Source organism: Cetorhinus maximus, chromosome 18, assembly GCF_964194155.1.
Source record: "Cetorhinus maximus chromosome 18, sCetMax3.hap1.1, whole genome shotgun sequence".
Lineage (NCBI taxonomy): Eukaryota > Metazoa > Chordata > Chondrichthyes > Lamniformes > Cetorhinidae > Cetorhinus > Cetorhinus maximus.
This window is the reverse complement of record NC_135896.1, coordinates 16,043,719-16,306,590: the sequence shown is the minus strand read 5'-3', so window position 1 is coordinate 16,306,590 and position 262,872 is coordinate 16,043,719. Positions and strand designations below refer to the sequence as shown.

At 41.8% G+C, this 262,872-nt stretch overlaps 2 protein-coding genes across 6 annotated transcripts; one reads left to right on the top strand and one right to left on the bottom strand.

The window, feature by feature from the left end:
* Positions 1-100,741: 100,741 nt before the first annotated feature.
* Positions 100,742-239,804, bottom strand: setd3 (SET domain containing 3, actin histidine methyltransferase). Of its 3 annotated transcripts, XM_078562167.1 has the most exons (14): positions 239,682-239,799; positions 225,482-225,561; positions 209,177-209,283; positions 194,337-194,429; positions 187,916-188,064; positions 180,498-180,570; positions 174,346-174,602; positions 124,419-124,477; positions 121,496-121,610; positions 120,182-120,256; positions 116,828-116,994; positions 114,439-114,524; positions 108,172-108,332; positions 100,742-106,766 (listed from the first exon to the last, which is right to left on the bottom strand). In XM_078562167.1, exons 2-14 carry the CDS (start codon positions 225,532-225,534, stop codon positions 106,293-106,295), a joined length of 1,869 nt encoding a protein of 622 aa, XP_078418293.1. In that variant the 5' UTR covers positions 225,535-225,561; positions 239,682-239,799; the 3' UTR covers positions 100,742-106,292. The 3 variants fall into 3 exon arrangements, with proteins under 3 accessions (XP_078418293.1, XP_078418294.1, XP_078418295.1); XM_078562168.1 differs by lacking the exon at positions 225,482-225,561 and having other exon boundaries at positions 239,682-239,804; XM_078562169.1 differs by lacking the exons at positions 187,916-188,064; positions 225,482-225,561 and having other exon boundaries at positions 239,682-239,795.
* A 350-nt stretch (positions 239,805-240,154) lies between these two features.
* ccnk (cyclin K) lies at positions 240,155-262,459 on the top strand. Of its 3 annotated transcripts, none has more exons than XM_078562153.1 (11): positions 240,155-240,448; positions 246,523-246,723; positions 248,656-248,737; positions 250,106-250,237; positions 251,817-251,922; positions 254,558-254,615; positions 254,773-254,942; positions 255,402-255,580; positions 255,780-255,813; positions 257,184-257,258; positions 259,671-262,459. In XM_078562153.1, the coding sequence occupies exons 2-11, from the start codon at positions 246,527-246,529 to the stop codon at positions 260,249-260,251; spliced, it is 1,614 nt and encodes a 537-aa protein (XP_078418279.1). In that variant the 5' UTR covers positions 240,155-240,448; positions 246,523-246,526; the 3' UTR covers positions 260,252-262,459. The 3 variants fall into 3 exon arrangements, with proteins under 3 accessions (XP_078418279.1, XP_078418278.1, XP_078418280.1); XM_078562152.1 differs by having other exon boundaries at positions 254,537-254,615; XM_078562154.1 differs by lacking the exon at positions 248,656-248,737 and having other exon boundaries at positions 246,523-246,764; positions 254,537-254,615.
* Positions 262,460-262,872: the final 413 nt, after the last annotated feature.

The following is a 262,872-nucleotide window of genomic DNA, read 5'->3' as shown; positions in this document are numbered from 1 at the left end:
AGAGTTGGAGGGAGTGGCGGTGGGTGGGTGGGGGGTGGGGGGGGGGGGGGGTGTTTGGTGGGGGTGGGGGGTTAATTTTCAATGGCACCACACAGGCAATAACCCAACCAGCTGCTGTAGATCCCACCCAATTGATACTGGATTGATAATGGGGTAGTTTCTATAGACGGGTGGCAGAACTGGAGGAAAGTTGGGCTGGTGAGCCCACGTCCAGTTAAGACACCAGAATGACAGTGGGTATTTATTTGCCATTGATGCCAGGGCAGGGTATAATTCATTTAAAAATTGCTCCCGTCGTGAGAATGCTACCACATGGTTTAGTGAATAGCACAAATGTCTTTCATTTATAGCTAGGGATAGGGGTAGCTGGGTAAACAAATCAGGGAGAAGAGAGGATACATAGATGGGGTGAGATGGAATAGGATGGGGGGGAGGCTTCTGTGGAGCGTAAACACTGACAAAGACCATAATAAAAGCAAAAAATGCTGGAAATGCTCAGCATCTATGGAGCAAAAGAGGTGTATCAGGTCGAGATGAGACCAAAACTTTCAACGGGTTCATCAGACCAGTACACATGTAAAGTCATCTCCACCTGAAACGTCAACTCCGTTTCTCTTTGTAAATGCTACCTGAGCTGCTGAGCATTTCCGGCATTTCTTTGTTTTTCTGTCAGTTTTCCAGCATCTGCATTATTTTGCTTTTGCGCTGACATAGGTCTGTTGGGCCAAATGGCCTGTTGTTTCGGGCTGTAATTCTACAGAATTCTAAGGGCAGGATTTTCAGGGCCAGCAGGCGGCTGCGATTGGCTGGTCCGGGAGTGGCCGGGGAATGGACCGCCAACCGCGATCGGCCCCTGACCGCGATTTCACGCTGGCTGGCCAATTAATGCTCAGAAAGGCTCAGCGCTGCCAGGGTAGGGGGCAGGAGGAGGGCGGGCGCTGGAGTCAGCGCGGGCGTGGGGGAGTGGGGAAGGAAAGCTCCCTGAAGATGCATCAGAACGAGACACCTCAGCATACGGATGATGGAAATCTTTACAAAGCATTTTAATCTTTTTTTAAAAATTAATCACGGAAACCTCATCCCGCCCTTGGATGAGGTTTCCTCAAAAATACAAAGAAAGGCAGACTGGCCAATTCACACACTTGCCATCTGTAACATTGGACGGGCAGCGAAAAATTGCTACTTTAATGGCCTTAATAGGCATCTTAATTGTCGGCAGGCGCGCTGCCAACTCTCACGAGTGCGCGATGACATCAGGACGCTCGCCCGACATCATCGCGCACTACTTCATGCTCGAGCATGTCGCACGCCAAGAGGAGAATTCTGCTCCGTGTGTCTTTTCTGTGTGTTCATGCTACCAGGTACAGCTCCTGTACAGCTGTGCGTCAAACACAAACTGTACTTAACTGTGTTTAAAGGCGATCTCCCCCAGCAGCCAAGGATGTACCCTAAAGGATGGCTGAGTATAGTTCATATTGCTGCACTGTGCATGTAGACGGTCAAGGGAATATCAACCCCATAATTTTCACTCGTTTTATATAATTTAAAGTAATTTGTACATACAATAACTTAGTTATGAAAAGGCATAACAGTACTGAGGCAATAATAGCACCATGAACCTTTGGAGACACTGTATGAAATAAATAATAGAACTGAATTTCTCCAGTTGACAGTCGCTCTTTTATTTGTCAGTGAATTCTCTCAATGAAAATATAAACTAATACACTGTGTAAATCTTTCTCCCCCAAAATGAAAAATAAATTGAGTTTTACGGACCAGAGGTTGGTGCTTTTTTGCAGTCATTTGATTGTGGGTTTTTATTTATTTATTCACTTTTGGTATGGTACTAGGAATTGCCAACACTAACTGTACACAAACTGTAGAGCAGCACCTGATTCATAATAACAAATAAATTAATGGTAAACCGCAGATCATCCTCTCAAACGGAGCTGCAGTGGAGTGGGGGCGGGGGAAGGAGGTGGGGGGTATGGGGGGGGTGGGATGGTAAAAATTGAGCTGGAGCAGGGAACGTTTAAAAAGGGAGAGGTGTAGAGGGGTGGGGGTGGTGAAGCACCCTGGAAATCAAGTAGAAATTTCTGAAGATGTCGTACAGATCAGTCAGAATCTGAAAGATGACGGTGGGTGGTTATTTTGAACCCTCGCCCATATAAGAATCTTTTATCTGATGGCTCTCGCCGCACTCATTCCCCCCACCCCACAACCTGAAATCTGCCAACGTGAGATCCTTTGAAAGCCTCAAAGTTGAAAATCTCAAACAGACACACCCAGCAGGCTAAACAATAAAAGCTGTAGAAATAGAAATTGAAAGCAAAATTCGAAGAGCTTTAGCATTAGCTTGTTGGCGGGACTGCTTCACGTGTTTCTGGTCACGCACAATTCATTTTGAATCAATAAAGGTGGTTGGCTGATAGCAATAGCCCTCCACAGCCAGAGCACTGCAGTGCCGATAATGTTTAGATGTGGGACACTGGACTCCATTAACTTTCCCATTGTGACAAAAGATATGACGCCCCTGCAGTAGCCACCTGAAGATATGAGCAGAGGTCTTTTTACTTTGGCCTGGGTGGTAATACATAAGTGGGAGTTACCGCTTTACAGAGACCAAATATGCCGAAATCCACTTATACTACCAAATTCCACTAATACTACCAAATTCAATGAGTAATGCCAATACTTTGTAGATTTCATTCTGCAATTCTCTTACAGCAACAACACTTGTATTTATACAGTGCCTATAGCGTAGTAAAATGTCCCAAGGCGCTTCACGAGAACACTGCCAAACACAATTTGACACCAAGCCACATAAGGAGATATTAGGGCAGTTGACCCAAATCTATGTCAAACTGGTAGATTTTGAGGAGTGTCTTAAAGGAAGAGAGACAGCTAGAGAGGTGGAGAGGTTAAGGTTGGGAATTCCAGAGTTCAGGACCCTGGCAGCTGAAGGCATGGCCACCAACGGTGGGGAAATGGTAATTGAGGGTTCATGTGGGGCCAGTATTGTTATAACTGGGGCCTCCAGTTTTTTTGTGGCTGAGTAACTCAGGTCCAGTTATTAAAGGGGTAGTTTTCCCAATGATTTGGGCATCACTTTCTGCAAATCTGTCCATTTCCCATGAAAACTGCAAATCAGTGTTTTTGATGATCATGCAGTGTCCTTCCACCAATGGGACCTAAGTCCAAAGCAGATAGTGATTGCTTTGCAGGGGGTGGAGTTGAAGTGGGGGTAGTTTAACCATCTGAAATCAGCGCTAATGGGGCCAGTAACAGCCTCTAAATGGGGTCAGTAGACTTATCACCCTATTAGCAGCATTGCTTCTGCCAGCGCCATTTTGTCAGGAGCCTGCCGGTGAGGGCCCAAAGGTGGAAGCTACCTTTTAGCATAGCAGTCCTATGACAGGTAAGGACATGAGGTGCACACTCCGGCCAGGCCTGCTCTGCCGATGGTATTGCTGGAGAGGAGCCCTAAATGGTAAATTTTAATGGCCTTCCTCATTGAGAATTATCGTCTGATCCTGTGATGTAACATCTATGTATAACTAGAAGGTCCTGCTCCAATCCCTTGTTTATCGTGGTTTGGGTGATATCATTAGTGAGATCAGTGCTGCACTAATTGGTGAGGAAAAATATCCTGGGGGTTACCGCCCTGTTGTCTATCTGTGACCCCTGATAAAATGATCCTATGGGTCGAAGTTGAGTGACAACCTGGAATTAAGTATAATCCATTAGGTTCTGGTCCACTAATTAAAGGCTGTCTTTAACGTCAGGATTTGGTGAAAGGGGAACTGGACGATCAAAGAATCCTAGAATGGTTACAGCACAGAAGGAGGCCCTTTGACCTGTAATTCTGTTATTGTTGGGTTGTCTCAGAAGACATTGGGTGTCTTACTCTAATAGGAGACCTGGTTGGAGACAAAGATCTTTCCTTTAAAGTACTTTTATTTACATTACTAACTGTATACAAGATTACAGAACATCAGGGCAGAGCTACTGCTCCTCTCTTAGGTTCTTCTCACTCATCTCTCTCTGAGTGACATCATTGTGACCTGGCTCCTTATGCACATGCTCAGTAGCTATTATTAGAGTAGTGTAAGAGTTAGCCCTTTACTCTACATTAATGTCTGTGCCAGGTCTCTACAAGTAGAATTTGCTCTGAGCCACAGCATATGGGGACTGAGATGTTCAAAGTGAGGGTGAATGTCCTTACATTTTGGATGTATTTGTTTGATGTGTACCTCCTTGAAGCTCAGATGAGAGGACTGAGAGGGCACCTGATGTTTGAATTTCCCTGATCTGGTTACTATTAGATAAGTCCCTGCAGCTCTGCTTGATGCTTCCTGCCATTCCGGGCAACCCCCTTCCATCACTAAAAACATATTCCATGTCACCCAAACAGGCATTTTCCCATTGGAGTAATTGAAATTGCAACCTCATCATCCAGGAACTCCCAGATACAATGGTACAGTCTCTACTCTTTAGCTGTCCAATGTGCTGCACAGTTCAAACACTTTCTTAAAAGGAGGTGCAGTCACTATTGTAATGCAGGGAATAGGCAGTCAGTTTGCACACAGCAAGCTCCCACAACATGGTGACAATGAAACAGATAATCTTCCTTTAGTGGTGTTGGCCGTGGAATAAATATTGGTCAGGACATGGGGGAGAACTCCCTTGATCTTCAAAATAGTGCCAGAGGATATTTTACATCCACTTGAGAGGGTAGATAGGGCTTTGGTTTAATGTCTCATCCAAAAGACAGCACCTCTGACAGTGTAGTACTCACTCGGTATTGCACTGGAGTGTCAGCTGAGATTTTATACTCAAGTCTCTGGACTAGTGCTCAAACCAATGACCTTCTGACTCAGAAGCGAGAGGTGCTTCCTGCTCATCTGCAAGTTACAGAATTAGGGAAACTCTGTTAGATTTCATATAGACACAAGTCTAGTGAACCTATTGAGGTGCATAGAATCATATTGCCCTCACTTTACAGCACAGAGGGAGGCCATTTGGCCCATTGTGCTTATGCTGGTGATTTGTAATCCCACCCCCATGGTTCTTTTCCCCATACCCTGAAAAATCTTCTATTAAGTTTCCAAATACACTACAGCAATTCCTCGCTTAATGTTGTAGTTGTGTTCCTATGAAATGTAACTTTGAATGAAACAACATTAAGCCAATCAGATTTTCCCATTATAACCAATGTAAATGCTGGAGTTAGGTTCTGTAGGAACTTTCCCATCAGAAAAAAAATTAAAACATTATAACCTGTAAGTTTATAGGTTATTTTACTTTGGTTATTTTACAGGTTATTTTACATCTACTTTATACGATTAAATTCCTATCTTCGGAAACGAATGGAGGCAAATAAATAAATGAAGCTGGTCACTGGAGGACTGGGTGATAACAGTGGGCTAGCACATCAACTTTACAATTCTGGTACTTTAAGATTGAATCCAACCAGGATGATGGAGTGACAGTCTCCTCCATAAGGCTCCCGATAAACAGGGCTCACTGTACAAACTGACCCCCAGTTTGAGTCAAATTGGATCTAAATGGGCAATGCTGCCCCAAGAGGGCAATTGGTTGGCTGGAATGAGACATGGAATAAAGGCACAGTGGAGCAATGGAGCAGGGGAGCGGGGTCGTCCTCCAAAGTTGGGCTGGATGAAGCTGGGGATCTTTACTGGAAATATTCAGCAGGTCTGGCAGCAACTATGGAGACAGAGAGACATAGAAGGATCATGGACTTGAAGCACTATCTCTGTTTCTCTCTCCAACGATACTGCCCAGGACTGCTGAGTGTCTCCAGCATTTTTTGATTTTATTTCCGATTTCCTGCATCCACAGTACTTTGTCCTTGAACTTTACTCCAACTCGTTCCGTAGCTGACCTGACACTGCTTGTCTGAAATAGACCTGTGTACCATTTCCCAACACGTCTCACCTTGATGAGCACAAAGTCATCAAAAAAAACAAATAAAATTCAGCTCTGTCTGATGCTCTGCACAATAAAGTTAATAACCTTCATTTCAACCCCTAGCCCAAAATACTCTATATAGATTGTATCTAATCAATGCAGATTAGGAATTTCTCACTGGAGAAAATAGCCTTGTAACATGCGGGCAGCAGCTGCATGACCCTGTATCGAACATTTCTTGCATTACAACTCACTTGTTCATACCATGGGATCATGACCTTGGACCGGCCCAGTTCTGCCAATTCTCTTATCACTATAGCAGTATGAATTGTAAAGTTTAAGCTGGGAGGGAACTGCAGTGTGTAAAATAATTTGGAGATCACTAATAAAATTTATACAGTGTTTTGCTCTTTTGTTTATGATGCCGATGTATTCTTCCACTGTGTAGCTGCCTTGTAACTGCCTCCCAGCCATAGAAGCATAGAAACATAGAAAATAGGAGCAGGAATAGGTCATTCGGCCCTTCGAGCCTGCTCCGCCATTCAATATGATCATGGCTGATCCTCTATTTCAACGCTATTTCTCCTGCGCTCTCCCCATATCCCTTTAGGCCTTTAGAGTCCAGAAATCTATCTCTTTCCTTCTTGAATATATTCAGTGACCTGGCCTCCACAGCCCTCTGTGTAGAGAATTCCACAGGTTCACCACCCGCTGAGAGAAGAAGCTTCTCCTCATCTCGGTTCTAAATGGTCCACCTCGTATCCTGAGACTGTGACCCCTTGTTCTAGACCCCCCCAGCCAGAGGAAATATCATCCCTGCATCCAGTCTGTCCATCCCTTTCAGAATTTTATATGTTTCAATTAGATCGCCTCTCATTCTTCTAAACTCCAATGAATACAGACCTAGTTGGCCTAGTCTCTCCTCATTCGACAATCATGCACACCTCCGCTCTTCCCGCTACTCCATCCACCAGCCACTCGTTGCCGAGCGTCCACTCACCATCTCCAACTAGGTTATGAGGCAGTTCCCACTGACCTCACAGCCTAACAGGACAGCTTTAATCAAAGCTTTCACCCCATCCACCTTTAGCCATCCATCATTGTACAATTACTATTTAAAATACATCTGCGACCTTGTGCATGTGGCAGTTACACCACCTCTGGACCCAGAATGTTGTGAGTTCATAATCCTGCTCCAGAGACCTGAGCACATAATCTGACCCCCCCTGTGCAGCATAGAGAGAGAGTGCTGCACTGTCAGCGGTGATGTCTTCTGGATGAGACGTTAAATCGAAGCCCTGTCTGCTCTCTCAGGTGGATGTAAAAGATCCCATGGCACTATTCCGAAGAAGAACAGGGATGTTTTCCCCACTGCCCTGGTCAATATCTATCGCTTAGCCCACATCGAAAGCAGACAATGATGTCATTATCTCATTGCTGTTGTAGGATCTTGCTGTGTGCAAATTGGCCACTCTGTTTTCTGTATTACAACAGTGAGTGCACTTTAAAAGAAGTGCATAATAGGTTGTAAAGCACTTTCAGACATCATGAGGTAATCATCTATGTAAAAGCAAGTTTTTCTTTCTTTTTAGAATAGGCTTCAGATTGTTAATGACTCCCATTGCAATCAGATCATAATGGTGTCTCCTTTTCTCATGTATGTTTATTGCTGGGGACCGAACAGTTATTGTTGCTTATCATGACAGTTTGACCTATAATGAGCCTGGTATCTCACCTACTCTCATACTGCCAGTCCATGTATTGTTGCTTGTACAATCACTGACATATTTTAGCAGCAATAGATTTCAATAGCAAAGGGGTCAAGAGTCCCAAAAGCCAAATAGGTTTATTAGCTGTAATCTGCCTGAGCTTTCAACTTCCATTTCACAACAAGGGAAAGCTGAGAGAAGATAAACAGATTAAGCCGGTTAACCACCAAATAACAATTAAAGGAAAGTAATATAGATATAGAAAATCTACCTGGGAGTTCTGCAGGGGTTCAAAGTAACGAGCGAAAACTATCACTGTGGCAATGCTGCAACAACCAACTGCCTCAAGAAGTTGCATTTATATAGCTCTTTTAAAGGGTGAAAACATTCCGAGGCACTTCACAGGAGTGTTAGCAAACAGAGTCAGTCTCCTAGCTCTGTAGCTGCTGACTCTCTCTGTTCCTCAAAATCCAATTGCTGCTATGATTTTTTATCTTTCCTCAGTTCTCAGCGGATCAGCCAGCAGTGAGGCTCGTGTGTACGGCTGCAATTCTTGGAGCCGTGAGATGAGCCCCCTGCCTGGTACCAAGGAAAATGATTTCTTCTGACCCCGGCACTGAGAGACCTGTCTGGAGCTATCGCATCAGGTACCAACATCTTCGGAAAAAATCCTTAAAAAAATAGAGAAACCGGCAAGGTAATTGGCAAAAGGACCAGAGGGGAGATGAAGAGTTTTTTTTTTGGCATGGCAAGTTTGCTGTGACCTGGAAGATACTGCCTGAAAGGCTGTGGGAAGCACGTTCACTAGTATTTTTCAAAAGAGAATTGGATAAATACTTGAAGGGTGGGGGGGATATCTCCAGGGCTATGTGAAAAGAGCAGGAGACTGGGAATAATTTATTAACTCTTTCAAAGAACTGGCACAAGCACGATGGGCCGAATCGCCACCTCCTGCAGTGTTTCCTTCTATGATTCTTTGAGCAACTCACAATTTCTTCAGGTACATGCACTGCTTGCCAGGATTACAGTGTCTTCACTGCTGTAGAAACCATTCAGTACTTCAGATCATGTTGAAAAAGGATGGCCTTTTGTGAAAAGTAAGATTGATTACATTAAGCACAGTGGAGCTGGTGAACTGGAATTACAGAGTCAGGTGTTTTTGTTCTTTCACGGAATCTGGGCATCGCGGACAAGGTTAGTATTTGTTGCCCATCCACTGTCGATGACACCTTTCATCACTTTGCTGATGATCGAGAGGAGGCTGATGGGGCGGTAATTGGCCAGGTTGGATTTGTCCTGCTTTTTTGTGAATAGGACATACCTGGACAATTTTCTACATCGTCGGGTAGATGCCAGTGTTATGGTTGTGCCGGAATAGCTTGGCTAAGGTCACAGCTAGTTCTGGAGCACAAATCTTCAGTACTATTGCTGGAATGTTGTCAGGGCCCATAGCCTTTGCTGCGTCCAGTGCTTTCAGCCGTTTCTCATCATGTGGAGTGAATCGAATTGGCTGAAGACTGGCATCTGTGATCCTGGGGACCCGAGCAGGAAGCTGAGATGAATCATCCACTCGGCACTTCTGGCCGAAGGTGGCTGCGAATGCTTCAGCCTTGTCTTTTGCACTGATGTCCTGGACTCCCCCACCATTGAGGATGGACCGAAGGCCCTCCCTCATCATAAACCAACTTTACAACTTTTGTGAAGGAGGCAAAATAAACAAAAGCTACTTGTTTGGCCGGACCTAAGTGTAGGAAAACTGATTATATATCAACTAAAAGAATGAATCACTCAGTTTAGTGGCCACCTTAGCAATTTTAGCTCTTCTAAGGCACATTGAGGCAGAATTAACCTGAAGATTGCAGGAGTTAGTACATTGCAGATGTGGATTGGGTAGATGTTGTGAATTTAACTTGTCTAAAATTACTTATTGATGTGATTAATTTTATAATTTTATAGAGAGATCCAAACATCTACGTCCTGACACTTAAAAAGGAATTCATTTATGGAAAATTGTGAGATGTCATAGCAGGAAAGAAAGGACCTGCTGCCATCTACTGGCAAAAGTGAAGTAATTTTGCTGTTTAATTTTTTAACTGTGCTTTGAAGGCATTAATCCCACCTTAAATAGCTTCCATACATAGAAACCTGTGATTATAGAGAAAAGAAGATGGGTGAGTGAGTTTCACGTTGGAAATGGTGTAAGAGCTGACCAGGGCCAACAATCTTCTGATACTTCATCAATAACCTTCCCTCCATTATAAGGTCAGAAATGGGGATGTTCACCGATTGCACAGTGTTCACACACGACTCCTCAGATAATGAAGCAGTCTGTGCCCACATGCAGCAATGCCTCGACCACATTCAGGCTGATAAGCGACATGCAACAATCATGCCACACAAGTGCCAGGCAATGACCATCTCCAACATGAAGGTCCATTCCCCCTTAACTTTCAAAAGCATTACCATCACTGAATCCCCCACCATCAACAGCCTGAGGGCCACCATTAACCTGAAATTCAACTGGACCAGCCACGTAAATGCCATGGCTAGCAGAGCAGGTCAGAGGCTGGATAGTCTCAGGCAAATAACTCATCATCCGACTCCCCAAAGCTTGTCCACCATCTATAAGGCAGGAGTTTAATAGAACACTCTCCTTGATGGGTGTAGCTGCAACAAAACTCAAGATACTCCGCACCACCTAGGATAAAACAATATGTTTAATCTGCAATTCACACTCTATCCTAAACATCGACCCTCTCCACTATTGGTGCATTGTGACAACAGAGTCTTCTGACTACAAAATACACTGCAGCAAGTCCTGAATGCCTTGGCAGTATCCTCTAAACCTGTGACTTCTACTAACTGGAAGGTCAAGGGTAGCAAATGCATGGGAACATCGAGATCTCCTCCATGTCATACATCATCCCAACTTGGAGATATATAATCATAATTTCATCATCGCTGGGTCTAGATCCTGGTTACAAGAGTAGGTCAGAGGTTAGGAATCATGCGATGAGTATCTCATCTCCTGACTCTCCAAAGCCTGTCCACCATCTACAAGGCACAAGTCAGGAATGTGATGGAATACTCCCCACTTGCCTGGATGGGTGCAGCTCCCACAACACTCAAGAAGCTTGACATTGTCCAGGACAAAGCCAGTCAGGCACCACATCCACAAACATTCACTCCCTCAACCACCGACGCACAGTAGCAACAGTGTGTACCATCTACAAGATGCACGCAGAAATTCACCAAGGCTCCTTAGACAGCACCTTTCAAACCCATGACCACTACCACCTAGAAGGACAAGGGCAGCAGATAGATGGGAACACCACCACCTGGAAGTTCCCCTCCAAGTCACTCACCATCCTGACTTTGAAATATATCGCCGTTACTTCACTGTCACTGGTTCAAAATCCTGGAACTCCATCCCTAACAGCACTGTGGGTGTACCTACACCACATGGACTGCAGCGGTTCAAGAAGCTCACCACCACCTTCTCAAGGTCTGCTGCCACCTTCTATGGGGCAACTAGGGTTGGGCAATAAATGGCAGTCTAGCTAGCAATGCCCACATCCTGACTACTATTAAAAACAGATTGGAGCACAAGGCAAAAATGTTTATTCCAGATTGCCTTTTCCGCAAACTATTGTCAGAGTGACCAATATTATACTTAATTGGGGGGAAGCATTTTCAATTTGCTAAGAGCATTCTGTGAATATTTCTCAGCAGTGACAGAATTGGAGAAATAAATTAACACCACCAGCCAGTTACTCTGAACCTTCCGTTTGACTCAGCCCTTTGCTTAATAATGTATAATTAATGAATGCACATTTAACTCGTGATTTGTTCCAGGGTTACAACGAGTACAAAGTCTCCCTGGCATCTCTTTTACCTGATTTCATCACCTACCTGTCACTTAAGCATCGAGGGATGCTGGACATTGTGATGAGGATCAAAAGGCAGTAATTCAATCGCGTGATTCTGAAGGCATCATAACAGCAAGAATCAAGAATTTATCAGCTGAAGCCTGAGCTGGGATTTCTGTCAGTGATCCTCTACCATGCCATTTTTTTCCCTCAAACTATGAAGATTTATTTTCCCCACTGGTTTTCTCCTCCAAGGGCTAAAAGAGCTAAATTATGATCGTGTGGACTAAGCTTGTATCCCCCTTGAGTGCAAAAGATTAAGGGGATTAAGGTGATCTAATTGAGGTGTTTAAGATGATTAAAGGAGTTAATAGGGTAGATAGAGAGAAACTGTTTCCTCTGGTAGGAAACTCAGAATTGGGGTGGGGGTTGTGGGTGGGGTGTTGGGGGTTGGTGGGGGTTGAGGGTTGGGGGTTGGTGGGGGGGTTTGGAGGGGTGGTTGTGGGGGGTTGGGGGTGTGGAGGGGTTGGGGGGGTGCAAAAACCTTAAAATTAGACAAGAATGACATCAAGAAACACCTCTCTGCTTCTTTGTTGGAGAGATGGTGGTGTACTGGTACTATCACTGGGCTAGTAATCCAGAGGCCCAGGCTAATACTCTGAGGATAAGGGTTCATAGCAGCTGGTGGCATTTAAATTCAATTAATAATTCTAGAATTAAAAGCTAGTCTCAGTAATCCTGACCATGAAACTACCATTTTTTGTCATTAGAAACCCATCTGGTTCACTAATGTCCTTTAGAGAAGGAAATCTGCCATCCTTACTTGGTCTGGCCTACATGTGACTCCAGACACACAGCAATGTGGTTGACTGTGAACTGCCCTCTGAAATGGCTGAGCAAGTCACACAGCTCAAGGGCAATTAGGAGGGGCAACAAATGTTGACCTTGCCAGCGATGCCCACATCCCACGAAAGAATAAATGTTTGAAAGACATAAGGGGTAGTAGAAATCTGGTAACGTCTCCTGCAAAAAGCTGTTGGAGCTAGGGGGCCAACTGAAAATTTGAAAATGTAAATAGATTTTTGTTGAGCAAGGATGTTAAAGGCTATGGAGCCATGGCAGGTGAATGGAGTTAAGGTACAGATGAGTCATGATCTAATTGAATGGTGCAACAGGCTCAAGGGGGTAGTGTACTCTTGTTCCTAGGTCCAGTACCACAGGTACTGGCCACTCCAAGGTTCAAGGTTGCTTGAAGTGTGAGCCTAGACATTGAGAACAGGTTTTGCTTTTTTACTGAGATGTGGAGAAATTACTTCACTCAAAGGGTTGTGAATCTTTCCAATTTTCTACGCCAGAGGATTGTAGATGCTCCATCGTTGACTATATTTAAGGCTTAAATGGATATACAGATTCCTGGTCTCTCAGAGAATCAAGGAATATGGATTTGAGAGTGGGCAGAAATGTGGAGGTGAAGTTCAAGATCAGCCATGATCTTACTGACTAGCAGAGCAGGCTCAACAGGCCATGTGGTCTACACCTGCCCCTATTTCCTGTGTTCTTGAGTTCCAGGGTGGTTTTTCTGCCAGAGGTGTATCAGGCAAGGGCTTCTGCCTGCCACTCCCACCCTGTTGTGACCTTGACCCACTTTCCTTGGGGTTGGAGTTCGTAACACATGTAAGGCAGGCTCTTGGCGGTAGCTCCACTCTGTGAAGGAATTCTGCCACCACTAGTGAGGGAAATCTGCTGACAATACAGTGGAACATTAGCTGCGGCACTTTAAGAAGAAGGATCCAACAGCAAAAGAGCAGAAGGTCACTGAAGATTAAACACAGCAGTTTGGAAAAAGTCCTCACTGACAGTCCTACCAGGAGGAGGACATAGAAGAGAGAGATTATGGCCAAGAGGAGATCCTGTTCTTAATTCTCTGCCTTCTGTGTCCTTCCTACCACTGACCCAGTATGAATCTTCACCCCTCTCCTGGCCTTACCTTGCATTGGTTGCACTGAAGTGGGAAGGCACAGAAATCGATGGGTTCCCCCACGCCTGCCCTAAACGAGGACACTGGTACAATCGGGGCAGGATTGAGGGTGGGGGATTTCTTAGAATCATGGAAATGTCAAAGATTAGTTACAGCACAGAAGGAGGCCATTCAGCCAATTGCATCTGTGTCTGCTCTCTGCTAGAACAACTCAGTGAGTTCCACTCGGCTGCCCTTTCGCTGAAGTCCGACAATTTTTTTTTCTCTTCAGGTTAATTATCCAATTCCCTTTTGAAAGCAAACATTAAACCTGCCTCTACCGCTCTCTCAGGCAGTGCTTTCCAGATCCTAGCCACTTGCTGCATTAAAAACAGGCTTTCCTTTGCCATTCACCCTAAATTGGTGTGATCTGGTTCTCAGCCCTTTTTTCAAATTCATTCACAGGATGTGGGCTTCGCTGGCAGGATCAGCATTTACTGCCCATCCCTAGTTGCCCTTGAGAAGGTGGTGGTGAGCTACCTTCTTGAACCACTGCACCCACACCCACACCCACAGTGCTGTTAAAATGCCACACAACTTCTGCCAAAGGGAACAGTTTCTCCCTACCTACACTACCCCTCATGATTTTGAAAACCCCCCTCAAACCTCCTCTCAACCTTCTCATCTCTAAGGAGAAGAGCCTCAGCTTTTCCAATCTATCAACATAATTGAAGTCCTTCATCCTTGGAGCCATTTTCACAAATCTTCTCTGCACCGTCTCTAATGCCTCCACATCTTTCCTAAAATGCGGTACCCAGAACTGGACACACTTAAAGCCGAAACAGTATTTTACAAAAATTCACCATAATTTGCCATCTTTAGTATTCTATGGGCCAGATTTTGGCTGCCGAGGCATATAGTTTGAGTTGGGAAATTTCCTGACTCACCGGACCCGCCTTGGTAAAAAGTGCCCCGGAACATGCAATTTTCACTCGGGCGAGGCAGGTGCGGGAGAGACTTGGGCCCACCGACCGCAGCAGCAGAACGTAAGTGACCACGGAGGCAGGTGAGTACCAAGGCAGGCTGGTTAGAAGGTTAGTTCTCTGTGAATTTGTCACTGTTGTTTTAGAAGTTATTAAGCCCTCTAGCCCTCACCCTTCATACAGAATCACAGAATTGTTACAGTGCAGAAGGAGGCCATTCGGCCCATCGTGTCTGCACCGGCTCTCCAAATGAGCATCGTGATTTAGTGCCATTCTCCTGATTGTTTTTTCTTCTTCATTTCTCAATGATTTGTTCACATATGTATATGTATATGTATATATATATATACATACTTCCAGGTCCCTGCTCTCCTTCGCCCTTTTTCAAATTGTATCCTTTATTATAGATTGTATCTCTCCCTTCTTCCTATCAAAATATATCACTTCACACTTCTCTCCGTTAAATTTCATCCACCCATTCTATCAGCTTATCTATGTCCTCTTGAAGTCTATCACTATCCTCCTCACAGTTCATAATGTTTCCAAGTTTTGTGTCATGTGCAAATTTTGACATTGTGCTTGTGCACTTGAGGTCATTAATATAGATCAATTATATAATATAAATTAGGAGTCCTAATACTGGTCCCTGGGGAACTCCACTATATACCGCCCTCCACGCTGAAAAACAGCCATCCATCACTACTCACTGTTTCCTGTCACTCAGCCAACTTCGTATCCCTGCTGCCTCTTTCCCTTTTATTCCATGGGTTTTAACATTGCTGAAAAGCCTGTTGTGTGGCACTTTATCAAATGCCTTTTGGACGTCCACATCCACCACATAACCTGCATTATCCTCATCAATTCTTCCTGTTATCTCATCAAAAAACTCAATCAAGTTATTTGAAAACAATTTTCCCTCAACAAATCCATGCTGGCTTTCCTTAATTAATCCACATTTGTCCAAGTGACTATTAATTTTGTCTCGAATTAATAATAAATATAAACTGGGTTTATTCTTATACCCTTTTGTGAACAAGGGTACAACATTTGCAACTCTCCAGTCCTCTGGCATGACCCCTATATTTGAGGAGGATTGGAGGATTATGACAAGTGCCTCCACAATTTCCACCCTTACTTCCCTCAGCATTCTCAGATCCATTTAATCTGGTCACGGTGATGTTTCAACTTTAATTTACTACGCTCAAAGTTCCTGCGAACATAATAGGACCCAGCGTATGGTTGGAGGTCATCATGCCAAGTGAGAACAGAGAGTAGACATAGGTGCAGTTGTGGGCCTAAAATAGGCCCCAACAGGAAGGAAGGGCTTGCCAACTTTGGATGACAGCATACTTGCCAGTTTGGACATACACTGCTCCATGCAGGGTGGAGCCAAGGAGTGTCCTTTGGCCTCTTCAGGTTCTTCAACCCCCTCAAACTTTGGTTTTTCCTATCGGAGGGTCAGTGGGCCGCCCAAGCAATTATTTAAGTAATCCTGTCCCTCTCCTGAATTTGGGATATGGTCACCATCAGTTTAGATCAGGGAATGGAAGTTCTATCCTGATGCACATCCAGCGGCCCAGATACACCACGCAATGTTCGGAATCGAATGTTCCCTGAGGCGAGTTTGGAACCAGAAGGGGCGTTTAATCGGGCAGGAGGGTGCCAGGTGGGGACCTCACCACCTTCCCCCCACTGCCTTGATTATGTCAGGGGCCGGAAGGCTGGTGGATGGGCTTCCCACCCGAACGCCATTTGAAATCTTTAGGCTGGCAATTAATGCCCAATTAAGCACGGTGTCCTTAATACCAGTGGTGCTGGTATTCAACAAGTGGTGGGTGGGTGGGCGAGGCAGTCACCATGCAGGAAGCCTGAAAAGCAAATAATGGCGTGTTTGCTGGTGGGCTCCGGAGAGGGTGGGGGGAGGGGGCGGGGAGGGAGGGTGGGGGGGGAGGGGGCGGGGAGGGAGGGTGGGAGGGGAGGGGGCGGGGAGGGAGGGTGGGGGGAAGGGGGCAGGGAGGGAGCAGGGAGGGGGCGGGGAGGGAGCGGAGAGGGGGAGGAGCGGGGAGGGAGGGTAGGGCAAGGGGGTGGGGAGGGAGGGTGGGGGGAGGGGGTGGGGCAGGAGGGTGGGGGTGGCGAGGAGTTGAGGTGTCCTTTGCTTAAAGGCAGTACCTGACCGAGGGAATGACATCAGGAAGGGAGGGCAACTGAAAACCTGCCCTTTCTGCCAACCCCCCACCCCGCAACTCCCATCTTGCCCTTACTCACCTGTGGCCTGGGTCCCTTGCTGACCTTGGGCCTGTGGTGGGTGCATTGCCGGCAGGTCCTACCGTTCCCACTGGTGCTGCCGTTGCTGCCAGCCTCTGATAGGCCGGCAGCTCTCAGGGGGTGGGATTTCCACCTCTGAGGTCCTTAGCCCTCGGGACCTAGGAACCCTTAATCCACTGGCCACTTAAGTGCCTTTTGGGCTCTTAATTCGGTAGGCCTTCCCCAAAAGAGGTGTCGTGAGGCTCACGAGACCTGGATTAAATATGGCCCGATGTTTTAGCGAGTGGGTGCTGTTGTCATTTTCAGAGACATTAGCTTGAAGGACCCACAGAGACTGACTATAAGGGTGATGAATTATTGCCATATTATTGCCACTTATGTCCTATTCTTCTTCCGACGCTCATCACCTCTTCTTCCGAATTCTCTTCAGTTATCATCTGCCTAAGTCCTATGGGAATTTTCTTCACTAAAATTTTCTTTCTTCTGTAAACCCTCAATCTCTGCAGCAAACAATTACTTTATTCTCAGTGATATGGCCCTACATCTTCACTCACCTGCCTCAACCTCCATCAACTTTCTTCCCACCTTGCTTCACCTTCCACAATCATTCCCTTAACCACACAAATGGCTGAGCCCTCAGCCTTGATTTATTTTAAAGCTCTATTCAAATTTTCAAACTGCTATGGTGGGATTTGAGTTTATGTTCTCTGGGTTATCAGTCAATGCCCCTGAGTTACAAGAAAGAAAGACTTGGGTCTTTCATGACCACAAGACATCCCAAAGTACTTTGTAGCCATTGAAGTACCTTTGAAGTGCAGTGTGTTGTAATGTAGGAAACACAGCAAACAATTTTTGCACAGGAAACCTCCACAAACAGGTTATCTTCTCCAGCTAATGGTTTCACTCTCAACAGCGCCATCTCAATAAGGGGTTTTAGCCATTGTTTATAATTTGGCCGCAAGGCAACTGCTCTCTTCCTCAATCCCGCTGAGTCACTTGATTGGCAGTCTCTGATTAGTTTCTGGCGTGCGTGGCAACATGTTCCAAGATTTGTCAGCTCATTTCTGCAGCAAGTTTAAATAAACCTTGGAACATATTCTTACAAGGCACAAGTCAGGAGTGTGATGTAATATTCTCCACTTGCCTGGATGATAATCTGTTTTTGTGATGTTGGTTGAGGGATAAATAATGGCCAGGATACCAGGGAGAGTTCCACTACTCTTCTTCAAGATCACATCATGGGATCTTTTACATCAGCCTGACAGGGCCTTAGTTCAAGGTCTCATCTGAAAGATGGAATCTCTGACAGTACATCATTCCCTCAGTACTGCACTAGAGCATCAGGCTAGATTCATGTGCTCAAGCCTCTAGAGTGGAATTGAACCCACAATCTTCTGATTTAGAGTAAAAATGCTCCCAGCTTAGCCACAGCTGACACACACCTTGGCCAGAAATGTAACTAATATATTATCATACCAATTTATGATTTTAACCATGACTTTAGTGGGGAAGCCATCATGTATTTTCCAACAGGTGATGGCAGTAAGCAGATGCCATATACAGTTAGATTTTTTTTTGCTCTTCTATTTGGGGCCAGGAGCAGCAGGAGGTGCTCCAGACCCCATTAGTAAAGGTGAGGATGCTCTTCATATCCTCAAATGAGACTGCTCCAAAGCCCCCTCTCCACAACTTACCTGAGTAACTGAGTTGCTGCAGTGCATCTTGTAGATGGTACACACAGCATGCATGTGCCAGTGGTGGAGGGAGTGAATATTGAAGGTAGTGGATAGAGTGCCAATCAAGCAGGCTGCTTTGTCCTGGATGGTGTCGAGCTTCTTGAGTGCTGTTGGAGCTATACTCATCCAGGCAAGTGGAGAATATTACATCACACTCCTGACTTGTGCCTTGTAAGAATATGTTCTAAGGTTTATTTAAACTTGCTGCAGAAATGAGCTGACAATTCTTGGAACATGTTGCCACGCACGCCAGAAACTAATCAGAGACTGCCAATCAAGTGACTCAGCGGGATTGAGGAAGAGAGCAGTTGCCTTGCGGCCAAAGCATAAACAATGGCTAAAACCCCTTATTGAGATGGCCGTGTTGAGAGTGAAACCATTAGCTGGAGAAGCCCCACTGAAAGCTGATTGGTCCTGGTCAGATCGTGTCCAATCGGCTTGCAGTGAACCTAGTCTGAGTAACTAGGGGGGTAATTGGATGTTTTAAATCACACTGAATTGTTTTCAACTTTAAGTTTTTGGCAATAAAAGCTGTTGGATTTGTGGTGAAATTCTGTCAGTCATGATTCTCAATCTCTTGGACGTTGCAGCCTTGTAGATGGTGGACAAGCTTTGGGGAGTCAGGAGGTGAATTACTTACCTGCCAGTCTGCCTTTGGTACCGGTGGATCCCTGTCACCAGCCGTCCAAAGGGCCAGTTCTGCCTTTCGGTTAGTTGACACCTCCCAGATGGACAGCTGACCAGCTGAATGTTTGATGAAGCCTGGAGTTAAAACTGCAGGGCCCCTTGCTGTCGGGGTCGGGGAGGATTTGGCACTCACCTCTTCCCCCGCCCACCCAAATCATGCTGCTGGTTAATCTGGGGCTTTTGAACCAGGGGATTTCAGCTGATCAGGGCTGGTGGATCTATAATTGGCCTCTGCGCTTCTGCTCAGGGAGAGGTAAAAATCAACCAGCGTTTCCGACCCTGATCAATGTCAGATGAACAATACTGCAAAAATGCACATACAAAGGTGTTCTATAGTTTATATCTTGGAGCTTTGCAGAAATAACACCAGTTTATATGTATAAAACAGGTTTTATTCACAGTGCTTTAAAATGTCTGCTCTATTGGTCTAGCTTCCAGCAACTTCTATAGTTTATTTACTTTTCTCTGAGTCCACACCCAGGCTTTGCTAATCAAGCACAATAAGCATCAATAGTAAACAGACTCACATAATCAAACACAGAACAACTGAACAATTGAACACCACACAAAAAAATAGAGATGAGAAATTATTTTAAGCAGTGAGTTGGGTATTCCGTGCAATTTTAAAATTTCTGTCATGGGATTTTAGTGTTGCCGGCAAGGCCAGTATTTATTGCCCATCCCTAATTTCCCATGAGAAGGGAATTTCCCGGATGAGCCACCTTTTTGACCTGCTGCTGTCCTTCTGATGTAGGTACATCTACAGTGCTTTAGGAAGAGAGTTACAGGTTTTTGAACCAGGAACAGTGCAGGATCATCAATATAGTTACAAATCAAGATGGTGTGTGACTTGGAGGGGAACTTGCAAGTGGTGGTGTGCCCATGGTTCAGCTGGCCTTGGCTAGGAGGTACTGTTGAAGGAAAGCTGACGAGTTGCTGCTGTGCATCTTGTACATGGTACACGCTGCTGCCACTGTGCATCAGTGGAAGGGAATGAATGTTTAAGGTCGTGGTTGGGCTGCTTTTTCCTGTTCGGTGTCAAGCTTCTTGAGTATTGTTGGAGCTGCACTCATTCAAGCAAGTGGACAGTATTCAATCATACTCCTGACTTGTACTTTGTAGATGGTGGACAAGCTTTGGGGAGTCAGGAGGTGAGTTATTTGCTGCAGAATTCCAAAACTCTGATCTACTTTGTAGCCACAGTGCTTATATGGCTGGTTCAGTTAAGCTTCTGGTCAATGGTAACACCAAGAATGGTGATGTTGGGGGTTTCAGCATTGGTAATGCCATTCAATATCAAGTAGAGGTAGTTAGATTCTCTCTTATCAGAGGACATCTCCATTTCTAACCTTATGATGGAGGGAAGGTCATTGATGAAGCAGCTGAAGATGATTGGACCTAGGAGCCACCTGAGGAACTTCTGTCCTGGGCTGAAATGATTTGCCTCCAATAACTATAGTATTAACATGTATCTGGGAAGCCCTGGAAATGACAGTCATGCTCCCATGGGCTCCTTACAAAATTACCACACTTGCTGGGAGTCCTTGGAAATGCCAAAACACTCCGGGTGGTACCTTGCCCTAGCTTTCAGAAGGCAGTGCCTGTGAGATGAGGAGAAATGTTATTGCTGAGAAAGGAGACACGTTGTCGAAGCTTTTCATCTTACTTTCCTCAGGACAGACACAAGAATGCCAAACTTCAAAGGGAACAACAATATATACTGCATGAGAAATGGTTGCTGATGGCATGTCAGCTCTGATTGATCAAGACATTGACATGGCGAATGCACCAGGGAGATATTGTCCCCTATGCTCTTGTTTATTCAAGAAAAGTGCAATGTCTGGGCATATTCCTTTTGCGTGCAGAGGATAAGTCCCTGTAGATGAATATATGTAGCTTCTAGCAGGCATAAGTGGGCCTGATCAATAATCCTAAATTGGTTAGAGTAATTCTTAGCACACTTGGGAGTGTTTCAACAATACTCAAGTTCTGTACTATCAAGAAATGCTATTAAATGTTTTCAAAGCAATGAGTTGTTATGATCTGGAATGCAATGAATAAATACTTGGAGGGAAAAAAATTGCAAGGTTGTGGGGAATGAGACTAAGTGAATAGCTTCCTCAAAGCTGAATGGCCTCCTTCTGTATTGCACGATTCAATGTAGTCATCGGGAAAGGTCAGGATCAAACCTGACTGTGGATTTCTCCTCCACCTCCCATTGTTGAATAACTTGCCAACTCTCACTGTCTAATCTCACTGAGGAAGAATGAGATTTGTTTCAGAGAGCTATTGGTGCCCAGGAATCCATAACCCAAAACAAAGTAGCTGTAACAATGCTAAGAGATCTCAATTCTCCTTCGTATGCGCATGGAAAAGAATGCTGATTCCCTCAATTTCTTTGATCGCCATGGTAGAGTATACTTAGCTGTGGCTGTAAATGGAAAGGACTACTGTAGTCATGCAGAAGGAGTACAATGCCATAGTATTGCATTTCAATACCTGCACACACATGCTTATTGCACAGGCTGTATATCAAAAGGTTATCACCAGGTCCTAGTGTAACGTTGACTTAGAAGTAAATAGACAGAAACAGTCAGATGTAGCAAGTAATTTAGGAAATTTGTACTAGTCCTTCCAATGGAGTTTATTTTTAACTTACTATTGTAAGCTGGGGGATACGACTCAGTTTGTATAATTGTGTGTTATAATTACCATGGTGCTATTGAATAATGAAGCTAGTCACTTAGTTGAAATGTCAGGTTGGGGGGAGATCCATAAGTATATCAGCGCTGCAGCTGCTTATCTTGTCTGGTCAAAAATAGTGAGGAGTTACTTGTCATGTCCAATGATCTTTTCAACATCCCTGGCATTTTTATCTGGGTCCTCTGATGTGACACTGTTACTAGCAGCAACATAGAATAACTGACCAGTTGCAATTGACACTTACCCAAAGAATAAGAGGGGCTGAATCTCGCAGTAGCCCAGGGCAACCCAAGGAAAAGCTGAGCTATCAGCTTCCAGGGGCCCAAAGTTGTCTACTCATTGTACAGCAATGAACATCTGCTCCAATCGCCACGTGGTAAAAATGTGCTAAAATAGGCCACAGTTCTGAGCCTATGCAGAACTCTGTGCAGTTTGAAAGTGCAACACACAAACTGGGCATCCTAGTGATGCAGGTGGGATAACTCTTGCCTTTGTGCGATAGCGTGAAACAGGTGATAACGAATGAGCCTCTTTGACATCTCCATCCCCAAATTTTTATTTCCATTGGAATACGTCAGAATCTACTCCATACTGTGTTACCTGTCTGTTGCATGCCATAATGGACCAGTTGGACCCAATGGCCTGTTTCTGTGCTGTTCACACTATGCAATTCTAGCATTGTGGTTATGCTTCTGGACCTGTAATCCAGAAGCTTGGACTAACGATTCGGAAAGCTGAGTTCAAATCCCACCATGGTAGCTGGGGAAATTAAATTCAATTAGTTAATAAATCTCAAATTTAAAAGCTACTGTCAGTAATGGTGACCATGAAACTATTGAATTGCTGCAAAAACCCATCTAGTTCACTAATCCCCTCTGGGGAAGGATATCTGCTGTCCTTATCCTTATCCAGTGTGGCTTACCTGTGACTCCAGACCTACAGCACTATGACTCTTATGACTCAGACAAAGGGCATGACTATGCCCTTTGAAGTGGCCTAGCAAGCTACTCAGTTGTATCAAAACTGCTGCAATAAAGTCTAATAAGAATAAAATGAGACAGACCACCTGCCATCAACCCATGCATTGGACACAACAAAGGCCTTCAGTGTTGTTGAATCAAAACCCAACCCAACAACAATGTGTACCTCCACAAGAGGTACCAACCAGGTGGACAGCAGAGCTTCAAGGAGACACTCACCATCACCTTTTCAAGGACAATTTGGGATGGGCAATAAATGCTGGTCTTGCCAATGACGCCTGCATCCCACTAACAATTTTTTTAAAAATGTAGTCTGTCAATCTGTTGTGTTGGATGAGATTTTCAGCAGATCCCCTCCCACCCCTACATTCTGTTAAACATGCATCAGCAACTTTCCCAATCCCAATCCACTATCACAATTCAAGCCTTTGCTACTGGCTGGTACTCATGCTCTCAGTGCCTATATTCAGTTTGTTTTAATACCATAAATGAAAGGTGCAAGGCAAATTTGGATCTTCAATTTAGAATGGCCCAATCCTAGACACTTCCATGTTCCATTTACAACAGCATCCACCCCTTAGCTCAGCTCCCAGATTTTTTGGTCAGTCCAGGTCAGGATTTCATGCAGCAGGGTGAAATCCACCATAGTGCATTAAATTTAAAGCTAAATCCACTCCAAATTAACTGAACATATTGGATGTCAGTTGGACTTGGACCAAGGTTTGATTCCCCTTAATTGCCTCCGCTGTACAATGACAGCTTGCGCTACTGTAACATATCATACATAATTGTCAATAGTTGCTCAAGAGTATGAAGCTTACTCTGGGAGGTAGGGGGTTAATTCTGTCTCTTTCTCTCCATCAATTTACATTTGTTTTTACATGATTCTTTTGGGAAAAGGCAAAAAGGTGGATAAGATGAGAGGAAAAAAAGAAGTCTTTGTGCTCTGTCGTAAAATACAACAATCATGGGTGCTCCCAAAGGTATTCTACCTGATAGCTCCATTGAAGACTGATGGAACTCATCATCACAAAGTATGGCTGGTGGATCTGACTGTCAGACAATTCTGGGACCCCAAGCAACCTCCTATTGACTGATAGCAAGCTTCTGCACTTGTTCCGAAAAAAATGAGTGCATACATTGCATAGGGAACATACAAAGCCAATCAGTTGCCTTACTTCAAGGTAATGCAGAAACTGCCCTGAACTTCAACATGTGTGTGGGCTGGTTGAGCCCAGACTCCTCCACAGTCATAGAGTTTTTACAGCATGGAAAAAGGCTATTTGGCCCATCAAGTCCATGCTGGCATAGTGTTCATTTTCAAGCTGCACGGAATTACATTTTATCTCTTAAATTTTGGGTGATATATTAAAATAAAACCAAAGTAATGAATATTAATAATTGGCCACCTAAATGTACTGTTGGCCTGAGAACTAACTAACTGAGAAAGCTAGTTTCCAGATCCACAACTATACTGGATACTTAGCTCAATGTCTTTGGAACTGTGACCTGCACCATGATACAAAATAAATTGGACATAGCTTTTTGGGCGGCATAGTATGCATTTATTCCAATTGACTCACCAAGGTCGTCCCTACTGATATAAATTAAGTATCCATGCAATTGCTAAAGATGTTATTTTCTGTGTCTATACTCATCCTAAAATAATTTTTAAAAGCTTACAAATACAGTTTTCATTTTATCTTGACGTATATATGTAACAATCAATATCATATACTTCATGCACACTATAAAAATAATGGTCTTTAAATGTTTACAAGGAGACTTACTGCAATAAATAAAAACTAGTTGAAGTGATTATTTTTTTCTCTCAGTGCTCTCTGGCTTTGAGACTGAACAGCTGAAATCTCCTCACGCTGCTGCTTTGCTCTTGCATTTCTCCAGTGCTCTCCGAGCTGTACACTAAAACTCATAAAACAGGAGACACTGTGGCTGTCTGTCATTCATCACACTTCTTCTCACCCACTTATTAATACGCTGAGCAGTGATGTATGGAGGTGAATAAAATTATCTGCCATGTAGACTGGGGTCTGGGATAGCCACCCTCTCCCTCCCCCACCTCTCTCTCTCTCTCTCTGTCTCTCTGTTTTTGTTCCTCTCAAGAATATGTTTGTTCATCTAGAAAATAAAATTACACTTTAAGGTTGCAATCACAAATCGGATACCCGGCTTTTTTTAAAATTTAATTATTTTGGTTAAAAAAATGAAACAAAATCAACTGTAGGAACAATGATACATACAGAATAATGGATGATCAGGGGCACATTAAAAATAAAGGTATATGTGATCTTGATGTGGTTATAGGCCAAGATATGTAAGAGCTATACAGTTATATTAAAGCTTAGGACCGACACAGAACTATATACAACCTTAGTGATCCACCTCAACCATCTGTTATTTTATATAATACAGTTAGAATAATTTGTTTTATTTTGTCTCCGCAATAGGAGGTCGGTGTCATGTTGCTGGGAGTAGACTGTACACAGGTGAGCAGATGGTTTGTAATTAAAGACAACAGACATATGACATCGGAGATCTGCAATTAGAGGCTTCTTTAAACTCATGTTCTGTTTTCTCTTGGATGTTTTTTCTTGTCCCAGTCAAGTTGTATGTACAGATTATCGAAAACTACTGAGTCTTTAATGAGTAAAACCAAAGGGTTAATGCTTACACATTGAGGGTTTTGATAAATCCCATTGCATAAGAAGTGAGGTGAAATTTATTGTACTGTGTGACATTCCTGTGACTGGTTCTACTTCACCCACTCCAACTACTACCATAGTATTTGGATGCTCTGCAGTGATTGTGTTCCCATTATGAACTCCTGTGCAAGAGGACTCTTTCCACATGCCACCTGGCTATGAATTTACAAACATAGTCTATACATCTTTTGAATGTGCACAGGATGCTGCAGTCAGAAACTTGCATCAGTTCTGAGATACTCTCTAATGAATGAATGCTTCACCTCCGCGAATCAGGACTTTCAAGATGGAAGCTAGTCACCTCTTGGGGCTGTAGTATAACTCAACTGATGTATTGGGTTAACTGAAGTGTCCAACCCACTTCCAATAATCCCTATTAACACCATTTGAAAAGGAACTAAAAAGCTCATTGAACTTGTCTTATGGCTCCACTCAATTCCTCCAAATAAAAGGTATTGCAATGGGAACCCATATGGGTCCTAGCTATGACCTACCTTTTCATGGACTATATGGAACACTCCTTGCTATAGCCCTACTTAGGTCTTCTCCCTCACCTCTTTTTCCGGTACATTGATGACTGAGTTGGTGCTACTTCCTGCTCTCACGCCAAATTGGAAAGTTTCATCAACTTTTCTTTTTGACATCTACTATATTAATATGGCTGGTTCAGTTAAGCTTCTATAGTCATTGGCAACTCCCAAGGTGTTAGTGGTCAGTGCTGTTTAAGGTCAAGAGAAGAATTGGATAATAATGCTTCTTTAAAAAGGTGTGTTTCTGTAGATGGTGTTTGGGCCATGAAATGGATTAATCAGGTGGCATTTCAACAGACTAATGGGATGAATGTTCACATTCTTCACTGACAGTAAAGGAAGTGAGCTTGGGCAATTCCAAAATAACTCTTAGTGAATGTGAGTCCACAGCATGAAACTGCTGAAAATTTTTCATGCGCTGGGAGAAAATTAGCAACCTTACGGAAGAAATAAGGATGGCCGGTTCCAGAGTAGAAATGTCCAATCGTGAGGTTGTGACTAAAACTCATTGTTGGGGTTGGTAGTGGGACCTAAACTCTATATCTGGCTGTGCCATATCTGAGCTGGGGGTGTTTGATGTTCCTGTTGAGCACCCAACATGGAAAGTTGTTCCAATTCCTGCCAATTCCTTCACAATGCTCAGCACAAAGAATCAGGAAAATAAAAACAATGTTGATAAAAGAAAGACCAATGCTTACTTAAAAATGATTGAACAGGAGGGGAAAAAATGTCCATGAAATTCATTTACAGCGAAGTCTTTCTATATGTTACTGTTTCATTATCCATAAATCTATTCAGTATGGGCTCCCAGTAATGATGGCTGCAGATAACATATAATAGGGCTTTTTACTGTCTGCATGTAAACCACCTTGGTCTCTGTGAAATTGTTCAGGTATGCAGCTGGTAATATTAGCAGACCTGATAGCCTAAAAGATTGAATATCATCTGTGATGGGGTGAATCAAATGAAAATATGTTTGTCTTTAAATGCTGTGGAAATTCCCCCTTTCCCAACAATCATCTTGTCAATTTCTGGCCGGTTTCAGAAAGTTACATATCAACCAACCAGCAACCTTTGTGTAGTTAGATTGATTTAAGAGCAGGAGGCTGTCAGTGAAGGAGATGAATGCAATAAAAAAGGACATCAGGGGCTTGGGGAAGGAGGAATAATTACAGAAACTCAAACAGGGGGAGGGATACATTTTTATCTGACAAAGTTTTTAATAGCAAAGAGCAAACACTGCCAAAACAGTTTAGACTTGCCCTTTAAAGCTAGTACTTCAATTCTTTTGGCAGGTATGTTTAATCTGTAAGCAATTTCTTAGAGAGGCTTCTATTTCTAAATACATCTAGATATAAACATGGATGTTATTGTTTCTTCGTGTTCTATTCATTCATCCATCATCTATCTATTCTGTATATATAAAAAATATATATATAAAATCATGCGCAATCTAATTAATCTGTTATTTATATCTATCTATTCTCTACATACCAACTATCATATACTATCTAATTAATCTGGCATCTATCTGCTTATTTTATTTGCAATGTATTTATTTTATCTAGTGTTTACCTGTCTATCTGTTCTTTTCTGTATGCACATGTATAATTATTTCTTGCAAATGAAATAATACAAATAATTTAACTTGGGATATCTTTAAGTTTCCTTTCACCCAACATGTTTTTGGAGGTCAAATGTTAGTTCTACAATCCAAAATCAAACTTGGATTATCCATATACCAATCAAAAGAAAAACATTACTGTTGCTAAAAACACCTTTATATGAATTAAAAACAGAATGCTGAAAATACTCAGTAGGTCTGACGGCATCTGCGGAGGAAGAAACAACGTGAATGTTTCAGGTGACTCACTATAGACAGTGTTTGGAATACTGTAATCTTCATAGCAACCTTGACCTCTCCATCATAGTGTACAGTCACGTGTGACATATTCCTGTGTTAAGAGTTAAATTTATCATTTGCCCATATGAAGTATCTAAGAATACAGAGCCTTTCCAAAGCAGAAATAACCTTTAATTGAACAAAAAATCCAAAAGAGGAAGGAAAGAGAATGGAAGCCAAATAAGCACCACTAAAGAGTTACTAACTGTAGGGCAGGTCAGAACAAAGCTTTTCACTCGTTCTTATTGAGGGGACCCACCCTCGATATACTATGCAGTTACTATATAAACTAAGAAAGTGGTAGCATGGACTGCCAGGCAGGGTAGTGGAGACTGCCAAACACATAACGCATAAACACATAATCAAACTAAAATGAATGCCATAAATAATAAAAACAAAAAGTGCTGGAAATCCTCAACTGGTCTCGCAGCATCTGTAGAGAGAGAAACAGAGTTAATATTTTCATCTGTAACCTTTCATCAGAACCCATAGAGACCTGATTGATGTGAATGCCAAGCCAAAGAATGAGACGTTAGGTGGGGTGACTAGAAATTTGACAAAAAAAAATGAACTTTAAGAGGGGTGTTAAAGGAGGAGAGGGAGATGGGCAGGCAGAGACTCAGGGAGGGAATTCCAGAGCATAGGGCCTAGACATCTGAAGGCATGGCCACCATGATGGGTAAAAGAGAGAGGGGTTTGTTTAACAGTTATAAGAGGGATTGTAAGGCTGGAGGAGATTACAGAGATATGGAAGGGTAAGGATTGGGGCTTGGTACAGGATAGAATAGGCAGCTGGATTTTGAATAAGTTGAACTTTATGGAGGCAGAAAAATGGGAGTCTGGCCAGGAGGATATTGGAATAGTTGAGTCTGGGGGTGGCAGTGGCATGGGTGAGAAGTCCTGCAGCAAATGGGCTGATATAGGAGTGGGGACAGGTCATATTATGGAGGTGGAAGTAGGTGGTCTTTGTGTTGGGAAGAGTACGGTGTTCATATATGAGCTCTGCTTGGGCTCAGAAAGGACAAGTTAACAACCTCAAAGGAGAAGGAGAAAGATCTGTCAGGCAAGAAGACTGACAACATAGAAGTAATGGAATGATCAAGAAAGGTAGTGGCGATCTGGGTGTTGTCAGAGTACATGTAGAACCTTATCCTGCTTGGCCTGATGTTGCCCAAGGACAGCATGTAGGCAAGGAAGAGGAGGGGGCCAAGGATTGTTCCTTGGAAGACTCTAGTGGTAACTATGCAAGAGGTGGAAGAGAGGCCATTGCAGGAGATTCACTGGTAAGAGTGGAAACAATTGTCAAAAGGAACAGTGATAGGATGCATGTCATGCATCCAATGTGTCACTCCATAGCTCTGTATTTATAGACTTAGTAACAAAGTCTGTTGCGATATCTTCAGTTATTAACACCCCTTTGAAATCATTCATTTGGATTTGGATCAATCTAAATCAAGCTCACCTTGGACTCGATTTGACATAGACCCCCTAATAAGATCAAGGCAAAAAGGCAGTTTTAATGAAGACATTATGTATTTGAACAGACAACTCCTCTTTGATCTCTGAATAAGCAGGGCTTTATATTTCAAATAGGGTACCTCACATAAAGAAAGTGAAAGCATTGGCCCCAGCAGAGCATTGCAAACTCATCAAAGCTTAACTTTGTTCAATGAAAACCACATTTTCCAGTCAAATGTAGCTTTCCTGAAACTTCAGAACCTTGGAAGAGAATATGCTCACAATTACAATATGCAGAAGTTTCAGCACTCAAGGGGTTAATGAAAATTCCTATTTATAGTGCAATTCACATCAAATAGTCATTAGCACTTTGAAGAAATTACATAGATATTTATAAAATAGCCAAATGTTATGAATGTCTTTGTGTGTGCGCCTTTTTCCACAGTTTTTTTTTTGAGTTAAAAAAAACAAAAAAAAAAAATCCTTGCTGTTCATGACTTTGTCTCGCTGTATCCATTTGCAAATTACATCACTTGTCTGCATATTGTCACTCGCTGCCTGCTCGCACATTCATCAACTGTCCGCCGCACAGTGAAAACTGGCTGCACCCTCCACACTTAATTGTTCCCACACTGACCTAGGAGAATAGAAATGATGTGCTCTCCTAACGAATATGTAGTGTGTCCCTCCTATGAAAAAAAAAAGGAGAAATGCATATCTCGAACCACAATTAGGTTATGAGAAAGATGACGGCTTCCCTCCTGGCACTGATAGATGAAGGTATGGGAACCTGAAGTGCAGAACATCCGTTTTTGTCCATCTCCCTGACCCAGGCTGCTGGGCCTGCTGGGGCCTCCACTGCTTGGCAGCCTGTCTCTCTTATCCTGAGTACCATGTTCAATTTAAATTAACTGGTTCCGAGCAAGCAATCTCCAAGGAATGAGTAGGGAAATGAACTTGGTAACAGCCTGAATGGTTTAGTGGTCATATCATTAAACAGACAGCGTTCCTCAACTCTGAATTACGCCGTCTGGATTTTAAAGCTTTTACAAAAACCAAATAGTATTGAGTCTTTGATCACCTATTCATTTCTTTGTTTCCTTAGTTATTATTGTCCTAATGAGAAAGTAGTCAGAGCACATTTAAGTTGCAGTAAACAAGTGGAGATTGGATGGATAAAGGCTGCTCTAACACAAGTCAATTAGTTATTTGAAGCAGAATGATTGTTATACTTTTGCACTAGTTTGCTGTTTTCTTCTTTCAAACCCCAAGTTAAAGCCCACATCTGAATGATATTTTCCACAGGAAATAAAGGCACAATCCAGCACAAGCTGCAGGGTGGGATTATTCAAAAGTCATCTGTTGTAGAGGAAGCTCTCCTAAATGTCATTCAGTAGTGAGGTCTGTCACTAAATTTGCAATGTCTCAATTACTGTTGCTATGCAAATAATACCATGAAGCTCCCCTTTTTATTCTGATTGGTTATTACATTAATTTGGTACATTGTATGCGTATGTCAATAGTGTGACTATTCTCAGTCTGCTAGTCCAAGATTTTCTGAAACCTAATTACGATCTTTTGTTTCAATTAATCGAACAATTTACTAAATGGTAAGATATTACAATTATTGCCACTCTCAGGTATGGACACTTGCCAAGTGGCTTATAGTGGGAATGGCTCATTTCAGATTTGGAGAAAAGTAAAATTAATCTCAAATTTCCAAACAACTGGGATCATGCCAGAAGGTCTAGTGTATATGCCCCAGTAAATGGGCTAAGCGCCTAGAATAATCCAACTAATTAATTTCTTCCAAAGATCTGAAGCTGTGGAACTCCTAGAATTCTGGGATCTTTCCTTCTTCCTGCAGTCCACGAGCCTCCCTCAAACTTCCTGACCTTGTACAGGCTACAGGTTAGATGCAGACCAATACCTTCGGATTTATCTTTTCTCATACCTTCTCAGTCTTGGTGGTGCCCTTCACTGCTGAATGACATTAAACTTCCTATACGACCGATGACTTTTGAATGATCCCACTCTGTGTGGTATCTTTATTTCCAATGCAAAATATGATACAGAGTTCGGCTCCAATTTAGAGCTTGAAGCAAGGAAGCAGCAAAGTATTGCTGCTGCAGTAATATAACATCCATTCAGATTCAAACCCAAATCATTCATTTACCTGTGGTAGAGAGGAGCTTATCCATTCAATCTCCATTTTTTAAATCATAAATTAAATGTATCCAGCATAAAGTTTCCTTGAGACAATACTAACAAGACATGATTAAAAAGGTGCCGAAAAGATGCAATACTGTTTGGTTTTCCAAAAGTTTAAAATCCAGACTGTGTAAAGCATCTTTTCTCCTATTATTTCCAAACTTGTCCTTTACTGTAGGCCTTTGTTGGTCCTTTGCTTGGGCCAAATTTAATCTCGTTTGAACATGTTACAGTAAGTGATGCAAATGCAGAAGCATTTTAGTAATCTTTCAACACTTGTGATTAAGGGATTGGAGTTAGGAAGGTTTTCATGTCACACTACTGTGGATCAGACTGAGGCAAACAAGATTCCTTTAATGCAGCATGTCAATTATTTGCAACAATACTGGCATTTGTTTTGCAGGGGAATAGGCTTCTTCTTTCTCCTTTCAAATTTTGCTTCCCTCCTCTCCTGAAGATGTTCACCCATGTTAGAGGATAATTCCAGGGGTCCTCCATCACCAAGCCGAAGGAGACAAGCTTCACAAGTGTCCCATTAATTTGAGATATTTGACTGGAGAGACCAATGTGAGAGCATTCAAAACAAAGCCTGATCCTGCACTCATCTAACAACTGCATAGATGTATTTCCAATAGGAACCACTGTGATAACAATCAGATAATAAAGCCGAAGATAATTTAACCCCCTCAACCAGGCCCCAACCCAATCCAAAGAGCACTGAGCCTGATTGTAGCATTTTACTGGCTGCCCTAGATAATTCAGCACAGCGCAGGAACTGAAGAAGGAAACAAATGCATACTTCTGGCTATTTGCTCAAAATAAGACAGTAATTTACACACTTAAATCATTTTATACCAAACTGGTAGCTGTAAAATGGATATTGAAAGTAAACAGGCATAACCTAAACACTGTGCAATATGGAGTTATATTAGAATACAGGTTCAAGAGGGACATCTGAGCTTTTAAGCTAGTTTACTGTAGATTGAGGATCAGTCTACAACACAACATATATCAAAGGAGATGCAAAGTAGTAAGGTCTTTTCTCTAATTATAGATGGGAAAGGTCAAATGTCCAGACAAGAAATAGGAAATCACAACTTTCAAAGAGTACCACAAATATTAACATTCTTTGTTGCTCTGGTTTGGTGGAACTTGGCTGCTATGTAATGGGTGGTTACTCCAGTTAGAGTTGTCATCGTCAGTTGCAGTGTGGACATCATTTATGGTTGTCATTCGCTGATGCAGGGGTTACTACCACCTGCTCCTTCCTGCGATGGTGCTTTTCTGTGGCAATCTAAGAAATAGTTCTTCAGATTTCTCTGCTCTAGTGTGGATCACATGCTGATTGTTCCTAGTTGTTGAAGTCAATCTGACATGGAATGATATCTCCTCGCTCAGAAATACAACTCGATGTTGATTTGATGGCATTTCCAGAGGTAAAAATGATCCAAACACTCATGAGTTCTCTGTGTGTTCCCCTTTCTTCCGTTTTGCTCCTGAAGGTTATTTTGAATTTTTAAAAAATCAATAATCACGAATGTAAATTCTGGCAGAGGCCAAATTCAACCTGCAGTTCTCCACCTGAATACAAAGCTAGAACAAAGCTTTATTACTTTAAATTTCCCCTCACTGGCTTGGGCTGAAGAAATAATTCAAATTTCATAACTGCTTGTATTCATTTTAAAGAAAGTGTCACTTAGTTTTAGACTAATATTCAAATAGCTTGGTTACATACTGCACCTACCCACTATTGTGCACTCCCCCATCCCATCCCACCTCCTCTTAATGCCCTAACTAGGATTTCAGCGGAATGCAATGGTCGGCTTGGGAAATATGCATGTTCTTTCTCCATTGGAATTGTGGTCTTGGCAGGTAGCTTCAGCTCCTTATGGAGCAGAGGTCAAATGTAAGGACTGGTGAAGAGACCAACAGTTGGGTTGGAATCCATCTCTGCCAAATTCCACTCCATGCAAGAAGGAACAGAAAATTCTGCTGGAGGGAATAGGCATTTCTTCCTTGGTTTGGGGGATGTTTCCCAGGGATCTGAATGGCAGCAGTAAGGCCCAGAGATACCCAGGCAAAGTTCTACACACCAAGTAGACCCCAACAGGGAGAAATCAACTGTCAATTAATCTCAGAAGAAGCATTTGCCATTTGAGTCAGGTCCTACCATCAAACAACCAATATATAGAAAGATCTGGCCCACATGTTGTACAATCTTCTCGCCAACGCTGACCATGTAGCAGTCACTGCTGGAGGTGCTCACAGCCCCTTGCAATCTCAGCATCCTGATTGGGGCCTGTCTCCCCCATGTCACAGGCTGACAGGGCAGCCATGCAGAGCACTCATCTCTGGCCATCCGAGGGGTGACCAGCACTCTCTGGGAAACATTAAGGGGTGGTCACACAGTACCAGAAAATGTGCTAAGTACAGCCATGATAACCACGCCTCTCTCTCTCTCTTTCATGCTGCAGGAAGACCACATCAGGATCATGGATCCTGGTGACCTAGCTATATGCCTGGTGGCCTACAGAGACCATAGAAGACTGAGGAGAGAGCGACTGAAGCTCCTGGCTGTGCAACGGCAGAAGCAGCAACCTCATGAAGAAGGGGACAGCAGGGGCTCCTACACATGCTACCCAGGAGTGACAGTGAGCTGTGGCTGGTCAGCGCCTAGTGACACCCAGGGTCTATAGATACCGCCTGCCATTCCTGCAGATGACTGAGAACCAGTGTCGCCAACAATTGCATATGTCTAGGGATGTTGTGGCTCACATCTGCCACTTACTGCAGGACTTGGCACCAAAGGGACATGGAGGGCATCCGCTGCCATTGGCTGTGAAAGTGACCTTGGTGCTCAATTTCTACACCAATGGCTCCTTTCAGGGCTCCACAGGTGACATCTGAGGGATTTCACAAGCCGCCACCCACAAATGCATCCATGAGGTCACGGATGCCATCTGTTGCGCCCTTTACAACCAGGCACTCCAACAGGGAGACTGGCTGGCTGAGGAGGAGATGGAGGAGTTGGCGGTCTCGTTGGATGAGGAGGACACCGGCAGGGATGAGGATGAGGGGGGTCCTCGGTGGTGACGATAATGGGGATGAGGCTCTCGCACTGGCTAGACAAGGCAAGTGCACTCAGGAGGCCCTCATAGTTGCTAGATTTGTGTAGGATGATGACAACATGCAGTGAGGTGTCCCTATAGATCCTCACATTGCATCTGTGAACATTTGACTCCAGCCTGGCTTATGGCAGCGCACATATCCTCTGTGAGAATTCGCCTGTCACGGAGATGCAGTGGAGGCCCTAATAGTCGCTCAATGGCAGGAGGATGATAACAACATGCAGTGAGGACACTCCATAGATCATCACGTATCCTCTGAGATTGTCTGACTCCTGTCTGGCCGAGGACAGCTCGCTTGCGCCCCATGATCAAGGCCCTTCAGGAGCTGGTGCACAGCATCACTGGTCACAAATGTTGGTGTGATAGGAACCAGCCCCACCTTAGAGCACACAGAGAGAATGAGGGAACTCTGTGGCGTCTGCCCACTACATTCTGACAGCAATGACCAGTACCGCCGAGTTGCAGGCATCAGTAATGTTTCCAGGGAGTGTAAGGATGGGCCATCACTGTGGCCTGAAGGCTGCACAAAGCACAGGGAAGAGGCGCTGGACTGAGACACCTGCCTTTTATCTTGTGCAGAAAGGTTTCACATCTGAGTGACAAGAACACTGCTCATCAGAACAAGGAGCCATAGGCAGGGAGACATTCTTAGGAGTTTATTGACAATAGTGAACAGTATGTACATATAGTATGCCCAGGCTGGGCAACTACTTTTACTTTTACTTAACTTTCCTAACGCTGCCGCTACGTCTTGGTGTTCCCTGGACATCCACAGCAGAGGTGGAGGCAGCCTGCTGGCTGTGACGTCCTGTCTGTGATGACTTTGGCAGGCGTCTTGTGGAGAGCCGAGACTCAGTGGGCCCCAGCTTGCTTTCGGGGTCCTGCTGTGTGGCAGTGTCACCGTCCTCGGCCTGTGAAGCTGGAACTGCGGAGGTCACAGAAAGAGGAGATTCAGATGGGCCAGTCACTCCCAGAGTCACCTGGGTGGATGGCCCCAGAGTGTGCATCTGCTGATCCTAGTCATAGCCATAGAGTCATAGAGGTCTACAGCACAGAAAAAGGCGCTTCGGCCCATCGAGTCTGTGCTGGTCAAACAAGTACCTAACTATTCTAATCCCATTTTCCAGCACTAGGCCTATAGTCTTGTATGTCATGGCATCGCAAGTGCACATCCAAATACTTCTTAAATGTTATGAGGGTTTCTGCCTCTACCACCCTTTCAGGCAGAGTTCTAGATTCCCACCACCCTCTGGGTGAAAAAATTCTTCCTCACATCCCCTCTAAACTTCCTGCCCCTTACCTTAAATCTATGCCCCATGGTTATTGATCCCTCCACCAAGGGGAAAAGTTCCTTCCTGTCTACCCCATCTATGCCCCTCATAATTTTATACACCTCAATTATGTCCCCCCTCAAACTCCTCTGCTCCAGGGAAAATAACCCCAGTCTTTCCAATCTCTCCTCATAACTAAAACTCTCCAGACCAGGCAACATCCTGGTAAATCTCTTCTGCATTCTCTCTAGTCCAATCACATGCTTCCTATAATGTGGATTCCAGAACTGCGCACAGTGCAGTCATCCTCCTCCCTCTTGGTGCCCGAGGGCCCCTGGCTGACTCCGTGAGTGGAAAGGGTAGCTGGAGTGAGATCGAGCTGCCCAGCACCCCTCTCGCGTTACACACTGTTGGAGGCCAACTATGGCATCAGCGATGGAGTTCAGCCCATGCGGCAGTGCAGGAGTGACATCCTGAACTAAGGTCTCCATGACGTCCGCCATCCTGCCAGTGTTGACCTAGGTGTGTTGCAATGCTGGCACTATCACCTCAGCCTGAAGGCGGACGGACTCCTACATCGTGTATTGCAATCTGAGGAGTGCAGCGGACATCTCTTCCTGATGTTCCCGAGCTTGCCTTTGCAGCTCCAGCAACTCTGACATGACTGAGTCCAGAGGCTCATCATCTGACTCGGACCCAGCAACGTCCTGGCCCTCAGCAGCCCTCCAAGTGCCGGGGACCTGAGAGGTCACTGCCTCTGCCTGCTGTGGATCAGAATCCACGATATGTTCATCAGATGGTGATCCTGAGGCTACTCTAAAGCTAGGTCCCACCGAGGCGTGTGTCTCTGCACTGTTGCGGAGGGGGTGGGTGAGCGCTGTGACAGGACTTTAGGGAGGGTGCCTTCAGATTCCTCCTCAGAGGTTTCTTCGGGGCTTGATTGGAGGCCCTGGGTCATGGACTCTGTCGGCTGTTTGGCAGATGTGCCTGCGAAAGCATGGGGAGATAATTAGCGCATGGTAGTGGCCTGTGAAAGAGGACACATCACTCACGGCATAGTTGTCTGATGGATGTTGCACCTTGGATCCTCACTTGGTAGAGCAGCACCGACCTTACCGTCAGCACAGGACCGGTCCCGATCATCACTGGATGGTTCTGTTTTCAAATTCTGTCAGAACTTTGATCTCTGGCATCCCTTCATCTCTCTGCCACCTTTCCCTCCTGTTGCGTGCCAGTGAATAGATATGGAGAGAGTGTATCAGAATGCCTGCCAGGTCAGGTGATAAGTATGCTTGGCCTGTGTGGGCGGTGAGTTGCCCCATGGACGGGCTGAGGACAATGCAGGTGTGTGTGAGAGAGTGAATGGTGATGGTCCTTGCACTGGCAGAGAATGAGGGCCCTGTGGATGTGTGATGGATTTGTGAGTGTGTGAGTTGAGAGTGTTGAAAAGAGTGACCTACCCTGGCGGAATGGAGGAGATCATTCATTCTTTTGTGGCACAGGGTGGCTGTCCTCCTCTGCAGGGCTTTTGCACTGACCACTGCTGCCACCGCCTCCCAAGCTGGTTGGTGACATTGCTGCCCATCCTGCAGCCAGAGCGGGGGTAGGGCACATCCCGGCGGGCCTCCACAGCATCCAGCAGTCACTCGGGGGATCCGTTGTTGAGCGGGGGGCTGCAGTCTTTTTTCCTTTGCTGGTCATATCTCCCTGGGCAGCGGTGGTGAGCTGCTGGTGAAGAGCACTGTGCTGGCAGCTACCTTTTAAACATGGCGACCGGCGTGATGCAACAACGGGGTGATGGTGGGCGGGTGAATGAGAGCCCGCCCACCATGGAAATGACATGTTTCGCAGGAATGAATAAATAATGAGGCGAGCTTGGGACGATATGGCGTGAAAACCCACCATTTTCGGCGGCAGGTAGGACTCCATTTTACCCGCCTGCTACCGCACTTAGTGCAAATCTGAAAAAAATTCCTCCCAATGTGTGAGCTGGCTAAAAAGGTCTAAAACCTGGAAAGTTATATGACCAGCTCAGAGATGCTAAAGATCTGGGGGTTTTCCCAGAAGCAGCAAACTGTGAATCAGGGTGTTATTGGTTGTTTGGTTGAAAAGGAATGCTGGAAGGCTACACCAGCAAGACTGTCATGAGTTCTTAGAAGGTGCCTTATTGAACGATAATCGTACCTCTGAAACCCGGGGATGAAAGCAGTTGTTGGATAGGACTCCTGACCTACCCCTCATGAATGAGGAACAGCATATTGTGTAACTGTGTAGCTATGTAATGTCACATTTGTGCAAATGCAAATGCTTGTGATTGCATAAGATGTATTTTTGTTGTATTGGCTATTTAAAGTGAAATTTACCTTTTTATTTGAAGTATTATTTGTCTGTTAGTTAACATTTAATTTGCAGGGGTTCTGTTTCATATTAAAGTAAAAAAGCACAAAAAGTGAAATCTTGTTTAATTTCTTCAAATTGGTAAATTTGATTACTCTGCTTTATGGTTCCCCCACAGGGATTGTAACAATACAGAGTTTACAGCCTTTCTTAGTATGGGTTTAAGGTGTGGAGTACTAGAATGGCAATTTTGTCTTTTAGTGACAATTGCAATATTGTGCAGAAGTGGTTTTCGAACCTTTCTGCATCAGAAACTCCATGAAAGTACAAGCACACTCCCAGGACTCTCTGAAAATATAAACACACACCTGGGAATTCCTTATGTTGTTAACAGGTTCCCAAGAAGTCAATGCAATCTGGGGATGATTGACACAATCTCAGAATTTTCAGTAAGTATTAACTGACTCCCAGGAACTCCCTGAAACTATTAAAACAGTACTGGGGATTCTCTGCAAATATTAATACATTCCTGTGAATCCCTGGCAAATACTTACATGCTCAAAGAGCTCCTTACAAATATCACTACATTCGCTGGGATGCCCTGTAAATACCAATACACTCTCGGTTGGCCCCTTGTCCGACCTTCCAAATGACAAGGTCCTGCATTTATATACCACCTTTAATGTAGTAAAATGTCCCAATGTGCTTCATAGGAGAGTTAACAAACAAAATTTGACATTGAACCGTATAAGCAGATAGTGGGGCAGATGGGTAATAGGTTGGTCAAAGAGATAGATTTTAAAGAGTGTCTGAAATGAGAAAGAGATCAGAGAATTGAAGAGATTTAGGGAGGAAATTCCAGAGCTTAGGGCCTTAGAGGGCGAAGCCAGGGCCGCTAATGGTGGAGCAGTTAAAGCTAAGGATGCTGAAGAAGCCAGAATTGGAGAGGGTTGCAGGATTGGAGGTTACAGAGATGGGGGGGGGAGGTGGGTGAGGCCAAGGAGAAGATTAAAAATAAGGGTGAGAATGTTAAAATTGAGGCATTACTTGATCTGGAACCAATGTAGTTCAGCAAGCACAGGGGTGATAGGGGAGGGACTTGGTGCGAGTTGGGACACAGGCAACAGCGTTTTGGATGACCTCAATTGTAGGAGTCCAGCCAGCAGTGCAACGGAATAGTTAAGCCTAGAGATAACAAAGGAATGGCTGAGCGCTTCAGCAGCAGAAGAGCCGAGGTTGGGCAGTTACGGAAGTGAAATTAGTCTTAGTGATGATGTTGATATGAAACTCATCTCAGTGTCAATTATGAAATGAAGAACGTGACTGTCTGATTCAGCCTCAGTTGCCAGGGAGAGAAATGGAATGAGTAGCTAGTGAGTTTGTGGTGGGGTTCAAAGAAAATGGCTTCATTCTTCCCAATAATAAGTTGGAGGAAATTTCTGCTCATCCGATACTGCATTTTGGATAAGCAGTCTGATCATTTGCAAATAGTGGAGGAATCGTAAGAGGTAGTGGTGGTGAGGTAGAGCTGGGTGTAATTAGTGTACATGCAGGAACTAACACTGTGTTTTCAGATAATGTCACTGAGGGGCAGCATATAGACGAGCAACAGGAGGTGGCCAAGAATGGATCCTTCTGGGGGCAGAAAGAGAAGCCATTGAGGTTGATTCTCTGGCTACGATGAGATGGATAGGAATGTAGCTAGGTATCCCATCCAGTTGGAGGTTGGTGGAGAGACATTAGAGGAGAATAGGTAGTCAACCATGCCAATAGCTGCAGACAGGACAAGAAGGAAAAGGAAGGATAGTTTACTTTTGTCACAGTGACATGGAATGTCATTTGTGATTTCAGTAAGAGCCTTTCCCAGTACTGTGCCAGGGGCAGAAACCTGATTGTTTCAGATAGTGTCAGTGAGATGAAGAGTAATGTTTTTAAATGCTTTTATGCAGTGAATTGTTGTGATCTGTAATGTGCACTGAAAGGTTGGTGGCCGCTGATTAAATAATAACTTTCAAAAGGGAATTAGATAAATACTTGTGAGGAAAAAGTTTGGATGGCTACAGGGAGAGGGCAGATGAGCGGGACTAATTAAATAATTCTTTCAAAGAACCAGAACAGATATGATGGGCTGAATGGTCTCCTTCTGCTGTATCATTCTAAGAAAGCAGTGGTGTTACTGTGGAAGTGTCCTTTTAATGTACCAAACTAGGAAAAACGTTTTGGTGGGTCAACAAAAGCAATCAAATGCAGATACCTGAGAAGTTTGAGGACCCTCAAAAGATGCTCCACCTGCTTCTCTCAGAATCTGGGAACCCCAGCTTGAAACGCAATACTGTTTAGGAACCTGTGCAGTGACAGAAAATTTTTACTTCTGCCCCTGCACAACCTGTAATGATTTTAATGGTCCCTGTCCATTTCTGTAGCCCCAGTCATGCTGAATATTATGGTACATGGGCGGATATATCCTCACATTCCAGATATGCAGTAATGTAATAATTTTAATAAAGGTCAGCAGTTGTTACATCTTCCCCATTGTCACAATGTTGGGCAGGCTGGCTGCAGCAGTTACTCATAGCCTGTGCCTTGCTGTACGCACTTCTTAATCTCTCTATTTTCAGTTCTCATAAGGGACTCAAGGCCCTGCGTTAGGGACCAAACGCACAGTTCCCTGAAATGGCTCCATCATGTGAGGATGATTAAATGAAACTGGACCTCCAGTGCTCTCTGCAAGCTGTCTTATTTTATCCTCAGTGCTACATTCGTTTTTTAATTAACTAGCTCTGAGCAAACAACCTCTGAGAAATGCACTGAGGAAAGAAACTCAGGAACAGCCTGAATGGCTCAGTGGTCAAATCATTAATGAGACTGTCTAGCTGCCAAGGAAAGGTAGCCCTAGTATAAGACAAATCCTTTCAGGTGTTTATATAGGTTTTTGCTTGGGGTTTCGCATAATTTTGCATCCCCCTCCCACACATTCAGATTTGGAGAACTTAGCTGAACTGTGAGAAGAGACAGAGAATGAGGGAGAGAAAATGCTGCCACAGCTGAGGGAAGACCTTGCAATTGTAATGTAGGAAGTGTTTATTCTGCCCTGTTCCTGTTCCTGTTCCATTCCCTGATCATATCCCATTTCCTACCCCTATTCCTATCCCAGTCCCATACTCTGTCTCCGTCACTATCCCATTCCCTGTCCCAATCCCAATCCTATTCTTTGCCCGTCGCTATCCCATTCCCTGCCCCGATCCCTACCCCTGACCCTATCCCAATCCCATTCTCTGCCCCTGTCCCTATCCCGTTCCCTACCCCTGTCCCTGCCCCAGACCCTATCCCAATCCCATTCCCTGCCCCTGTCCCATTCCCTGTCCCATTCCATTGCCTGTACCTGCCCCATTCCCTATCTCTATCCCGTTCCCTGCCTCTGTTCCTATACCATTCCCTGTCCTGGCCCCTATTATATTCCCTGTCCCTGTTCCATTCCCTGCCCCTGTCACATTCCCTGCTCCTGTCACTATAGAATTCCCTGGTCCTGGTCCTGTCCCTAACCCTGTTCCCGCACTGTCATTATACCTGACCCTAACCCTGCTCCTATCCTTGTCCTTATTCCTGCCCTTGTCCCTGTTCCATCCCCTGCCCCTGTCACATTCCCTGCTCCTGTCACTATAGAATTCCCTGGTCCTCGTCCTGTCCCTAACCCTGTTCCCGCACTGTCATTATACCTGACCCTAACCCTGCTCCTATCCTTCTCCTTATTCCTGCTCTTGTCCCTGTTCCATCCCCTGCCCCTGTCACATTCCCTGCCTCAGTCCCTGTAATGATTTTAACTTCCATTCACACTTCAGTGCAGTTTCTAAGATTAAAGCCGTAAAGACTGAATGTACTCAGAGGCTAAAAACTCCTGGTCATGCCAGCACAAGCCTCCATGAGGGTTTAATGGTTGGAGCCTCTGCCTAGCCATAATATAGGCGGCAGTGTCCGATGAGTCAGAAATCCCACAGCCAGGAGTTCCCACAGAACTTCAGAGGGCAGAGACAGATTGATGGATGTGGACGATTTCAGGGTCCGAACAAAGTCAAGGCTGGGGTGACCAGCCCCCATTTCCCCTCACTTAGTCTGCAATTTGGATCCTGACCTTCCACCCAAGGAAGATGCTTGAGGTTTGCCCTAAACGGCCCATTCAGATGAAGTGCCCTCCCAGTGACCCCGCACACTGCGATCGAATCAGCACTGGTAGATTCCATCCTGGAGTAATATGCTGGCCGGCACATTTTCTAGGTTGTTAGCAATTCAACTATCGAGGGCATCCACAGCTGAAACAGAACCTGCCCTCAGCCATCAGCACATTTTTTGCTTGACTGGGGTCACTAGGTTGTAAGCAGTAGTCAGAACCCTGGCCGGTTTTCTTTCCTGCCTCCCTCCCACCCCCTTCACTCAGGCACACCGAAGCCAACTGTAGCACCTCCCCCACCACGCCTGCTGGCAAAAGCCAACTCAACACAGGCCAGGGACTGAACCTGGATCCTTGCTAGTTTGCCTGTATATTTTTTCCACAGTCTGCACCAAGAAAGGAAGGAAAATAACATTTGCAGGAATCCTGCTGCTCACCTTTCATGAGCAGAGTATCCATTTCAGGGCGGGCTCCAGGCAATCAAACTAAAACAGGCTGTATCTCGTTTCAAGATAAAAATCTTGCAAGATGTCAAACTCTGTAAATTCACTGGTGCGTAAGCTTTTTAAAAGTACTGAACAGAAATTCAAAATGTAACAGGGCCCCAGGTTACGATTTGGTACATTTTGGCTGTTCCTCAGATTGGAACCGTCCCCTAAAGCTCCTTTGAACACATCCATAGAGCCTTTAATCTGTTGGTTAGCTTTCTTTATTCTGGTTCCTGAGTAGGCTCAGGCCAATTTTGAAGGGTTGTGCATGTGTCTTTCGGTTTATCCTTATAACGCCTGTAGGAACGGTACTAAAAAATGTATGGTAAGGGATAGAGCTTCCAACCAGATCTCTTATGGATCACTGGAGTTCACTTTTAATTATAAAATACTTCCAAGCACAGAGGTTTCAAATGAGGATATATAAAGTACATATGCTTTCCTGACTTGTAGCAGTACTCTCTAGCCTTTAATAATACATTTAGATTTCCATTGTAGGTCCTGTACTTGTGCTTGAATGAAAAGACAATGATGTAAAGATACTGTACTAGCTCTGGGAGTGCAACTAAATGGTTCTGAGACCGAACTACCTCATGCATCACAGTCAAGCCATAGCATTTTCTGGCAACTAGGGGAGATGGGGCCTGCTGGAACCAGACCAATTGTGCCCCCAACTTTCAGCTGCCTCGGCCCTAAACTCTGGAATTCCCTCCATAAACCTCTCTGCCTCTGTCCCTCTCGTTCCTCCTTTATGACACTTTGTAAAACATACCTTTTTGGTCCAAGCTTTCGGACTGCCGAACAAAAACAGAAACAGAAATACCTGGAAAAACTCAGCAGGTCTGGCAGCATCAGCGGATGAGAGCACAGTTGACGTTTCGAGTCCTCATGACCCTTCAACAGAACAGGACTGCTGCCCTAATTTGTGGCTCAGCATCAATTTTAGTTTGGTGACGTTTCTGTGTTAAAGGAGTTATATAAATGCAAGTTGCTGTGTCTGGATAATTATTATCATCCCACAAGGATCCATAGTCATACATATTTCTTACAGTGCAGGCAAATGCAGGAGCTGGGCATTGCTATGTTTCTTTACTTTCAGCAATGGTGTAGAATTGACTATCAGAGTCAGAGATAAAAACAAAAAACTACTGCGGATGCTGGAAATCCAAAACAAAAACAAAATTACCTGGAAAAACTCAGCAGGTCTGGCAGCATCGGCGGAGAAGAAAAGAGTTGACGTTTCGAGTCCTCACGACCCTTCAACAGGTCGTGAGGACTCTAAACGTCAACTCTTTTCTTCTCCGCCGATGCTGCCAGACCTGCTGAGTTTTTCCAGGTAATTTTGTTTTTGTATCAGAGTCAGGCCTGCTGCTCAGACACCTCTTGGTGTTGGAGCCCTCAGACATATCTGAAGTAGAGCAAACAGCTCTTTCAATGCTCTGGCCAACACCTCACCCTCAACCAACAACATTAAAAAAGTTCATTAACTGGTCACTCAGTCCACTGTTAAGTATGGGATGTTACTGGTGAGCAATGACCAGGCCAGGTATGGCCTACAATGGGGGAATCAGGAGAAAAAAGAATTGAATTTCTACTAGGAAACTCTAGGCAAAAACTGACATAAGCTCCTGAAACTGTGAATGGTTCCATGGTATTGTACTTTTACCACCCCCTCCCGAGAATCCTGAGTCCTTTTGGAGGAGTCAGTCTGCCCCAGCTGGTATGTTTATCCACAAATACAACACTTTGTGTACTTCCAAATATTCACCAACTGTGAAGCACCTTGAAAGATTTCTCAATGAGCCATGTGCTATGTGAAACATCACTGTAACAATTCAGAAATGATAAAGCCATGAGTGATGGTCTGTGCCACAATTACTGATAATTGTAGCATGGAAACTGCCCAACTCCTCCGTGCTGGTTTATGCTCCACGTGAGCTCGCTTCCACTTCTCTGATCTAACCCTATCAGCGTATCCTTCTATTCCTTTCTCCCTCATGTGTTTATTTAGCTTCTCTTTAAATGCATCTTTGCTATTCACCTCAATTACTCCTTGTGATAGAAGTTTAATATTCTAACCCATTCTTTGGGTCAAGGACTCTCTCCTGAATTCCATGTTGAATTTATTAGTGACTATCCTACATTTATGACCTCTAGTTTTGGACACCCCCACAAGTGCAAACACTTTCTCCATATCTACCCAATAAAACCAATTCATAATCTTAAAGACCTCTATCAACATACCCCTCAACCTTACCTTTTCTAGAAAATAAGAGCCCCAGCCAGATCAATCTTTCCTGACTCTTATAACCTCTCATTTCTCTGGAATCATCCTTGTAAATTGAAGATATTAAAGGAATTTAAAAAAAATAAATCTGAATTTACTGAAAAGCTGGAATAAGCCCAGAGAACGTTGCAAGTGTACATAGTTTGGAAAGAGAAAGATAGGGTAGCATTTCAGGTTTAGCTTACTCTTCTCCTTTAGGGCCGACTGACTTGCTCTGCGTGTCAATTATTTTCTGATATTAGCAAAAAATATTTAGCATTTTACACCGTTTATCATTTCATGATCTCTAATTCTAAAATTTGTGAAGATATTTTCAAGTAATACTTCTGTCATCGTATCATCATGTCAGTGGATTTAGTTAAAGTGTGGGAAAGTAATTGGACTCCACTTGGCAACTCGTTAAACTGCTGCTTTTCGGGTGGTTAAAAATCACGGCAAGTTTCACTGTGGGCATCAATGGTCAGGGAAGTCCACCCAATGGGTCCAGGGTGATGGGCTCACTAAACAATAAATGACTACAATATAGTCCCAACATATTTATCAAGCAATGATCTGCACTTATTTTTATTTCCATTCCCTACCCACTCTTGAGTTGGGTTCCATACACTCTGGTGTCTCACTCATCTTTGTCATTGATTTTAACCTGTTTTTAACCTGGTGTAAACAGGGTTTTGATAGCCTTACCACTCCATTATCTCCGAAGATGTTGGTGCCACTATTTTGGAAGAGGCCTAATGCCTGGCGCCGACTATGCCTGCCACTTTGAAGCAGTAGGCCTGTTTCAGTGTGTACATCGGGGCTCTAGGGTTCCCACAGCCATTTTAGTTTAGAAATGGTGTGCACTGTACAAGATCCGATGACTTTCAGGGTCAAAACCGAGGTAAGGGTGATATTTATGTTTGTGGGGACTGGAGTATTAGTCTGATCTACACAAAATAATCTGGTCTGCAGTGGGACACCCCACAACCACCCCCTCTATCCACACCTACAATACTGACCAACTCCCCCTTATTGTAGTGGTCCATTATTGGCCAGAATTAATGCCATGAGCTGCAGCAGGAGGTCATGTTTGCTGCCCTGTGGCTTGCCAGGCCTGATGTACAGGAAGTCGGTGACTCAAGGTGGTGATCACTTCTTCAGTCCAGGTATGAGCCATTGGTCGGTGCACTCCTCCCCAAAATGAAAATGAAACTTTCATGCGTGAGCATCGTCAATGTGCTTCAGCAGGGTATTCGACATTGGAAGCCATCACAGCTGAGCTTGATCCTGTCCTCACCAATGTTCACACACAACAGTTACAGCAGATGTTACAGGGCAGCAATCTTGAATGGAAATGCTGACCAACTGTAGAACCCCTGTTTTCACCCAGGTGAGGTTTGCCAATGCAGCACACATCAGGAATGGAAGCTGTGGTTGATATGTGAAATGCTGCTCCATGAATGTATAATTTAAAAAGACAATGGGACTTTTAAGGCATTTGGAAATCTGAGGCAAAGTTTTCCGGTCAGTGTGCGGGGTCGGGCCCGACACGCCGACACGTAAAATGACATGCGGTGACGTCAGGCGTGCATCCTGATGTCATTGCGCGCCATCGCAATATTTCGTTCGGCAGGCATGCGCCAGAGTCGGCTACGCGCCCACCAAAATGCAAACAGCCTATTAATGCCATTAAGAAATTAATTAAAACACTTGTGAACGCTGCCCGTCCAACCTTAAGGCTGGCAGGCAGGCAAAAAGCCCAAGCAGCCTTCACCTTTTTCAGGGAACCTCATCCACAAGCGAGTGAGGTTTCCTGAAGCTTTTATTAAATAAATAAATGAACTTTCATAAATTTAAAAACATGTCCCAACTCATGTGACACAATCACATGAGGGGACATGTTTAAATAAATCTTTAAATCATTTATTCAATCCTTTTAGTATGCTCAGGGAGACTGTTACACTCTTTCGCTGGCCCCGACTCTCCCTCCTCCCCCCACCCGCACAGGTAGCTCTACCGGCCGTGTATTACGCTGGACGGGCCTTAATTGGCCCACCCACATAAAATGGCGGGCGCGCAGCCAATCGCGGGTGTCGATCAGCTCTGCGCCCGCCCCTGCCTGCTCCCGCCCAGCCCGCCCGCCATAGGAAAAATCCTGGCCCTGATATTCCAACTTGTGCATTGTGCCTCTTACTTAACCTTTCATACTCCTACTATCTTTTAGACTCTTGCAAGTATGGACATAAGGATGAATCATTTCGTTATAAGAAAGGAGGAAATTGTATTTGTGCAGCATTTTTCGTGACCATATGACATCCTAAAGCTCTCTGAAGTCAATGGTGTAATTTTGTAGTCACTTTTTGTAATGTTGTGGGGAAAACTGGGAGCCATTTTGCATTCAGCCAGGTCCCACAAGCTGCAATGAGATGAATCAACAACAGCAATAACTTGCACTTATATTGCACCTTTGACATATTAAAACATACCAAGATTGTTCACAGGTGTATTATAAAATAAAATATGACACTGAGCCACATAAGGAGGATGAGAGCAGATGACTGAAAGCTTGGTCAAAAGGCACTGTCAGTATGAAAGTATATACCACTGGTCCTCTGTCTCAAGCTTCTTTGAGGTGTTACATTAATGTCACATGACCAATGAAGCCCCAGCCTACTGTCTTTACAAACATAAAACAGCAATGGGAAGAGCATATAAGCTACAAAGGTGAGAAAATGTAATTCACAATTCACAAACCTACATAATACCTTCTACCTCTCAATGAACTTCAGACAGCAATGAAACCACAGCATTCAGATGAAAAATACTGATCTCCCCTCTTGTCTGTATTATGCAAGCTACTTGAATTCCTGGATTATTGTTTTACAATGAAATGTCATTCATTGTGCTGCCAATTAGCCAGTTTTACTCGCCTTCATCTTAACTCATTATCAAAGTCTGAACTGCACCCTGACTATGTTCACTATATAATTAAGGCCTAACTTTAGATATTGTTCTGACTCAATAAAAAATTCAATCACCTTATGACACAATTGGTCACCCTGGTGATCTTTAATAGAGAAAGGAGGCTGCCATTGCCAATCAGGCAAAATACAGTTATTTCTTTGTACAGTATCAGCAGTGTAGACTATATTCTGCAGGTGGAAAAATGACTCATTGTGGTATCAAGAGAGGAGCTGGGTTTGAATAGTGTGGCTGAAGGTTAGCTGTGTTTCCAATAACAGGGGTTTATGTGGTCTCCCTCACAGTGTCATCAGACAGTTACTATTCAATAATTGTGGAATGCCACACATACTCACCCTGTATCTCCACACTTGTGGTAACTGCACTAGAAATATCTTCATTCCCTGGGTTCAAGTGATACTTTATTTTGCCTGCTGACATGACATTAATTCAGTGCAGCAGTGAATTATCACTCAGTCTGATTCCAACGCACATTTAAAACACAGGAATGAATCACTCAGAGAATATTACATCATTGACAATGTATCACCCACATGGAAATTTCTCACAGCTCACTCATGCCTGAGTCACTCATGAGTTATAAGCCTTTTGCAAAATCCTGAGGTAACATCACAGAGAAAACAATAGGTTTGACATTGAGGGACAGTGGTCAATTTACCTTTTATTTCAGCACAGTGAAAAACTGGATCCCCCACCACAGCCGTCCACCTCACCACCTGCCAAAGACCTCTCTACCCCTGGAGTCCTGATCCTACCCAGCATGTCATCAATAATCCCTCTGCAATACTTGCTTATCCCAAAACAAGGAATCTCTGTCTAGCCACCTCCAACCTCATAAACCACACTGCAAGCATCCACGCCCTGCTCACTGTATAACTGTGCCATCTTCACTATTACTTACGTACTGATGCAAAACCCAAAGTAACATTACAGAGATAGATAAAATCTTAACAATGAGGGGCAGTGGTGGCTCACCACTATCTTCTCAAGGGCAATTAAGATTGGGCAATAAATGCTAGCCTTGCCAATGACCTCATATCTGGTGAAAGAATAAAAATATATTTTTTTTACTTTAGCAGCCTATATCTCCATCCAATGTTCCTATCTTTGGAGAGTGGTGCATGTCCTACACAGTAATCGCTCCTAACTACCCAAATATCAAAAGGAAGATCTCCGTCTAGCCACCCCTTGCAATATAGGAAGGCTCAGGAATCATAGGTCTTTAACCCCCAGAGAAGAGGCCACTCTAGCCATTGTGCTATATCGAACTGTGACAGGTGTGAGGAAAGATGAAGCACCAAACCACACTCAATCTCAGGGCCAGTATCATTTGTTCGTACATCTTGACTCCCTTCTTACTCACTCCGATAATCATGAACCCAACCACGTAAACATCACACAGTATTTTGCCAACATTGCTGGACCAGAGCAACAGCAGCTTTGCTCTGCCACGCCTGTCCTGGGACCTTGCCTAACTAAAATGGAAATGGCTGAGCTGCAAAAATATACAGGAATTAAAAAAAGACCCCTAGAATACAGCAGCTTTCAGAATAGATTAAAGGGCTAACGTTCTGAACCTTTTGTTTCAACTGGGGAGCAATGGGCAGCGCTGTGCACAATTTTCCAATCTTTGGATCTGAGATGTGTCTCCACTGGGTGAGACTCCCTGCTGAAAGCATAAAGTCAAGAAACTATCCCTCTGTTAACCATTAACATCATACAGTCTACAGTACAAAAGCAAAGGAGCTACGCTAAATCACTTGCTAGACCCCATATTGTGTCCAATTCTGGGCATTATACTTTAGGAAGGGTGTCAAAACCTTACAGAGGGTGCACATGAGATTTACTAGAGAAGATGCAGCGGTGTTTTATTGGAATGGTACCGGGGGTGAGGGATTTCATGATTACATGGAGAGACTAGATAAGCTGGGATTGTTCACTTTACAGTAGAGAAGGTTAAGGGGAGGTTTAATAGAGGTGTTCAAAATCTTGAAGGACTTTGACAGAGTAAATGAGAAGAAACTATTTCCAGTGGCAGAAGGTTTGGTAGCTAGAGGACACAGATTTGAGGCAATTGGCAAAAGAACCAGAGATGAGATAAAGGGAATTTGATCGATTCAGTGAGTTGTTACAATCTGGACTGCAGTGCCTCAGAGGGTGGTGGAAGCAGATTCAACAGTAACTTTTAAAGTTGAATAAATATTTGAAGGGGAAACAATTAAAACTATGGGGGGAGGGCAGGGGAGTGGGACTAATTGGATATTTCATTCATTGAGTGGACTCAGGCATGATGGGCCAGTGGCCCCCTTCAGTACTGTATCATTCTATGATTCTATGATTAACTATTAATTCAGCTTCTAGTCCAATGTTTTTGATGGTTCGAGGAAAAAATTTCAATCTATAAAAGTAGTCGATATTGAACTTATGTGAATAGCAGCATTCAAATACCTACTGTGTTTGAGTGAAATTCTTTTGTCTGCTATTTTAATGGAAGCAATAAGCCATTTAAAGCAAGGAGGTTAGTACTTCTTATGGAGGTAATGGATAGAGGAATTTTATACAAATACATTAAACATTCCTAGAATCATCATAATTTCAGCACAGGTGAAGGCCACTCAGCCTATTATATCTATACCTGTGTTGCTGCTGACTTCATGTTGGATCTTGCTACCCTCATTCCATTTTCCTGCGTTTATTCTACAACCTTTAATTTTTTCTCTTTAAGTGTTTACCTAATTTCCCCTTAAATGTCATGATTGGCTTGGTTGTAATAGCCACTTGTGGTAATACATTCCCTATTTTAAGAACAATTTGTGTGAAAAAAAAATCCCTTTTAAATCTCCCCTGCTACACTAATAGTCACACAGCACAATTTCAAAGCCATTGTACTTTAAGTGGACATTCTCATTGTTGGTGAGACTTCTGTAAATTAAAAAAATTCAGTTCAGTGAGATGCAGGTAATTGCCTGGGATAATTTCCATGCCATTGTTTGTCTTTTCACGCTAGTAAACTTTCGATAGCTTCTGCAGCAAAATGATCACAAACAAAGGCAGAATGAACTGTTACTTTCTGAACATCTAATAACATGTCCAGCTGCCTTCTCATACCCACAGTCTCTCACAAAAACACACATACATAATCTCACAAAAAGACACACACCATCTCTCACACCAGCACATTCACAGTCTTGCACACAAACACATGCACAATCTCTCATGCAAACACATTCACAATCTCACACACAAATGCATTCACAATCTCTCTTAAAAAAAACATGGATTTTTACCATGCTCTACAGCAGGCTAGGAGGCGAGGGGGACCCTTAAAATGGAGAGGGAATAGAGTGCCAGTCGTTTTGCCATTGCCACGGAATTTTACTGGCAGTGGGGAATGTGGAAGATGGTCCTCCTGCCCAGAGGCCAATTGAACTACTTAAGTGGCCAATTAAGGACCTTCCCCGTCCTACCCCACCCACAGGCATTTTGTCAGTGGCGGAGAGGCCCTTTGCCGCAAATAGGGAGACCTCATTGTGAATCCTAGTGGCCTCTCAGTCAGTTCGGCCGGGGGGAGAGGTGGGGCAACTCTCCTATCAGACATGCACTTTGTGGTGCATGGAGGGGCCCCTTTGGTGGCAATGGCTGTCTCCACGGCAACCCCCATGGCCCTTATCATGCCTCAACCTCTCCATCACTGGGGATTACTGACTAGTCTTGGCGTTCCCAAACCTTCCTCTCAGCCGGGTGCATGCTATGGCTGAGAATGCTGAGCTACTGGCCCTCTGATTGGCTGGAAGCTCTTGGGAGCAAGCAGCCATCCTTTAACTAATTAGTTAAGTCAATTGAAGGTTGAACAGTTGAACAATGTGGCTGGAAGTCCCACTAATGGCCGAGGTGATGTTGGCTTCTGGGTCTGTTGTCGAGGCCCCGCTATGCTGATTAAATTCCGGCCACAACGGGGAGAATTTTCTCCCCATCGGGCAGGCTATCTGGCAGCGGGCACGGGCGGGACGCCATTTTATGTGGGCAGGCCAATTAAGGCTTGCCCAGCGTGACGCACACCCAGAAGCACTGAGGGGAGGAGGGAGAGCGCAGAAGTCTCCCTGAGGCACGGGGCTGCCTCAGGGAAACTATTTTCTTCATGGAAACTTCAAAAATAAATAGAAAAAATTATTCAGACATGTCCCCTCATGTGACAGTGTCACATGAGCTGGGACATGTCAGTGAATTTTAGTAAAAAATTTTATTTAATTCATAAACACTTCATGAAACCTCAACGCCCGTGGATGAGGTTTCACAATAAATGCAAAGACCACCTGGGCTCTTCATCTGCCTGCCAACCTTAAGGTTGGATGGACAGCCCTGAGAAGCAGTTTAATTAGTTAATTAATGGCCTTAATAGGCCTTTGACAGTTCGGCGGGTGCACAGCTGACTCCGCTATGCGCCCACCAAACTGAGGATCGGAATGACTTGCGGTGACGGGAACCCACCCCCGCATGCCGGCCAGAAGATTCAGGCCAATGTTTCTCATACAAACACAAACACTTGCCCTGATGTTTACAGGCACATTGTTACAATTATGAGTTTTATAAGATTGTTATGTTTTGGAAGGTGTTGAGGACATCAGGTTGCAAACAGTTAGACTTTTAACTGTCCATTTGATTCTAGGATAGGATTGAGTTAGGGTCTAAAGAATAGCTAATTCGCATTTCCACCTGGATACAAGGCCCATGTGATTCATGATACCATAGAGATGGGTTTTGACAGTGGAAGGGTGCAGAGGAATCCATTGCCAGATTGGGTTATAATCTTTCCTAAATTATCACAGAATATCACAGATGAAGTTAATTTACCAGGATCTGGGAGAGAGAGATCAACTCTCCATGATTCACAGCGACAGAATAGCAATGTGGTAATGACCAGCTCGCGCTTAGATTAAAAATACCAAATTCGTGGGGAGTTAAAATGAGGCTAGAAGATTCACCTAGCTTGCACCAGAGAGAATCTCCAAGAAGACTCTCGCCGTAAAGGGCAGTCCCGGGATTACAAGTTACCAGGCTGAGAAAGGGAAAGAAAGGAAGTATACCCTCAGGAGATAAGAATCGCTTTGCACTGAATCCAGAGAGAGCTAAATGTCTACTTAAAGGACAGTGCAACACATACCTGTAAAGTGGGGTTTTTCAGTTGTGTTAACAGTAAAAGGGGAAAATTCTGTTCTGTAGTTTAGAGTCTAAGTTACTGACCAAAAATAGCGTTTAGTCAATAGTGTTTTGTCTGTTTGTCACACTAAAAGTCTTAAAACATGAAGTATTGTTATGTCAATCTTTCAGCTATTAACTGGAATGCTCGAATTTCTTTTTAAAAGTTATCGGTCTCTATGGGGGTTATAACAAGGTGGACAAGAAACAGGGAGTGTGTTTTGCAGGGTGAGGGGGGATATCTGAGAATGCTGAGAATTTAATAGCAGTCCCTCATTATCATTTTTTCCTCCAATTATCACCCAGCATTCAGAGCAGGAACTATTATGGCAATAAGATAAAAGCAAAATACTGCGGATGCTGGAAATCTAGAACAAAAACAAAAACACCTGGAAAAACTCAGCAGATCTGACAGCATCTGCGGAGAGGAACACAGTTAACGTTTCGGGTCCGTATGACTCCTCATCACTTACGACAATGGTGGGGAGGCTCAGAGCATGCCGGCAAGGAGGGAGGGGGAGGAAAGACTAGGGTATAGTGATGGGGTAGGAGTGCAGTCAGCAGATCACAAGGGGGTAAATCATGGCAGAAGATTTGCTTGAGGGGTGGGGGGACATATGTTGCTTCTTCTGCCCCCACAGTTCTCTAAAAACCATTTGACCGCTGCTGCACCTGGCAGCTCCCATCTCCCTTTAGCTGCTGGGTTTTCCAAAGCCTGGGAAACTCGGTCATCCAGCAGTAAGTACAAATGCTGTCAAAATCTGTGGAACAGAGCCTCATAGATGTGTTAAAATTATTGATGCATCACTCCAGAGTGGGTTAATCAAATGGCCCCAAATTCGCCGTAATTAAACCTGGAGTAGGGTTGTTCATAGCAGGTTGGGCTCAGATCTCACATGTATACTGAGTTGCTGCCTGCTCCCTCTCACCTTATCAACTCCTGCCTGTCGTGGCAATGGGCTAAAATTCCCCAGATAGTCCCTCACACTGTTACGACCAGTCTCCAGGCAAGGTCCCCCAATTTGGGGTTGGTCACAACAAGGTTAATTTAAGAGGGATCCTTTCCACCATGGATACCTTTTCCCAGTCCAAATGTTTTTTTTTAAAGGAGCCGATTTACCAGGCTTTCTTGAGTCAAAGAAAGATTAAGTTTATTAGTTAATAAAAACCCGAGAAAAATAATAAAAATGCGACACACATGCACACAGATCAGAAATGAAAAATTAAGAGTCCAAATAAAAGTTTGAAGATATACGAATCAGTCTTTGGCTTGTCTGTGGGGTGTAGATGGCAAAACATTGCGGCCGTTAAGTTGGGCGATTCCAGTAAAGCTGACTTTGGCAGTTTCGCAGTTGGTTTGGAGACACTTGGTTCTGCAGGATAGCTGAAGAAATTGTCTCATTTGCTTTTTGATTGTGGCTTCTGATGAGCCTTGTGTCCATCAACAGAGAGTGAGAGAGAGAGACTTCGCCTGCAATTGCAGGGGTGACTAGTTGGTCTTCTTCTTGCTGTCACACACACAGCACACATTGCACTGCTCTGCAGCTAGCTTTTTAAGCTCTATCGTCTAAGGGAAAAAAACCATGTCTTGCGCCCAGAGTCTGCTTTCTTTCATCTCCGACTATTTTACACATCCTGACATATAAATCAACATGAATTGGATTTAAGATGGCTGCTGTGACGCAGTAGTCAGAATTTGTCTCTGCAACCACAGGAGATTAAAGTTCAGTCTTTTGCATCTTTTATATATCCCTTTCAAGTGTTCCTGCTTGAAGAAGGCCATGGCACCTTTATCAGGTGTGAATTCTATGGGGAGAACCTTTGGCTCGGTGAGCGGGGGCAGGGCCCAACGTCATCGCACGTCATTTAGATTTTCAGTTAGACGGTCAAAGGCCTATTAATGCCATTTAACTAACAATTAAAATAATTAACGGAGCTGCCCGTCCAACCTTAAGATGGGCGGGCAGGCGAAGAGCCCAGGCGGCCTTTACATTTTTCATGGAACCTCATCCACGGGTGGGATGAAGTTTCATGAATGATTTTAAATTTTCTCAAACATTTTTTTTGAAATTAATGCACATGACACAGCTCATGTGACAGTTTCACATGAGGGGACGCGTCATAAAAATTTTTTCAACACTTTATTGAACTGTTAAAACTTAAAACTAATCTCCATGAGGCACCTCTGTGCCTCAGGGAGATTTCTGCGCTCTTTCACGTGCATGTGCGCGAAGGAGCGCACTCCTGACTCAGGGAACCTCCCCCCCATCGCCCGCACAGGGAACACACAGCGCTTCCGGATGCACGTCACGCTGGGCGGGCCTCAATTGGCCTGCCGACGTAAAATGGCGGCGCGCACCCAATTGGGGGCGCTGACCGGGTCCGTGCTCACCCCCGCACAACTCAATTCTACCCCGTGTTCTATCAGGACAGGTCTGTCAGTATAATCCACATAGGAATTTTCCAGAAAGTGGTCACTTTACATTATCAGCCATCTTTTCCTCAGTGTTTTGCTTGTATTTCTTTAAAAACCCACAAGTCTTCCTTAAAAAGCTCAACATGCCCATAAGCAATGTGTGGCTGTAATCAGCTTTCCATGATGCTTCCCCTGCACCATGAATGAAATGAGATTTGTTCTCATTTCATTAAAAGGGAAAGAAAAAAATTATAAACCAACAAACACACACACACAAACATTCTCCTCGCCTTGGTCAATATTATCTCTTCAGTTTTAACTGAGTGTCTTTAAGTTCTGGACATGGCATCTGCAAACACATTTGATTTCCAGGCAATGTGGGTGGCCTTTAGGTGGTATGACTGGAGGAACAAACTCCAACGGAATAACCTGGCATTCTGTGTCTTAAACTTTTCCACAAAGGTTATAAAGGGTTGTGGGGTCAGTGTAGGCTGTGGTCTCTCTGTATCTATTTCGGACATATATCTCAAAGTGTTTGAGAGCTAGTAATAAAGTGAGGGTTTCCTTCACCACGGTGGAGTACCGTTTCTGATGCTTCTTTAGCTTTTGGAGAAGTACTCAATCGGACTTTCTATCCCTGGATCGTCTTCGTGGAGGAGGACAGCCCCTACCCCGATGTCATTCGCATCGATGGCTACTTTAAATGCTTGGTGAAAGTTTGGAGCTGCAAGCACAGGCTCACCTATTAGAATAGCTATGAGCTGTTTGAGAGCTGTCTGGCATTTCTCAGCCCACACTACCTTTCATATTTTCTGTAGTAGGTCTGTCAGCGAGGCGACTACTGTGTTGAAGTTTGGGACAAAATCGTGGTAGAACCCACACATCCCCAAGAATCTCATGATTCCCCATTTCCTTGTGGGAATAGGGAACTGTGCTACTGCTTGTACCTTTGTAGCCCTGGGTAGTACTTGTCCTTGACCCACTACGTGTCCTAGATAGAAACAAAAAACTACTGCGGATGCTGGAAATCCAAAACAAAAACAGAATTACCTGGAAAAACTCAGCAGGTCTGGCAGCATCGGCAGAGAAGAAAAGAGTTGACGTTTCGAGTCCTCATGACCCTTCAACAGAACTGAGTAAAGTTAGGAGAGGGGTGAAATATAAGCTGGTTTAAGGTGGGGGGTGGGGGGGGAGAGAGAAGTTGGGGGGGGCGGTGGTTGTGTCCTAGATAGGTCACCTGAGCCTTAGCAAACTCACTCATTGTGAGATTGACCACTAGGTCAGCTGACTGTACTTACTGGAAGAGGGCTTCCAGTTGTTCTAAGTGAGTTTCCAGGTGTTGCTATACACTACGAGGTTGTCTACACAATTGGATAAGCCCGCCACTACCTGGTTCATCCACCTTTGAAAGGTAGCTGGGGCATTTCAGAGTCCAAATGGCATGACTCGACACTGGTATAACCCACACGGAGTTACGAAGGCAGAGATTTCCTTCACGTGGGCAGTCATGGGAACCTGCCAGTATCCCTTTAGTAAATCTATCTTTGTAATCTAGGCTTCTTTACCTACCCTATCTATGCAACCTGCCAGCCGGGGTATTGGGCAGGAGTCAGCTCTGGTCACTGCATTAATTTTTTGGCCGTCCAGCGTGGGCACGAGCACGAGTTGGTGGTCCAGCATGTAGTTCATCTCCCCCCGAATGGACCAGCTTTTCTGGGCCTAGATAATAGAGAAGTTGTCTTATGGGAGAGGTCTCTCCCACATCATGTAAAGCTAGTGTGGTGCAGCCTGGCTTATTTCTTTTTTATTTACGGGATGTGGGCATCATTAGCTATGCCAGAATTTCTTGCCCATTCCTAATTGCCCTTGAGAAGGTGGTGGTGAGCTGTCTTCTTGAACTGCTGCAGTCCATGTAGTGTAGGAACACCCACAGTGCTGTTAGGAAGGGAGTTCCAGGATTTTGACCCAGTGACAGTGAAGGAACGGCGATATATTTCCAAGTCATTATGGTAAATGGCTTGGAGGGGAACTTCCAGGTGGTGGTGTTCCCATGTATCTGCCGCCCTTGTCCTTCTATATGGTAGTGGTTGTGGGTTTGGAAGATGCTGCCTAAGGAGCCTTGGTGGGTTTCTGCAATGCATCTTGTAGATGGTACACACTGCTGCCACTGTTCATCAGTGGTGGAGGGAGTGAATATTTGTGGAAGAGGTGCCAATCAAGCGACCTGCTTTGTCCTGGATGGTGTCAAGCTTCTTGAGTGTTGTTGGTACTGTACTCATCCAGGCAAGTGGAAAGTATTCCATCATACTCCTGACTTGTGCCTTGTAGATGGTGGACTGGTTTTGGGGAGACAGGAGGTGAGTTACTTGCTGCAGGATTCCTAGCCCCTGAGCTCTGAGATCAAATCTTGTAGCCACAGTATTTATATGGCTAGTCCAGTTCAGTTTCTGGTCAATGATGACCTCCAGGATGTTGATAGTGGGGTATTCAGTGATGATAATGCCACTGGATGTCAAGGGGCAATGGTTAGATACTCTCTTGTTGGAGATGATCATTGCCTGGCACTTGTGTGGCACGAATGTTACTTGCCACTTGTCCAGGTCTTACTGCCTTTGGGCCTAGACTGTTTCAGTATCTGAGGAGTTAAGAATGGTTCTGAACATTGTGCAATCACCAGCAAACATGCCCAATTCTGACCTTTGATGGAAGGAAGGTCATTGATGAAGCAGCTGAAGATGGTTGGGCCTAAGACATTACCCTAAGAAATCCCTGCAGTGATGTCCTGGGACTGGGATGATTGACCATAACAACCACAACCATCTTCCTTAGTGCTAGGCATAACTCCAACCAGTGGAGAGTTTTCCCCCTGATTCACATTGACTCCAGTTTTGCTAGGGCTTCTTGATGCCACACTTGGTCAAATGCTGCCTTGATGCCAAGGGCAGTCACTCTCACTTCACCTTATCTCTTCATAAGTCTTTAAATGCAGTGTGCAACCTCATCAATTCTGCTCACTATTCTGCACTTAGGTGGCTGAATGAGGAGTCTAAGTTCGCCCATATCTCGGTAGCCAGTTAGTAGGGGGTTCAACGTGGACCTCACCCACATCTGTCTCCAATTCATCCCCACAGCTACCCTCATCCTCTAGGCCATTTGCAATGGGACAGATCGTTATCTGCTTGTCTCCCTTCTCGGCTGTGATATTGCTTTATCATGTTGACATGACACAGCCTTTGCTTTTTCCCCTGATCTGGGGTCTCAGTTAGATAGTTTACTTCCCTGAGCTTCTTTGCTGCTCTGTATGGGCCACTGAACCGGGCTTTTAAGTGTTCACCTGTAAGATTCAGATCCTGGTATGTTTGTCTGCTTGTTTCCTCATCGCCTCCTGGGAGATTTTCAAGTGTTCTCGGGCCACATCACAGGCTCTCATGAGTCCCTCCTGGAACACTGTTCCACAGTCTAACATGCAGACTTCCTCCTTCTGTTCTATAAACCTCTCCTTGATTAGTTTCAGAGGCCCTCGCACTTGGTGCCCGTAAACAATTCAAGCGGAGTAAAACTGGTGGACTCATCGGGTGAGGCCCTGGTAGCGAACAGAAGAAAACTTAATTGTTTATCCCAGTCATGGGGTACTCATGGCAGTATTCCCTGATCATTGTATTTAGGGTCTGGTTGTACCATTCCAGCACCCCCTGCGACTGCGGGTGATACGCTGAAGACTTCAGCTGGGTCACACCCAGGTTACCCATGACTTCCTTGGATATTTTGGAAACAAAATTTGATCCCTGTTGCGGCTGGATCTCGGTGGGCAGTCCATACCTGGTAAGGAATCGGGTTAATTCTCTCACCCCTCTTTTGGCAGATATGGTTCTCAGGGGAACAGCCTCTGGGAAGTGGGTGGCCACATTTACAATGATAAGGATATACTGGTAGTGCCCTTTTGTTTTGGGCAGAGGCCCCACACAGTCCACTAATATCTTGCTGAATGGTTCCCCAAAAACCAGAACGGGGATCATCGGTGCAGGTTGTATTGCAGGCTGGGGTTTTCCCACAACTTGGCAGCTGTGGCAGGTTCTGCAAAAGCTCACTACATCCCTGTAGTGGTATGGCCAGTAAAAACGCTGGCTGATGTGGGCTAGGGTTTTGCACATACCGACATACCCAGCCATCCGAATCTCGTGAGCTAGCCGTGATATTTCCCAATGGTACCTCGGCGGCACCACGACCTGGTGGATCACTGTCCATTCTTCGTTGGCAGGTCTAAGAGGGGGTTTCCATTCCCTCAATAGCACCTCATTCAGGGACTGCTTCTGCCTCAGCTTCAGTGTGGGCAGTCTGAACTAATGTTTTTAACAGTGGGTCAGCTTGCTGGGCCGCTACCAAGGAAGATCTATTTATTACCTCCTTAGGATCTTCTAGACTCCCAAACAAAGGTTTCGGATGACCAGACTATAGGGTCTCCTGTCTGCAGTGCCACTTCAGCCTCTACTGATGGAGCTTGTCTGGCCATAGACCGCATTACCACACAGTCAGGGAAAATTCCAGCCACTTTCTCCTGCAGCTGTTCTGTCTCCCTAACCTCAGTTGGCTTCTCTGAGAGCACTGAGGATGCTATTGCCTTAAATCTCGCCAGGTCATTGTCGAGGAACAGGTCGACCCCATCCACAGTCACTGGTCCTGACACAAGGTCGCACTCCAGATGCACCTGGTATAAGGGGATGGGCATGTACCTTCCTTCAATCCCTTTTACTAACACCTTGGCACTTACTGCACTCTTTGGTGGAAAAGTCATGGCGTTTCCCAGCAGTAGAGTTTGGCTGGCCTCTGTATCCCTCAGTATCGCTAGGCTTATTTGCTTCACACTGGGGAAATGTGGCCACCCTTCCTTCGGATACAAAATCCTTGTAACTCTCAGGGATTCGTTTAACCTCACCGCACTCTCAGGTGTGCATCTATAGAGATTCACAGCTGCAGTTAGAGCCATAGCCTGGTCTGCTATGGCCTCTGACTGACTCCCATTCACTGCATGGGGTGTATGTGCCCTGATAAGTCCCTTTGGTTTTTCCTGTAACCTCCAGCAGTTGGCCTGGAGGTGCCCTACCTTTTGCAGTTAAAACGCACAGGTTTCTTGACCTCACTTTTCATCTCAGCACCACCCTTTCTATCCCATGGTTGCTCAGTTTTCTGTCACTCTCCCCAGCCCTATCCTTCCCAGGTGGTTGGAGGTGACTAGGAGCGGGTATCTCCTGGAACAAGGGTTTATGGACCAGCTCATAATCATCAGCCAGTGTGGCTTCCTGCCTGGCCCCTGTTACCCTCTGTTCCTCTAGGTGTGTTCATATTGGGAAGGTTATGGAGTTTCTAAACTCAAGGAGAATTATTTCAGACATTTTTGTAAGTGACTTCTGTTTTAAGTGCCCGCACTCATTGGTCAAAAGCAAGTTGCTTAAGCCTTTCAAATTTCCGGTACGTCTGGTCAGGCCGTTTTCTGAGGGTGTGGAATTTCTGACGGTATACCTCTAGCACTAACTGGTACGCACTTAAAATAGACCTTTTTGCTGCCTCACAGTCAGTGGCACTTTCCTCAGGCAAGAGGGAGTAAACCTTGTGAGCTTTCCCTGAAAGTTTACTTTGTAGTAGTAGGGACCAACATTGGACAGGTCACTTTAACTGCTAACCGCTCGAAAGAGATAAAGACGACTTCCACCTCTGCTTCATCAAACTCTGGAACTAAATGAGCAAACCAGGTTGCCTCGCCCCTAAGTCTGAGCTATTGGTGTCTTCAAGGGACACAGTAGGATTCCTGTCCCTCAGCTCGAGCTGTGCTCCCTTTCCTTCTCTCTGTCCTGAAATTCTCTCTCTTTTCTCTGTGCCCTTTGCTGCCTTTCCAATTACTTTCTTTCCCTTTCCTTTTCTCTTTCCTGAAATTCTAATTTCCGATGCTCCAATTTTAACCTCTCCGCCGCTACTTTATCTGTTTCATCGCCCTCAATTTCCACCTGTAGACCGTTGGCCACCCCTTTTAAAATTTCGGGTTTTCTGGCTTTCGGGCAAAATTCTGATCCTAAGTGCCTCGCTAAAGCTTTTGGAAACATAGAAAATAGGAACGGGAGTAGGTCATTCAGCCCTTCGAGCCTGCTCCGCCATTCAATATGAGTTCAGAAATCAATCTGTTTCCATCTTAGATATATTCAGTGACTTGGCCTCCACAGCCTTCTGTGGTAGAGAATTCCATAGGTTCACCACTCTCTGAGTGATGAAATTTCTCCTCATCTCAGTCCTAAATGGTCTACCCTGTATCCTAAGACTGTGACCCCCTTGTTCTAGACCCTCCAGCCAGAGCAAATATCATTACTGCATCCAGTCTCTGCACTCCTGTCAGAATTTTATATGTTTCAATGAGATCTCCTCTCATTCTTCTCAACGCCAGTGAATACAGGCCTATTCGGCCCAATCTTTCCTCATTACCATTCCAGGAATCAGTCTGGTGAAATAAAAACAGAAAATGCTGGAAAAACTCAGTATGTCTGACAGGATCTTTGGAGAGAGAAACAGAGTTAACGTTTCGAGTCCGTATGATTCTTCTTCACAGGGTCATACGGACTCAAAACGTTAAACTCTGTTTCTCTCTCCACAGATGCTGTCAGACCTGCTAAGTTTTTCCTGCATTTTCTGCTTTTATTTCAGATTTCCAGCATCTGCAGTATTTTGCTTTTATCGGTCTGGTGAACCTTCATTGCACTCCCTCTATGGCAAGTATATCCTTTCTTAGGTAAGGTGACCAAAACTGCAGACAATACTCCAGGTGTGGTCTCACCAAGGCCCTGTACAGCTGCAGTAAAACCTCCTTTAACTGTTTGAGGGGCAGAACTTTTAAATCCACAAAAGTAACTTCCCTTAATTTTCCTAGAAAAGCACTGGCATCAAATGTGGACATTTTTACACTTTAGTAGTGCTGACTCGAGAAAGCTTTTTTGCAGTTTTTAAAATTGGTTTCCAAAGAACAATTTACTTTCCTCACTCTAATTCATTAATTTAATCTGTGGGACCAATACCGGCAGTGAGTCCCCAATTTGTTACAACCAGTCCCGGTTGAGGTTCCCCCAATTTATTATAATCCCGGACAAGGTATCCCAAATTGTTACGCTCCCAGGTGAGCCCTTCTTTATTCAGCCCCCTCGGTTGGTCGCAACAAGCTAAATTGTAAATGAATTGCTTCCCTCATGGATACCCTTTCCCAGCCCAAATTAGTTTATCTTTTAAAAGGAGCCAATTTAACCTGGCTTTTTTGAGTTAAAGAAAGAGTGAGTTTATTGGTTAGTAAAACACAAGAAAAAAAAAACACAACACACATACATACAGATTTGAAATGAGAACTGAGTCCAAAAATAAAAGTTAAAAAGATATACGAATCAGTCTTTGGCTGGTCCATGATGAGCAGGTGATAAAATGTTACAGCCGTTAATTTGGATGATTCCGGTAGAGCCAACTTTTGGCAGTTGAGCAGTTGGTTTGGAGATTCTTGGTTCTGCAGGTTAGCTGTATGGAGTTGCCCTCTTTTCCGTTATGACTGTGGCTTTGCTGACTTGTGACTTGCTTCCAGCAATGAGAGAGGACTTTTTTACCTGCAAACACAGGGATGCCTAGTTGACGTTCTTCAGCTGTGACTTTCATAGCACACCCTCATACACCAGGCCTGGAACACCAAAACTAGCACACAGAACTAGGATTGCAGTTGGCTTTTTAACCCCTTTTCTTGCGTATTCCTGGAAGGGAAAAAAACAAACTTGTCTTTCGCCCAGATCTGCTTTCTTTTCAACTCACATAATTGCCACAGTCTGGGACAGTCAGCCTTCGCAACCACGTGAGATTATAGTTCAGTTTTTGCCTTGCACCTTTTCCTTTTAAGTGTATCTGTCTGAAATAGGCCTTGACACCATTTTAGCTGCAACATTCTGTTCTCTGGACTAGTTGGTCAAGTGTAATCCACATAGGAATTTTCCACCAAGCAGTTACTTTACAACCTCAGCCAGCTTTTGCTTGTATATCCTTTCTTAAAAAACGGATGTCTTACTTAAAAGTTCAATATGTCTGTAAGTATTTCAGGGCTATGATCTGTGGTCATGACAATATAGTGAGGGAGTTTGACAATGTTCTCTGCAGCAAAGAGCGAGATTCCAGAAGGCTGTGTTGCCTGCTTGGTGCCAGGGTTCGGGACATCTGCTCAGGGCTGGAGAGGAACTTGAAGTGGGACTGGGAGGATCCAGTTGCCATGGTTGATTTAAGTACCAATGACATAGACAGGACAAGGAGGAAGTTCTGCATAGTCATAGGTACCAAATTAAGAAGCAGAACCTCAAAAATAATAATCTCTGGGTTATTACCTGAACCATCTGCAAATTGGCATAGGGCAAATAAGATTAGAGAAATGATTGCGTGGCTCAAAGACTGGTATGGGAGAAGTGGGTTCTGGTTTGTGGAGCACTGGCACCAGTACTGCAGAAAGTGGGGGCTGTACCATTGGGATGCTCTGCACATGAACCATACTGGGACAAGTATTCTTGGGAATTGCATAACTAGGGAAGTAGAGAGGGTTTTAAACTAAACAAGTGTGGTGAGGGATCAAGCTTAGGTATATTTGGCAAATCAAGGTGTAGATTCAAGGCAGGAGACCATAATAGGGAAATGAGGGTCATAAAATAGCAGGAAGGGGCAGAAAGATAAAACCGAAGAATACACCAATAGCCAAGACTAGATGTTACAAAGATTACAAAAAGACAAAACTAAAAGCTATGTATCTGAATGTGTGTAGCATTCATAACAAAGTAAATGAAATTGATAGCGCACATTGAAGGAAATAAATATTATCTGATAGCCATTACGGAGACATGGCTGCAGGACAACAAGGATTGGGCCCTGAATATTGAGGGATATATGACATTCAAGAGGAATATGAAGCTAGGTAAAGGTGGGAGGATAGACTGTTGATCAAGAATGGCATTGGTGCAATAATAAGAGCTGACCTTGGCTCAGGAGATCAGGATGTAGAATTTGTTTGGTTAGAGATGAGGAATAACAGGGGAAAGAAGTCACTAGTGGGAGTGGTCTATAGGCCCCCTAACAGTAATCACAATTTAGAACAAAGTATACAAGGGGAAATATTGGATGCTTTTAATCTACAAATAAACTGGAAAAATCAGATTGGCTGTAATAGCCTGCATGAGGAGTTCATAGAATGCTTTTGAGATAGTTTCTTAGAGCAGCACATTCTGGAACCAACCAGAGAGCAGGTTATATTAGACTATTGTGTAATGTGACAGGTTTAATTAATGACCTCAGAGTGAAGGCACCCCTAAGTAGCAGCGACCACAATACAATTGAATTTTGCATCCAGTTTGAAAGGGAGAAGAGTGGGTCTAAGACTAGTATTTTAAACTTAAATAAGGGCAACTATGTGGGCATGAAAGCTGAGCTAGTTGAAGTGAACTGAGATACTAGGCTAGGGGATAGATCAATAGAGAAACAGTGGCAGGCATTTAAGGGGATATTTCAGAATACTCAGAATAAGTATATTCCTACATAAAGAAAGATTCTAAAAGGGGGACCCACCCGTGTAAACAGAAGAAGTTAAGGAAAGCATCAAACTTAAGGTAAAAGCATATAACTGCGCAAAGATGAGTGGCAGGTCAGATGATAGGTCAGAATATAAAGAATGGCAGAGAATGACTAAAAGGTTAATCAGGAGAAAGATATTAGAGTATGAAAGGAAGCTGGGTAGAAATGTGAAAACGTTTAGCAAGAGTTTCGACAGGTATTTGAAAAGGAAAAGAGTAAGTAAAGTGAGTGTTGGTCCTCTAGAGAGAGAGAGTGGGGAGGTAATAGTAGATAATAAAGAAATGGCAGATGAAATGAACAAATATTTTGCTTCTGTCTTTACTATAGAGGATACAAAAAACATTCCAGTGATAGTTGTAAATCGGGAGGTGGAGGGGAGAGAGGAACTTGGTGAAATTACAATCATTAGGAAAGTGGTACTGAGCAAACTGATGGAGCTGCAGGCTGCTTATCTCTGAGTCCTGATGGACTACACCCTAAAGTCTTAAAAGAGGTGACTAATGAGGTAGTATGTGCATTGGTGTTAATTTTCCAAAATTCCCTGTGCTGGGGCCTCAACCTTTTACAATTTATATCAATGACTTAGATGAGGGGAATGAAGGCTAAATTTGTGGATGACACAAAGATAGGTAGGAAAGTATGCTGTAAAGAGGTCATAAGGAGGTTGCAGATGGATATAGGTAGGTTGAGTGAGTGGGCAAAAATATGGAAGATGGAGTGTAATGGGGAAAAATGTAAAGTTGTTCATTTTGGCAGGAAGAATAAAAAAAGCAGAGTATTACTTAAACAGAAAACGACTGCAGAATTCCGAGCTGCAGAGGGTTCTCATTGTTCTAATGCATGAGTCACGAAAAGTTAGTATGCAGGTACAGAAAATAATTAAGAAGGCTAATGGAATAATATCCTTTATTATGAAAAGAATTGAACATAAAGGTAAGGATGTAATGCTTCAGTCATACAGGGCATTGGTGAGACCACATCTCGAATATTGCGTGCAGTGTTAATCTCCTTATTTAAGGAAGAATGTAATGTATTGGAGGCGGTTCAGAGGATATTTACTACATTGATACTTGAAATGAACGGGTTATTTTATGAGGAAAGGCTGGACAGACTGGGCTTGTTTCCACTGGAGTTTAGAAGATTGAGGAGTGACTTGATTGAAGTATATAAGATTCTGAACGGTATTGACAAGGTAGACAGGGAATGGACGTTTCCTCTTGCGGGGAGTCCAGAACTAAGGGGCACTGATTTGAAATTAGGGGTTGCCCTTTTAGGACAGAGATGAGGAGAATTTTTTTCTCTCAGAGGGTTGAGCGATTTTGGAACTCTCTGCCTCAGAAGGCAGTGGAGACGAGGTAATTGAATATTTTTAAGGCGGGGATGGATAGATTCTTGTTAGGCAAGGGAATCAAAGGTTATTGGGGGTAGATGGGAATGTGGAATTCGAAACATAAATAGATCAGCCATGATCTTAATGAATGGCGGAGCAGGCTCGAGGGGCCGAATGACCTATTTCTACTCCTATTTTATATGTTTGTATGTAAAACCTTTTTTGCGTTTTTTTTTTATAAATTGGTTTCAAAGGAACAATTTACTTTCCCCACTTTAATTCATCTGTTTCAGCTGTGGGAACTATTCTGGCACCGAGCCCCCAATTTGTTACAACTGGTCCCCAGGCGAGTTCCCCCAATTTGTTAACTTCCTGAACGAGACTCCAATTTTGTTATTCTCCCAGGTGAGGAAAAATGAGCTGGCTCCCCTTCTTTATTCAGTTGGTCGCAACAAGGTTAATTTAAAAGGGATTCCTTCCCCCATGGATACCTTTTCCCAGTCCAAATGTATTTCTTTTTAGAAAGAGCCAACTTAACCAGGCTTTCTTGAGTCAAAGAAAGAGTAAGTTTATTAGTTAATAAAAACCCGAGAAAAATAGTAAAAATGCAACACACATAGACACAGTTCATAAACAAGAAATTAAAAGTCCAAATAAAAACTAAAAAATATATACGAATCAGTCTTTGGTTTGTCTATGAGGTGTAGATGGCAAAATGTTGCGGCCGTTAGGTTGGGTGATTCTAGTAGAGCTGACTTTGGAAGTTTCGCAGTTGGTTTGCAGGCACTTGGTTCTGCAGGATAGTTGAAAAAGCTGTCTTATTTCCTTTTTGATTGTGGCTTCTGCTGAGCCTTGCTTCCAGCAACACAGAGAGAGAGAGAGACATAGAGAGAGAGAGGGAGAGAGAGAGAGACAGACAGAGAGAGAGAGACAGAAAGAGAGTGAGACTTTGTCTGCATGTACAGGGGTGGCTAGTTGGTCTTCTTGTTGCTGTCACACACACACCACACCAGCACACACTGCACTGCTCTGCAGCCAGCTTTTTAACCCATTTTTTCCTGTGTATTATATATAAGGGACAAAAACCATGTCTTGCACCCAGTGTCTGTTTTCTTTCATCTCTGACCATTTTACACATTGAGCTATAAATCAACACGAGGTGGATTTTAGATGACTTCTGAGATGTGGTAATCAGTCTTTGTCTCTGCAACCATGGGAGATTAAAGTTCAGTCTTTTGCATCTTTCCTATGTCCCTTTCAAGTGTCTCTGCTTGAAGAAGGCCATGATACCTTTTCAGGCACAACGTACCCTGTTCTCTCAGGACAAATCCGTCCGTATAATCCACATAGGAATTTTCCAGGAAATGGTCACTTTACATTATCAGCCATCTTCTGCTCAGTGTGCTTGCCTGTGTTTCTTTAAAGACCCACAAGCCTTCCTTAATAAGCTCAGTATGCCCGTAAGTAATTTGTGGCTGTAATCAGCTTTTCATGACAACACAAACACACAAACACATACACTCAGACACAAGCACAGTCTCTGACACACAAAAGGGAACACCTCTATTTGTGAAAAATCTCATAGCTTCTAATCGAAAAATTATGGAAATCAATGGAAAAATGTGTTGTCGAGGTATTGGTTCTCACCAATACTGAATAGGGAACTTCAAAGTACTTTGGTCAAATTATTTCTTTGACGATGCAGATTTGAAAAATATATGTATTTTTGATCCAATGATTTGATATTGCAACTGCAATTATGCACATTATATATTCAGTTATATTGTGATTGTCAAACTGTGTTTCAATATAAATGGATGGTATGTGCATATTAAATGTGTCTACGCATCTGCAGCAATGGCCCAAAATCCCCACACACTCTATCAGCTGTGATTTGTATAACGCTAACCAGCCTGGACAGATGACATCTTCCTATAATAAACATTTTGGTTAGCATTGCCCATTATAGTGAGACTGTAGTAAATCAGAGTGATTTTAAAAATATTCTTTCAGTGGATAAATTATGCATTCTGCACACAAAATGTGAAATGCAGTGAATTAAACGATTCAAACCTAAATAAAGATAAAGGAGTTTCTTCATAAATTTGTAACGGGCTTGGATTCCGAGAAATTATGCGGAAATTTACTAACAACTTAACCTGGTTCCGCTGGAGTGCATTCAGAATATTAGCGTTTGTAACATAAATTGATTACAGTACAAGATAAATATCAATGTATTGGTGGCCTGTGAAATTAGCCCTGCCAATCGCACTACAGCCTGTTTAACTCTTTCATTGCTAAATGGCTTTCGCAAGTACCTCAATAGGTGCCAATAAAGAAAATGACTTCAATTTATACAGCATCTTTCCCAAACTCAAGACAGCACAAAGCACTTTATAGCCTATTAATTACTTCTTGTGTCATTTTTGCACAGGACTGGGAAACCTCCTCTTAACCTTTATTTGTTCTGAGGATGTGGTGACACTGGCAAGGTCAGTATTTATTGCCTGTCCCTGGTTTCCTGAGGAAATTAATAGTCAACCACAGAGTGGAAGTGGAGTCACATGCAGGCCAGATTGGTTAGAGGAGAAAGACATTGATTTAAGAAAAAACTTGCATTTACATAGTGCCTTTCACAACCTCAGTTCCAAAGTACTTTTCAGCCAATGGAATACATTTTAAAAGTGTGGTCACTCTTGTAATGTAGGAAACACTGCAGCTAATTTGCGCACAACAAATTCTCAGAAATAGCAATGTGGTGATGACCAGGCCTGATGCTGTATACAGTAATTGTAGGAACTGGAAACAGATGTAGGAGGAAACAGCACATTTTAATGAATTTAGGAAGCTGAAACAATACCATGTACCAGATTATTTGGCATGTTCCACAAATTGTAGTCTTTGTTTTGTATTTACTCATTACCAATACCAAGTATTCATACAGTATTTTTTTCTGTGGAGAAGATGCATATCCATACTACAGTAGGATACATGGTGCAGATACTGAGAGCCTTGCCACATCGACATCTCCAAAAGCAACAGATTGGACGTATGATAACCATTAGTAGCCCCAAATTTTGGAAAATGCACCATTGCAGTGACATTGAGCATGTGCGTTATTATATTCAATGGGAAACTGCTGACCTCGCTAACCGAGCAGCAGCCACTTTTTTCATCTATACAATGGTGGTGCAGTGCTAACCAGGAATTAGTTATAATCATATCCTATACGTAGGTTTACAGCATAGAAACGGTCACGTGACCCATCATGTCAGTGCCAGCATTTTGCCAGAACAAGATAAAACCAATGCCACTGCTCCGCGTTCTCTCCAGAGCCATACCTTCCTCTTCTTCAAGCAAGGGCAGTGGTAATCTTACCAACCACTGGTAATGCTATCCCTGTGCCACAAGGTGGGGCAGACCTCCTTATTCCAGTTGACAAAGTTCTCTCCTGTTGACCTGCAGCAAGCTGAGATTGTTGTCCTGGATCATTAAAAAGTAAAACAAAAACAGAATTACCTGGAAAAACTCAGCAGGTCTGGCAGCATCGGTGGAGAAGAAAAGAGCTGACGTTTCGGGTCCACATGACCCTTCAACAGAACTGAAGTATAGTTAGGAGAGAGGTGAAATATAAGTTGGTTTAAGGTGGGGGGCGGGGGAGAGAGAAGTTGAGGGTGGGGTGGTTGTGGGGACAAGCAAGCAGTGAAAGGAGCAGATAATCAAAAGATGTCACAGACAAAAGGATCAAAGAGGTGTTGAAGGTGGTGATATTATCTAAGAAAAGTGCTAATTAAGAATGGATGGCAGGATACTCAAGGTACAGCTCTAGTGGGGGTGTGGTGGAAAGACTAACAAGGTATTAGTTGTAGATTTAAAAATAATGGAAATAGGTGGGAAAAGAAGAATCTATATGAATTATTGAAAAAAAAACAAAAGGGAGGGGGAAGAAACGGGGAAATGGGGGGAGGGGGAGTTTAAGATCTAAAGTTGTTGAATTCAATATTCAGCCCGGAAGGCTGTAAAGTGCCTAGTCGGAAGATGAGGTGCTGTTCCTCCAGTTTGCGTTGGGCTTCACTGGAACAAAGCAGCAAGCCAAGGACAGACATGTGGGCAAGAGAACAGGGTGGAGTGTTAAAATGGCAAGCGACAGGGAGGTTTGGGTCTTTCTTGCGGACAGACCGCAGGTGTTCTGCAAAGCGGTCGCCCAGTTTGCGTTTGGTCTCTCCAATGTAGAGGAGACTGCATTGGGAGCAACGAATGCAGTAGACTAAGTTAGGGGAAATGCAAGTGAAATGCTGCTTCACTTGAAAGGAGTGTTTGGGCCCTTGAACGGTGAGGAGAGAGGAAGTGAAGGGGCAGGTGTTGCATCTTCTGTGTGGGCATGGGGAGGTGCCATAGGTGGGGGTTGAGGAGTAGGGGGTGATGGACGAGTGGACCAGAGTGTCCCGGAGGGAACGATCCCTACGGAATGCCGCCGGGGGGGTGAAGGGAAGATGTGTTTGGTGGTGGCATCATGCTGGAGTTGGCGGAAATGGCGAAGGATGATCCTTTGAATGCGGAGGCTGGTGGGGTGATAAGTGAGGACAAGGGGGACCCTATCATGTTTCTGGGAGGGAGGAGAAGGCGTGAGGGCGGATGCGCGGGATATGGGCCGGACACGGTTGAGGGCCCTGTCAACGACCGTGGGTGGAAAACCTCGGTTAAGGAAGAAGGAGGACATGTCAGAGGAGCTGTTTTTGAAGGTAGCGTCATCAGAACAGATGCAACGGAGGCAAAGGAACTGAGAGAATGGGATGGAGTCCTTACAGGAAGCTCACACCCTCACACCCTCCTCACACCCCCACTAGAGCTGTACCTTGAGTATCCTGCCATCCATTCTTAATTAGCACTTTTCTTAGATAATATCACCACCTTCAACACCTCTTTGATCCTTTTGTCTGTGACATCTTTTGATTATCTGCTCCTTTCACTGCTTGCTTGTCCCCACAACCACCCCACCCTCAACTTCTCTCTCCCCCGCCCCCCACCTTAAACCAACTTATATTTCACCTCTCTCCTAACTATACTTCAGTTCTGTTGAAGGGTCATGTGGACCCGAAACGTCAGCTCTTTTCTTCTCCACCGATGCTGCCAGAGCTGTTGAGTTTTTCCAGGTAATTCTGTTTTTGTTTTGGATTTCCAGCATCCGCAGTAGCTTTTTGTTTTTATCATTAAAAAGTAGGTGTGCCAAGGTTGGCTGAGTGTTCTGGTCCCTGCCTAATCTCTTGAGCAAGCCTTTGTTCACCTTCTATCACCTTAATGATGAATATTAGCTATCTAATAAGTGTCAAAACCAAGATTACTTAAATGATGAAGAAATGGGCACTAAGTTATAGTTGTTTGGTAGTACAGAACTTGAGAATTGCTGAAAAAAGAGACATGACTAAGCTTTTCATCGTGCACACATCAGGACACTTCGCAAGAATACCAAAATAAGGGGAAAACAACAATGTATGTGAAGAGAGTGCTGATTGGTTGGTAAATGGCGTTGCCATGGAGAATGCCACAACGATGGTGAATGACAGTTAACGGCCAAGCATTGTTTGAAATTTAAATCAGGCAGCTTGGCCCTGATTGGTCAAGACACTGCCCTGAGGAATGAGTCAGCGAATGGCTGTCGCTTATTTTGTTTAGCTGAAACAGGCGCAATTTGTGTACATGTTCTTTCTGTCTGCAAAGAACAGGGTCCCATGTATTGATATATGTAGCTTCCAGTACACGCAAATGTGCCAAACTGTGAGCCCAACTGACAATATTAAATTGGTTGTCAGCGTAATTCTTAGCATTGTTGCCCAATCGCGGAATCACAACTAATGTTGGACACTGTGTTTTGAGTTTTGCAAGCACGGGCTAGTTGGGTATGGTCTGTAACTTGCCCATTGTGAACAGTGGCTGGGACATGCTGTTTTATATGATCCAGCAGTCTTTGGAACATACGACTTACATACCTAGCATCACAATGGCACTGAAATTCATATGCCACATTACTCATTTGCGCGATAGGCAGAACATCTTTTTGGCTGGACGGCAGCATCCTGTTAGTCGCGAATACCACTCGTGTTGTGTGAAACAGCTAGCTTCAACTGCTGCTCAAATTTTTGAGATACCTTGCCCTTCCAGGGTAATCGGAGGTAGATTGGGCACTTTTCAGGGCCTTAATTGTTGGCCTTGAGCCCGTTCATCAGTTTGTGTGATATACTGCGTGAAATGACGTGACCATGGTAGCCTTTATCCTGCAGGATGCCTTTGACACGCCCTATTTCAGCATTAAGCTTGCATGGTAAGCAACTGGCTCAGGCCCTATTTCCAAAGTTGCTGATCAGACAAATCTTATAGCATGTGGAACTGTAAGAATCCCAATGCGTATATAGACCACTGAAGATAGGCTTGTGGTAGACTGTAGTAGAGAACCCTCTGGCAGATTTCTCAACTAGTACATCAAGGGAGGGGAGTTCATTTGACTGCTCCATTTCAAAGGTGTATTTGAGCGCAGGATGAAGCCCATTAAGACATGTAAGGAAATTGTTACATGCAACTGCGGATTTAAATATAGCAAACGTATCATCCACATATCGGAAATATGCGAGGGGTAGGAGGTTAGGTGTCATTCAATTAAAGCCACGTTTCTCATGGAACCCGACAAAAATGTTTGCAAGAGCTGGGCCTAGAGGGGATCCCATGGCAACACCATCTATTTGGGCATACATGGTGTCAATAAAACTGAACTCAGCTGCGCAAGTTGCAGAGTTCATAAGTTCAATGAATACTGATTTATGCAATGTTGGCGTGTCTAAAGACTGCCACGATACAGTCCTGCAGCGCAAATATCTATGGCTTCCTTAAGTGGAACATTGGTGAATAGGCTAGAAATATCAAATGAACACATGGACACAGCATCGCTATCGATGTGCAAGTCCTATGTGGCCTTCGCAAATGTGAAGGGGTCTTTAGCCGTGTAGGTGGAAAACTTGGTCAAAATTGGCTGTAACAATTTGCCCAACCACTTGAACAATTCATGTTGTGCAGAACTGATCATAGATAAGATGAGGCATAAAGGGACATCACTATTGTGTATCTTGGGCAGTCCGTACATATGTGGACATAGTGAACTGTGAGGATGAACCCTGTCATATATATCACGTGGTAGCTCATCGCTCTTACACAAGTCCAGCAAGCGTTTTTTTTCTCACGGTTCCACACACTGTAAGATTGGTCTTATCAGCAACCTTGTAAATAGGGCCTGAGCTGTTTGCTCACCATGCAAGCTTGGTGCTGAAATAGGGCGCATCAAAGGCATCCTGTAGGATAATGGCTACTCTGATCACATCATTTTGCACTGTACATCGAGCAAACTCATGAACGGGCCTAAGGCCGTCATATTCGGCCCTGAGAAATGCTCAGCCTATCTCAGATTACCCTGGAAGGGCAAGGTATCTCAAAAATTTGAGCAATAGGTGAAGCTGGCCTTTTTACGCTGTTACTATGCAGAAGCAACGAGTAGTGTTTGCCACTAACAGGATGCTGCCGTCAAACCAAAAGGACATTCTGCCTATCACACAAATGAATAATGCAGTATATGAATTTCGGTGCCAGTGTGATGCTAGGTATGTGAGCTGTATGTCCCAAAGGCTGGCGGATGATATCAAGCAGCATGTCCCAGCCGCTATTCACAACGGGCAGGGTACAGACTATACCCAACCAGCCCGTGCTTGCAAAACTCAAAACACAATGTCCAACATTAGATGTGATTCCGTGATTGGACAACATTTGCTAAATAATCCTCAGTGTGCTAAGAATTATGCTGACAACCAAGTTAAGATTGTCAGTTGTGCTCACAGTGTGGCATATTTTTGTGTACTGGAAGCTACAAATGTTAATACACAGGGCCCTGTTCGATGCAGACAATAAAAACATGTACACACATTACACCTGTTTCAGCTAAACAAAATAAGTGACAACCATTTGCTGACTCATTCATCAGAGCAATGCCCTGACCAATCAGAGTCAAGCTGCCTGGTTTATATTTCAAACAATGCTTGGCAGTTAACTGTCAGTCACCATCACTGTTGCATTCTCCATGGCAATTTCACTTGCCAACCAATCAGTACTCTCTTCACATACAGTATAAATTGTTTTTCCCCTTATATTGGTATTCTTGCAAAGTGTCCTGATGAGTGCATGACAAAATGCTTAGACATGTCTCTTTTTTCAGCAATACTCAAAGATAAATGTTGCATTTCTGAAAAAAATGATTTTACAAAACCAACGATGCTAAAATATTATTCTACAAATTATCAAAAAAAATCTCCCAAATGATCTTTTAAAGCTCTTACAATCAAGGAGCCCATCCTTTACTTGTGCTGCGAATGGAGTGTGATGGGGGATGGGGATGAAAGGAATGGAATAGGTTTGGCATAAGAGGATGGCATGGGAAAAATGGAATGTCATGGGTTGGGGATTGAAAGAAGTACTGTTGCAATAAAGATACTAATTTCACCACAAATGTTTTTCAGGTTTCCGCAAGTATGTGATTAAATAACAGTGTCATGAAATCAGCGATTAGTGCGAAAGCCCTGAAATCACCAAAATATATACAGTAACAATCAAGATATCATCTTAGGAAACAATGAAAATTTATGCTGCTTAAGTATCTTCTAACTCAAACCGTATTAATATCACACGTAATTACTTCAAGTACTGTCTGCAGATTAATGTTATGGGGAAAAGAATTGCTACGAAGCAAAGGCAATGACCAATGTCTCATTAAGCTGATGGTATCACATTAAGAGCAGTCTCTCTGAGAACTACATGAAGGAGCAAGTGTTACTATCAGGACCTCTTTTCAGGATCAGATTTATCAGCAACTCTAATATCCTTCTGTTTCTGTCTCTCTGTTGATTTTAAAAAGTATAATTGGCCTAAATGGTTCACTGATGATGTCACGGGGGAACGGGTTTGCTGGAGTTACTGAGGGAGAAGTTGTCAAGAAGCTGGATTAACGTTGGTAAGGTACAGTCATTAATCCAGGTGTTCTTAGTTTCAAACGTGCATGTTAAAATCCAACGCTCCAGCATCACCTCACTCACCAACTTCTGCAAGCTATTACCCCACATCACCATAAAAATATATCAAAAAGGTCAACAGAAAGCTAGAAATCAACAGAAGGATTCAAGTTTTTTTTGAGAATAAATTGTAGGACACTCGTAGTTCCAACAGTTCTTACACCCAAGTGTTCAGTTTTTATAGGCCTTCAGTCAGTACCCAGTAAGGATGGATGTGTTATATGTGTAGAAAATAGCACCAGCCTTGTAGTTCTGGGGCACAATGTCACTCTTATGCAGTGTATCCTAATTTTCTGTTGGTGGGAGTGGAGAAGCAGTATTTCCAAATACAAGACAGGTTAGGATGAAGCACACTTTCAACCCATTTATTCTCATCCTACCAGAATCACTACTCTCCCATCTGCCTGTTACACCATCCAACTTATTTCTTAGCGAGAATCAGATTAAATGAAGCCAATATGTGCTTTTTCCAAGTTGTTCATATGTTTTGTTACAGCAGACATTTTCTTGAAAAGGGTTTGGTACAAGCTTTTAAAATATAAAAAAAAATGTTGGGAATACACAGTGGGCACCAGTGAAGGGTAAAAAACAGGTTAATGTTATGGGTATAGGCCTTTTTGTCAGAACTTTTAATGAAGGATTTCTCCTCTAAACATTAACTCATCTTCTCTCTTTATAAATGCAGACAGACCTGCAGGAAATTTCCACCATTATTTTAGATGATCAACATGAGCAATGTTTTTCCTTTTAGTTTCTTTTCTGTTGATCCATTTCAGTGTCGTGTTTGACAACTTTGAAGGGGTTTCCAAGTTGACAAATCCAGATTCTGTAATCTAATCTCAGTATGCTGACTCTGTGTGGGATGATGAGTGCTGTCTTTGCTCTCCCCATGTGGGCCCACACAAATGATAACATTTATGCTTTAACTAATACGTTACAATTTAAAATGTAGCAGGGACCCACCAGAATGCATGGGGTATGGCGGAGCTCTTAACGTGGAACAGGGATAGGTGCAACTGAAATGTAGGCCCTTTAAGCCCATTGCCAAGACAGTTATTGGCAGGTATTCAGATTGGTGAGAATTGAGCTTATGTGGCAAGTTCTATATAATAAGCATCTTATAATACCTCCTCAATATTATGATTTTTTTTTAAATGTACGAAAAGTGTTAAACTGGTATTGAAAATTTATAGATATTAAATGAGTTAAGTGGTTTTCTGTGCTCAACCTCTGAGTCTTGAGTTCACTGCAATAGCTGTCACTTAACACCTAGTTACCCCACATGACATTTTAAGCAGGCCTGCTGAGGCATGTGGTAAATGGCAGCTCATGCAGGGTGGAAACTAGCTAAAAAGTTTTTTTTTAAATGCCAATATTTACAACAGTGTATGGGGAGATTTTTCTGGGCCTGCGAGCAGGCACAGTGGATGACCTGAGTGTGATGAACCTGCCAATTCAGTTGCATGGCTGTTGAGATACCGACCTGATTCCTCCTTAAGTGTCAAACCTGGCTCAGTGGCAGCACATCAGTCTCTGAGTCAGAAGCCACAGGTAAAACTCTGAAGGTTGAATGGAACTGCTATGATGTCTAACTTCTAGAAGTTAGTTAAATATCACTTTTGATACTTGAACCTGTGCCTTACATGGAATTACTTAGCAATTAAAACACAGGAACAGGCCATTGGGCCCAACTGGTCTCTGCTGGTGTTTACGGTTTATGCTCCACATGAGCCTACTCCCATGCTACCTGACTAGATATTAATGCACCAAACAGGAAGCTGGCCTTTCTACTTTAAGAAGCCAAACAAAAAGAATTCATACATTAAAACAATTGGTATAAAATTGCAGGATGAATAGGTCAGAATGCACAGTTAAAAGTTTGAGTTAATATAAACTTTTTCAGCCCTGTAATTCCACTTTTCATGTGTGAATGAATCACAAATTTGTCATCAAGGCAAGTGATGACAGTGTTGGGGATATTAACTATTTTCTACTTTTCACACATTGACAGGGTCATTACCTTTCTATGTTGGAGATGATGCGAGTTACAGTCTATGCTGCCTGAACCCGAAGAGAACACTCTCCCACTGCACCACTGTGACATTTCTATTCCCGATGCCATCTGTCCTCAGGCTTCTCTGAATGATGTTGCCCAACTGGTGTCAACACCATGGACCTGCACCCACTGAGAACAGCACACCTGACTCCCTGGCAATTCAGTGTTAGGTACATGTCTCTTAGTCCCTGGCAGCTTAAAGTCCTTCTGTTCCTGCACTAATCTGCACTTGAGTTCAGCAAATCTGCATTTTGGACTCACCTAGTCCACAGTCCCTGTGCACTGAGGTTCATACAGAAAAGACCTTAGTTATTACAAGAAGAATCTTATGTCAATATTTTCCAAAAATGAAAATGGTTGGGATGGAATCATTAAAGGGGGGAATGAAATTGCAAGAGCCCATATTTCTATGGAGTTCCTCATATAGAGGAACAACTTGAGTATTTACAGGAAACTGGTGCAAATACATGTCAAAGGTCAGTCACATCAACACACTGGCAACCCTCAAGCACCTGGACTTTCCATTAACTCTTGAGTGATAGACAATGTTGGCAAGACTGGATTTATTGCCTAAACCTAGTTGCCCTGAAGAGGGTGTCATGAAGCTTCTCCTTGAAGTGCAAATGCCCTTGCTGTGATCTTGATCCCACAATGATGTTAATAAATTCCAGCATACTGATCCAGCTATGATGAAATAGTGGTGATAAATGCCCAAGTCAGTACGGAGACCCAGTACAGTCCAATGACATTACTGCTGTTGTCCTTCTCGGTGGTAGAGGTGGCAGGGGAGGGAGGTACTGTGGAAGTAGCCTTGTAGTGTGTCCTGTAGATAGTACATACTTAGCCAATGGTGAGGGGGTTGAATATTGAGTCCAATGGCAGAGCTACCATGAAGTGAACTGTTCTGTCCCGGATGGTGTTGAGTTTCTTGAGTGCGGTTGCAGCTGCACCGATCCAGGCAAATGGTGAGTGTTCCATCACAGTCTTATAAATGGTGGAGTGGACTGAGGGGGAGAATCAATAGTCAGTATTCTCTTGTAGGTACAATGTGGATATTGCTGTTCCAGTTCACGCTGCTGATCAGTGGTGACCCCCAGGATGTTGATGGCATGAGACTCAGTAATGGCAATGCTGCTGAAGGTCAAGAATGATGAATGCTATGAATGTCACCTGTCACTTGTTAGTTCAAGTCTGGACATCATCCAGGTCCTCTTGTCAGCGGGCATGTGCTTCTTCATTATTGGCGGAGTAGTAAATGGAGCTGAACACTGGATTTGTCAGTGTAAATCTGATCCCTCACATTATGAAAAAGTATGGATATTGATGAAGCAACTGAGAATGCTTCCCTGAGGAGCTTCTGTGACATCCAAAGGCTGCGACAGCTGACCTCTGTCAACCACAGTCATCTTATATGGATCAGCTAAAGGGTTTTTGCCTCGACCCTTTTTCTAGGGCCCCTTAGTGCCATACACAGTCAAATGTAGTCTTGACATTGAGGCCACTTCTACCTCTCTTCCGGCATTTAATTTCTGCATGGCCGGATCAAGGCTGTGATGAGGTCTGGAACCAAGTGGGTCTGCCAGAACCTAAACTGAGAAGGTGATTGATGAGTAGGTGCTTGTTTGGTGGCACTAATGGTGATTCTTTACACCATGTCACAAATCATTGACAGGTGGTGGATAGTGTGATAATTGCACAGGTTAGGCTTGTCCCATCAGTTGTGGGCAGAACATAGTGGAGCAATCTTTCGTATTGTTGGGTGGATGTCACTGTAATCTCTGTACTGGACCAGTTAGCTAGGGAACCAGCTAGCTCTGGTGCATGGAAGGAGGTCAAGTAGAATTATCCAACGTTTTTTGCTGATAACACTTGCCCTGTCTCTTGCATTTGTGTACAGGGCTCCACAATGTTTGAAGAAAGAGAGGTTTATTAAGCCTCTTCCTCTTGTTAGTGGCTTGGTTGTCCACCACCATTCTCAACAGGATGCGGTTTGGTTACTGTGTTTTGCTTTGATCCATTGATTGTGGGATTACTAAGCCTTCTTGCTGTCATTATTTGGCATGGAGTAGCATACTGTGACACCTAGTAAGATATGTATCTCATTCTAAGATTTGCCTGATTCTGGTACGCCCTTCTACATTCTATCTTGAACTGGAGTAGGACACCTGGCTTGATAGTGATAGCCAGGTAATGAGGTTAAAGATTATAATAGTGTTCATTTCTGTTGCGGTAGATGGCCCACAGCAACTCATAAGTGTCCAGTTTTAGGCTGATAGATCATTCTTTAATCTGTCCCATTTGGCACAGTGCTAGTGGCACACTGCGTGATGGAGATGTCTTTCTGGTGACACTGAGATTCTGTGAGACTGTGCAGTAGTCAGATCCACTAATACTGTCATGGACAGGGGTGTTTGCAACACGTAGTTTGATGAGGTCAAGATCAAGAAAATTATTTCCTCATGTTGGTTCCCTCACCGCCTCATGCAGGCCCAATCAGCAGTTAAGTCCTGGTTCTACTGAGCTAGTAGTGGCGTTGAATTTTGAAGCACCCAGAGTACATTCTGTGCCCTTACCGCCCTCAGTTTTCTTCCAAGAAATGTTCAACAGAAGTATGGAATCACCAGTTGGGAGCAGGGATTGTGGAGAGGTGGCACTACATAATGAGCAGTGGAAAGTTTCCTTGATCTGATTTTGTCTGAAGCCATGAGATTTGATGGCATCTGGAGTCAATATTGATGCCTCCTACCCAACAGCCGATGCCTGAGTCTGTTCTTGATGGGTCAATTCTGTTGGTGGTTCAGGACAGCGAAGCCCACATCCTGTGAATGAATTTTTAAAAAAACATACTTAAGAGACGATGATGGAGTAGTCTGCAATGTTGACTGATAGCTATGATTCTTTGGGTGGAATTTTCATTTCTAGAGACTAAGTCTGGTGGTGGGCAGGAAAGTTGGCATGATTCCCACTGGGCGGCGGGATGGCTGAACACACGCAATCTTCTGCTTTTTAGCTCATTAATTCTGCATCAGCAAGGAGCCCGGCGAATCTTGTGGCGGGGCAGGCAGGGATTCACCCACCCTGCTGTTACCTCATGGGTCGAAGGTCCTGGCACCATATTTAAACGGCACTCGGACAGACATTCACTCAATGGAGCCCAGGTGTTGTATTGTACAGGGTAGCAATGGACCCGAGGAGGACAAAACCCTCTGCGTCGTGGTTCAGTGAAGCCTCCCTGGGGATTCTCCTCCAGGCCATGTGGAAAGGTCAGAGGTCCTCTTTCCAAAGGATGAGAACAGGAGGTCCTCCCATCTGACCACGCCAGCCTGGGAGGAGGTTGCCAGGGAGGTTAGCGCCCATGGCAAACATAAAAGGGCTGCCCTGCAGTGCTGCAAAAGGATGAATGATCTGCTCCACTCCACCAGGATAAGTAAAACTTTGACACACAGCAAACTCACTCTCATAATGGCATCAGGCAGTCTAAGGGTTAGTGTCCGCAGGAATCTCACACACAACCTGTGGATGGGACATCAGCACTGAATGCCAGCCAGCCACTTTAAGTTCAACATCTCATGTTCCTGCACAAACAGTGTTTTAATCCTTTACTGGGGAGGGCTCACCAGATACAACAGGCATGCATGCTTCTGAACTGCTCTTTCATCCATAGTGCTCACAGTCAATCCATCTGTTGTTATGCAGGACAAGAACTCAGATAACAGAAGGGGGAAAGCCAAGACCGGTGGGGGAAGCCCCAGAGTTGTGGACTCTCTCTGTTCAAGGAACTTGCCGCAGAGCTGGCTAGTCAGGATAGGGATCATTCCTGCGCAGAAGGTGAGATCAGCCTCCCCCAACAAGCCAGTGAGGGTGCATCCATTATACATCAACAACATGCGGACAATGACTGAGTGACCATCAATGTATGAGCCTGCCTCAATCACTAATTCTCTCTTCTCTCTATTCCAGGTACCAGTAAGAAAAGGTACAGGATGTCCATGACAAGAGGACTCGGCCCCAGCCCATCTCTGAGGAGGAACCAGACCTATCCTTAGATGAACCACCACTGCATTTACCTGCATTCTCCGCCAGCGCAAATACACACACCTTGGTGGATCTTAGTTCTAGAATAGGCTTGGGTTCACAATCTGGTGATCACCTCACAGACATGGGTCCACAGCGGGTGGAGGCAGTGGCAGCTGAGGTTTCTGACACTTGGAGAACTGGAGACCAGACCTCTGCTGAGACCGAGTCCAATGAGGAACCTCCGGAATTGACACTAAGAGAATTGCTGGAGATGCAGAGACAGGCAAGGGAAGGTCAGGCAGAGTTGTCAGAGGCCATCAGCAGACTGCAATGAAGGGTCGAGGAGTCCATACATGTTATGTCTGATGTCATGGCTCCGGCATGCAAGTGCATCAAAGTCTCCATCAGTAGGGTGGTGGCCGCCTTCAAGAGCCAGCTCCAGCAGTTTCTGCTGGATTTGAACTCGGACCTGCACACCATCGCTCTAGCCATGGGTGTATTCCAGCAGTGGCTATGCAAGAAGGGGACGGGGCGCCTTGACCTCCCTCCAGGTGCCCTGTCTCCTCAAGGAGTCAGAGAGGGGGCCATTGGGCAGCCAAAGGGAGGAGAAGCACCAGTCAGGCACCCTGAGGGCATCTACCCAGGACACCTAAAGGGTGCCCTGCCATTCCAACTCGCCTCTGTTAGTGACCCCATCAACTCCAGCACTGTAGCAGGAAACCTTTAGCACGCCAGGTCCTCAAGGCCTTGGGCCACCAGAAGACATGCACTGAAGTGATCTCAGACAACAGGGCATAGCAGTCAGCAGGCTGCCTCCATCTCTACTGCGGATGTTGGGGCTACACCTAGACTTGGCAGTAGGGTAAGAAAAATTAAGACATTTTGAATGTACACTGGTGGCACAGGAGTTCACTCATTGTATACGCTTTCACTTCTGTAAATGAATATGCACTAATCCTTCTCCAAGTCTCATTCAATCATATTGAGTATCAATTAAATCCATGTCCCATGTTCATTCAAGGGTCAAACATGTACCTCGCCAATGAACTCCCATCTGGATCTTCAGTTGCATTAATTCTCTCACAATCTCACCACAGTGAATAGCCATTATTTCCACATTTGCGACATCAGCAAATGCCACTGATGACTGGCCAATACACCTGTCAATCTTAAATCTCAGACAGACATTATTTCAGCTCAGGAGAATTAATTATCAAGGTTAATGATTGTCCTGCTGCTGTCGCGCTGATGCCTGTTGTTTGTGGATGGCGCAAGTATTTGTTGCGATTAAGATTGCTCTCGTCCCCGTGTTTAAGGCTGAATGTCATTTCATGCCAAGTTCCCATGGTCCCCATGCATGAAAGTGAATTTGGGAAATAAGGATCAATTGGGAAAATTACAAATGTCTGCAAGAGGGGTATGAGTGTCTGATGTCAGAGGTGGGTGCTCATCTTGATGAAGCCATCTCCTCACTTGTGACAATATTACATTGCTCCTGGATGGCAGCTTAGTGGCGCTTTACATGAACCTTGTGTAAAGACACAGTACACCCCGATATAGAAACATAGAAAATAGGAGCAGGTATAGGCCATTCGGCCCTTCGAGCCTACTCTGCCATTCATCATGATCATGGCTGATCATCCAACTCAACAGCTTGCTCCTGCTTTCTCCCCATATCCTTTGATCCCTTTCCCCCCAAGAGCTATGTCTAACTCCTTCTTGAAAACATACAATGTTTTGGCCTCAGCTGCTTTCTGTGGTAGCAAATTCCACAGGCTCACCACTCTCTGGGTGAAGAAATTTCTCCTCATCTCAGTCCTAAATGGTCTACCCTATATCCTCAGACTATGACCCCTGGTTCTGGACTCCCCCACCATCGGGAACATCCTTCCTGCATCTACCCTGTCTAGTCCTGTTAGAATTTTATAGATGTCTATGAAATCCCCCTCATTCTTCTGAACTCCTGTGAATAAAATCCTAACCGATTCAATCTCTCCTCATATGTCAGTCCCGCCATCCCAGGAATCAGTCTGGTAAACCTTCGCTGCACTCCCTCTATAGCAAGAACATCCTTCCTCAGATAAGGAGACCAAAACTGCACACAATATTCCAGGTGTGGTCTCACCAAGGCCCTGTATAATTGCAGCAAGACATCCCTGCTCCTGTACTCGAATCCTCTCGCCATTTGCCTTCTTTACCGCCTCCTGCACCTGCATGTTTATCTTCAGCGACTTGTGTACAAGGACACCCAGGTCTCGTTGCACATTCCCCTCTCTCAATTTATAGCCATTCAGATAATAATCTGCCTTCCTGTTTTTGCTACCAAAGTGGATAACCTCACATTTATCCACATTATACTGCATCTGCCATGCATTTGCCCACTCACTCAGCTTGTCCAAATCACACTGAAGTATCTCTGCATCCTCTTCACAGCTCACCCTCCCACCCAGTTTTGTGTCATCTAATGGAATTCATTGCATGACAGTGCGCTCATTGACTTATGTTATATAGAAAGGAACAGCCTTTCTGAGCTGGGCCATGTTGAGGATTGTCATGGTCTGAAAGCGATGCTTTTGCACATCTCCAAAGTCCTCAGAAGGGCCTATGAAGGGAAGAAATTGTCATTGGCTGCTGTGTTGATACTGATTAGGGAGAAATGTGGCCCAATGCAAAGGTCATCCAAGACAGAAACTGGGCAGGCTTTCAACGAATGCAGGATCATGAGTGTTTGTAACTAATCAAACTGTTTCCTCGGTGAGGCACTCTCTGTGAGGACAATGCAAACAAACCTCGCATCTTTGGGTGTACAATGTTGAGTTACAGGTCACTGCGTCCTGATGTACAAAGGGCGATTGGGAGTCAGTACCAAGATGGTGCCTCTGCATTGTACATTCATGAGAGCTGGCGAGGGGAGAAATGGAGCTCTCCAGATGCTGTTCCCTCGAGATGTCCAGGCACAAACCATTGAAAAATGTTTTTTGTGTTTGGGCTGCCTTACTTGGCTGGTGTCACATTGACATGAGTGAGTCAGCTGACTTTTCAGCCGCTTGAAAGCAGCCATGCCCACTGACTTGGTGATGCCATGGTTGAAAGGACTGTATTATGTGGAGTTGCTTAAGGACATGCGCTAAGGGAGTGCTGATCACATTCCACAGCAGCCACATGTTGCCAAGGCTACTATGCCTTCCAAGGATAGCCCCATTGTTAGGGCAGATTGTGACTAATGCTACTTCTGTGATGGCTGCGAGAGTTCTGAACTTTCCTGAGGTGTTCAAGCTGAGAATGAAGGTGTTGTTGTGTCCCCTGCAAAGATTGAAGAAAACTTTGATAGTGAAAATGAGTCTTCACATTATTCCTCCTGGAATCTTGTAGCTAGGAGATTGTCAAGGGCACTTCTGCCTTGTCATGCCCATGCAATGGCATCTTCATGTGGCTCTTCGGATTCATCCCCTTCAACATCCTCCTCATCCAAGGAGACATCTAGCTCTTCAATGTCTCCCTCAGGCAACACATACCCTCTTTTCAGCACATGTTTTGTGCAGGACGCAGCAAACTACAATTATGCAGGACAATCTCTCTGGCAAGTATTGGAGAGCACTGCCTGACCAATCCAAACATTAGAAAAACATCTTCAGGAGGCCAATAGTTCGCTCTATTAAGGACCTTGTGGCAGAATATGCTGCATTGCATCTCTCCTCAGGTGCACTCTGTTGCTGACGAATGAGCATCATTAGCTGTGTCTTCTAGGGGTACCATTTGTAACCGAGGAGCCAACCCTCTAAGCGCCAAGAGCCCTCAAAGATCTGTGGCACTTGAGAGTGACTCAAGATGCGAGAGTTGTGACAGCTCCCTGGATGCATAGCATAAACATGCAGGATCTGCTCTCCGTGGTCACAAATTAGCTGGACGTTCAGAGAGTGAAATCTTTTCTATTTATGAATCTCAATGGCCACTGCCAGGGAGCTCTCAAGGCCACATGTATGCAATCGATGGCACCCTGCACTTGCGGAAAACCTGAGATTTCCCACAGCTCTAGCAGCCTGGCTTGCGTCATCCATGTGGAACTGCACATAATGGTGAGCTTTATTGAAAAGGGCATCTGTGACCTCCCTTATACAGTTGTATGTCACCTGTTCTGCAACAATCCCCTGTGGTGCCTTGGAAGGATCTGCTGGCAAAAAAAAGTTCAGTGCGGCACTTATCTTAAAAGCAACTGGCATGGGATGACCTCCAAGTACTTGTGGCATGAGTTCCTCATGGACAAGGTGGCAAATGTGAGCTACCACATCCCTAGGCAAACAATGGTGCCTGAGGCACTGTCTTTTGCTTATCTCCATGTATGAGCTGTAACTTCTACAGACCCTTGGTCACGCCAACCATCTACGTGGGTTTTTCCCCTCCTCGGCAGCACGTTGGACTTCCTGGGGCTCCCCTGGGTCTTGCTCCTCAGGACAATGGTCTTCCCGGAACTGTGCCAATTGGCAAAGGGCCCTTCTTCTCCTCACTCTAATCTTAGCTATCAACAAGGCAGTGTTGCCTGCAGACTGCATTCTCCAGTCCTCCTTGTATCTGTGAATGGATACAATCATATATAGTTCCCTTTGAATGGTCTCCCTTCATCTCCAAGCCAGGAATCCAGTCTCAAGCCTTTGACCTGCCCTCAATCAGTATATGGCACCCCCAGGCCACCCCTTAATGCTGATTTCATCCTGGAGGTCAACAAGTGGCTGAGTATCCCCCTCGAACGTGACTGCACATTTACGATGAGGGTCTTCATTAGGCTCAATAGACCCATGTTCTATAACCCTCAGTCAGGCTATTGTTAGATTGTCTCCAGTAGACTAGACAATAACTATCAATATCAACCCTTGTACTTATGTCATGACTGTAAGCATGGTGTCTTATAGGCTATGACCAGTGCACTGGGAGCATTGAGGCTTGTAGTGTCCATTTAGCTTCCAAGCAGCAGTCCTGGCCCTTGATTGTTTATCCACCTTCCCTTTTCACATGCCTCTGTGAGGATCAGATGTCCATTAAGACCAACAGCAACGTAGCACCAAAAGTTAATAGATTCTCACCTGAATGTGCATGATCAGTAAAGGAGCAAAGCTCATTCATTGTGTATCAGACCCTCAAGTCCAGCACTCGTCTGAGTCCCGTTCTCCATGGTTTGAGCAGGAATTTAATAAGGCGCCCCTTCAATTGGCCCAAATTTGTTGTGCTGAACTCCTTCCACACGCCCCAAGATCCCTCCCATATTGATTTTTTTCAAGTTTGTTTTTCCAACTGCGTCATTGATCAGTGAATGCGAACATGGTACTCATTGCTTTTGTAAGTGCAACCAGCTTACAACCTACCCCTATCACCCACCAAATTCTTCCCATCCTCCTCCATGGTCACCACCTCTTAATTCCCATTCCTCCTGTAACTATCCAGCCTGCCTCTTTCGCCCTTGACCCCATCATTGTACATGTCCATATTCCTGCTCTCCTCCACCCCCCCACCCCCCACAACCACCCGAACCTTTCAATATTGATGTCCCCATGCCCCCCACCCCAACCACTCGAACCTTTCAATATTGATGTCCCCATGCCCTTTGTTGACCTGGCCCCTCTTCTTTGCGAAGCCACATGCACACTTACTTTTTGGGCCCCCCCCCCCCCCATAAGACCATCCAATAGCCCCCATGACTTTCAGCTACCGACATACAGAATACCGATGCCTCTCCTGAATGTTAGTGTGCCCTCTGTCTCCAATTACCATGACTCGAAGCCCCAGGACCAAATAGCTTATTAGACTAACCACACCCTACACACCATCCCGTGCATGACCATCACTGACCAAAGAGACCTTACTCCGTCCAAAACCAGGACCAAGACAAGTGTGCTATGCTGAGCCCTCTAACATGGCCTGTATAGGCCCATGACAGTCAATGAAATGTGCCCCTTGGCAGTGTGGCCTCAGCTCCAGGACAGTCTATGAACCTTCCCCAGACAGTTCTTTAACTTTCTCCCTTGGTCTCTTCCACAGGCAGTATTTTAGCTCTTACCCCAAAGAGTCTTTTACTTTTCTATGGAGAGTCTTGCCCCCAGTCTTTCAGCCTTCCACTCTGTTCCATGGCCCCCTCAGTTCTGTCTCTGTCTCACCCCTACCCTCACGTGCCCGCCCCCACCCCCCGAAAGCTGCCTCCATCTCGATTCTCGTCTCTCGTGCCCCCCCCCCCACCAGCCCTGTCACCATCTCACCCCTCCCTACTCCCATCTCATCCTGCCTCTATTTCACCCTACCCTGCAGGTCGTGCCTCCTGTGCCCAGCCTTAGCGCTGCTTGTGCTACAGGTGCCTGATATGTTTCAGTTAGTGTTAAAGGAAGGTAAAAGCAGCGTCTACTGACCCCAAGTTGTGAATGAAGTGAAGTTTGCCAGGCGCGCCATTTATATAGTCATAAAACAGACCATTCTAATTATCCACTAGCAGAGCACTTAATTTGGAGGGGGAACGTGATTCCGGTGAGTTGGCCTTTCAACCAGCATCCATGAGATGCAAATAAACGCAAACGTGGTTCCTGACATTGCTGAGTGGGAAATTAGACTCACCTTGAAAGTCTGGAAATCAACATTCCAAACTATTTTTCCGCCAGCAGGAAACATTTTTCCATTCATGCCAGATTTAATGTCCCCCCCCCCCACCCCCCCCCGCCACAATTCCCGGCACTGGCAGGAGCAGAAAATTCCGTTCTTTGAGCGCGATTATGTCAGGTTCTTGCTTGATTATGTCAGGCTTTTGTGTAGCATCTCTTCCATTCTGGGACCAGATGGTAACATGGAAGACTGTGCAGGTTAAATGGGCTGAGATTACCTTAGTCTTATTCTGATATGATGCCTGGAGTAATTCTAATAGATCTGTTCGATTTACTTATTATTATCGAACTTTGCTTCATTTTTTTTTAAACAGTTGGGTGGCTTAAGAATCAACCACATTTGGAGACATACATAAGTAAGAACTTGAGAACGGCTGAAAAAAGAGACATGTCCAAACTTTTCGTCTTGCACTCATCAGGACGCTTGCAAGAATACCAATATAAGGGGGAGAAAAGTTATACTGAAGGTGGAGAGAGTGCTGATTGGTTGTCAAGTGGCATTGCCATAGAGAATGCCACAATGATGATGACTAACAGTTAACTGCCAAGCATTGGTTGAAATTTAAACCAGGCAGCTTGACCCTGATTAGCCAAGGCCCATGACAGTCAATGATATGTGCCCCCTGACAGTGGTTCCCCTGAGGAATGAGTCAGCAAATGGCAGTCACTTATTTTGTTTAGCTGAAATAGGCACAATGTGTGTACATGGTCTGTCTGCAAAGAACAGTGCCCTGTGTATTAATATATGCAGCTTCAAGTACACGCAAATGTGCCACACTGTGAGCCCGACTGACAATCTTAAATTGGTTGTCAGCATAATTCTTAGCACACTGAAGATTATTTAGCAAATATTGTCCAATTGCAGAATCACATCTAATATTGGACTCTCTTTTGAGTTTTGCAATCACGGGCTGGTTGGGTACAGTCTGCACCCTGCCCATTGCAAACAATGGCTGGGATATGCTGTTTGATACCAGCCCTAGCATCACACTGGCACTGAAATTCATATACCACATTACTCATTTATGTGACAGGCAGAACGTCTTTTTGGCTTGAGGGCAGCATCCTGTTAGTGGCGAATACCACTCATGTTACTACTGCATAGCTTCACCTGTTGCTCAAATTTTTGAGATACCTTGCCCTTCCAGGGTAATCTGAGGTAGACAAGTCACTTTTCAGGTCAGACTGGGAAAGGAGTACAGGCTCCCTTAATGACAATCCATAAGCTTTCAAGTTTATTTTTTTCTGCTGCTTGCCCTCAAATTGCTAGTCTGGTTCCACAACCATGTTGCCCATTTCAAAAGAGATATTATGCCCATACCATGCTAAAATTACAGTTTTCCTTCACACACACCCACAGCGACGATTTTTTTTTCATTTCTGAATACAAAGTAGAAACTCGGATTTGTGTAACCACTGAACTTTTATTTTTAAACCAATTTGCCACAACATACATGCTCTTGTGATTGTCGCTGAGGCTCTTCCCTGATGTTGGGATGGTGTGGTATGCAAATATTACACAGCATTCTGAAATAACAGATGGATGGGGGAAAATAAAAATTACTATTTCTATAAGACACTACTTTCAAAGGAAAGTGCAACTTGTGTATAGTGCTTTGTTTGGGGTGCTAGCACTGGCAAAGACATGATTGGCAAAGAAAATACCAAAATGCCAGTTTCTATACATCAAAACTTCCTCACTATAAATCAGAGGATTAACAATACGCAGTTTCCAGCCAAGGCAAGCTTTATCAGGAGTCCATGCCAAATACTTATTGTTTACATCAGAAGTCTTAGGCAAAGATCAATCCTTTATGGAGCAAAAAAATAATCATGCATTTATAAAGTGCCTTTTATACACCTTGAGGCATCCAAAGAGTTGTACAGATTGCTGCTGAAAGGATTACTTTTGAAGTGCTATTGTTAACCAGCCAAATGCAACAACCAATTTAAAATGCTACAAACAGTATATACACGTGGATAAAACAATGGCAGATGAAATTTAGTGTGGAGACTATCCCCTCTAATATCAGCTGTCTATTATGAATTTATAACTCCAATATTAGATTCTCGCACCTCAACTAACTTGAGGACTAAGCTAGTTAACATATGGCACATTTACACACCATAAGGAAACTAGGTCCGTGCATGGGAGAAAAAGGAATGGAATGATACGCTGAAAAGTTGAGATGAGAGGGATAGCATGAGAAGACACTTGAGTACAAACACCAACACAGACTGGTAGGGCTGAGTGGCCCATTTCTGTGCTGCACATTCTATGTAACTGTGTAATATGTTAACAGATGGAGCCAATGACATTTCAGTATAGGGTAACAGTTTGTGTTAACAGATGTAAAGAGTGCGTGTTTTCTGTACCTGTTTATACCAGAGCTTTTAGGTTTCTTGGGTGTAATTTTCCCCGAATTTCAGTTGCTCATCAGGAGGGTGCAACTCTGATATTAGATTCTCACCAGTCAAAAATAGCGTGACACACACAATCACATCTGTATACATGTGTAACTCAACATATTACCTCCTATATTCAAATGAATGAGGCTGATATTAACTTCAAGATGAAATTGTAGACAGAAATAGATGTGCAACAGTTAAACTCCTGCAGTGAACCTTATTTAATACCAAATCCAGAATAACTTATGCTTAGTGTTGAGTAACTGAGACCCATCTGCAATGTCATGCTATGTGACAGACAGACAGTTATTTAACAGCATTTTTCGCCAGTTAATTTCGTCTCAAGTTAATTCATCCACTACAAACTCAGTAATACAAGAAATCTTCTATACTGATTTAAGCAGTGATTGATAGTTACAGAAATGTTCTAATCTGTTTATTTTCAGACACTAAAATCTATCACATTTTTAAATCTAATGTAAAAGAGTCCAGTATTACTCAATTGGTAAAACTAAACAGAATAATACCTGATCACTAGCTGCCAGTGGCATGGTACTGTTTCAGTAAGTTCCAAAAAAGTTAGACAATTACATATTTATAAATATCAATTCCATATACTTCATACAAGTATGTGAGCTTTAATGTTTCATGCCAAGAATCACTTCCATAAAAGACATTTTTTGACAATTTACAGAGATGCATTTGTTGAAATCAGCACATTGTGTTTATGAAGCATAGACTAGTGAATATATTGAGGGCACAAACCAAAGGTTTTGAGCTACTCTTTGGAATGAAGAATTGGTATTAGATGATATCACCATGATGATGCTACATCTTGACAATCAGCCTCAGGCTAAAGGGAACAATTTATTCAGGATTCTTAGTCCAAACCACTGGCCCAGTAACCCACCATGGCAGGTACTTTTGGGTGGGAATCCTCAAGATTGACACCATGCCTTCAAGACAAACAAGACCAAGGAAACCGCCTATTGATCACTGCATGCTGCCACCCCTGTCCAACTGACACATCGGTACCTTTTCTCAGGTACCTTGTACCCAGTGAACAATATTTGAAGGAGGAGTTTCAGGTAATAAAGCCAAAGAATGGATGGATTGGATTGGATATCAGGCGAGGGCAGAAAAAGGCTTGTGGGCGATAGCTCCCATGATCAACCTTCACTACCTAGATTCAAACATGATGAGAAGGGTGCCCAGAATCTGGACCCAACTCAGCAACTTCTGGAGAGCAAGAAAGAAAATTGGAAGTGGAAAAAACCTAATTCTATTAATGCAGCTCCTCAAAACTGTATATAAAATAGTAACATTGTTACAGACTCTTTCAATATCAACAGTGATGTATATGATTACTTGAATTTGATATCATTATGCACAGTTCATTTGGAGACTATGGAAAAATGTTTCAGGTACCATTCAGCTTTGCTGTTACGTTATTCAGATGCCCAGTGAATTGGCAGAAATGCTCTTATTGTGACACTACAGAATGGTTACTGTAAAAGTTATATTAAAGGAGGTAGAAGAACTGAATATTGCATTGATAATAGGGCTTGCATTGATACTGCTCATACTGCAACAACACAAGGTGTCAGAGGTTCAGGTCCACTCCGACTCAATCCTGAGAGAGCAGTCCTGCTCTTCCACCTCAATGCATACATATGTATTTTCCACATCATTCAGCATAACTTAGCTTCTCTCAGCCAAAGGGACTGGAAGAATACAGAGCTCAGACTATTTCATGACAGATGTCAGTGCTACTCTGCAAGTCATTGACAAGAGGTGTGCTTGCAGTAGCGTGAGCCAACTAGGCCATGTTTTTTCCCTCCTTCCTCTCAGAGGCATTGTCCCACCATTGTGGGGCACTCCATCACTTAGCACCAGCAAAACTCACTGCCAAGTAGTCGCAGGGAAAACTGAGCAATGGCCAGTCCTGGGATTAGAAAATCACAGTCATCCAATTGGGAGGCTCGCATATTAACTGTCCCACCATTTTCTCAGTCATTAACAGAAAAACAGTGACCCATTAAATATATTCATTGAATGCCGTATTATTTTTTCAGTACATGGGTCTTTTAGCACCTGCAGTCTGAAATATGTGAGCTTTTGAATATGTAAAAGTAGTTTATATTCTGCTGATGCTTGAGTTACATTGGCTACAGCACTGTAAATCTGAAGGTCATTTAGCATCCATATGCAGCACAGACATAAAAAAGGTGTTTAGACGAGAAGGGTTAAAATTCTGCAAACAGTGTATGCCTAAGGTGTATATGCTGAATGAATAGCAAATTCACTTTAATACTGCTGACCTTTTTAAAACAGGGTTGAAGATCAGTTTAGTAGGCAAAATATACTATTTCCAAAATGTAGCTTTCAAATTCTCAATAGAGAAATGCTTTGTTATTTTCCCCTCTTCTATGTGTAGGATTTTTTGATGCTCATTAATAAAGAATGTCAGTGAGAAAGAATAAGGAGAAAGGTTTTCTAACTCAGATTTAGAACGAGATGCTCCCAAGTCAGGTAGAGTCCAAGTAAAACTGACCCAGTAAATGCTCTTTAACCTCAAGCTTAGAAGAGCACCGAAGCTCATGTGGTTTTTCACACTATCTAAATCCACAGTGAATGAGCTTGATAATTTGTGCCAAATGGTGCTCAGTTCTATAGTGTGGACCTGAGCCTGCCCAGAATTGGGTTGGACTTTCCAAACCCTGTGCATCTAGGACCAAAAGACTTATAGCTCAGCAATCTGAACTGATCTGAGAGATGAGAGGACAGGGTCCTAACACAATGCAAAAAACAAAAAAAAATGCAGCTGCTGGAGACAGAGAGAAAAAAACAAGAAATGCTGACAACACTCAGGTCAGTTATCATCAGTTGTCACAAGGTAATGCTTCAGTTGTATATGCTTTGTCAAAACTGGAAAAATTACAGATAAACAGCATTTAAAAAGTATCAGAATAAAGAAAGGAGAAAAAACACACACACACACAGCAACAGAGGAAACAAAATGTTCAGTAAAGTGATCAAATGAAAAACAGGATAGCTAAATGGCTCAAGAGTTATTAATTTCTTTCATTGTGCCTCCTATTATTTCATTTAATGCGACAAAGTGAACATGAGGTGGTTTGGGGAAAAGGCAGGTCGAAAATAAAACTAAAAAAAATGCTGAGAAAACAGGGGAAGAAAATAACTAGGGCGCAGACCACCCTACCAGTACGATCTGACCCCATGTTCCAAAGGTGGTTCACCTCAAGTGCCAATCTTCTTCCCCCACCTCCCCCCCTGCCCTCCTCTAGAAAGACCAACACAACCATCCCACATTCACTGTAGCTGCTTTTACTTCAGTTGGCAAAGTCTGAAGTCATTAAAGTCAATATTAAGGCTGAAAAGTGCCTTGTAGAAAGATAAAGGTGCTGTTTTTGAGCTACATTGGAACTATGTAAGAGTTAAGAGGGAGGGGTCCAGATGGATCAGATAAACGGAACACAAGAGTAGGGGTTAGATATGCAGGGGAAAACTGGCTTAAGAAAAAAAGGCATGAAAGGCAAGTTATCGGAACTTGAAATTCATTGAGAAAGTCCCCATGGTTATCAGTTTGACTGTGCCAACTTCTAAAATTACCGTATAAAGTCAATTGCAATTTCTCCATCCAACTCTATGCTGCTCTATTCTGCAGCAAATCAGCTTGTAACACTACAGTTTCTCTCCCCCTGGGTGGCATCATTGCTCATGTTGTTAAACAGCCCGTGAGCACATGTGACCCTCTGCACCCTTCACGAACGTAGCCTGGCAGCACATTATAAAAAATGAGGTTATTTGATTGGACTTGCAAGTCTAAAATATTCAGACATTCTGAACCAAATATTGAGCTGCAAAATCCCAAAAAGGAGGCTCTCTTGTTACTAACCAGAGTAAATTGTACGAATGCAAAGCTGAGCAAAAGATCTAATAGGTCATATGAAATGAAACACTAAAATGTCAGAATTTGTTTGTCATAGTATGCTGCAGTCTACATACTCAGGTAAACTGGTATCTGTAAAAATATTTGTGCTAAATTATCAGTTGGGGTGGTAGGAGATGCAGAAGAGGGTGCAGTTTCTTTTAGATAATACTGGGCAATCTGCTGCTAATTATTGCTGGCACGATTGCTGTTCTGTGATTCTTTACCATCCATTCAATAGAACTTGTCTGATCATTAATTGTATTCTCAAGCACGTTTATAACTGTAACATATGTTACAAAATAAGTTTGGTGCGATATGGAAAACAAACTTCACAATGTCTCCAACATTCCAGTGTCACTACCTTACATGTATGGTTAGGGAGAACAAGCTCATTTGGTACCTCAATAGCTCAGTGGCACTGATCTGGTGATGAATTACATCAAAGTACAACTGTTTTTCTGAAATTCAACATCTCATCTAGCTTTACTCTACTTCCATGTGGAAGCAGAAGCCAAGCAGTCAAGATAAACACAGGTCATCAGATAGGTGGTCTACATCAACTGCTGCTCCATTTGGATTCAGAGGCCCTCCTCTGGGACGCTATGGAAAATGAAACAGGTAAGAACTCGTGTTTCTAAAAATGCTTACTGGAGATTTTGGTTTCCTAGCGGCCAGCTCTCAGTTGGATAAGAAAACAAATAGTTGACAGAATACAGCGATGCTTCAATAATGCAAGTGTTGAAATACATTCTCCAAGTTCATTCAGTGGCATAGATCAACCAATGGTTATTCCCTCATGGGAGATTAATTTCTACAGTAGAGGTTGACATCTTTTTCCCTTAAAATATTACAGAACAGAAATGGGCTATTCACCAATCAAGTCTGTCTCTTCTTGAGTCACCTCATCTAAGCCCACTCTCTTCACACCCCAAAGCTTACAGTATTCCTTTTCAAGCATCTATCTAATTCTCCTTTTAAAAAAAATCAATTCTACTTCAACATTCTAAACTTCAGCGTATAGAGAATTTTCTGCACCCACCTTTTAATAGTTTATATGATTATCTTCACATTTTCTCCTCTCCTCTCATGACTTAAGGAAACAATCTATCATAGCTCTTCATAATCACGAAAGCCTCTGTCAGGTCCTTCTTAATCTTCTCAAGTTTTTCTTCATAACTTATCCATGCCAACATCCTAGTTCACACTTACGTAAAGATCTGGCTTACCAATTTGAATTTCTATAGCATATAATGGATTCAGAATATTGAGTGAGTTAACATATGTTCATAATGTTTCATCTAATCAGATTGTAAAGACTGTTGACTTTCTGCAGGTATAACAATTGGAGAATTTTAGTTTTCACAATATAGTCTAGCATAGAAACTCAGTACTATTCTACATGTTTTTCCCCCAAGACAATAAACATCAATCTCAGACTGAGGTGACCTATTCTAATGATACTATATGAAAATTCTCCAGGAAGTTAATAGGAAAAGCCAGAATCACTATGGGCCTCACTTGCTACAGTGATACACTATCCTTACATTTCAGTAGGCTGAGGTTATAATAACAGAAACCCTCCTTAGATGCTGTAGAATTTTGTCAGTTCCAAATTAGAATATTGGGTTCCTTGGGCTCTAAGGGGTATTTCACTCAAACTTCTTTGTAACATTCCCATTAGGTGGATGGCTTTGAAGTGCCTATTTCTCAGCCATAAGCTTATTACCAGACTTGCAGTGGACTCTACATACTTAACTCTTTGACAACACAATGGTTCTCAGCCCTCTCACACCCAAGATTATTTCACTTTCATTTTATTAAGCTTAATCCTTCCCTAAGGAGATTGAAGATGGAAACACTCAGGTCTGAAGAAACAATAATGTATCTTAATAGTAAAAATACAAATTTGAATTTCCCATGCAGAGCTTTAGGTAACCTAACCTTTAGGTATGCTATTATATTCTATTTGAAACAGAATCAAGGATTTCCAAAAGTCTGGTTATGTAATGAAAAGAAACAGGTTCTTCATGTAAATTTCCCATTCTGCGAACTTCTGATCTTTAGAGGAAAGGTGCAGAGTGGAACCATTGAGGGGAGGGAAGCCAACTTTGATGGACCTCCTAATGGTCAGTTATAGTGTGGAGAGCAGGGAGCAGATCATTTGAGAGTTTGGGTTTAACATTTGGCTTTGAAGGTCCTACAGAAGTGGAAGTAAATATACATTGGATCAAGCATAACCTGACAAAATACATGTATCAGGTTATATACCTCTCAGCAAAAGACAATATCAGTGGATCAAGGAGAGACTTTTTCTCATTATTCAGAAAGATGCCATGCTGTTCTTCCACCTGGTTATCAATTCACACCTCTCAACACACAAGCTCAACATGTCAGTCTCTATAGGAAATTGGATACTGAGCACTGACTGGGAGTAAGTGACTCATTTATTTTTGACCAGCCCCCACTCACATCAATTTCCTGCTATCTTCTAAAGATGACAACTTACTCTGGGGCATAGTTCGATAAATAAAGACAGCTGATCAGTATGTTGCACGTGCAACCAATCTTTGTAGGCTCAAAGTGTCAGTAGGCTATTTGATGTGGGGAGTTTCACAACTGAACCAATCCTTAATCTCAATTGGCCTCCATACATTTTAGCAGGGGTAACTCGATGGCTATCAGAAATGGGGCCTCCGGCTCACTTTCTTTTTATTCCTTCTAGCCGGTGGACACCGAGACCAAGCACAGCAGCTCTACCCCTTCCCTAGCTAAGGTCAGCTAACTAAGCAGAGCGGGGATTGAACCTAGGACGGTACTGAGCTGTATGGTGTGCATTTACACAAAGAATCACCAGCAGTAGCTAGTGGCTACTTTTTAGTTGAGTTTTTCATTCAATGACCTGCCTTGCTGCAGATCTTTGGAATAGTTTTCACATTGGGTGCAGTCAGCTCACAATTTGCTTTCTTGGTCTTTGTAAGGCCATCTATTGAGTCTGTTGGAATGGTTGCATGTACTTTATAATAAGTATTACATACTGCAGGATTATTGGGTTTTGATTGCAGGGGAGATTATGCACAGACTCTCCTATCTTATGTAGTACAGTTGGGTTGTGCCTCTATCCTTGGAACATATGGAGTACATTGCAGTATGATTTTTGAGTCTGTAGTTATTTGTGAAGCATAGAGAATAATTAAACTCACTTACCTGGAGAAAGAAGAAAAAAAGTAATAGTTCATTCTTTGCTCATCTACAGTCTCCTTCCATCCTGGAGGATTTAACTCTTAACCTGAACTGTTTCAGCTAGTTGGTGTTATGATGAACTACTGAAAACTCAGATCTATTTGGAGAAATTTTCTTTTTTTCTGCCCTATTATATATGCAGAGGGTAGGAAGGGAGGAAACAGAGAAATGCTATTTAATTAGTACCTTTCACAACGTCCGGACGTTCTAAAGCACTTCACAGACAATTAAGTGCTTTTTGAAATGTAGTCACTTCTTTAATGTAGGGAAATGCAATTTGTGCACAGCAAGCTCCCACAAAGAGCAACAAGATAAATGACCAGTTCATCTATTTTAGTGGTCCTGTCTGGTCAGGACCATAACAGCTCCCCTGCTCTTCAAACAATGGCAAGGGATCGTCTACCTCTAACCCCTCATCTGAAAAACAGTGTTTCTGACAGCACTCCTCAGTACTGACACTGGAGCATTAGCCTAGATTATGTGCTCTAGTTCTCGTTGGAGAGATGCTTGAACCCAGAACCTTCTGACATTGAGACAAGAACGCTACCGCTGATCCACAGTTGACATCCCGGTTAGAAGTCCTTTCTCAATTTCTGATTCTGGTTGATACTTGATCTGTTTAATTTTGTCAGTATTCTCTGCCTTGAACAATTTGCAGTGTGATGGAAAGGGAAAACAGTTGCATTTTAGAGGGAGGGGTTCCATTTCCTCTGTGTTCTCACTGGCACCTGATCAGTCAAGAGAACAGAGGAATTTTAAAAAAATCTTCCAACTCAAATGGAAACACAGATATATGCCTGGCTATTTAATGAAGCTCAGTAATCACTCAGTTTTCTTCTGCTCTCCACTAGGGATTACAATAGGACCAAAAGCAAATGCAAATATCAGTATCAAGTACAAAAAGTGAGGTCAGCTAATTCTGTTCTCTGGAAATGAGCTGAACTGTTAAGGTTCTCTAGTGGCCTGCTTAAACATGGCTACTGTCCCCATTTTACAAATTCTTCAGGAAAGCCGAATTCAGCCTTTATCACAGTACAAGCACTTAAAAGGAGTGATAATCACATCTATTTTACAGCTGAGTCTTTATTTTCCCCCTTTTCAAGCTTCAACATATTATAACAAATACACGTCCAATAGCTGAAATTATCTTTCCATGTGCCCTTGAAGCACAGCCATGTCCAAAGAATCTCTAGCTATAACAAAGAGAAATCTTCTCTCAGAGGGTTGTTAGTTTGTGGAATTCTCTTTTCCACAGAGCAGTGGAGGCAGGGTCACTGAACATTTTTAAGGCTGCGTTAGATAGATTCTTGACTGACAATGGAGTCAAAGGGTATAGGGGTAGATGGGAAAGTAGAGTTGAGGCCACAATCAGATCAGCCATGAGTCTAATGGTGAAACAGGCTTGAGGGGCCAAATTCATATGTTCGTACATTTGGAGTCTACAGGGTCCTTAATAAAATAAGATGAGGTAATTTAAAAAAAATGTTCATGTATTATCAGAAGGTTTGGTAGGGACAACACTTCACAAAGATAATCCTGAAAGTATAGATCATAGCACATGCTCTGCCAATTGGAGCAACTATCTCAGTTTTTACTGAAAACTCTATGGTTCCGACTGTGCAGTATCAGAAATAGTGCACTGTTGCAGCGTACATACTTTATAAATGCAATAGCTGTTTTGTTTTGGTGAATCTTATTGGTACCATCTGGAGACCTTACACTGATTAAAATTACATACCTTTCATTTAAAAACATAATTTTCCTTCAACAGAGCTTCAATACAAAAGGGGTGTGCTCATAACACAGCAAGGAGTGACATCGCAGGACACATGTCTCAGGGAATCATAATTTTATATATTTCCCCCATTATGCACTCCCTGCTGGGTGTGCCAGAAATTGGGTTTTGCCTAATTCTGTATGAACCAAAGACCATTCACCTATTATAAAATAACAAAGGGTGAAGCAGCAAGAATCAGCCCTTGGGTTCACCAAACTTCCCCGATCTATATAATAAAAGCTGCAAAAATGATTAAAACCTTCACTGCGCTCAGTACAGTTTGAAAAAGAGAGGACTTGCATTTCGATAACATCTTCAGAAATTCTCAAATTGCTTCATTTACAATGGGTTACTCTGAAGTGCACTGGAAGTTGTAGACATTGTAGAATGTCTGCATAGCTATCGAGGATATAACCAGATGGAAATCAACTTTACTGTAATTAATGAAATGAGATTTGTTTTTGTATCTAATAACATCAACTTAACATCATGATTTTGGGGGATGAGTAACTGATAAAAGGCTATGTTCACAGCTTTGGGGAAAGATCCTGGAAAGATCTTTTGGAGGTAAAAATCAACTGGTGTCATTTAACATTTGTTCGTGGTGAGCAAAAGACTCAGATTTTTCTTTAAAGAGACAGTTATTGTCTGGTGTTTGAAAACAAAAGTCCAATTTGAAGAGTGAAGGAGGTAACAGTATTTCATGGCACAAGGAACAGGAACTCAAGTTTTATTTTTCCATTCACCTCAATTACATTAAGTTTTTGATAAAAGCATTTTAGTTTTTTGTTTGCAAAGTATGGCCCAGTTGTGCAACATTCTTGCACCCATCTGCACTACTGTCTTGTACTAGTGATCACTCGATCACCTTTTAATAAAAGCTTCAGATTCCTCTGCATAGTCGGTGAGAAGCAGTTCATGTTTTCTCAGTAGCTGGATTGAGATAACTAACAACCTTCAAGTTAAGTGTTCACTAGCTAGTTACACAGCAAAGTTGATTTTGGTATGAACAAGCTACTGGACTGTATTTTTGCAGGTTACCCTACTTTAATTAATTGAGAACATTTTGTCTTTCATACACATGGTTTTGGTGTCACTGATCAAAAATGGAAAGCAACTGCCTATTCCAAATCTTTTCTTCCTCCCTTTCAACAGTAGAAACCTTTGATTAACAGTTGCTCATGGATCAAAAGTTCTGTTTATTTTGTTACTTTAACTCATGCTGTGAGCAATGATTTAGTCACCATGTAACTTTCTCGGAATAGATGTAAAGGATTGGGGAAGAATAAAGCAATGGGGAGAAATTGGATATTGGTGGCCAATCACATGAAGAAAAAACGATTGTTTAAACCATAATTATAGTTCTATGTAGGCTCTAGTCTCTTCAGCAATCAGTTGCTACTGGACACTCCTCTTCAACATTTTTTTTTAGAAACTGCAACATATAGGATGTTAAAAGAAAGTTAAATTGCAATGCACAATTGATACATATAGTAAAGCACAAACTTCAGCCTAATAAAAATAAATATAAACATTCAGAAATGTATTCTCTATATAAACAGTTACAATAGAAACATGCTGTTGTGCTGGAGGGGATTAGTGGAGCTGGTCAAATTCTTTCTTCTAAGTAAAGCTTTCTCGCAAGTTTTAAAGGCACCAAGTGTCAGCTGTGATCTATAATATAAACAGAAAATGCTGAAAATACTCAACAGGTCAGGCAGCACCTTTGGAGAAAGAAAACCACAGAGATAATGGGCAGCATATTACGAGGGGTTGGATGGATCGTGCTTCCCCCACCTGGAAGCAAAATCGTCACGGAGCCAAACCTGCTGCATGCCAGCCTGCCCTGCAGCCAGAATGCACTGCGGGTGGGCTGAATTGGGACAGTGTGGGACTTCCGCTCCTCACTGGGGAGGAAGCCCTGCCGTCAGGAGCTGCCAGCCAATCCAACTGGCCAGTAGAACCAAGAACGCATTAATAGGTGCTGCCGGGGCTGCAACCAGGAAACTAACACTGTGGGTGTACCTACATGACGCTGTCTTCAGCTGTTTAGGAAGGCGGCTCACCACCACCTTCTCAAGGACAACTAGGGGAGGGCAATAAAAAATGCTGGCCGAGCCAACGACGCCCATATCCCATGAAAGAATAAACAAAAAGGCGGCCCATGGATCCCAGAGCCAGGTAAGTCTGGGATCTTGGGTAGGGAGGGTGAGGGCGCTGTGTTTTATACAGGTGGATAGGAGGGGGGGGGTACTATTTTAGGGGGGCCCTTTTAAAAGGCAACCTACCCAACGGCCCATGTCAACCATTTTACGGCGTGGGCCATGTATTAGAGGTCAATTAGCTTGTTAACAAGCTCAACTGACCCCTAAGTACTTATCAATTATGGCGGTCAGGCTGCCGATTTCAGTGCCCACCCATCCCCCTGTTTTGTGGCATTGAGCTCAGGGATGGACGGGCACCATCCTATTTTACGTACCCTCCCTGCCGAAAATACACCTGGCGGGGTCACGTAAAACACAGCCCAATGTTTCAGGTAACGTTTCAGTTTCTCTCTACACAGATGCTGCCTGACCTGCTAAATATTTCCAGTATCTGTTTTTATTTTACATTTCCAGCTTCTGTAGTCTTTTCCTATTGTTTTCATGGTAATCTACATTATAGATGTATAGATATAGCCATCAGGTCATATCCTAGTGAACTTATACATGGGCCACTGAGGGCAAGAGAGTCCAAACTTCAACCCATGGGCTACGTGTGCTCCAAGAGACCTAGCAATTTGATGACTCAGTTCCCATTTTCACAAGTAAAAATTCTTGTGACTGATTTTATGTACTTATGCTTCTGCACATTGGCACATTTAGGATTTATCCACCAAATTCTTTCTACACATCCCACAGGGTTCTATGCTGTACAAGGTGTAGGTGGCCCTGGAAGAGGAGTCTGGACAAGTGTCCTTAGGTGCTGCTGATACTTCTTGAGGGGTAAACTGGGTTTAGCTACATCTCATTTAGCACATATGTGTTAATGTACTTTGTTTAATCTTCCAAACAATGGCTACCCATTTGCGAGGAGGCTTCCTATTCAAGTTAATAAGCAATGTGCTAGTACTTTGCTGTTATAATACATTGCAGTCTCAGAGGAGCAATGCCCCATAATTGTGATTTTTCCTTTTGAATCAGAGTACAAATACACCTACATAAAATAATCATAGAGATAAAAACAAAAAGCTAAAAGCTACTGCGGATGCTGGAAATCCAAAACAAAAACAGAATTACCTGGAAAAACTCAGCAGGTCTGGCAGCATCGGCGGAGAAGAAATCAGTTAACGTTTCGAGCCTTCATGGCCCTTCGGCAGAACTGTTCTGTTCTGCCGAAGGGCCATGAAGGCTCGAAACGTTAACTGATTTCTTCTCCGCCGATGCTGCCAGACCTGCTGAGTTTTTCCAGGTAATTCTGTTTTTGTTATAAAATAATCATGTTGCTTGAAGCAATGTTCACTTTTCTTTCCCCTAGTTTAAAATGAAAATGCTTCCTTTCTGTGGTGGTTTACAAATCTGAGCAAAAGATTTCTTCAATACAGGAGGAGCCAGGAACTGGAGTCACAAATTTACAAACAAACAAATACAAGTTCAGTAGCAAGTGGAAAGTAGATTTTCTCAGAAACAAATGCGCCCCAGTCATCTTCTTTAGAAGGTGAACTACTTTAATTTCATCATTCAAAGTAATCACATCCAAGAAGAAATGTAGCCTGAACTTTCTAGGGCATTGGCCTTTTCTTGAAAGTTTCACATTCATTGATCTCTTTTCATATTTTGAAGGTTGTAGAAGCATCTGGTCTAAAACCTACATTAAGTGTAGCTAGTTACATTTTCTTTAAAGAGCCGTATAAAACATTTAGGTTGGTACACATACTGCCCAAAATTTTGAGGTCAAAATAAAAACAATCTTATTAGTGAACAGTATTTCAGGGATATAGGAGGAATGCTAAAGAATACTCCTCCAAATCAGAAACTTAAAAAAAGACTATTCTTCAAAATAAAATCTGCTTTTCAGTTTTCAAAGGGTTAAATGAGCAATACAGTCAGGTAAATTATTAAAGCAAATAGGACAGAAGCTGCTAAATTTACAAACTCACATGTGTTCTTTCAAATAGAATAAGTTGTGCAAATTATAAACACACTAGAATATGTACACAGCAGTTAGCCCTTTTCATTCAGTGGTTACGCTATATCTTCTCAAATGCAGTTCTCCTAATTCTCAGAATACAGAGAGGCCAGCATAAGTCCTTCTCACCATGCTGGTCACCATGATAGAAATAACAAACTTGTAATTCAAAGACAACTAATACAATTGTGTCTTAAAAAGATGTAAAGTTAACTGTGTCAAACCATCAGTTCTGCCATTGCCCATTTATATGGGTTGATTTGAGCTATGAATTTTCACTCTACTCTGAAAGGGTTAAGTAGTCTGTTTTTACATATTTCCAAATTCACTCCATTCAGGTTACAGTCTATTTGTACACTTGAAAAAGAAATTGAGTCAATCAATAATTTTAATGAAATAAAATCAATATCAACATTTGGGTGCTAAGAAAAATGTTGAATTATCTGACAATTTGAATTGAGCAACTCACAAATATAAGGACTTTGCTCGGATGACATTCCTTGCCTGTTAAGGCAGTAATCTCAGAATTACTCAGCTCACAACACTCAAAGACGGTTCAGTCATAACATTAACTGAGCCTGAACTTCAGGTTCAGAGCTGCAGTTTCACAAAGTCCAAATTAGACTGTGCCCAGCATCATATGATGGCAATTTTCAGTTACCAGGAGTTGGGTAGAGGAAAGGGCGGGGCTAGCAAATTATCAAAGGCTTAAGGGTGCAAGTCTTAACATCTATTTTGAGAATCCGTGTTAAATTGTACCTGCATTCTATGCAAATCTTGCTCTGTTTGCTCCATATCCAAGAATGAGTTTTGCCCATAATAGTCATTATGCTATCATTTCACTTTAAACCAGCAAAATAGGATACGTTGATCCAATATACAAGCAGAGCAACAAATTTAGTCTAAAAGTAAGCAAATGGATGGTTTTGGTTAGGACAGAGAACGCATTACCAATGATTTGGTTGAAGAAGCATAGAAAGAAAGAGATAGCAGCCTTTGCACTATGATAATGTCGGTTCACCAGCTTATGAAGGCGATTAAACCTAAGTCTCACAGAATCCCCATTATTCTAACTGGAATAATGCCCAGGTTCTGGTAACCATCTGTCCATTGTCTTTTGTAGATGGGATGTGCCTTTGGTTGAGGGGTTCAAACAAATAGCACTAACAGTCGCATGGGAATGAAGGACCACACCAGTTTAAACTATCACAGACTAGAACAGAAAATATTAGTGTAGATTTCCTTAACTGTTTTCAGATGACACTGGTGCCAAATGTATGAACCAATCAACATCATCAAAGACACTGGAGCTTCTAAGGGTTTATAAGTTTCTATGCTGTGGTTGTAAAAGGCTTGGCACTTCATTTGCCCAGTCAGAAAGTTGAGCTTCACTGGAAGTCATTCTACGTCAACCCCATCTTGTGGTTATGTTTAATGCTTACAACGTGTCTGGAGCAGACATATGGAACCATGGCATTCAGTCTATGACATACCAGTTGGTTACTCACCCACCACTTTGCACCAATAAACAGAAACTAGAAATAGTAACCACCTGATTATAATAGTCAACAAGGGGCAACTGGTTTGTGGTCACTGTGGATGGGTTTGAGTGCATAAGAGTCTGCACTCCTGTGGAACTTCTTCAAATGTAGAAAGAAAATGAGATTTGTGTTTTAAAAAGAAATTTGCGTACCAAACAACATGTACATATTATTAAATAAAAACTTAACACCAGCTATTCACTGTAGATTGCTTTTCATTTGACCCAAAGCTTGTTTTTTTGAGCTAAATAAAACAAGTCTTAATTCACTGACTTTTGGTACTGAAAATGCTTTTGAACTGGTTGACAGTCCACTCTATATCCAAACCCAACAATGAGACTAGGCAAACATCTGCCAGAAGCTATTTTAAGACCACTTCTTTTAAATAAACTGAAATTTTACTGGAAAGTAACTTCTTATGACAAGACCACTTCAGCTACACCTCGTCTCACTTTAAAAGGACATGATCAAATGTGTTGCACTTTCAGCTACAGTGATGTTCAGAGTTCCCATTTCCACTTCACATGAGCACAAGCCTCTTTTTTTCATATTTCATGATTGTTCTTCAATTTCTACTGTTTTAGTGTGCTCAATCTTTTCTGATATAGTCTTTTTGGCATCTCCAGTCTCTTTGGCATCGTTTTCTTGTTCAGGGTTCTCATGATCTTTGGGATCGGTATCATTGGGAAAAGTGCTCTCTCCATTCATTATGCCTCCCCCTCCTACAATTGCCTCACCCAGGGCTTCCGTTAAATTCAAATCCTGCTCTCCTTCATCATCGCTGTTTAAATTTCTCAGCACCATCGGAATTTTGGAGTCTGTTACAGTGTTCTCTAGCATGGCGATGTTACTTTCCTCATATTTGGGAAGAGGTGCCCCTTTTTCCTGGAGTTCTGTAAAGTGCTCTCTTTTTGTAGCAGCACTTTGCACTGCTTTTTCCAAGATCTCCTTCTCTGCTGTGCGGAGCTGGATGGCCATCTTGGTGTGGTAGGACAGTTCTGGCTTTTCAAGCAGTGACTTATCATCCTAAAATCAAAGGTTGGTGGAGGAGGAGGAAGAGACAATATTGGCTTAATTTCAAAAGATTCAGACATTTGGTCACATAGAGAGACTAGAGAAGTTGAGGTTGTCCTCCTTAGAGTAAAGAAGGTTAAGGAGCGATTTAATTGAGAAATTTAAATTCATGAAGATTATAGCACCTTTAACCTAGTAAAAAGTTCCAAAGCATTTCACAGGACTGATTATCAAACAAAATTTGATACTGAGCCACATAGGTCGACATTAGGATGGATGACCAAAAGCTTGGTTAAAGGGGCAGGTTTTAAGGAGTATCGTAAAGCTGGAGAGAGAAGCAGAGAGGTTTAAGGTGGGAATTCCAGTGTTTACAGCCTTGGCAGCTGAAGGTACAGATGCCAATAGTGGAATGAAGAAAATCTGGCATGACTCCAGACTTGCAGCAGCACAGAAATTTGGGAGGGTTATAGGGTTGGGGGAGGTTACAGAGATAGGGAGAGTCAAGGCTTTGGAAGGGTTTGAAAACAAAGATGAGAATTTTAAAAGCTGAGGAGTTGTCAAACTTGGAGCCAATGTAAGGGGTGATGCGTCGACAAAACTTGGTGACAGTTTGGACATGCAGCACAGATTAGGATGAGCTCAGTTAGAGAGTGCAAGTTAGGAACTGGCCGAGAGAGCATTGGAATAGTGAAGTCCGGAGGTAACAAAGTCAAGGATGTAAGGATGTGTAAATAAGGAGAATGTTTTGAGTGGCAGAAGAGCCGATAACCAGGGGGCACAGATTTAAGATTACTGGCAAAATGGCCAGAGACAAAGAAAGAAAAAAATATGCAGCAAGTTATGATGATCTGGAATTTAAATCATGAACAGCTTCAATAACAACTTGCATTTATGTAGCATCTTTAATGTAGTAAAAAGTTCCAAAGGGCTTCATAAGTGATTATAAAACAAAATTTGACACTGAGCCACATACAGAGAGAGGAGGACAGATAACCAAATGTTGGTTGAAGAGGCAGGTTTTAAGGAGTATCGTAAAGCAGGAGAGAGAGTTGGACAGGTTTAAGGAAAAGGGCGACGGAAGCCAATTCAAAAAAATTAAATAAATATTTGATTGAAAAACTTGCAAGACCATAGGGAAAGTGGAGGGGAGTGGGACTAACTGGATAGCTCTTAGGCATGATGGGCAAAGTGGTCATCCGTATCATTCTATAATTCAACTTCCATTTTAGTTAATGCAGCTTTACATAGAGACAACTTTCTTTTAAAAGTACCAATAAATCCCATAAGGCACAACTGAGTTTCTGTTTATACATGCCAGACTAAATACTAAATTAAAATCAATAAGATTATCTAGGTCGCTTGTAAGTTCCCAGTTTTAATATTTCTTAAATAACATAACAATATATGAGAAACCTACCTCAGTAGTAGTTTTATATGTTTTTAAGAGGAGTGCAGCTCTGGTTTCAAGAAAGGTCCACAGTTTGATTTCATTATCCCAGCTTACAGGGAAATCAGAGTTTCCTAAGGTAAAGATCTTATCGATTGCATGCTCTCCCACAAGATGTTCTTTCAATTCATCTGTAATTACATAGGTTATAATTAAGAGCATTGAAACTTTGATAGCTCAAAGACCCTGGGGCCTGATTTCAGCATAAGGTAACTTTGGCAGATTTCAATTTGAAAAGAAAGCAATAGGATCTGTCCCACTGTCCCCTGCTTTGTTCTTTGAATATTTCTCTCCCCTTCTTTCTGCAGCCCTCAAGTAGCGGCCAGATCCCAGCTGAGAGAGCAGGCATTTCTGAGATGTACGCTAATGGCTATAAGGAGATGCACAGAATACATTGTGCTGACTGGCTCACAGATTTTCTCCTCCATCACTGTAATGTCAGTCTAGGCTGACAAAAATTTAGTTACCTCATTTGCTTTTTATATTTTAAACAAACCTGTAAAACCACTTTTACTGATTCACTTTTAAATCTAAAAGGGTTCCATCTAAACATTTGCCTCTCTCTCTCTTGCAGAAGCTGACCAATCTGCAGTGCATTTCGGGTATTTTCTGCTCTTACATCATTTATTCATTCATCAGTGTATAAACAATGAGGTTTGGCTGACAGCCCAGATATCTATTACTTTGTTGAGACAGCTGTGCCCCAGGGAAAACATCACTTGATTGACAACTCGTTCCCTCTGATCTATTCTGCCAATTGCACAAAAGTTTATTTACAGAGATAAAGAGGTTTCAAGTGCTTGCAGTTTCTACTACTGATAATTTAAAGGGTCTGAATGAATGACATTTTTATAGGGCTGTAGTAAAAGTAATTTTTTATGAATGAATGACTTTTTTGAAAGCTTTTTCACAAATGCTATTGTTAATATAGGGTTCAGTGGTCCTGCACAGAGTGTATACAGGATGAATGGGCATGGACGTGCCATAGATTGGCATGGAAGGCTTATGGGGCCATGGGGGGGGGTAGTGGCATGAGATGTCACAAGTTGGATTGTGTGGGGTGAGGGGCTATTAGGGGTGAGGGCTAGAGGGCTGTTTTTCATTTTATTAATTTTACTGTAACTGGGACAAAGTCCTACAGCACTGAGGTGGGCCTTATAAATAGCCCACCTCAGCACCCAGCAGTCCCTGTGGCTGCCTCCAAACTCCTTCTGGGGCGGCAAGCCCGACTACAGTTACCACCCACTCCCCTCCTCCAAAACAAAAATTGCGCTATTGCAGGCACTTCCACCAAAGGAGGGTGCACGGGGCAGGCAAATTTCCCAACTCCCACTATTCACCTCAAAGATGAAAATCCAGCCAAACGTTTCAAGAAAGTAACAGCTAAAAAACAGTCTGTCCAGATAAACTCAGAATTGACCATTACTCTAAAATAATTACTCAATGCATCATTACAGTGTCAACCTTTGTTCAGTGGTGGTATTCGAGCTTCCAGATCAGAAGGTTGTGGGTCCAAGCCCCACTCAGAAGTGATCATACAAGTTAAGCTAATATTTCAGTGTGATACTATCTTTTGGATGAGACATTAAACTGAAGTTTGCCCTTTCAGGTAGGCATAAAAGAACTCACAGTACTTTGTCCCAGTATCCTGCGCAACATTTATCCCTCAGCATTAAAAACAGATGATCTGGTCATATACCTCATTGCTGTTTGCAAGATCTTGCTGTAAACAAAAAATGACTGCACTTTTCCCTATATTACAGCAGTAGCTGTTGTTCAAAAGTATTTCAGATGCCCTGATGTTGTTACATTTGATTCAGTTAAACACATCAGAATGGTAAAACTTAACCAAAAGACTAAGGCCAGAATTTTCCAGCCCACCCCCTCGCCCCTCCACAGCGGGTTCCCCTGAGGTGGGCCCGGTGAGTCATTGAAGCCTTCATTCACATCGGTGGGACCAAAAAATCCCGCCAGGATGAGGGGCTGGAAAATTCCAGCTATGTCACAATAATGGATTAGTTAACATGCTGAAAGCTTTTTATATCTCCAGAGATCAGTGTAACCCACCATACCTGATGTCAGCTCTGAATACGACGTAATCAGGAAATTTTAATTTAAACATTTTTTTTTAAACAAAGCATTAGAAATCAATTTATCTCCATGATATGTTTTGATTAATTAGCTAATTTATATTACAAAAGCTGGGTTAGAAAAAGGCTGTATTTCATACACATGAATGCAGATAGAATGGAAAAATAAGTTACACACACTTCATGAAATAAAAAAAAACTTTATATGGCGCCTTTCACAACCTCATGACATCCCAAATAGCTTCATGGCAAATGAAATACTTTTGAAGTATTGTAATTACTGTATTGTGCCATTTTTCACACAGTAAGGTCCCACAAAGAGGAAGAGGCAGGAACTGTCCTACAACAGGCATTTCCTTTATATTCTTTCATGGAATGTGGGCGTCGCTGCCTAGGCCAGCATTTATTCCCCATCCTTAACTGCCTTTGAGAAAGTGGTGATGGCTTTTTCAAGCCGCTGCAGTTCTTGTGGTGTAGGTACACCCACAGTGCTGTTAAGAATAGAGTTCCAGGATTCTGAGCCAGCGATAGAAGGAACGGCGATATAAATCAAAGTCAGGATGGTGTGTGACTTGGAGGGAAACTTGCAGCTGGTGGTGTTCCCATTCATCTGCTGCCCTTGTCCTTCAAGGTGGTAGAGGCCACAGGTTTGGAAGGTGCTGTCGAAGGGGCCTTGGTGAGTTGCTGCAGCACATTTTGTAGATAGTGCATATTGCTGCCATTGTGCATTGGTGGTGGAGGGGGTAAATGTTTAAGACGGTGGACGGGGTGTCAATCAAGCCGGCTGCTTTGTCCTGGATGGTGTCGAGCTTCTTGAGTGTTGTTGGAGCTGTACTCATCCAAGCAAATGGAGAGTATTCTGTCACCCTGCTGACTTGTGCCATGTAGATGGTGGACAGGCTTTGTGGAGTCAGGAGGTGAGTTACATGAAGAACTGACCCTTATGAGGATACAAATTAAATAATTACACTCCCTTATTAATGATCCAGAGAAGCAGTTAGCCAACGTGACTTACAAGTACTCTCACTGCACAATGCTCACACTAACTGGACTTCACAGAACCACATGTGCTGCTGCATCTTGTCTTTTGTTTATTTAAGATCATCTCCCACTGGTTCATTGACTGATTGTAATTGTAGTCAGTCAGTCCCAAGTGGGCACTGACTGGTTACAAGGGTGGAGTAGGGAGGGGAAGAATGTGGTTCTATTTCTCTACCCGTGCTCCACTCCCACCATTTATTCTTTAATTTGTCTGACAAACATGAATAAAAGATATTTAAGAAGGTCCTATCTGCTTTACAACAATATAAACCAATCATCCATGATGGTGCTGCGAGGAGCATGTAGTGAAAACTACTCCACCTTTTGCTCCAGACCTCCATGGTTCTGCTGTAGTGCCCTAGGAGGAAATGGAAGCTGATACAGGCAAGCTGACTCAGAGCAGTGAGAACTTCTCAGTATCTACACACTACTCTGGTATCTCTGCCCAACTCTGTTTAACCTCTGCTCATTTAAAAAGAAGAATCATCAGCAGTTTTCATTGCAATCGTACTCTGATTAACCTTCTGCAATTTTTTTTTTAAATCAGCATTTTCACAGCAAACTCACTTTCTTTACATAATCCAAAAAGCTACAACTGGCTATTTTTAAGATAGTAGGATTCCCTAAATAGCACTGTAAAATGGAAATCATCAGTAATCCTTGAAATATTTAAGGTCTTAAAATTAAATGCTAAACGAGTTTTTAAACCTGCAAAGGAAAACTGTAGAAAAAAACTATTTTCATTTGCTCAACAAGTTTGTCCCACAATCTTGTAATAGGCGGCCTTCTAATTGTCTTTGTCAGCTTAATTGACGCAACATTTATCATCAGTGTGGTATGTACTCTTACATGAACACTGATTAAATTCATATGATACACCGTGCACATTATAAAATCTCTATATTGGTCAAAGGCCCAGCATAAATTGCTGTAAAATGTACCAAATACAGTGGAAATCTAACTCCAATTCAGAACAAGTAACGAGTGTGGAGGAGGAAGACACTTTCACGGAGTTTGAGAAACCCTAGCTATATAGAATCTTCTCATAATAAGTGTTTGACAATAAAGTCAGGATGAATTGAAAAACCAGTTAATGACCTATAAATTTGGACACCAAGTGCCCATCTTTCTGGTGCTAACCAACCTACTGAAGCTGTAGTATAGGCAAGAAATGTGTGCACATTTTTGTCCATAAGTGCGCAGCTTGCCTTACTGTGAAAGGACAAATTAATTATTGTGCAACGGCCATGGGCTGAAATAGGCATTATGTCCCTTATTTGCAAATATAATTTGCAGAGAGTCTAACACTTGTTTGAGACTCCCATCGATTGATCTGAAGCAGCCAGCAGCTTATTCATTCAGGAAAACCAGATCTTTGGGTCCATCTGTAACTTTGTGTTTTTGAAATATACTTACCTGAATGCAGGGATGAGTGGAACAGGAATGCTCACTGCAATGTTACATTTAAAGAAAATGGCCATTGCTGCTCCGCCTCCCCAAATGCCTGCTCCCCTTCCCTAAATGCTGCCACCCCTCCAATTTTCTCATTCCTGCACCCCTCACCCCCAACTATAGTCTGATCATGAAATAATAAAATCCCTTTCCTTGTTACTTCTAAGTTCCATGATGTGACGGCATTTACCATTAAAACTGCAGACAAATTTTTATTTGCAGAAATGCCAGAACTCAAGGCCTCAAGGCACAATCCCAGTTCCTGTCCAGTCACTTGTTCAGCTTTAGATTTGGCAGAGGAGATGCATTATCAGCAGAATGGATGGAAAAATCCAGAATGCCATCAGAATCATGGTGCTCAGAATTATTATTCTTGTCAAATTCATTACTCACTTATCAAGATATAGTGTATTAAAGGTAGTAATATTCATATTTGGTGCACGTACACACTCTATGATAGATTTCTTACCGTGTTACTAATGATTTAAAAGGAAGTTCTCCTCCGTGCATTATGAATAACAAACCTTACTGGGAAAAAAAGTTCTCTTTTGCCATTTTTCATTTAACAGGTTATATAATGCCATGGCGAAATTGTCTCTTTTCCTGAACTGTATTATATATACAGACATAGATGTTACAAGAACAGTACCCTTTTACTATCAACTGGGGACTGATACAGTGAAGTCTTCCCACAAAAAAAACTACAGGAGCTGGGAGACCTAATTGATCTGAAATACATGCTCCTTTGGAGGTGCTTCAAGTCAGTCTCTGCAATCTGTATCATCAGAGAAAATATGAAGATACAACATAACATACAACATAAAATAAGAAATCACTTTGATAGCAAGATACGAACATACAGGCCAGAAAAAAAACACAGCTGGCCAATCCTGTCTGCCTCGCACAACAATGGCTGGAACATCATGATTAAAAACTTAAAAACACTTCTTCCCTCCTCCATGTAATAAATATTGCTATTTATTTAAAGAGGGAAATTGGAGATAATTACTGTTATAGGGAGGAGTCTTCACCAATGAAATTCAATATACCTGACTTAACAGAAAAAGACCACAACACATGGAGAACAGATGAAGAAAAATCAGGGTGCACAAGACTGGATTACATAAATCCCTAGAAAGCTTTTTACTTGGGAAAAAAAGAGATAACACATGCAGGAAAAATGACAATATTAATAGCAGTTCTCAATACATCCAAGTGACAAATCAAGGTATCCTTTTAACAATTACAGTAAAGGCAATAAATAAAAGAATTTGCCATCCCTAATGCTGACCAAGTATTACTTAGGACAGTCTGAGAAATAGCAAAAGGTACAGTCATTGATGACTGGAGTAAATTATGCAGAAGAAGAGACACAAGTGAGCAAGAACATCATTATGCATCTACAGCAGAGTGTGCACTGGCCAATGTCCACAAAGACATGTATCAGCAGCAAGTCCAAAACCTAGGCAATGGTATAGGTAATCACAAATAACTCCTCAGGAATGATCTCACTTTAGGGATCTGACATAAACTGCTTGAGTTTCTCAGTTGCAGTTCTAAAGGAGTAATTTTATCCCTTTGAGAATATTGCCTCACAATAATTTCTATCAACATCCCTCACTTTAAAAAAGAAAAATGGGGAAAAAGGTTTTACCTTCAGTCATGCAGAAGACGCGTAGGAAAGCTAACAGCTGGGCCGAGATGGGAGGTTCACTGCAGTGCAGAGCAAATACACTGGACCTGACAGAAACACATGGACACTGGAGTTAGTCTGTCAGAATAATCACAACATCATTTCAACAAGCGCCTAATTGTACCAAAGGTGAGTTATCAGTGCAGCAACTGCAAACCAGAAAATGACCTAACAATTTTCAAGTCATAGTTTTTAAGTTCACAGCATATAATGAACAGCAAGTGGCCACAGATTATAAGCTTCACTGACAACCCATTCTGATAAAGTACCATCAATAATGGGTAAGTTTTCCAACCTTCAGTTCCAACATAGAGCATCTCACACTTGGTGCACAAATCTAGATAACCATGATACAGCTTGATCACGTTTTCATCCATATAGATTAATAAATAGTAACCTGGATGGGCTGCATAATACAACTTCCTGCACCTAATATTTCAATATTGAGCTTCTAGCATGTGTGCAAAAATAGAAAATCAATCCTACAATTTCTGATCATTAACTTTGAAGTATGATTATCTTTTCTCCTTGGTACTTTTTGCTACTCACTCTGCCCTCTAAGCTCCATGCATCTTCCTTCAGCTAGAAGATGGGATGGGTATGTCAGGGACTTTGAGTTATTGTAAAGACCATCCTGTGTATAGCTAATAAGGAGAAAGGCAAGACTTACCTACAGTGATTGTTCAAGATAGTGAGTGAGAAATAGTGAAAAGAAGAAAAAAAGAGTTTAATCTTGACAGCCTTGAAATGCATCAGTCTCTTGCAGAGTGCGGTCATGGGCGCAGGCTTGTGCTGCAAGTCAATACTCACGGGCTTAATGATTTCTTGAGCGGGGAAGGAATAGAGTAGAAGCTTGGCATGTTCGCAAGGAAATATCTCAGCATCATATAATTAGAAAGTATCATATACGAAGTCCTCAGCATATCAAGGATAAACTGTATGGTCTCACGGGCAAAAGAAATTGTGCATGGCGACACTACATTAATTATTGTAGTTTTCATGTTGAGGGCAGTTTTGTGCTTCAAATACTTGTCTACTCTAACTTCTCAAACCCATTTCAGTTGGTGCAGTTAAGAATGGAGACTTATATTTCCCCTGTGTTGATTTGAACTCAATTGAGGGGAACCAGAAAGCAGCCTGCTTTCAGATCAACTGCAACAAGTCTCAGAACTTGACTTTTGGGAAGCTACGTTTAAGGAACTTAAAATATTGTAGCGCAGGTAGAAGTAGCTTTCAAAACATTGCAGTGCACATTTAATTATATCACTGATGCTTTAAACAACATGGCTGTGGTGAGAAAAAGGCTTGGTCAATTCCACTTAAGTCACTCTTATAATTCCATCGTTATCAGGCTGTCTTAGGGAGCCATAGAAAATATGTGTTGATATGAGTAGGGTATCAGAGGACACTTTATATGCTCTCTATTAATTAGTGTTATAATCAGAAGTGGTGGCATATCAGACTCTTGCACTGAAGCAGCAATGTATTTAATAAGTGAACTGAATACTTCTGTCAAGGAAAATGCAGAATCCTTGTTGTGGTAAATGCAACACTTTACCTTATGCTGACTAATAGTTCTTAAGATGCTTTAGGGATCTGACTTAGTCTCTTTTTATCACCTGACAGAGGGACCCAGGCAGGTGAGGGAAGGATGGGGATTTTCAGACAGGGAGAAACTGTATTCTAATAGTCAGCCCACAAAAGGGCTACATTTACCATGCCAAAGCTTCATATGTCACTTTGGATGAAACATTGCAAATTATTGCCTTAATGTTTAAGTTTTAAATGGAAAAAAGCTTCCCCTCCCCACCTTCAATGTACATCTATATCCACTTGTATTAACTGAATTTCATGCTACCTCTTCAATCAATACTGTAAATAACTATGACTGTTTCCCCTGCCCTGATAACATATTTTACCATGTTTGGAGGCAATAACAATTACCTGCTTCTTGGCTTACAGTTGCCACAATTGAAGATGAAGGGGGTCATTTTCTGACTTTACTACTGGCAGAGAGTCTCACCCACCAGCTGCATGTTATCAAGAAATCGTAGGCGTACTGCCCATGATTTTCCACCTATTAAAATGAGTGGATAGAAGATCTTGGGCAGCATTACAGTGAAGTCCTGAAGTACACAGCTGACAGACAGGGTACTTCATTGATCAGGAAAACTCAAAAAAGTAATATTAAACTGTCCATTTATGAATTATTTTACAGAAGAAGGTAACCATAATATTTGGTAAACATAATATTTTTACATGCAGTCTTGCAAGAATAGCTGAATTTGCTTTTTGCAATTGACTGTGGAATGGTGAGAGAGATGGATTAAACCTTTGATAAAATACTTACGTTGGTATGCCAGCACGAGCTAAAACTTCTGCTTTCATAGCATAGAGGCGGTCACTTTTACTCACTCCCAGCTTTATCTTCACTCTGTCATGCGAGTTATTATTGAAGAAAAATCCATTGTGTATCACAAACTCAGCATTGGAGCGAGTCCCATAGAAAATATAGATCTGAAAGATTCAAATATCGTATGTTAGATTAGTACAAATTATTTGGGAAACTGGCCGTAAACCTAAGGCCCCAAATCTCAGTTGCTAATGCTCCTGCTTTTCACTATGTAGGCTTAAACAGAGTACTGAGATGGTCTCCTCTATATGAAAGAGCACAGAGTTCTGGCAGTTTCAGCTTAGTTTGCAAATGCACTTTTCAAAATGATTCAGGGATTTCCTGTACAGTAACAAAGGAACAGGCATAGACCATTTAGCCCTTCAGGCCTGATTTGCCATTCAATAGGATGATGGTTGATCTAAGTACCCACCTTTACCATATATCGATTAATACCTTTGCATTACAAAAATCTATCAATCTTAGTCTTAAAATTAACAACTGATTTTGCACCAATTGCCATTTTCAGAAGAGAGTTCCAAACATCTATCACCCCTTGTGTTAAGTGATTCCTAATTTTATTCCTGAAAAGTCGGTCTCTAATTTTCAGACCATGTTCCCTAGCATTGGACTTCTTAAGCAACGGAAATACTTTCTCCTTATCTCCACTGTCTGTTCCCCTTAAATCTTGAAAATCTTGACTAAATCAGCCCTTAACCTTTTAGATTTCAGAAAATATAATCCTAATTTATGTAATCTTTCCTCATAATTTAAACCTTAGAGTCCAGATATGATCTGGTAAATCTACACTGTTCCCCCATCCCCAAAGCCAATATATCCTTCCTAGGGTATGATGCCCAAAATGGCTCACAGTATTTCAGGTGTGATCTAGCTAGGACTTTGTATAGCTGAAGATTGATTTATGAAGGCTGAGATCCATTAGCCTTTTTGATTATTTTCTGTACCTGTTGATGACATTTTCATGATCTATATACCTAGACCTCAAAGTCTCTTTCGATCTCTGCTACTTCTGACTTTTCACACTTAAAAAATACCTGTTTTATCTTATAAAGTCCAAAGTGGATGACTTCACATTTACCTACATTGAAATCCATTAGTTACAGCTTTGCCCATTCACTTAACCTACTAATATCCCTTTGTAATTTTATGCTTCTATCTACACTGCTTACAATGCCGCCTATCTTAGTGTCACCAGTGTCATCCAGCATTTTCAACCTGTTTGCTCTGAGCAGCCCAAAATGATGTCACAGGAGCCAGGAGCAAGGCCTAAAGGGTCAAGGTCATCCAGATTTTCAAGAAAGGCATGCGATAGAAATCTCAGTCTGACTGTAAAAAAAAATCCTTAAAGTAAAATATGCAAATAAAGGCAACAATGGTGAGGCATTGGAATTTTGATATTCTTAAAGGAAATGCATTTATGGTACAATGTACAAACATAAGGGCTTCAATGGTAGAACTTCCTATTGGCAAAGTTAACATATGAACCTTTAAGTCCAGAGACCTGAGAGTATAATCCAGGCTGACACTTCGAAGCAGTACAGAATGTGCTGCACTGTCAGGGGTGTCTTTTATTGGGGACGTTAAACCGAGGCCCATCTGCCCTCTCAGGTGGAAGTAAAAGATCCCATGGCACTATTCAAAGAGAAGCAGGGGAGCTTTCCTTCGTGTCCCAGTCAATATTTATCCCTAAACCAACACCTGAAGCAGGGTTCTGATGAAAGGTCACAACCTGAAACATTAACTCTGTTTCTTTCTCCACAGATGCTACAAGACCTGGTGGGTATTTCTAACATTTTCTGTTTTCATACCTAAAGCAGGTAATCTAGTAATTTATTTCATTGCTTTATGTGAGACCTGGTCATGCTTGCTACAACACTGACTTTGGGCCAATTTTAAATCTGTGTAAGTGGTGGGTGTTGAATGAGTTAAAGTTTCACCAAATATTTCAAAAGTACTTTATTGGCTGTAAAGTGCTTCAGAACATCCAGTGCCCATGAGAGGTATATAAATGCAAGTTTTTTTCTTTAATGAGCTTGTACTAAATTCCTGCGCATGCTATTTTAAAATTTAAAACTAACAAATTCATGCCTGCGTAAAAATTGCGTGCACAGGAAGACAATATAAGTTCATTCAGCATTTATACGTGAACATAATTATTCTAACATTAACAGCAAAAAATTGCTGAGGGTTGGCAAATGGGTTGTTTCAAGCTAAAGTGGTTAAAATCCAAAGAAATACATAAAAATAATTTTTCGGTGATCAATGAAACCAATCATCTAAATAGGAGGTGGCAGGTGATATGCTGCAAATCCAATTCAAATTTAGTGCCAATGCACTGGGCTGTATCAGCTTGCAACACTCATGAGTTAGCAAAGTAACCGATTCTTGAGAAATTATATTTTTTACAAATACTTTCCAGTATTCTTTACAATTAATTTAGCAAAGCACACTGATGTCAGCCTGGGTTGCATTACTTTTGACATGCCCCTGCTACCCTGCCCCAATTGTACATTGTGACTTCTTTCAGTGACCTTAAAGATTGTGCGCTTTTCACGATCAAGCATTACTATACTATACTACATTACTCGGTTCCTCCCGACGTCATCCTGTGTCATTTTCCCGTCGGTGAGCGGGCCCCGCCCCCAAATTGCCGACGGGGAAATTCAGGCCTTTGTTTCCTGTCTGCCAGCCAGTTTTCTATCTATCTCAATACACTACCCCCAATCCCGTGCACTTTAATTTTACATGCTAATCTCTTATGTGGGACTTTGTCGAAAGCCTTCTGAAAGTCCAAATAAACCACATCCACTGGCTCTCCCTCATCAACTCTACTAGTTACATTCTCGAAAAATTCCAGTAGATTTGTCAAGCATGATTTCCCTTTCGTAAATCCATGCTGACTCTGTCCAATCCTGCCACTGTTTTCCAAGTGCTCAGCTATTAAATCTTTTATAATGGACTCTAGAATGTTGTTCCTCCCTCGATAATATATTACATTACATAAAGTTTATAGTATTGAACAGGTCAACAATTCTATGCTGGTGTTTATGCTCCACATGAGCCTCTTCCCACCCTACTTCATCTAACCCTTTCAATATATCCTTCTAAACATAGAACATGATTCCCAATTTTCATCTGTGAACATATAGCACTGCGTCTGCAGGGAATATGTTTCACTGAAATTCCTGTTTTCCTTGGGTTTTTTTTAAAGTAACGCTATTATAGTAACAAAATAATGTTAATGCTTATGAAATCTTCTAGAAGGATGAAATCAATAACTTTCTTCCTTACCTGATCTTCAGCTTTATAATCCTGTAAAGCAACACATTCACACCGATCATCCTCTAGGTTGTACCCAGTTGTGATCTAAAAAGAGAAGGGCTGAAGGTTAAGATAGGCATGTAATTAAGTGGAACAAAGTTTCCAGGTCCTAGATGTCCTGGGGTGTGGACAAAAGCAATGTAGCTTAAAGCAAAGGTGGAAATTTCCTCTCCCTCTGCCTTTTAGTAAAGTAAAACAAATGACAGTTTACACATTCAGAGGACAAAACTGCATTTTTTGCACTTTCAAGTCCTTGTTCACATTAGCCATCTATCATCCAATCACAATGAATGCTGCTTTTCCACACAAAGAAATAGGGTGCAAGAAAATAAACTTTTACTATTATTTAATGAACAGATGGATGGCTGAGGATTTAAGGATATAGGGTGCCTTGTTTGGTGTTTGTACTTGCTTACTGGTAAAACTAACCTATAAATAGTCTATTTACCGCCCCTCCACCCACCCCTCCCCCCGCCCCCCATCCACCTAAAAAATTAGGCAGAACTGATAACCACCCTAGCTCTTCACTCATAATTTATCTCATTAACCCTTCTCACCCCACAGAAGGTTATCAATTGGCCAATTTCCAAGTGTCATCACTTGACGTGGGAGCAGGAGTAGGCCATTCAGCCCCTCGAGCCTGATCCAGCATTCAATTAGATCATGGCTGATCTGTATCTCAACTCCATTTATCCACCTTAGATCCATTTCCCTTGATACCCTGACCTGACAAAAATCCAATGATCTCAGTCTTAAAAGCTCTAATTGTTCCATTAGTCACAGCCTTTGGGAGACAGAGTTCCAAGTTCCTGATACCCTTTGTGCGAAAAGTACTTCTTGTTTGATCTCCCTCTTGAATGGCTTAGCCCTAATTTTAGATTATGTCCCCTTGGTCTTGAGTGGCCCATGAGAGGAAATAGTTTTTCTATATCTACCCTATTGAATGCTTGAGAAGAGACTCACGTATCTATTAAAAGGTACAGGTGAGCTTGTGACAACTGTTGCATCGCAAGTCACAACAACACAAGCAGTGGCTCTGGGGAAGTCTGTGACCCAGGTCATTCTGAATTACTGCAGGAAGCAAGAGGGTCACTGTGCATTACAGGACCTAACAGGCAGGCAACTGTTTAATGTTATTTGAAAAGACAATGCCTAAACTGATTTATCACTCGGCTACTTCCTGGAAGCTACTGAAACACAAAACCAGATTGTTCAATTTAGAGGGAACTTTAGAAGATGCAGGATAAAGTCCCTTACAGGGCATAAGTAGATGTTTTCACTCACCAAACCATTGGTGTGGTTACACATATCCCACAGAGGTATAAGAGCCAAAGTGACCCGGGAACCATCTTCGGTTGGAATTTGGTTCTGGCGAGTCATGACGGAAGAGACAGCCCATCTGTAATGAAACGGAAAAACTGGAACAGTTATGAAATTGGAAAGCAAGTATATATTTTCAAGAATATGGGACCGAATTTTATGCTCCCCAGCCAGCAGGTTTCTCCACTCGAGCAGGTTTGTGGGCAGGTGGGGCATGCCAAATCCAGTGGGTGGCTTTCCCACTGCCTATGTGTACACCACCCAATGGTCTAAAACTTTACAGGGAGTGGGGGAGGTCTTGGGCTACGTAGAGCCTCATCCCACCCCAGCTGATACCTTAGCCAAAGCGAGGGGTGGCCCAGGCAATGCGGGAAGCCCGGCAGCTTCAGTTATTTAGCCGGTTGTTAGGTAAGGGGGTTGGGTGGGTGTCACCTCCTTTGCATGTCCCCTGGGCTAATTGGAGGCCCTCCTTTAATCTTCCACCTATGTACTCCTGAGCCCATGCCTCTCGCAGAGCCCTCTGAACCCGGACTAGCCTGACTTTCCTGAGCATTGGAGACTGTCTGTAGTCCCAGCAGTGTCCACTGCTCCTGGCTGGTGTTGCCAGCTATCTGAATGGCTGACAGCTCTCTGAGGTGCAACTTCCTCCTGAGATGGGGGCGCGAGTCTCGCCTTAAAGCAGCTAACGCTGCTCCCTGCATTAAATTGCTGCGGGGCTGCGATCGGGATCATGGGCAGGCTCCCCTCTGCGCATTTTTAGCTGGGGAGAGTGGGGGAGGGGGTGGGGGGAATGCAGCACCCTATAATATCCAGCCCGTGGCGCAATGCTTTCATAAATTAGAATTCCCTAAGGGCCAAGCCACCGTTTTTCAAAAGCATCCAAAAGAAAACTTTCTTCCAAACATTCTTTCAGTTATTTTCCTAACCCCATCATTGCTTCCCATGGCTGATTCAGCATCTTCCTCTATCCGTTGGAAAGCACTCTGACATCATGTGAGAAGTACTGTGTAAACACATGCTGCTGTCTGTTTATATGCCCTGTCAGAGAATGTTAACCAGTCATTTTTCAGACATCAAATCTCAGAGAAGGTTCACACCACACACAAAAACAGTTTCTAAGCATGTTCTAAAACCCCTGCAACTCAGCAGTGCTCATCTTTCAGGTTAATTTCTCCTTTAATTCGGTGTCTGAAGGTACTGGTGATGACAAGCACCTAGTTATAAGCCAAATTGTACATTTTATAAAGCAGTTTTAAACGATTTGTATCTACAAATTGCTGTTCATTGCACTCGCCAAGCAAAGTGAGTTGAGATGAGACTCTACCTCTGAGATGGGGAGCATTTCATAATTCAGAGGCTCGTGAATTTTTGGAATTCTGAAATTCCAGAGGACTGTGCATGCTTCGGCTCTGAGCATAATCAAGACAGAGATGGATAGGTTTTTGGACACTAAAGGCATCATATGGATATGGTGCGAAAGCGAAGCGAGGTAGATCAGCCATAATCTTACTGAATGAGAGAGCAGGCTAGAGAGGCCTAATCTATTCATAATAAAAACAGAAAATGTTGTAAATACTCAGCAGGTCAGGCAGCATCTGTGGAGAGAGAAAAACAGAGTTTCAGGCCATGACCTTTCATCAGAACGACCTGAAATATTAACTGTTTCTTTCTCCACAGATGCTGCCTGGCCTGACCTGTTGTGTTTTTCCAGAATTTACTGTTTTTACCTCAGATTTCCAGCATCCACTGTATTTTGTTTCTGGACTCCTGCTCCTTTTTCTTTTTCTTATGTGCAAAAAAGGCACTTAGAGTGTGTCTGTGTCATCTATGGTTTTCTGCCAAGTCTCTCACTGCTTGCCTATGTTTCACAAAACATCAAACCTGGCCTGCGCTGCAGTGTGAACGCCGCATGTATATCAGACCCATGCTAGGTAAAGAGACACATGAAGAATAAATTCAAAGAGACAGTTGTACTCAGATCAGAAATAAGAGTTCAACATGGCATTAGTGGAGGCCTTACTCAGACCCTCCTGGGCACAATTGTTTTGATCTTGTTTGATCGGTCTTCAAAAAAAGAGAAGGAAAGCTCCCTCACCCTCATCTTCTGCCCTCCCACCCTCATCGCCTGTGCATGCATCCTCCATCATAAAACTCAAGTTTTATTTAAGATGTATAGCTACTAGGAATTAAATAGCCTTTCAACAGCAAAAACAATGTGGATTAAAACTTTGAACTCAATCCATTTTCAAGAGTGGAACTACTGTTGTTTAAACTTCAGGATTGTCTTGGAATCTCCAGGGATTAAAGATTAATCTGTGCTGTGAGAACTACTGTAGAAAATTTAAAAGGATATTAAAGAAAAAAATGTATCCTTACTTCCCCAATTTTGATCACTTTTTTAATAAGTTACAAAATATTAACTGAGTGGAACAGTTGGAAGCTGGGGTTTCTGTAATGAGACTGCACTGACAAATAAGACCAAGTAATATGTCCACTTGCATAACCCACCAATGCCAGAGGGAGATCTGATAAATCAATTGAGTCTTCAGTAAGCTGCCAAATTTTACATATGTTTCTCACCACATCGAACAAAAAGCTATACTTGGATAAAGTACTTTAGGATTGTTGTTTTTGAAAGTGCTATATTTCACTCCTTCATTCTCAGAGTGTTTAAGTCAGCGCATTTTAGATCTTGGTAGTGCATGATGAGTCACCTTTGATGAAGCAGATGGATTGCAAGTACAGTGGGGTTCCCATTATTAAAATGAAGCACGAACGTTGTGCACAGGCTGCAGAACGTGTTTCACAACAGTATTCCACTGTACTAGCAAAAAAATCCAGAACTTTTCTTTTCTAAATTCTCCCACATTTTCTTTTAAATACTGACCTGTAGTCATCAAAGGTGAAGGATTCCTTCAAGGGCAGTTTGCTAGCATTTGGATGGGTCTAAGAATCGAGTTGAAAGAATAGGGAAAAGTTGGGGGGGGGGAAGGAAGGTGAAGAGAGGGGGAGGGGGAGGGGAGGAGCAAACAAACAAGAGAATGGAAAAGAGAGAGAAAAAAAAAACACAAGTCAGTCAGCAGAATTTCATTACTTAGCAGCCTAACAGATACTAACAAGAGCCAAATGAAGCAAGAGGAGTCCAGCCGAGCTACGGCAGGATCATCATGCCATAATGCTCCCATACATCACTGTCAACTTAATTTGTTGTGCCCAGCAGCTGTCATAAATCTGCTCCATCAACTCCTGCAAGCAGAACCCACCAGCAATACAAAATAAAACTTAGGGCCTGTGACAGTAACGCAATCTGCTGCCAACAAGTCCTTCATCAGCCTACCGAATGTCACCTCTTTTCCAAAAACGCTCACTTGTTGACACTGGCAGGGGCCCGGGAGACGGATTTTTTTTTATGGACTGGGAGCCTTTCCTCGCACTGCGCTCTGATGCAGTGCTACTGTCAGTGGCACTCTATGTAGCGTGCAATTTCTTCCTTGATGCATTAGCATCAGAAGTTGTGGTAATTCATCATTTCTCTCAATAGTATATTGGCTGGCATCAGGAGTACAGTAGTGGTGAGGGGAGGGGGGGGGTGGCGACTGAGGTTTAAGTAGCTGCACCGCAAATCAATTATACAACAAAAGCCAGCATAGATAATGCAGTTTTGGCCAAACTGGAGATCACAAAAGACTGCTAATTAGATGCTAGCTCTACTGTGCTTTAATGTGGGAAAAACCTGCTTCATCCGCTTTCTTCATAGGACAGGAGTGTTAAAGGCAAGATGCTTCTGAAATACAGTACGAGCAACAATATCCCCTTTAACCACTGCATACATAGGCAAGCTTAAAAAAAAGTCAAAATAAACCTGATTCTCCTGTCATTTATTTCTCCAAAGGATGATTGTACACAATTTCAAGTGAGTTGAGAGAAAATTAATGCACCCATGTGTCAGATTCAACAAACCTTATGGTGAAACATTTATCCAGTCTGATTTAGGCAGTTTCTTCGAGGACTACTTTATTTGTCTAAGCAAAAAGTAATGTCATTTTAGCAGCAATAAACTTCTGTTCCCAGTCATAACTGTGATGGAAAAGGCATGTGGTGCTTGTGTACACAAGTCAGGGGTTACTTCGCCACCCAACACTTAACATGAGTAGAGAACTAAAATTGCTCCAAGTGACTTTTCTATCTGCTGGAGAGGCACAGAGTCAGGATGTGGATGAGGAAGAATTTGTTAACAGACTCAAGCTTTTCATCTTTCTGGAATACAAAACTAACAGCCCCTCACAGTATAAAGAGGTCACTAAATTCTTACTTCGATTTATATAACTTTTTGCATTTTTTTAAACAAATTCTCTTAAATAAGACCAGGAGAAAACCAATGTTTCCTTCAGCCTGCTCTGCCATTCACTAAGATAATGGCTGATCATCTACCTTAATTCTGCTTTCCCACCCTATACCCATATTCCTAGATTTACTGTTCCAAAAAAAAATTGTTTTAGTTATTGTACAGTGGGCTTATTACAAACAAATGCTCTTCCTCCATTTCAAATAAACATTATCACAGACACTGAAGTACTATATGCTGTGACAAACAAAATATTAATGATTAAGCTGAATTTTTCTAAACGATATGGAAGTCAGTAAAGGTTAAGTGTCCCAGGCAGACACATTGCCTGTCTCACCAAGTAGGCCATTGGGTTTTGGCAAACATCACAGTGCTTCTGTCACATAAATTTCATTGTATCATGGGATGTGGGCATCAATAGCAACACCAGCATTTGTTGCCCATCCCTATTTGCCCTCAAGAAGGTGGTGGTAGGACACCTTCTTGATCTGCTTTAGTCCAACTTTTCTGTGATGGTTTGGTACAACTGAGTGGCTTGCTAGGCCATTTCAGAGGGTCTGGAGTCACACGTAGACCAGACCAGGTATGGATGGCAGACTACCTTCCCTAAAGGACATTAGTGAACCAGATGGGTTTTTACGGCAATCAATGATAGTTTCATGGTCATCATTACCAAGACTAGCTTTCAATTCCAGATTTAACCAGGGTGTCCAGCTGGTGGTTGTGTTGGACATCCTCACCAGGGCTTCAAGAGTCCTCCTTCGCATGAATTCTTTCCCAAATTATACTTAATCTACAGATACAGAAACCACTGAAGCAGTCAATCCTCTATCACAGCCACATTAGTCTAATCGACAATGCTCCCTAATCTTCCCTTCTCCATTAGCGCACCTTCATTCCACTTCATGCGTTGCATTTTCATCTCAGAAGCGGGAATCTGGAGTCGGGAGGTTTCCCAACCTTGCGATACCACCTCCTGACCAGTATTTCCCTGACCAACAGTGTCCACCCAAGCTCTTTTCGTGGCAGGGAGTCGGAGACAGGCTGGAATCAGGCCTGCCGCCCATGGCGGAGATGGAGGCGAGCCAAGGTCCCACAACTCTCACCCTCTTACTCACCCATAACCCCCTCACTCCCTCGTACCTCCCCTCAGCAGCCCCCCCAATCCAATCACTCAGTATAAACAGAACTCAGGAGCTGTATTATAACACTGGAAATGTTTGAGAAGCTGAAAAACTATTATCCTCTTAACAGCTCATAACTCTCAAAAATAATCAAGCTAACAGTCCCCTTGACAGCTGTGTCAACAACTGCTGCTGAACAGGGTCCATTAGTGGGTTTGGAAGTTAGCCAAGCATTCATAATGAGATTCCATTGAAGAACTGTGTCAACAAACCCGCCTTAGCTGAATATATTAAAGCCTTTGAAGACAACCATAAGCTCAGCCATCCATCAAGCTTTGAAACAGCCAAACAGATGGCTGAACTTATCTTAAAGGGGGAAAAAAATCAATGGTCTGGGCACATTTCACACCATCACCTCGGGATTTCACTGTTGTACAATGCAGAATAGCACCTCATCCAGTGGATAATGTACTCCAATGCATCTGAAGACTTTTCCACTTCCACAATGCTGTTCAGTCCCTTAACAGCTTGCTAGATGTCAGAAGTGACAACCTGGCAAACACATCATTTAATAGTCATTTACCATTTCAAAACAAGGCCCTATCATCACTCACTATGTTAAAAGCATATAGAATTTACGATATAGCATTTTATTATGACTTGTGACTTGACACCTTTTGAACTCATCTTTCATTCAATTCCTGATTCTAAACCAGGTTCCCCCCATGTGCTGGTGTGAAACACGTCACCTTACAAAACAAGACCACCACTGAAAATTCAGGGAGGTCTGAAATGTCCATTTCTGCAGTGGTGCTGGCAATGTTGGGACATCAGCGTGTGGGGCTGCAACCCACTCCTGCCTTATCTCACGCCACTGAAAATTCCCATCGGGTCACTGTCACCATTTTTAAAGCCCGTCTGAGGTGATTAGGCCCCGCATTGGGGTGGGAAAATCCAGCTCCATACCTTTGCGTACAGTTAGCAACTCTATGAGTCCCATCATCTCCTAACTTCATCTCCAAAAGAACCTCAAGTGTACATAGTGCTCCAGCATATGTATTTTTAAAAATCTGCCCTGAGCATATAACATGCCTAGCCTTGAGTTGATCTAATTATCTGCACCAGAAAAGAAACTTATCCCCAAGGTCTACTGTCAATTTCCATTCTTTCGCTGCAAAAGACAATCTGCCTTACCTGCTGTTCCTCCTTCATCCAATGACTATATTTTTGATCACCATTCTTTACCTGCTCCACCTACTGTTTCACTGAATCCTCACATACGAACAGACGAATTAGGAGCAGGATTAGGTCACTCGGCCCCTCAAGCCTGCTCCGCCATTCAATAAGATCAAGGCCGATTTGAATGTAACCCACATTCCTGACTACTCCCAATAACCTTTCAGCCCCTTGTTAATCAAGAAGCTATCTACCTTTGCCTTAAAAACATTCAAAGTCTCTACTTCCACTGCCTTTTCAGGAAGAGAGTTCCAAAGACTCTCACCCCTCAGAGAAAAGAATTCTCCTCATCTCTGTCTTAAATGAGCGACCCCTTATTTTTAAGCAGTGATCCCAAGTTCTAAATTCTCCCACTAGAGGAAATACCCTCTCTACCCCATCAAGACCCCTCAGGATCTTAAAGGTTTCAATTAAGTCGCCTCTTATTCTTCTAAATTCCAGTGGATACAAGCCTAACCTGTCCAGCTTTTCAGCCTAAGACAACCCGCCCATTCCTGGTATTAGCCTGGTAAACATTCTCTGAACTGCTTCTAATGCATTTACATCTTTCTTTAAACAAGGAGACCAGTACTATACACAATACTCCAGATGTGGTCTCACCAGTACCCTGTACAACTGAAGCATAACCTCCCTACTTTTGTAATCAATTCCCCTCATAACAAATTATAACATTCTATTAGCTTTCCTAATTACTTGCTGTACCTGCAGACGAACCTTTTGTAATTCAAGCACCAGGACACCCAGATCCCTCTGAATCTCAATCTTTCGCCATTTAGATAATAAGCTTCTTTTTTATTCTTCCTGCCAAAATGAACGAGTTCACATTTGCCCACATTATACTCCATTTGCCAGATCTTTGCCCACTCACTTAACCTATGTCACTTTGTAGTCTCCTTATGTCCTCTTCACAATTTACTTTCCTACCTCTCTGTGTGTTGTCAGCAAATTTAGCAATTTCTAATATTATTTCTAATAATTTCTAATTTTGTGTCATTTGTGCTTCTCCAATGAATCACTGAAGGCAGAGAGTGTGGAGTTAAATTGGTCTTTGGCAGTAAGGAGCAGAAAATGACTGATAAAAAAACAGGCTGCTAATTCATTGAATCTTGTACCAAAGGATGATTTCACTCCTGATTGACCACTCCCTGCCAGCATTGCATATAGGGCCCACTGTACCCATTTCTCCAGGATCACCCTAGCTGATATTAGCTTTTTCCACAAGATACAGAAAATAATTTAAACTCAACTTATGGCTTATTTTGCAGATTTGCTTTAATCCCCGTGAAATAAAAATCTGCAAAGAGGGAAATTACAACTGAAATTGGCTAATGAAACTTCATGTAGGAAGTGCCCTGACCCCAAAAATTTAGGGCAGAATTTAATGGAGTAACAGGTGTCTCGTCTGCCAACTGGTCAAACTGCCACCAGGTGAATACCATCAGCAGTGGGACCTAATTCCGCCCTTAGCTTCAGAACAGGTTTGACGGGCTGAATGAATGACCTAATCCTCCTTCTCAACATGTGAATTTAACCGCAACTAAATTAACAGTGAAGTTACAGTGTAAATCTGATTGCATAAAATATTTTGACTGCTTATACTAGGAATTACAAAATAAAGCATTAGTACTCCACTACTGGGTCTGTTTCAGGAGTATGAAAGACCCATTATGAATCTGAAAAGTTTCCCACAAATGAAACAAACCTATTAACTCAGCATTATGGTGCCACATACAAAATAGTTATCTAGCAGTGATTACAAGGTAGCAATCTAATCAAGGTGCCCAGGTAACATTGTGGACTGTCAGATCATAGCTCAAATAGTTTATTACATTCATCTGAAACCACAAGATTAAATTATTTGAAACATGAAAGAACCAACCAACTTGCATTTACAGAGCACCTCTCACATTGTTGTGTAGAAAAAGATGCGTTTGCACACAAGCAAGATCCCACAAACAGCAAAGGACTGGCGATCAGAAATTCTACTTTTGGCCAGGATAACTTCTCTCTTTCTTTAAATAATGTCACAAGATCTTTTCTATCCACCTGCACAGACAGACGGGGCTTCAGTTTAACACCTCATCAGAAAGGCGGCACCTCCAACAGTGCAACACCCCCTCACTGCTGGACTGAAATGTCAGTCTGGATTATATGTTCAAATTTGTAACAATGCAGCTGCAGTTATTCAATTAACTCAATTCAATTGCGCTAAAAATTCCTTGATCGTTTGCGTTGATTTGACTGATTTTGAACAAATTACACTTTAAAATAAAAGTGCAACCCAGTGGAAAATCTTGTCCTTGTTTTTCAGCTGTTCAGAGACTCACCTGTGCATGCCATCAAAAATTACCCTTATGCCATCACATCTTAGCGTTAGTATGGATCAGTTTAAGGGTTTAACCACAAAAATGAAGTGCAGTGTTGTCCACTAGAATATTCAGGATGAGGTTATGAACAGTGACATTTCAATAAAGCTTTGTCCTTTCTCTATGTGGCTGACATTAGATCAATTTTACACAGCGGTCTCACTCTTGCCTCCAGTTCAATTCGTACTCTAGAAACTTCAGCACAAAATCTACAATTCAGTGGAGTACTGAAGGAGTGCTACATTGTTGGGGTTGCCATCTTTCAGATGAGACGCTAAACGGATGCGCCATCTTCCCTTGCAGGTGGATGCAAAATACCAAACCGCAACATTCAACGAGGGGCAGGGAAGAGTCTTGGCCAACATCTTTCAAAAACCTATCTGTTAATTTATCTCATTTCTGTTTGTGGGACTTTGCTATATACGAATTGGCTGCAGTGTTTCCCTAGGTTACAACAGTAATTATGTTTCAGAAGAACTTAATTGGCTGCAAGGTATGCTTTGGGATATCCTGAAGATGTCTCTATATAATTGTGTACATTTCTCTTTCCTTCTTAAAATGCCTACCACTGAAAGACTCCACATGTGCACCGTATGAAAGAAACGCTCCCTGGTCTGTAATATATACACAAGGGCAACAGTATAAAAGATTCTATGCTGTTTAATCTTTATTTCAGAAGGAAATTTCCTACCCTCATCAACTCTATGTCATGCACTATTCTCTAAACAAGAGGCCAGCTGATCTGCACCCAGACTTCTGCCAATGGTGTTCCATATTCAACTACTGAACCTAGTGTACCTAGACCCAGATTGTACCCTTCCAGAGATATGTTTGTCTTTGAGCGGGGAATGGATATCAGTGCATACTTGTATGCTACCAACACAATAGGAGACTTTTTTTTTTCAAAAAACAAAGGGGCTGGATCATTGTATGAATTCTAAGGAGCATCCAAAGAGCACCACGATACAGTAATCCAACGTCATAACTGGAGTAACTGCAATGCACTTCACCCTCACAATCATGCTGGTCTAGGAAAGCAGAAAAATTAGCTTTACCATAGCATGGATGTTTTGTAACATCAAATTCAGGCTAGGTGCGACAGCCTTTCATCAACTGATGGTAGGGTCAAGACTACCCACATTAAATTTCCCAACACCCCTAACAATTACCACACAGAGAATTTTATCTCATCTGAACAAAGCTGTAGAAGCTAAATGGAAAAAGAACTTTCTCTAATGCCTTATATAACCTTGGGACTTAACAAAGCACTTAGCAGCCATTAAAGTACTTTTAGTCACTGTTGTAAAATAGGAAACATGGCAGTCAATTTGCACACAGCAAACTCCCGCTGAACAAAAAGCCCACGACAGACCCCTGCTGCTGTTTATGAGGCAATGGCAGGATCATGCTTGGTGACATTCACTATCAAGCGCTCACCCACAAATAATAGCCACCGGTACCGCAGAGTGACAATGGAACTGAAAACCAGCGAGGAACCAACACCTTTGGGTGAGGGGAGCAAAGAAAAATCAAAAAGATATGAGATGGGGCGGTGTGGAGGTGGGGGAAAAGGTATGGTCATTTATGGAGAAAGAAAAACAGGATCATAAACCATAGCCTTTTTTTTTTGTTCCACGAAAGATGCCTGCTCTCAGCATCAAGGCAACAGCATGCATTAACAGGCAGCTGGCTTCAATAAAACCCCCAGCTTGAATGTTAGACAAGTCTATCGGCTTTCAATGTCGACTGCATTACAAAGAGGAGAAAATAATTACAGCCGACCAAATCCCTCAGATATATACTGAGGGATACCAAAGTAGTTCCATGTAGAAGCCCATTTTTATTGACTCCTGCGCTCATGAGAACATTATAGCAAAATAACTACTAGTCTGGTAATAAAAAGTAAATCTACTTTTATTCTATACCGACTTATTCCATACTTTTAAACTAAAAATGCTAGAGGTATTGATTGTACTTCTTCAGATTAATATTGCAGCTTTTCCTTTTTAAACGAATCCCGAGTTTTTCAATTATCAGTAATTTACAATAACACAACCTTGGTGCCGAGAAAGATTAAAATTGCAAGAGTTCAGTGGGTTCAAATATTTGTAAAATCGTATTTCTTCAGAGAAAAGAAAAGGTTAAATTAATTTCTTATTGATCTTATCTCTCTGTAAGAACATTATGTTTATTGCTACAGGGAAAAAAAAAATCAATTTTATATTAAAAAAAAGTTCCAAAATTCACTTTAGTCCACCAATGCTATTTTGCAATAGTACAAACAACATGCAAGTAAGTGGCACCATCTGCTGGCAACTTGAAGCTCTGCAAGCAATTGAATTCTTTACGTGTCAGCTACATTTTTGCAAACTTTGTCCACATATCCAGCAGGGAGCTACATTTTGATGTGGGGACAGTCAGCAGAGGGCATTGGGGGTGGTGGCCTCATACCAATAACATGATGTTGGCTGAATTTGTGGCACTCTTGTCTGAATCAATTAATTAAAGCTAAGGGCTTAATTTAATCTTGGCCAGCAAACAATATAGTGCCAAGCGTGCACTGGACTGAGAGTGTTTGCCTAGAGGAAAACTGAGGCTCCAGCTTCAGTTTCCAGTGGACATAAAAAAATTCTCAATGCTACTTGTAGAGAATTGGGGAGTTCTCCAGGTGTCCTGGCCAACATTGCTCAATCAACTGACACTATGAAATAACATAGAATTTAGAATCAGGAGTAGGCCATTGAGCCCTTTGAGCCTCCTCCGCCATTCAATGAGATCATGGTTGATCTGGTTTTGATCTCAAGTCCACTTTCCTGTCTGTCCCCCATAACCCTTTGACTCCCTTGACAATTTAAAATCTATCCAACTCAGCCTTGAATTAGTTCAATACACAGCCTCTAATTTTTTTTTAAAAATTCATTCACGGGATGTGGACTTCACTGGCTGGGCCAGCATTTATTGCCCATCCCTAGCTGCCCTTGAGAAGGTGGTGGGGTGAGCTGCCTTCTTGAACTGCTGTAGTCCATGTGGTGTAGGTACACCCACGGTGCTACAGGAAAAAAAATAATTTTATATTAAAAAAAGTTCCAAAATTCACTTTAGTCCTAGGGAAGAGAATTACACATACTAACGACCTTCTGAGAAAAAAAAATTCTCATTTCCGTTTTAAAAGGGAGATCTCTTTTAAATTGTGCCCCTTAGTTCTAGTCTCCTCCACAAGACAAAACATCTTCCTGGTATCCACTCTGCCAAATACCCTCAGGATCTTATATGTTTCAAGGCACCTCTCATTCTTCTAAACTCCAATGGGTATAGGCCCAACCTGTTCAACCTTTCTTCGTGGGATATGCCCTTCATCCCAGGTATGTGTCAAGTGAACCTTTTCTGTGCTGCTTCAAATGCAATTATATCCTTTTTCAAATATGGAGACCAAAACTGTACACAGTGCTCTAGATGTGGCATCAAAGGCCCTGTACAGCTACAGTAAAACATCCCTACTTTTATATTCCATTCCTCTTGCAATAAACAACAACATTCCTTTTGCCTTCCTAATCGCTTGCTGTACCTGCATAATAACTTTTCGTGATTTATGTACTAGGATACCCAGATCCCCCTGTACCCCAAGTTCTGCAATCTCTCTCCATTTAAATAGTATACTGTTTCTCTATTCTTCCTGCCAAAGTGGACAAGTTCACATTTTCCCACATTATACTCCGTCTGCCAAATGTTTGTCCAGTCACTTAAACTATCTATATCCCTTTGTAGACTGTTTACCTCTTCTTGACAACTTATTTTCCTACTTATCTTGGTGTCATGGTAAATTTAGCTACCATACATTTGGTTCCTTCATCCAAGTCACTGATATAGATTATAAATAGTCAAAGTCCCAGCACTGGCCCCTGTGGCACTCCACTAGTTACAGCTTGCCAACCCGAAAATGACCCATTTATTCTTACACCCAGCTTCCTGTTAGCTAACCAACACTTTATCCATGTTAATATATTACCCCCTACACCATGAACCCTTGAACATATTGTTTTGTCATATATTTGATGTTTGAGGAACCTTACTTTCACTTCTGTCCACGCAACAGTGACTATACCGAAGAAGTAGTTGGGACAGTGATAAAACGCTATATAACCGCGGGTCCTTTCCAGTCTTTCGGATGAGATGTTAAACTGAGCCCCCTTCTGCCCTCTCAGGTGGATGTAAAAGATTTCATGACACTAATGAAAAGGAGAATAATTTGCCTCAGATCTCCTAGCAAATATTTAGCCTCAGCCAACATTACTAAAACAGATTATCAAGTCATTACCACAATGATCTGCTGGGAGCTTGCTGTGTGCAAATTGGCCACTGCATATTCTAAAGTACAACAGTGACTACACTTCAAAAAGTACTCCATTAGCTGTAAAGCATTTGGGGCATTCTGAGGTCACAAAAGGTGCTGTATAAATGCAAGTTTTCTTCTTTCTTTTCATTCCCCTTCCACATCTGCCAATTCAGTTCAGTCAAGCCCAGACCAAAAGGAGCCAACATCTTTCCTCCTCATTAAATGGCCAAGTTTAAGAAAAATACTTTGGCTACCGAACGACAATTTAAGGTGAGCTGGGAAGCAACGTTTTAAGAACATTTCAGTGCAAAATTGGGCTGACCTACAGCAATTAACATTTTACAGTCAAAATACAAATTCACTGGGGGTGGTCAAATTGACTCAGGATTGGTTACCCTGATACAGAATTGAGTGACTACAGTCTGAAGTATCAGCTCATAACCAATCAGGGGGTTTGGCCATGAAACTCAAATTGGGGCTAACCTCCAACCAAGTAGCGTGAGCTTTCTGCCCCTTTGAGTGGCAGGAAGAGTGAGGGAGAAGCAGGTGAACTGAGTTTGACTGAGGAGTGTCAATCAAGCCAAACACAGAGTGTGAATAACTACTCATTTACTTAAGAAACAATAAGAAAAGGGAGAATAATTCTCCTGAGACCCCAGAATCACCAATGCCAGTCTTCTGCCAATTTGATTCACTCCACATGATAGGCAAAGACACTGGTTACAGCAAAGACTACATGCCCTGACAGTATCTCAGCTGAAGTACTGAAGAATTGTGCTCCAGAACTAGCCATGCCCCTAGCCAAGCTGTTCCAGTATAGCTACAACATTCTCATCCACATGTTAATGTGGAAAATTGCCCAGGTGTGTCCAGTCCACAAAAAGCATGACAGATCCAATCCGGACAATTACCACCACATCAGTCTACTCTTGATCATCAGCAAATGGATGGAAGATGTTGTCGACAGTGCTATCATGTGGCACTTGCACAGCAGTAGCCTTTTCATTGATGCTTAGTTTGAGTTCCGCCAAGGTCACTGAGCTCCAGGCTTCATTACAGCCTTGGTTAAAATACTTTGGCTACCGAACGACAATTTAAGGTGAACCGGGAAGCAACATTTTAAGAACATTTCAGTGCAAAATTGGGCTGACCTACAGCAATTAACATTTTACAGTCAAAATACAAAGAGCTTAATTCCAAAGACAAGATGTGAGTGACTGCCCTTTACATTAAGGCAGCATTTGACAGCATGGCATCAAGAAGCCCTAGCAAAACTGAAATCATTGGGAATCAGGGGAAAGCTCTTCATTGGTTGGAGTCATACCTAGCACAAAGGAAGATGGTTGTGGTTGTTGGAGGTCAATCATCTCAACCCCAGGACATCACTGCAGCAGTTCCTAAGGGTGATGTCTTAGGCCCAACCATCTTCTGTTGCTTCATTAATAACCTTCCTTCTGTCGTAAGGTCATAAGTTGATGATTGCATGGTGTCCAGTACCATTCACAACTCCTCAGATACTGAAGCAGCCTATATCTATATACAGCAGGACCTAGCCAACATTCAGCTTTGGGTTGATAAGCACCAAGTAACATTTGTGCCAGGCAAATACCAAGCAATGATCATCTCTAACAAGATTCAATGTCGTTACCATTGCTGAATTCTCCCCACTATCAACATCCTGGGGGTTATTATTGATCTGAAACTGAACTGGACAAGCCACATACTGTGGCTGCAAGAACAGATCAGAGGCTGGGAATTCTGAGGTGAGTAACTCACCTCCTTACTCCCCAAAGCCTGCCAACCATCTACAAAGCACAAGTCAGGAGTGTGATGCAATACTCTCCACTTGCCTAGAGTGCAGCCCCAATCCTCAAGAAGCTTGACACCATCCAGGACAAAGCAGCCCACTTGATTGGCACCCCATCAAACCACCAAAACATAGTGGCAGCAGTATGTACTATCTGCAAGATGTACTGCAGCAACTCACCAAGCCACCTTTGAAAGCTGCTGCCTCTATCACCTAGGACGACAAGGACAGCAGATAAATCTGCAAGTTCCCTTCCAAGACACACACCATCCTAATTTGGAACTATATTGCTGTTCCTTCACTGTCGCTGGGTCAAAACCTGGAATTCCCTTCCAACCACACTGTAGGTGTACCTACACCACATGGACTGCAGCAGTTAAAGGAAGTGGCTCACCACCACCTTCTCAAGGCGAGTCGAGATGGGAAATAAATGCTGGCCTTGCCAGAGATGCTCATATCCCATGGCAGAATGAAAAAAAACACACCTGCCAATGAAAGGAAGGGAGGGTGGGGTGCACACCAAGGATTTCATCACTGAGTAAAGACATGCCAGCTTATCTCAGAGTCACAGCAGCAATGTGTTTTGTGCAAACTGGGCCAGCATCTTCCGGTCGGCAAGCGGGGGCAGGGCCCACTCACCGACACGCAAAATGACGCGTCACTCCCGGCGTCATTTAGATTGTCAGTTCAGCAGGCGCGCATCCGAGTCGGATGTGCGCCTGCCAACCTGTCAACGCATTAAAAAACCAATTGAACTTATTAATGGACCTGCCCGTCCAACCTTAAGGTTGGCGGGGAGGCCAGGAGCCCAGGTGGGCTTGTGAAAAGCCACGGGCGGGATGAGGTTTCATGAGTGATTTTTAAAAATGCAGAATTTTTTTACAATAAGTGCTATGGATATGCCCCAGCTCATGTGACAGTGTCACATGAAGGGACATGGCAGGAAAATTTTTTTCTAATCTTTATTGAAAGTTTTAAATCGGTGACAATCTCCCTGAGGCAGTACTTTGCCTCAGGGAGATCTGTGCGCTCTTTCAGGCACATGTACAAAACAGCGCACTCCCAGCTGAGGGAATCCACCCCCCGCACCCCCGCCCGCATAGCGCTTCGTGGCGTATATCACGCTAGGCAGGCCTTAATTGGCCCACCCACATAAAATAGCGGCATGCCCCCGATCGGGGGCGCTGATCGGAAGCTTGCCCGCACCCGCACTTCTACCCCAACGGGGAGGAAAATGTTGCCCCTGGTTACTTTGGCAGTGGTTACTCCATTCTCTGTTTTGCCACCCAACGGTTGTCTCACTCGGGTTTGTTGCCAGTTGCCAGGCTTGGGAGACAATGCATGTTCTCCCAGTGCTGCATCCAAGTTGACGCTCAGAGGTTTTGACAGTCTGAATCCACTACCTTATTCAGCCAGTCGCTGGTTTATTTCCTTACACTGTCATGTTCAATCTTTCAGCTTCTATGTTGTCTACTTTTCTTTGTGTAAATCATCCGAGACAAGGATGAACATCCTTATAATGCTGCAGTTTTTGTGCATTCAATGGTGTATTCATGCAATGCCATTGGAAACAGCCCAAGTTGTTCCAAATATCCTGAGGGTGGAATGGCACAAGACTTTCATGGGATGAGATACATTCAGGAAAATAACTTGTCAGGTCTACCATGTCTATGATTTTGTTTTTAAATTACTGTTCATTTAGCTTCTTTGCACATCATGACAGTTCAGCTAAGCCAAGACCCTGATGTGGTCAGCTGAGGTCAAGCACTGACCCCATGTCCTCAGCAAAGGAATGGGTTTAAGGTTTTTGATCATTCTTTCATTATAACCCAGTGTGCTATTCACTCTCCAATGGCAAATTAATGGTACTTGGCTTGTACTGGGCATTGGGACTCCTTTGCTGACGCAGGCATGCAGTGATATCAGCAAGTATTCGGGCATATGTCTACTTCGGGGCTTTTCAGAACAAACCAGAAATAGCAATTTTAAAAAAAACCTTCCCTTTATGAGGCACATATATAGACAAGCTGCAGTAGATAACTTGACAAGTAAGTTTCAATCTAGAATGGTGTCAAATATAGTGTCACTTATGATGCCATCATTGATAGATAAGGATGGCCTTTCGACCCATCCCAGCTCATCTATCCATATGAATTCCAGGGTCTTTGCTTCCACTACCTCACTTACACATTGCTTACTGTCTGGTGGTGGTGAGAATGCCCAGCCATCAGTCCTGAATTTCCTTTTTGCTACAAGGAACTTTACATTCATGGTTTAACCTGAATTAATATATTAATTTCTATACCATTTACTATCACATGTACCATCAGGAGATGCTAATTGCCTCCTTTCAAGACCGAATAATTCAAGTTTCACTAGTCTTCCTCACATCACAGCCCCCAGGTGAGTGGGAGGAGTAGGTGAGAATGGAGTGTGGGGGCTGGAAAGGGAAAGTGCAAAGCTAGGGCGAAGAGGAAGGAAGGGCGTGGGTTGGGCCAGGGCACGTGGGGAGGGGGCGGGAGAGGGGGTGGGGGAGAGAGAGCACAGGAGCAGGAGAGGGACAAGAAGAGGGTAAGGGAGGGAGTAGAGAGAGTGTGGCGACAGACTGGGAGAAACAGAGTGGGGTGGGAGACAGAGATAAAACGGAGAGAGAGAAAAAAAAGAGGGAGGATGTGGGGGACAGAGGACAGAAAGAGGGGGAAAAGAACGAGAAAGGAGGTGTGGGAGAGAACAAGATTTTTTTTAAAAAGAGAAAAATTGACAGACAAACAGAGATAGAGACGGAATAAACAGAATAGAGGAAACAGTGATTAAGAGAGAGAATAAACTGAAGATAAAACTAAGAAAAAAGTGATGAGAAGAATAAAACATTTGAGAAGCCTAAGCAAGGACAGTGCACAAATTTACAGCAGAGTAGGATCTCATTTTGCCCATCGAGCTTGCATCATCTGATAACAAGCCATCCAGCCTAATCCCACTTTCCAGTTTTTGGTGTGCAGTGCTCAAATAGTACAACATGGACTTGAGTCAAAATTTCCCAGATGGCAAACGGCACATTCTTAACACTTCCAGTGGCAAGCACAGTACGGACACTTCCTTAGAGGGGCTGAGGGGAGAAACTAACATAGCCAAGTAACCATTTGCTGATCACACTCACTGCATGAACAGAACACAACAAACATCTGGCCTTCAGTAATACTGATGAGATTACTTCAAGCCTGAGGTCAAACTGGTTGCCATAACACTAGGCAGTTTTAGGCACTGTACTCAAACATTTCTTGCACTAAAGCAAAATATCTATATATTTCTAATCACTCTTCGTTAATCACTTATGTAATAACCTCTAGAGCTACACACTACTCACAAATTCGCAACAAAACATTGTTATTATGCACCTAAAGAAACTAACATAAATAAATGGTGTTTCCAACTTTAAATGACAATACAATATCCATGAATGTTTCCTGATTCATCTTGATATTACTATAAATTAATATTTATAAGTTTATACTTAATAAAGCAAACACAACACATTGGAGTGTTGGGCAATACCTTTTAATAAATTATAGTTCAGAAATTTTCAGCTAATTAGCTTCAACATTAAAACCCAAGAACTGACATTTTCTTGAATACTATTTCTGATCACTTCATGTAAATTGTACAACTCACGTCTTGTCTTAACCTTCAATAAAATACGCATCTTTTGTTACTCCCCAATTAAAGAAAAGCAAATTCACCAATCTTGTTGAGCCCATAGCCAACCAGAATGAGTTTGTAAATATGCAATAAATAAAAAAGCTAAAAGTTTTTCTGACAGAGTCAATTAAACTAAATCGTTTTGTGAAGCAGATCTTTCTGAATAATCACAGGACTGTTGTCTGATGCATCAGAAATGTAATTTAATATCTGTCTGTGCATCAAAGAGAATTGATTTTAATGGGGAAAAAATAATTCAGAGGAACCAGTATAAATTCTACTACAATGCTGGGGACACTGAGATATCCTTATCTACATACAGTCAAAAAAATCTAAAATCACCACAATGTTGAAATCAAAGCAAATAAACCTTCATGGAGATAAAATCTTTGCAAAGAATAAACTTCCTTTTACTTGCAGAACATTTTCTTCCTCTTCTCTGCTAAACTAAACAGACAGTGGCATGCCAGAGAGACTATGACTAAGACAGACATTTTTGGAAGTTTCAGGCAGGCCACCTGAATATTCTTTATTGGAAGGGCCACTGCTGCAGGTATTTCCTGTAGACAAAGATGTGCCATTTGCCAGTTGCCCATGGGTAGAAACAACGGTTAGGTTAAGTCTATACAATCATCTTTTTAGCCCAGTTTATTTATTCAATCATTAAATTATTTACTTTAGCCATGACCTTATTCTGAAAGCACTTTAACCTCTATGTCCCAATGGAAAATCTCAACTCCTTTAGTAGGTGACTTGGATCATTGCTAAGTGCAACAATGTTGTTAAAACATCCTTTCAGAATTACTAAAACCTTCAGACTTGAACCATGTTTAAAGTAGAAGAGAATGAGAAAACAAGGGACCAAAACTGTTAGACAAGAGGCAGTGCAAAATGGTTCATTGTACAATATTCTCACCATCTAATTTAAAAAGGAACATCATTCGGCTCTCCCTACATATATTACTGATGCCTTTAGGTGGTCATCAGCAAATTCTCATGCTTTCCACATCAAAAGGCTTCTCCTACGAATTAATAACCAGAATGGAAACTAATGTCAATTGTCACCTATGGGGCAATGATTTGCAGGGTGCCCATTTCCAATAGGACCTCTTGCAACAGAAGAGAACGCTTAAGTTTGATTCAAATCTGATGAAACAATTTTAAACTGGTGAAGTGAGAAGTACTCACAGACAGGCATTGCCAATATGTAAAATCCTCCTCTCCCAGTTTATAGCAGAATGGAACAAGATTAAAAATTAGTCACAAATTAAAACACTGCAATATACAATGAAGCTGGTACATAGCAGTATTTTAATAGGGGGCCCATTTTTATTTTCCACATTATCTACAGGTTTGATCTCTTTGGGTAAAACATACAAATAACTGGCATTCTAATGTAGTTTTTCTCCTCTTTTTTAGTTAGAGGGAGGACAGAAAGAGGAATTACAAGGTCAAGCAAATATTTAAAAATATTTCAAGTTACCCACTGAATATGACAGTTTAACAGCAGTGCACCCTTCAGTTGAGACTATCAGCAATCAACATGTCATGCACTCAGCTAATTGTGTCAAGTCAAGTGGGGAAGCAATTGAGACTTCACCAAATTGTCTTGTATCTGCAGACACAAGTTATGTACACAGCAGACAGACAACTGCTGTGTTGTACAGATTAACAATTTCAGTCAAGTGGAAAAATCATTAAGAAAAATTAATGAGTTTAATTATATTAACCCTTCGAGGAGCACAAAATTTCAGAGGGAAAAAACCCCACAAATTTTCCACTTCTAAAATGGCAGTTAACATCAGGGAGTGAATTTTTCGTTTGCTCATTTCAGCAAGAGAGTAAACACTAGTATCTTCACATCTACTTTTATCACTACAATGAATATTTGCATTTACAAAGTGCCAGGTTGAAATGTTTCGAAGCGTTTCAAACAATGAGTTACTTATGAAGTGCAGTTGACTGCTGTTACTTTGTCAAATGCAATCAAATTCTTATTCTGCACCAGCAAGTCCCACAAACAGCAATGAGATGAAGAACCTGCAGATCTGTAAATTTACTTTTTGGTATTAATTAGTCAAGGAAAAAATGGTTGTTAGGACTTGAGAAGAACTCTACAACCTTCAATTAGTGTCATGGGATCTTTGGTGTTGATAGTTGGACAAGGTCTTGGTTCTACATCTTATCTAAGGGATATTGTCGTCGGCATCCTTCCATCTATGTCAGATGATGGACATGCAGCAAATAAAATCTGTTGGGGGTGGGGTAGCTCCGTATGGTGCACTGTTGCTGATGGTTGTAGAGATCAATCTGTAAGAGGAAGGTTATGCCACATGTGCCACATATGAAGTGGTTATCAGGTGTCATTATGGGTTGTTGTTTTTGGTGTTGGCACCTACTGCCAAGCCGCTGTAGCCACTGATTGTCTTGATGGCACATGCTGGCCCACAGGTTATGGCGTCATTTCCCTCTGCCATCAGCTAGCATCTCCCAAGTGTGGAAATCGATGTTTAGGATCTTCATGTCACGCTTGCAAGCATTCTTGAATCGAAACTTTCAATAGCCTACTGACTCTGGTTACCTTGCCATACAGAAAATACTTGGGTACACGTCTGTCTTCCATCCTGTGAACGTGCCTGAGGCAGCAAAGTTGCCTCTGCTACATGAGTGCCAAAATACTTGAGATTTGTCTTTTGAGAGGACAGTTGCATTTGGGATTTTGTCCTTCAACGTGATACCCAGAATGCACCATAGACAGTGAAGATGAAAGTTGAGTTTTTTTTGTTTGCTGGAAGTTGTTCATGTTTCAATGAAGACAAAAATGCAGCACATTTTGATTAGAGAATATCTGCAGGATGATGTCGTGCTAGTTTCTCGAACAGAAATTCAGCTGCAAAGACTCACGGATTGTCTCTTCCAGCCTGCAACTTGTTCTCCTTTACTATAAGTGTCATGAAAACCATGCTTAGGGGACAAGGTGTCACATCTCTGCCTTGATCACTCTAAATAACACTCCGCTGCTACCTTCGGTCCACGTTGACAGAATCTGTCTCTTGGGGTGTCTTGAGGTCGTGAAAGTCACCATATGAATGCAAGTCTTTTTTTTTCTTTGGCAAAATATAGAAAATATGAAGCATGGCTCGATAAGATTCCATTAACAAAGAGAACCACTATCAGATAGAACATGAATATCTGGAAATCACTGCAAGTTGGTTATCTGAACAAAAGATTGCAACAACACAAGCTGTCAGGCTCACGTATTTTAAAAAAAACTCTTCCACTCTTAGGACTGCCTCCTAAATATTCCTTTGCACTTCCCCTCTCCTCTGCTCAATATCAGTGAATGACCGCCCAACTAAAATAAAGTACATCGGTAGCAATAATTTAAAGTATGCAAAGCACAGCTTGTTATGAAATAATACTAAATATTAGTGACAGCTACATAGACTGAGACATGCAAACACCATTATCAAGCTTATTCAACACATACACCATGTGGAGAGGGGAGGGAGGGGGAAGGGTAAAATAGTAATTAAGCTAATATTTATTATTGTAATATTAAATATTAATATGTGCTATTTATTAATATAACAATATTTATTATTGTTTGTGGCAATATTTTTCTTTTGTGATGCCTCAAATTACTGCCACTGTCAGTACCTCATTCTAGCATCAAAAATGATCAACCTAACTTTGGCAAGTCAAAATCTGTAATTGAACTCAAGATGCTTCAAGTAAGCATGATTCAAAATTTCATATACACCTTACTAAAATCATTAAGCTTCCAAAAGTTTTCATGGTGTCAGTGTTACAAATCAAAATACTATACAATTGTTCCCCACAATTTGTCACACAGCTTATTCCATTTTTTAATTTGTTTCCCGGCCTGCTGTGCAAGAACACTTATATAGAAAATAGTACAAAAATATGGAAAGGGGACCAATGTGATGCCAATGCACATCACATCACCCCTTGCATCTTCAAACAGCAGTACGACAACACGTCCATAGTGTTGCCTGTCACTTTCCAACAAAATGAAACATATCTTTGAAAATGTTATTTATCACTGCACAGATGCTGGTCTACTTGCTGAAATTTATTGACCAAAAATACATTTTCAGCACAGATTGCTGCAGGCAGTGGTAGTTGGACAAATTGGTTTAAAGCCCAAGTTTTCATAGGAACCCAAACCTCGTTTCTAACACAGGCAATTCCCTTTTCTTAGTGGAGTAATTGATCCAAGAGGAAACTACTTTTAAAAATATGCTATAGAGTAAATATCTCCTTCACCTGGAGGTGACAAGTGAGTAATGCTGGAAATCCTTGAAAATGGTAGGGTTTGAAGGTCGTGAAAAAAGTCACAACTTTTCTAGAGATTATACAATATCTGCTCCAATGACTTACAAAAATTTTTTTTTGACCCATGGTAATAGCCTTCCATAGAAATAAACTATAAAAACACACAAGGGTTGGGGGTGGATTTGTACTTATAATCAAAAGGAACACAACAGACTGACTATACAGTATGGCACCATATTACAAGTGCAGTGAAAACCTGAAAAGATCAGATCACATCATTCAGACAGGATGACACAATGCTCCAAACCTAATAATTTTCTCTGTACACGTTGTAGCAAATGGTTCAGGATAGAAGTGACATGCTACATTAACCAGCATGACTGTATAAGCTTCTGACTTTATAAGAAAGTAGCAAATAAAACCAAAGCAGAATTCAGTCAGAAGTGAGCAGTCAGAATGCAGTGAGAAAAAGAGGGTGCAGCCTGTAAACTGGATTAGTGGCATGCTCTTAAGGGAATTAAGGAACTAAATCATGTTTTGGGCAGAAGTTTCAACTTCAGTGGGGATGTCAAAGTGGCTGATCCAATCTGTTTCTGCCCAATTTGATAAAGATTATGACAAATGGAAAGCAGCCATGTGTGGATTTAAGAGGAGCTGTTTTGGAAACATTTTATATAAGGAATTCACAAAAAAAATTAAGGCATGCAACCATCATTCAAAGTCAATGAATATAAAGGACTACTGACCTCTTGCTTGGTGCTTACTGCTAAAAAGAACATGTCCTAGATACAGAACTCCAGTTGGGGAACAATCACTGGAGTCCACACTTCTAAAAAAATACAGTTTTAAGGTGTTGACCCATTATACTGTCTATTAAAAAACTAAATGGAGATTACTGCAGAAATCCATAATTATTAATTTATCCACCCAAGAAACCAGGATGTTATTTTTTCAAGAGGAGAAGCAGAAGAAAATGAAGGCAGAAACAGAGAGAAAACAAAACTGAAGTGTTATGATGCGACAAGTGACGTGTGCCAGGTGGATCAAATCCACGAGGGAAAACTTGATCACTCGGTCACAAAGATTTTGCAATTTGTATTTTATTGCGAGATGTACGCCCTGAATTCAGAAGTAATAAGTCTACCAAGACTTCAGAGATTTTTAGAAAACTAAATTTAACATTTATTAACAAAAGAAAAGATTTTAAGCACATACGTAGGTCTACAAATTACTACTATAACAACTCCTAAAACCACTAATTAATCTGGCTTCCAGTTATACCCCCGTTAAGGCAATGGTAAAAAAAAAATGATTTTAAACAGATCCAGCAAGTTCCACAATACCCTGGACAGTAGAATTCAAAATGGCTTTTCCCAGCATCTGTTTCTGTAGACAGCAGGCTTAACACAAATACTAGAGACTTCTCACACTTGTGTTAGAATGCCTTCCCTGACACATAGCCTCATTCTCCTTTATAAATGTTTCTCCCTTTTAATGTAAATCCCATTGTTCCCATATGTCTTTGGAACTTTACCTTTCTCAAAATATAAATATTTTCATGGTGAAAATATTATCAGTAACCTTTGGGAAAAATAAACATACTTAGCTTCTTTGGCTAGGTGTAACATCCTACCATCTCTTTGAAATTCAAAACTACCCTGATTTATCTAAAAATGCAAATTCTCCTCACTTCACATTCTAAGACTTCCGCCATGTTTATGGATTTAGCATTTCAAACCTAGTTCCAGATCAGCTATCTCCAATCCAATTAAATCCCGCCCCCCACCAGACACACACACACACACACAAACTATCCAAACCCCACTATTAACCTCCTTTTACAATAAATCACAATATTATGAGAATTATTATACTTTCGTGACACCCCCCACCTTACGAGAAAATGAACCGCCATAATTTTAAAAGACGGCTTCATTTTCTTAACCCAATTTATACTACCTCCCATAATTATCTATATACTCTCACTATTACATTACCAGATACATGCATTAACATACATACATATATATACACATATAATTTTTTTTTCAGTCGTGTGTCCAGGTTCTAAATGTCCAATTTTCCTTTGAGCTTTAAACTCTCAACAATACATCTGCAATTAGATTTTCTCATCCAGCCACATGTATAATGTACAGACTAAATGTTTGCAGTAATAAACTCCATCTGAATAGCCTTGCACTTCGGTCTCAAAATTTGTCCAGAAACTTTAAAGGATTGTGGCCTGTATAAACAATTGCTTCTGATGAATTGTTTGCAATGTAAATCTCAAAATGCTGTAACGCTAACACCAGAATCAGAGTCTCCTCTTCGATCATTGAATATCTTCTCTGTTGTACATTCAACTTCCGTGAAAAATACCCTATCGGTTTCTCAATTCCAGTTTCATCTTCTTGCAATAGTGCGGCCCAATGCCTATATTGCTTGCATCAATGGCCAACTTAAATTGCTTGGCATAATTGGGTACGGCCAAAACTGGTGTCACAGTCAATACAGTTTTTAAACTGTCAAATGCCTTCTGATATCCCTCTGTCCATTGAAACTTCTTATTCTTCTTTAATAGTTCAGTCAACCACACTGCTAAAATTTGGTACCAATATCCGGTAAAACCCATTCATGCCCAGAAATCTCAAAACTTCTCATTTCGTTGTAGGCATGGGGAAATTCACGATAGCTTTCACTTCTCTTGGAGCCACCATACCATGTTCAATGGTATGGCCTAGATGTGAATTTGCAAAAGTGCAAGTTACATAAGTTCATCACCAATTTAGCTCCTTGTTGTGTTCAACTAAATAATTCTTCCAGATGTTGTAATAATCCTCCCATCTTTGACTGAAAACTATCAAGTTGCCAATATAAATAGCACAATTGCTCAGTCCTGCAATTACTTTGTTTGTCAAGTCTTTGAAATGTTGTAGGTGCATTTTTCATACCAAATAGCATGACTTTGAACTGATATAGCCGATCTGGCATCACAAAAGCCGATATCTCCTTTGCTCTCTCCAATAACGGTACTTGCCAATATCCTCTCAGCAAGTCAATCTTTGTGATAAACTTTGATTGTCCCGATTTCTCAATGCAATCTTCCAACCGTGGTATAGGATATGAAATCGGCTTTTGTCACTGCATTCACCTTTCGATAGTCCACACGCAGTCTTTGTGTTCCATCCGGTTTCAGTACCATCACAATAGGCGAACCCCAATTAATGCAACTAGACTCAATTATGTCATTTTGAAGCATGAATTCAATTTCTCTCTGTGCTTGTGATAACATTGCTGGATTTAATCTATAAGGATGTTGCCTTATCGAATATAAAACTTCTATACTCACATCATGTGTAGCTAAATTTGTCCTCCCCAGTTTATTCCCATAAATAGCTTTGTGTGACTGCAATAGCTTTTCCAAATCACTTTGACACTTGTCTGGAAGGTAACTCAACATTACATTTACATTTTCAAGTATCCCCTCATTATCCAGTTTGATTAGAGGAAAATCAATTTCAGAATCCTTCACTTCTACCTTTCTCCTTATCTACCACCACTAATACCTCCTTTTGGTCCTCTTCCCTGTCAAAGTACTTTTTAAGCATATTTACGTGACACACCCTCTGCTTCTTTCCTCTATCTGGCGTATTTATTAAATAATTTACTTCACAATCCTGTAAGGCCCACTAAACCCTGCCTTTAACAAGTCACTCAATAGTGGTAACAGAGCTAACACTTCTTCCCCAGCAACAAAACTATGAGCTGTGGATTTCCTATATGCCTTCACTTTCATCACTTGCTGTGATATCTTTAAATGTTCTCCAGCTAACTCTCATGCTCTGTCCAAACTTTGTCTGAAGTTTGATACATAATTCAGGAGAGTAGTTTCTGAATTTTGACCCAACAATTTCTCATGAATCAATTTCAGTGGTCCCCTTACCTCATGAGCATGGACTAATTCAAAAGGACTAAATCCAGTCGGTGCATTATGAGCATCACTGATAGCAAATAACAAGAATGAAGTTCTCCTATCCCAATCCTATGGATAGACCTGACTATATGCCTTCATCATAGTTTTTAAAGTTTGTTGCCATCTTTCCAAAGCCTCTCGTGATTCAGGATGGTAAGCTGTTGACTTAAACAGCTTTATCCCCAAACCATTAGTTCCTTAAACAACTGTGACATGAAATTTGAACCCTGATCTGACTGTATTTCTTTTCATAAACCATATAAAAAAAAAATTTAGTTAACTCTTCCGCAATTCTCTTTGTTGTAATATTTCTCAAAGGTATCACTTCATGAAATCTTGTGGACACATCCATTATCATCAGTAAGTGCTTATTTCCACTTTTAAATCTTAGGGAGGAGTCCTATACAATCAATCATGAGCCTAGTAAAAGGTTCTTCAAGTGCTTGAATTGGAATTAAAGGTGTCGGCTTAATCACTACTTGTGATTTCCCTATCACCTGCCATGTGTGACATGTTCTACAGAATTTAACTCTACATGCAATCCGGGCAATAGAAATGTTTTTGTATTTTTGCCTGTGTCTTTCTAATTCCTAAATGTCCCCCCATTGGAATTTCATGAGTTATTCTTAGTATCTCATTTCTATATCCAAATGGTATAACAATCTGATGTACTCACTTCAGTTTTCAACTGCTGAAATCTGATACAGCCGCCACTTTCTCATTAACACATTACCCTTAAGGTAATAACATCCTGGAATACATTCTGCCTCTGTTTCTGAGTCAGCCATCTGATATAATTGTTTATTTATGGATCCTTTTTCCATAACTCTATAAAGCGCCTTGAGCCAAATATCTCAGCTGCATTATCTACCATTCTTTTTTCCTAAACAATCTTCTCAAAGACAGTGTCAGCTAATTGAACCTTAACACCTTTTCCCCGCCTTTTAACTTCCTCTCCTTCCTGTTTCAACTTGTGATCTTGTTATCACACAATCTGGAAACAATCCAGGATGCACGCTCTGCAACACTTCTGTTGAAAACCTCTGCAGGCTGCTCATACGCATCACCCACATATGTGACCCAGCTATATCATTACCTAAAATTTTCTGCTACTCCAACAATCACCTCAACTGTTTTCCACTTACTCTAAATTTACCTTCCACAAAGGAATAGGTCTAGCATCTCCATGAACCCCAATTATTATCACCTGTCCCTGCAATACTCCTTCTGAACAACAAATATCGCAAAAACATTAAGGATTGAATAGCCCGTGTCTCTTAAAATTTTAATATCTTTACCTACTCCACCCTGTATACATGGAGAGACTTCCCCTTAACAAACAAAATATTTAAACATTTCTGCAGCCTGCTCCTCAGAACTCCCTTGGGTAAATTGTGAACACATTTCTACATCTTTACTTATCACTGATTCTTCCTATTTTATCGGCACACAAACCATTGGTTCCCCCCTGTGCTTGAACCTCAGAACCCACAGTACTTTTACTTCTAGAACTGTTCTGAATCCCAATAATTCCAACAGATTTTCCCTTTAACTTCCAACACACTGACTTTGTGCGCCCAACTTTACTACAATGAAAACACCTCAATTTTTGAGTGTCACTTCTACCCCTTAGCACCCTTTTATTCTGAAAAAAAATTTCCTGGGAATTTCCACCTACTCCTCTTCCCTGACTACCCACCTTCCTTTCACCTTCCCACTTTCTATCCTTCGCTGATTTAAAAAAGGTGATGAAAAAAAGGTTTAGATCTATAAACTAACTCATAATCATCAGTTATTTCTGCTGCTTGACCTACTGTTTTAACCCTCTATTCTTCCACATGAGTTCTCACTACCGAAAGAATTAAATCTTTAACTTCTTCCAAAAGAATTACTTCTCTAAAAGCTGCATATGTTATCGCTATCTTTAATGCCCATATCCACTGGTCAAAATTACTTTGTTTTCCTCTCTCAAACTCAATATAAAAGTTTGCCCAGGCTGTTTTCTCATATTCTTAAATTTCTGCCTGTATGCCTTAGAAACCAACTCATATGCATTCAAAATTGCCTTTTTTCACATCATAATCTACTGACATTTCTTCTGACAGTGAAGAATAAACCTCGTGCTCTACCTACTAACCTAGATTATAACAACAATGTCCAGTTTTTTTGTGGCCATTTCATCTGTTTAGCTATCTTCTCAAATTTAGTAAATAATGCCTCCACATCTCTTTCTTCAAACTTCGGAAGAGCTTGCACAAATTTAAACATCTCCCCCCTGGGTTTTAGGTTAACGGTTTTTTCATCATCAGGACTTTCCTCAGCATCTGATGTCTCTTTTTTAAAGTCCAGCTTTTTAAGTCGCTTCTCTGTCTCTTTCCTTCTCTCTTTCCTCTATTGCTAATTTTTCCCTCTGGAGATCAAGTTTTCGCATTTCCATTTCTTTTTGAAATAATCTCTCTTCTTCCCTTTCTTTTTCTGCTGCCTCTCACCTTTTCAATCCCAATTCTTTTTCTTTTGCCTCAGTTCAAGCTTTTTCAGTTCCTCTGCTTGTTCAAACTCAAGCTTCTTCATTTCTAACTGAGTCTCACTACCTCCAGCTGTGACTCACTGGTGTCAGGTATCACTTCCAACTTCCAATGCTGGCTATCACTTCAACTATGTCTGCTTTCTATGCCCCTACAGGTAACCTCAACTGCAGCTTATCTGCCAACTCTGCTAACTTACCCATAGATAACCCAATTTTTGTAACTCAATCAGTTTTATATCTTCTACTTCCAAAAAAGCTTTAGCATGGATACAGCCATTTTTGCAGTCTCACCACTTTAAAAATCCCTCCTGAATTCCAAATCCTGAATTCAAAGTGCTTCTCGTACTCGTAACCTTAAGATTCAGCAACTCCAAACCATTCAAGGAATTTCAAATATCCCGCAAAAAGCCCCCAGTTTGTTATGACATGGCAGATTGTGTGTGCCAGGTGGATCAAATCCACGAGGGAAAACTTGATCACGCGGTCACAACAGTTTTGCAATTTGTATTTTATTTCAAGATACGTGCCCTGAATTCAGAAGTAATAAGTCTACCAAGACTTCAGAGATTTTTAGATAACTAAATTTAACATTTATTAACAAAAGAAAAGATTTCAAGCACATACATAGGTCAACAAATTACTACTATAATAACTCCTAAAACCCCTAATTAATCTGGTTTCCACTTACACCCCCATTAAGGCAATGGTTAAAAAAAAATGATTTTAAACAGATCCAGCAAGTTACCACAATACCCTGGACAGTAGAATTCAAAATGGCTTTTCCCAGCATCAGTTTCTGTAGACAGCAGGCTTAATGCACAAATACTAGAGGCTTTTCACACTTGTATTAGGTCTTACAATGCCTTCCCTGACACACTGTCTCATTCTCCTTTATACATGTTTCTCCCTTTTAATGTAAATCTCATTGTTCCCATATGTCTTTGGAACTTTACCTTTCTCATCATATAAGTCTTTTCATGTTGCCAATATCATCAGTTATCAACCATTAGGAAAAATAAACACACTGCTTGGCCTAGCTTCTCAGGCTAGGTGTGACATCCTATCATCTTTTTGAAATTCAAACTACCCTGATTTATCTAAAAATGCAAATTCTCCTTGCCTCACATTCTAAGACTTCAGCCGTGTTTACGTATTTAGTATTTCAAACCGAGCTTTTTGGTGAGTCAAAGCCTCCAGACCAGCTGTCTCCAATTCAATTAAATCCCACACACACATAAACTATCCAAACCCCATTATTAACCTACTTTTACAATAAATCACAATACATTATGAGAATTATTATACTTTCGTGACAGAAAGCATAATCATGAAGGTCAAGAAAATTAGAGAAAAATAAAACAAAAAATCAAAACACAACAATCAACTAAAAGCTACAGTTTAATTCTTTGGTATGAATTGTACCACAGGGGTCAGGAGTATCTGATCATGCTGCTGATGCATTAGTGTAGGAATATGTGTTATTATATATACACACACACGCATGAAAATCAGGTTAAGCCTATGACAATAGTCAAAAAAAATTACATGGACATAAAGCAAAAGTCATACATGATGCCAAAAAAAAAGTCTAAATATATAATCAACTCACATTTTCTCACTAGCTGACTGGGCTAGAGTTTGAAATCCAATCAAGACAGTTAGACTGATGGTTGAAGGAAAGAGAGTTAAAGGAAAAAGATCAGACTAATGGGATTAGAGCTCACATGGAGGGTAAACACCAACATGGTCCCATGTTGGGCCAATTGGTCCGTTTCCATCTTGCAATTCCCCTCCAGGTATTCTTTTAACGTTTGCCATAGTGGGATAAAGGGTTTTTTTTTAAAAGGTGATGGAAGTCGAAATGTATACATATTGAGGTCAGCCAAAGTACATTCAAGGTCACAATGAGAGACAGCTCTAAAAGCTGAGGAGTATATTATCAAAGTTTTGTAAGGTTTGGCACCTGCCTGTGTTAGACACCCAGTAGTAATTTACTGAGTGTGCATTGACAGTGTGTGTACCACAGGAAGGGAAAAAGATAAACCAGTCATGTAACAATCCTTCCTCTGATGGCAAAAAAGCACCCCCTTTCCATGAAAGCTTCTTCCAGATTGCAACAGATCTGGGAATGCCACTGAAGATACAAACTATGGAAGTTAGCTAGCAGGTTAGCAAATTTACTAATAATTGCATTTTAAAGTCACAGGAGACCATAGAAAACATACACCACCTGGATTCAGTTAAGGGAGACTAATTAGTCTAGAACATTATAGCTACATCGAGAATCTGTTAAACATGTAGTACATGCATAGCCGTATGCATTGGGGGGAAATAGATCAATCATTGTCTGTGTACTTTTGTAATTGTTTCAGATGTTCAATGCAAAAAAAAAGGAAATTGATATTTACAGTATTATTTGAGGAATTTAATAAATAGGTTTAAAGTTATTCATTCAAACAAATTTTGGCAGCCTGTTCAGCACTCGGGTTTTTCTAAACTTCAGTGCCCCAAAAGACAAACATACAAATCTAAACACTTTTCAAAGACTGTGCAAATTTGTAAAGCAGGCCATCTCAAGGGAGACCACTCCAGGAGAGCAACATGACTTTTTTTATTCTTTGATGGGATGTGGGCATAGCTGGTAAGCCTTGTCCTAACACTGACTCCATCACATGCAAACCACCTGTACAAATTATTTTTCTACACATAACGATTGAGATTTATCCTAGATATTTTTTTTTTTTAAAAAGTACTTTGCAAGAGTGTTTGATCTTTTTTCCAGAACTTGAAAATGGGGTCACTGCGATTTGCTGTGTGTGAATTTTCTTGAATCCATTTCCTTTATTACCTGAATTAGATACATGATGCATGTGGGTTATATAAGGAATCCTGAAAGACCACATCGGAACTCCACAGCACCATCTTGTGGCACCAAAATGGCACTACATTGACAAAGGATCAAAAAAGTAAATCCCCAGTTTGTACTCCAGTTAAGGCAGTAATGGGAGAGCTACAGCTAGCTCCAGCGGTCAGGGTTTTGGCAGTGCAACTCGGTCAGAGTTCTCACTTTATAGCTAAGAAAACACTTCTGAAGTGCAGTTACTGTTTGGCAAGCAAATACAAGGGCCAATCTGCACATTGTAAGATCTTGCAAATGACCAGATATCCTAATTTTGGTGAAGTTGGGACAAAAATTGACAAAGACACTGAGAGAACTCCCCTTCTTCAGAGAACTCCTACTGCTGTGATATATTGAAGTCACAGCTCTAAGTTGCCTCTTCTCATCACAAATCCCCTTCTTAAATCTCTCTCATGTGGATAATGCAAGGAGCTCATAAGATCATGCACTTTGTTACAAAGACCAAGACTATCTGTTCAACGGCCTCTATTGTGTCCTTCCCTTTTCCTAGCCCATTGGGACAAACTTCCTTTATGGCCTCCCCCTGCCCCAACTCTGATTCACATCTTTCTCCAGTTTCTTTCCTACCTCCCTTCATGCCCTCTTTGATGATCATCTCGTGATGAGACCCACTCCTTTTTCACTAGGCTGTACACTCCTTCTAAACTGCTGGCCATCTAACTTCCCTTCTGGCTCCTGATATTATTAACGGTTCTCTCTAGTTACAATGCCCGACACATAGAATAGCTACAACACAGGAGGCCATTCAACTCATCGTGTCCATGCCGGTTCTCTGAGAGAGGAACTCATCTAATCCTACTCCCCAGTCTTTTTCCTCTGGTCTTGCAAACTTCATAAAATTATCCAGTTCTGCTTTGAAAGTTATGATTGAATCTGCCTCCACTACTCTCAGTCAGTGCATTCCAGATCCTAACCACTCACTGCGTAAAAAAGTTTTTCCTCATGTTGCCTCTGGTTCTTTTGCCAATCACTTCAAATTGGTGCCCATTGCCCCAGCTCATCTGCTAGCGAAGCCCTTAACCCGAGTATTCCAATGAACTTCTGACCTTCTCCCTCATTCTATCCCCGCACAAACTTGAGGTCATTCAAAACTCTGCTGCTGTGTCCTAACCCACACCAAATATTGTTCAACTATTTCCCACGCGCTTGCCTACCTACTTTAACTCTTGGTTAAGCAAAGCCACATTTTAAAATTCTCATCCTTATTTTGAAATCTCTCCATGGCTTCATCCTCCCTATCTCTGAATTCCTCTAGCCTTACAGCCACCCCCCCTTCCCACCAGAACGCATGCTGTCCGCAAACTCTGGCCTCTTGAGCATTCCTGATTTTAATCATTCCGCCTTTAGCAGCGGCGCCTTCAACAGCCTAGACCCTAAGCTCTGGAGCTTCCCCCCTTAATCTCTCCAACACTCCTCAGAACTTACTGTTTTGACCAAATGTTTAGTTATCTGGCCTAATACCTCCTTATGTGGCTCAGTGTTAAATTTTGTTTGACAACATTTGTAAAGTACCTTGAGACATTTTATTAGGTTAGAGGAGCTGTATAAATGCAAGTTGCTGTTGTACAGGACTGAAAATGTCTAAGGAGAAAGAGTTTATTTTGGAGGAAAGTATCTGAAGATTTGCTAAACATATGTCAATACAGTTTTACATTACTGTTGCTGCCTAAAGGAAAACCAAACATATGCACAAGAGCATAGGTCAAGGAAGCAGTTATGTTGAACTACCAGATATTATTGAGACATAGCCACAGATAAGATATTTCAATACTGGGGCATAACTGACCGAAAAGGCAGAGTGAAGCTTATACTGCTCACCAGTATTTGAAATTCAATGCGAGGTGACATTAACTTCTGTCAATGTTGCAATGTGGCTGTATAACTTGTGGAAGCGCATAATGCTGAGCTCGAATTTCAATTCTCAGAACTGCTTGAATGTCAATATCAGACAAATTTCTGAGTGACAGACAATTGGAAACCAAATGGAAATTGGCCATCTTCCCCCCCACCCCGCCCCTCCCCAAGTAAAGGAAAAATCTGGTTACTGCGACACAAGGACGACCTTCAGACAGAAGCTGAGCAAGAAGAGGCATAAGATTTGAGGGGGGACTGGAGAAACTTGGTCTTCTCAGCCTTGAAAGTCAAAACTAGTTCAAACTAGGCTGAGATAACAGGACAACAGTTCACAAGCGCCTTCTCAAGAGCAATTGGGGATGGCAATAAATGCTGGCCTTGCCAGTGATGCCCACATCCCACGAACAAATAGAAAAAAGAAATACAGATTTAACAGTAGCAAATGACAATTCTTTCAGGCAATGAACATCTCCAACAAGACAGAATCTAAGCATCACCCCTTGACATTCAACTGCATTACCACTGCTGAATTCTCCATCATCAACATCCTGGGGGTTACCACTGACCAGAAACTGAACTGGACTAGCCTTATAAATACTGTGGCTACAACAGCAGGTCAGAGGCTGGGAATTCTGCGGTGAGTAACTCACCTCCTGACTTCCCAAAGCCTGTCCACAAGCACAAGTCAGGAGTGTGATGGAATACTCTCCACTTGTCTGGATAAGTGCAGCTCCAACAGCACTCAAGAAGCTCGACACCATCCAGGACAAAGCAGCCTGCTTGCTCAGCACCCCATCCAACACCTTAAGCATTCACTCCCTCCACCACCGGACACACCATGATAGCAGTGCACACCGCTTACAAGATGCAATGCAGCAACTCGCCAAGGCTCCTTCAACATCATCTTCTATACCTGCAACCACTACCACCTAGAAGGACAAGGGCAACAGGCGCATGAGAACACCACCATGTGCAAGTTCCCCTCCAAGGCACACACCATCCTGACTTGGAACTATATTGCCATTGCTTCACTGTCACAATCAAAATTTTGGAATTCCCTTCCGAACAGCACTGTGGGTGTACCTACACCACGTAGATGGCAGTGGTCCAAGAGGACAGCTCACTACCATCTTCTCAAGGCAATTTTGGATGAGCAACAAATGCTAGCCTTGCCAGGGATTCTCATGTCCCATGAACAAAAAATACAGGCAGATTCGTTTACATTACTACAAAAGCAAAATAATGAAGACATAGGAAATCTAAAATAAAAACAGAAAATGCTGGAAATACTCAGCAGGCTAGGCTGCATCTGTTGAGAGAAACTGAGTTAATTTTTCAGGTTGATGAGGTTCTGTTAAAGGTCATCGACCTGAAACATTAACTTTTCTCTCTCCGTATATGCTGCCTGATCTACTGAGTCTTACCAGCATCTGTTTTTATTTCATTTTGCATTATTGTTAACTCCTATTTATTCAACATAACCTAGAGATAAGCCACAAATCTTTTGTTTCTTTAGAAAATGGTCACAAAGGATTCCTGTGTAGAGGTCAGGAAACATCTATTTCTGTCACAAGGATACAGAGCAGTCTTTCTTGAGGCATTATGGGTGTGGCGGGGGGGGGGGGGGGGGTGCATGGGGCATGGAGATGGCAACCACAGGTCCCCACAGGACATGTCCATTGCACATTGTTGATAAGAACACAGTTGGTCTGTTTTGACTGATCGTGCAGTTGTTCATTAGTAAGCTCAGCGCTTAACTTGGCAGAGATCAAGCTTTTAAAAAGAAAAGCGCTCCCAAGACATCTGGAAACAGACCAACTCCATTCATACTAATGCTAGTAGATATGAATGACAAGGGGATTTCCATGAAGTTTGGCCACTGCCATTATTATGTAAGCATTTGGTCTCTTTCCAGGATTATTTAGCACCATTTTACAAAACTAAGATTGAGTTAAATAACCACAAAGTATTGGCTCTTCCCAAGTCTGGAGACAGACCAGCTGCATCATGCTTACCATTCACTGAGCTTGTCCGTCTCGGAAATCGTCATCAGATTTCCTTGCAGAGGAGCCTTTCAAACACTTACTTCCAAATAAGTAGGTAATTTAAGTTCCTGGAACACTTCACTGGGGATGTATGCTGGGATTCTCTAGAGATTTACCCAGAAAAGGATCTGACCAAAAACATGCTAGTTCATTATTTGTTCAGGTAGATTGAAAACTTTAATATAACATAACCAATGTCTATATTTTGAAAAAAAAAACTTTTGTAAAACAAGATTGTAAGTAGCAATTAGGCTCAGTTTGTGAGGAGCACCTGTCACAGATGATGGAATGAGTCCTAGTGATCTGGCTGTGCTGTAATCTCTGCACTCTCACGTGCTGTGGAGGGTAGGGTTTCTAGCTTAGGGAGGAACCAGTAACACTACTGTGGTGGAATGATGCATGGGGACCAGTATTGTAAAATATATACTTTTATATAAATAAAAATACAACTCTCACTTTCACACTTCCTAGTGTCAAACGTATATAAGAGAACACCAGTCATTTACTGCTGTTTTCTTCTGACTTTGGGGAGCAGCCAGTAATTTAAAAGCAGCTAAAAACTGAATTACCCTCTAACTGAATTTAGGATGTTCCTATTTATTGCAATAAAATATTGTCATTTTAAAAGGGGCACATAAAGGTTGTATGTAGTCTATGCGCAGCTCCGCTAAAGCAGAATACCTTCCCAAGAGCAACTAAGGATAAGCAATAAATGCTGACCAGTGACGTCCACATGTGAAGGAATAAGAGTCAAATAATATGGAATTAATACAGAGATTTTGGATTAAAAATTACTTTGGGTAAACTCACAGTAAAACATATTTTATTAGGAATCAAAATTAGCTTGCAAAACAACATGGTTAACTCTCTTCACAACAATCTGAATTCACCGGTAAGAAATACACACACCTAAAATTCGATATTCTATGGTTCATGCTATGTAAGCACAATGCTGTCCCTGATAATTAAAACCACAATCAAATAGAAGACTACTAGGCCTCAATTCTTATTATCTTGCTGGACACTGCACCTTAACTAAGCAAAATTGACCAACATGACTGTTACTTAAGGTCCAGTTTTCAGGAATAAATTCAAAATAACATTTCTTACAAACTGAAATTCAAATGGGTGGTCCTTTCACCAAATACAGAATATTAATTAGCAGTGGTCTATTATTGGTCAAATGACCATCTTCTACATAATTATCCCTCCCAAAATTCACTGTAAATATCTAACCTAAACTAGAATAACTTCAGCTTTGTTAGGTTGTTTAGATTGGCTTCAGATCTGTTCTGAACCTAATGAATCTCACACAATCGGGGATTAAGGTTACCTTACTTTGATGGATATCACTCCCTTCTTTTAAGAAATTTTATATCTATAATAAATCTAAAGCTTGGGTTCTCTTACAGAAATAAGAACTAGATATTTTTTCGGGATTTATCTAAGTGCTGTGATTTATGCTTTTCATATAACCACCAGACTGCATGCTTTTTCATTATAATAAAGTTGAGAGCTTAAAACTTAAATTGTCTCATTTAGTCTTCTGTATCAAAGACTCATGAACCTGACTCCTGTTCCCTTATGGTGGGGGAATATTTACTGAAGAGTTTCACCCGGACTGCTATCGTTTCCTTCTCTACTTCAAGACATCCCAAAAAGTTCCGAAATAATGAGATACTTTTGAAATCACTGTAGTGTTGCCAATTCTGGTTGGATCACAGGCCAGGAAATTTCATCACATGACCTCCCACCCTCACTCCTGCCATTGGGTGCCCAACATGTCAATCAGTCGATAATAGCAGCTATAATACTCTACACTCGAGGAACCACTGCAGTTACTGCAAGCTTTTACAAGACCACACGCAGCAGAGCCACAGTGAATTCTAGTCTTGCGGCTGCCCTACTATTTGCTGAGGCACCAGCTGGAACGAAACAAGGTGAAAAAAAATGCCCTATATTTTATCATCCAGGTTGTTCACAGGAGTGTACAAGAAACTAAATTTCAGGAAACTCTGGGATAACTGACAACATTAATTCACTAACTTTAGGTAAGTATACAGAACAGTGCATCAAATGATATAATTTCTTTTCCTTATCCTCCAGATTACCATGAGCTACTCCACAGAAAATGTAATAGTTTGTACAATCTAATCTTATATTTATGCATTTGTACTCATTGAAAAATAGTTCTCGTAAAAGCCTCATCCAGTGGCTCCACGATTCAGGATATGAGCATTGTGCTATAAAGTTATTATCTCCCTTAAATTGCGCTGCTGCTCCGTTATATATATTTCTGTTGCTGGTGGCTTCACTCAAAATAATGGCATGGTCCAGACACAAGTCTCCATTACATTATAGCATGGCTGCATTGCCTTGGATCTTCAATTCCAATCAGTGAGTTTAAGTAGTCTTTCACTGGAGAAAATGTAAAATAAGATTCACAAGGACAATACCAGAAAATACTGATCAGAAAAGGCTGAGCTAATGAGACTCTTTTTTCCAGGAAATAGGTCTCAGGATGACTGATAAGGGATTTTAAGATTATGAAAGCTTAGGCATGAAGTAAATGATCACATTCGTGGGGGGAGCCCAAGACTAAAGGTCATGAATACAAGGTAGTTATTAATAAATCAACTACGCAATACAAGGAAAACTTCTTTACATAAAAACATACGAATTAGGAGTAGAAGCAGGACTAGACCATTTGGCCTCCCTGAGCCTGCTCCGACATTCACTAAGATCATGGCTGTTCTGATTGTGGCCTCAACTCCACTTTCCTGTCTACCCTACCTCCTATATCCTTGAACTCCCTTATTAATAAGAATCTATCTAACTCAGCCTTTAAAATATTCAATGGCCCTGCCTCCACTGCTCTCTGGGGTAGAGAATTCCACTGACTAATGACCCTTGAGAAAAAAATTCTCATCTCCACCTTTAATGGAAGACTCCTTATTTTTAAAACTGTGCCCCCTTGGTTCTAATCTCTCCCACAAGGAGAAACATCCTTTCAGCATTCACCCCCATCAAGTCCCCTCAGGATCTTTTATGTTTCGGTAAGATCACCTCTCATTCTTCCAAACTCCAATGGATACAGACCCAATCTGTCCAACCTTTCCTCAAAAGACAACAGCTTCATCCCAGGAATCAAATGAATGAACCTTCTCTGAGTTATTTCTAATACAATTATGTAATTTCTTAAATAAGGAGACCATAATCGTACACAGTACTTCAGATGTGGTCTCACCAGCACCCTGTACAATTGTAGCAAAACATCCTTACTTTTATATTCCATTCCTTTTGCCTTCCTAATCACTTGCTTTACCTGCATACTAGCCTTTTGTGTACCAAGGACATCTAGATCTTCTATACCGCATAGTTCTGCGATCTCTCTTTGTTCAAATAACATGCTGCTTTTCTATTCTTCCTGCCGAAGTGGACAAGTTCACATATTACACTCCATCTGCTAAATTTTTGTCCACTCACTGAACCTATGTTCCTTTGAAGACTCCTTATGTCCTCTTCACAACTTACTCCCTTAAGTATCTTTGTGTCATCAGCAAATTTAGCAACCACACATTTGGCCCCTTCATCCAAGTCATTGATATAGATTGGAAACAGTTGAGACCCCAGCATGGACCGCTGTGGCACTCCACTTGTTACATCTTGCCAACCCGAAAATAACCCATTTAAAACTACTCTGTTTCCTGTGTTTTGATCCAGGATCAGGCCCACAAGTTTTTGGTACGATCCGGTTAGAAACCAGTAACTTTAATAGACAAAGTTTGAGATCCCAGGTACTTGTTAAGAGAATAAAGCCACAAGATTCTTTGAACAAATGAAATAAACTTTACTATACAAAGGTCAGAAAAATAAAACAATTTACAATATCTATTATATACTCTAACATTCAGGATTAACATGAGGTTAATGTGAATTAACAGGCAAACTGTGGTCAAACACACCACTCTGCACAATAAATAGCAGTAGAGACATAAAAACATAGAAAACAGGGGGAGTAGGCCATTCGGCCCTTCAAGCCTGCTCCGCTATTCATTATGATCATGGCTGATCATCCAACTCAATAGCCCGCTCCCGCTTTCTCCCCATATCCTATAGAAACATAGAAAATAGGAGCAGGAATAGGCCAAAATAGGAGCAGGAGTAGGCCAAAATAGGAGCAGTAGGCCAAGACAGATCCCATAGATTTCTCAGCAACCCACCCAGACGTCAGTAAACTCTAACTCGTTGGAACTCTGTCTCCTTCACAAGGGATTCCAAACTGCTCACTTTCGAAGATCAAGTCTCTGAATTCCCTCAAAGTCACTCAGATTCGGACCGCCTCAACAACTGCTCATCTCCCAGGGTTTCAATCTCATCTCATGATACTAAGTTCCCCTGGATTCCCAAGTCTGCATTGCAGCACCAAGTCACAGGCACAACTTCAGCTCTTCAGTCACGCCAAGTAGAACACCACTGCTCCAAAGGGTTACCTTTGCCCCAACAGCCCACAGCATGGAGTTATCGACCTTCTGCTGTCTTTTCAGCTCTCCAGAACTTCTCCCGAGCCTGTTATCCACAGCACTTGTACAGCTTGGAGTCTCTTTCTTTGCTCCTCTCCCCAGTGGTTCCTACCAGCGGTCTCCTCCCGTTGGTTCTTTCCGTGATTCATTTTCCGATTCTCATTCTCTCTCTTGGTACTTGCCTCTGGCCCTAAGATCTCAACACTGAACTGCGCATGCGCAGCACACGCCCGATTTGCACACATGTGGAAACTCCCAGGGTATATCAGATCTTTTAGTTTCCAACCTCCACTCAGAAATCTGATAAGTCCCTATTTCGTTACACCCGTTAGCTAACCAATCCTCTATCCATTCCCATTGTTACTCAAAGAGTGGCAAATGTAGAAAGCACTGCCTCAAGGAAAGTTGAGACAAATAGCACAGCTGCATTTAAGGGGAAGCTAGAAAAACACATGAGGAAGAACAGAATAGGAGAATATCCTGATGGGGGTGAAGTGAGGTGGGAAGAGATTCTTATGGGACATAAATGTCGGCATTGACCTGTTGGATGGAATGGCCTGTTTCAGTGATGTAGACTCTATGTAACTTCATTTTATGATGCATTTTACCTACAAATCAGTGTGTTACAAACTTTTTCTGCTATTACTTTGATGCTTTTTTTTCCCTTTCAGGTGCAACATTAGACTCCAAACCAGGGTTATTACATGGAATAAACACATAATCGCCATAACACTAGATGCAAATGTGAAAGAACGCAATAAAATTGCATTGGGTGGAAAGAGCACAAGAGCTATACAATCACTGATTATTTATCAACAGTTGTTTGAAATGAAAAAGATTTCGAAATCTGACCCCAAGATTCCCAATTTGAGAGAATTGGACAAATTACCCAACAGATTAACCATTAAGAGATGTAACTACCTCCAAAAGTGGAGGTTGTTAGCCTTTGCATTGACTTCTCCCACAGTCTCATTTAACCAGAAAAAGAAAAGAGCACAGGTCTGTACCAAAAGATAATAAAATATACATTAAAATATCTTGGGAAATGGGCAGAAGTTTGTTAACACATTGCCCTTTCATAGGATCAGTGTTCTTATGGGTTAGAGGCCTGTTTCTCTGTTGCTGTAAAAGTTCAATGTAAAGATGAGTTTGCGGGATGTGGATCCATAGCACAAAGCATCAATTTCAGTTAAAGAGGATCCACAGAGGTGTGAAAGTGTGCATTTCTGCATTAAGCACACTGGTAGGTTAGGGAGAAGTTTTCTGAGGCTAGAGAGGCAAGAGCAGAGGCGTGGAGAACGTGGGGCTCCCAATTTTGGATAGATTATCAAAATCAACAATTGAGGATAGATTATCAAAACCAATTATTGAGGAGAGGGGCTAGGCACTTCCCTTAATAACAAAGGACCAGGGGAAAGCCACAAAAGCCAAGTCTCATGCCCCAACTTCTACTGGTCAGATCTGAAATGACGCTGGAAAGACATTAAGACTATGTCACTTATTCAACCTATCAATCAAGGAATAGGACAGGTTAATTCAAAGAGCTCCTGGCCGTAAATAAATTATAATGGAGGTGGCATATTATACATTTCAAGATGATGATCTCCACCGCATTGCTCATGCTAGGCCAGAATATATGCTGTTTTATATACAGAAGTGCATTTTATCATGCAACAAAGTATTATTCGGCCGAAGTTCAATTGTGTGCAACCTTTAAGGCCAGAGTTTGATTACTGTGCCTTTTCAAAGTCAATTAGAGGTCATATTAGTGTGACTGCTTAGATCAACTATAAAAGGTATTTTCTATGCTTTCCTCAGCTAATCAGTTTAAACAGATGCAGTTAGGAGCTCGGGCTGGCTTTTTAATCTACAAGAAATAAAAGTGCAACATGAGGATGACATAGGTGCATTGGATTAAACATTTTTATACATTTTAGTTGGTTCCCATGTGTTGCTCACTGTTTTGAGATGAGATGATACATAGCATAATATTCAAAATAGTGTAAATACGTAGAGCATTATTCTGCTGCTGAGGTGTAGCTGCACTTAATGTAGCCTGTTCCTCTCCAGAAAGGAACTGGAAGAATGTCACTGGGTCTAAAAACAAAGTGAATTTGCACAAGTTTCTTAAAAAAGATTACAAATTGCACACACTTAGAATCTGTGTATTTAAACTAGACTATTATCCATAGTGATTGGGAGAAATAGAAGGGGGTGGGGGGGGGGGGCTGCTATCTCATCTCAGCTGCTTCTAGTAGACACTCACATTTTGGGTGGGGGAGTTTTACCTGCAACTAATTTCAATGGTAGGGTCAGGGGGCAGTAGTAGCATTTATCAGCAGCTCAACACCAAGACGAGAGGCGGGGCGAGGAACAAAATCGCAATACTCATTGGAAAGAGGAAAGATACGAACAGAAGCCCGAATGTGGTCAGTCAGATTGGAAGCTTGGAAATGTCCGAGTCAGATTAAGAAAGTTAGAATTACTGGAGGCAGTTAGAAGTCATAAGTAAGATGACCCACTGGTATAGGGAGCATGTTATATACTTGTATTATTTATGGCTTGCTATAATTAAATTAGTGACTAGTTTAGCTTCTATGAGCCATAACTTAAGATATTTCTATTCTAGGGAAAAAGTTGTGTAAATATTACACTAGCAAATTATAACAAGGTTTTTTTTAAAATAAACACAGGCCTATAAGTTCACCTTGGATGAATTTGCATTTACTACATCCCTTTGAAGCCAAGGTATTTTCTTTTTGAACTGCAGTTGTGATTATGTAGGCAAAGAACAGAGTAGCAATGCTCATAAAAATTGAATCACCCTTCTATTTTTCCTATTCACTGATTCACGATGAAGTATGAAACTTCACCCTGACTAAGCAGTGGGATAACAGCTAAGTGTGATCACGTTCTCAACTATACCACACACTTTCCAGCAGGTATCAATTGTTAGCGCCAAAGCTCTGCATCCCTATGCCGCTTATACAGGGCTAGATTTTGGGGGTTTTGTATAAACAATAGGCACTAGAGACCAGACTGCAGAGTTCTTAAGATTTTCATGAGCCCAGAGAATGAGTCAAAAGTTGCAGACTGTTAACTCCAGAAGCTATGCAAGTGATCTAGTCTTGATCACTTTTAAGTGCCTTTGTCAAAGTCCAATGTATTACAGATAAAATGTTTGTGTATGGTATGGCAAAGGTTACCTTTACCTCCAGTAGTTGAAAGACGACTCTGCACTCTATTCCAGTAGAGATATGGGTCGTTGGAAGATGGAAGTAAACTTAAATTATAACGGCTATAAAACCTTAATGCTAATTAAGTGTGTAAAGGTGAGCTGCACAAAGTCTGCATTGTGTCAGAAATCCTAATGCAGAAACATATATCTAGGTGAGCACAATAAGGATGTAAACTCAGTGCTTAACTTGTAGTAAAACGCTCCAAGTCAAGTGACATTCAGGCTTCTGGCCGCAGATTTGATACTTTATGCATTCCTGGTTTACATCTACAATGCTACTCTATTAAAGTCACCCACTCTCAGTTACTATTTTCCAACAAACAGGAATACGACACTGGGATGAAGTGACACTACTGTTTGAAAGGCTGAATTCTTTAGGTGTTATGGTGCAATATGAAGCTGTACTTCACTGTAGCACCTGCCACATGAATTTAGGTGCAGCAACTTATTTATGGCTGTTTTCATGGGAATTCTGAAAGAAAGAACTGTATCGAGTGCCTCATCATGCTCCCAGGATGCCCAAGATGCTTTCCAACCACTGAATTACTTTTGAAGTGAGGTCACTGTTATATGGGAGAAATTTGGCACCCAATTTGAGTGCATCAAGTCCCACGGACAGCAAATGGGATGAAAGATCAATGAATCTACTTTTTGATGGTTTGTTGAGAAAGGAGTCTGCGACTTTGGGCTAAGACATTGGGAAGATTCCTTACATGTCTGCTAGCAGTGATTTGGATTTTTACGTTCACCCAAAAATGCAGACTGGCACCTCCAAAAATACCAATTCAGCACAGAATTGTCATTCTAGATTGCATGATTAAGTCCTGGAATGAGACTTGAACTTATAAACTTCTAACTCAATTGAGCAAAAATTATTTTTTTTATATATACCATCTGCATGGTGCCAGGTGAGAGGCATAGCAGTGATCTCCAGACTCTAATCTTCCCTTTCATTCTTGACCTGGTTCTTGTCGACCCTGCCGAGAGGGCCACAAGAGGCCTGTGCCTCTCTGTGCCTGTGACAACATTTCTAAGGAGCTATGAAACATTAGGTGCTAGGCACCAGTTGAAGCATGGAATTCACCTCCTTTATACAAGAGAGATGGCAGTAAGAGGCTGGAGAGTTATACATATATACAAACAGCACTTTATCAATGTAAAAACACAGTAAGGATTTCAGCTTTTTATATGAGCCCCCCCCCCTCCCCCCGCCTCCATTTCTGCCTTCAGCTGCTTACCTTTTACATTATTATGCAGAGCATCTATAGCATTTGGCTTCATTATTACTTCATTAACTGGCCTTACAAAGTCCATAATGATACACAAACTAGCTAATTGAATTAGATAATATGGGATTCAGGTGATTTCACTGTTGGTTTGCTGGAAATTACAACTGTAATTGTGTTACATACTGAAATACGTGCAAGCACTGAAGACAGAAATGGAGGCAGACCAATGAATCCCTCGAGTCCTGAAACACAAAATGTGAAAATACAGATATCTATGTTATTTGACCTCAACTGTCGTATGTGGTTATGGTTTCCCCAAGAAATCCCATTTAAAGTGGCCAAAGCAAAGCAAGTACTTTAAACTTCTGATGAAACAATCACTCTGTAGACACGTTGTGGAAAAATGAACCACTTTATCTACAGTTAACACCTACCAAATACAACTAAATAAAGAACATATTGGATCAATTACATAGTAGCTACACATGAAATCTTCCCACTCTTCACACTGTGAGCGAAGCATTACATTTGCCATTGTTTTGTTAGTTGTATGATCTGTTACTTGTATAACCCTTTATAGATACTCTCACAGATTCAGTGCTGTCAGTAAGTAGTCTACGCATCTTGATTGCATGGAAATTGTATCCCCTTGTGATCCAAACCAGATATTGATGTCTTTCTCACATGTACTTCTTCAATTTCTTCAAAGGTGGACATAGTGAGTCATGTTTGCCATGAATTGATAAGTTGCTGAATTTAACAGCAAAGCAAATACAAGAACTACATTTAATATCAGATTCACTTAATTGAATCAGTATGACTTAACTTTGTGTAACACCACAAAGAGACCACTCCACACTTCCCACTTCTCCGGGTCACCCTGGTCCACTCCTCCATCACCCCCTACACCTCAACTCCCTCCCACGGCACCTTCCCATGCAACCGCAGAAGGTGCAACACCTGCCCCTTTACTTCCCCTCTCCTCACCGTCCAAGGGCCCAAACACTCCTTTCAAGTGAAGCAGCATTTCACTTGCACTTCCCTCAACTTAGTCTACTGCATTCATTGCTCCCAATGCGGTTTCCTCTACATTGGAGAGACCAAACGCAGACTGGGTGACCGCTTTGCGGAACACCTTCGGTCTGTCTGCAAGCATGATCCAGACCTCCCTGTCGCTTGCCATTTCAACACTCCACCCTGCTCTCATACCCACATGTCCGTCCTTGGCTTGCTGCATTGTTCCAGTGAAGCTCAACGCAAACTGGAGGAACAGCACCTCATCTTCCGACTAGGCACTTTACAGCCTTCCGGACTGAATATTGAGTTCAACAATTTTAGATCATGAACTCTCTCCTCCATCCCCACCCCCTTTCCGATCCCCCTTTATCCCAATAATTTATATAGATTTTTCTTTTCCCACCTATTTCCATTATTTTTAAATGTATTTCCATCCATTGTTTTATCTTTGCCTTTTAGCCTATTTCGATCCCCTCCCCCCCACCCACCCCCACTAGGGCTATCTGTACCTTTATTATCACATTCCTTAGATAATATCACCAACTTCACCACCTCTTTGTCCTTTTGTCAATGACATCTTTTGGTTATCTCCACCTATCACTGGCCCTCTATCCAGCTCTACTTATCCGCCCCCCCCCCCCCACCAAACCAGGTTATATTTCACCTCTTTTCTATTTTTCCTTAGTTCTGTTGAAGAATCATACAGACTCGAAACGTTAACTGTGTTCCTCTCCGCAGATGCTGTCAGACCTGCTGAGTTTTTCCAGGTATTTTTGTTTTTGTTCCACACTTCCCACATCTTATTTGACAAAATGACTAACTGCCTCCCAGCTGTTTTATCACTTGGTGAAAGCCATACAGCTTTCTCATTTACAAACCCGACTCTTTGTAAACATAGGATGGTAAAAAGTATGCATAGATCAAATGCTTTCCAACACAATGGAAACTCTTTCGAGTTATCAACAGCCACAGATTGCAACTCTTTCGAGTACAATCACAGTTCTTGGTTTCCGGGAGTGGGACATGAACCCACAACCCTCTGATTCAAAGGCGAGGGTGCTATGAACTGAGCCACAGCTGACACCTCTTCCAACACAATGGAAACTCTTTCGAGTTATCAACAGTCACAGATTGCAACTCTTTCGAGTACAATCACAGTTCTTGGTTTCCGGGAGTGGGACATGAACCCACAACCCTCTGATTCAAAGGCGAGGGTGCTATGAACTGAGCCACAGCTGACACCTCTTCCAACACAATGGAAACTCTTTCGAGTTATCAACAGTCACAGATTGCAACTCTTTCGAGTACAATCACAGTTCTTGGTTTCCGGGAGTGGGACATGAACCCACAACCCTCTGATTCAAAGGCGAGGGTGCTATGAACTGAGCCACAGCTGACACCTCTTCCAACACAATGGATGTGAACATAGAACAGAAGTAGGCTAATCAGCCCCTTGAGCCTATCCCACAAATTAATTAGATCAAGGCTAACTTGTACTTCAACTCCATTTACTCACCTTACTTATCAATCAAGCTCTTAAAAATTCAATTGACCCAGCAGCTATAGCCTTCCGGAGGAAAAAGAGTTCCAGATTTCCACAGCCTTTCGCATGAAAAAAATGCTTCCTTATTTCAATCCTAACTTGCCTAGCTGTAACTTTATTATGGTCTCTTCTGGGTTCCACCAACAGGCAAAATAGCTTTTTCTTCATTTATCTTATCAAATTCCTGTATCATTTGAAAACCTCAATTAGTTCACCATCAACCTCTTGAACTTGAGGAAATACAAGCCAGGTTTATGCAACCTGTCCTCATTACTTAGCACTTTAAGCCATGGTATAATTCCAGAGAATTTGAATTGTCCCCCTTCCAAAGCTGTTAGATCTTGCCTGTGGTCAGTACACAAAACTAGACACAATGGCCTGAATATTCTGGTCGGTGTGCGGGGGCGGGCTCTGCTCGCCGACACGTAAAATGACACGCAATGACATCGAGCATGTGTCCCGACGTCACCGTGCGTCATTCAGATCTTCAGTTCGGCGGGCGCACACCGGAGTCAGCTGCACGCCCTAACTGTCAAAGGCCTATTAAGGCCATTTAAATACCAATTAAAAGGATTAACAGAGCTGCCCGTCCAACCTTAAGGTTGGCAGGCAGGCGAAGAGCCCAGGCTGCCATGGGCGGGATGAGGTTTCATGATGGCTTTATAAATCAAGTAAAAAATTTTATTAAAATTCATTAACATGTCCCAGCTCATGTGACACTGTCACATGAGGAGACATGTCTGAATAATTTTTTTATTTCAAATAATAATAATCAAAATAATCTCCGAGGCAGCTCCATGCCTCGGAGATTTCTGCGCTCTTTTGCGCGCATGTGCGAAAGAGCATAGGCCCCGATTCTCCCTCCTCCCCGCACAGGGAGTGCTCAGTGCTTCTGGGTGCGCATCACGCTGGGCGGGCCTTACTTGGCCTGCCCACGTAAAATAGTGGCACACAGCTGATCGCAGGTGGCGATCAGGTGGCGATCAGCTGCACGCCCGCTCAGTCCCCCCGACAGGAAGAAAATTCTCCCCTATAACTTCCTGCTCCCATCTACACAACTTACCATGCTTCCTAACTTAGCATTATCTGCAAACTTGGATATATCACGCTTTATTCCTTCATTCAAATAATTAGAATACAGAATGAAAAGCTGAAGTCCCAGTACAAATACCTTGGGAACACCATTTGTCACATCCTGTCAATCTGAAAATGTTCCCTTTATTCCTACTCCATCTCTAATCTCTGCACGAATTATCTCACATGGCACAAGGTTACCTCCAATTATAGGCACTCACAGTTTTGCTAATATTCTTATGTAGAAACTTATCAAATGTTTTCTGCAAGTCCATCTGAAAAACATCCATTAATATTCTCCCATCCACCATACTAGTGACCTTCTCAAATTCGGTTAGCCTGTCAGACATGATTTACCCTTCATAAATCCATGCTAAGTCTCTTTTATCAGCTTATGTGTGTCCAGGTTCTCAGTCACTGTTTCTATTCATAAAGTGGTGATCTGTCCAAGGGCAGCTCCTCTGCTCATTTCTCTATGATTGGTGGCCATGCGTTTTCCTCTTCAGTTGCTTGTAAGCGCCTCCTATTTTCAACTTCATTGAGCAATATTACTCAGGTAAAGAATACACGAGGTGGTTTCCCATTGCATTCCTCGTGTGTGTTTAAAGGAAACACAAGGCCTCTTCCCAAAGGACCCTCCATCTGTAAGTAGCCGTTGTCCACCAGGTGTTAACAGAATCCAAGCCGGTTGATAAAGTCAAAACCAAGACACAGAGCCTTTCTTTACAGAGAGAGTTTCTTGACTTTGTTCAGTCTCATAGCTCTCCTCTCCCCGGTGTCCCAGCTGTCCCCTGTTTATATGTGCTCAAAGTACTTCATTAAATAATACCCTTCACTTGTGTATCTTAATATAATTAACATACTATTTACAAAAGGGTTCTACCTCTTGCGTCATCACCACTGAAAATTCACTGGTTCTGGCACTGACCATAGCTCATAACCCTGAGTATGGTAACCTTACCTGGGGCGAATCATACAAGGGTAGGGACAACCACCCCCCAAAGGTCTCAAATGACCCTGCTACCTTTTTCTATTGATACATAACAATAACTGCCCTGCAATTGATGTTAAGTTGGCAGGTCTTTAGTTTCCTGGATTCTTCCTCTCCTTTTAGATAAGAGTGACGTGTGTGATTTGCCAAACTGAAGGCACAATTTCTGTACCGAGAGCACATTGGAAACTTATGATTAATACGTCTGCAATTTCCTCATCTATTTCTCTGGGTGAAAACCATCCAAGTCCTGGACATATGTCTATTTAAGTCCTATTATTTTCTCTATTACCAGTTAAAAACATTAAATCCACAAGCCACTCCCCATAACTTATTTTAAGTTCCCTTGCACCTCTGGTAGTTTGTCCTCTTCCTCAACTGAGAGAATGGATGCAAATAGCTCATGAAATAAGCCACCTATTTCTTTGTTAGATTTTTATAGTCTCGCCTACATTCCCCATTACTATACCCCAACTTGATATATTTATAAAAGCTTTTGCTGCTGGTTTTAAAAGCCCTTGCAAGCTTTGTTTTCATATTCCCCTTTGCACCTCTTAGTATTTTCTTTGTATTCTTTTCTTTGTTGCCTTTTACAATTAATTGCTTATTGTTTTCTAAAAAAATCAATTCGCATATGAATGGCCTTTCAACAAGAAAAACTTCTGTGAGTACACATTGCTTATAAAAACATATAAAAGCAACTCTTTTTCCAAATGCTTTCGGTGGAGAAATAGTCAAAAATTGCCAAAACGCAAGATTCCTTTTCTATTTAACATTTAATCTCTTATCCCCATGGTGAACCAGAATTAAACACAAACCATGATAACTACTGGTCCTAATCAATATAACATTTGAACTTACAACAATATAAAGCTTCTTAGGGTATTCTTCCTCTGATGGAAGTTCTCAAATCTATGCTGCAGCACAAAAAGTCTAGAAAATGGACAAGTCCAATTTTTGTGTGGCTCTACTGAATTACTAAAATTGCATCAAAACAATCTGAAAAAAACTCAGCTGCACCAGGTAGTGGAACCCAAGGCAGAGATTTATGTCTTGAAACATGGTCAATAACCTGGCATTCTATATGCAACATCATTGAAGGAGCACCATTACCACAAGGACTGCAACAGTTCAAGCAGAAGTCCCATCATTATCCTCACCAGGAAACCAGAGACGAGCAAGAAACGCATTGGCCACATCCCAAGAATACATTCAAGAAGGGTGAAAGATTTTTCTTTTAAATCAATTGCAACAGGTGATATAATTCACAGCCTTTTGCAATATATAGACCGTATAACTCTCTAGTTATTTCAGAATCCTGCAACTTCAATTTCACGTTTAAGCAATTATTAAGCCCAATAATCTTCCTTTAATTATAGTTGGTTCTTACAGAGCTCTGGTGCTCAATCCAGTTTGTGAAACTGTTTCAGTCAAGCAGGAGAAGCTGGCTCTAATTGTCAGCCGTGGCTCAGCTGGTATGCACTCTTGCCTCCAAGTCAGAAGCATGTGGGTTCAACTCCCACTCTAGAACTTGAACACAACAGTCTAGATTCACACTCTAGTGCAGTACCGAAGGAGTGCTGCACTGTCGGAGGTGCAGTCTTTGAGATGAGATGTTAAACTGAGGGCCCAACTGCCTTCTTAGCTTCAGGTTAAAGATCCCTTGGCACTATTTCAAATAAGAGCTGGGGAATAAATTCTGGTGTCCTGGCCAATATTTCTCCCTTAATCAACATCACAAAAGACAAATTATCTGATCATTAACATTGCTGTTTGTGGGAGTTCGCTGTGCGCAAATCAGCTGCTATTTTTTCTTCATTACAAAGCTTCAAAAGTTCTTCTCTGGCTGCAAAGTGCTTCTCAAAATCTGGTAGTTGTGAAAGGCCCTATACAAATGCAAGCCTTTATTTATACCACAGGTGTCCTGTACAGACCCAAAACATTAGACTTAAAACAGGGACTAAAATTTAGATGGTGTTTGAGACTCCTTTAATATACTAGTTATCCAAGTAAGGCTGATGTGAAGTTCAAAGGTGTCTTCATAGTACATGATTCCCCTCACCAGCTGGAATCAAATTTTGTAGCACAATGATTAAGCCTGCCAATCACATGGTACAGTTTTCTTTTTGGAACAGTAATCATCAATTTTTGGCAGTGATCAATGATCATTGGGGCAGGGTTGAAGATGAGTACAGTTAAAATGAGCTATGGCACATGAACATGCCAGAGCGCAAAATATTAAATCTACATTGTGAGAGGATTAATGTTTCAAAACCATTAAATTAACTATTCCAATAACTGTTGCAACACAAAGATACAATTCATCCCTTTCCTCCCCAAAAGCAATTAACTTCTAATTGGCCTCAGGATGGGCTACGTTTTACAAGAATTATACTTTAGCACCCTAATGCAATAGTCCCACTTTAGCAGCAGAATAACACAACATGCAAGGTAACACATTATGATGCATTTGTCATAAACAAGTCATATTGGAATGTGAGCGGTGCTGCGGTAGAACCATCAGTAGTTAATCAAAATATTAAAAAATGCCTCCAAGGCTAGACTGAATTTGATATTGTATTTTTAAAGAAACTGAAATGGTGCCAGCTGATTTGTTGGAATTAGGATTCTCCTTCAAAAGTACACTTAAAAAAGCTACAATGAGTGAACTCACCTGGATAAGTTTATAGAAGTAAGCGTACTGTCGAGCGGTATTTTTATACTGACTGAAAACATCATGGATGGCTTGTGTTGACTGGAGGTAATGTACTTCTTCCTCTTCGAAATACAAAGGGGTATGATACTCCATAGGTAATGTCTTAATGTAGGGCAACCAGAAGGAATTGGGATTCAAACGTTCACAAAGCAGGTGAAATGCGAGGGTAATATTTCCCATGGCTTGCAGTATCCGGTCCTGGGTATAAACGGGACCTGCATTTCAAAGGAGGTACAGATTTTAGGCTAGAATCAATGCAACAGTAAGAGAAATAATTAAATAACCTCTACGGCCATCAGCAAGTCCAAGAAACTACTGCCTCTGTAAGGTACCCAGCTTTCAGCACAGGCAATTCAGTGCTGTGAATAGCACAAACATTACAGTATTAAGGATACTGAAAGCATCAGGGCTTACTTCATTACAACTCTCACTTTTTAAAGACAATTTCAAAGAGAAAAACAATATAACTTAAAATCCAAAACAAGTAGAATACATCCTACAATGCTATGTTCGCCTATCTCTCAAAAGGACTATTCCATTGTAGTGACGGGGTAATCCAAGCCATGCCCACATCATCCACCACCACCAGTCCCCAATCCATTTCCACAGTTCACTCAGAACAGTTTATATGAAAATACCAAAGTACTGCAAATTTTGCAGCAATGCTCAAGCTGTAGATTTAGGAATGTGAGCGCAGAATGCCTGTCCAAGAACCACTGAGTAATGACATTAATTTGGCAGGCTAATTTCAAAATGCAAGAATGTTTGTCCATAGAGCATTCAAACTGGTATTCCTAAAAATTTTATTGAATATGTAGCTAGGAAGAAAACATGAACATCCTTCCCGCTTATTCCCATCAGCAGCCTTTCAATTCCACCCAACCTCATCACAGAAGTTTCAGCAGTTGAGGACCTTTGTTTTATGGCCAAAACTAATAGTAGTCCTTTATTTGTTTGCAGTTTTTCTTCACTAGTTGGACTGTGCAAGTAATTAACATAATAGCACAGCAGGAAATAAATACATAGCAGCACACTTTAAAATCAGAATTGCAAAGCACCAGCTTACTAAAACAGGCGCATAATTGTTTTGATGGGATCCAGCTCTGGAAGTTCAAAGCCCATCAAAGGAAAAAAAATTACTTTGGTATAATACATCTTGGCTCCAATACAATTTTATTTTGCATGAGCACCAATTTGACACCTGGGTTAAAAAACAGCTCTGGTAAAAGAAATGAAGAACATCTGAATTTAATCCAGATTTGAAGGAGTTTGAGTTTTTGTTTGGTAATTAAAGTAGGTTTCTCATGGCCTGAATTTTACACTTCCCAACCAGTAGGCTTTTAGGCAGGGTGGAGGGTGGGAGGGGTGGGGGAAGCGTGAAATTGAAGGGATGGGATTCCCTCTAGGTTCCCACCCGCCTTGACCACACAGTGATTTTATGCTGGGCTGGGTAAGACCTTGGATGAGAAGCCCACCCTTGCCCCAACTGAGGCCTTTCCTGCCCAGCCTCAATTTTTAGGCTGGCGGGAAGATTGAACATCCATGAGGGAAGCCTGAAATACAACAGGGTTACACCCAGGGTGGGAAGGTGTGGGGGGCCCTCCTTCAGAAGCCCCCTTCTTAAGTCCGGCGCCCCCCCCTTAAGGTCCAGTGACCTCTGGAATTCCCTCCACACTGGCCTCTTCCCCGAGACCCCGATTGCGTCCCCCCAGGCCTCTCCTACCCTCCCTGCCCTGGGACCCGCCCGAACTTAACTAGGCATCCAGTTCACGGACTTATCCTCCGACATCTTCTTGAACTTCCTTTTCTGTCCACTGAAGCGCTGTTGGACTGGCCAGCAGCTCTCTAAGGCGGGACCCTCCTTTTGAGTGAGGGGCAGAAGTTCCGCCTGCAGTCAATTCGCGCTCAATGAGGCGTAAATTATCTGTGGGGCTGTCTGAGTCGGCAGGGGTGTGTTCCATACCGACTCTTCACTTGGCAGGAAACAAGGCCTCATCATCCTAAAAATTCAGGCTCGTGAGTTTTGAGTACCACAGCTACCAGGCTTGAAATTCACCTGACAATATAGATAGGGTTTTGTCGGTTCATAGTTTTGACATTGGATAGATAAATTGGGGGAGGGGGTAATGGGGGAAAGTGAGAAGAAGAAACCATAGTGTGGTGCCCCTGAAGATAGATAAAATGAAGGAGGTGAACTGAACATTCAAATGAAGGTTTTCTTAAGTAGGGACTGCTTCAAATTTCAACATGTAAGTCTGTAACACCATGTTCTCTAGTTACTGCATTTGTGTTCTCCCCACACATATTTATGCCTTTACAAATACACAACAGAAAGTTTCTCCATAGTTGTCAACACCACGGTAAATCATCGGGAGTTGTAATTCTAAAGGAAGTGAGTAATTTCAGTCTCTCCTCCCACAGAGAAATTCACTGGAAGCTGTGAGGCAGGCGAATGATAATGTCAGCTGATGACTAGAAAATCAAACTCACCAGTATTTACTATTGTAGTTAATCCTCCATCAAACCAGCTGGGCGGTGAACTTTGATGCTGAGGAAACTGCTTGCAACTCTCCAAGCAGGAGAACGCCCATCAGACTAAACAAGATACTTTACATTTCTAACACTATTCAACCTTTGGCATCAATTAATCTGCTTTGAGATATGAGGGGTAATATTTGCTAGTTTTTTTTGGATGGGGGAGGGAAGGAGGTGGCGACAGTCTCATTTTTACATTGAAAACTGGCAAATGATATGCTATTTTGAAACTTAAGATAGAAGAGTGTACAGATAATCCACAAGGCTACACCTATAAGAAAATATTAATTTTAAAATTCGTAGGATAGTGTTGGTAGGATTACATGAAAAGCACAATTGTAAAATTAGTGAGAATTACACACTGATCAGTACAGCTCTGTAAATTTAGATGATGCTTGTACTTTTTAAAAAATCTATAATATAATAAATTTGCTATTATTTGGGCATCACTATTCTGTCATGCCTTCAGATGTTGTTGATGGGAGCTAGCTCTCATTATAGTAACACCTTCAGCTGCATGTCTCCCACTAGATGGTGCTATGTAAAGTACAGATCCCGCAATCCATGCAAGCAGCGTCACTATTATGTTGAAAGGGAGCAACTCTCTATTGTCATTCTATAGGCAATCCCACAGCAGAGCTACTACTTGAATATAACTTCTTGTACCAAATTAAATACTGGCCCATGATTTGCTGTCAAAATAATGGCGAGGCTAACAGTGCTTCTTGTTATTTACACACAAATGCCCAAGGGCAACCAAGGATAGCTGCAGGGTTAAAGTCAGAAATCCTAAATTTGCTGTTGAATGTGCTACTCTGCCACTAGCTTTGTGAAAACTGTAATTTATTGCTTACAACACTATCGAAATGCTTTGAGCAGCAGGACTATAATGCATTTGGAGTAGTAGTTATGAACTAAACTCACCAAAGAAAATTAGTGTTGGTCTGCAATGATGCCAAGGAGCCTGTTTTGAAGCCATTTAAAGTCTAATTTAATTAGGCCTGGATTAGCTGTCAGAGATTCTTTTAATAACGGGCTAATTATTAATTACTGCCAAAGGATCTTTCTGGCATCAAAAATTATCATGAAAGTGTAATAATTTTCATCATATTATTTTGATTTATTGTAAATGTAGGTTAATAGTGGGTTTGGGTTAGTTTCTGTGCAAAGGTTTGTGTGTGTGGGTTTTAATTGAATTACAGACAGCTGGTCTTGGTGCTTTGATGTATCCGAAGAGAAGCTAGGTTTGGAATGCTAAATACATAAACATGGCTTATTTTTTATTTTAGTTTTAGAATGTGAGGTGTGAAGAACATTTGCATTTTTAGATAAACCAGAGTAGTGAATTCCAAAGAGATGGTAAGGTGTTACACCTAGTCAACAGAGGCTAAGCCAAACAGTGTTTATTTTTCCCAAAGATTACTGGTAATGAGTACTATGAAAGATTTATATTATGGAAAATGTAAAGTTGCAAAGACATATTGGAACAATGGGATTTACATTAAAAAGGGAGAAACACGTACAAAGGAGATGAGGTCATGTGTAAGAGAAATACATTCTAAGATCTAACAAGTGTGAAAAGTCTCCAGCCTCTATGTACTAAGCTGCTATCTCCAGAAACCAAAGCTAATGGAATTTATTTTAAATATCACTGTCCAGGGTATTGTGCGCTTGGCTTGGGTCTGTTGAAATCTATGTTGTTTTACTGTTGCCTTAACAGAGGTGTAACTGGGAGCTAGATTAGTTAGGGGATTTAGGAGTTTATAGACCCATGTACGTGCTTAAAATCATTTATTTTATTAATAAATGTTTAATTTATTTTTGTAAAAAACAACCTCTAAGACTCAGTAGTCTTATTACTACTGATTCAAGGCACGCACCTTGAAATAAAAATACAAATTGCAAAACAGTTATGGCAGCTGTTTCAAGTTTCTCTCTGGGATTTGAGCAGCTCAGCATTTACCATCTACTGTAGCATAATGAAATAAACTAATATAAAAGTGTGCAGTCTGATTCCTTCTGCTGTTAATTGTTGTTGAATATTTTAAAAAGATGAAATTTAAAATCAAAACTTTTTAAACTTTTCCTTTAACACCATTTTTTCCATTTTTCCAGATCCAATGTTTCTTTCCTTCTCTTTATTTCTCTTTCTGTACTTGATTTGCATGTTCTAATTTATATTTCTTTGACAATCCTTGCACTGTTCATTTCTCAATCCTATGAGCTGATTGATTAAGAAGGTACACAGTTGGTTTCCTCCGTTGCTCAGGACCCAAATGCACAATTTCCCTCCCTGCAACTTCATCAGCTTGCATTTCAAGCGACTTGCGACGCGAAATATAGTCTAGATTAAATAGGTGAGGGCGAATCTGAATAACAGCAGATGCTGTTAGATTCACTCATACAGCAAATTATGCTCCATTGTTTCCTTGAGTTCAGCACCTAGTTTTCAAAATAATTTTTTAAAACTAGATAAATAAGATCACAAGGGTTCTGGACAGGCATCTGGTTTGAAAACAGTCTAGGCTGATCAGTGTCTCCCTTCTCTCCAACGGCTGTATAATCCTACATGGAGCAAATTTAAGAAAGAGGAACTTTGATTTAGGTTGCAGCGTATAAGCTCGGAACATTTTTAAGAGGATACTGGGCCAATATCGGCTCATTGGGCAGGATCTTCCCCCCATCGAGGGGGGTTGTGCGGGAGCGGGCGCAAGTGGGCGGATTCCCAATCAGCGCCCCCAGTTGGGGGCGGGCTGCCATTTTACATGGGCAGGCCAATTAAGGCCCACCCAGCGTGACGTCTGCCAGGAAGCGCTATGCACTCCCTGTGTGGGCGGGGGGGGGGGGGATTCCCTGAGTCTCAGGGAGATCAGCTCAGGTTTGAAAATTTCATTAAAGGAGGAGAAAAAAATTACTGGCATGTCCATTCAAGTGCCACTGTTACATGAGCTGGGACATGTCAATTTCTTTTATTTAAACATTTTATAAAAATTTTAACACCCTCATGAAACCTCATCCCACCCATGGATGAGGGTTCATGTTTTTTCAGAAGCCCACTTGGGCTCCCGGCCTGCCCGCCAACCTTAAGGTTGGACGGGCAGGTCCATTAATTACATTAATTACTTTTTTAATGGCCTTAATAGGCCTTTGACAGATCGGCTGCGCACCAGCTGAACTGAAAATCTAAATGACGCAGGGTGACGTCAGGACGTGCACCCAATGTCACCCCGCATCATTTTGTGCATCAGCGAGCGGGCCGCGCCGCACCCCCCACCCTCCCTCCCTCCCCCCTTGCACAGAAGATTCTGCACATTGTTGGGCAAGTAGAAATCTATTCAGCTTTGTGGTGGAAATGACCTGAAGGGCAGAATCAACGCTGACCATAGTGTTTCGACTTGATAAGCACAAATTGATGTCTTCCGCACTCCCTAAAAAAAAGTTTCACGGAAACTGAAGTCAATGGGTTCTTAACTGATTGGTATTCCGGGGAAGATTAAATATTTGAAGAGTGAACTATAGCAACTGCAGACAACGATGTTAGGTAACCGTACCTACATTGGTAAATCATTACTCACCCAGTACAGAATTTTTAGCAGATTCAACAGTCATCAGCATTTTTCTGGGGATCCACAGAAAAAGTTCTTCTGCCTAAAAATGCAAAGGAGCATGTCACCATAGTCTGTTCTGATCAAACCACAGAATCCCTAAGTATACTAATAGTCCACTTATGTTAAGAATTATAATCATTTCCAAAGTAGAGGAAGAGGCTCTCATCAATTGCCAGATTTAGAGCAGAAACACACTGAATGTGGATTATAGGAAGCACGAGCAATTAATTCCCACAAAAAAAAATTACATATGTAAACATTGAGAGTCCCAAGTAGCAGTAACTACAGTACTCGCTTTGTATTTTTTTTAGGAAAGGCATCGTGCTAATCTCTCCTTCCATCAAGTGCCATGTTGACTGTGCAGGAGGCAAAAATCCCTACTGATCCCAAAGTCAGATTGGGGATGCAGAAGGGATGCAAAAAAACCAAAAACCTGGTGATGGCCATTTTTTGCCGTAACTGGCAGCATTTCATTAATCTCATCTGTAGTACCACTTCCAGTCAACATCAAATAACATTCAAATTGCCTTATGCAGCAAGAATTTTATTTGCATGATCTCAGCAGGGCTCTGATTCTATTGGGTGTAGCATGCTAATCTGGCACATGTATATATTGGTGCTGCTGTGTAGTGCTTTAAAATGTCAGATTGCCAACGTTTGGAATGGGCGCCCTCATTCTTTGAATGCAGAAATGAACAGGCTGCCAACCAAATAGAGAAAAATGTCAAAACATTGAGCCTTTAATGCTTATTTAGTAAAACTCAGCCACAGTATCTCACCCAGCCTAGGCCAAATACAAGGGTTCACTGCAGATGAAGGCAAATTCCGTAGAGTGAATGATCAAACTGACTACAGCACTCTGGTACAGAGCACCATTCAAGTTGGGAGGCATTGGGGAGGGAGGGGACTGAAAAGGAATGCGGTAGTGCTAGGGGGCAGTACAGTTCGCAGAGTAGTTACCATTCTCTACGACCACGACCGGGAATTCCGAATGTTGTCTTTTCTGCTTGGTGCTGAGGTTAAGAACATTTGCTCAAGGCTAGAGAAGAAGTTAGATAGAAGTGCTCGGAAAGGATCTAGCAGCTGTAGTTCAAGTAGGTAGAATTAGGGATAATGTTCTGCTGAGAGTTTGAGGAGCTCGGCTCAAAAGTAAAACACACAGAACTTCACAGCCAATAATCTTCAAGGAGGCTCCAGTGGAGCAACAATGCCGGCATGGACTGGTTGGGCCGTTTAGCCTGTTTCTGTGCAGTACATGCGCTAACATTTTACAAATTTATTCACAGAAGTGTTTTTTGCACAGGACTCAGTAGCAGTGGCATGTGAATGCAACCAGGCAAACACTGTGGTAAAATCAAATAAGCTCCATTTACAGTACTCCAGAGAAGCAAATTGGTGGGGTTAGGGGAAAAGATCAATGAGTATTGAGCTTGCAAAATTAATGTACATTAAAAAAAAAAGAGGGGAACTATGCTGAACCTAACTAACGTAGTTTTCAAACTTCTCAAACTCCACATGCAACTGAATTACACCAAAGTAGTACAAAACCAAGAAGGCAAATAACCATACAATTTAATATGCAAAGCAAGCTGGCACAAAGAGCAACAAGCTACTGCAACTAGAGCTTCAGAATAAGGCAGCAAAGTAGTTGGAAATGTCTTCACCTTGACAAAAGTAATTACCTTACTTTGCTGTCTTGTTGGTGAAAATCAAGAAATATATAAGCCCATGTTGTGGCTGCAAGAATTAAAGTGAGACTTTACATTCCTGATCAGCATGGCGCAAAAAAGCTATTTGGTACAACATGTTTAACCATGCATTGCTTGGTTCAAATTATGGTTTGCTAGGTAGTTGATTTGTGTAAAATTCTGTTGCCAAATCAGAACAATTGCCCAAGTTGATGCATATCCTTACATCGGGCTATGTAGAACATGAAACTCAACTCGAGAATAAATTAATGGGGACTAAAATTTAAACACCCTAGTTATCTATTTTGGGTTTGTACCCTTCATTTCAAATTTCCAACATTTTCAGTTTTACCTTTTCATTACATACTGAAGCTTATGCACTCATTCTCTACAACAAAGTAAGCGGAAGGATTCTGAAAGGTTTCAAAGTAAGGTGCTCAGGATGGTACAATATCCTGAGTTTAATTTAATCAGATACGAATTTGTAAACAACAAGATTAGATTCTTAATAGATGTTATAGATGAGTGAAACATTTAAAATTTCTAGGTCCTATCCATAATCATGTATCACCTCGTTAATTCACAAACTCTACCATTTTGAAAGGAAAGGGCAGATAGGTGCATGGGAACACAATCATTCCAAGTCGCATGCCATCTAAGACTTAGATATTTATTACCATTCTTTTGTCATCATTTGGTCAAAATCTGGGACACATTAAAGAACAGCATTTGTGGAAGTACTTTTAGCCCATGGACTGTAGCAGTTCAAGAAGGCAGCTCACTATCACCTTCTCAAGTGCAACTAGGGATGGGCAATAAATACTGGCCTTGCTAGTGATTCTTACATCTCCACAAAGACTCTTTATAAAGGTGGTTATTATGGCTGTGATGGTTGCTATGTGGACAGTGATTAAAGGTTAAGTGACTACAGATCGAAAATAATTGGGATATAGCTGGAATTTAGGAAAGTAAGAGGCGACTTGATTGAAACAAGATCCTGAGGGACCTTGACAGGATGGATGTGGAGAGGGTGTTTCCTCTAGTGGGAGAATCTAGAATTAGGGGTCACTGTTTAATAGCAAGGAGTCGCCCATTTAGGACAGTGATGAGGAGAAATTTTTTCTCAGAGGGTCGTAAGTCTTTGGAACTCTCTTTCTCAAAATGCAGTGGACGCAAAGTCTGAATATTTTTAAGAGAGCCAGATAGATTCTTGACAAGCAAGGGGGTGAAAGATTATTGGGTGGATGGAAAGGTGGAGTTGAGGTTACAATAGATCAACCATGATCTCATTGAATAGTGGAGCAGGCTCGAAGGGCTAAGTGGCCTACTCCTGCTCCTAATACATATGTATATGTATGTATGTATGTATTATACCTCAAAGGATGAAATCATCGATTTATGCTAAATGATAAGCATTTAATATTGTAAATTTTCAAACTACAGGCTTCTTTTAATACCACAGTATCCACTATTGCAGTAAAGAAGCCTTGTATCACTTGTATAGAACAAATGAGGCAAAACAAATAGGAAATTAAACTAATGAAATTAAAAATAAAAATCAGAAGATGAAAATCAACATTACTATAACACAATGAGCTTAGAGAAACAATCCTTAGGAGGTTTGAAGTTGCGCCGTGTATTAATGACAAATTATGCTAACATGCATGAGAAAGAAATGGGCATTTCTTACAGCACACTGGGCAATATTCTGTTCTAGAAGGATGGGACTGTTAGGCCATCGAAGTTACATACCTTTAAAAACCAAAGGTATCAAATAAGTCTATCGATAATGTATCAAATCAAATAAGTCTAACTCCTGTCAAGTTAAAGACTAGCTGAGGTCAGGTTGTAACTTTTAAGTACCTATAATTTTATGATTGACATGTGCATTGACTGGAGTCAGAAGTCTGTGCACCTAGATGTACTCTTAATAAATGCGCAATTTCACCCTAAATGTCTTGTGCCTAAACCAGCTAACCAATGAGCCATTAGGTAAAGCATGTGAAAAATGTAAACATTACATTCACCACTTCAAATTTTTTTTTAAAAAAGTGTTAGTCCACAAAGAAGCTGTGAATTCAAGGATGCAACCAGTTGGAGTCAAACACACTGCTAAGATTCTGCAATAACTTGCAAGGAAATGTTGCATGCACTTGTGGATCACAAGAATGCTGAAAACCTGTTTAAGGTGCACAAAGCAGCTGAAGTAAAGCTGACCTTAGAATGATAACTTGTACTGACATCGGATGCAAAACTCGTATCAAATAATACAAGAAATAAGCAGTGAAATTCACTGAAATTAGGTGCATATGGCTGGATGGAAGAGGTGGATTAGGATGGTTGAATGCAAAACAGAAAGATGTTAGTATGACAAAAATGGTGTGTTTTTATCTATGTTTTGGTTTGGTTGCTATCCCTTTGAAACTTATCAATGTGCAGGTAGTTTGAACCAGAGTTTTGCAAAAGGCCTAATCACAATACAACTTTGCAGTGTTTATTGTTGTGGTGGGGGGTGGGGGCGATTAGCTCAGTTGGCTCAGTGGATTAGATTGACACCAAGAGCACAGGATTTGATCCCCATTCTGGCTGAAGCAGATTTGGGGCCTGCCTCCACGCTCTACTCGTAGTAAAAAAATCATGCACTTTGCCATGGTTTGGCGAATAATCGCCAAGGACTTGCCTTCAGGCAGAGAGCTCAAGAAGAACATTGTTGTGGTCACCCTGGTGACAGGTTTAAGGGTGGGTAACATTTTTTTTTTACACCTTTGCATACTTAGTGATTAACAGTTCACTTTTGAATTTGCAAGGTCAGATACTACCACAGTCCAGAATGTCCCATAACATTCTGCCAGGATATGAATGAGACTCTTCTGTTTGAATCAAAACAGTTGGAAAATCCCATGAGAAAGGCAGTTCTCGAATTCTCAGCAGCAGCACTGGCTGTTTGAAAAGGACCGTTAGTTTCAAATGACAATAAGGATGCAAAACAATGGGCAGAATTTTACGACAGCGGGATTTTACGTTCCCGCTGTCGTCAATGGGATTTATAACAGTCCGCCGCATTTTACGGCCCCGTTCCCGCCAAAGTGGAGCCGTAAAATTCTGCCCAATGTATTTGCAAGTCATTTATAAATAAGGTGAGAATCGTTTTTAGGGCTGCAATCTTTTAATCATTTTGTCTACGCCAAGATTTAAACAAAAGTCTATTGTAAAAATATATTTACATGACTGTTTATTTGCTTGTTCACTGCTTGTTAATAATTACACTTCAAATTTTAAACAATATCTGGCATAATCCTCTGCTGCTTTCAAGAACTGATATCATAATAAGCGGTAGTTAATCTAGTACCTAAAAGCAGTTACTAAACAGAATTTGTTGTTTGTTTACATGGACAAGTTACAGAAAGTTTTCATAGATCTTAAGGCAAAGATGGACATTCTTGAAGGTATAAGAATCGGGACTGACTCATGGGAGTGATCAAATATAGTAGAATCAGAATAATCTACGGCAAGATCACAAATGCAACTCCAACAACATTCAAGAAACTTGACACCATTAAAAACAAAGCAGCTGCTTGACTGGCACCCAATTCACCACCTTAAACACATTCACTTTCCTCACCACTAGCACAATATGGCTGCAGTATATATCATCTACAAGATGCTCGGCAGCAACTCGCCAAGGCTGCTTCAACAGCATTTCACAAACCGGTACCTTACCAACCAGAAGGACAAGAGTAGCAGATGCACGGAACCTCCACCATCTCCAGGTTAGACACCATCCTTGGAACTATAATTGCTGCTCCTTCATTGACACTGGGACAAAATCCAGGGACTCCCTACCTAATAGTACTGTGGGTGCACCTAAGCCCCACAGACTGCAGCGGTTAAAGAAACCAGCTTACCACAACGTTCTGACAGGCTATTAGGTTTGGGGAATAAATGCTGGCTTTGCCAGCAACATCCATATCCCATGAACATATTAAAAAAAAATCTTAAGATTAGAAACAAAAAACAAAATGTCACAACTAGAGAAGATGAAAAAGTGGAAAAAGGAGAGTGAGCAGAGAAACTCCAGAACGTATTGAAAATACCCATTCTTTCACATTTCCTCTGACCTGGTGGTGCAGGTTTGAAGCAGATAGGCAAAAAACTGAAAAAGATTGAATATGATACCTACTGATGTAAAATGAAGAACTATTAGTTTCCCTTCACATCTATCCAAGTCGAAAAATTAGCTGAGACAAAATTGTCACTCTCTATGAATTTAACAGCAGAAATAGAATGCAGCATGGAAAAGCCATCAAGGCAGAGTCAAATAAACTACCAAAACGCTTGAAAGAGGGCATTTCTTGATCATGTCCATTCAAATAAACTTATCCTCATTCTTTTATGCCTTGATCCAAACCTTTGATCCAGAATGTAGCTCAGTTACTGTCCTGAATAAAGTGCAATTTAGGACTTGCTATGACTTGCTACATCTGGTTTGCAATCTAAGCTGGAATCCTTGTGTTTCACTATGTATTACACTCTATGATCTGACTGTGATTTTGTGTTAAGTTGACACCATAGTACAAGGCACTGTTCCACTATCACTCTGCAGTAGTTAAAATACGCTCAACAAGCTGGGAGGGGTAGAAATCATATTGCTCTCTCAGCCATGGTCATATTGAATGGCAGAGCAGGCTCGAGGGGCGGTATGGTCTATTGTTCCTATTTTAGGTTCTTATGTAGCAAACAAATAATTTGAATTTATCTAAAGACACTGACAAGCAAAATACAGTAAATATTTGAAGTAAGTTGTGATGCAGTGTTACAAGGTTCATTTTCCCACCTTATTTCCTGCTTTTAAAAGGAATTTCTAAAATAATTTTGGGAAGTACTGGGCAAGGTGGACCAAAACCTCACAGCTTCTTCCTCCTTGTGCTTGTGGTAAAATAAAGCTGTTAGATGTAACTGACATTAAACAAGGGGAAAAAAAAGTTAGGTGAACCTGGCCTTGCCAGACCTTTGATAGGGCACCTTAATGTCAAAGGTTTTTTCAGTAAGCCCATGTATCTTACTGCATCTGTTCTCTGCTGAGTTGTACACATGTACAATCAAATATGGCTGCAGCACACAGTCCAAATCTTCAATGAGCAAACTTTTCTCCTTCAAAAATCTGTATCATGCTTAAACTTGTAATTTAAACATCCCGTAGAACTGTTCGTTGAGATGTTATATTTTCTTGCAAGGGTTCCATATTAGCATTTGTGCACAATACACTTAGCCCTTCCTACTTCAGACTGTCACAGGAATGTCAGTAGACACATGAGCAGCTCCATGCAAATAGACAAAGATTCTCTGTATCTGCAGATAAATACTCACTTTTTATTTTAAATACACCACAGATGCACAATTCTGCACGAGTTATTCATAACTGACTTGTAATCAGACCCTTAGGTGGGTGTTGTTGCTTCAGAAGGCAGAGTATGCCTCATTTACTCTACAGTACTATAATGAAGCTGGGGTTGTCATTGACAGTGTGGCAGGGGACACTGCAGGGCAGAAACTTATGGTTATGAAGCTAGTGCTAAATAACTGGGGTGACTTCTAAACTAAAGACAATCTACAAATGATTCTGGGTACTCTGATCTCTGCAGACCAAAATTACCGCATAGAAAGGACGTTGGATGATGAAGGTTAAAAGAGGCAAACCTTAATGTCTTTAGTTGCCTTTAAACCATAGCCCTCTTCTGGAAAATAAGTGATTTCAAAACCCTCAGTTGAGGCTCCACAGTCAGCTGCCCACTGCAGTAGTTCATCAAAGTGGTGTTCTCTGTTCCCATCAAAGACAACCGATAATCCTAAATGGTTACAAACCACATAGTAACTTAAAATCAGAAAAGTTAATTATAAGTGAATTACAAAGTTCTACTAACCAGAAAAAAAACAAGATCAAAACAAAATTCGACTTAATATTCGACATTCAAGAATTCAAAAATGGAAAGGAAGACAGAGCTTCGGGTAGTGTGCAAACTGATTGGCAGCAGCTTTGGCACAAGAATTATAACATAGAAAATCTACAATAACATTGTGCATTGCTCAGTTAATTAAATCCTGACTCCATGATCGGTTGTGCAATTTGTTTGGAGAAGCACGCCATCTGTTGCTGTCTGAAATGTTATCCCAGAAGCATAAAACAGTACAAAAGGAAAATTTACAAAAAACAATGCTTTCAAGTCTGGAGCTTTAAAAAGCAGTAGGCATCTTGAGGTTGATAAACTGTTTGAAAGTTCACTCTTGTGGTTTACAATGCCATCTTGATCCTGCAGTGTACACTGTTACTTATTTATTACATAACATTCCTCTATCCATTTTCTCCTGTTCTATTCTAAACTGCTCTGGTAAATTTCCAACTCCTAACAACCTCACTCAAATTGCCATTTTTTATACGGCAACCTAGACAATGTCAGGAAGCAATTCAAACAAGGATCATCACATCTGAACCTATCCTATTTTTCACTTGACAGTCACTTCCATGCAGGATCACTGATCCAACAATTCTATCCTCTCCACAGCTAGTCAGAGCAGGCAAATTCCGGCACTTCCAATTCTTCTGCAGGTCGAGGACCAGAGACTGAACCTGGAAATGTTCTGACCTGCACTAAAAATCAAAAAGCAAAGAATCTAAGCAAAGTCTACAGGACAAAAGAGGGACAGTGTGTTTTGGGTATATGTAAGTACAAGAAATTGCTAAACGGGCTTAAAAAATGTACTGATCCAAAGAGGACACTAGCAAGGAACACAGCAAGGAAGGTTAAGCAATACTAAATCATTTTTAGTGCCATAACAGTAAAAAGTTGGTATGGAGGAACTGGGGATTGTAACTAATAAAAGTGATAGATTAATTAATAGAGGACACACATTTATTACTGAATGATTATTTACAAGAAATATACACAAAGGCAGAAAATGCCAATTAATCGTGCAAGTTCTATAATACAACAAATATCCAAATGTGTCTTCAGAGTCTTTGGTTTTCTTAGTGTATTAAGTGTTTGCTCCAGGTAAACATAACTCACAAAATAGATATAAAAACAAAAAGCTAAAAGCTACTGCGGATGCTGGAAATCCAAAACAAAAACAGAATTACCTGGAAAAACTCAGCAGGTCTGGCAGCATCGGCACTGACTAGGCACTTTACAGCCTTCTGGGCTGAATATTGAATTCAACAACTTTAGATCTTAAACTCCCCCTCCCCCCATCCCCATCCCGTTTCTTCCCCCCCCTTTTTTTTTTCAATAATTTATATAGATTCTTCTTTCCCCACCTATTTTTAAATCTAAAACTAAAACCTTGTTAGTCTTTTCCACCCCACCCCCACTAGAGCTGTACTTTGAGTGTCCTGTCTTCCATTCTTAATTAGCACTTTTCTTAGACAAATATCACCACCTTCAACACCTCTTTGATCCTTTTGTCTGTGACATCTTTTGATTATCTGCTCCTATCACTGCTTGCTTATCTCCACAATCACCACACCCTCAACTTCTCTCTCCCCCCCCGCCCCCTCCACCTTAAACCAGCTTATATTTCACCCCTCTCCTAACTATGCTTCAGTTCTGCCGAAGGGCCGTGAAGGCTCGAAACGTTAACTGATTTCTTCTCCACCGATGCTGCCAGACCTGCTGAGTTTTTCCAGGTAATTCTGTTTTTGTTTCACAAAATAGATAGTCTATCCAGGTGTGCTTAAGGAGACGACTGGGTATAGGTATGAAGCTCGGCAAGATTATACTGATAGCTTTAAAAATGGAACATATTTGACTGGGCATCATCAATGATGGGTAAAATAATGGAAAATAAAATGGAGTAAAATTCAGGATACCTGTTTAAGAAACAGCCAGCTTGAATTTAAATGGGGAAAATCCCATTCAAGAAATTTCCACTATTTCTTTATGCATGACACAAACAAGTAGATAGTGGAACTTCCTATGATAGTTCTATTTCGACTAGATAAGAAACGGAATTATATCAAGAGAAACCTGATACATGAAGCATAGATGAGGGTGAGGCAGTGAGTGCAATATCACAGGAATCTGCCTTTATAGCCTATATTCATAAAAGGCTTAGATGCAGAAACCAATTATAAGCTTATTAAATCTGCAGATAATACTAAATAGAGTAAAAGCTCATGGAGAACAGTGTTAATAATTTGAAGATTTAGATTTGTTTTTGTAATTGAGCAGAAAAATGGCAAATTATCTAAACAGCAATCATAATATGATAGAGCTCAGCATGGTGCCTCAAAAGGAGAAACACAAACAGATAAAATTCCAGGTTTAGGCAAAACTGACTTTGATGAAAAACTGAGAAAGTCTGTTATTGGGTTAAATGACAGTCCAGTGGGAGGTGTTCAAAAAAGAACTGCTAAAGAGCAAGGGTTCTACTTAACAAAAAAAAACAACCATGGATGACTAAGTTGGTAAGAAACAACATAAAGCAAAGCAAAAGCATACAAAAGAAGTAGACCCTGATATATTGGAGAACAACAAATGGTGGCAACATAGATAGTAAGAGCTACAAAAAGGGAGCACGAAACAAAACCTGCAAGGGATATCTAAATCAACCAAAAAAATCTTTACAACTATATTAGGAAAAAGGGATTGGTCAAGGGAAACGTGGGTTCCTTGAAAACTTATAACGGTGGTATTGTCAATAGCAGACATGTTAAGTAATTGCTTTACATCAGAATTTACAGTAGAGGAACAGGATAGCATGCTGGACATCTCGAAGAAACTAATACTGAATCAGGGATCAGGACTGACTAAAATTTACATAAGTAAAATAACAAAACTGAAGAAAATAATAGCACTACAGTGACAATTCCCCAAGATCAGAAAGTTTCCATCCCAGGATTTAAAGGAAATAGGTGAGAACTTCGCAGGTGCTCTAACCGTAATCTTCCAAAGTTATTTAAGAAAGGCGACAAGGACGCCAGGGGATTATAGACCAGTTAGTCTAACACTGCTGTCAATTATATACTGTAGTAATATTCTAAGCATAGTGGACAGTATTTAATGGAAGTGACAGTAGGGCTCGCCCATTAGCCTCTTTTAGGGAAGCTCCACTTAATTAAATGCCAATCAGGTACTTAACTGGATAGTAACGGGCCTTCCCAGGGACCTTGATCCCTGGGAGCAGAAGTCCCACCTGCTGAGAGTTGCAGAATGGCAGCGCCACCAGGGAAGTTGGGTCTGCTGCCAGTTAGACACCCACCCAAGGCCTAGGATTGCCGATGGACCCAGGCACAGCTGTATGATGGCAGAAGTGACGTCAGGGGTGGATCTCAGCAGGCCCCTTCCCAATGCCAGGTCCCCCGATCAGGCACTGATTGCCTTTGAACAATGGGCCCCCAGAAGAGACTGCTAGCTAAAGTTTAAATTCATGGAATTGAAGGACAATTACCGACATGGTTAAGTAATTGACTGAGTAGCAGGAGACAGAAGGTAGGTATAATGTGCAGAGATAATGGGCAGGTACTCTAGCATGTGGCTAACAATGTCCTGCAAGGATCTGTGTTGGGGCCTCAAATATTCATTGTATTTATTGAGGACTAAGATGATGGAATAGAAAAACACGTATCCAAAATTTGCTGAGGACAGAAAAATCAGTGGCATTGTAAGCAGTGTAGGTGGAAGCACAATAAAGAATTATTAATAGATTAAATGAATGGGCAAAACTGTGGCAAATAGATGTCAATGTAGGTAATTGTGAGGTCATCCACTTTGAACCTAAAAAAAAAGCTCAGAGTACTTCCCAAATGGTGAGAAGCTGGAAACAGCGACTATTCAAACATATTTGAGGGTCCATGTACATAGATCATTAAACTGCAATCAACAGGTATAGAAAATCATAGAGGCCTAGTGAGAACTGGTCTTTATATCTAATGGACTAGAATACAAGCGGGTAGAAATCATGCTACAGCTTTGCAAAGTCCTGGTTAGACTACACCTGGCACACTGTGAGCAGTTCTGGGCACCATACCTTAGGAAGGATATACTGACCTTGGAGGGAGAGCAATATAAATTTACCAGAATGATATCTGAACTTCAAAGATTCTATTATGAGATCACATATACTAGAGTTGTATATTCCCTGGAATTTAGAAGATTAAGGAGTGATTTCATTGAAGTTTAAGATATTGAATGGGAAGATAGGTGGGTAGAGAAAAACTGTTTCTGGGGCTGATGGAGGTAGATGAAATTAGGAACACTTCTACGTGCAAAGGGGTGACAGAGGTTTGAAACTCTCTTTTGTTAACAGCAATTAATGGTAGATCAATTGTAAATTTTAAATCGGAGATTTTTGTTAACCAAAAATATTAAGGGATATGGGGCAAAGAGAGGTACATGGAGCTAGGTCAGAGGTCAGCCATGATCTCACTGAATGGCAGAACAGGTTCGAAAGCTAAATGGCCTGCTCCTGTTCCTATCAATAAAATTCACGAAGTGTTGTGTATTGAGTGAAAAATTGAATAACATAGGCCTGAAAATAAAGTGAACAAACCAGCACAGGAATAGTTAGAGAAAGAGAAAACAGGACCTGGGAGTAGCAGTACACTCACCAAGGACAAACAGCTAAAAAATCAAATGAAATGTTGGAGTAATCTACCTTTGTAGTGATGTAGAAGCCACCTTTGCTTATGTTTTAATTTACTTGTCAGATCAGTGTAAATTGTTGGTCACAATGCTTTAAAAGAAGCAACATGAATTGGAGAGGATGTGCAATAAATCCCAAATGCAAAGGGGATGAGACAAGAAAAGACTAGAGAAGCTTAGGTTGTAAGTTTAGCAATAAGTGATGATGACAAATATATAGCACTATATAAACTATACAATGCTGCAATTAAGATGCAGCTAGAGTAATTTTTTGAGCTAATGACCAGAGAAATTACATTTAAACTAGCTAATTGTAAATTGAGCATATCTTAATAGAGCCAAAAACATTAGGAGCATTCAAAACATTCTAGGCTGAGTGAGTACCAAAGGAATATCTCAGTAAGACCACCATTGGGGTATTGTGTAAACTTTGGACTCCATATTTTAGAAGGATTTTAAGGTAATGAACAGAGTAAAGCATAGATTTACTAGGATGTTGCCTGGTATGGGATATAAAAATGCAAAGAAAGACTTGAAAAACTTTAACTGTTTTCATTAGAACAGAGGACATCATTTGACAAAAGTGTTGTGAAGGGATTAAACAGAGTAGAGAGAAATAACAGTTTCCAATAATGGAAGGGTCTAGGGGGAAAAAAAGGACATAGATAAAAGCTTTAGGATGAAGAGCAAGAGAAACCAGAATCAGAGTTGACGATTAAAACAAAGACCATCTTTAACAATAAGTTTAGATGGATGATTAAAAGGGAGGTAAAGGGGTATGGGAGCATGGCAGATACATAGGGTTAGGACTACTGCTCAGATGAAGGATAGACACTAATAGGGAATGGTTGAGCAGAATGGAGTTTGCTTGTATCAGACCATTTCATACACTCTAATGTTTGAACTTCACAACACATCAAGTGCAATGTCGCTGCAGAGGTTTTGTTGCCACATTCTTTTAAGTGAAGATTTTCCATTGTTTTTGTAGAAATTAGTTTTATAATTCAAGACTTGAAGAATTGAGATTTATTACATAGGAACATCCAAATGGATGTCTAGTGGCATGTAGCATCTTACCATTATTACATACTAGGTTTGGGAAAGAGTTTTGGAGCTTTATCTGAGATTCCCCAGTCTAAGCCCATAGCATAGCTAAAAAGTGGGTAGAAAACTCAATTCCAGATGTACAGCTAGTGGCTATACAGTGCACTCTTGGAGGATTAACTCTTCTTAAGGTTAAGTCACAGGCTTCCTTTTGAAGTTCCTCCTGATGACATAGCTGAAATCGGGAACTGAACGTTGGAGAAAACACAGATCCTTGAAACTACAGTACAGTAAATGAAATCTCCAAAATGCCATGTCATCTGTAATAAACCAGTTTCAATTTTACACTACCTCTGTTGCTGGTTAGCAATGTGGAATCAGAGTGAGTTTTTTTTAATGTGGACAAGAGAAACCATATTATGCAAGAGTGGAAATACCTTTTTGTTTTCTACGGATTTTCTCAACCAAGCCTCGGATCTGCACATATTCTTCCCACTCCTTTCCTGGTGCCGTGGAAGGATTGCTACATTCTTGAAGAGAAATTAAAAATGAAATACATTGTATTACAAATCTATATGCTGATAAATCGAAGCACTTAAATATCTCATCCTAGGTGACACCAAGTTAGAAATCCGTCCTTTTAATTCTGTGGCCCACTTTTAAATCTACCTTAAACTGATAGGATGAATGTTTCTTCTTCCATTGTCTACAAGATATTCCCTCTATCCCTTCTATGTGAATGAGTTTGTCCAGGTTCAATAACCCAGTCACTTGTGAGTGTGTGTGAACATTATAAAAATATCGCTAAATACCCCAACATTAACAGGCATGAAAATTTCCATCTCATCAAGCAAGCCCACCAGAGGTAACTAACATAGAAATTACAAATTACACTGGTGCTATAGGAGATGATCGGAGGTCAAGAGCAAGCCATGCTGTTGCATTCATTAAGCCTCACTGTGAAACTGGCTATGATACACCTGAGTTGAGAATGCTTTATGTTGGCTCATAGTTCTTAGGGTATCAAAGTACTTAATTCCTCAGCATTAATATATTTTACCTTGATGAACTCAAAACGTCATATAGAATCAGAGCACAGGAAGTGGTCACTCAGCCCATCACGTCCATGTCAGCTCTTGGAAGGAGCTATCCACATAATTCCACTCCCCTGTTCTGTCCCTACAGCCCTGTAATCTTTTTCTTTTAAAATGTAAAAGTATTTATCCAACTTCCTTTTGAAAGTTACAATTGAATCTGCTTCCACTATTCTTTCAAGTCATCTATTCCCAGATCACAACAATCCGCTGCATTAAAAACATTTCCTTATATTGCCTCTGGTTCTTCTGCCTATTACCTTAAATCTGTATCCTGGTTACTGAACTTTCTGCCAATGGAGGCAGTTCCTCCTTATTTACTCTTATCAAAATAATTCACGAGTTTGACTATCTCTATCAAATCTCCTCTTAGCCTTCCCAGCACATCCCAAAAAAAAATCTGAAATGGTCTTCAATTCCAACATACATACACACAAAACTTAGTCTGATTGGTCCAACTGATCAATAGCTTCCTATTTACGTAACTTAAAAAACTGGAAGCTTTAACTCTCCATAATTTAGTAAAATCTTCTTGACAGCTCTTGGCACAGTCTTCTGTGAAGTAACAATGGAAGATCATATGGCTGATTCTTTTTAATTTGTTGCAGATCAAGGTTTCATTGAACAGCATTTATTTTTTGTGTTTCTCTTTTGCAGAATATCAGAGAGAAAGAAATTTACAGTAAATGAAATGAGTTAAGGAACCATTTTCATCCAGTTCCTGATGAGTAAAATTATCACATTACCTAAAGTATTCTATTACAATTGAGGCCTTATGTAAAACAATTCACTAACAGCAGTAGTGGAGAAGACTGCAGACTGCAAGATGAATGGAACTAGTCAGGCTTTATGTACTAAAGCAGTTATTATATTAGACCTTGATGCTGTCCCTCTGGTATTCAGACAACTAAGAAAATTGGTTGATTCTAAGTCAATTTAAAAAGAAACTAGGCCAGTAACAGTTGCAAAAGAGGACTGAAGGTTATAAAGATATTAATACTGGTTAATTCACATGAGGGGTCGGAAAAGATATAACGATCTTGAGAAGTGCTTGGAGGGGTTGAGAAGGGAGATAGAGACTATAATGGAGATGTTCATCCTGTGGAAGGAGTAGGCCAATTAGCTTTTCTCCTTCCAAGCTTTAGATTCACAGCTACAGCTCACTATCTTATGCCCAATGCAGCCCATATTGTATGCTGACCTACAGCTGGACCACCACAATTATCAGCCACTGGATTGTCATGGATCAAAAACTATGACCCAGAAGTTACAAGCAATCAAGGTGCAAGACTGTCAGTTTTCAATACCCCAACAGATCAAAGTCTTCAAAAAAAAGAAATTTAACTAGATTAAAACCCCTCAGTGGTAGTACTAAAATGGTTCAATAGCTGCATTGGCACTGTGCTAACTAAATTTAAGGAACAATATTCTCAAACCTCAACTAATCCATATATTCACTTCATATAAATGATCGAGATTAATCACAATGCAAAAGTTAAAAGATTCAATTGAGAGCCTGCTGGAAAAATAGTTTGGGAAATATGAAAGGTTAGATAAATAATTTTGGATGATTCAGAGTTTCGAAGTAAACTAAAATAAACAGAACGAAACACTGAGCTCACCATTAGGATTCTGGCACGGGTTTGCCAGTCATATGGAATGTTGCTCCACAAAGAAGAAAAAGAAGATACTTCAACTTATTTACAAGTTGTTTGGTTACTACTGGGAAACCGACAAATGTAGCCAGATAAAAAGTGAGGGAGAAAAATAGCACTGAGATTCTACTGTATGGGAGATTTAAAATTATGAAAGGTTTTGAAAAAATAGAGAGAGAAAGTGTGTTTTTATTTGTGAGAAAGGGCAAAACTAGAGGCCATCAGTATAAAGACAAATCACCAAGAAATCAAATAATGAATGTAGAATAAATCTCTTTAACCAGAGAGTGGTGAGAATGTGCAATTCGCTATCATAGGAAGTGGTGGAGGTGAATTGTCTAAGTGTATTTAAGAAGCTAGATGAGCATATGAGGGAGAAGAGAATAGTGGGTTATGCCAATAAAGTTAGATAAGGAAGAATGTAGGGAGACTCAAGTGAAGCCTAAACATTGTCATGAATATTAGCTGTATGCTCCATACAATCATTTAATAGAATTTCATAGAATTATATGTCTAAATCTGGGCATACTCATGATAGTTTAAGCTTCTGCAGAATACCGATTTATTTTGAAAAATGAAGTTTCAAACATTTCAATTTAACCTTGTTTACTTAGCACAGCAATAAAATACAATCACCTCCTTTCATTTTGAACAATATTAAATTTTACAATGGGGCCCAGAGTGCAGTGAATAAGAGGATTCACAATAATTTCTGATGACAGGTCATTAACTAGAAACATTAACTGCCTGACCTGCTGATTATTTCTAGTTATTTCAGTTCTTATTTTAGGTTCCAAGCATCCACAGAATTTTGCTTTTTAATAATACTGGTTTATCTCCTATAATTAATCTAGGGCCTGAAGCACGGTTGTGATCTTTAGTGCTCACCATACCTGTTCTTTATTTAAGCTATTACTCAGATGTTCACTAAGGATTAGTGGTCTAAATAGGTCCTGAGACCAATAGAGGCTAATTATTATTGCTGGAGGTGGTGTCTTTAGATTGGCAATTGCCCAGTTCCTCTGCTACTTATTTCAGCAAACTGTCATGGTCCAATAAAAAACGGCAAATCATTACTATTTCCAATACAGCGGAACTGGCAGCGTTGGATCATTCATGCACCAATTAATAAGAAATGGGATCCAGGGAATGGAGTAAACTTATTTGTTCCTTTTATTGCAGGGGACCTATCGATTAAAAGAAATCAAGATGCTCACTGGGATTTTAATGAAGTTAAGATAGTGAAACCTGCTGGTTCCTCCACTGACACTTAAAGAGTTTTCCGCTGCAGTCTGGCGTAAGTTTCTGGAGGTGAACAACATCTTACTGAAATTATTTCATTATTCCTGCTTAGCTTTAGCTATAAACAACTATCACACTCATCCAGGTGGGATACCTTGCACATGGAAAACTTTTACTTTTGCCACAGCCCCATCTACAAGCATAACTGATTCTACAAGCCCCATTTGCTCTTACCAAATTGTGGGGGGGGGGAAGAAGGGGTTAGATCATAAATAACAATAATGTTTTTTATTAAATATGAACTCCAAGTGCCAAATTTAATGTACAATAGATATATCAAAGTTTCTGATGGTGAAACTGAAAAGCAACCTGCTCTTGATCTTTTGAGAACTGTCAGCGTGACATCGGCCGTCTCAATTTCTCTGCTCCTCTCACCCACTCTAACCTGTCTCCTTCTGAGCTTGCCGCACTCCGTTCTCTCAGATCCAACCCTGACTTTGTTATCAAACCTGCTGACAAGGGTGGTGCTGTTGTTGTCTGGCGTACTGACCCCTACCTCGCAGAGGCTGAGTGTCAACTCGCAGAGGCTGAGTGTCAACTCGCAGACACTTCCTCCTACCTCCCTCTGGACCATGACCCCACCACTGAACATCAAGCCATTGTTTCCAGGACTGTCACTGACCTCATCTCCTCTGGAGATCTTCCCTCCACAGCTTCCAACCTCAGTCTCCCAACCTCGGACAGCCCGCTTCTACCTCCTCCCCAAAGTCCACAAACAGGACTGTCCCGGTAGACCGAGCACGTCAGCCTGTTCCTGCCTCACGGAACTCATTTCTTCCTATCTTGACTCCGTTCTCTCTCTCCTTGTCCAGTCTCTTCCCACCTACATCTGCAATTCCTCTGATGCCCGACATCATATCAACAATTTCCAATTCCCTGGCCCCAACCGCCTCCTCTTCACCATGGACGTCCAATCCCTCTACACCTCCATCCCCCACCAAGATGGTCTGAGGGCTCTCCGCTTCTTCCTTGAACAGAGGCCAGGACAATCCCCATCCTCCACCACTTTCCTCCATCTGGCTGAACTTGTTCTCTCTCTGAACAATTTCTCCTTAAACTTGTCTCACTTTCTCCAAATAAAAGGTGTGGCTATGGGTACCCACATGGGCCCCAGTTATGCCTATCTCTTTATGGGGTATGTGGAACATTCCTTGTTCCAGTCCTACACAGGCCCCCTCCCACAACTCTTTCTCCAGTACATCGAATACTGTTTCGGTACCTTCATGGTACCGAGCTTCATGCTCTCGTCTGGACCTGGAAAAATTTATTAATTTTGCTTCCAATTTTCACATGTCCATCACTGACACTTCCCTTCCCTTCCTTGACCTCTCTGTCTCAATTTCTGGTGATAGACTGCCCACCAATATTCATTACAAGTCCACCGACTCCCACAGCTACCTCGACTACAGCTCCTCACACCCTGCTTCCTGTAAGGACTCCATCCCATTCTCTCAGTTCCTTTGCCTCTGTCGCATCTGTTCCAATGATACCACTTTCCAAAACAGTGCTTCTGACATGTCTTCCTTCTTTCTTAACCGAGGTTTCCCATCCAAGGTGGTTGACAGGGCCCTCAACCGTGTCTGACCCATCTCCCAAACCTCTGCCCTCACACCTTCCTCTCCCTCCCGGAACCATGATAGAGTCCCCCTTGTCCTCACTTTTCACCCCACCAGCCTCCACATTCAAAGGATCATCCTCTGTCATTTCCACCAACTCCAGCACAATGCCACCACCAAACACATAAACACATCTTCCCTTCACCACACACCCCCCCCACCCCCCGTCGGCATTCCGTAGGGACCGCTCCCTCCGGGACACCCTGGTCCACTCCTCCATTACCCCCTACATCTCAGTCCCCTCCTACGGCATCTTCCCATGCAATCGCAGAAGGTGCAACTCCTGCCCCTTTACTTCCCCCCTCCTCACCGTCCAAGGGCCCAAACACTCCTTTCGAGTGAAGCAGCATTTCACTTGCACATCCCTCAATTTGGTCCATTGCATTCGTTGCTCCCAATGCGGTCTCCTCTACACTGGAAAGACCAAATGCAGACTGGGTGGCCGCTTTGTGAAACACCTTCGGTCTGTCCCAAAGCATGACCCAGACCTTCCTGTCGCTTGCCATTTCAACACACCACCCTGCTCTCATGTCCACATATCCGTCTTTGGCCTGCTGCAACGTTCCAGTGAAGCTCAACGCAAACTGGAGGAACAGCACCTCATCTTCCGACTAGGCACTTTACAGCGTTCCTGACTTAACATCGAGTTCAACAACTTCAGATCATGAACTCTCTCCTCCATCCTCACCCCTTTTTGATCTCCCTTTTTTAATATTTATTTTTAAATTTTTATATATATATTTTTTCCCCACCTATTTCTATTATTATTTTAAAAATTATTTCCCTTCATTGTTTTATCCCCACCTTTTAGCCTATTTCGATCTTTTTTCCCCACACCGTCCTCTCCTCCCACCCCACCCACACTAGGGCCATCTGTCACTTGCTCATCCTGCTTTCTACTCTTAATGTCATCATTGGCACCTCCTTTAGCCAGTATCACCACCACCAACACCCCTTCGACCTTTTGTTTATGACATCTTTTGCAATCTCTCCTTTGCCTCCATCTATCACTGGCCTTCTATCCAGCTTCACTTGTCCCACCCTCACTTAAACACTATATATTTCACCACATTTCTATTTCTCTTTAGTTCTGAAGAAGAGTCATACGGGCTTGAAACATTAACTCTGTCTTTCTCTCCACAGATGCTGTCAGACCTGCTGAGTTTTTCCAGCAAATTTTGTTTTTGTTTCAGATTTCCAGCATCCGCAGTATTTTGCTTTTAGTAACATTGTCCAAGTTGGTACTGAAGTGTACAGCATGGTCATAGGTGCATTCTTTCGAATGAGTCATTAAACCAAGGCTCCATCTGCCCTCAGGGCATAAAACTTCTCATACCACTATTCAAAAGAAGAGCAGCTAAGTTCTCCCAGTGCCCTGACTAAACAATTATTCTGCCACATACTAATTATCTGAAGATTTATCTTCTATTGCACCTGGCACCTTACTGAGTAACTCCACTTTCAAAATACTTAATTGGCTGTGATGTGTTTGGAATGGCCTGAGGTCATGAAAGACATTATATTCTCCTAAATATGTTCAACCAATGCAAACAGGATATTAAATGACATAACCACAATGTGTCAAAAAAGCTAATAGTCAAACTTTATAGGCCTCTGGTCAGACTCCACTTGAATACTGCATTTAGATCTGATATACATGCAAGCTATTGCATCCTATTCTGGTCAGAGAGCACAGTGACTGCTTTGTAAACTGAGTGCTTTGTAAACAGAGTGCTAAAGTCAGGACAAAAACAGAATTACCTGGAAAAACTCAGCAGGTCTGGCAGCATCGGTGGAGAAGAAATCAGTTAACGTTTTGAGTCCTCACGACCCTTCGGCAGAACTGAGTATAGTTAGGAGAGAGGTGAAATATAAGCTGGTCTCCCCCCGCCCCCCCACCTTAGACCAGCTTATATTTCACCTCTCTCCTAACTATACTCAGTTCTGCCGAAGGGTCGTGAGGACTCGAAACGTTAACTGATTTCTTCTCCACCGATGCTGCCAGACCTGCTGAGTTTTTCGTAATTCTGTTTTTGTTTTGGATTTCCAGTATCCGCAGTAGCTTTTAGCTTTTTGTTTTTATCTCTGCTAAAGTCAGGAAGTTGGTTCAAGTGGAAATTCTTTGGAGAGGGGGAAGAAGATGCTCCTTTTTATTCTTTATAAGTTACCTCCAGCAGCTGATGTGTTTTTCCCTTTTCTCTAAGCTAGGAAACTGTAGTGTGAAATTACTTCATTTTACTAAATTAGTAACTAATTAAATAACCAAATAAATAAGATTAGGCATACATGGCAGGGCAAGTGTGCCATAACTGCAACATGCGGGAACCAAGAAAAAATATGAGAGGGGAATACTAGGATGCACAAGGTACTGGGTGGAACAAATAGCACTAGTATAGAGAATAGTAAGTTAATAGGTAAAGTCAGGGTAAGGGAGAAAGTAACAAAATCTAAATCAGGGTTACTATGCATGTATGTGAATGTACGGAGTATAGTAAATAAGATTCAGGGGTTACAGGCGCAGATTGCCATGTGGAAATATGATGTTGTGGCGATGAGAGAGGCCTGGCTCAAGGTACGGCAGAACTGGGTGTTAAATATTCCAGTAGATCAAGTGTCAGTGGGGGAACATTTAGGAGACAGTGATTATTGTATTGTACGTTTTAGGATGATGATAGAAAAGGACGATAGGCAATCCAGAGTAAAAATAATTAACTGGACAAGAGCCGACTTGGATGGGGCAAGAACGTAGCTGGGCCAGATAGGCTGGAACAAAAGATTGGCAGGAAAAACTGTCGCTGAAAAATGGGCTACCTTCAAAAAAGAATTGGTTTGGGCACAGTCAAGATATATTCTGTCAAAAGGGACAAACAAATCCAGAGCTCCCTGGATGAAAAAGGGAGATCGAAACTAAGATAAAGAAGAAAAAAAAGTGTACTTATGACAGGTGTCAGGTAGAAAATACAATTGAGAACCAAGAGGAATACGGAAGGTTCAGAGGGGAGGTGAAAAAGCATATTAGAGAAGAGAAGAGGAATTATGAGAAAAGACTGGCAGCCAACATAAGGGGAATCCCAAAGTCTTCTATAGGTATATAAATAGTAAAAGGGTGGCAAAAGGAGGAGTAGAGCCAATTAGGGACCCAAAAGGGAATTTACACATGGATGAAGGGGCCATGGCTGAGGTACGAAATGAATACTTTGCATCCGTATTTACCAAGGATGGAGATGCTACCCAGGCCATGGTGACAGACGAGGTAATTCTGTCACTAGAAGGGTTCAAAATTGATAAGGAGGAAGTGTTGAATAGACTGTCGATACTTAAAGTTGATAAGGCACTGGGACTGGTTGAGATGCATCCAAAGATATTTAAGGAAGTGAAAGTAGAAATTGCAGGGGCACTAGCGATTATCTTTTAGTCTTCCCTAGGTTCAGGGGTGGTGCCAGGGGACTGGAGAATTGCAAACATTACGCCCTTGTTCAAAAAAGGTTGTAAGGATAAGCCCAGCAATTACAGACGAGTCAGTTTAACTTCAGTGGTGGGCAAGATTCTAGAAACAATTATTTGGGATAGAATTAGTAGTCACATGGAAAAATATGGGTTGATAAGGAAGAGCCAGCATGGATTTCTAAAGGGGAAATCGTGTTTAACTAACTTGGAGCTTTTTGAAGAGGTAACAGAAAAGGTCGATGAGGCTAATGCTGTTGATGTGGTGTACATGGACTTTAAAAAGACATTTGACACAGTGCCACACAATCAACTTGTGAGAAAAGTTATTGTTCATGGAATAAAAGGAACAGTAGCAATGTGAATACAAAATTGTCTGAAAAATAGGAAGCAGAGAGTAATGGTCAATGGATATTTTTCAGGCTGGAGGAAGGTTTGTAGTGGAGCTCCTCAGGGTCGGTATTGGGACCCTTGCTTTTCCTAATATATATATTAATGATATAGATCTTGGTGTGCAGGGGGCAATTTCAAAGTTTGCGGATGATATGAAGCTTGGGAGTGTTGTAAACTGCGAGGAGGGCAATGTGGAACTTCAAGAAGACATAGACAAGTTGGTGGAGTGGGCTGATGAATTTCAAAGCGGAGAAGTGAGAAGTGATGCATTTTGGTAGGAAGAACATGAACGGACAATATAAAATACGGGGTGAAATTTTGAAGGCGGTGCAGGAGCAGAAAGACTTGGGTGTATATGTGCATAGATCACTGAAGGTAGCAGGACAGGTGGAGAGAGCAGTTAATAAAGCATATAGTATCCTAAGCTTTATTAATAGGGGCATAGGGTACAAGAGCAGGGAGGTTATGCTGAATTTATATAAGACACTCATTAGATCTCAGCTGGAATATTGTGTACAGTTCTGGGCACCATATTATAGGAAGGATGTGAACACATTGGAGAGTGCAGAAGAGGTTTACAAGAATGGTTCCAGGGATGAGAAACTTCAGCTATGAGGGTAGATTGGAGAGGTTGGGGCTGTTCTCCTTGGAGAGAAGAAGGTTGAGAGGAGATTTGATAGAGGTGTTCAAAATCAGAGTAGATAGGGAGAAGCTGTTCCCACTTGTAAAAGGATCATGAACGAGAGGGCACAGATTTAAAGTTATTTGCAAAAGAAGGAAGTGTGACGTGAGAAAAAACTTTTTCACACAACGAGTGGTTCAGGTCTGGAATGCACTGCTTGTAAGTGTGGTGGAGGCAGGTTCAATCGAGGCATTCAAGAGGGCATTAGATGACTATTTGAATAGAAACAATGTACAAGGGTATGGGGAAAAGGCAGGGCAATGGCACTAGGTCATAATGCTTATTTGGAGAGCTGAGGCAGACATGATGGGCTGAATAGCCTCCTTCTCTGCCATTAAGATTCTGTGATTCTGAGTTTGTGGAGGGCATAGTGCTCCCAGACCACCGTACCTGCGCTTAAAGTCAGCAAAAGTCTGTCTAGCTAAGCCTTAAATATATTCAATGACCCCGCCTCCACTGCTCTCTGGAAGGGAGAATTCTAAAGACTAACAACCCACTGAGAGAAGAAATTCCTCCATATCTCCATCTTCTTTTGAAACTATAGCCCCAGTTCTAGATTTCCCCAGGAGGGGAAACATCCTCTCAGCATCTACCCTGTCAAGGCCCTTCAGAATCTTACATGTTTCAATAAGATCATGAAAAACACAAATGATTTTTTTTTTAAGTGTAAGAAATTGGGGTTTTTAGTGAGTGGGTATCTCCTGCATTTTACGGGATTTTTTGAGCAGCATTGATTGCCTCCCTTTCTAAATACTCTGACCTCTGAACATCTTCAGAAACAGCAGGTTTCAGGTTCAGGCTGCCTTTGTCAGATTCCCGAGTTGTTAGCTGGCATCCTGTGCACCCCCTTATCTCCCAAGTCTTTAGAAAAGACCAAGATATGACCCCCAGCAAGATGTAAACTGACCTCGAGCAGGGTGACGCATTGGGGGGGGGGAACCATCCTGACGTTTTGAGTACCTGTCCTGTATGCATTGGTCAGAATAGTTAGATAGATGATTGACACTGGGTAACCTACCAGCCCCCCAAAAAAAGGGTATATAGATTGGTATCATACTGGCGCTAGTGGGTTGAGGTGCTGGTGAGTGGCTGAGGTACTGTTGAGGTGCTGGTGAAATGGCAGTGCTCGTTGGGCAGCTGCCTTCTTCAGATGGAAGATGGACCAGAGGAAGAGGAAGATCGAGGGAAGGGTTTCCTAACACTTCCACTAGAGAGCAGAATGTTGTTATCACAAGCTGTTACAAGTCATATACCTTTTCTGTCTAATTATGTATCATATCTAAACTGTCGTTTCCTAATAAACTATCTTAAAATTACCTATGACTAGCTGACTGCCTATTTAGGTATCTGTGGTCCTGGACCCCGAAAACTTACAGGAGAGGTGACAAAAGTAGTGGATAGGGGAATGTCTACGGATGTTACTTATATGGGCTTCCAGAAAGCATTTGATAAAGTTCCTCATAAGAGACTGTTCGCTAAAGGTGAAGCCCATGGAATTGGAGACAAATCAATGACCTGGTTAAAAAACTGGCTGACCAGCAGTAGATAGTGAGGATGATGGGCAGGTACCCCAATTGGTTGAATGTGATGAGTGATGCCCTGCAAGGATCTGTGTTGGAGCCTCAACTATTCACCGTATTTAATACTGACTTAGATGATTAGGTAGAAAGCCAAGCAGAAACTTGCTGATGACACAAAGTTAGGCAACATTGTAAGTCATGTTGACAAAAGCATAAAAGTACAAAGGGATTTAATGAATGGGCAAAACTGCTGCAAATGGATTTCAATGTAGACAAATGTGAGGTCATCCACTTTGGATCCAAGAAAGGTAAAATAGGGCACTTCCTAAATGGTGAAAAGCTAGAAACAGTGGAGTTCCGATAGTCTTGGGGGTCCACGTACATACATTAAAATGTCATGAACAGGTGCAAAAAGTAATGAAAAAGGCTAAAGAAATGCTGGCCTTTATGTCTAGAGAACCAGAATTCCAGAGCATAGAAGTCTTGCTTGTATCAAGTTCTACATCAAGGGACAGATTCTCTGTCATTGTGGGCTCAAGGTAGCAGAGTTTCATCACCACTTCCAGTGGGGAACATTTAGTGTAATCAGGGCGAGAGAGGCAACACCTTGTCCCAGGACCACAATTTTCTTAACACTTATAGTCAGCAAGAAGAAGTTACAGGCATGGAAGAGACAGTCCATGAGTCTTTGTAGCCGAGTTTCCTTTTGGGCAGGTATCAGAGCATCATCAGCATAGGAGGAGTTTTCTGATCAGGACTCGATGTGTTTTTGTCTTCACTTTCAGTCTCGATAGATTGTGGATCTTGCTATCTGATCTAGTATGTAAGTACGCGCCTTCCATATTTGCAGGGAAGGCAAAGGTCAGGAGCATGGAGAAGAAGTTGCCAAACAGAATAGGGGTTAGGACATAGCCCTGTTTCACTCCTATCTTCACTCAAACTGTCAGAAACGGAACCTTCAAATTGTACAGGGTAGTGCATGCTGGGATGGAAGGAGTGTTGAGACTGAAGAGCTTCGATGGGCTGCCAATTTTCCCCAAAATCTTGATACAGATATAGGGAAAGCAGCTACCACCTTTGGCCAACTCAAAAAACACATATAGAATAACATCAAGTTGACCCGTAGGACACAGCTTATATAAGGACTGTGTTTTCAGCACCTTGCTGTATGGATGTGAAATGTGGAAGACTTACTAAAAGTCTGATGATGACCATGAAACCACTGTCGATTCTTGTAAAAACCGACCTGGTTCACTAATGTCCTTTGGAGAAGGAAATCTGCCATCATTACCTGGTCTGGCCTACATGTGACTCCAGACCCACAGCAATGTGGTTGACTCTTAAATACCCTCTGAACAAGGCAATTAGGGATGGGCAATAAACGCTGGCCTAGCCAGCAATGCCCACATCCCATGAACGAATATTAAAAAAAAGCTATCAAGAAAAGAAGCTCAACAATTTCCATCTTTGCTATTTGCATCACGTTATGGGTATATCCTAGCAGGTCAAAATCACAAATGCAGAAATCCTCTCAAAGACAGAGCTCTCAAGTTTGTTAGCAGTCATCAAACTGAGGTGGCTTTGTTGACTCAGGAACGTCCACAGGATGCAAGGCAGTAATATACCCAAGGACTTTCTGTATAGTGAGATAGCCAATGCCAGATGACTAGTAGGATGCCCAAAGCATACACTTCCCAAGCTTGATCTTATTTTACACGTGTGCCAGCCAAAGATGGTGGCTGCTTTCCCAAGCCTGTATCAAGATTTTGGGGAAAATTGGATGCCCACCGAAGCGCCTCAGACTCAACACTCCTTCCATGACAACATGCACTGTGCTGTACAATTTGATGGCTCCACTTTTGACAGTTTCAGAGAAAAGAAATATGACGAAATTCCCAAGGCTCCGCTTCAAGGATGCTTAAAGGATGACATGAAGGCCCTAGACATCAATTATCATACCTGGGAATCACCAGCTGATGACAGAAGAAATGGTGACATCTCCTATGGACTAACCTGCACCACCACAATGACCAATGGTTACAGAGGTTTGGCGACAGACGCCAACACTGAAAACAACAACCCACAACAACACTTGGTAGCTTCACATGTGGCACTTGTAGCAGAATCTGCCTCTCAAGGATTGGCCTTTTCAGTCATTAGTTAAGGTGCACCAATTGAAGACATACCTATCCGAAATGGATTTGATTGCTGCATGTTTAGTCATCTTTCGGAAGGATACAGTAACTAGCAATAGAAAGCCGTGGTTAGAGTACTGTGAGCGCTCTGGGCAGCACACCTTAGTAAGGATATATTGGCCTTTGAGAGAGTGAAGCATAGGTTCACCAGAAGCTACTTGGACTCCAAGGGATAAATTATGAGGAGAAGTTACACAATACAGGGTTGTATTCACTGTAATTTAGAAGGTTAAGGGATGATTTGATTAAAGTTTTCAAGATATTAAGGGGAACAGATAGGGTAGATAGAGCGAAACAACTTCTGCTATTTAGGAAGTCTACGACTAGGAGCATAGTCCTAAAATTAGACCGTTCACAAGTTAAGTTTGGAAACACTTCTACACACAAGGTGTTAGAAGTTTACTAGATAAATTGTAAATTTTCAATCTAAGATTTTTATTATCCAAAAGCATGACATATGGGGAAAAGACAGTCACATGGAGCTAGTTCACAGATCAGCCATCATCTAAATCGCAAGGGTTTAAATGGCTCACTCCTGTCCCAATGTTCCTAAGTAAAACTATGGTGTCCTCCTTGTAAAAAGGGATAACTTGGAATAAAAGTGTACCAAATCATTCTGAAGCCTCTTAGGAGGAAGTTTACTAGCAACTTAACAACATCAATAACTTTGTCAACTTTCAGAATCCTAAAGACTGGTCTGTATCAAGCTAAAATTATGTCAAATCCAAAGTTCATTAAATATTTGAAACGCATGCATAAGGCTGAAGGCTTCACAATTGTGCCCAATTACTATTGCATGGGGAGTGTGACTTCCAAGCTTTGGCAAACTAGAAAAAAAAAACAGGTAGCTCTCTTTTCATCCCTCAATCTTGGATCTTTCTTGGTTTCAGTCTCTACTTCCTTGCTGTACCTGATCTTTTGTGGCCTGTTTTGGGTTTCCTTGGCCAAAGAAATGACCTCACAGTCTGCATTAAAATCTACATCTTCATTGCATGAATATATTTTTCAGATTTGGCGCTTTAAGTTAAATCAACACATTTTTTGATATGCAAAAATGAATTTAGTGGCACAGCTTTTTGAAGAGATGACATTTTCCACATGCTCAATTTCTGGAATTTTTTCCAACACTGAATATAATCAAATTCACTAGAAAAAATTGTACCTTTTATTGTCAGATGAAAAATAGGGGATAGCAAATAGGCAGCCCATTTACACCCCAGCTGATTATGGGAACAAAACTCGGGTAAGGTGTAAAGTGGGCTGCCAATTCACTATCATCCATTTTTTCACCCACTGATTACTTAAAATTACCTACATTGATAAATTAAAATTACACTGTGCTATAAGGTTTATAAGCCATTTTAAAGTATACTTACTTTGCAGCAGTTCTGTTATCAGGTTCATTATTTCCTTTGTAGAAACAGTCGCTGTAGCTCCACCTCCCGATTTCTGTGTTTTGACTCTACTTTTCTTGCCCATTGCTCTGTTATAAATTAAAGCAATACAAAATCTCACATTAATTAAATCTATACACATTCAAAAAGGCAGTGGCCTATTACAGTTAGTCCCTCAACTGTTACAACTTTTTAAAGTGAAGCCTCAAAAACCTTGCTGCTGTAGTACACCTGTCCATCTAAATTGTTCTGTCTTAAACCCACAAGCCTGGTAAGTTAGCCTGTGGTTCAAAGCTGAAAATTCACCTCAAGTCTACTTTCTATTGTCATACACCAGTACTTAACAATTCAAAAGTTAAACTGCATCCAATAATTATTCTGGCCAATGTTCTTACTAATAATTTGTTACTTGTGAGAATGGATTTTTTAAAAATATTTTGAGAAATATTGTGTTATTCTCTAAATAAGGCTGATTGTGTGTGTGTGTGTGTGTGTGTGTGTGTGTGTCTTAATTAAGTTGGACACGAGGTTGATAGGAGTCAGGCTGTCTTGGCGTTTGGAAACATGAAAAGGTTAAAGGTGTTAAGTTTGAGGTACAAGTAAATAGGTTAGATCTAACATTTGCATTTTTAGATAACATGAGAGGTTGTTGGAATTTCTAAGAGGAATTAGAAGTATCAAAGAAAATGCTTGCATCTTGCAGGAGTCCAATGGTAAACAAGTAGTGGGGATATTATATTTTCATTGACCCAAAAGCAAAGACAAGATGGAAACATGAAAGATCTTATATTTGGAAGGGTTTGAGTTTCAATGAGGTGTGAGAACAATTGGACTGAGATGAAAGGGGAAAAAAGGTACATTAGAGTTACATTGGATAGCTGTTGAGGTTGAGAGAGCCAGAGATAGCTATTGAGCTGGATAGCTGTCAAGCCATTAAGCTGGAGATGGCTGGAGCTACTTGAGCTGTTGAGAAGTCTTAGCCTGCAGCAACCAGTTTTATTCTGAAGTGGATTCCATAGCAATGTGGAAGAGTAGCAAGGTACAGGACATGTGGTACACCTTTATTGAAGCTACAGCAGTCTGTCTTGTGTGATATTACTGGATTCCATATTTAAATATCTATAAAGGGAGTGTTGCCTGGAAAGTGTTTACTTGTGGGTTTGACCAAGTAGAATGTTCTGGGGAATGTTTTGTAAGACTAACCTTAATTGTGTAACCGTAATATTGAGTGTTTAAGTTTTCTATTTTTGTGCTCATAAAACTTCGACTTTTCATTTTAAAATCCTAAAAGTGTTACCACTGCTGAGATTGGTACATCATCTTCTCATTATTAGCATACAAAAAAAAAAACAGGTTGAGACCTGCAAACGAAGTTTCCCTCTGGGATTTAGTTTGCGCAGCAAGTAACATCAGCTGCGGTCATAACATACTAGAGAGCTTTTGTACCAAAATACCATATGAATGAATATAAAAATTGTGTTAGCCCTCCAGAGCAAAGGGGCAGTGCGGAGGGAATTATACAAGGTGCATGTTAAATAAATATGACCCTTAATGCATCAATGGAAGAAAATCAAATCTGAAACAAGGGAGAAAAATACAATCTACAAATCCTGCAAGGAGAAAGGGGAAGGGCACAATGAGGAAAACAGCAGAACATTGATAGAAATTATTACAAGAGTGGCTAAAGGAGAAATCTGTATTAGTACTCCTCGTATTTGTAATTTACCTTAACAACCTGGATCAGTAGCTTGATATAAATAGATTTAATTCCCAGATGATAACAAACTAAGGGTAAGGGCAGTCAAGGACCTACAAAATGTGTTACACCTAAGTGTAATTGGACTAACCATTGGCAGATGAAATTCAGTATGGATAACTAAAGTATGCATGTAGAAAGAAAAATTGGATGACAGATGGAACCTACGAATAGCTAACAGTAAACCTGAAAAAAAGATCCAAGGATATAAGCAGACTCAGAACTTAATATGTCCAGCAGCAGCAGTGCAGCAACATCAACCCAAAATAGTAGAGTATAAACCAAAGGAGTTAGTGCTAAAATTATACAATAATTTGGTCAGATTACACATTGAGTACTAGACGTTATTTCAGTCACTGAGAATTAAAGAAGGACTGTCCAGTCCTCAGGGTAGAATATCAGAGAAACAAAGTTTCTACCTTGTGGTAGACGACTGAATTATGGCTCGAGTCATTCAGCCTTGAAAGTAGGAACCAAATGGAGATCTCACAGGGGTATTTAAGATAATTAATGTTTCAAAACAAATTCAAAAGTAGGTCAAGAAGTGCAAACTAGCAAAAGGCTCCAATATTGACCAATCTCTTTCAAGAGTCAATCAACACTGGCTATTTACCAGACCTATGGAGGAGACAAACTAACGTCTGTGCCATATTCCAAAAAAAGGGATATTCAAAAAAAAAGGGGATGAAGTCAACCAGGAAATGACAGATCGGTATCTTTCACCAGCGCCATCTGCAAATTGCTTGAACATATTGTTCATTGTCGTGTCATGGATCATTTGAAACTCACAATATCCTGGCAGACAGCGTAGTTTTCAATCGAAAAGATCTACCAAAACACAGCTTTTACAGGCTGTCGATAACCTAACTTGAAGTCTCAAAACCTCACTACCATGGAATCAGGGAGTCATTCGTAAATTGGATCCGGCACTTCCTTACCAACAAGGGACAAAGAGCGGTGTGTAATGGGTAATCATCCTCTCCTAAGATGTCCTCTCCGGAGTGCTCCAGGGAAGGTGTTGGGATCTTTACTCTTCTTGACATTCATAAACAACCTTCCAAACAAGTTAAAAGAAAACGGGGTGCGACCATTTGCAGATGACAGCATGATTTATGCATCAGGGAAAACTCAAGATCATGTCAATATCACTGTTGATGATGATCTGGAACTGCAAAAATGGCAGAGCATATAGAAGATGGCATTCAACACAAAAAGCTATGACATGTGCATTACCAACAAAAAGGATTCACCAACATAAAGCTTAAGTTCTGTATGCAAATCCTCAAGCTGGTAGATACACAACCATACGTGGGGGTTTCTTCAATGGGGTTCCACATCCAGCAGGTAACATTCAAAGCAAACAAAGTTCTTGGATTTCTGAGCAGGAATCTTCGGTTTGCAACACAAATATCAGAACTTGCCAAACATTTATTCGTTCAAACCTGGAGTCTACAAGTTGTGCGTGGGATTTTATATGACGAGCAATATAAACAAGATTGGAGTGATCCAAATTTGTGCTGCATGATTCTGCAAGAATCAGTATGGGAAATACACCAGTGTCACATCCTTGATTAAAGATTTCAAATGGGAATCAAAAGCAAAGGAGGGAGAAAAATAGACTGACCATGTTCCATAAAACATGGAATGGACTGGTGGGAATTTACAGAAACAAGTGTCTGGTGCCCTCTGGCAAAGACGAAGGAGGCAGCCATCCACACAAATTATCAACTCACTTGACAAGGTGGTGGTGACCCATCTTCTTGAAGCATTGCAGACCATTTTGTGAAGATACGCTCATAGTGCGGTCCAGAATTTTGACCCAAGGATGATAAAGGAACAGCGGTATATTTCCAAGTCAGGGTGATGCGTGACTTGGAGCAGAACTTGCAGGTGGTAGCACTTCCATTAGCCTGCTGCCCTTGCTCTTCTAGGCGGCAGAAGTCGTGGGTTCGGAAGGAGCTACTGAAGCAGCTTTAGCAAGTTGCTGTAGTACATGTTACAGGTGGCACACATTGTAGCCACAGTATATTGGTAGTTAGGGTGTGAATATTTCAGAAGGGAATAGATTGCTGATCAAACAGGCTGCTTTGTCCTGTATGTTGTCGAGCTCAAGTGTTGTTGGGGCTGCACTCATCCAGGCAAGTGAAAGGCATTCCATCACACTCCTGACTTGTGTTTTTGAATAGTTGAAAGGGTTTGGGCAGCCAGGGGGTGAGTTACTTGCCTCAGGATATCTAGCCTCTGATCTGCTCTAGTAGCCAAAGTATTTCTGTGGCTGGTCCAGTTAAGTTTCTGGTTAATAGCAATCCCCATGACGTGAGAGGGTGTCAACGGTAATGCCATTGAATGTCAAGGGGAAGTGCTGAAACATTCTCTTGTTGGAGATGGTCATTACCTAGAACTTGTGTAGCGCAAATGTTATTTGCGATTTATCAGCCCAAGCTTGAATGCTGTCCAGGTTATGCTGCATGTAGGCACAGATTGCATCATGATTGGAGGAGTTGTGAAAGCAACTGAACACTCTGCGATCATCAGCCACTTGTGACCTTATGATGAAAGGAAGATCATTGTAGAAGCCGCTGACTAGACACAACTCTGATGAACTCTTGCAGCGATGTCCTGCGGCTGAGATTATTGGCCTCCAACAATCACAACCATCTTTTGTTCTAAGTAGGACTCCAACCAGTAGAGAGTTTTGCCTCCCAGATTCCCACTAACTTGAACTTTATTTGGGCTCCTTGATGCCACACTTGGTCAAATACTGCCTTGATGTCATGGTCAGTCACCCTCACCTCACCTTCGAATTCTGCTCTTTTGTCCATGTTTGGACCAAGGCTGTAATGAAGTCTGGAGCCAAGAGATCCTGGACCTAACAGTGAGAAAGTGAGCACATGACTGACATCAGGTCATTCCGCTTTATGCAGCGATTAACATTCAATCAATGCCAAGAGTGACATTCTAAAGTTATTTAAGAAACAGATGCTGCAGTTGGCAGGGGGTGTGTGTGTGTGTGTGTGTGTGTGGGTGTGAAGACTGTAGCATCTATGTAGACGAATGAGCTTAAAAGGGACAAAATGGCCTTTTTTCCCTATTTAGCTGTGATTAAGGCATGAATAGGTTTGAGGCGCGAAGATGGATTGTGCTGTACCAAAAATAAAGGATTAGATGGGGCTTTGCTTGCTTCAAATTGCCTTTGTTCATTGCTAGGTACTCTGAAAAGAACAAAAGACAGGACAATTTACACATCTGCAAGTGGATTTTAGAAAGTGCAATTGATGAAACTCAGCAGTTTGTGTGTAAAGGTGCAACAGTAAAGATGCCATTAATTCCTTGACTTATTTTTGTTTTTTGCTAGACTGAAAGCAGTACCTTAAATATGTTAAACTGTCCTGGAGAAAAAAAACTCCGAAATCAGCAGTTCACATGGATTGACAATCCAGTCTGCTCTGATGAAAGTCTATCGACTGACCTGAAACACAAACTCTTGTTTTTTCTCGTCACAGGTGCTGCCAGACCTGCTATTTCCAGAATTGTGTGTGTGTGTTTTACTGCAATCATAACCAATTTATATAGAATCTAGACGAGGCTCCTTTATGGCAAGAAATTTGGTGCAAAGCAACATCCCGTGACAAAACTCAGAGACTTAGTGTGCACTTAGTATGGATGGCCTATTTGCTGTGATCTTACATAACATTTCCAGGAGACAGTGAAAATACTAGTTTTGGAATGCAGTTGACTAACAGATCACTTAGTACATCAAATATTTTGCCCTTCAGCCACTGGAAAATACAAGGAATCATTCAGACTGGCACAAAACTAATCTGGCAGAGATTTTTTGATTGCCAGAATCGTTCTTCCTGGTCTGTAACAAGACATAGCACCACCTTTACTCTTTTTATTAATGTATCAGGGTAGGCAACAGTGTGACTGTTGGTGGTACATTTTTTAAAATAATTTTGCTGCTTAGGTTGCTATTGGTGACAGTTGCCTAATTTAGTTTTAGCAGCTCTGAGGTATTGGTCAACACAGTTCAGCTTTACTGCAATAATGGAGAGTAGATAGCCTTAATTTTTAAAAAAAATCAATGATTTTTTCTTAGGAGTGATCAGTAAGGTGAGATAGAATTGGCGAGGGCAGTTGATTTTATTTTCACAACCTCTATACTTATCATTGCCTGTGTTAATTTCAGTATGAGAGACTGTTCAGCAGAAATCAGTGGCCAACCATATTTCCATTCCTGAAACTTATTGCAACTTCCATTTATATGGCAACTTTAACACAGTAAAGCATCTCAAGGTGTTTCACAGGAACAATATTCATATACTTGACAATCCTTGCTTCAAATGACCAGCAACCAAATAATCTTGAAAGTTCAAATGTTTGTACGTGTTTTTATAATGACAAACTTAGTTTCTGAGCATATTGTGCAAGATTCAACTAATGTGCAAGATTCTTATGAAGCTAAAAGATGAAACCTAATGGTGCTTGCAATAGAGTACCAAAAATATTAACATAACCCACCCCACTTTAACAGAATGGCACATTGCTACAAAAGTCTGAAAATGAACACATAACCACAGTTAGTTTGATTCAATTTAGTAATAATTGATGTTCTATAAAAAAAGGTTTGTAGACCAGTCTGTGAATTGAAACAATTGAGAGATGGATTTGGCTCCTCCTCTGACTGGTGATCAGGGAACTACACAAACTTAATAGAAAATTTAAGCTCACCACAGTCATTCCCCAATTTTAATTCCTCTCCAGCTGACCTTGCTTGCCCCACCAAAATCAGAATAGAAAAGACTGGATACAAAGCAAGTCAGTTGCACACTTGAAACATTGTACCCTGTCTTATCTTTTTAAAGATGTGGTGCATTTACAACATTTTTGGCTTTTATTTCAGATTTCAGTGGTGGGGTGGCTTATCTACAGGAAGTGGAATTACATCATTTTAGAAGACAATCTATTGAGATACAGCAACACATGTAAAAGCAGTCTCCAAATTTAGGACATGTCCCAAATTGGAAACATTTCAAATGTTCTTTTCAATATGCCTTCATTGGAATGCACTACAAAGAAAAGCAAAATAGCATGTCTGCATTGGTACACAGACTTGGCAAAACTTTTTAATATTGAAGATCTTTGTTTCATTCATCTGTCTGGCATCTTTAATGTGGAACACAAGCCAATGAATTTACGAGTATGGGGGAAGAGAAACAAGAGATGGAATTATAATTAAGCAGAATCCGAGTTACTGTCACAGAGTCATAATGGCATAGGAGGCCATTCGGCCCAACGAGTCCATGCCAGCTCTCTGATGAGTAATTCAGTCAGCCCTGTTCCCCCACTCTTCCAAAACCCTGCAAGTTTATTTCCCTCAAATGCCTATACAATTTTCTTTCAAAATTACTGATCATGTCCACTTCCACTGCCCTTGTAGGCGGAAAGCTCCAGGTCATTACCAGACCATAGCGTCGAAAAGTTCTCCCTCATATACCCCCTGCATCTCTTGCCCATAACCTTAAATCTGTGTCCCCTCATCCTTGCACCATCAGCTAGTGTGAACAGCTTTTCGTTGTTCAAACCTGACATACTCTTGTACCAATATTTTGACAGCATCCTCCGCAGTAAAAACTGATACAAAGTATTCATTGGGTTTTCTAGCCTTACTCTCCACCCCTAAGCACGCATCACTCTCTTTGTCCCTATCAGGTCCCACTTCACCTCTTACTACCCGCTTACTCTTTACATCCCAGTAGAAGACTTTTGGATTTCCTTTTATGTTAACTGCCATTCTATTCTCATTCTCTCTTTGCCAGTCCGATCTTCCTCTTCACTTCCCCTTTCAATTCATACTCTATTGTATTTGGTTTGGTTCTCGCTTGAAGAATTCAACTGACAGGCATAAAACACCTCTTTGCTTCATCATATTCTCTCACTCCCTAATCAACAAAGGAGCTCTGCCTTTGGTTCCACTACCTTACCACCTTGTTGGATTGTACTTAACCAATCATTGAAACATCTCCTCCTTAAAGGTCACCCATTGTTCCTGTCAAACTTTGGTTCCATTTTACTCTGGCTAGCTCTCCTATCATCTCAATGTAGTTAGTGCTCTTCCAATTTAAAAGTTCTACTTTAGATTGTTCTTTGCTTTTCACTATGACTAATTTAAACATTTCACATTTGTGTGCCTATGCCCAAACCTTTTTCAGCCTATCATGGGTCTGCCTGTTTGGAGCTGAAATAAATACGCATACTACTCCCTGAATTCCTTGCTACATTTGGTTCATTATCCCTTAGAAAATTCCAGGGACTGAAGAAACACCAAATGACAGCTTATGAAACTGAAATAGATTCAAGTATATATTAATCGTCAAATATGACTTAGATACATCGTCTAACACAAGTTGCAGATAGACATTTGTCAGATCTAACTTAGGAAAAAACCTGGCCTCCTGAAAACATTGTGAACAGGTCCTCCACGTTTGGTAAAATATCAAATGGATTACATTCCAATACCTGATTTGCCTTATGATCACCACATATTCTTACACTACTATCTGACTTTAATACTCACTATGGGAGCACCCCAATTACTCTGTTCGACCTTAGAGATAATGTCCTCAGTCTCTTGCTTTTTCTCCCTTAGAGCACAGGGTATTGGACAAGGCCTGGAATAAACTGGTCTTGTGTTCCTAAGAACCTATACATTAGCCTTGTATCCTTGAATCAGTTTACTGGTTTCATTAAACACTTGAGAGTACCTGTCAATGATGCGAATTTTGCTTCGATACCAAAAAGCTCACTCTAATTTAACTTAATTGCTGCTAACCAGTTTCTTCTTAAGGGGCTGCTTTTTTACCCTTCACCACAATGATAGTGGGCAATGGTGCACATTGCTCATTGGAAGTGTGTGGTTCCAGTCACATACTATTATAGGAATTTTCTCCTCCATAATTTCCTAATTGTGTATGTGATTTCTCCAGCTCATATTGACTCAACTTTTCATGATACAGCGATTTAGGAATCACACGAACTGATGTGCCTGTATTGACCTCCATGTTTACTGGAGCTCCATTCAATCCTACTTGGACCATGATGCCTCATGAATTTTCACAAAACATCCTTGTACTTTGGATTTAACAGATCTCAAATGACACCTTGTCAACCTGTTTGACAACTGTATGCAGTGACTGCCGTTTCCTACACTCAGCTTTTTCCCCCATTTACCTACTTCTGACGTGCCTTGACAAGAGGACCCTTTTTGCAGCTGTAGCACCCTGCCTCCAGAAATGGAGAATTCTGTGCCCAATGTCAGCCTAAGCACTGGTAACAGGACTTTGTAGTACCACTGCTACTACTAACTGTCATTGTTGAGCCCTTTGGCTTACTCAGCCGCAGCTCATTTACTTCTGCAGATAACTGATGGTTGTTAACACTAACTTCTCTCGAGTCACGTTCCACCATGTCCACAGACAATGCTGTTTAGCAAGCTAGGTCAGAAGTTAACTTTGGCAATGTTAGCAACTTACTGCAAATGCAGTCACTCTTCAAACTCCACACAAATCTATCCCACAATTGTCTCACTTGAAATTCTCCAAAATTACAATGAAGGGACAGCTTTTTCGAAGACCACGATAATCTCTCCATGAACTTACTAGGCAATTGATTCCTTGTACCAAACTGATAGCTTTCTGCAGTTTCCAATGGCTTGGGATTGTAGTGTTGATCAAGCTTAGACAAAACGTCCGACAGTGACCGACAGCAGTGTCTTTTGGCTTAGCAGCAGTGAGAAAATTCTTGAGCGTTTCATACACTTCTCGACCTGCTTCAGTCAGGAACATTGCCCTTTTCCTCGCCCTCACTGTCTGATCAATAGTTAGATTATCAGGATCTTCGAGGATATTATTAGAAGTGAAAAACATCTCTAGCCACTCCACATACTCTCGGTCATGGTTATACTCTCCTAGTCGTCCGATAATACCTGTTTTAGCAGCCATCTACAAAGGTGTGCAAACAGCATAAGACCAGATGTTTAAGCCTACTTCCTAGTGAAATAACTCTCAGCTCCTCTGCTGGTTTGCTGCAAACATGCAAAACCCAATTTTCTTCTGCTAGGGAAATCCATGATCCTAGCCTTATAGCCAGACTATGATATCTTGGCAGGACAAAAACACTGGTGCACACAAATGGAGTTTTAGTATCCAACTGAACTAGTTTATTCCAGTTTTGGTTTATATACATACACAAATGGCCACAAGAGGGTGCTATTACAAAAACATATTCAGGTTAATACCATGGACACAATTAGAAAAATCAAACAATAATTACCAAACTTGAAAGTATTTTAAAATCTCACAACTGAAGTACATTATACAAAATGTTTACTTCCTTGTTACACAACTTCCAGACGGTTTCAAGTCAACGACAGAAAACACTAATTTTACAAGATATTCTTCCCCCCCCCGCCTCCACAAATAACAAGTTCCTGAAAAAAATAAAGGTGCAGTTTAAAATGTGTCCTCCTTGAGAGCAGATATTCTTTTGTTTGCAAACAGCAGCCTGCTATAGATTTGCCATGCCCCAGTCAGCTGGATAAGTTCCAATCAGATGATATATCCAGTAGGTTCATTGAAGCCAGCTGCATCTAGTGAGCAGGTATCAGCTTCCTTGCAGATCCCAAATACTAACACAAATAATGACAACATTACTATTAAAAAGTTTCTATACAGGTTAGGCAGCTTTAGAATTTATTGCAGTAATTAACACCTCCACGAAAACACAACTTAGCACAAGCAACAAAATATCAGGAATACAGGTGCCTCACAATTCTCAAGGGCCCAGCTGTATATGCTGGGCCTGCTCATTGAAAAGAAGCCTTGTACAATAAGCAAACTGCTACAACTCCCTCTACAAGCTCTGTTTCCCTTCTACAACAATTTCATATATTTAAGAAACCGTTCAATATTGCATGTTATGAGTCAAATCTCACTCCCCAAGACTCCTCCTCTGCAAGTTAATTCTATTTCTATTATCGTGTAACACAATGACAGTCAGCAGTTTAGTCTAATTTAGTAATGTTTGATGTTCTGTAGAAAAAAGTCTATAGGCCTATCACAATTGAGAGATACAGTAAACCATGGCGCATTAAGTTGACCTCTGAAGCTTCGAAAAATCCTTCCAAAAACGGGGTCAACTCATAGTATAAAATGTGAGCCATCAGTGTTGGTGTCGGTAATTGCCGTTTTGAAATGTGAAAAAATAACAACATCAGTAGTTCAAATTAAATTAATGTGCCACGTTTTATTTAATGAAATAATTCTACAAGGGTAGTTTTAACCACAATAATAATGTTTTAAAAAACAGAGAGATTCATCATCTTTGGTATCCAACACAGAGTTCATCAAATTCATCCCAAGTCATTTTGGCCATGGCATCATGGTCAGGGGGTCCTACTCTGGATCAGATGTTGCACTTTTAATTTCATAATTGCCCCTCCACAAGAAATCACCTTCCTCTCCATGCATTTAATAAGATATTCAACATTCTTTGAAAGATCTGAACATTCAATTACTGGGCATATATCGAAATTCATGGGCGTTTGATCCATGTTGCCGGTGTAACAAAATGGATACTCGTATTTCTGCTGCTGTTTGATGATGAATCTGTACAAACTAGTAATTTTGGCATTATGGTTTTTGATAGCCTCTTCTCAATCTTGGTCTTCCGCAACACTAGACATTTTTGTTCCATAAAGTGGCTACAACAACTAGCTGAAAGTAAAATACTGCGGATGCTGGAAATCTGAAAAAAAAACAGAAAATGCTGGAAAATCTCAACAGGTCTGGCAGCATCTGTGGAGAGGGAAACAGAGTTAATGTTTTGAGGCTGTATGAATCTGAAGAGTCATACGGACTTGAAACATTAACTCGGTTTCTCTCTCCACAGATGCTGCCAGACCTACTGAGTTTTTCCACCAATTAGCTGTTGTTCTGAAACTTTGCTGGAGTCAGGGTTCGAATTGGTTCACTTAAGTGTGTAAATACGCATTGCATTTCTGGTGACGATATAGCCATTCTGATGATTTTAAAGGACCCATTCCACTGCATGCTTCTCAAGATCAGGCCAGTGGCTGGTCCCTATTCTCATGACACATTTGGTCTTGGGCACCTTCAAGGCAGATTGCCTCATCTTCCGTTCCAGAAGATTTTCACCAACACAAAATTCCCTCAATGCTGCACAGTCATTTGACCAGTTAGCAAATGTTACGATTTTTGGCTTGAAACCAGCTTCATACTTCATCCTTTTTACAGGAGGACCCATTCTGTTCGTCATTCACCATGCGTGGTCTGCACTGTGTGGGCGTGTCTTAAACTTCCACACATCTTAGCAACACAATCTGTATTGCTGACTTGATCCCATGCACCAACGTATAAATTGATGATAACCCTGAAAATATATTTCTGGCTGAAAAATTTAAATTCATGTAAGTATAACCCTAAACATGCATTTATTAGCTGAAAAATGGGGTGGGGGGGATCAACCTATATGCTAAGTGTAGACCTAAACATGCATTTTGGCACTGAAAAAATTGAGTTGTCTTACACACTGCATTCTACAGTAGATTTGGATCCACCTGATTGCTAATCAGAGAAGGACTACAGAAATTCATCAAAAATTTAAGCTCACAACCAATTTCATTCCTCTCCACCTGACCTTATTTGCTCCAGCAAAATCAGGATAGAAAAGGCTGTAAACAGTGCAGGTCAATTGCACACTTGAAACATCAGACCCCATCTTATTTCTTTACAAATGCTATGCATTTACAGCATTTTCAGTTTCTCCTATTTATTTTACCTTCCAAGTTTGTACTCAACATTTAGATGCGTGGCTAACCCACAGGAGGTTATTTTCGTAAGCTACCTACTGAAGTGCAGCAACACATGCAAAATGTTCCAATTGTAGATGTAGGTTTCTCATTCTCTCAAAGTATTTGTATTTATCAGATTTAGTGTATTTGCCTATTTGCATAGCTGATCTAAACCTTTCTGCAAACTGTTACGTGCACCTTCTGCCTATACTTACTCCGTTTTGGTGTTTTGATTGTAAATATTCCCTAGTGTACATGCTTGATAAATTGCATTAGTGACAGAGATAATGTGTAATAAACATAATTATTTGCCTGATTAATGTCTGCTCATGACAGCAAGAGATTTAAATTGTATCAGAACATAAAAGGAATGTTCTCATCAGTAATTAGGTGATCCAGTCCATTCAAGTATTCAAACTCCCATCATTCCAAGCACTGTAGATCAGAACCAGTACAAATCCTGTGTACCTTTGGCCAGAAGATAAACAAAAGATAATGCACGACAGATATACCTTCAATATGACAAGCTGGATTGGTTCCAGTCTGTAAGTAAGCCTTGCACAATATTGGCTTCTCAATTAAAGCTTTCCTGTGGCAAAAGAACTACACCAAAAAAGGTGTAATGTGTTCATGTAACAAAGGATATGATTTAAAATATTCTCTCTCTACTAATTTCATCATTATTAACTAACGTTCTTTAAAAAGTTACAAAGTGTCAATATCAACATCTTTCACCCATTCTTTCTATCCCTTGCTTAAATCTCATTTAATCCAGCCATAATGAAGCTAGTTAAGCAAGCCTGCAGTGTTACCATTCCAGTTTTTTAAACCAATTCAAAATGAGAGCGGACATCCTGCCAACTCCTCTCCATAGACAAAAATAACTGTAAGATAGTACAGGAAGTTGATGGATCGCACTCCATGCATGTTCAGCTCGATCAATCCTCCAAAGTAGGAGCAGGCAGTTACACCACACATTCATTTTTTTTCATTGCATAAATATTCGAACGGACCAGCAAATGCAGTAAACTGACATGAAACAGAGCTATTCACAGGGCATACACAATTAGAAAGTGCCCATTAAATTTCTTGCTAACCATTTGATTCATCAAGCTCCACAAGTCATCAATAGAATTAATTCTCTATTTAAAAGATTTAACCATTCGAACTTTAAACATTTCCCAAAATTCCATCCCACTGATCAGTTTTAAGAATTGCAACTGCAATTCGTGTAGATCACAGCAACATGCTGTACAGACACAAAAACCAAACTGAGGCATTTTATTAGCAGATGCTCATATGCCAAAGTAAAAATGGAACTGATCATCTTACACTTATAACTTGCTGTGATATAAATAATTCAGTCTCCACTGAGATTGTCCAGTTTTACAGATGCCCTTTACACAGGCCTCTCAGCAATATTGCAAGAATTTCCAAACTAATTTTCAAAATCAACACCAAATTTAAAGCAGAAAGTTTTGTTTCAACCAAGTAAATGCAGATTATATTGTGCATTAAGTAAAACCTGAGAAAACAATTTGGTTTTTTTTCTGCCTCTGCCCAGTTTCAGAAGAGCCCAATGAGTATAACATTTCTCCTCTAAGAAATAGTACACATTTTGGGGAGGGGAGAGGGGAAAGGTTTTTATACAACGGCCTGGGTTTTCATATTCCATATGGGTTTAGTGTAACAGAAATTTGGTGGGTTTTTTTTCCAACTCACTTTAATTTAAAATCAAAAGAACAAACTTTTCTACTCCTCCTAATGTGCTTGGATGAGAACAACTTATAGTCATATAACACCTTTAATGTAATACAAAGTCCCAAGGTGTTTCATGGGAGTGTTGGAAAGCAAAATTAGAAACAAAGTCACATAACGCGATATTAGGGCAGATGGCCTAAAACTTAGTCAAGGAAGCAGGTTTTAAGGAGCATCTTCAAAGAGGAGAGGTAGAGAATCAGAGGTTTAGGAAGGGAATCTCAGAGCTTAGGGCCTAGGCAGCTGAAGGCATTGCCACTGCAGCAATTAAAATTGGGGATGCTCATGAGACCAGAATTAGATGAGCTCAGATATCTCAGATACTGTGGGGCTGGAGGAAACTACAGAGATAGGAAGGAGTGAAGCCATGAAGAGATTTGAAAACAAAGATGAGAATATTAAAATCAAGGCATTGCATCAAGCACAAGTGCAACAGATGAATAGGACCTGGTGTGAATCAGGACGCGGGCAGCAGAATTTTGGTTGACTTCAAATTTACGGAGGATAGAACATGGGAGGACAGCCAGCAGTGCATTGGAATAGTCAAATCTCGAGGTAACAAAGGCATGAATCAGGGTTTCAGCAGCAGATGGGTTGAGGAAAGAGCAAAGTTACGGAGGTGGAAATAGGTGATCTTGGTGGAATGGATATCTGGTCAAAAATTCATCTTGGGGGCAGATATGACGCCAAGGTTACAATAGTCTGATTTAGTCTCAGACATTTGCCAGGGAGAGTGATGGAGTCAGTGTCTAGGTAGTGGTGTGGACTGAAAACGATGGCTTCAGCCTTAGCCTTTGCAATATTTAACTGAAGGCAATTTTTGCACATCCATTTCTGGATGTCGGATAAGCAGTCTGACAATTTAGTAATAGTGGTGAAGTCAAGGGGTGGCAGTGAGGTACAGCTGGGTGTCGTCAGTGTATACGTGAAAACTAACACTGTGCTTTCGGATGATGTTGCCGTGGGGCACCATGTAGATGAAAGATGGGAGGGGGGCCAAGGGTAGAGCCTTGGGAGTTAGAAGTAAGGATGAGTGTGCAGAAAGAGAAGCCAAGTTTCTTGCTCCTGACCAATACCTAGCAATCTCGGTAGAAATATGTAAGCGTAAAAATTGGATGAGGACAGAAAGAGGCTTGATGGTGATGCCACCTCTCCCCTCCATGGCAGAGTAGCCTGTCAACACTCACTATCTTGGCTAACATATGAAGAATGATAAATTGGGCAAGGATAACAAGCGCCCACGCTACATTGGTGTCAACATCTTCTGGATAGAGAGGAGGAAAAACAATGACAAAAAAGTTATACAAAATAAAAAGTAGCTAGAACTTCCAAGTTAACCACTTCAACACAACCAATCCTGCATCAAAATCCACTGTATCTGGACTGCAGCCCTGAAACAGTGACTTTCAATCTTTTCTTTGCAGGGGCATCCATTGCAAATATTGGCAGAGACTCTGGTCTCAACTTCTGATAGGCAAAGTCAGCTGCTCAAAGGAAAAACAATCCTTGCAGAAACATGGATAATTCACACAACAGAAACAATAGCTATGTCAAGAAATAGAGAAATCTGATGACAAGACCTGATGCTGGGGACCCGCTTTATTCTCCATACACATCCCCTAAAGTTCAGTGGCCCCAGTTTTAAAACTTTAGCATGGAGCAACAAACAAATTGCAAACTGGAAGCTTAGATACAGATTCCTAATGATAGTTTATTAATAATAGACATGTGGGTATAAATCTCAAGGCAGAAAGTCATTTTTGAAAAGAACAACTTTGCCTTAAAAGGAGAGCAACAAAATGGTATATTCCTTTGAAATAAGAGAAACTAGACTGAATGTTCTGCCTAAAACATCTCAGGAACTTTGCTCCTTTAACCAAACTTAAGTCTAGCCCTGGCTTACCTCCTTTTCAGTGCTCCCAGATCGTGACCAGACTTTTCCTGAACACTATGCATTTTCCCTGTATTTTCTCGAAGGTTTTCCTGTACACGTGTGCACAAACACACCAAGGAAATAAAAAGCATGGAAACAATGAACAGTTAAGGCATCTTGGATCTAAAATTTTATTGTAACACATACAACTTAATGCTCCCTTTAAAGGAACACTACCTTCATAAAAAAATATGTTTAGCAAGCATCTAAATTTGGAAACCGAGAAAAGCCAGAAGAACTGTGGGTTATTTCAACAGAATATTGCAGGTCAAAACGAAATTCATCATTCTATTGCTTGTTGCAAACGAACAAAAAGTTTGCTCAACACTTTTTTAAAATGGAGAGCCAGGCCCTTTTAAAGTTCTCTATTCCAATTTCCATGCTTCATTTTTTCCCCCCAGCTAGCTGGAGCCATTTAGGCCACAGAGGTTTCAAGGCTATTGATTCTACAGAACAGCAAATTCACGTTATGATTAATCTACTTTGTAAAACAAAGAACAACAATATCATAAAGGGAATTTATATTATTTCTCTGGTTTTCTCATCCTCTTGTACCTCTGGGTATTATACACTTTTCTACTAGTACAGCATTAATTCAGTCTCCATTGCTGTGCCTGTATAAATCCACCAAAACGAGCATCAACTCTTGCTCAAGTTCTTGTTCAGTCAAATGATTCAGTCAACCTTTTAAGCCTTCTAAATACAACCCTCTGTCTTCTCGTATCTAGAACAATTTTAAAATCACCAATTCTCTATGAAATCAGACATTTTCTCATGCTCTTGAGAATCTTGGTAAAGCAGACAAGAAGAACACGTTAGATTGTTGGGAGCAAGGCACTATTTTCCTGCCTGTATCCATATACTTGAATTCTAGATTTAACACAGGAATCACACATATACTGAGTGTATTACCAAAGCACTTGCCCACACTCTAATTCAGACACAAAGGCACCAGTTCAGCAATTGTAAAGCAGGGAAACAATGTCTAATGTCAACTTTGGATTCAAAATTGGCTTAGTTGTAGGAGACAGAGGGTGATGACAGAAGGATGCTTTAGTGACTGGAAGCCAGTGTCCAGTGGCGTACCACAGGGATCTGTGCTGGGTCCCCTATTATTCGTCATTTATATAAACGACATAGATGACTATGTGGGGGGTAGGATTAGTAAGTTTGCGGATTGGCCGGGTGGTTAACAGTGAGGTTGAGTGCCTTGGGCTACAGGAAGACATAGGCGGGATGGTCAAATGGCGAGATAAGTGGCAGATGGAATTTAACCCTGAAAAGTGTGAGGTGTTACACTTTGGAAGGAGTAATTTGACAACGAAGTATTCAATGAATGGCATGACATTAGGAAGTTCTGAGGAGCAAAGGGACCTTGGCGTTTGTGTCCATAGATCTCTGAAGGCAGAGGGGCATGTTAGTGGGGTGGTGAAAATGGCATATGGGACACTTGCCTTTATCAATCGAGGCATAGATTACAAAAGCAGGGAGGTCATGTTGGAGTTGTATAGAACCTTGGTGAGGCCACAGTTGGAATACTGTGTGCAGTTCTGGTTGCCACATTATAGAAAGGATGTGATTGCACTGGAGGGGGTGCAGAGGAGATTCACCAGAATGTTGCCTGGGATGAAACAGTTAAGTTATGAAGAGAGGTTGGATAGACTTGGGTTGTTCTCGTTGGAGCAGAGAAGACTGAGGGGCGACCTGATTGAGGTGTACAAGATTATGAGGGGCATGAACAGGGTGGATAGGGAGCAGCTGTTCCCCTTTGTTGAAGGGTCAGTCATGAGGGGACATAAGTCCAAGGTGAGGGGCAGGAGGTTTAGGGGGGATGAAGGGAAAAACTCTTTTACCCAGAGGGTGGTGACGGTCTGGAATGTGCTGCCTGGGAGGGTGGGGGAGGCTGGTTGCCTCACATCCTTTAAAAAGTGCCTGGATGAGCATTTGGCACATCATAACAGTCATGGCTATGGGCCAAGTGCTGGTAAATGGGATTAGATAGGTAGGTCAGGCGTTTCTTACGTGTCGGTGCAGACTCGATGGGCCGAAGGGCCTCTTCTGCACTATGTGATTCTGTTCCTCTCTCCAAAGGTGCTGCCAAACCTGCTGAGTTTTTCCAGCATTTTCTGTTTTTATTTCAGATTTCCAGCATCTGCAGTATTTTGCTTTTATATTAAACAATATCTAAATTGGTTGAGCAGAACTTTCCTATAACTAACTATTGGGAAGACAAAAGCAATTGACTTCAGCTGATGTCACAAACTCTACTCCCCAGCCACCGACTCCATCGCTCTCCCAGGCTGACTGAGGTAAGCTTCTCACCACATATCCACACCATCACCTGGACAGCTTATTTCCTGTAACACCTGCCCGACTCTGCCCCTGCCTCAGCTCATCAACATGGGAATCATCATCTATGCCTTTGTTACCGCTAGACTTGGACATTCCAAACAACACCTGGCTGGCCTCCCATCTTTAACCTCCAGTCTTCCATGATTTGTATGCCCCTCCAATTATGGCTTCTTATGCACCCCCAATTGGAAACCCTCCACCATCGGTGGCCATGCCTTCAGCTGATAAGACCTGAAGCCTTGAAATTCCCTCCCCAAGCCTCTTCACCTCTCTACTTCTCGTTTCTGTAAACACTCCTCAAAATCCATTTTGTCATCTGGCCTAATATCTCCTTATGTAGCTTGGTGTCAAATTTTGTTTGATAAATGTTGCTGTGAAGTGCTTTGGAACACTTCACTGTTTTAAAGATGCTATATAAATACAAGGTGCTGTTGCTGTTGTAAATTTAGGCACTATCCACAAAGAAACTACTTTCCAGCAGGAAATATGAGACTGACAAAGACAGCAAAATCTTATTCTCACTTCCAAACAACAGAAACATAAGATGGACTATGACCTAGAATTTGGTGCATCGTGCACAACTTCAAAATTTGATGATACAAAGCTTGGAAGTATTGTTAACGGTGAGGAGGATAGTGTAGAACTTCAAAAGGACATAGACAAATTTGTGGAATGGGCAAACAGGTGGCATATGAAGTTCAATGCAGAGAAATATGCAGTGATTTATTTTGGTAGAAAAGCCATAGAGAGACAATATAAAATAAAGCATACAGCCCTAGAGGGATCCAGGAGCAGAGGAACATAGGTACATATGTGCATAAGTTATTGAAAGCAGCAGGACAGGTTGAGAGCGCAATTAATAAAGCATGCAGTATCCTAGGCTTTGTTGTTAGGGACATATAGTACAATAGCAATACTGCTATTGTTGAATTTATACAAGTCACTAGTTTGGCCTCAGCTGGAGTATTCTGTCCAGTTCTGTGCACCGCACTTTAGGAAGTATGTAAAGATATTGGAGAGAGTGCAGAAAAGATTCAGAAGAATGGTTCCAGGGATGAGGAACTTTGGTTATGAAGGTAGATTGGAGAAGTTAGGACTGTTTTTCTTCAAGAAGAGAAGACTGAGAGGAGATTTGATAGATGCATTCAAAATCATGAGGGGTCTGGATAGAGTAGATATGGAAAAACTGTTCCCACTGGTAGAAGGGTCGAAGATGGGAGGGCACAGAATTAAAGTAGCTGGAAAAAGCAGCAAAAACAACAAAAGGAAAAACTTTTTCATGCAGCGAGTGATTAAGGTGGAATGCACTGCCTGAGAATGTGGTGGAGGCAGATTCAATCGAGGCATTCAGCAGGGAATTAGGCTGTTATCTGAAAAGGATGTGCAAGGTTTCAAGGAGAAGGTGGGGAAGTGGCAATACGTGAGCTGCTCATTTGGAGAGCCAGCACAGACACGATGCGCTGAATGGCCACCTTCTGTGCTGTAACAATTCTGTAACTCTATGATAGTGTGTGAAAATTACAGCGTTATGTGGTGGGCCCTGCATTCTCATGACATTGAACTACAGTGTCTCTTACTCTACTTCACTTTTTGCAAGATCTTCTCTTCCTGGTACAACCATGAAATTTTAAAATCCAAGTTTAGCCATCACCTAATCACTAATTTTTGATGCACTTGGTCTTCCCTCCCACAGTTTTTAAACGCTGATGGAATCCTGGACTACAGGCCTGACAATTCTCAGCAGGTCTGGCAGCATCTGCAGATAGGAGCACAGTTAACGTTTCGAGTCCGAATGACCCTTCAACAGAACTAAGTAAAAATAGAAGAGAGGTGAAATATAAGCTGTGATAGGTGGAGATGACCAAAAGATGTCACAGACAAAAGGGCAAAGAGGTGTTGAAGGTGGTGATATTATCTAAAGGAATATGCTAATTAAGGGTAGAAAGCCGGACGAGCAAGGTACAGATGGCCCTAGTGGGGATGGGGTGGGGGGAAGTGATCAAAATAAGCTAAAAGGTAGAGGTAAAACAATGGATGGAAATACACTTAAAAATAATGGAAGTAGGTGGGAAAAGAAAAATCTATATAAATTATTGGAAAAAACTAAAAGGAGGGGGAAAATCGGAAAGGGGGTGGGGATGGAGGAGAGAGTTCATGATCTAAAATTGTTGTACTCAATATTCAGTCCGGAAGGCTGTAAAGTGCCTAGTCGGAAGATGAGGTGCTGTTCCTCCAGTTTGCGTTGAGCTTCACTGGATCAATGCAGCAAGCCAAGGACGGACATGTGGGCATGACAGCAGGGTGCAGTGTTGAAATGGCAAGGAACAGGGAGGTCTGGGTAATGCTTGTGGACAGACCGAAGGTGTTCTGCAAAGTGGTCACCCAGTCCGCGTTTGGTCTCTCCAATGTAGAGGAAACCGCATTGGGAAGTGCAAGTGAAATGCTGCTTCACTTGAAAGGAGTGTTTGGGCCCTTGGATGGTGAGGAGAGGGGAAATAAGGGGCAGGTGTTGCACCTTCTGCGGTTGCATGGGAAGGTGCCATGGGAGGGGGTTGAGGCATAGGGGGTGATGGAGGAGTGGACCAGGGTGTCCCGGAGGGAACGATCCCTGCAGAATGCCACTGGGGAGTGAAGGGAAGATGTGTTTGGTGGTGGCATCATGCTGGAGTTGGCGGAAATGGCGGAGGATGATCCTTTGAATGTGGAGGCTGGTTGGGTGATAAGTGAGGACAAGGGGGACCCTATCATGTTTCTGGGAGGGAGAAGGTGGTGTGAGGGCGGATGCACGGGAAATTTTCCAATTTCCACCCCTCCATCATTTTCACGTGGTCCATCTCTGACACTTCCCTTCCCTTCCTTGACCTCTGTCTCAATTTTTGGAGATAGACTGTCCACCAATATCCATTACAAGCCTACTGACTCCCACAGCTACCTCGACTACAGCTCCTCACACCCCGCTTCCTGTCAGGACTCCATCCCATTCTCTCAATTCCTTCACCTCCATCGCATCTGTTCTGATGATGCCACTTTCAAAAAACAGTTCCTCTGACATGTCCTTCTTCTTACTTAACCGAGGTTTTCCACCCACAGTTGAGGGCCCTGTCAACCACCGTGTCCAGCCCATCTCCCACGCATCCGCCCGCAAACCTTCTTCTCCCTCCCACAAACATGATAGGGTCCCCCTTGTCCTCACTTATCACCCCACCAGCCTCCGCATTCAAAGGATCATCCTCCGCCATTTCCGTCAACTCCAGCATGATGCCACCACCAAACACATCTTCCCTTCACACCTCCCCCCAACTGCGGCATTCCGCAGGGATCGTTCCCTCCGTGACACCCTGGTCCACTCCTCCATCACCCCCTACACCTCAACTCCCTCCCACGGCACCTTCCCATGCAACCGCAGAAGGTGCAACACCTGCCCCTTTACTTCCCCTCTCCTCACCGTCCAAGGGCCCAAACACTCCTTTCAAGTGAAGCAGCATTTCACTTGCACTTCCCTCAACTTAGTCTACTGCATTTGTTGCTCCCAATGCGGTTTCCTCTACATTGGAGAGACCAAACACAGACTGGGTGACCGCTTTGCAGAACACCTTCGGTCTGTCTGCAAGCATTGCCATTTGTCTGTCGCTTGCCATTTCAACACTCCACCCTGCTCTCATGCCCACATGTCCGTCCTTGGCTTGCTGCATTGATCCAGTGAAGCTCAACACAAACTGGAGGAACAGCACCTCATCTTCCGACTAGGCACTTTACAGCCTTCCGAACTGAATATTGAGTACAACAATTTTAGATCATGAACTCTCTCCTCCATCTCCACCCCCTTTCCGATTTTCCCCCCTCCTTTTAGTTTTTTTCCAATAATTTATATAGATTTTTCTTTTCCCACCTACTTCCATTATTTTTAAGTGTATTTCCATCCATTGTTTTATCTCTACCTTTTAGCCTATTTCGATCCCTTCCCCCCACCCCACTCGGGCTATCTGTACCTTGCTCGTCTGGCTTTCTACCCTTAATTAGCACATTCCTTTAGATAATATCACCACCTTCAACACCTCTTTGTCCTTTTGTCTGTGATATCTTTTGGTCATCTCCACCTATCACTGGCCCTCTATCCAGCTCTTCTTGTCTCCTGCCGCCCCCCCAAACCAGCTTATATTTCACCTCTCTTCTATTTTTACTTAGTTCTGTTGAAGGGTCATTCGGACTCGAAACATTAACTGTGCTCCTATCCGCAGATGCTGCCAGACCTGCTGAGTTTTTCCAGGTATTTTTGTTTTGTTTTGGATTTCCAGCATCCGCAGTTTTTTTGCTTTTATCTGACAGTTCTCAATTGCAGTAAAACACCATCACGATTACTCAACACTGTAATCAAAGCTCAACCCTATCACAATGTCAAAATGGAACTGCCAATGATGCTAGAAGAGCAAACCAAAGTGACAATCTGCCCTGGAGCCAATCATGTTCAGCTTTCTCTAGGTATCCAACACTGTTGCTAAAATGCCTGGTAAAACAATTAATACTAAAATCGATGTTAAAACAAATTGCATGGCTAACACCTAGCTTCAAAAGGATTTTATAATAATCCGTAACATATTAAATTAAAAAACAGCATATTTCATTGCATAAACATGCTGCAGGAGATAGTATATTAGCGGCAGTTATTCTCTACTCCGATAAAGCTTTTGTAATGCCACAGGCTGGGTTCCCTTCATGCTCACAAACCATAAGACCATAAGACATAGGAGCAGAAATTAGGCCATTCGGCCCATCAAGTCTGCTCCACCATTCAATCATGGCTGATAAGTTTCTCAACCCCATTCTCCCGCCTTCTCCCCGTAACCTTTGATCCCCTTACCAATCAAGAACCTATCTATCTCGGTCTTAAATACACCCAATGACCTGGCCTCCATAGCCTTCTGTGGCAATGAATTCCATAGATTCGCCACTCTCTGGCTAAAGAAGTTTCTCCTCATCTCTGTTCTAAAAGGTCTTCCCTTTACTCTGAGGCTGTGCCCTCGGGTCCTAGTCTCTCCTACTAATGGAAACATCTTCCCCACGTCCACTCTATCCAGGCCTTTCAGTATTCTGTAAGTTTCAATCAGATCCCCCCTCATCCTTCTAAACTCCATCGAGTATAGACCCAGAGTCCTCAAACATTCCTCATATGTTAAGCCTTTCATTCCTGGGATCATTCTCGTGAACCTCCTCTGGACCCTCTCCAGGGCCAGCACATCCTTTCTGAGATACGGGGCCCAAAATTGCTCACAATATTCTAAATGTGGTCTGATCAGAGCCTTATAAAGCCTCACCAGCACATCCCTGCTTTTATATTCTTGTCCTCTCAAAATAAATGCCAACATTGCATTTGCCTTCCTAACTACCGATTAAATCTGCAAGTTAACCTTAAGAGAATCCTGGACTAGGACTCCCAAGTCCCTTTGCACTCCAGATTTCTGAATTCTCTCCCCATTTAGAAAATAGTCTATGCCTCTATTCTTCCTACCAAAGTGCATGACCTCACACTTCCCTACGTTGTATTCCATCTGCCACTTCTTTGACCATTCTCCTAACCTGTCCAAATCCTTCTGCAGCCTCCCCACCTCCTTAATACTACCTGTCCCTCCACCTATCTTTGTATCATCTGCAAACTTAGCCAGGATGCCCTCAGTTCCTTCATCTAGATCATTAATGTATAAAGTGAAAAGTTGTGGTCCCAACACTGACCCCTGCGGAACTCCACTAGTCACCGGCCGCCATCCTGAGAAAGACACCCTTATCCCCACTCTCTGCCTCCTGCCAGACAGCCAATCTTCTATCCATGCTAATACCTTGCCTCTAACACCATGGGCTCTTATCTTACTGAGCAGCCTCCTGTGCGGCACCTTGTCAAAGGCCTTCTGGAAGTCCAAGTAGATAACATCCATTGGCTCTTTTTTGTCTAACCTACTCGTTACCTCCTCAAAGAATTCTAACAGATTTGTCAGACATGACCTCCCCTTGATGAAACCATGCTGACTTTGCCCAATTTTACCATGTACTTCCAAGTATTCTGAAATCTCATCCTTAATAATGGACTCTAAAATCTTACCAACGACCGAGGTCAGGCTAATCGGCCTGTAATTTCCCGTCTTTTGCCTCACTCCCTTCTTAAACAAGGGGGTTACATTAGCAATTTTCCAGTCCTCTGGGACCCTCCCTGACTCCAGTGATTCCTGAAAGATCACCACTAATGCCTCCACTATCTCTTCAGCTATCTCCTTCAGAACTCTGGGGTGTAATCCATCTGGTCCAGGTGATTTATCCACCTTCAGACCTTTCAGTTTACCTAGCAACTTCTCCTTGGTAATGGCCACCATTCTCACCTCTGTTCCCAGACTCTCTTGAACTTTGGGGATGTCACTCGTGTCTTCCACTGTGAAGACTGACGCAAAGTACCTATTCAGTTCCTCCGCCATTTCTTTGTTCCCCACTACTACTTCTCCAGCGTCATTTTCCAGTGGCCCAATGTCCACTTTTGCCTCTCTCTTACCCTTTATATAACTAAAAAACTCTTGCAATCTTCTTTAATATTACTGGCTAGTTTACCCTCATATTTAATCTTCTCCCTCTTTATTTCTTTTTTAGTTGTTCCCTGTTGATCTTTGTAGGCTTCCCAATCCCCTGGTTTCCCACTGCTCTTCGCCGCATTGTATGCTTTCTCTTTAGCATTTATGCTGTCCCGGACTTCCCTTGTCAGCCATGGTTGCCTCGTCCTCCCTTTAGTATGCTTCTTCTTCCTAGGGATGAATTTTTGCTTTGTCTCCCAAATTACTCCCAGAAACTCCTGCCATTGCTGTTCCACTGTCTTTCCTGCTAGGCTCATCTCCCAGTCAATTCTGACCAGCTCCTCCCTCATGCCGATGTAGTTGCCTTTATTCAACTGTAATACCGTTACATCTGATTCCAGCTTTTTCCTCTCAAATTGCAGGGTAACAACCCAGCACTTTTAAAAGTAGTATTTTTTTTACTCCCAAGTCACATAAATCTATAGGGCATGTAGAGAATAGCAGCTGCCCAGAAGCTATTACAATTAATCAAATTATGAGCAAGAAGGTCAAAACTAGAGTAATTTTATCATAGCCATCAGAACAATGAAATTGGATTGCTGCCTTACAATCATTTCAGAATATGTATCCTGTTAGCTAATTTATATTCTGTGAACACCTTTTTAGTTGTCAGTCTATTCTGTTGACACTGTGTGTGAAAGGCTGCCAGGGCCTTGTCTTATTTTTAATTCTTTCATGGGATGTTGGTGTCACTGGCAAGGCCAGCATTGGTTGCCCATCCCTAATTGCCCTTGAACTGAGTGGTTTGCTGGGCTATGCCAGAGGGCAGTTAAGAGTTAGCCACTGTCATGTAGGTATAATAATTTTCATATTTTTCTGGTTTATTGTAAAGTAGGTTTATGGGGATTGTGTTTCTCTGTCTGTGTGTGATTTAATTGCATTTTGTAGCCAAGCAGACTGCAAGTTGAAGTGAACAAAAGTAAGGTGTGGAAATGTCTTTAATATGCTAATGAGTAAACACAGTCAGGGTCTTAACAGGCAAGATGTAAAGGGAATTTGAATTTTTAGATAGATGAAGGGAGATTTGAATTTCAAAGAGGTTAACGAGAATAGTAGCAACATGAAAAGATTTATAATATAAGAAAGGTAAAGTCCCAAAGACATGGAAACAATGGAATTTACATATTAAAAAGGGAGAAACATGTATAAAGGAGAATGAGGCTATGTGTCAGGGGAACCCATTGTATGACCTAACAGAAGTGTGTAAAGCCTCCAGTATTTGTGCATAAACCTGCTGTCAATAGAAACCAAAGCTGGTGAAAGCCAGTTTGAATTCCACTGTCCAGGGTATTGTGTTAATTTGCTGGATCTGTTTAAAATCTAAAATATCTGTTTTTGGACCATTGCTTTATAGGGGTGTAACTGGGAGCCAGGTTAATTAGGGATTGTAGGAGTTATTATAGTAGTAATTGGTAGACCTACATATGTGCTTGAAATCTTTTCTTTTGTTAATAAATGTTTTAATTTTAGTTCATAAAAAAATCTCTAAAGTCTTAGTGGACTTATTACTTCTGAATTCAGGGCACACATCGCAAAATAAATACAAATTGCAAAACCATTGTGATAGCACAATCAAGTTTCTCTTGCGGATATGACCCGCCTGGCACACACCATTTGCTGCGTCTTAACCACATTTCTAGGCGTCTGGAGTCACATGTAGGCCAGACCAGATAAGGATGGCAGATTTCCTTCCCTAAAGGACATTAGTGAACCAAATGGGTTTGCATAACATGATATTTTTTGTGGTCACTATTACTGAAGCTAGCTTTTCAATTCCAGATTTTATTAATTGAATTTAAATTCCACCAGCTGCCGTGGTGGAATTTGAACCCGTGTCCCTCGCAGCATCAACCAGGGCCTCTGGATTACCAGTCTAGTGATATTATCACTATGCCACCATCTCCCATTAAACCATCTTACTGATGCACAAGATTTGAAATAAAGGATTAATAACTTATGTAATCAATGTTACCATCTGATTAGAAAGAAATTCTATGGCCAGTGTATATTAATGACAGTGACCATTCATTAAAACATACACCACCAAAACATGATGGTAGAAAATTTCATACTTCATGTCATTGCTGAACACTTTCAGAGATACATCATTACACATAGTGCATCTATCTGTTGATTTACACTCAGTCTTGGATTTAGCACACACCATCACACCTAAAAACAAATTACCTGGTCATTTTTGTGGGCCTAGCTGTGCATAACCTGGCTGCCACATTTCCTATATTACAACATGACTACTCTTCAAAAGTAGCTAATTAGCTTTGAAGTACTTTGGGATGTCGTAGAGAACAAATGCACTAGATAAATGCCAGTTCTGTGTAACACCCTGCTGTGTAACTCAATCTACACACCTAGTTCCTTTCCCTTTATACATTCATGTGGTGTGAGAGTCACCAGCAAGGCCAGCCTTTGTTGCCCATCCCTAATTGCCCTTGAACAGAGTGGCTTGCTAGGCCATTTCTGAGGCCAGTTAAGAGTCAACCACATTGTCTGGAGTCACATGTGGACCAAGCTAAGTAAGGATGGCAGATTTCCTTCTTAAAAAGGACATTAGTGAACCTGATTTATTAATTGAAATCAAATTCCACAAGCTGCTGTGGTGGGATTTGAACCTGTATCCCTAGGACGTTAGACTGGGCATTTGAATCACTAGTACGGTGACATTGACACCATGCCACTGTCTCCCCTAGTTATGTCATCTGATTGACTTGCTGACTACTACCTTCTCAAGAACTGTAGCAGTCCACAGATGTTTAACCAAATTAAAATAAATTGAGCAACTCTAAGAGTATATGTAAAGTTAGGAAAGTTTAAACTTTTCAAGAATGTTTCTTACATTTACTTTTTCTAACTCCTATACTTGGATATTTCCTTTTTGCTGATTCAAAACAAGATGTCAGCATCCCCCACCCAACCCGATGAGCAGGGCAGCTCTACAATGTCTCTCTGAGTGACCTATGAAAAAAAATTATGCAGGTCCTGAATTCTCACTTTGACCCATAACGACCCAATCAAGCATTTATTTCAGAAATGCCTGAACAAATATACCTCCTGACCTTAATGACACAAGGCTATCTCTTATGTTATACAGGAGAAAAAAAGGGATTTATTTTGGATTGCTTTAGAAAAGGGCTGGCATGGACATATTGGGGCAAGTGACCTCCTTCTTGTGCTATCAACATCTATGATTCTAAAACAATTCATTCTTTGAGTTTCCATGAGCAACAGCATAGGGGAAAGTTATGTGAAAAGAAAAAAAAAGTGCATTCATGCAGATTCCCCATGTATTTCTGGTTATTCTGGACATCGAGGCAACTTCCCCAGAAATGCAAAGCATTGGACACTAAAAGTTTCAAGTCCACAAATACTCATTAGTTCCAAGAAAACAAAGTATATTAAGTATACTCACACTACCCTTTCATATGGATGAAAAGTGTTTCAGAGAAGTATAATGTCTTAATATATATTCAACATAAAAAGTTGTCGAGACACCGTAAAAAGAATCAGTGTAAAACATTATTTTAATGGTATCACAATATTAAAAAATAAGAGATACTGTAACTTTAAATAGAGTTACTATGCCAAACCAAGGACTGTGTTCTGGTGTCCTAGCAAAATTCCTCCTTCAACCAACATCACTAAAATTATCTTAATTAAATCATTGGTTGCTGCATTAGTCTACACTTCAGAAGAGATTCATGAGGTATGGGGAGGACCAAACATTAAAAACATTATTTCGGAGGACCAAACATTAAAAAAGACTTGCATTTTCAGGGCTTCAAGACTCCCAAAGCAATTTACAGACAATAAACTACTTTTGAAGTATAGTCATTGTTGTAACGTAGGAAATGCTCCTGTACTGCAATGAGGTTTGAACTGTGTATCAGCACTATGCAAGAGCATTTCTTCCGGGCACATCCTCCAGAGTCAAAGGAAGGACTATCAAACAAACACTAATGTCCTTCATCAATTCAGGTGCACAAGCATTCAGGCAAAGCTCCTGCAAAATCAACCTTAACAGAATGGCCACTGTGTCTAGATGGCTGAAAATCATCTCACCTGCCAGGTCCTGTTCTCGCAACTCAGCAACATTCCATGGGAGGACAGAAAACATTTCAAAAACACTGTAAAGCTATCCTTGAAGCATGGTAGTATTGACTTTAATGACTGGGAGGAGCTTACTGCCAATCACTCAGAATGATGACAATTTAATCCATCAAACTGCATCACACTTTGAGTTCCGATGCCTTAATGATGAGGCAGAGGAGGAAAGAAAGAAGAAAATCCTGCACTCCAAATCCCATTACCTCACAGGATGTCCTGCCCCATGTGCCCAGAAGTCTATATGCTCAGTCACATGAAGAAACATAGCAGAAACTCACAAAAGTGAGTAGATGTTATCTTCAAATGGAGCACTTTCAACAGGGACTGTGGTAACGTAGGATATGCAGTAGCCAACTTGTTCATAACAAACTCCCACAAACAACGTGATAAAGACGAGATTATTTGGTTTCAGTGATGTTGACCGAGGATAAGTATTGGTCAGGACCCATGGTAGAATTTCCCTCCTCTTCTTTTAAGTAGTGCCATTTTTGCATCTCCAAAAGTGTGGCACTGCCACTGGAGTGTCAACCTAGATTTTTTTGTTTAGCCTCAAGTCTCTCGAGTGGAACTTGTATCCACACCTTCCGAATCAGAGGTGAGACTGCTCCTCACCAAGTGATGGCTAACAATTCGATAAACAGCAACCTCCCTGCTCTCCTTCTCATCAGACAATGCAGTGAATGGCACTACCCATTCATATTTAAAACTGAACCACCCCCCCAAAAATCTATTTCTTCTACTTTGTCTTAAAAGCAATGAGTAATTTTCAATAACTGCTCAACAGCAAAATAAAACACTGTAGCCTTGATTCAACCTCACTTTACACCCGCTTTACCCAAAGTCTGGTTCTGGACTTGGTAAAGGAGATGTCAACCCTCGATCCCTGACACCATATTGAGTGTGCAATAGCTAAATAGAGTTAAGGCTGACACAGGAAGCTCTGCAGGCCCTGCCTTGCCCCATCACTCACTCATGCTCTATCACCTTATACATGAGAGCAGAATGAGCTGGGTGCCAACCGCACTTTATACCGACACGAAATAATCGCAACGTAAAAAAAAGCTTTAGGAAGAGAATAATTAAGCAACCTGAACACCGCAGCTCTTTGATGAAGGTAAATTGAATCGACAGTGAGATCGAAAAAAAAATACCCCAACCAGTCAACCTTTAGTGCTGCCTCTCAGCCTAACTTGATAGCTACCAAGCTCCCGCCCCCCCCCAGGCGCTCTGATTGGCCCAAGTGCCACAGTCCCTTCCTGTATCTCACGTCCATTGGTCGAGAGTAACTTCAATCACATGCCGCCTCGAGCCCCCAACCTTCCACTTTGAACGGTCAACCAAACGTCATCACCCTCACCACCCCACCCCACGCAGCCCCGCCCCTTCCATCTGTCCCCGCCCCTTCCCCTCCTCGCGGGTCCCGCCGATTGGACCGATGACGCCAGCCGCCCACGCATGGCTGCTTTCGATTGGTCGAAATGGCCAGCCATTATATAACGTCATAAGCAGACCGGGAGGAGGCGGTAAAAGAGCGGGCCAGGCCGCGCCTGCGTATTTGGCTATTGTCTGCGTGGGGGGGGTGGTTCGTTCAAAATGGCGGCGCCCTGTCTCTGACTCATTTGGGAAGTTAGTGAGTCGCGCTGAAAGTGCCGAGGTTGGATTTTGGACAGTTTTCTTCGTTAATTCGTCTTTATACTCGCTACTTGTTTCCTCGGATCCTACCTCCGCGGCTTTTGAGACTGAAGTGATTGATTAATAGCGGCGAAGCGGTTGAGCTGGACGGTTGGGGGAGAGGAGGTCTGTCCGTGGACCCGAGCCTGGTGCAGCCGAGGCTTGGGCCTCGGCACTGTCTCAGGTAAGAGAGCGCGGCAGGCACATGTCGGCAGCGGGTGACTGCTGCTTCAGGAGTGTGTGTTCACCTCTGGACTGCGATCCCCCACTCACACCGCCGAAGTGTGGCTGTTTTGGGCCGTCTGCTCCTTTGAAGAGCTGCGGAATAATGGTGGGGTTTCACATCTTCTGGCTGAAGTGAAGTGGTTCGGATTGTATAATGTTTCTCCCCCCCACCCCCCCAAAAAGAGAGAGAATTTGCAAAAAGCTCTTTCGGTGACCCCTGGATAATATGTCGTTGAGTTGTTTATGAGTGCAGAGATGGCCAAGGGCGCTCCGTGCCTTTGTTTTGCGGGAGCGCTGTAAAGACAACTGAGGACGTTTGGGGACAACGCTCCCTTTCAGAAGATATAAACTTCAGGGTATTATTGAATTCTGATCACTAGTAACACTGATCAGTTGTGTTGACGAAAAATCGGATTATATTTAGTTCTATTGTCAAGATAAATTTGGATAAAAGCAAAAGACTGCGGATGCTGGAAATCAAAAACAAAAATACCTGGAAAAACTCAGCAGGTGTGGCAGCATCTGTGGAAGGGAGCACAGTTAACGTTTCGAGTCCTCATGACACTTCAACAGAACTAAGGAAAAAATAGAAAGGGGGTGAAATATAAGCTGGTTTAAGGGGTGGGGGCGGGTGGGGTTGGGACAAGAGAGCTGGATAGAGGGCCAGTGATAGGTGGAGATAACCAAAAGACGTCACAGACAAAAGGGCAAAGAGGTGTTGAAGGTGGTGATATTATCTAAAGGAATGTGCTAATTAAGGGTAGAATGCAGGACAAGCAAGGTACAGATAGCCCTAGTGGGGGTGGGGTGGGGGGAAGGAATGGAAAAAGGCTAAAAGGTAGAGATAAGATAATGGATGGAAATACATTTTAAAATAATGGAAATAGGTGGGAAAAGAAAAATCTATATAAATTATTGGAAAAAACAAAAAGTAGGGGGAAAAATCAGAAAGGGGGTGGGGATGGAGGAGAGAGTTCATGATCTAAAATTGTTGAACTCAATATTCAGTCCGAAAGGCTGTAAAGTGCCTAGTCGGAAGATGAGGAGCTGTTCCTCCAGTTTGCATTGAGCTTCACTGGAACAATGCAGCAAGCCAAGGACGGACATGTGCGCATGAGAGCAGGGTGGTGTGTTGAAATGGCAAGCGACAGGGAGGTCTGGGTAATGCTTGCGGACAGAACGAAGGTGTTCTGCAAACCGCTTTGCACAGTATTTATGTAATTTTTAAAAATTCATTCACGGGATCTGGACTTCACTGGCTGGGCCAGCATTTATTGCCCATCCCTAGTTGCCCTCGAGAAGATGGTGGTGAGCTACCTTCTTGAACCACTGCAGTACCTGTGGTGTAGGTACACCCACAGTGCTGTTAGGGAGGGAGGCCCAGGATTTTGACCCAGTGACAGTGAAGGAACAGCAACCTATTTCCAAGTCAGGATGGTGAGTGACTTGGAGGGGAACTTCCAGGTGGTGATGTTCCCATCTATCTGCTGCCCTTGTCCTTCCAGATGGTAGTGGTCATGGGTTTAGGAGATGCTGTGTAAGGAGCCTTTGTGTATTCCTGCAGTACATCTTGTACTGCTACTGTGCGTCGGTGGTGCAGGGAGTGAATGTGGTGCCAATCAAGTGGGCTGCTTTGTCCTGGATGGTGTCAAGCTTCTTGAGTATGGTAGGAGCTGCATTCATCCAGGCAAGTGGGGAGTGTTCCATCACACTCCTGACTTGTGCATTGTAGTTGGTGGACTGGCTTTGGGGAGTTAGGAGGTGAGTTACTTGCCACAGGATTTCTAGCCCCTGGCCTGCTTTTGTAGCCACCGTATTTGTGTGGCTAGTCCAGTTCAGTTTCTGGTCAATCGTAACCCCCCCCCCGTAAGATAGCGGAGGATTCAGTGATTGTAATGCCATTGAACGTCAAGGGGTATAGTTAGATTCTCTCTTGTTGGAGATGGTCATTGCCCAGCACTTGTGTGGCGCAAATGTTACTTGCCACTTGTCAGCCCAAGCCTGAATATCACCCAGGTCTTGCTGCATTTGGGCATGGACTGCTTCAGTATCTGAGGAGTTGCGAATGGTGCTGAACACTGCAATCATCAGCGAACATACCCACTTCTGACCTTGTGATGGAAGGAAGGTCTATAATGAAGCAGCTGAAGATGATTGGGCCTAGGATACTACTCAGAGGAACTCCTGCAGTGATACCCTGGAGCTGAGATGACTGACCTCCAATAACCGCAACCATCTTCCTTTATGCTAGGTATGACTTCAACCATTGGAGAGTTTTACACAATTCCCATTGACTCCAGTTTTGCTAGGGTTCCTTGATGCCACACTCTATCAAATGCAGCCTTGATGTCAAGAGCAGTCACTCTCACCTCGCCTCATAGCTGCTTCAAGGAGTTTCTGGTCAGTGGTAACTCCCAAGATGTTAATAGTGGGGCATTCAGTGATGGTAATGTCATTGAATGATATGGGGAGATAGTTAGATTCTGTTGGAGATGTTCATTGTCTGGCACTTGTGTGGTGCAAATATTACTTGCCACTCATCAGCCTGAACCTGAATGTTGTCCAGGCCTTACTTCTAATGGGCACTGACTGCTTCAATATCTGAGGAGTCATGAATGGTGCTGAACATTGTGCAATCATCAATGAACGTCCCCACTTTTGACCTTATGATGGAGGGAAGGTCATTGATGAAGCAGCTGAAGATGGCTGGGCCTAGACCACTGCCCTGAGGAACTCCTGCAGTGATGTCCTGGGACTGAGATCATTTTCCACCAACAACCACAATTGGCTTCCTTTGTGCTAGGCATGACTCCAACCAGCAGAGAGTTTTACCCCTGATTCCCATTGACTCCAGTTTTGCTAGGGCTCCTTGATACTATTCTTGGTCAAATGCTGACTTGATGTCAAAGGCAGTCACACTCAATTCAACTAAAGTTCAGCTCTTTTGACCATGTTTGGACCAAGGTTGTAAGCAGATTATTGCTGAGCAAATGCCGCTTGTTAGCACTGTTGATAGCCCCTTCCATTACTTTGCTGATTGAGAATAGACTGACGGTAATTGGCCGGGTTGGATTTGTCCTGCTTTTTGTGGATAGGACATGTTTGGGCAATTTTCCACATTGCCAGATAGATGCCAGTGTTGTAGCTGTACTGGAACAGCTTGGCTGGAGGTACTGGTAGTTCAGGAGCACAAGTCTTCAGTGATATTTCTGGAATGTTGGATGGGCCCATGGTTTTTGCAGTATCCAGTGCCTTCAGCGGTTTCTTGATGTGGAGTGATTTTGGGGACCTTGGGAAGAGACTGAAATGGATCATTTGCTTGGCGCTTCTGGCTGAAGATGAGGTGGGATGTGGTTGTCGGGCCTGAGGAGGTTACAATGATAATGAGGAGTGATTCTAACATAAGGGTGTGGATTTTTAAAACTGTTTGTGAAATCAGAATAGTTTGTGATGGGGAGATCATGAAAAATGGAATTGATTAATTTGAGGCATTGAAACAATGCATGTTAGGTGGGATGATGGGTGAGTGGGACATGGTGGAGGATAGAAAGTGGGCAACGTGGTGGGTGAAACATAGTCTGGCTAAGAGAGCATTGGACAGTTGAGTCTGGGGGTGACGAAGACACAAAAGTTTCAGCAGCAGACAGTGGGCTTGTGATGTTGGAAATGTGTAGTCTTTGTGTCGGAGAAGCTATGGGGTTAGAAACTCAGCATCAGGCTGAATAAGAGACTGAGATTGCAAACAGTGTGGTCTTTCACCTGAGACACTTCTGGGAGAGGTGGACGTTCTCAACGGCAAGAAACTGAAAATGCCAACGAAAATCCCAAGGTGCAGAAATCCCACAATTCTAAAACAGCACAAGTTATGGGAAGGAATTTTATAAAGTGGCTGAGACTCAAAGCAAAATTATAATCATAAAGTATTTAATATTCCTTGACCTCAAATGCTGGCAATGTTAACTATATATGGTAATACCAGATTATGTTAACATGTAGAAGTTGTTCAAATGGGATGAAAGCCTCAATCTGGAGAAATATTACACTTGGTTTAAATTGGTATAAATATTGAAGTTGACAAATTTCATCACATTTGGTAATCGTACTTGATTCAAAATGTTACACTGGCCAATATATCTCTGATTCATTATTATATAAAATTAGTAAGCCTCCAGATATTTGAAAAGCCACTAATTAGAGGCCTAGTAACCAAATGCTTTCAAATGTGATCTATTTGAAACTAAACATGCATGTAGAAATCACACTTCTATATTCAGTAAGTTTATAGAAAGCTTTTAGCAGGCAGGGGTCTGTGTGTGTGTTTATTGTTAACCTGTAATATCCACAATCTAAGGAGTGCTTCTCTTTAAAGTGTGTGTTCTTTTAAAGAAGGCAATATAGAATCTTGGTGTTCTGGTGTGACTCTGAACTCTGCTGTGCCTCCAACAACCAGTCTGTTGTCAATCAGTATTGTGTTCTAACTTCAAAAGATCACTCATCTACAGTCCTCTCTCTCCCCTTATACCACCCATCCTCTCCCCGCCCCCCCACCTTCTCCCATTGCCAAATCCACATCCATGCATCCATTATCTTTTTTGGCTGTTACAATTTTCCAGCTCTTCCTTTGCCAGTCTCTCCCCTTCCACATATGTCTGTGCTAAATGTTTCAAACATGACACATGCACACCCATTATCACTGTCATCGAGCCTGTAAGCTCCCTATGCCTATTTCTGGCTAGAACACTCACTTCCCATTTCAAGGCCTACTCAGAACCTGAGTTAGGTCGGTGGTAGGATATTTATCTGTTGAAACTCCTTTTTTTCAGCTGGGCACTGGGTAGGTGAAAATTGACCTATGGTTTGGAAAGACTGAAAATTTAGATTTAAATACACAGATTTTACTGGTTGTTTCAGAAACACCACCAAAGTGCAGTGGGTTTTCAGGGTGTGAATTAAAGTGGGTTTGCACCTTAAGTGAAAATCATTGTTTTCTTTTGACTTGTGTGTGAAATTTGCTGAAATTAACAAATGGACTAATATTTTATAAGGGAAACAATATATTTTCCTGTGACCCATAATGAATCATAGTTTATCTTTTCGTGTGTCTGTCTCTCAGCTGAAATGGCTGCCAAGTTATAATTTTAAAAATGCATATAAAACGAGGCTTGTAGGTGTGCTCTGAATCACCTAATGTGTCATTTGGTATTGGAAAGCATTGCAGCACAAATTTGCAGAAATGATCATGTCTTCTAACATTAATCCAGGTTTTTAATAGTAAAAGTGATTAACTCAGTATTTTTCATTGTGGAATTTATTTTAAATGCAGAAGTTTTTGCGTTTGGCCACAATCTCAGTACTGCAGATTTAGTGTACTTACAGTTGACCTTTGTTCTTACCTTGGGCTCCTTCCAATCACATTCCAGAGTTCAGGAGTGATATGTGCACGCGGGGGTGAAATCTGTCTACACCAGCAGTACAAGATGGCCTTGTAGCAAATCAGCAGCCAATTTTCTTTTCACTGCACCAGAACTTCTTTCACAGAACAATAATGAAAATCCTTTTTGGAGACTCATTTCCTAATCTCACTGCTACTTTTATTTGATTTGAAATTAAAAGCCTTGATCACACTTCACAAGTTAGTGGAAAACAAAAACTGGTATGATGGAAAATTGGCTGCTGATTCACTGAGACCATTTTACAGTGTTGGCCTAAACCAATTTTACCTCCTGTAGACTTTAAAAGTCAATATTAATGGTAAAAAAAATTCTAATTGAACTACAGAATGAACTCCTATTTACTTTAAATCTTGTATCATCCATATCCATTTTTTCTTATGGAACATAGTTCTTTTGATATGGGAGTGTTGGTCCTTGTGCTTGCTTCAATGTGGTGTGTTTCTGGAAGGTCAATAGCTTTACACAATTTTATAGTTTTATTATACAAAGCAACCTGCTGCAATAAAGGTATGTGTTGTGAAGCCAATTATGAATTTAGCAAACTGATCTATTAAGTGAAAACTTGCTTTCCTGATTCCAGGTAAATGAAGGAAAATAAGGAAAACTCTACCCCGACGACAGCATTGGCAAATGTGGACCTCAGGAAGCCATGCTGGTATTGGGATAAGAAGGATCTTGCACACACCCCATCACAACTAGAGGGTCTTGATCCAGCAACGGAGGCACGCTACCGTCGGGAGGGTGCCAGGTTTATATTTGATGTGGGAACACGTTTGGGACTGTATCCTTTTGAATGTCTTTTTAAATTTTTTGTCCATTGAGGTAAGGATGCTAAGACTGGGAAGTTGGATGCTCTCCTCTCCCATTGTTATGCTCAATATCAGGGTCTTGCACTCCTCGTCAAGTCCTACCAGTCAGCTATGCAAAACTGTTCTACTATTACTAGTCTTTTTTTTTTTGCAAAAATATACTTTATTCATAAAATATCTTGAACCACATTTCAAAAACACTATTACAAGGGTACAATCCGGTTCAACTTTTACAAAATGTATCACCAGGTGCATCAGAATATTGTTCTACTATTACTAGTCTTCTACTATTAAGGAGTACATTGAGTATGAAGCTGACACCGACCCTCCTATCCCAGCAGGCTCAATGTTGACAACCAGCCTTTTATGTGGTACTTTGTCAAATGTTTTTTTAAAATCCATAGGGACAACGTTCACTGCATTCTGTTCATCAGCCTTCTCTGTAACTTCATCAAAAAATTTAATTAGATTAGTCAAACATTATATGCCTTTTACAAATCCTTCCTTGCTCTGCATAATTAATTCAAACAATTTTTTTTTTCTCTGATTATTGTTTCTAAAATGTCACTCACCATTGATGTAACTACCAGCCAGTCAGTTTAGCTAGGAATGTCCTCACATCCTTTCTTGAACATAGGTGCCACATTTGCCACTTCCCAAACCTCCCCCATATCTAGAGAGGATTGGAAGATTTTGGCAAACCTTTCCACTATCTCCGCTCTCACTTCCCTTAGCAACCTGAGATGCATGCTATCAAGATCAGGTGACATATCCACTCAAAGCATAGCCAACCTTTCCGGTCCATCCTGCTAATGAACTTGCCTCCATGTCCCCCCCACCACCACCATCCATTACCTCTATCATCTCCACTTCTCCCTGATATTTTCTCAGCATCTGGTTCCTTAGTAAACAGATTCAAAGTATTCATGCCTTGCACTGCGCCTCTAAGCATATAATTACCCCTCTGTCCCTAATAGGACCTGGCCCAGCTTCTCACTACTTGCTTATTCTTTACATGCTGGTAGAAGACTTTTGGGTTCCCTTTTATGTTCACTGCCACTCTATTCCCATATTCTCTCTTTGCCAGTCTTATTTTTCTCATTCATTCTCTCCTCAACTAATTGTATTTGTCCTGGATCTTGCTTGAAGAATTTACCTGACATTCATCATTTTTCATTATATTCTCTATCTCCCTCATCATCCAAGGAACCCTGGCTTTGGCTCCCCAACCATTCCCTCTTGTTGGAATATACCTAACCTGCAGCTGAAACATCTCTTCCTTAAAAAGCACCCGTTACAGTTTTTCCTTTCAAACTTCAATTCCATTTTACCCCGGCTAGTTCGCCCCTCATCCCTTTAAAGCTAGCCCTTTTCCAATTTAGAAGTTTTACTTTAGATTGTTTCTTGCTCTTCTCCATTACTAAACTAAACTTTAGAACCTCTGGAAGTTGAGGTGGAGATTGCTGTGTTTTTTTTTTGTGAACAGTTGCCTGAATCTACCTTTGCTTCCTATGCATAGCAATGCCTTGGTCTAACAGCTTGGAGTGATAAATCAGCTGTAGTGGCACCTCAGCTGAAAAGTGATAACTCAGCACAGTTCTGGGATTCAAGGTGGGACCTTCCCAGCCTGTGTGGTGAATTCTGCACTGAGCAATCAACTGGTTTGTTGGGGAAATTTGGAAATATGTGGGATGGGCAGAGGGGATCTGTGGAAAATAGCTCAATGTTGATAATGACATAGCATTTGGCTATTGTGGTAGTATCTGTGATAGCAGCAAGTGTCCCTTTTACAGGTGTTTCATGCATCCTTGTTGTAGCTCTATTCAACTCCTGTATTTTAGCTTTGTTTACAGCTGCTGAGGGAAATTATTGCAAACTGAATCAATCTTTAACCAAAACTCCAGACATTATGACACCCTGGCCACGGGAATCATCTATTTTCATCGTTTTTATATGTTTCATTCTTTCAAACAATTTCCAAGATATGTAAGTATCAACAGCCATTCTCAATGAAGCCTAAGAGCTTTCTAATGCTGCAATGACAACATATATGCATTGATCAGTATTTCTTCCACAACAACAATAACTTGTGTTCACGTAGTAAGGTGCTGCACAAAAACGCTATAAAGCAGAACTTCACACCAATCCACATAAGGTGATTTTAGTGCAAAGGGCCAAAAGATTGGTCAAAGAGCCAGGGTTGAAGGAGCATCTTCAAGAAGGAAAGAAAGGTGGAGGTTTAGGGAGGGAGTACCAGAGCTTGGGGCTGAGGTATCTGCAGACACAACCATTAATGGTAGAGCAATTGAACCAACCAGAATTGGATGAGCACAGATATCTTGGAGGGTTGTGGGGCTTGAGGAGGGGTGAGGCCATGGCAGGATTTGTAAACAAGGATGAGCATTTTAAAATCTACGTTTTGTTTAAATGCGAGCCAGTGTACATCAGCAAACACAGGTGATGATGGGTGGACAGTGACACAAAAATGGACTACAGCTTCACCAACTACCTATGGGCATATCGAACTTTTTAAGGAAGATCTGTGGTTTTTTTTTAAAAATACAATAAATGATACTGATGGCTGAAACTGTAAAGTGATCAATTTCTGGAAAATTCCTATGGGGATTATACTGACAGACATGTCTGAAGGAGATAATCTGTGGGGTATTGTAAGTAATTAAGCCCGGTCTGTGAAATTGGATCTTCTGAGTGCAATGTATCATTGATCCAATCAAAGCCATCGGTATGCTGGGTAGTATAAAACAAGGACTGGAGTGTACATTAAGTGAAGTAATCCTGCCATTACACTGGAGTGTTTAAACCTTGCCTGGAGTTTTGTGGGCCACAATGTCTCTGAAAGCAGAAAAGAACTAAGACAAATGGGAGCTGAAGAATCAAACTGGAGGATAGAAAAACTGGGCCTCTTCTTCCAATCCTCTGACAGGCCAAGCACTTCCCTACAGTAAGAAAAAGCTCAGCCATTGTCAGTAATGTGGAATTATGAGAGGCTAGTTGCAAAGCAACATTGGCCCAGGTTTGGAGCAGGTTGGTTACTTGGCTGTTCAGCTGAGGAAAGAGCATGGCACAGGAAAACAGATAAGAAAGTACATCTATTTTTTAAAATGTCTGGGGTTTGCAGCAACTGAAATTAATAATTGTGTTCTGGTTGGATGCCCATGGCCAGACCGTGCTGATAAAATATTGTCTTGTTGAAATATTGTTTACAAATCATCTGTACAATGGACATCACAAAAAGATTCATTACCTTAAATAGGTTTCATTCACCACAGCAAATGTGTCATATTCTTGTTTTTCTAACTTCACATTATCTTGTTTTATGTCAATTTAATTTAGGTTACAGGAGCCTGCTGCCTCTTTCTGGCTGGAAAAGTAGAAGAGACTCCCAAAAAGTGTAAAGACATCATTAAAACTGCTCGAAGTTTGTTGAATGATGTACAGTTTTCGCAATTTGGAGACGACCCCAAGGTTAGTGTTAATTGTAGTTTTGTATATTTTTAAGAATACATATTAATGATGTTGTAAATCATAGAAAATTTATGACATATAAGGAGGTCCATCGTGTCCATGGCAGCACTTTTTAAAGGTGGGTGAGAGCTTCTATCTTTACCAACCTTTCAGTCTATGAATTCTAGCTCTCTATTATCCTCTGGGTGAAAAAAATGTTTCATTACATTGCTTTTGTACCCGCAATCCTCTGTGATCACGTTCTGTTTTTAATCATTACAAATCACAGGGGTTTCTGCATAAGTACTGGAAAACCTGACATAAGTTGGTATTCCATTGTGCTTTCTGCTGTAACATAGAATTTTGCAAGTTCCATCCCCCTCCAAAATAATATTGGCTAAGGAGGTATAGGAGCAAGCAAAAATAATTTTATTCTAATAATTGTGATTGGCTAATATTGACTGTCCCTTGATGGAACAAAGTGAACTTTTTTTAATATAATCTTTACTGAACTGAAATTGTTACAGTACAAAGGGATTTCATTCCGGAATTTCCATTTATAAGGATCTTGTACATCAACAACTTCAGTCCGTGTGCTCCTTTCATCTGACCCACAAGCTCATTTTGTAGAGGGAAAGGAGAGTGGAAGTAAAGAGTAGAGGTGAAAAGAGGAGAGTGAAAGTGCCAGACTTTGGAGAATAGGGATCACATAAGGTTTTTTTGAGTGCATATAATTGTAGTCGTCTTTGTAGTGATTTGACAGATAGGTGTGGCCTCAGCTTCAAAAGATTTTGCAGTGAACACACACTTCATTCTTCTCATATGTATTTTAATATGGACTTTAGTAAGCTGACAAATGAAAGGTTAGATGCTACAGCAAATAACTTCACAACTAGGTGGGCAGAAAAAGACTAAACTGAGGCATTATTAAAACAGGTTTTAAAATGACAGTTAATGAAGAAACTGACTGTGGGAATTTTGGACACACCTGGGCTTGGTTGGAATGTCTCATACACCACCTAGAGAATTTTGTTTTTGTCTACGAAATGGATCCTAAACTGGACCAATTCAGTGGGGGATTGAACGGTAAAGGGATTTCTGAGGAAAAAAAAGCAATTCTGTCCATTATATCCTATGAAACAGACACTCTCTGTGTACAATAAGATAAAAGTAAAATATTGTGGATGCTGGAAATCTGAAACAAAAACCGAAAATGCTAGAAAACTCAGCAGGTCTAACAGCATCTGTGGAGAGAAAAAAAAACAGTTAACGTTTTGAGTCCTTATGACTCGTCTTCAGACTCAGTTGGTTTGGAAAAAACTGTTCTCTGTTTACTCAATTGTCCAAATACACAGCGCTGTAATTGGAATGTATTGTATTTCTTGTACAAACTTTGGGTATAGTTTAAGCAATCCATTAATAATCCATTAACTCATAAATGGCTTCAGAAATCTTCAGAACAATTGTGCTGTTTAACACTAATATGTAGTTCCATGCGTGTGTATTGCTACAGTACTATTGTACTACGGTTTTGAAATGGGGTACCATTCACCATGCCTTCACTCATCCTGTTTTTTTTTTGGTCTTGTTTCTAAATTAGGAAGAAGTTATGGTACTTGAGAGGATACTGTTGCAGACAATTAAATTTGACTTGCAGGTCGAACACCCCTATCAGTTCTTGCTTAAGTATGCTAAACAACTGAAAGGTACTGGAATTAAATGTTTATGCAGAGTATCTGCAACCTCAATTTATTGTATTTCAGTTTGCTATTTTAACACTGTTCAGCGTGGAAAGCACATATTTCAAAAAAAACCTCAAACTAGAACTCCTGATGGCTATATTTCTGAAAGATCTAATTACAGTAATATATGGGGCAAAAATCTGGGTTCTAGATCCTTGGGAGTTTTCAAGAAGTGGTCTCTTACCAAATAAACACCAAATGCATTTTTTTTTAATGGCTTTAGTAACCAATAACTAAGTGACCACAAGATAATTTTGGGCTGAGATGACTTCATAAATCATGAGAAGACTTGAAAAATAAGACAACCATCTGAATCCCACAATTTGATTATAGCCTTGAATTCCCTTCTGAATTTTTTTAATGATACATCTTTATAGTGTGGTTTTGTTTGATTTGTTCATGTTGATGCTGACAAGTCAGCTTGCTCTGTAATCTATTGGATGTTTACACTAAAGGATTAATGACATATGCAGTGCTGTATACTTATCTAAAGATGTTGTAGTGATATGGGAGGGGATGTGTATAATGTATGAGCACGTGCACACACTACACGTGTGTGTCTGTAGTATGTTTACAAAAAGTAAACAGTGTGATATCAAGCATGACACGAGTGGTTCAGGCATGCTCTCCTTGCACGTACCCACCTAATGTATAACTTGCTTTGTAAATGCACAACCTAATATGATACCAAGCCAGAGAAAATAAAATGGATCTGGTTTGATCCCTAGACTGTGCTGAGATAGCTTATTTTAATACATTCTGCACAGCTCAAGCAGAGAGCTTTTGAAATTTTAAACACTTTCTGATGGCTCCTTTTACTGGTTTCACTAATGCAATTGCTTGCTCTACAATTCCATTCCAGGATTATATAATACCCATCCTTTATGGTTTGGTGTATTAGAGGTCTTTGAAAATACCACGATTTGCTAGACCCCAAAGACTTTCCATGTCAGATTTGACCCCCATCCTTTGCAGACTGTTTGTTTTTAAAATATTCCCCCTCATCCCCAGAGTTTTGAGCGATTACATTTCATATTTTGCTCATTTTTGTTTTTTTGGGGCAGCTGGTTGTAGTTGTAGAATCTAAACATGCAGTTTGCTGTCTTGGTTGTACCTGTTGCCTGTGATTATTCCTCCCCCCCAACCCCGCTTCCTCCAGCTTCCCTCCTGCCTATCTGAACCTTAAGGTTTTGATTCCTGCTCGGGGGTTCCTCGGGCATTCAGCCTTTTTTGTTGGCCAAGTGTCCATTCTTTGTGAACCACAGGGTTATTTGAGCATGGATGGGCTTTGGAACCAAACTCTATATTATCCTCATTTATCCATTTATTGAATTATTAAAAAATATAAATTCTTAGTCGCCTCAGTGGAGGTGCTGTTTTCCCCTGGCTAGAGTGCCTAAAACTAGGGGCCGCAGTCTTGGGTTAAGCAGTCGTCCATTTAGGACTGAGACATGAGGAAATTTCTTCATTCAGAAGGTTGTGAACCTTTGGAAGTCTCCACCATAAGAGAGTTTGGATGCTCTCGTATTAAGTATATTCAAGACTGAGATCAATCCATTTTTGGACACTTAAGGGAGGTGGGGATAGGAAGGGAAAGTGGAGTTGAGGTAAAAGATCAACCATGAGCTTATTGAATGATAGAGCAGGTTTCGGGGCTGCTCCCATTTCTTACATTCTTATGTACGCACATTTCTGGTAGAGGTCGTGAGTAAGACAACCTGGTCCCCTCAAACTTTTCCCATTCTCCCAAGTTAAGAAAAACTTGAAGTTGAGGCTATGTTTATCAATTATGTTGGCTTCCCCACCCCCACTCCCTCTCTTTTTCTTTCTTGATCCTCTGTTGAAATAAGCAGTCGGACCAGGGCCAAGCCTGGATCTTTCTGGCTAAATACCATGCCATGTGGTGCATTTACTTAGTTGCAGCGTGTGTATTGGGAGGACAAACCTTCAGATGTGAATTTTAAGCATGAACTATGGAATGCATGATGTGCAAATTGCTTAAACGTATTATGTGGTATGGTGAAGACTGAGTTAGTTAAAGCGGGGTGTTTGACCTGTATTCCTAGAGCCATATGTTACCAAAGAGCCCTAAAAATCTGGCCTTCAAAGTCTCAAGCCTCATTCTATTTGTACTTGTATTTCTAACTCTTTAGTTTGTCCTGTATGACTTTTGTGCAATCTGGAAATTTGGAAAGGGCTATTTTTAGTAGCCAAGGTGAATTCGAAATCTGAACACCAAGATCATATCAGCACCTTGGGGTACATGCAGGTTAATGGGGACATAGATGTGAACTTTATACTTATCCCAGAGGCTCCATGTGATCTCCTTGGACACCCCGAATTAAATAATCAGCCATTGGGTTTTGACAAAACAAGGCATGGAATCTGTTAATGGCTTAAAGTTAGAAAGCTTGCTAAAATGTGGTTTTGAATGTGATGTGAAAATAATGGAGTTAATTGCACTTCAATGCTAATAGATAGTTTTATAATGTAATAGACCATCTCTAGGTTTTAATCCTAACTCTCATTTTCTTCTTAATTCATAGGTTTTGAACTTAGAGGTTACACATAATGTTAGTCCAATTTTCTCTTTCTGCAGGTGACAAAAATAAACTTCAAAAGCTGGTGCAAATGGCTTGGACCTTTGTAAATGACAGGTAAACTGTCCTTTTAAAATCTATTCTCATTTACAAAGCTGTGAAAACCTATTGATACATTAACAGAAGAAAATTCTTTACTGCATATATTTGGACTTTATCTTTTTATCTAGCACTTTGCTTTGACTTCTATAGTAACTTACTTTTTGTCTTGCAGCCTGTGCACCATGCTGTGTCTGCAGTGGGAACCAGAGATCATTGCCGTGGCTGTGATGTACCTAGCTGGTAGGCTGTGTAAATTTGAGATCCAGGAGTGGTCAGCTAAGCCCATTTACCGAAGATGGTGGGAACAGTTTGTACAGGATGTGCCTGTGGAACTACTGGAAGGTACAGTAAACAGTCCAGATCACAGAGGCAGTGTTGGCAATAGAGACTGTGTGTGTGCGTGCGTGCCATTGGCTCATTAAACTTCGCTTGAGATATAGAACAAACTTAAAGGTGAGAAAAAAATGACTTCCTAAAACTGTTTGGTATACTTGATAGGGAGTGAGAAGTACTTCTTAGTCTCAATAAACCAACCCAGTGTTTTAGTGAGGATTTGAAGCATCTTTTTTAAATTGTAACTAATATCCCTTTATAATAGAATGGAGCAGCTGTGTAAATAAAATTAAGGTGCTTCTACTTTGTAGCCCAGCACAGTCGCTTTAACTTTACCAAAGCCTTAACTGAGTTCAACTTTGGTCCATTGCATAAAACCTGTGTGCACAACTTCATTACTAGGTATTTATTTTAAAAGGCTCTGTACAGTTACAATGACTAATGTCTCTCTTTTTTGGTCTTGCGTAGATATTTGCCATCAAATACTGGACCTTTATTCCCAGGGTCAACAACAGATGCCCCAGGCACCCCAGCAGCAATTGCCAACAATCCCAAGCTTGGAGCAACCGATACCACCACTGCAGGTGCAGCAGACAAAGAAGCTTTCACCTCAGTCAACACCGCCTCGGCAGATCAAACGAGCTGCGGTAAGTGAGACAATATAAATATAGGTACAGCCATTTTCTGCTCAAGGTGTATTCTTGGTGATTGAGGGTGCGGTCTGAGAACAGTGAAACATGCCACTGACTCCATTTTGTGCCTCTGCAAGTTCAGTTGCTATGTTCTTTCTACCATTTTAGTAGTATGTTGAGTCTAACCTTTTGTATTTATTCTTCCCTTTGTTAGGTTGCTTCTCCAAAGGAAGATGGCAAGACAATAGGTAACATTTTTAGACTTTAATCTTCATTGTACCCATACTCTTCACAATGATTGTACTATATTTGTGTGTGTGTGTATTGTCTATCCCTTGTTACCCGGAATGGGCGATGAGTCCATCTTTTTCAATGTAAATATTGCGTTATGGTCCCCATGAGGGAATCATAACCCAAAATAAGCAAATTTACCAAATGACCTCCAAAGAAGAAATTACCAACATGATTTCACTTTTTGTAACTTTTACCTGAACACGAATCAGAATCAATGTAAGTTAACATGAATTAACGGGCAAATGATATTTCAAATAAAAAGGTAAATTTTGCTTCAAATAGTCGATAGAACATTGATATGTCTAACACCATGATAAGCATGCGCACCACTTCCTACACAAATGTGGTATCACAGAGCTATACAGTATGCTATTCTGTATTCACGCTGGGTAGGCCAGGAGTCCTGTCTGATAACCGCTTTCATCTTCAAGTTTCTTGGTTACAATTATCATCAGCAAGGAACCCTTCTACAAACCCTCTCTCCCTCTGGTCATGAAAGACCTGATGGTGTAGCTTTCCAGAGTTACCCCGAGCAACCAGTAATGCCCTGGTTCCCGGTTTGGCCACTTCTGGAACAACACCCAGGTCTTTAGCATCTCTGAGCCATGCACACAGCTTTCCAGGTTTGAGACCTTTTTAGCCAGCTTCCATGTTGCCTTCAAGAGCTCCTGTCTCCTTTTCTGCCAAACAGAAAAACTGACTTCTTCCTGAGAAATTTGCTGCTTCTCCTCACGAGAATTTGGTGTGTTCTGCTTTCTCTTTGTGACTCCATCTGTGTGCTGATCACCTTCAGTCTCCAGCTCTGCTGCTTGTAACTCTCCTTTGTGCCTGCCAGCCACACGACTTCTGGTCTTAACTTCCTGTTGGTACTGCTTCTAGGTCAAGGTTTGCCATCTCTAACTAAGAAAACTACAATTGATCCCTTTACAATCGATGCAAACTCTTAAAAGTCTTTTTCAAACATTCTTAAAAACAATTACAGACTCCACAGACATTTTTTTAAAATTCCAAATTTTCATTACTGTACTGCTTCTGGGTCAAAGGTCGTCACAATCGTTTGCATATGAGTGGATTACTAGGCTGCTTCAGAGACCATTGAGTCAATCACACAGTGTGGAGTAAAGTCGCATGTAGCAAGGCTGGCTAGGGGTAGCAGGCTCCCTCCCTTGTTGGACTTATGTTTCAATCAGGCAGTTTTCATGCTTTTAGTTTCTGGTGCTGGCCCTCAAAATACCAGATTTATTGAATTCAGTGCTTTGGCATTTATATTTCTGTAAGTATCTGAAATCCAAATGTATTACCTGTGTTTCTCCACTCTCTACAGAACTACAGCCTCCTAAAATTCCCAAATTGGAAACCCCACATCCAGCACTACCACCTACTAGCCATCCTCCTCCAGGTGAGCTTTTTAATTTCTGTCAGTAAATTGTAAACACTGATGCTCTGACAGAGTTTTAAGGGCAGCCATGTTTTCTTAATTTGTTTTATTAGCCACATATTACCTGTTTTGTACTTGTTAAATAATTCAATGCGATGGTCTGTTCCAAGATTATTACCCTTCAGTGTGTTTTTAAGAGCATTGTTGAGTGGGCAGGGTGTGTACAAAGCTTCACCCTTTGATGAAAGACCCATATTAACAACAATGCAGTTACAGTTTGTATGCAGACAAATAAATCTGGACTACTTTCAGTATATGAAGTGATAATTTTCCTTGTTCTTCTGATATAGATGGGAGGAGGTTGCTGCACTGTCTGAGGGTTACAACAGCGACTATGCTTCGAAATTTACTTCACTCCCTTAACGTGCTTTGAGATGTCCTGAGTTTTTGAAAGGCACTATAGAAATGCAGTTTGTTCCTTTCATTCAGAAATGGAATTGAACTGCTTAGCCCCTCGGTGGTGACTATAAATAATATTCGCCGCATCGATTGAGTTAATACCACCTTATTTTATTCTTTTTGAGTCTAATTGATAACATTTTTCCCTTTTATCCGCCGTCATTATTGCAGTTTTTCCACACCAGCTCCCCCCACATCCAGGCAGGGTGGGGAAATCCAGATTTGAGGGGTGGGGTGGAGAAGGAGGAGGGCATGAGCAAGTGAGATGGGAGGAAGGACAGACTGAGAGTGGAGGGCATGAGTCGCTGAGTGGGAAGGGAGGGTGAATGCAACGGGGGCCTGTGGGGATGGGAGGGCGTGAGTAATGGGGGCTGAGTGGGGGTGGGAGGACTTGAGTCAGGAGTCAGAGGACTGAGTGGGATGGGAGGATGTGAGTGACAGGCTGTGGGGATGGGAGGATTTGAGTGACGGTGGCTGAGTGGGATGGGAGGGTGCTACTTGGACTTGACCCCTAACCCTTCAGCTGAGGCCTAACCAGTTTATAAAGATTTAGTGTACCACCTTTGTTTTTGTTCTCTATTTCTTTATTAATAAAGTCAAGGATCACATCCTTTTTTAAACAGCCTTCTCAACTTGTCCTGTCACCCTCAAAGATTTGCGTACACACGCTCCTAAGATCTCTGCTCCTGCAACCCTTTAAAATTGTACCGTTTAGTTCATGTTACTTTTCAACATGTTTCTTACCACTTATCACTTCACATTTCTATGCTAAATTTGTTTTGCCATGTCTGTCCATTTCACCAGTGTTTCCTGGAAGCCTCATTGTTTACTACATTCCCAAATCTCGTGTCATCTGAAAACTTTGAAATAAAGCCCCGTATGCCCTCCTCCAGGCCATTAATATATTTCAAACTTGAACAAGGCATCGAAACAACCAAGACACGTAGAATTGCACCCAGTATGATTCGGTGCTTCAGGAGATGTGGGGATTAATCTGGAATCATGCAGGTGTATATTGTTTGACAACTGGATATCCTTCAATTTTTATTTTCTGCAGTGTAGTGTGCTAACCATTTCCAGGTGTACGTAGGGATGGAATTCTCTCTTGAATTTGTGTCTCAAATCAAACTGTGATCACATCGACATTTTTTTTTTCTCTCTTTCTACCAATTCTGTCCTATTTGTTAATTGTATATTTATTGGGTGTTTAATTGTATTCAGGCAGTAGGCATTAACTGGGCATTCACTTGTGCTTATATATATATCTAGGAGCCGGTTGAAACTGGTTGTTGGATTGGAGATGCATGTGTCTTTGTAAATGAAGACTTGGAAGTATGTAAATACAAGGCTCCAGTTCTACCTTTCACTGCCTGGCTCACCTGAGTCGTAACCCCATTTCCATTCTCCCCTCTTCCTGCTACCCAACTCCTATCTGAGGTGCACCCTTTGCGACCACTCTCAAATTGCAATCCTTGTGCGGTGTCTCTTTTACCCCAACTCCTCCTGTAAGTTGAACTGTCTTGTCATTAAGTTTGTGTTTAAAGTAAGCAACCTCTCAAATTATTTTTTGATTGGTGGGGATGAGAAGGTAGGTTAAGTGCAGTGAGCCATGATGATTCTTGTATCCCCTCCCCTCCATTTCCAAGCAGAGGTACAGTTTGATGGTTTACTTCCCACTACTCACTCCTTTCTGAGGTGCACCTTTTGTGACCACTCCCAAATTGCAATCCTTCATGTTTGAGAGAAATCTGCAGGCTGTTTGACCTTATTATCATTACAGCAATATTTCCCCTACCTACCCTTTTTCTGTCTGTGTGTGTGTGTCTGCTGCCTCCTGTCTGTCACCTTTTTTTCTCCTTTTCCCTTCCCTTCTCCCCAAACGAGTAATGCTGTTTACTGTGTTCATGTACAAAGTCATTCTACATTTGTTAACTATTTGAAGATAAAATTTGCCTTTTTTGTTTAAACTTGCAGAACGCAAACCATCCATAAATGCAGGGACCAGCATTATAGAAACTGAACCACCTTCGACGGGAAACTCCTCTGAAGTGGCAAAAGCCACCATCCCACCTCCTCTTCACCCTCCTACTGTACACCAGCAGCCTCAGATTCCACAACGACCTCCACCCTCTGCTGCTTACATAATGGGAATGTCAACAACAAGCTCCTACATGTCTGGGGAAGGTTTCCAGAGTTTGCAATCTATGATGAAGACTGACGGGCCCTCTTATGGAAACATACCATCTTATGGACCCCCTACTCACGTCCCTTACCACCCACATGTTTACCCCAATCCATCTGTGCCGCCTCCCACAAACTATCCACCCAATATCCCCCCTCCTACTCCAGGATACCCTCCGCCGGGGTACAATCCTACTTACTTGCCCCCTCCTCGGATTCCCCCTGCTCACACGGTGCCTCCTCCGCCAGCCCTGGGTCTTCCACCAACCAGCTATCCTCCCCCCACAGTACCACCAGGGGGGCAACCTCCCGGACCGCCACCACCAGGCATGCCACCTGTGGCCGGGCTGACTCGGGGAGGTTGGTTGAGATAATGGATGTTTGGACTTTGATAATTGGCAAGTGAGTTTTGGTTTCTCACAGGGATTGGGGTGGCCCTGAAATCAAACACGCATATGGTTCAGATCGTCTTACTTCCCACATCTGGGTTACAATAACTAGATGCATATCGTTCAACAGTTGTATATACTTCTGATTTATTTTCTGCCGTACGCTCTTGAGTTTCCTAGGTGCAGGTGAATGAGAAGGAGCTTCCCTTTAGCATAGATGCCTCATCTCCTATGTTTAGCCACCTTTCTTCCCCTCTCCCACCCACACAAATGTGCTCCTGCAACTTGTTCTATCGGTTGCTCTTGCCTCCAGTTAAAATGCATCCGCTCTTGAAGCAGCCAAATGAAATTGTCTGGCAAGTCAGTAACCAGAAGTTGTTTCTCATGTGACAGAAGTTTTCCTCTGCATTACCAATTCTTGCAAGCAGTTCTTGGCCCACTAATATCCTCATTGGAACTTTGTTTGCGAAAGGTGGTAACCAAGTCGGTGGAAGAGGAGAGAATGAATTAGAGGAGAGTTAAGGCCCCAGCTTTGTACTGTGCCCTGTACTGGATCTGTCTTTGGCTGTGAAGGCTATGTGAATAAGGCTATATTGAATCTGATTGTACTGACCTCCAGTACAGGTTGCTAATCTCCAGTAAACATTTTTACTTAAGAGCAAGTAAGAAAGTTTTTCCAATGTTTATGTCCTTGCCATTTTTCCAAAGGCAGCAATAGCAGACATCCTTTTGCTTGCTCTAAGTGGGCATCCTTTGTCCATTAGCTCAGACAGTCACTGCTGGAAGACTTAGCCATGGAGGGTTATCCCTGAACCTGATGATGTGCTTTCCCAAGTGGCAATTTCATCAAAACTTGTTGAGCAGTAACCAGGAGTAGGCACAATGTCCAACATTATAAATTGTCCTCTTCGTGTTCTGTTGTAGGACTTCTCAGAGCAGTTGTGTGTGCTCTGTCATGTCTGAGAAAGGCAAACATTTAATTCAAAGATATAACGTGAACTGCATGACTTGATTCCTTAGCAATCATTCATTGAACTGTTTGGACTTAAACTCTTGTGTGGTGTCCCTTTTACCCCAACTCCTCCTGTAAGATGAACTCTCTTGTCATTAAATTCATGTTTAAAGTAAGAAACCTCTCAAATTATTTTTTGATTGGTGGGGGCGAGAGGGTAGGTTAGGTGCAGTGAGCTGTGGTGATTCTTGTATTCCCTCCCCCGCACCTCCATTTCCAAGCAGAGGTACAGTTTAATGGTTTACTTCCCCCAGTACCATGTTATTACTCCAGATGATGTCAGTGGCTGTTTGGATGGGGGGGTGTAATCATGCGCATGTTTGATCCTGGTATCCGCATATCAGGAGTTGCCGGACAAGGAACAGGAGCCCTGATGGATAAATTTCTAACACCGTTTCCTTGCTGGTCCCCAGCCCAAGGAAGATGAGACCAATTGTGGCATCTGCTTCGACTAACTGGTACAAACTGCATGAGCGCTGACTCAACCAGAAAAACCATCCGGTTATGTTTTCGCCTGTATTACTTTAATATGTTTGTTAAAAACAAGTAGTTGAAGTTTTTCTTTTTATATGGATAATTTGTTACCCTGAAAAGGTGGAATTGATCTCTGGTTATTGTATTAAATTGTTTATATTCCCAGGGCTGCTGCTGTTTGAACCTTCATATTGTCTGTCAGTGGAAGAACCAAAAAAAAGCCTGGGCTATGAACCCTGGCCCCTGGTTTGAGAAAGCTGTGTGGCCAGAAGGACCTTTATATTTCCTTGGAAATGTCTGCTTGTGTTTAAAAAGAAAGCCAAAAGTGTGATAAGGCAGTGCATTGGTTTATGCTGGTCAAGTGATCGTTTGTTCCAATCGATATGCCCGATTTAAACCAGTGACATTCCTGGGTTTAGATCTCAGTTGGAATACTCCACTCAGACAATTGGGAATTTTAAACTGGTCTTTTCTTTTTCCATTAGTTTAGATCCTCTATTTCTCCAGTTATCTGACATAACTTGAAAATAAGAATTCCATGTAATTTACTCTTTCTCTGTAGACTATTTGTCTATAGCTAGAATTGTTTATTTTTCCAGAAAGTGTCAAAGCCTGAATGTAACATATGAGATTGTACTGTGAGCTGGGCATTGACCATAGTATTGTACATTTAGTGGCTATTGTAGCCTAATAAATTTGATATTGGAGCCACTGTGTCCACTTCTTGTGAAAAGACCTTTTCATTGTTTCACGGGAGCTGCACATAAGGTTTAGTACAAATTTGGAATATCTGATAATTAAATCCGAATCAAATGAATTATTGATCTGCACATAGGCTGGATGGAACCAATCTGTCAGCAAAGAGATTTACAAGCTGGTGAGGAGCAGGCTGAAACTGACTGCATCTCCAATCTAAATGGAACTGCAAACGGAAGATTTTTTTTCCTTGAATTCGGAGTGGACTGTTTTTTTCAAAATCCACTGGTTCATTTTGGATTTTCTTCCAATTTGCTCCCTTCCTCTCTCAAAGGTGCTGGCTCTTGCTGTCTGCAGTTCCATAGATGCCAGTAGCTGCTCATTATGTTGGCTAAAACGCCATGTGTGTGATTTCAAAGAGTAG

Excerpts from the sequence above, each read along its gene's own strand:
- setd3 (XM_078562167.1), bottom strand. The coding sequence starts at position 225,534 with ATGCATAGTGTTCAGGAAAAGTCTGGTCACGATCTGGGAGCACTGAAA. Across the intron at positions 120,257-121,495 it reads GTAACCACACCAATGGTTTG|ATCACAACTGGGTACAACCT; the intron begins GTGAGTGAAAAC and ends TTCTCTTTTTAG. Across the intron at positions 116,995-120,181 it reads ATTATAAAGCTGAAGATCAG|ATCTATATTTTCTATGGGAC; the intron begins GTAAGGAAGAAA and ends TGAATCTTTCAG.
- ccnk (XM_078562152.1), top strand. The coding sequence starts at position 246,527 with ATGAAGGAAAATAAGGAAAACTCTACCCCGACGACAGCATTGGCAAAT. Across the intron at positions 255,814-257,183 it reads GGAAGATGGCAAGACAATAG|AACTACAGCCTCCTAAAATT; the intron begins GTAACATTTTTA and ends CACTCTCTACAG. Across the intron at positions 257,259-259,670 it reads TACTAGCCATCCTCCTCCAG|AACGCAAACCATCCATAAAT; the intron begins GTGAGCTTTTTA and ends TTAAACTTGCAG.